The sequence below is a fragment of the Botryllus schlosseri genome, chromosome 14, assembly GCF_051294905.1.
Source record: "Botryllus schlosseri isolate E-star chromosome 14, Bs_hap1, whole genome shotgun sequence".
Taxonomy (NCBI): domain Eukaryota; kingdom Metazoa; phylum Chordata; class Ascidiacea; order Stolidobranchia; family Styelidae; genus Botryllus; species Botryllus schlosseri.
Window position 1 is genome coordinate 3998155 of NC_137249.1, and position 215444 is coordinate 4213598.

Sequence of the window (215444 nt, forward strand, 5' to 3'; positions counted from 1 at the left end):
AAACTTCTTGTACTTTAAGTCAAATCGAACATGTTTCTAGCCCTAATGTAACCTCACGAAGTTTTAAATCAGTTTAAAATTAGATGTTTTATTTATTTTATCAAAGGACAAGCCTTCAACATTGCATCTTGAAATTAAAGTATAAAATTGTAATATTCCTCGCGGACCGGCAGGAATGTCGTCGCGGACCGGCACCGGTCCGCGGACCGGCGGTTGAGAACCACTGATGTAAAGCACAATCAATCAATCATGCAGTTTATTAATATTTTCATCATTTCAAAACATCACAAGACTGCGATAGGCTACAATGAAAAATATGAACGTGTCGAAAAACAACTTGGAGTAGCCTTTAAGATCAGACACCCTCCTTGGCCTAGCCGAAGTAAAGGAAGAGGCATGCACACCGAATGAAAAGTAATGCAGATAATATAATAGACGCAAGCGACAAAATGAGGTGGCATGTGGCGGAGGGTGAATGTTAGGTCGTGATCCTTTAATCCCGAAGGCTGGCTAGTATATATCATATCAAAATAACATATTCACTTAAATGTCTTTTTTCACGAAAAACACTAGATTTGCAGGATGTTGATAAAGAGATACACTAGAACACTAGGCCAAGTCAAAATACACTCAATCTATTGTAAAAACACTAGGGGTGGCACCACTGTTCGAAACCGACTCCAAGTCCACTGCTGGTCACACGTTTAGAAAAAGCAAGGCGGCCAATCAACATCGAACACTGCTACATCTGACATACGTGGCGGGCGAGGTGGATGACGTAGCATGTGTCTTGAGCAGTGATTCCCAACCTGGACGTTACTCTTTATCAGGATTCCGTATGCGCCGCCTTGTAGCACGGTCAACTTCTAGGCTTTTTATGGCACCGCTTACGATGATCAGATTATACATAGATAACTAAGGTAAACCGGTTAGCCTATCTATGATCAGATGGTGCAGTGCCTTGATGAAGCTCCAGCATTTAGAAAGGAATTCAGGAGTCGCAAATCCCGCAATCCGTTGATGTTGCCGCTGTGAATCGTACTATTACGCTATCTCTCCACTGAGCAAGACTGAATAATTGTTGCACGGGCACACGCCGGGATGGGTGCTAGACTGGTCGTTTAGGCCTCCTCCTATCTGTTCATTACATCGCATTGTACATTATTGTAAACCAGTAGTTCTCAACCTTTTTGTCTCCGCGGACCCCCTTTGGGCTCTCAGCACGGACCCCCGCGGACCCCCAAATTATTTGTTCAAATTTAGTCCAATTATCGTTCAACCGTCGCCTGTAATGTGCAAATATTAATTGTAGGCTAGTTATAAACAGCAATAAAATTACTTATCTTGATAATAATATCATACTATTTATGAAGAAATGGCTATAGACTTATATTATTTCAAAGCACATTTCTGCATTTCTTTAATAAGTGATCGTGTCTCCAAGTTACTACAAGTTATAGGCTACTCCAAGTTGTTTCGACACCTTCCTATCTTTTCATTGTATCGCAGTTAATCAGGTTTATTAATATTTTCATCGTTTCAAAACATCACAAGACTGCGATAAAATGAAAAGTCTTGTGATGTTTTGAAACAATGAAAAAACGCGTGTGTACTAACCTTCTGATCTTACTCCATTGCTAATCTCATTAACGGGCGAATCTTTGGTTGCGTCACTGGTTTCGTGATGGTACGATACTGTATAGATAGATAGTGACGTAACAAAATGGACAATCGACAGAAGCGATGGTGTCTGATTACATAAGAATGGACGTGGTAATGATAAGATGTCGTCGAAGACAAATTTTAGACAAACAAAGTCGGACTTGAACAGTACAACACTGAATTTCAAGATAACCGGAAAATGTCTGCCTTTCGAATAGTGTAAATATTTCAATATACCTCAGTAGACAAGCGTGCCCGGGTTAAAAACCACGGCCAGTTATCGCAGGCTTCGGCTTTTAAACTCGAATTCGATCTCTCTGTTTGCTCATGCTCATTGCTCAAGCTAATATATGCCACCATGTGGTGAAAAATTAAACCTTCCTGTTGAAGTATCATCCACCTCCCACGCTCTTCTGATACAACTTTTATTATAGAACATGTATTAAAGTCCAAAATGAAGTTCTAGTCATCCCAATCTCGCATATTCGTGAACGCAAAATCTTGCATGGCGTTGTCACGTGACTAGACTTCCCGCCTCCGTCAATGGATTTCGTAGTTAAATTTCGTTTCGCGCGTGTCTGGAAATTCATAGTGAAGTAAGTAGTATTCATTTTTCCGTTGCTTGTACAGTGCCGTCGAAATCCGCTGCGTTATGAGATCCAACGGCAAGATCAGCTTTGTTAGGTAATCTATGGTATTTTACTCAGTGTGGAGGGTACCTGTGCGCCTTGTAGTAAGGTTGTTACCGTACTGTCTTTATAGTGTCAAAGCAGCCAAGAGCGATATCCCTTTCTTCGCCACGTCCGTGATGGACGTTCATTGGTGAAAATTCTAAATGTACGGACCATGGATTTCTGAAACTAGGGTACGGACGAACAACTTAACCGCAAACATTCTTACTAAAAGAAACTTCGACTTTACGACTACGATTTATACAAGAGCTTGCATATACCCTTCCGAATTAGTAAAGTTGCGGTACCCTTATTTTTGACAGTTCCAGTACGATCTCCGTATTATAGTTTCAATATTGTGTACCTGTAGCGTTAAACGGCCGATGCTTATTGTTGGTACTCTCATATCTGCATAATGGCTACTGGACAAGACAAGAGAAAAGACTATTTAGCAGAAAAAGGTGAATTATTGCTGCTGTTCGATTGTTCTGCACTGGTATCTAATCTGTATACTTTGACCTACCTGAGTTCTCATCACGGTTACCAATCCCTTTGAATCAGAAATTACAATTAGGCCTACATTATACTACTGACATGAATATATACGGTATAATATGTAGGCCTAATGTAATGATATAATGTAATTGGCATGTGTGGAATCGGTGTCCTGCGCTCACACTATGTTTTATTTTTTATTGAATTACTTTAACTTGGAAAATCAGCGTTGCTGACATGTTTTATTTGGCAAAACGTACCGAGATTCAAGTAGGGGTTGGTAAATCGAATAGTTGATACCAGTTTATCGCTCTTGTAGCTGACTTGATGATCTCCCAATCCTTCAGTACAGCCTGGTGCTGTATTAGTACACACTTTGCTCTCTTTTATATTTATATATTTTATTTGAAAATATGGTTGATGGTACTAAACTTGAGTATTGCTTTCACAACTACATTCATTGCAGTATAAAATTTATTAACTCAAAGACTTTTCGTGTGCCCCTTATTGAGAGTTGTGAAACAGAATAAACAATCTCTCTCACTTGATACCACACATGGCTTGTGGCTTCTCTGGATACAATAGCCCTTCAAAGTGCGCTTATTTTTTTTGTAGACTATTCCACATTTCGTGTAAGGCCCTTTTCTTGTTTTGCTTATCTGCCTATCACTATGACATTGTTGCGCTCAGCTACAAACATTGTATGTAATTTAATTTGTGTATGTGTGTGTCACCTCAGGTCGGGGTCTCTACTAGTTCCGCCCGTTAACCATTTGTTTTACCACTATACGATCCAACTGGTATTTTGCGTACACACACGTCCAAGCCCTGTAAGGAAGTGAAGGTGTGTTAGGGTCCTCCATTTAGCTCCACCCTAAATGCACAGCTGCTCCACAATTTTATAAAAAATCTCCCTTTCTCGTGAGAATGGAAAAGCACGCCCATTGCCCATAGCCTCGTGACTATGTGAAGCATGCCTTCAGTCATGGAGACACACTGGTGAAATTTGTCTAGACGCTTGATGACGAAATAATTGGAGCTGAACAAGAGAATGGCCTTGCGTTCAACTTGTATTATGCAGAGAGAACAACCAAAGATATATAAGCCTATCTTTTGATTGATCTACATGTACAGCTTACAGCCTTGGTTATGGATTTTTAGGCTGATTAGATTGTTAACCCCAACCTCTCCTTGTTTCTCATATTGACTGTACCTTCAATATGGAAGTGACTTGATCGGAAAATTTTCTATCTCTACCATGCGTTTTTGACAAATGTTATGGTAGGGCAATCAAGTTATCTGATGGCGATAAAACTTGGACTGCAGCAAACAAAATTCTTATAGTTTTGAATATCTGACCAGGTTAACTGGAGGACGTATCGTCTGGTTACGACACCAGTTATGAAAAAGAATCCTCACCACTTGTACAATGATGGAAATTCACATTGATAAAATCATTGTATTTACAGAAAAGCTTTATCTGTTAGTTGACTTGAAAGTGGCTTCATCTCATTGCTTCAACCTACATCCACTTCCACATATACACGAAATCGCAGTGAATTGTGTAGTAGGTTATGATAGACACCCGATATCAAAAGTTTGAAAGAGACAAATTCCTATAAAATATTCTATTTACATTATAGTCTTGTTATGTGTTTGATTATGTATTGTAATTTATGGTTAACAGTTTCTGTGTGGAAATCTTGAGCCCAGGGTCCTGCAGACAATCACTATACTACATCAGTGATTTTAGGCCGTGCTGTTCTGATCATAGATGGGCACTTGTTTGCCCCACTTCAGCCCGTTTTTCCGACCTGTGTTACTGTCTCTACCATGACATCAGTCACTCACGTGCCCGTAATGCCTCTGCGAATAGGTTAACCAATGGGACGCAGTCACATCATTGTGCAGCAAAGCGATTACTAGTTAACTGTGGAAAACTTAATTCCCAGAATCACTAGTCACCGCAATAACTATATTTCTATTATCTTAGCAAATGCATATAGGGTTCGTGAGATAGATATTAGCTATTATTAGGCTGACATGTTCTTTTTTCACAATTTGCAATCCGATTTCATGTGAAACATTTTCATTTCATACACTAAATCTTTTGTCAATCTCAGTCTGGGAACTCTTGTCATTTTAGGCTGGGAAAAAACATCTCATTCTAGTTATTTGATAATCCAATCATTTTCCTTGTACTGTAACTATATTGTGAATAGATACTTGCAAGGTTAATGAGGTGGGAAAGAATTCCGCACAAACACGAGGGCTACTTGTTTTTGTGGCATTCATCTCCTCAAAAATCATAGCACCGATCTTATATTGCTATCTATGAATACATTGTGGTATACTGGAATATCACGTGAAATTGGGAATCATCACGTCCTGCACAAATTATCTGGCTCCGAAAAGAAGCAAAAATAATACGGTAGTAGTTCCAAACTCAGCTCCAGGATCTGCCAGAATGAAAATACGACAGCTTACGAGTCAATTCCACATTGGCATTCTTCAGCAATAACTATTTACATTTGCATGAGGTCTTGTGTTTGCAGCAATGCCGGACATTTGTAGTGTGATTGTGATTATTGTTTGGGGATTTGATGAACTCGTTTTGACACTCTGATTGTGTTACTCCTTTGATCGTAGCTGCAATATATAACGTGGTCAGTGTTGTGGCATTTGTTGGCTCTCTACAACAAAGAAAATAATTGCACAGAAGAAGGAACTGGTTTCCATGGGTTGATAAAGAAATGTCACCCGATGGTGACGTCATGCACTGAAAGTTATTTCAGTTAAAAGCAATGTGAAGACTCCATATGGGATGATTTCAGAAATCACTTTTCACCAAAATGTAGTGGAAGGCAAAGTTGTGACGAATTTTATGTTTGACTGAGGAATTTGGTCAGGTATATAATTGACATTAGCAAGTTGTGTGGGGTCGCTTTCATGCTATGCCACGAAATATTGTCATTATAGCCATCCTTTTTGTTCGTCGCTCACTGTAACTGAGCACCATTTAATGATAAACCTGTATAATAAGTTTTATTTATTCAGTTCTGAAAGAGGTGACAAATGCTATTATATGTAAATATATTCACACAGTTATTGGTTGTGATTTGTGAAGATGGCAGACGCGTCACATCACATGTAAATCAGTTGCAGTTCTACCGCTGTTTCACTTGTTTGAAATATAATTCCGTGAGCCGTTTGTGCAAGTCCTATCAAAAGCTTTTACCCATTATGTGAGATTCGAAGAGCTTCTTGGAGGTACAGAACTTCAATATACAATTAAATAGTATATTCATATTGAAATGAACCCGAATATTTTCGGCTGACACTCGTCAGGGGTAATCGTCAGCAACTAGTAGAGAATTGGAAAGAACATTGTATATCAACAATCGTATCACAAAATATGACGTCACCAGCATGAAATTTCGAATGAGAGAGCATTCAATGTACTATTTTTAGGTGATACACGAACTCCTTTTGTTGACAGAGTTTTGGTTGGTGTATTTTGATAAAAGTTGATTCCAAGATTCGCATTTTGTTGCTGAAAATATGGTCAGTGGAAAAAGTCTTGATATGACTTTTCTTGAACAAGGATCCCGGCACTCACATTATCAGGGACTCACTGCCGTCATTGTAATACGCAAAAAACGAACACCCAACCGACACAACGCCGCGATTTCTGATTCAAAATTTCCCACGACAGGACAATGGTTGCGTGAGTAACAGCTGATTCGTCGACGATGCGTCGTGATTCATGCATAATGCGTTTGATATCAATTTTCTACGCTATGCTTGTATTAGATAGGCGCGCCTATGGAGTGTGGTCGAAAAATATATACGCTGCGGGTGCGATGTCCCATTTGTTGATGGTAAACTGATGTGCAGCACGACAGCATTGGAGAAAGAGCGGTTGTGAATCGCAGGCGTTGTTACGCGGAGAAAGTTCTAGTTTCGCGCATGGCATCGAGTGTTAAGTGGGTAGTTGTGCGATATCGTATCATGCGAATTAACCAGCTAAGGAGTCTTGTCCTGTCGAGGCGAATGCAAGGGGGCGAGAGAACTCATGCACAGCTGTCGGAAGATTCTTCACGCGGTTACGTTAGCAATAGGGCAAACGTCATTGGATATTCGTCAAGATAGCAGGCGCAGCAGTGAAGAGCAGTTACGCAAAATGCTTGAACGTGTGTGATGTGGCGACGAGTTGGATTAGCTGGAAATTCGGTTTGTTCTGCAGGATATCGGACTGCTGTCTCGGGAATTACTCTTAGGTGTTCATATTTCATCTACTTTCCGACTCCCTATGAATCTTCTTTGACTCTTGAAGGTTTAGAACTTATATATACAATTCACAAATATACATTTATATTGAAGTCAATCCTATTACTTTTTCGGCTTACACTGGTCAATTTAATCGTTAGTAACTAGTAGAGATTTGAAAAGAGCATTAAAACAATCGTATGTTCTTTCCAATTGTCAACTAGTTGCTGACGATTGCACTGACCAGTGTCGTTCGGAAATATTCTGGGTTCTTTCAATATGTATAATGGATATCCTGTTGAATTGTATATTGAAATTTTCTTTGTAAAATGAAAAACGTTCGAAGAACCACTTGCGAACACTTCCGGTTTCTACTCTATCCTACATATAGCTAGTAGAGAATGGGAAAAAACATTGTATCGGTCGTATGTGCATGGTTCTTTTCGATTACGATTTCGATCGACGTCTACCCCCTACGAGCGTCAGCCATTCGTATTTTCTTCAATGTGATAATTGAATTTCGATTGTGAAATGAAAAACCTTTCATGAACGACTTTCGGATACTTCGGGTCCGAACTCTGGCTTTTGTGGGTAGCTATGAAGTTTCTATTTGAGCGATATCCCGGTTTTCATACCGAAGACATCTTTGGAAAGAGCAAACACCCTCTCCTTCACACTCCATACGTTTCTGCTTTCTGGAATCGCGTCTTCGCATTTCCCTGGCCGCTCGTGTCAATACCTGTTCGCCGCGCGGCCGTCTTCGCGCGAACGAGCGCGCCGTCTCTTTATTCTCCGGCGCGCTCTCGTAACGGTCGCTTAGGTAAACGCGAGCTGTTTACATTCCTGGGATGAATCGGGACGGTGAGAGATAATGCGCGCCAAAAAAGTCTGTGGCGAGGCGCGCTTGAGAAGGGATGCGAGATTTTTGCGACTTGCGACCGTGCGATTTTTCTCGACGGTATCGGCGAGGCACGTTTTTAGTCGGGTCGATTGTTTCTTCATGCGCGATGAACCGCGATTTAGGGCAGGTCGGGAAATTCAACTGTGGCTAGAAATCGAAAAAAATCTTTCTGATTTCAGCCGTAGTGTATTATTTCCCTGCGACTAGTGATAATGTACGAAGATAATTAGCGGTCTTCAGAATTTTTTCTTGTTTTGACAGAGAAAATAAAACAGTTTTTGGCGGAGTTCTGTCACGACGAGGGTTCCGGAAAAAGCTTCAAATACGGAAAAGCTTTGGTACGTTCTTTACGCGTTTTCTACTGTGATGAACTGTGTGGTATCAGTATCATCTGCATCAGTTTATTTATTTCATCATTTCAAAACACCGCCGCAAGACTGCGATGCGATAGGAAGGTGTCGAAACTATTTGGAGTAGATTTTCAAATCAGACACTCTGGATGGGTAGAAATAAGGGAGAATATAAACCGACTATTGATGAAAATGAATGACGCACGTAGTGTAATTGATGGGGCTACTCTGCGTAGCGATGAGTCTGTGATAATACACTGGTTATCTGTAAAATTTTCGTCTGCCGTTGTCGAGTGATTCACTTCAATTTTCCAGCACAATGTGGAGAACGGTGCTGAATTTATGCTGACAATTCACTACCTCCGTGACTTTTGGTCTCGTGCCGCTATTTTTGCTTGTTCTAAAAATACTTGGTCGTTTCATGCCGGTGTTTTTGCTCCGGGCACATGGCGGTATGTGATCCAATTGCTGCTGACCGCTGTGTCTTGCTCGCATTGCGTAAAGGCGATAGTCACCGGCATTTAAACCATGCCAATTACGGCACGGTCTAAAAGTCGGCTTCAGCCGATATTTCGCCCACGGGCGTTGCGTAGATTAACATGGTATCGAGAGGTGTTGCGTGCGATTGCGAATTGTATTGAGAAATTCAGGCTTCTGGTGGTACAATGTGAGGCGCTACGCAGCAGTCTCGGAGATTAGCCACAAAGACTTGGAGCTTGATTTCGTAGGGTAGTTGTGATACAGTTGGAAGGTGGTATCTGCCGTTGCGTCTCGGTCGCGCATCTTTGTGTAAAGTGTATAACTGTATATAGTAGTATGATTTGTTTTGCGTGACCGTAAATTCAATAAACTTGATTTCAAAGAGAAAAATACCTGAGTGTTCGCGGTTGATAAAAATTGCCACAACGCCGGATGTAGAGTTGATTTCTGTTGCGTCAGTCTCGTTTGACTAGTAGTTTTGGCGATATTCGCGCAACAAAAATCGAGGAAATGTAGTGTTATGGATGGCATTCTCGAAAGGATTTCGCGGGAGCGTGACGATTTCGTTGAAATTTCATTAGTCCAATCCGTGGTATATCTCGGTGCACGTGCTGTATGAATTTATAAACCTTGGAGGTACAAAACTTCAATACACAAGAAATGTCTGCTAGTTGCTGACGGTTTCTCCTGACGAGTGTCAGCCGAAAATGTTCCGGCTTATTTCACTATAAATGTACGAGTCAATTGTATCTACCTGTGTGATTCACGGAAGGCAGTATAGTCCGATTACTTTGCGGTCGGTGGCGGGGTCCGCGCGCGCGACTCCATTCACGGCGTTCTGCTTCAGGGGCCTCGCGCCAGCCGAGAAGACTCATTCATTCGCATTCCAACGTGTTGACATAGTTACGCACCGTTTAGATTCGCCCCGTACGTCACTACCTGAACCGACCAACCAACCGTTGAAAGTAGTAACTGAGACGACGTCTGAAGGGCGCATACGTACCGAATATGGTCGCTCGGATGCGGCGGCTTTTGCTGCAACATACTGGAGGGCTTATGGGATGAACCTGTCCCTTTTATTAGAGCAGACTTGTAGCCTTATGAGATATGTATGCGTCTTTTATTAGACTGTCGTGTGACTGGTAAGACGTTTGTTTTATTACGCGTCGCGTTCAAAGACAGATCACTCTCGATGTTTCATATTTATGGGCGTAGGCTGCAAGCAAACTGAATCGCTTGGTAAATTCCGGTTCTCGTGAACAGGGTTTCAGCACCGCTTTTTGTGAATAGATTCGGAAATAGGGCTGTGTCAAAATATGACGCGACTTGAGTTTGTACGACGAAAAATGATGATATAATTGTTGAAATCGCTTGTTAAATTCGATTCTCGTGAACAGGGTTTCAGCACCGCTTTTTTGTGAGTAGATTTCGGAAATAGGACTGTATCAAACTGTGACGCGACTTGAGTTTGTACGAAAAAAAATGATGATATAATTGTTGATATACAATGTTCTCTCCAAGTCTCTGCTAGTTGCTTACTATCAGCCAGGACGAGTTTCAGCCGAAAATATTCGATTATATGAATACGAATATACAATTATACATACCGTCCAATTGTATATTCAAGAGTCTCTTCAAAGAGAAATGCTGAAAATCAGGGACGATACACCGCGATGCACGCGATATTTTTGTAGCATCGTACTGCGGAAGTTTGGTGTATCATTGTTAGCACCGCGTTCATTAAATCTAGTTTATTCTTCGCCGACAAATTGAATAAAGGAATTGATAACGGTCGTCCGCGTATTATTCCAACGTTATACACTCCCAGTCGAGTGTAACATTATCGAACGGTATTGTTTAGCTGAGTTTTCCTTCGTCTACATTACTTGGTCTTTTGGTCACGGCACGGCGTTGTGTTACACTGAACCGACACGATCGGCTATTGTGTTCCGCGCGGTATTCCGACTCTGAGTATCTTTTCAAAAGAACGGGAAACGGCGCCTTGTCTACCTCGCTGAGTACTCTCATAGTCGCAAACAATGAGTACTTCTCAAGGCGCACATACTGCCTAAGTGCCTTTCGGGATTGTGGGAGACCCGCCGTTGATAAAGTATATTAGGACGGCCGATTTTTGCTATCGAAGGTAAATTAGTTTTCGCGATGGGCACAGGCTGATTTCGCGCGTACCGAGACCGCGCGGATATGAATTATTTAACTCGTTTGAAGTTGGCGATCGTGCGCCAATCGTCTCGTGTAAAAGACAGTTACGAACATACTTTGGGATGTACGGAACTTCGATATACCATTAAATAATACTTATACGGCAGTTGCTGACGATTAACCCTGGCGAGTGTTAGCCGAAAATATTAGGGGTTGTTTCAGTATGAGATATATATTAAATTGAGTAGAGTAATATATTCATAGTTAAATAAACCCGAATATTTTCGGCTGTCATTGGTAATCGTTATTGACTAGTAGCGAATCGGAAAGTTATGAACGAAAATGGCTGAATCTCACAGTGCGAAACGCGTCCGATGTACAGAGAAAGGACACTTGTGATTTTATTGGTCTGTCGAGTCACTATATATCCATTCATTCATTCATTCATTGACTTGGACAGTCCGACTAATGCGCGCGACGCCCGATTGCTTAGCGATAGACTCGCTCCTCTCTACACTATGACAAAAGCACGTGGCGCGAAAATGTGATGATTCATTTACTACTATTGCGACGACGTCGGCGAGGGCTGGTTGATGACTGATCTAGAACCGCGCTAGCCTTTGCAACTACCTAGAAAATCATATATTCGATTGTTAGACGAGGCATTGATAATGTATTACAAGGTTTAATGTTGGCGTGATGTTGTTTGAAATTCGAAACTCCCGCCGATACGGCGCTGCGTTCGTATTGCGTAAATCATTGGCATTGTTGATAGCAAACATCGCTGGTGCTAGCAAGGTGTTGATTGGAGGCAAGGTTTTATTGAAAATGCGTGGGTTTGACTATCTCCAAGTGAATCACGTACCTGTTTTCGCGCACCTGTTTTCGCGCTTGAGCACTTGTGATGTGCTTACCCTTCCGCACAGATATTGATCTATTGATTATTTTGTTGACCATCCAGTAGTTTCACTTGACTATATCCTAATATATTATTATATACATACATCTGACATTGAATCTATTGGTCCACATATAGTGTTTGTTTACTGTTTAGATACCGCTCTTGAATGCAAAATAATTCATGGTAAATGAAAATATTCTTGTCAGTACAACTTGTGAAGTCCTGGTCCTGGATGCAATTTTCTAGTCTTAATCTTTCTGTAATATGACACCACCACATTTAGTAACACAGTTTCTGTTGATAGCCTTTCTTCATGACATTGTATGAGGTTTAAGTGTGATAGCTGATTGTAGCCAATGTCACAGATACAAGTTGTGTTAACCTGAGTGTAGTGCCGATCGTCATCCAGATGTGGTGGTGTCCACTGCAAGTGAGGGTCCTGTTATCTGTGAGAAATCCATTATGTTGCCAGTATGAATTATTTATAAACCATGTCCTGTTCACTACAGTTTTATGCGAGACTGTAACTCTCCTGCTCAAACGATTGTCTCAGTTTAAGTTGAATTAGTAGCTATGCAAGACATCAAGCTTGAAATTGTAATGAATTAAATGATGAAATTTGTTCTTTTTAAATATACGTATATAAATTATGCCAATATGAAGGATTTTGTATTGCCACCTGGAAAAAGTTGTTCAACCCAAAATAAATTGAAATTCTCATTGATTAAATCGAATACTATGAATATGTTTGATTTCACAGAGAGAGGTGTAGACAGGAAACTGATAGTTTCAATTGCTTCCTAGAGTTAGTAAACCTTGTATGTATTAGTGCGTTTTATTGATTTTGGTCTGCATGAGCTAGCTATGACTACATTTTATTAGACGATTAGCTCATGGCTGCTGATGCGTAAGCGTGAAAAATTATCGACCAGGAAGTCACAACCAATCAATGATGGTTGCTCTAAACTGCTGTCAATAGTAGCTCTTGAATTCAGCAATTCCAAGTTGTTTTATGAGTTGTATACGCGTTTCCTTTCTAGTATGATTCATTCTGACTCGATATATAAAAATTCATGTGGTTGTTAAAGTGCTCGGTATCACCTTCCAGCAATTTGTAGGCTTCTGGACTTGGTATTTGCCAAGGTGACTTATTATGGCAAAAAGATTAGCTCAGTGTCAGTGTTGTGTTTGCGATGGCATTTCAGCCGTAGGGTGTTTTGTGACATAATTTGCATCAACTCTAGACTAAACTTCCAAATAATCCAATTCATCAAGAATGTGTTTTGTCTGATGGAGTAGAGAGTACTGTAGTGAGTCTTATGTGGTGAGAGCTGTTTTAAACTAGGTTAAGCTGTGAGTAATGGTGATGGATAACAGTTGGTTGGTTGGTGACATGGTTATTCTCATATGGTGTTAACATGATTCTTTACCAGTGTTCGGGTGGAAAACTTTGCCAGATAGCTGTACTGTGTATCGTGTGCCTGTGGATTTGTGTGTATCTTGATGCGTGATGTACCATTTCTGCGTTTTCAGACCGAAGCAGCTCATAGAGAGCGTGTAGATGTTACTGTAGACTTGGACGATGTTGCCGAATACAGCCCGGAGTTGGCGGAGAGCATCATTGAGAACACCCTACGTTATCAAAGACTGTTCTCTGAAGCTATCGACGAGATCTTGCCCGATTACAAGGAAAGGGAGGTACGTGTGTTTCTTTGCATCTGAAAAAATATTCAGAGATCATACATAATTAGTGGATTTTCGAAATTTATAGTGTTGGTTTAAGCATCAATGGTCTGATAAGTCACATACTACATTATAAGTAGGCATATCAGTTACTCATACAACAGTATCTTCATGGAAATATTGCTGATAAGTTATTCATTAGATTTAAAAGTGCTCTAAGGTAGAGATCTTCAACATACAATGGAATAATGGATTTTTGTTAAAATAAACCCAAATATTTTCGGATGACACTCGTTGGGGTAATCGTCAGCAACTAGTATGTATAGAATTGGTAAGAAAATAATATATCAACAATCTTATCACAAAATATGACGTGTATTTCGAATAATCGAGCCGGACAGATGGATTAAGATTTAAAACAGAAATTTAATCGTTCTGTATTGTAATTTTTATATTCTGCGTTAAAGTGTTAACATGTTTCTCTATATTGGACTAGGTTACCTTCAAAGATGCGCTGGACGTGTACATCGAGCATCGCAGACTCATGGAAGAGCGGCTTCACAGCGATCCCGCGGAAATCCGGGATTGGAGAAACAAGTACCCGGCCGAACTCATGAGGAGGTTCGAGGTTGGTGTTTAATACTCGATAACAGTTGGAATGTCTTTATTCCGAAATTATCCTTGTTCAGATCTATTTCAAAGCCCCGAATGAGCAGAAAACCGTGCCCATACGAGATGTGAAAGCCGCCAGCATCGGAAAGCTCACCAACGTACGAGGCATCGTGATTAGAGCCACGGAAGTGAAGCCGATGATGTCTGTGGCTACCTACACGTGCGACAGATGCGGAGGGGAGACTTATCAGCCGGTAAGTGGTGATTTTGGTTGCGCTACGAGACTTTTCTGTTGACAAGGCTGCAATTTGTATATCTAGATTGCGTCGTCCACGTTTATGCCTCTGTCCTCGTGCCCGACGGAGGAATGCCAGACGAACCGTAGCGGCGGGAAACTGTACTTACAAAACAGAGGCTCCAAGTTTATAAAGTTTCAGGAATTGAAGATTCAAGAACACGTAAGATCTGTTCTACCTGTACTCAGATAGCCTCGTAAATTTTTTTAATTTTTTCCAAATTTGATTTGAATCGAATGATAGCTGGGGAGTTTTCTTATCGAATTAGATTAAAATTGCTGAATTCTCGAAAACTTGGGAATTGGATTGAATTCGATAAAAATTTAACAGTACCAAGTACCTGTTATGTTTCTCATAAGCGTGAGAATGACGAATATCTATGTACCGTACTTCTCCTGTAGTATTTTCAGGAAGATCATAAATTAGAGTATAGATACATTACATTTCACTAATTAAATTACTGGGATTTCGCTCGTCTAATGTAATAAGACAACTAGAATTATCTAGTCCCAGTCTGCACGTAAGGGAGTGTGTGACTTGAACGTTTGATCATTCCGTTCTGTACTGTAAGTTGAATGTGTGCTTGCTGCATTATGTCTCTCTTGGACAAGGAAACGCCTTTCCCTTCCTAGTATCTCTTGGATGACTTGTGTTGCATGGATGGTTGACCTTGATGATTTCATCTCGGAGCTTGCTGGCTTACACGGTTGACTGGATTTTGCCGACTTACTAGTAGATGAGAGTCCTTGCTATGATGCATTGTGGAATGATTTCGTTTTGCACACTCCTGATTCTGATTGATCGCCGAAGTTGATTCAAATTGAGAGAGCTATAACCGGCTTTCGTATGGAGTGATGCGGTCAGCATCCATCTTGACTGAGATAGAGATGAATTTGTTGACCGGAGATTGCAATATTTGTTTATTTTAATGCAGTGATTCCCAACCATTGACCGAGAAGCATTTTTAAATGTTGCAGTTTTCTATTCAATATGTCATAGTGGGCTGCATTTGGTTGTTATGGGATGCCAGCAGTTTTCGTATTGATATGATATCGGTTTTTTAAGTATAACTAAAAACTTGGCTGTACCTCAAATTTAGGTATAACTGTATCCGAATATTTTCATAGTAGGAAGATGAAGCCAATCTACCATAGATAATAACCAACTAAACTTTCTGATTTAGAGCGACCAAGTTCCCGTTGGTCATATTCCCAGGGCCATGACGATATACTGCCGCGGGGAGACCACCCGCGCCGCGATGCCCGGCGACCATGTCAGCATTACAGGAGTGTTCCTGCCTATGCTGCGAACTGGTTTTAGACAGATGCAGCAGGGACTGCTCACCGACACTTACATGGAGGCGCACGTAAGGGAGTGTGTGGCTTGGTGGTTTTGATTATGGAGTTGTGGCATTTTGGACTTGTCGTTTCAGAGGATCGTGAAGATGAATAAGACGCAAGATGACGAGCAAGATGCGGGGGAGATAACGGACTCGGAACTGGAACAGATTACTCGTAAGTTTCACAATGTTTTTTGCAGGTGTGGTCATGGTCAGGGATGAAGTACTTTTTATTGCTTGAGTAGGTTTTCCCTAATTGCACTATTTCGGCTACTTTTCCTTTGGGGTTTTCAGATTTTTTGGTAAAGCTAGGCTTAGAATATTTACTTTTTTTCTTATATAAAACTGAACTACTGGCGATATTTTTTCCGATATTCCTCGAACAATTTACGACGCGTCGTTAAGATTTCGTTGCAATTTGTTCAGAGGAAGATTTTTACGACAAACTGGCCATGTCGCTGGCACCAGAAATTTACGGTCACGAGGACATCAAAAAGGTGCTGCTCCTTCTGCTTGTCGGCGGCGTTGACAAGAACGCGAGAGGTTAGCCGTCGAATATATCTCGGCTGTCGAATACAGGTTTTACGTCGTCGCTCGACTTTTAGGTATGAAAATACGCGGCAATATCAACGTGTGTTTGATGGGAGATCCCGGTGTGGCAAAGTCGCAGCTGCTCTCGTACATTGACAGGCTGGCGCCTCGTAGCCAATACACCACCGGGCGGGGCTCGTCTGGCGTGGGTTTAACCGCAGCGGTGTTGAAGGTGGGTTCTTGTTTACCCCTTGCTGCAGTGCCGGAAAAATAATCTTTGCAATGTTTCTTTGGCTTTTTTAAATTTATAAATTGCCACTTGAGACCCGATATATACGGCTACCACATCCCAGATTTTACACAGACTTGTAGCTGGATTTTTCAGAGAAAACTTCATCTCGGAATACTTCGTTTTGACTGACTACATTTTGCTGCAGTTGTTCATAGGCCTATACAATGTTTCCTTCAATTCGCTACTAGTTGCAGACGATTACCCCTAGCGAGTGTCAGCCGAATTGTGAGTTCTGTATCAAAGATTCTGGTTGAATGTAAAGATTTTTTTCCGTCACTTCATTTTACATATTATTCGTGCCTCTTGGATAACTGAAACTGATTTCAGGATCCTCTCACGAACGAAATGATCTTGGAAGGTGGCGCTCTCGTGCTAGCTGACCAGGGTGTGTGTTGCATTGATGAGTTTGATAAGATGATGGACGGCGACAGAACGGCTATCCACGAAGTCATGGAACAGCAGACGATATCCATTGCCAAGGTATAGACCTCGTGTATAAATTTGACATTATAAATATAATAATTGATCAGTATTGTTAGTATAAAAGAGATCAATATCAATATTGTGTTTATAAATTGAAAATCACTATGAGTATGTGTTGTGATATACGGCATGATGACTTTGTCATTAGAAATTTGATAATGATTGCTATTATTATGAAAGCAATGCATCAATGTTGTATTAATAAAATCAAATTGGAATGTTTTCTTGAATAGAGCTATAATTTGTGATATATGGCACTCTGTGTGTTAATGTATTCGGGTTAGGCAAAGGTTATGGTTTATGGCATTACTTCTACTTTTTTGAGTACCAAAAAGCTCAGGTTAGGATTAGAAGCCTACCAAGTGTCAAATCAAGTGGTGAATATACTGGAAAGTTCGCGTATAGACATCCCTTATGTAAATTCAGCTCCGTTATGTTATTTCTTCTCGCTTCTACAGGCGGGCATTATGACGTCGTTGAACGCGAGAGTGTCAATTCTGGCTGCGGCCAACCCGGCGTACGGTCGTTACAACCCGAAAAAATCGATCGAGCAGAACATTCAGCTGCCGGCCGCGCTTCTCTCTCGGTTCGACGTCCTGTGGCTCATTCAGGATAAACCGGACCGGGAAAATGATCTCAGGTACGTAACTGCCATGGTTGGTTCTGGAGTGGGTTAAGGTGTTGATGTGCCACCGTTCTTGAATAACGAAAATGCAGACCTTATCAAGAGTGACATTTTAATTGAATAGCATACTGAAGTTGTCTACTTTCAAGTAATATTTTGTCAACGAAAAATATAATTTCAATACTTTACATCACCTTTGAAGGCCCTTGGAATCTGTCGGCATCGAGAAACAAGTTGCACATATGCTACGATATAAATAGTACCTATCGGGTAAATGTTAACAACCAGTCTACAATGGTCACAAAGCACTACGCAGTTGTGATCCAGAAATGTGATATTATTTCGGCGTTACTTTGTGGGTGCAAAAAAGATAACGTAGCTGTTTGAATTGCCTATATCAGTATTTCTGTCATGAGTTCATAATTTGCGGTACTCGAATACTCTTATAATTTTAACCCTGAATCGAATCACTCAGGTACCAGGCCCCAGTTATAGTATTGGTTAACTTGAACGATTATGTAGACGAGATATGTAATGTATGGCCCGTGCGCATGAATTATTGATAGTCGATTCCGGTGGCTTTCGTGATATCGACTGCTACTTTTCGACAGGCTCGCTCAACACATCGCTTACGTTCACCAGAACAGCACTCACCCTCCGATCAGTTTCACGCCGATCGACATGCGTCTCATGAGGTGACGACCGGCTTGTTATTTATTTGTTTGTGTACAATGACATTATTTTCTTCAATTGCTTTATATTTTTCGACGATGCTGTGTGGTCTTGTTTTCATTTTTTAAGATTTATTTTCTATTCATTTTGCAGGCGTTACATCGCTCTGTGCCAACGTAAGAACCCGGTGATACCCGAGGATTTGACAGACTACATCACGGCCGCTTACGTGGAGTTGAGGAAAGAAGCGCGTACCAGCAAAGACTCCACCTTTACCTCGGCTCGTACGCTGCTGTCTATCCTGCGGCTGTCGACGGCATTGGTGAGATTTCGGACCCGATTTTTTACAAGTTATGGTAATTTCAGAATCCGCGACGAAACCATCGGTTGAAGTCTGGCGGTCGGTATTTGTGCGTTGCATTGCGAATTTGTATTGCACTTGTCCCGGCCTTCCGAATTCAATCGCTATCGCCGTCAGTGAAGACTAGACTATTTTGATGTACTCGGCTAGGTCTTGCCTACTCGATATACGAGTGGTTACGATTTCATTATAAATTACTACATCTTTACAGTTTTTACTTGGGCGTAAATTTACAAAGCTACTTCTACTTCCAACGACCCTGCCTGTTGCGGTCAGGTCTCGGCTTGTGCACTGATCGTAGCGATATTCGCATTATTGCACTTCCCTAGACTGATCCGCGCCGTGCGATTGCGCGTGTCTCTTTAGTCTAGCCTCGATTACCACTGTATTCCAAGTTATTTTGAATTCTCAAACCGATAGCTGGCAATTACCCCTAAACGTCTGCCTGCGAGAGTCTCTCGTTATTGCTTTGCGCTAAACGGTCAATAACAGAAGCAATACATATTACGACGACGTGCATTGCACTGTTATTGATCTTCTAGCGCGGGTAGCCGTCTTCTGTCCTTGTATTTGGATAATATTTGTGATCTCTGTGATAAACTCGGGCCAGCGATTGACAATGCAAATATGGCAGGCCCGTCTGCGATTGGCTGACGTGGTGGAGAAAGACGACGTGAACGAAGCGATGAGATTGATGGAAATGTCCAAGGATTCTTTGAACCCGAGTGCGGAAGGACAGCAGAGGTATTTGTCGTTTCGAGTTATTGTAGCATTGCGATCGCTAGCCTTGAACCTCTGACTGTGTCACGGTAGTTCCAAGCCGGCTCGGAAATTTGGCAACTTTGTTGAAGCCATTAGTGCGGCACCAGTTCACAATTTGCTGCCCCAAGGGATTGTTTAATCCACCCGTGGTTCTGTTTCCTTTGCCAACGATCTCCTAAATATTGACCGATGACCAATAGGAAACTTATCTGGCCGTGAATGGTGAATACAACGTAATAACATGACACAATGAGTACTACAGAGGGCGAGTCAAATTTTGTGATAGAAAGAATATTTATAATACGTATATAATACCTAATTTTAGTAGGCAAAACGTAATCAAGTACTCCGGAAATGGAAAGCCTGCGCTCTGATCTAATCTGATTTAATCTTCCTCCAGACGCCAGCGACCGACCGACCTCATCTACCAGATCATTCGCGAGATGGCGCCCGACACCGGCGTGCCCATGGTGCGCATGAGCGACGCCCGTCAGAGGTGCGTGGCCAAGGGCTTCACCCCCGACCAGTTCGACGAGGCCATCGAGGAGTACGAGGCTCTGAACGTGTGGCAGCTCAACACCGCCAAGTCTAGGATCACTTTCGTTAATGTTTAGCCGTCCGATTTGGTTGGTTGGTTGGTTGATTGCTCAAGCTCAGTCACTGCCGTGGGAGTTGATCGCGGATTCGTTTGTGTAGTTATGTTATATGGAGCTGCTTGTATGCCAGGCTTATCATGCGTTCTATTTTGGTGTCTTACTATTTTTCTATGATATTGTACAATAAAGAATTCTTGTTGCTTACACCTGGTGTTATGGTGCCACTTCCGAACGTCATTCTGTGCGAAGTTTCGATCCGGGAGGCTATGACGTAGGCGAGAAGTATTAGCTACTGGCATGAACACTGAACAGTTTACTTTACGTCAGTGGCTTTCAACCTGTGGTACACTGTGACTACCTTTCGCAAGTTCTTTCTGATGTCGGAAACAACGAACCGCATCTGCAAGTTTATACGGCGAAATGCTCCTAATGCGCAGCTGTTTCTGTTTCCAGTACAGACAGAGATGAGCGAATTTGAAATTTCTATGTCCCATCCATATCCGGAGCCTCAAATCCAAAATTTTTTGTATGTTTCAATCCTTATCCGATTCAAACCTAGAATTTTACTTGAAAGGCTTACATCTTATGCCTTTAATTCTGTAAAATAAAACGCTTAATGAGTGCCAAACCAAATGAAAGAACTTTGGTAGCACGACAAAGTTTGGCAGTTTTGTGGCATATTTGTTGCGATCATACCCAAATGCGCCGTCGGAAATGTTACGCGTTATTATTACATTCGCCCCCACAACCTATATTTGTAGAAATGGTTTTTCGGCACTCGTTCATATCAAATCGAAGGCGCGGATTTTCAAGACACGACCACGTCTTTCAAGAAATGCAATTGCCGAATTAGCTTTGAAATAATAGAAGTCAACCCGAGTTCTACATGAACAGTATTCCAAATTGCTCTGTGGCCCACCTCAAATGCTCCTGTAGCCTACCAGTGGGCCATGGCCCACCCTTTGAGAACCCCTGTACTAGAAGGTTCCGAGGTAAAGAAGTCAGGGATATATAGAACTCCGGGATGGCTGACTTCATTTTGGCCGTTACCTAAGTAGGTCCAGAAAGTTACCTGCAATCTGCCTCGAAATATCCACTTTTCTGCAAGCTAGCGATACAGCTGTTTCTAGAATAATGATCCTCACCCTTTTGCAGAATAGTCAGTGAGTAAGCCAGACATTCTTCCCATATCACAACCTTACTGCTGTATAGCCAACCTAGTAAAGTATGACACTGCTGTATAGCCAACCAAGTAAACTATGACAACTCTGAATTTCAGTAAATCATGAATGTGTTTAATTTCTACACATCATATAATCTGCATCAGGCCATAAATAACAGAGTGAATAACGAATAATATCAGCGTCTTCTACCTATTTACAAGCCATTGTCTGAAACCTTGCAGCTGGGAAGGGGGGGGGGGGGCGGTAATAGGATTGATTAAATCAACCATTTCAATTAGCGTTAATCGACAATTACCATGAAGTATAGGGTTGCATTTAAAACAAACATGTTTAAAACCAGGCCCTTGTATAAAACATACTTTTTTTAAGCGATGACGTCAAGAATATTCAACAGTGACGTCATATTGGATTGACATTGACAATTGAAAATATAGTGTGAATATAGCTCCTTTGACGAAATATATGTGCTATTGCTGTTGAACCAACTATTTTGAGGGTTCCAGCCATTCCATATCGATATTAGTCGGCTATATCGGGTGGTAATTGTCCGTAGGCTCATACAACACATGTTTTGGAAAGTATTTACACAATTATGGCATAATTTTACAACTTAAAAAGAATTTTTTTCAAAAGGCCTTTGTTTGAAACACTGTTTAAAGCATGTTTTAAACATTGTGTTTCAAACACAGTTTATTTTAAATGCACCCCCACCATGGAGCATTTACAATAACGAAAAGATAGCACGGCCTGTAAGGACTCGAAATTGTGATAGCAGCATTGTCATCTTCTATGTCACTCAATGAGAGTTGATCAAGAAATCAACACACCATTGATACTTCTCTTCAGGTTCAAATGCAGCCTGGGGGGGTAGAAGTTTGGTACATATCATTATCAATTTGAGAAGCATTCGGTAGACCCAGTTGTTGAATTCGGCTGATATTTTGTTCACCGAGCAATAGATTCATGACCGCAGTGAAGAAATTACAACCATGGCTTAACGGTACATCACGAATGGGCCTCCTGAAGCATTTCATGCCATTTATCAGTTAAGAAATATTCAGTATCATTGTCTTGCAGATTTTCCGATAGAGCGATAGATGATTCCATGTCAAAAAAACATCTCGGTGAGGAGGCACGAGATCCAAATATTCAGATTGTGGCCATCTTTGCCAAGATTTCAATGGGATGTGCCCAGTATAATATATCAGGATATCCACTGTTGACGTGATGCAAATGCTGGAACATCGCGTTTGTTTTTCCGGAATCTGCAACAAAAATGAACAAATGATGTATTTAGAGACACAAATTAACCTTAAGAATATATATATTGACGTATGCAGAGTTGTTCTATAGTGAAGAACTTCTACTTCATTGTAGTACTCAAGTAGGTGTTGCCTACTTTCGAAGACAAATCTTGTAAATTTGAAGCAGCCATCTCCAAACTCAAGTACCTTGCAGGCATTTCACTTTCTACAGCTACTTGAGGAAGTTTAAATACCAGTACGCCCGGGAATACAACTATTACTTGAGTAGCAACGCAGACTACTTTAACCACATCAGGATTAATGTAAATCGCTCATTTAATAACGTATTACTAGAATCAGCCTAACTTACCTTTGGCCGACCGAGGAGAGCTCCAATGCATTATTGCGACGATTTGACGAAACCTTGCAAATTGAAAGCAATCCTCAGAGTTTTCTCTTCCTTCGTCGTACAGGCCTATAGCCTATAGGCCATAAGTGTTTATATGGTAAAGACAGGCCGTATCTCAGGATCGTATCGTGTCCTGACGATTGTGTTGGCTTATCCATTCAAGGGAGTGGGCATCTTCATGGCTTCAGTAAGAGCAAATGGTCAACAAATGTTGTGGCCATATACTGTACTGGAAGTCAGCCATTGGCAGTTCACAACAGTGCATTTCTGTTGAAGTATAATTCCAGTACTGTAGCATTAAGGTGCCATTCATTAACAAACATATGCCTGTCTTGATTTACTAGACATGTAACTGATGAATAGTATCTGTAACAAGAGATTGGATTCAAAAGTTGTTATGGACACTTACAACTGCAACGACCTTGACGTGTTGTGTTTGTATTAGATTCAAATGTTTGGTTATCCTTAATTGAAATGCCTCTTGAATCTTGCACATCGGTAGTGTACTCAGTGGCTCCAATTCTTACTAAGAATAATCAAGCAATGATCTGGAATACTGGTAAGCCTGCAATAGGCTACCAGCACTACCTGCATATTCACATATTAATCCATAGCACAAGATCTTAACTGACGAAGTCCCTCCTAACGGTCGCCTTCATAGCTCACACGGCACAGTGTAAATGTACACTTGTACTTGTACAATGTACAGCCTTGGATGGTATGGTGACATACATTCGCATAACATACCGGTAAATGAAAAACATACCGCAAGGCGTAATCTAAATCATACTGCGGATATCAATGTTAACGTTGATTATTCTACATTTTGTTATTTTCTCACGATTATCAGCGCAGCAAAACATGTTACATAAGATACTACAGAAGCAGAGATATTCCGAAGCCGAGTAAATGACCGTACCGGCATACCGCTAAATTGCTGCTGAAGGAATAGGGCTAATACCGCCTGAACATCTCATAACCTAGTTAACCTATAGCTTTATATAAGAACATAAACATGAATATTATATGCCCCTACCGCTCTCAAAAACTTGAAATTACACACAGATGAAGCGGCTGACTGGAACGTGCATCAAAACTGAATGCGTGAATCCGGACCTACTTAGGTAATGCCGCGATGACGCAATTGACGCAGTCAGCCATCCCGGAGTTCTATATATCCCTGAAAGAAGTCATTGAAATGTGAAATGTTCGGGGCAATGGCCGCAGTGGAACTGATACCTAAACTTGGCGATTACTAGTTTACGCGTTTAGGACACCGAATCTCTTCAGCAGCGACTTGTTGTATGAACAACCAGGCGCCTAGTTGCCTTGAAGCATTCGATTTCCCTTGCTTCTGTGTGTTATTATTTATTAATAATCAGATGCGGATTTTGTTTCGAAATTTCCGCGCTGACTTGTGCTCTAATCTTCCTTGTATAATTACAGTGAAGTTAAGTTATTCGTTAATTTGATGGTGCGCAACAGGATCTCGGGATGGTACGCGCTAGGATAAAGGATAAGAACCACTGTTGTAAGGGTTACTCCCACAGATTGGGCCATGCGTTTGCCACAAGATCGCAATGCCTGGTTAGAAGGTGGCGAGATAGCGCAGTGGTATAATACCCACAACTGCAACACCAATGGGTTGCGGGTTCGATTCCGAACGAGCTCGACTCAAGAATTCCTACCTTAAGTGTTGGAGGTTCTAGGCTCTTCGCCATCCCATCCGCGTAAGCGGTGTATTAAAAAGCCTAGAAGTGGACCGGACTACAAGTCGGCATCTACGGGAAAAAAATGAAGAAAACTGACCTGGTGTATATAACCATGACACCATAGTAGTCGACAAACACCATGAATACCACAAACAACAACAACCTGGTTAGAAAGACCCATTATTATGGTGTGAGAAATCTGTGTGACTACGACTGACTACCATATGTCCGCTCTGAGGAGGACTTATCCTCTTTTCTCAATAAAAGGAAATTATCGTCCGGGGAGGCCGAAATGTCATATTTTTCGCATGCCGCCCTCTTTTTTTGCTCACTAGTAGGTGATTAAACAGCAAAAATTGTCAACCCTCCGTACAATCTACTCGTGGGTACCCCTTTTTTCGGCCTTTTCACGATGTTGTTGACTAGAAAAAGGTCTACTCCTTCCTGCTTTTCTATTATTATAACTATTTTGCATGTATAACCACCAAACTGGATGCCAAAAATGAGTGTCCTCTTTTGGGGTTCGGAAAATATGGTAGACCTATACACATTTTGGATGAATTATGTACTGATCACTACACCGACACCGTGGAAAAATCACTTATCATAACAACATCTGTAGATTTGATCATTTTGGCCAAAATTTAATTTGGAATGACTTCTACATCATCGTTCCTGATTATTTCCTCCCATTTAAAAATAAAAACCGCTTTTTGTTAGCGGTTGTAATCACTGCTTCACAATAGGCCTACTACATAATACATTTTTCGGTATGCATTGTTCTTCATCATCATCATCATTGGTTTATTAGCAATTTTATCAGTTCAATACACCACAAAAAAATGCGATACAATGAAAAGACAGGAAGGTGTCGAAGCGACAAGGAGCAGTCTATGGAATCTGACACCCACCTTGGCCTAGGCGATGTAAAGAGGAGGCATGCACACTGAATGAAAGTAAAGAAGATAGTATAGAAAAAGAAAGCGACAATAAATAGGGCGGCATGTCATGGGAAGCGAGATCGATAGGTCAGTCGTGGTCCGGTAATCTTGAGGATGGACTGTATTTATTTAGTAGTAATTGCTTGTATTTCGACTTGAATGTGGACATGCTCGTGCTTCTTAGCTACGTGGGTTGGTCATTAGGGCTATTCAAAAATAACTTTTTTTCCCGATTCAAGCCGGTCACCTCTTAAATCGTCAGGTTGCAGTAGAAAACCTTGCTCACCAAATTTCACTCGATTCCAACCAGTAAAGGCCTCCGCAGATCCAATTAGAAAATTTAATTTATTATGGAAAATTGAAAAAAAAAATTCCAAATTTTTCGGCCAACCCCATGAAATTGTTGAGCTGTCTTCAAAGACGTTGCAAAACAAATTTGAGTCAATTCCTACCAGTAGAAGCGGAGTTATCCTCGGATTATCCATGATCGGTGGATAATCCGCGATTTATCAACGAAAAACTCACATAACTCCGCTTCTACTGGTCTACCCTAAAAACGCTGCACACCAAATTTGGTTCAATTCTAACAAGTATAAGCCGCCGCAGAGCCAATTGAAAATTTTAATTTGTTAGGGAAAATTCAAAATAAAAATTGCTCTATAGTTGTGATCCGTCCGGCCAAGCGCTAATGCATCCGTAGCACAGTGCAGTGCAGATTCTGCACGGTCAAATTGCGACGGACAGTAATGGCATATCGACAACGAAAATATGCATAGAGTCAAGGAAACTAGCAACACATGAATAGCCCATGCATTTTGATTGGGCAATGGGAAATGGGCATGGGCATATATATAGTCAACAAATAGTCGCACAGGCAAGTGCTAGAGTGGGGAGATGCTAGTCAGCTTATTTTGTAGATTTGTCAGCGGAACCCCCGCTAGGCTACGGACGTCGAAGGTATAATAACCGAAATAATAATCGTCAGATCGAATACTGCCTGCCATATAGCTTTAGGAACTTATCCTAAAATTCACAATGGGTGAACTGCGGACCGGCCGAGTGTTTGCAACTAAGTTGGCATACATTTGAGTTGGAAGGAGCAATAATGAAAAGCACAGATACAGCTTTATGCATAATAATGTTAGTATGAAATGGTCTCAACTCAACTATATAACAACGTTATCGAGAAAAGGATATCCGGTTTTGGAAACTGCCTTGTTGAAGGACTCTCTCGATGCGAACTACAGTCGCATGATCTAGGCTGGACTGTCGCGTATTGATGCTCTGCGTTATAGGCCTACGATTTTGCGTCAAGTTAGGTTAATCATGGTAAGTCGCACACATAATCCGGATGTAATAATATACTGCAGACAATATGCTTGCAACTAACAAAATTGAGCAATTACAACTAACCGATTGCGTTGAATATTGTGATAGAGGCGTATGCGTGTCATGTAACTAACCATGATGTCCTAATGATAGATAGGCCTACACAGCAAGATATCACAGCGTCGAGGCTAGATTGACTATAATAGCTTATTGCGAATGGCAATTTAGCCTTCTTGTCTTAACTTTTATTGTTATTCAGAAATGTAAGGACATTTTTAGCTAATATGAGCGTGATTGAAATTCGGTAGCTTTTCTTCAAGTGTGCTGGAATATCTTCACTGAACGCAAAAGAAGATCAAGGTAGGCCTCTTTAGTAGCAAAACATATCGAATTTTGGGTTATCAAATTTCAACAATGGCGTGATACCACGGATTTATACGACCTGAAAATTTCCTAATTTATAATGTGAGGGTGGTTGAGGGAACCTTTCGACCATGACAATGAACACGAGCATCGTCTTCAGGTCGCCCACCCATATATCTGGAAAATAGCGACATGGTTGTTGAGATTTCACTCGATCATCTGAAGGAAGAAGAGGTTGAAGCCATTCTGAAAGTATTAGAACGCGATGCTCAGATACAGAAACACGAAGACGCACGCAGGCAGTAAGTTTGACAATGAAGCAATATGTAAAATATACGACCGAAAATAATCTAATGCGACAATATATTGTACCAGTGGTCCGCGGGGAGTTCGTTACTGGTACGCGAAACTTTGACATACTTTTGCAAGTTCGGAATTATAGTTAGAGATGCATTTAAAACAAATGGTTGTTCAAAACACTATGTTTTAAACGAAGGCCTCAAAAACACAAAACTGTGTTTTTTAAGTAGTAAGATCATGCCATAATTGTGTAAATACATTCCAAAAAAACATGTTGTATGGGCCTACGGACAATTACCACCCGATATAGACGGCGTATACGATATGGCAGTGGTCGGAACCTTTTTCGTGTGAGAGCCATGTTAGCCCTATATTTCCCAAAGAGCCATACATGTCAATCAGTATTAATTCGAACTCACTACATAGGATTTGTCGTTGGCGCCATATTTTCTCTGTAAAAACTGGTAGACTACTAATCATACTGTGATAGAGCATTTCATCGTAAATAGCTCAGAACAGATAATAATTGATATTAAAAATCTAATATAACTAGAGCAATGATTCCAAAAATCTAAATATTGATCGACTTCTCAATTCGGCAGTAACACAAACGTTGCACAACACGCCTAGATTTTCGCGGCAGTCTAGAAAGCTACTTATCGACGAAGAACGAGGATAGCGTACTGTTGTTTGTAATTTGGATTTGTAATTGGAATGTCACTTCCAAGGCAGTTCATGCCGGGTACATCGAATTCGCGAGGGATATTGGTCGCTGTCGCTGCAGGAACTTGAATTTAAGGATTTTGTAAAGGGGTCCGAGCCCTTAACCGTAGATATGTCACTGTCCTGACCTCTCAAATACATGTTTATGCTGCCACGATATTAGTCATTCTGGCCGTTAAGAAAATTTACCAACAAGTTGCTTCAATATCGATAAAATTAAGTGTTAAATTGAAAATATGTCAAAGAGCCATATCTCATACCCAAAAGAGACATATATGGCTCGCGAGCCATAGGTTCCCGACCACTGCGATATGGGATGGTTGCAACCATCAAAATAGTCGGTTCAACAGCTATAGTAGGGCCTTGTTTTAAACATGTTTGCATTAAATTGATTTTATATTTGCAACCCTAATTATGATGGTCACAATCAATGATAAAACTTCAAAGAATAATATCTCTTTTATCGAAAAATGTGTGATACTGTTTTTGGTCACTTGCATTCCAGCGTCCCTCGGCCGGAAATAAAATTGGCCAAAGTTGGAGATCGCCCTTGTTGCGATTATTCTTAAGCGGGAGGTAACTGCCTTTTACGTTCCTGTAGATATGTGTAGATACGGATGTTCAACCCTGTGCTGCTTGCTATTCGCTCCAATCGTGCTGTGGTTTCACACCAGCATTTTACTGCAATAATGTCGCGACCACAAATCGTTAGTCATGACCGGATATTGATCCGCAACGCGCGCTCGATCCCCCGCTCACGTTTCCAAACCAAATAGACCTATACTTTGAGTCACGGTTCACACTGGGAACGCGGTCAATCATTACCGATTCGGACAAGATATTAGCTAACACGAACATATACTGTCCTTGAGATTGTATGCAGAACATGTGCTCAAACTTGCATATTTTATAAAATAATTATAACGCATTATGAGGATGCCAATTCCACTGGGAGAGGTGCTTTTAAATGCTTGCAATGCATCCGCGACCACCGGAAATCAGTCGCAAACCAAAGTCTGGCAGCCGCGACCCTGTGAGCCCAAGAGCCTTCATCACATGGTATTCTCGACAGAATCATTATATAATAACGATCATAGTCACAATCAATCCAGAATGCGGACATTTTTTGCTGGCAAGTAAAGCGGAAGTATAATTGTTACGTTTGAGTTTGATGATGATTTGCATCTCCTTGGTAGTTGCATGTAAAAGCTTATGGGTATTTTTGCATGTAGGACCACGAACTTATCGAGACGATTAGCGGTTTCATTGCGGCCTGTTAAGTAGGATCAGAGAATTTTTCGATCCGCTCCGCCCTAATTTCTTTCGTTCCACGCAGTGTGTATTCCTCTTTTTTACATCGCCTAGGCCCGGGGGTGTTTGATTTCAAAGACCACGCCAAGCCGTTTCTACACCTTCCCATCTTTTCATCGTATCGCAATCGCGTGGTGTTTTGAAATTATAAAAATATTAATAAACGATAATCGCAGTCTAATCCTTCTCTAATACCTGCGTGCAATGTCGCTTTGCAGGAAACTGCGCGAATCGGTGAGAAATGAAAGAATCCCAGAGAAGCGACTTTCCATCAAATTGAGAACCGGAGACTGGCTGAGTGACGTCGCAACTCCAGCGAGAAAGAAGGACAAAAGAGGGGCTGATATCGTCAGAGCTTCTATCAGAAAGAAAAGTGAGTACTTTGAAACCTATGTATACATTTTCACCGCGGTTGATTGATGTTGCGCATAGCAGTAATGCGAAGAAGCTTGAAATATCCGAAATCCATTTGATTCAATATTAAAATCTATTTTTTACGAATATCTTAATCATTGGTTCAATTGAACAATTGAACATTGTTGACGTCATGGCTTAAAAACAAACAACAAAAACAGTAAAACATGTTTTAAATAAGGGCCCTGTTTTAAACATGTTTGTTTTAAATTGATTTTTGTTTTCAATGCAACCCTGGCCTCTTTACATTTATTTATGGTGAATTAAAATGGCTATGCGAATTTTCGATCATGTATAGAATTCGATATAGATGAAGATCAGCAGGCATTTGTACAGTAGGCCTACCGGTGAAGCGTACACCAGAACCCTAACCAGTATAATTAAGCCGATTGATTAATGATTATACATATACATATAGGCCTACCCTACACCCCTTTTCGATACGCCGTGACTTACAATTTATCATATTAACAGGGTGGAACAAAGATGGCGAAACAGGTTCGTTAATAATATTAATATGCTGTTGAAAATACACTCGCCCAATCTGCGTGCTCCTCTTTTAATGTTCCATCAAAGAGAATACTGAATATTTCACCAATCTCGCTTGTGCATTCAACGTGCGTATAGTCAATCGTTGTAAATAAGCGAATGGTTGGCATTAGGCATTACGTAATGGGAATGATGTCTTGCAGGGTATAGTGCGATTGCAGTTCAATTATGCTTCGGCGTGCGTTTGTTGTATTCCGCGTGCCGTGACATATGGCGTGTAGGCGCAACCATATCATATTCAAAACTTCCTGTCATACATTAGCGGTGCTATCGTGGGCATGGTGACCATTATGTTGCGATACCTTACAATGCAATACACGCGTATCGACGCTGAACATCACGCAACTCATTCGGTTAAAGTGTTCACTGTTCGGTGTTCATTTGTCTAAATGCCCTGTACAACAGCATCATTTATCTTACATTGGATTTGTTTTATAAGTATACCTATATTTTATCATAAAGCTACCCACGCAAGTTCAAATTACAGCATCACTGTTTGCAGTTTTGTTCGTAATAGTCGGACGAAAATATCATTGTTTTCAAACAACGTATACTCACCCGATGACCCGAGAAAAAGTCCATATGGACCATAAGCTGTATAATTCTCAGCGTTCATTTCCTCACTCGGCAGTATAGGCTACTTTATCATTCTAGTGGAAATACCGAAGCCGTTTGCGTTGCTTCATTCTAGAGGGGAATTTTATAGCTTTGTTACATACATCAAACATATGCCACTCGTAAGACAGATTGCAATAACTTTCAAAACAGTAAATACAATTCATAATGGTCATTATACATACCGCGTTTCACGAAGAACAGTGAGATTGACATGCTATTCAGTCCTTGTCAATGCTGCAAGGGAACGCTTTGTTACATGCATCAAACACATGCCACTCGTAACAGAGGTATCGAATGTCGGCGTACAGATTACTATATATTAATACGTGTAACGTATTCATCAGGAATATAGTTATATATGACTTCTTGGAAGCAAGTTAACTTAGTCGGTCTTATGCAAATATTCTACAGCTGGATGAGTAGATGCATAAATCCTCGTGTCTAAAACCAAGTCCGTCAGGGAGTCATAGAAATTCGTTTCATATTCCGCGTCTAAATCGTAATGCCATATCCAATCCGAAGATCTGGCCCCGTGGATATACTCAGCTATCGCAGCTATCACTACTGTGGATTTACTCAGATTTCGCAGCTATCACTAGTGTGGATATACTCAGCTATCGCAGCTATCATTACTGTGGATGTACTCAGCTATCGCAGCACCCAGACACCCCCAGACACGAATGGGAACACAGTCCGAAACACCCAAGACATGATGTTCGAACACCACCCCCTTCCCAGACACGATGTCCAAGTGGCAACACGTTTCGAACACACCCCAGACATTATATCCGAATAGGCTACACCCCAGACATGATGTCCGAACACATCCTAGACCAGTGGTTCCCAACGTGGGCGATTTGGCGGTCTAGGGGGGCGAAAATGACGAAGTGGGCGATAGGGGGCGAAAATGGACAAAGGGAGCGACAGGGGGCGAAAATTGCGAAGGGGGCGATAGGGGGGCGATGAAGCGTCAAAACGGCTGACCTTTTTTTTAGTCAACCCACGGAAGGTTGGGAACCACTGTCCTAGACACTTTGTCCGAGCTGCAACACTGTCCGAACACACCGCCAGACACGATGTTCGAGTGGCAACACAGTCTACCAGCTCCGGAGCATGTCAAGATAAAATATAGTGCCAAGATATCAGGTCTGAGGCATGTCGGACATCGTGTCTGGGGTATGTTCCGGCATCATGTCTGGGGTGTGTTCGGACTGCGTTGACAGTCGGACATTGCGTTTGGGGCATGATATTCGGACATCCTGTCTGGGGTGATCAGACATCATTTCTTGGGTGTGTTCGAACTGTGTTGCCACTGGTTATCGTGTCTGGAGGGTGTTCGCACATCATGTCTGGGGTGTGTTTGGACTGTGTTGCCACTCGGACATCGTGTCTGGGGGTGTTCGGACAGCATGTCTGTGGTATGTTTGTACTGTGTTGCCACTCGGACATGGTGTCTGGGTGCTGCGATTGCTGGGTATATCCCAATAGTAGTGATAGCTGCAATAGCTGAGTATATCCACAGTGGCGATAGCTGAGTATATCCACGGGGCCGAAGATCTCATTCCCAGATGTGGTCAGTAACTACGTAATTCTACTTTTGCGGAGTTCTAAACTAGGTGTTGCCTATATTTGAACTACTTATACCCAAGTGGTTATGTTTTAGACTACTTCCACTCCTGTCGAACAAGTCTTAAGAATAACTATTTACTTTTAAGCCTTTAGATTTTGTCAAGTGAAAAGTAGTTTAGGGGTATTTCTGTATCGCCATTATCAGTGAAATTGTGATACCAACTGCGCAAAATATAACGCGTAACTAAATTTATTTTCGAAGACTGCACCTGTTTGTTGTGTCATTCATATTGCGTCAGTATCAGGCCCAATTTAAAAAACAGTCACATCTGATTAGCCGCTAAAAGTATGCGACCCTTCGACCAAACCTTCTTTGTTAAACTACTTTTTCGAGTACTTTTCGGACCTTCATTCTTTTCTTCTACTGAAATTAGTTTCGACGTATCATGGAAATTGCTCTTCTACTTGTAATCGTAGAAATTTACGACGTCCCTTCTTCTTGATTTCCAAACACTACTTAGACCATCTCCTCCAATTCCAATATAAATACGTGTTCTCTATTTTCTCAACCAGATGAGAAAAGTGGTCAGCTGCACCCGACCAAACCCGACGTGGTCCTCGAAGCCGACAAGCTCAACACCGATGCTACGAAATCACCAGTACGAAAACCGTCCATCCGCAAAAAGAACATATCGAAAACTTCCGGCAAACAAGTCACCTTTGCCGAGCCAGGCGGTTCCGGGCCAGACGCATCTAGCAAAGGCCCGAGTTCAGATGGCGACGGTGATAATCAGTACGACAGCAACGTATTTTCCTCTAGCGCAACGTTCGAGAGTTATCATAACCGTCTCGCAGCCGATCAACCTCAAAGTGACCGTGGCCTTATGTACACAACCAAGGGCTCCACGGCTACAAAGGGTCTTGTCATCAGAAGAAAGGGTAGTTCCAGGCGAAAGATAACAGCCAAAGAAGATGCAAATAAAGAAGTCACTGATCAAGACGAAGAACCTGTGAAATCAGATGATGAAGTATCCAAGGTTGACACAACTCAAGACAGTAAAGGACAAATAGAAACGAGTATAACACCAGTGTCAGTTGATGTTGAAGAGAATCAACATGAAGGTAACGCGCTTACATCAGGCGCCAGTCTTAAATTACCGCATACTGCGGAGAAACCTGACAAGGAAGAAGATGACGACGAGGAGAACGAAGACAAAACGAAGAGGAAGTTTTGGAAGTTAAAAAGAAAAGGCAGCTCCAGACGAAAGGATGCAGCTAAATCATCAGGTGATTCAAACAGAAGTATTGCTGCAGCCGCCACGCATCAAGAAACAGACAACGTTGATTCAGAAGTATCCGTCACTGATACAATCAAAGTAGAAATTGGATCGGCTGTCACCCTTGTTCATATCGAAGAGAAACAAAGTGAGAGTAGCTCGCTGTCAGTAACCGCTGGTACCGACCCGTCAGTAGCTGAGGATAAAACCGAAGTGGACCAAGATGAAGGTTCGCATACAGAGAAAACAAAGAAGAAGTTTTGGAAGATCAAAAGGAAAGGCGGATCCAAGAATAAGGCCTCCGAGAAAGGACAGGTTGATTCTGCCCAAGATACCAGATACAGTAAACTATCAACCACTGACTCGGGTCTGACCGTAAGCCTTAATGTCACAGAAGAAACTGAACAGACTGTACGCACTGAAACACAAATTGAAGTTGAAAAGAGCATAGATAATGTGGTTGTGTCAAGTGAAACCACCGAGACCCATGAATTGTTGGCGGGTCTAAACGTTCCACAAGATGATAAGTCATTTACGGAACCGGATGATAAGGCAGATCTCGATAAATCGGGGAAAAAGGTTCGCGTGATTAAGAGAAAAGGCAGTTCCAGGAGGAAAATGATGAGCAAGCTAACGGACGATTCTGATCGCGACAGTCTATTTCGTGCTCCTGAATTCGAAACCGCTCACCAAGTCCATGCAGAAAGCACTGAGTGTGCAACAGAAGAAGAACCTTGTAAAATTGAGTTTGAAGCTACTGAATCACATCCGGCGAATTCCGATAATACTTCGACGCATATTGATCACTCAGTAAATACTAAAGAGGCAAGCACTGACGTGATAACTCATGCGTTTGCAGAAGTTATAACAGAGGTTGGGGAATCTAACACTGAGGAAAAATCTTCCTCACTTCACGACAGTAACTCCCCCAGAAAGGTAGAGGAGCATGAACATCCAGACAAACCCGAAGATTCCAAGACATCGCCAACAAATACGCATGGGGAATCTTCTCTGGCAGTGTCAGTTAACTACGAGGAAGCAACATTGAAGCCAAACGCATTTTTGACATCAGCTCCTAGACACGACGGGCTTGAGTTGGATTGCGAAGACGGTGGGCGGACACCTACAGTTGATAAATCTGGAACTATGGACGGTATGGAACTGCTGAAAGAAATAGAAGCGGCTTTACCCGGAGTTACTAAAGAATCGGAAGATCAAGATCATGGCAGCTGTGACGAGGGAACAACCAAAAAGAAAACTGTCAAAAAAATCAAGGTACAAAAGCACAAGAAACGCAGCTCCGTGGAAGAGGAACAGGCGAGATCTCTGATAGACGAAGTCGCGAGATCGATGGCGGATTCGCCCGAGAAAACTGGAAAGAAAAAGGTGAAAAAGGTAATCAAGAAAAAATCGGAAGGTCCGGACGACAGTCCTGGATGTATGGATGAGGATCGGGAAGACGGGGAATGTGGAGAATCCCCGGAAAGGGGCCGCAGAAAAGTGGTGAAAAAGGTCGTCAAAAAGATAAAGGAAGATTTTGACGACGATGACATGGATCGCGAAGATGGAAAATGCGAAGACTCTCCGGAAAAGGGACGGAAGAAAGTGCTAAAAAAGGTCGTCAAAAAGATAAAGGTAGATTTTGAGGATGGTGAAGAGGATCGCGAAAGTGGAAACTGCGAAAAATCGCCCGAAAAGGGGCGGAAGAAAGTGGTGAAAAAGGTCGTTAAAAAGATTAAGGTTGATTTGGCAGATGGTAACGAGTCACCCGAGCATCACGAAGATTGCGACCCCGAAGACGAAAAATTCAGAAGGTCAAGAAGAGAGGGAAGGGATCGTAGTCCTGGATGTAGTGACGGGGAGGGGGAAGACGGAACGTCCCAGGAAAAAGGGCGCAGAAAAGTCGTTAAAAAGGTCGTTAAAAAGATAAAGGTAGATGTTGGGGATGGTCACGATTCACCCGGGCATCATGAAGATTGCGACCCCGAAGGCGATAAATTCAAAAGGTCAAGAAGAGAGGGAAGGGACCACAGTCCCGGATGTGAAGAAGAGGATGAAGAATGCGGAAAATCCCCGGAAAAAGGCCGCAGAAAAGTCGTGAAGAAGGTTGTGAAAAAGATAAAGGTAGATGGTGAGGATGGTCACGATTCACCCGGCCATCACGAAGATTGTGATCCAGAAGACGAGAAATTCAGAAGGCCAGGAAGAGAAGGAAGGGATCAAAGTCCAGGAGGATGCAGAGACGGAGAGGAAGAAGACGGAAAATCCCCAGAAAAATTCCGGAAGAAAGTGGTGAAAAAGGTAGTCAGAAAGAAAAAGACAGATGGCGAGGAGGATTGTCACGAGTCACCCGATCATGATGAAAACTGCGATCCCGAAGACGAAAAATGCGGAGAATCGCCCGAAAAGGGCCGGAAGAAAGTGGTGAAAAAGGCCGTTAAAAAGATAAAGGCAGACGATGAGGACGATTGTCACGACTCGCCCGAGCACGACGAAAATTGCGAACCTGAAAGTCGCGAAGGGTTTCGGGCGTCCAGAAGAAAAACGGTCCGCAAAAAAGGGGCGAGGCGGCCACCTCCCCCGCCGGAGCATTAGAGCTTAATATTCGACAAAGTGTGTAAATAATAGTGCGGGTTGTAAGATGGGAAATAGCGTAAATCCGATATTCTGCTCAATGAAAACATCGGCGTTGGATACAGATGTGGTTAAATTATTCAGCGTCGCTCCAACAGAAGTAGACGTAACGCTGTGACTTTCCACTCGATTAGAAGTAAATGTAGTGATTACCAAGACGCCTCGAAAGTATTCCAAGTGGAAGTAAAAAACGAAAGGTCAGTAAAGTATATTCAAATAAGCAGTTTCGGAAAGTAGATTTTGAGGTGGGGTCACCTACTTTTAGCCACTTTCGAAATTGCAAGATGTATCGCGGCGTTTTACGCAAAATGATTAATAACACCACAGATAAGTGAAGTGATCGAAAAGTGTATTTCGATACCGTCATACAGGGGTTATGACGAACTTATCCTCAAACCATTTTATTTTTTAAAAGCTTACACTTTCGGCGTTTAAATGCGGAGCTGCTTTCCCACGGTTCCCGGGCTAGGTTTGCGCAAAATATGTTTGATTGCGAACGATCGAAGGCCACGCAAAAATCCCGAAATACTTGGGTCATGAATATGATACATAATTTTCAATTTCAATTGCGAGGAACCGTGTACTGTCACGTTGCTCTTACACTGTTGTTCCATCACTTGAATTCTATATGATGTGTCCTGCTGTGAGTTGGTAAATAAATGCCTCTTTTTCCATCTTAACGTTACTAGATTATCCCAAGTATTCAATTGTGTGTGAAAAAGAAATGTGTGAATGCAATATGACCGGCCTGTGGCGCTACTGAAGTGATATTGTCGTGTCACTGTTTTTGCCTTTATGGCACCTGTATATTATGGCAATATGAACATGATTACATGAGATACATAATTATGATTTATCAGTGTCGACTCCCTATTACGCTGCCATGTATTATAGTTGGGAGAGCTTCTTCAAAAATATTGTATTTTCTGTATGTTGTATGTTTTAAAGATCCCTACTGTATATCTGAATGACTCAATTTTATGATATATTCAGATTATGAGCCTTTGCACCCAGCATGCTAGAATATGGACATAGTTTTTATTCGTACATTCTATAGAATTATTATTCGTTGTGATGAGCCCTTGTGAGAAATGTGAGGTTTTGCATTTTGAGATTAATCTTGTATGAGATCGCACTCATTACTTTATTTCTTTGTGTTATGGGTTAATGTGTCAGAGTCATTTATCAATTCGTTAGATTTACAGCTTGTGGAAGTACAAGTCTCTAACGTAGCTGATCAATTAATGTTTCAAATTTACAAAGCTAGTTAATAAAGACAAATTCGATCACAGAATCGTGTGCCAGTTGAAATGTGATTCTATTGCCGCATTGGATACGACCTGCTGGCCCTATTGGCTACCGAGATATATTGGTAGCGTTAGCTGTCTAGATCAGTGGTTCTCAACCGCCGGTCCGCGAGGTATATTACAATTTTATACCTTTATTTCAAGATGCAATATATGGAAGGCTTGGCAATTGATTAAATAAATTAAATATCAAATTTTAAACTCATTCAGAACTTCGTGAAGTAACATTAGGTCTGGAAACATGTTCGATTTGAGTTCAAGCCGTGTCATTTGACGACATGGGAGCGAAAACTACGATATGACTCGCTAATCCGCGCAGTTTGCGCAATCATTCGTTTTGGATTCATTCATTTTGTGAAGCCCGAGTTGCCTACGTCTGGTGGTAGTGGGCAATGTGTAAGGAAGCACGACAAGGTGATTGGTTCGACTCCGAAACGCTTGTTCTCCCGATATTACCGTCGATTTAGAATGGTGGTTAAATCCATGGCCTTCAGCGCGAAAGACTGTAAATAACTCTCGGCGCTAGCACGTTTATCTGAGCATGGCAATTTTACCTCGACTCAGCAGACTCGCTGCGGTAAATTCACATGAATGCCTTCATGAACATAATCAATTACGATAAAAATCCTAAACATGTCTCTCTCTCTCTAGCTAGCACCATATACTTGCAAAAATCGGTTGCATCCTTCACTTTTTCTATTGATTTCTATTTTTGAAAGTCCACCGGTCCGGCAACTATTTTTTGAAATTTTACCGGTCCGCAAGGTGAAAAAGGTTGAGAACCACTGGTCTAGATAGCACACGGGCAGTGAGCCGGGGCGAAAAATAACTTGCCCTTTAGGAATTAAGATGATATATCATATGAGTTCACACGCTTTTCTTGGCCGAAAAAGGATGGGGTTCTTGTAATGCGGTCGTGTGCGCTTGCAGGTGTAGACGCGTATGCTTGTCTAACGATAACTGGCCCCCATTTCATCCACGCCGTACCTGCAGTCATGCGTCGTTGTTAGAAAGTTCAGTGCCAGCAAAAAAAACTATACATCCAAAACCTGGATAAGTTCGTAACTTATTGTTTCTGACTGAAGCGTCGCGACACCACAACGTTTCCACTACACGTTATATAAGTGGGGCGATTTTATTTTGACCTAAAAACGGAAGATTTTGAACTAACAAAATGACGTTTTGGACCTTAATCTTGACCTAACGTATGCAAATTAAGTGTTTTCCTTGTTAGAATTGTACTACTTATCTTCATTTCTGGTTGGAACTGTCTGTCCTTACGAAGTAGTTGGGCCTGAACTTTTACATGAAAAACTTTCTCGGGTAGAAAGTGTCTGTCCTTACTTAGTAGCTTGCCAAGAATGGAGAAAGAACGTTCAACAGCAGCAGTTGTTGGCTGACTAGGGCGGTAAATTTCACCACCGACTCCAGACATTTTCAATATATCGACTCCGACTCCCGAGTCTTTAAACTTACCAACTCCGACTATTTTCGTAAGAGAACTCCGACTCCAACAGTGTTACCAATTTACCTCGATAATTATATGCCACGACGCTCAAATAACTATCATATAACTTTTGAACACATGCAAACATATATGATTAACGATGGCATGCAAAATTGTTTCATTGTGGCACAGCTCGAATTATTCACTATGTAATTAACATGAAAGAATGCCTTTCTTAATACCCTTCATTTTTCATATTTTATAAGTTTTTATAACGTGGACTCTCTAATATCCTAATATAGGGTTACCATACGTCCTCTTTTAAGAGGATTTGTCCTCTTTTTTGGCTTTTTTGAAAGTGTCCTCGGAGGACGCCCTTCTGTCCTCTTTTTTGAGATTTTGTCCTCTTTTTTGAAAATTTAGGTCAGATTTAGAGCAAATTGCGAGTGATATGCCGTAAATTAGCACATAACTGGCGCTGCGGCGGGTATTTCGGAGTGAAAAACGGTTATTTTAGATCTGGGCAGAAAGATGACCTTTTTTTTTAGTCATCCACCTAGCAATGCGGGAAGAAAAGCGGCATTTTGAGCTCTGAGCGGGAAAGATGACCTTTCACCGGTTTTTGAGAATTCTTCTCCGGTTTTGCAAGTCTCAAATTTCTGAAAAAGTGTCCTCTTTTTAGGTTTTCAAAATATGGTAAGCCTACGTAGGCTTACCATACGTCATCTTTTAAGAGGATTTTTCCTCTTTTTTGACTTTTTTGAAAGTGTCCTCGGAGGACGGCCTTTTGTCCTCTTTTTTGAGATTTTGTCCTCTTTTTTGAAAATTTAGGTCAGATTTAGAGCAAATTGCGAGTGATATGCCGTAAATTAGTCCAGAAGTGACGCTCCGGAGGGTATTTCGGAGCGAAAAACGCTATATTGAGCTCCGAGCGGAAAGATGACCTTTTTTTTTAGTCAACCGGTCACAAAGTGGGAAAAATTCACCGGTTTTTGAGAATTCTACTCCAGTTTTGCAAGTCTCAAATTTCTGAAAAAGTGTCCTCTTTTTAGATTTCCAAAATATGGTAAGCCTAAGTAAAGTAACCACACTATTGGGATTTGGTCTATTGGTACTGGCACTTAAAAATGCGACCAAAAACTGCTTAAAGTGAGGAAAATTATTATTTTATAAACGCGAACCGCTCAATAACACCAAGTAAAGTCAGTTTAGCAAGATTACAACTGGAAACCGAGCAGTCAACACAATGACTATAGGACTAGGACTCGGACTCGAGTCATAATACCATGACTCGGACTCGACCCTCTGCTCGCTGACTTGGACTAGGATTTGACTCGGTGTTGAGTTGAAAATGACTCGAGTCAAAATTATAAAAGTGAGGTTGAGTTGTGACTCGGAGCCTCGTGACTTGGTTACAACCCTGAGCCAGGCATAGTAGCTTATAACGTACTAGGAGCGCTCTCGTGACACGATGCTTCTTTAAAGAACTATAAGCTTTACGAACTTTTGCAGACTTTTGATATAAAGATTTTTTGGCCGGCACTATATAGGTATAGATGCCCACGCTCATTGTCCATGCGTCCCATAAATTATTGAATTTAGAGTTGGCTAACCTGAGTAGACGTTATATCGAAAGTAAGACATTTATTGCGTTACTGCTGTAGTGTATACAGATGTAGTCATAGTAGTCAGTATGTTGCTACTCTAGTAGATGTAATGCCGGGAATTTATACTCGAATAGAAGTGATAGTTTCCAGATCATGTATTTATCATATAAGAAACTTACGAACAGATGCCAAGATATTGGAAATCTTATTTTATCATTTACAAAACCACAAAGGTGTGAATAGCAAGCTGAGTGAAAGTTGTCTAAAACATAGCCAATTGATTTCATTTAATTCGGTCCGAATAATTTACCTTCCTCTTGTGCAGACTTGGACAACTAGAAAATTTTCAGCTTGTCCAAATTAGATTAGAATTAGAAGTAGATGCCCACAGTGTTTCCCAAATTAGATTAGAATTAGAATTACTGAATTCGCAAAAACTTGGAAATTTAATGGAATTGTCAATTAGAAATAAATACAGCAAAAATCAAGTTCAGTTCATATCAAATTGCAGTGCATTCTAATAAGCATGAGAATGGTTACCGTTTGTACACCAAGCTTGGCACGCCTTGCCTTATAGGCCAACCAGGGGTCTCCAGCAGATGGGGCCGGCGATCTGATCTGTGATTTTGGAAGAACGCGAACTAAGCATTTTTATATGATGAAATAGATTTCAGCTAAAAATTATAACTTGTTATTGTTTCAAAATAAGCTATTCGCCCGTGCCCAACATCACTATTCCTCACTAGCTGGAACGGCTGCGGCGATGGCTACAAGATACTATGCCTAGGGTTACCAGATTTTGGAATCGGGGAAGGAGTACACTTTGTCAAAATTTTCAAACTTAGAATACCGGTGGGAAATCCTGAAAAATCAGTCCCAATTTTTCCCACATTTTACCTTCACTTTATTAGGTGACTGACTAAAAAAAAACAGGTCAACTTTCTCGCTCGGCGCCGAAAATACTGTTCTTTCCTTCACTTTATCAGGTGGTTGACTAAAAAAAACGCAAACTTTCGCTCAGCTTCCGTAATACCCGCCAGTCCCGCCCGAGCGTCAGTTCAGTGCTATTTTACGGTATCTCGGTCGAATTTTGCCCTGTGTTTAACCCAAAATTCTAAGAAAAGAGGACAAAATCTCAAAAATAAGGACATTTAGGCGTCCTCGGAGGACATTTTTAAAAACCCGAAAAAGTAGGACAAATCCTCCTAAAGGAGGACGTATGGTAATTGGTAACCCTAACTATGCCACTTGCCAGCATAGTTGTTATTCGTCACAATGACTACTATGACTGTGCGGTATAAGTAATGCGATGGCGGCTTGGCACTGGATTTCCCTGAGCGAGAGGGATATCCTTGTTAACTCGGTTCAAAATGCCGCGGGCATTTTCAGGAAAACAATAAATTAGATTAGAACTAAAATTAGAGTTTAGAAGCATTTAACAAACTAAATTAGAACTAGTATTAGAGTACATGAACATTTCACAAATTAGATTAGAATAAGATTACTTGCATTTCGCTCTAATTTCGTGAAATTAGACAACTAGAATTACCTAGTTATTCAAGTCTGCTCTTCTGTGGTCAAACCATCTCCCTAACAACAACTGCGTCCAGCTATTACTAAATAACCAAGCGTCAATAACACGTCACAATGTTTATAGTCCCCCCTCGCAAGCGGCCCACTCTATATGCTTTGTTTTGCTTAACTGGATAAATCACGATGGCACGCAATGCTACAGATGTTTTCCGATCGATGTGCAAAATTTGTGCGCACTAATTCCGCCGGTGACGCCTACAACGTATAATCAGGACAGTAGGGGTGTTAAAAATGACTTTTTTTCTCAAATTGTACTGGCTACTTCATAAATTTGTTAGGTTACCTAATTTAAGCCTACACACAAAATTTGGTTCAATTCCAACCAGCAACCGCACTGCTACAGGAGAATAAAGTTTCTATTTATTATATAAAAATTATTGAAAAAAAAATTTCAAAATTTTCTGTTCACTCCTTGAAAGTGTTAGGTTGTCTATAGAAACGATGTTCAGCAAATTTGACCGATTTCCAACCAGTGGAAGCGGAGTCATTGCCGTCGAAAAATTTAGATTCGAATAAAATAGTATTACGGTGACTACTATAATAAATAATTAAAGAATTGGCCACCGTAAATACTATTTTATTCAAATCCAAAAATTTTCGACGGCGATAACTCCGCTTCCACTGGTTGGAATTGAGTCAAACTTGGTGAAATTCGTTTCTATGGACTTAACACCTTCATGGGGTGAAGAGAAAATTTTGAAATTTTTTTTCATCAATTTTTATATGCTGAATAGAAACTTTCTTCTTCTGTAGCAATGCGGTTACTGGTTGGAATTAACCAAATTTGGTGTGTAGGCTTAAATTAGATAACCTAACAATTTTATCAAGTAGCCAGTACAATTTGCATGTCTCTCATAGCAGACTTAGACAACTAGATAATGTCTAATTAGAATCTTCGATTAATTAGATCGAAATGCCTGTAATTTAATTCCAAGGTCATTTGCGATATGTTTCTATGCTCTTTTTTTTAATTCTAATCTAATTTCTGGTATTCCTGATCATACTACAGAATTGTATACTGCGAAACGAGCCAAGCTTGCCGTGCACACAGACATTTGCTATTCTCATGCTAATTAGAATGAACTCTGGTTGATATGAGCTGACCTTCATTCAATGCACAAGTTTTCGCAAATTCAGCGATTCTATTTCTAATCTAATTCGGAAGAAATGTGTAGCTATAATTCTAATTAAAATCTAATTAGAAACAAACTGCATAGTTACGATTCTAATTCTAGTCTAATTTCGAGAAAATTGGGTAGCTGTAATTCGAAGTGTAACCTAATTTGAAAAAATGAAAATTTCCTGGTTGTCCGAGTCTGCACACTAGCCTTTGCCCTTGACATTCGACACCAGTGCGTAATGTGTATGTGTGTGCATTGCTGTGATGAGCTTATATGATTTCACTCTTCTGCGATTGTCAGCTTCAGAAATAATATCTCGTCAAGTATGTATGTATGTCTGTACGGCTACGTCTGGTATTAATATAAAAATTGACAATGAACGATAATAACCATTGAAGACGTCAACAAACGAAACAGTAAACATTGATGAGCTCATCGAATATTTCACATTAGTTGCTAACTGGTTCGGGCCGCCGTTGTCCACAGTGAGTCATGACTTGGCTTGTCAAAAGGCAAATACGCAAAAGGAAGCTGTTTCTAGTCATACCTTCCTGGTTGGTCTTATATGAAGCTAACTGGCATTATAAGTTTCATGAGGCGCGATCCGGCATTGTGTTTCTATGATCTCTGCCGGTAGTAAAGTCGATGTTATGTATTAGGAGCTAGCCAGACAGCTCGTTTATAAGACAGAACGCTCGATAAGGAGACACCTTGCTTCTGCAAACGCGCAAACCCACATGCCATTTGTTTGTGCGAACTGAGAAGAGTATGGTTTTGTATAACCAAGTTTTTCGCGCCAAGAACTGATTTGATAAGCCTCGTACCAGACAAGAGCAAGCCGAACTAGAATATCAATTGTAAATCACGAATATGTCAAATGCACTCGCAATCCAAGTAATTGAGCTGTCGGATATAAAAAGAAAACGTGCTTATTACACGTTCGTACAGTTTTAGTGAGCGTAATCCAGAAATGTAGTGTGGTGAGGTGTATGTTTTGCAACCTGAATCTATAGATTCAAGTTTTCCAATTGAGTTTCCCGTTTACAAGCGACAGACAGCCGCGTTCATCAGATTTTACGACAATAACTGTTAAGAATTATGCAAGCACGAACGTTGGCAATGGGTGTTGCACCGCTCACAGCAAGCAATGAAAGAACGCAGCCTTATTACAGTTTCTCATCGCGATATAGAATTGAGATACAATGCAAAGACAGGAAGTATTCCGCAGAAAAACGGCTTTGCCAAGTCTACACTGTGTTGTCGAGGGGGTTGAGTGAATGGTCTTTGAAATGCACAGAGTTATTGGTGTTGCGATTATCTAAGTCCGGTCTTGAGTGGCACCAATAGAAACTAATTTGTAAAGGAGCAATACACCACGCGCCATGCATTACTACCGACTTTGATTTACACTTCGAATGTTGTTTGGCTGTATCATAATAATATTATACGCCAGTTCTTCTTAACCGGTATTTCACGCATCACTAAGGGCTCCATGAGCTAGTATCATGGGTTCCGTGGAAGTCAGGACACACACTCAATCCCTACATGTGGTTAGTGATGAAGATGATTTACCAGTAATCTATTAGATGTGTTGTGTAGTTGGATGGGTATTGTGTTTTTCATGACTCTGCGAAAATTTGAGGTTCCACCCAGGCATGTCCATTAGCCTATGTGTTCTGTGGATTAGTAAGGTTAAGAACCACCGATATACGTAGCAGAAGAAGCTGTAGTCTTGTTTCGAATATCGAGCACATGTCAGTGTCAGGTCACACCCTAAGCGAGTAGCGATCATGATGCGCATAATGCGATAAATATATCAAGTAGTTACGAGTACAATACTATATTCATGTTATCCCAGTCCCACAGCGACGAATCACGTTTGTATTCATATGAAAATGCCCATTGGAATTTGCAAGAACGCGCTTAGGCTTACGATGAATAGGCCTGCTTCATGCAGTATTGGAACCTATCCCGAAACCAGTTTCAAGGAGCTGCGAACAATGAACAATCCGTTTAGCAGTGTAATAATGCGGTACTAACATCTTACAGCCTGTGCAGTGTGCATCAGTATGTGACAATATGCCAATACGAGCGATATGCGAATTCTTTGTATAGCTACTTGTTGCTACATTGTTGCTAAGTTATCTGGGACATCATGTAGGGGCCTATGATTTCTCCGGATATGTATGAGACAAATCTTTATTGACGCCGCAAGAAGTTCGCATTGATCATCGTGTTTTAGTTTCGTGAGTGTGATCGTAGGCTGGTCTTTATATTTTGCTAAATGCTGGTCATAATCATAATATTTTGAAACATCACGCAGTTCAGAACACTGAGGTTGTAAGATTCACGATAGCTGCTCCGTGTACTTAGAGCCTCCGCATACCGGGGGCTCATTTGTGCTCGGTGTCAACCATGTTTCGCAATTGCATTGAGTCGTGATCAGTGACAAATGAAATATAGCTAAGCTTAGATATGATATCTAATTTCAGACCAATAGCCTACGATAGTATGCCTGCCGAGTAACTTTGATCTATCCACCACTACTGGACCCGGAAGCTGTGCAGCACGAAAGTTCCATGGTACGAATTACGATAAATCAACGTGCTTGCAAAGACCGACAGAAAACCATCGTTGAGAGACAGGCTTACACTTGGCTTGAAACAATAGTGCATACTGCACATATAGGCTTATACTAGACTTGAAACAATATATTGTACAGTACATAATAGCCTAAAATTCAAAACTCAAGTTATCGCAAGGTCAATATACAGTACAGCTTGGAAGGAATGTTACCCGTTCGAAAAGAATCGGTGTCGCATTTCACGATAGTCGGCGACGGCATTTTAAAACTTAACTACAATATGAAATTGCACTCACCAATCACAATATTATGATCATCAAGAAGCCCGCTAAATCTTGGATTGTGGTTCCACGCTATTTTCACATCACGTCGGACTCAATTATCAGCTCAATTACCTGCTTCGCTCAAACCTGGCTGTCTGTTGTTTACCGCTACAACCACGTGAATCACCTCTGCGTTCTACTCTAGCGCTCGCATTTCCAGTTCTGCTTCTCTTCAGCGCAAAGACACCATGAGTTTGAAGATCGATGTTTCGTTCCTTACTCCCGAGGAGGACGCTGTCATATTGGCCGTCTTGCGGAGAGATGAAGCAATAAGAAAAGTTGAAGAAACGAGAGTCAAGTAAGCCATTATTCCGTCATCATAGAGCATGATTTCAATTTCCGAAAGTGAGTAGGGACTGAACTGGCCACCTGGCCAGTGTCCACTGTCTATAGATAGCCACTAGTAATTGGACTTTTTCACAAATAGCCTGCTCGAGCTAAGTCTACTCCGAATTATCACAATTTGAAGGCAGCTAGGGAGGTAATGATGGACGTTTCATCACCCTACGTTAGGGTTGCCATACGTCCGGAATTTCCCGGACATATCCGGAATTTCACTGTTCAAACTAGCGTCCGGGAGAAATTTCTAAAATATGCCAAATATCCGGAATTTTGAAGACTTGACGTAGGCTCATAACTTTTTCGTAAAACAATATTTGTTATGGGATATTGATGCTGATGCATGATATTTTTCTTCGCGCTGCGCGTGATTTACTATCACATTTATTGATTTCAATATGGATACTACCACCCTCGCAAAAACTGCAATAAAATATAAATAAAAACAACATACATTTACTGGAATAAGCCCAATTGTAATCACAATTATAGGAGAACGGTATATTCATAGAGATCGTTAAGGCCGCTTAAATGCTTTATTCAAAGATAGTGGTTCCAAACGGGGGGGGGGGGGGGGTCGTTTGCCTTTATTCTGGGGTTTACGCATATGTTGAAAGTAATCAGCTTCCGAAATAGCCCGTGAGTAAGTCTGGGCAAAGATGCTGACTTCTATTAGTAATCGGCTCGTCAAATTTTGATGTGGGTCACGGAACATTTTCAAATTGGAGATTGAGTCGCGACCATAAAAGGTTGGAAACCACTGTATGTTTTATTTATTTATAAAGCTCCGTGGGGCGCACCGGCAAGTGACATAGATTGCCCTATAGTGTGGGCTCAAAATCGTTGTTTATTTGGGCGGGAGGGGACTGAAAACATGTGATTTCGGTCCCGGTTACATAACACACAGCCACATACTCCTGAACCGGATCGTGACCACCTCTGGTCTATAAGTAAAGCTTTGATAGTGTGACGTCATGACTTATTTTGAAATCCACTAGTGGGCGCTAAAGAGTGTCCGGAATTTGGGTTGCTGAAATTTGGTAACCCTACCCTACGTACCAGGATGTTATCATAATTAATTGTACGTACATGCTTAGTGATAAGGTCACATGAAGGCGATTATTTGGAACAATTTTTGGAATCACAATTTCTTTGTACGACTGTGGTCGGCATAAATTCCGCTCCACAACAACAACCGCAACAACCGAATCAATGTCACTGCTCAGTTGCACATCCTATACGGGTCTATTGATTGTAGAATTTGTTGTACTGAGTACTGATTACACATATCTGATTTAATTATAGCACCATACCAGCACCATAAAAAGGTAGATTGTTCACAAATATTTGTCATTGTGCCTTTAACTCTTGATACACGATCGATTAAACATAATGCATGGAAAGTCTTTTTTTAGATTCTAATTTATACTGCAGTGAATGTAGTCCTCAAAGAAATATTTTAGTATCGCCACGGGGCAACATTCAATGATATCTTAGTTGGTTTGATAAATAAATTAATGTAATAAGTTTCAGAGGTCGTCAGCAAAGAAGTAATACTTCTACTTGAGTACCAACGATGACTACTTTTACCCCCCTGAATTATGTAACCAAGTTCAATCATATTCATTGCTAACTTTCAATAGTAATTTGTCGTTATGAAATATTGACCCCAAATTATATTCGATTTATCAAAATAGCATTACTCTCACAGACGACTGCGAAGAAAGTCTGAGGGTGGCAATGAAAAACAAATGCTCCGAACAAGAATATTTACCGGGGAGTGGATCGAACAACTAACTGCTCCAGGCCGAAGAGTTGTAAAGAGTATAAGTGAAGCACTTCATAAGGTCATCACAGTAAAGACCACCACTGTGACAAGTAAGACAACCACTAGGTTATATTCGCTGTGACGTAGGCCTATGACCATGATCTTGCTGATTTCCAAATGTATAGGAAATTTTAGTATATCCACAGAACATGCCATAGCAGCTTATTGTTTCGAAATTCTAGAAATGGATTATTAGGTATACCATGATCTCAAACGCAACTTCTAAACATTGATGACATCACATTATTTAGAATTTATAAATGAGATTTGTTTCTGCGCCAGGGTCCTGTAGAACTGGTTACACAACATTATTATACTCTAAAGGAGGTTGAATGTGAAGAGTAGCCTACTCAGTATTCATCAATCGATATTTTTGGATTGTATGATTAAAGCTGTATTTCCTTATGATTATAACATGATAAGTTATCGATACAAAACTGGAGCATGACTGGTGTGAATGTTATTGGGATGAGTCGAAGCACGACTTGACTTTGCTTTAGTCAAGAAAATGATTTGTCTTGGATTCGGCTTCGAAGAATGAGAAAATTAAAATACCTCGTGACCCGGAGTTAAATTTTTGAGTCAATATTCAAGTCATGAAATGTTTTTCTTCGCAAAAGCATTCAGAACGTCTGAGCCGCACTGAGAAGTACCACGCCATTAATACTAAACTGTAATGTGCTCCATCCCAGTTCCATGTTTACGTTTTCGATCTTGTTAATCTAACAGCGGTATGACAGACAAAATAGCTTCGGGATGCCCTCAACTGCTGGCATATTGGCCCCAATTGGGATTATAATATCCTTACAGCTAAGTAGGCATATCGTCTGTGTGAATCTAGCTGAGAATGCTAGCAGTTTAATATCTGCGTATCGCGCACACGGCTGAATACATCTTGGGTTATGTTCGAAGTTGCAAATACGAGCACCGGCACTGTTAGATAGTTTTGGAAAAATGATCGATTCTGTGCTATTTCAGAAGTTGGTCAGTGAATTTGAGTCCCCACAGAAAGCCTGCATGGATTTCGAGGATAGGGATGCAGGCGCATAAACCCCAAAGGCATAAATATAGTTGAATCATTGGCGATTAAAAAGTACTAAGAATAAAATTTGTTCTATTCTTGACCATTTCGACTAAATTTGATGTGACACTGTGTAGCCTATATGCATATGCGCATCTGCATCCGCAAAATTAACTCATATAATCTAAACTGAAAATATTTGGTGACTTTAATGTGACGTGGAATCAGAAAATCTGAGATGACTTGACTCCGACCAGTTTGATGATTTGATTTGCTTAACTTTTAACTCGGGTCAAAATTTGTAATGACTCGGAATGACTTGTGATTCCAAAGCAGTGACTTGATCATAATAGGCCTAAACTAATGGATGTCTGCGGTATATCAGAGCCCTTGTCGACATATGTTCATTTTCAATTTCAATGGTTGCAACTATAGTTACAATGACGTAGCTGAGTAGAGCTAAGAATACTTCAATGAAATTATGAAGTTTGAAGTTGTGTCTTCTCAAATGGACCACTGGATTGCTGTTGTTTTTCTTCCAACGCCATGAAAATCGCTGACGATAACTGACTCATATACCAACTATACTTGTGAATATTTCAGCCACTGAATTAATCGTTAATGATGGCAGAGGAGCCAGGGGCTTCGAGCGAGGTGAGTGGGAAACTAACTACAGCAGACAAACTTCTCCTTAGTGTGATGCTAACATGTATATTATTTTTCAATACCTCCCGATATCTTTCACCATCCAAAGTGGTAATTTGATTGGTGCTAATGAATGCGTAACACAATCAGATCTTCTTTGTCATTGAGGATTGCCATAGTGGATTAGTAATCCGTATTATATGTTCACCACCTTCTACTTTTCAGCACAAAATATCCTGATGAATTCAATAATGGTGCAACAGTTATATTTTTATTACACGACATCCAAACTTACTCTTAAAACGCTTAAACAAAAGTGACATTCGTTTAATGTCTAAAGACAAACCGGTACTTTATTTCCATAAGTTCACGCCTTTGACTTTGAGAACTGTTGAAGTAAAGGAATAGTCGGACGTTATTTATTTTTGTCCATGGCGTTCTTGCGGCAAATACTCCGACTCATAATATACATACACACGATCTGTGTATATGCATCAGGGATTTGCATACCACGAGTGCATGATGTACATATGCAGCTGGAGATGGGTGTAGAGACAGCCTTGCAAAGCTCTCTAAGATCAACCCTCCATGGTGTCCCGGAAATGCAGAGAGCAAAGCGGGGAAGCCACGGATACCAGTTTTAATGACCAAGTCTTTAGTTTGACCCGACCGCGGAATGAACCCACAACTCACCGATCAATGGAAGTGATCCCCAAACATTAAGATTCGATTAAATGAGGATGATCTACTAAGTAGATTCTACTTGAATACTCGAAGTACTAGCACAAACCTCTTCTGAATGCTACAATAAAGATTAAACCCTCAATGGATAGTGGCAAATTTACCATCTCAAGGGTAAATGTTGATACTAATGGAAGCGTAACAGACAGTAGCCAAAATTGAAATCCCATGTGCTGATGCTGAATTTTTATGCACCAGAGCTCGAAACGGAATCTCGTGGTTTGGATTTTCGGCATCATTATCACACCGGTAAGTTGGTAGTAATGCGCTGTGATTTTACCGTAAATATTTCTGAAAAATATTGTCTCTATATAGAAACTACTTCGCACACAGTGACTGGGGAAGATGATCATATAACGCATAATGTTACCGATAGTAAGTAAGTAGGGACGTAATCAGATGTGGTTCGTAAGAAATATTCGAATATTTGAGTGGATCATCTACGTTTGTCCCACTTTTGCCTTCTTGGTATCGAACTATTAACATTATCCACCCTGTACCCGACAAAGTTCATGCAATTTTAAAAATTATCCGGCATGCATTGTATTAACTGGTATTTTCAAGCTTGGAATAATTTTAGAACCTTATATTCTGGATCTGCTCCTTATAGAGCACCAGTATTTTTACCTTCAGTTGAGTAACATTTGTAGTGATAATTGTACTTCTAATTGTTTAGTATTATCAACTAGTTTGACAATGAATCGGTAAATAATATTTGCTTAAATGACGTAGGCCTAATATGTGCAGGCTTGTGTGATATACAACGTACGAAGTGTGTCGGATGCACTCTCAAAAGTAACTGCATCAATACAATAATCGAATAAATCATAAGTGAAATAAATAAATATGTTTTTGCATGGTAATATGAGTAACTCAAATGGAAGCTGTGGTAGATTAGAGAGGACCTTTGCGAGATGTGACACAAATATACTCTCAAGATCTCCTAATCCTAGATAGCTCCATGGTAGTTTCTGATGAAGGAGGTGAATCACGGGCTCCTAGAAGCCACAGATCTACAGGCAATGGGGGTAAGTACATTATACATTTTGATGACGTGTTAGTATCATGTCAGCAACAAACTCTTATGCTTGAATTCATAACATATATACTAATTTCAAAATTGATGGACAACAACTAATGTAGTATTAGTGACAACACAATTCCTCTTGGTACAGAAGACATTGAAGCTCGAGGGGTTTTGATAGATGGTAAGTTTGCCAGTATTTTGTTTGCAAAACTGTGCTTGGGCGCCGATTGATATTTGTGGCATAATTTAAATATTAATGAATGGAGTTCAATTTTGCGATTGCATTAATTTGTAGTGCGGTGTCTATGACGAGTTAACGGTGTGTGTAATTAATTATGTTCAATTAAATTTCACGATTAAATGCATTTAAACTACCTTTTGTCTTAGCGGAAATGGCGATACACGACGATATAGTATTTGATGCAAACACTATAACAGGTAATGGCGAATTATTCATTGCCTAAGTAATATGGGTGAGCACAACGAATCCGAGTCTAAGATAAATTGGATGTATTAGATTCGTATCGCATTATCAAAATATTTATCGCAAGGCAACGCACATTTATGAAACGATATTTCAGCGGTTGACCCGCTGCATCGTCGCAAAGCGCGATGCAGTGATCACGGTCAAGAAGTACAAAATTATTTTTATGACGCGTATACGGCACCTTGTGGTCGCCAATACTTTCCAAATGATTCTTGCTGCTATAACGTCATAGTGATTGCTGCTCGGAATACTCGACTCTACTCAGAAACCAATCAATGAAGAACTCGATTTTCCCAATCCATACTTATTAAAGCATAACCCAGTTATCATAAATTGTAAGTTGAGTCAGTGCTGAAGTGTCTCACTAATGTTTGTAGGCCTCCACCGGTACTCCATTCCCAAATCCCGTAAGAGTCCAAATTGCGACTCTGACTTCAACACCATGTAATTTCATATAGCGACTCTCTAAACTATAAATTGAACGACTCAGCAGACTTCCGGCTCATCAGTTTTCAAGGTGGAGATGTGGTTCTTAACCTTTAATGACCTGGGGAACACTTACTCTAATCTACAAGCCTTTGGGAACTCCAAATTTTTGCTGAGTCATGAATACAAAAATTGACCACAATACACATCTGACACATTATGATGCACAAAATGAACTGTGCATTAACAGAGTGTGAAAGAACAAGACCATTAGAATATGATTTTCACATAAAACGAAAACATTATGAATATTTATTGCATATCAGTACTACTCATATTGTTCTCTTTCTGATAATAGTTCCTGATATCTAGAAAAATGCTGTGTTGCTCAACTTGACTCGAGTCATTTTCTCAAAATATGGACATGACTCGACTAGACTTGAGTCAATCTGTGTATTGACTCGACTTGTACTCCAGTCATTGCGCATATGACTCGAGACTAGGACGGCCAAGACCGACGTTTCATTGTAATTTCGAAGAATAGTAAATTGGTATTTCGTCTATTTTAGTACTGGTATTTGAAAATGCGACCAGAAACTGTTAAAAGTGAGAAAAATCTGTATACTATCAATGCGAAACATTCCATATCACCAAGCAGCGCTGTTAAAAATGGGTTTCATAAGACTTCAACTCGAAACTGAACAGTCAACACAATGACTTGGACTCGAGTCATAACGCTACGACTAGGACTCGACCCTCTGCTCGACGACTTGCACTTGACTTGACTCGGTGGTGAATTGAAAATATCTCGACTTGACTCGAGTCAAAACTATAAAATTGAGATTGACTTATGACTCGGAACCTTTGTGGACTTGGATACAACCCTGTTAAGAATAACGTCGTTAGGTTATCGAGTCAGCACCACCATTTTATCCTCTCCACGCAATCCCACTGCATGTGCTAACCTTCTAGCAGGGAATCCGTTAGTACCAGTATCACTAGCAAGTCTCTAATCTGGGCTGACCAGGGTTCAAACGTACGGCTGAGAAGCTGACATTCTAAGTCTATATGCCACTACGCTATATCTTCGGCTGTCACTTCCTTGAATAAACCCAATGTCAGTATCTAGTTTTAAACCTATGTTTATATGTGCAGAGGAGTTGGATATAGTTGAAACTGAAACCGTTAGTAGAATGCCAAAAGGTAAGAACACTCTTAAAGTAATAGAGATATATTCTATCGGTTTGAAATCGTCTAAGATCTTTCTCAATATACACGTGACCTTGTGGCCTTTTCTAGCTAAGTAACAGAGTTGAGTGCCGAGTAAACTTATGATGCGTCTGTAAAGGTAGGCATTATAACCTATTTCCAAAGTGTATCTTACATCCGATAATGAAATTAATAAATTCAAGCATGAGAGTTTGTTGCTATCAGTGATTGGCGTATATGCATAACATGAAATTTCCAATTTGCTTTATTGCGCATTAAAAATTGAATTTGATTACAGCTACATTTAGTGCTGGTATGCATAATCACAGGAGTGGTGATGGTAAGTCTAATTCAAGTTATCTTGATTATTTAAATCCGTCACCGGCACTCATCTAGAAAAAATGTTATACAAAGTATGATGTATATGACTTTGGTCATTGTGAATAGTGCAAATATTTTTTTGATTTTGGACTGCGCGTCAATAATTCTGGCCAATTCAAATAATATTACTGTATCGACCGTTCTTTTGAATGAATGCGCCGTTCGTTTCATGTCTAAAGACATACTTATTTGTATAGATCATATCCATGCCAATGTTGAATCTCATGGTCGAAAATCAGTGGGTAAGACAATCTGGATATGCTCTCGAGGCACTCAATGGGTGGAATAGGTTTTAGGGTAGTGCACATTATGGTGCCCACGCACGCAAGAGTGTGGATATGCATGCCATACGTTTTAAGAAGAATTTATATTATACAAGTATTTGAATGTGCAATTGTGCATTGATGATTTGATTTAGTAAATGCAACTTACAGTTATAACTAAATGGCTAAGCTCGACAAAACCATAGGTATATTTGTAATGTGTTAATGTGTATTGAGTAGGCCTATACTTATGCGTGTGGATCAGGTAAGCACGGTTAGATTGCGTTAATTTTTAGTAAGCATCGATCCAAAAACAGTGAAGGATGTGGCATTTTCAAACTTGTTATTAAAAGTTCGCATAATCCTGGGACCAACAACATGAAATATCGAGATTCATTCTAAATATGTATAACCCGATCACGATGGGCTCAACTGATTTCCGATTATACTTTTGGAATCATTTTTTTGACTGCATATTTTATACCATAGGCTTTGTAAGTAGCTACAGAACTTCAATATAGCAACAAACAAATTGTATTGCATACCAGTGTCTACCTTTTTATCTATTCCTAATCTAAATAAATGTTGCCTACGACTGCTTGTTTGCGTTTAGTAGCCTGCTGTTTTTTATTTCACGCATCGTCCTTTTCATTTCTCATTACCAAGACGTTAAACTTGTTCTGACACAGGATCAGAGCTAATACATCAGTCAACGGTGACATCGGATTCACCCGCAGAAGCGCTTCAGACTACATCATCGAACTCTTTGCAAAATGAACTTCACGACAGGGTCTTGCTAGAAAGCAGTCTCGAAGACGACCTTGCTGATGTTGGAAGTGATGAAGTTTCAGGTCCGGATCATAGCATGAAAAAGATGGATATAATAGATTGGATGAAAACAGATTTGGCGTTGGCAATGGAAAGTGCAGTGACTGCGAAAAAACGACGGAAAAGACAAGCTATCAAGGAAGAAGTTATCATCCCTGCAAAGGCGCATGATCAACACGAGCAACCTGCCGCACAGATAGCAGATGCGGAACAAGCAAAGAATACACTAGCAAGCCATATGGCAGATGATTTACAAGCTAATTCAGAGCAAGAATCGCCAAAATATACCGGTCATAACGCGGATATCGAATCAGACGTAGTGCCGGTTAAAGCACAAAAAATCCAAGTAGGCTTAAATGTAAATGAACTTTTCCTGGAGAAAGCAGCAGACAAGGCTTCTATATATGAAGATAAACCAAGTGAAAATGTCTCAATGGCAGAAGAGACTGGTCCGGACGCAAATTCTACTGAAAATCTGACAGTTAACACTGTAACCTGTAGCTCATCTTCAGACCAACTCATAGCAGAATGTTCAGAGTCGCAAGATCACGACGAAGATATCGCAAAGCAGTCTCCAGAAGCTGTGGCTGGAGAGGAACCTGATATAATCGATCATGTAACTGAAGCATCTGAAATTTCGCATCAGGGCACACATGATGAAAATTTGTGTGCCGACAATGCTGCATCCGCAGAACACCTCTCTTTGCCGGATAAGGAGAGCAGCAGACTATCCAGCGCATCCGACGATAGCTCGATTGGTGAGGATCAAATGTCTCTGATGCAATTTCTCGAGTCTTTGCCTTCCGCCAAGGCTTTGCGTTCACCTCGTGGGCATCCTAGTCCAAGATTGAGCAGGCAGATCTCCATCGATTCAATTACAAGCAACGACGCCGTCGTGAATTTACTCGAAGATATGGTCACGAAAGTTGAGGATAACGCTTCCATATCGGCTGCTGTCGATTCAGCTGTCAGAAAAATAGACGAAACAAATGAGGAGTTTGAGAATTATCCAGCATCGAACATGATATTACCTGAAACTGAAATTTCAGAAAGCAACGTTGAGCCATCAGCCGCACAGGATGCCTCCAACAGCGTACTTGAAAAAGACAATAAGTCATCAATTGAGGTAAAGGAAATGGAAGAAACAATGACATCAATACACGTAAGCGATGTGATGAACCAAATGGAAGGAAATTATGAAACTGAATCTGACAAACAGGATGTTAAAATCGTAGTTGACCATGATTTGCGTGAAGTATCCGAAAACAAAGATTTACATCAAAAGTGTGGGGACATTAGTAGCTCTGCTGCTGCCGATTCTGGCGTTACTGTTCTTCCATCACCAACAAACACAGATGTGGATAATACAACAACGTCCGACACTGCTAACAGAGATGCAGCTGGCGACAATGTTTCCTTACATTCATTCGAAACTGATGCATTCGCTACAACTCAAATTGAATTGGATTCATCGGGAGACGCGGCAACAGCGGAAGAGGGTGTTTTATTCGCAGAGACTGGACGTGTAGAAAATGTGATTGATTATGACGCAACTGTGGACTATTCTCCTAAACAAACTGTCGATGAAATCGCAGTCGCTTCGGAATTATATCCCGATTCGGATTCGAATGACGGCGCGCCTTTTGAACTCGAAGATATCGCTAGTTCTATTGATAGCTATGGAAGCTCAAATCCGTCTGCGTATGCCGACTCGTATTTGAGATATGACGAGCTTCTGAACGTGAGCAATGCCGGCATTTTGCAAGACCCAGAACACATACCCACGATATTGATCACCGATTATGACGAAGATCTCTCGGAAATGACATTGACGAGATATGTGCGACAAAGCGAAAGCTGGAGTTCTGATTTGTACATTAGCGACGAGGATGAGGTGGAATATAACAGAGAAAGCTCCTGGTCTCGAGATGATACTGAAGATACTGTTAAAGACGAGGAAACTGTCGATTCGCTACCAGATTCATTACGGCAGTCATCCAGGAATAGCGATTTCATCGATGCCTCAGATTTTCACAGCGTGCCCGACAGTGAGAATGATTCATCGCACATACCATACGATATTCAAGCAGAATCGTTCACAAAGAACGAGGAAAATATCGATTACACCGAAACACCGCAAAGTGCAGATCAATGTACGCGTTCACAGGATTCGCACGTTGAAGATACAACTCCTGTATCTGAAGAATATGATGCAGACGTTGAACAACTGGAGGCAGATATTGAACAAAGTGTTGATTCACCCGAAGAGCCAAGTGTGATTGATGATGCAGACGCAAGCGAACCAGTTTTTATGCTTGGAAACAATCATTACGTCTCCTACAATGTGGACGAGGATGATGAAATCGTGATGTATCCTCAGGACTCTTCAAACGTGCCTGATTCACCCATGAATTTTGTACGGAATCTGTATCCAATTGAGGAAGAACATGAACCAGACGAGAACCAAACGAGTTTTAAGGAAAACGAGAATCCAGTAGCAGACAACTCGCAAAGTGAGCCATATTATGAAGAGTCAGTCACCGCATATACTCCTGGCGATAGCCAACGTGGTAAGGAAGGTATGTCAGTAGATGACCAAACACTCAAAGAGAGGTCAATCGATGATATATCACAGAGTAACGTTACTGACAATAATGTGATTGAGTCAGTCGTAACATCAGATGCTGTGGGTGGTGGAGATAATAACATGGAAACAGTAAAGTCAGTTGATGGTGAAATGCATAAAATCTCTACAATTCACGATGTGGAAGTCAAAACTCCACAAGTGGATATTGAGCAAGCGGATGAACAGTCCCTTACCGAACAAACGTCTTTGACTTCACTAAGCGACGAAATACCGCCAGACGATGTGAAAACACAAGCTGATGAAGGAACCACGTTACCTGTTACTGAAGCAGTAGATCCCGTTTCTGTTTGTGACACGACGAAAACAAAATTCAGTGTAACCGATGAATTGGAGGATGAAGTCAATATAGGACATTCACAGGCTGATTCACCGTTAGAATCTGTTAAGGAAATCCACGCCGCTACTCATGGACAAGAGTTGGAACTTCTAACAGGAGATGAGCTATCACCGACTCAAGAAAACAATTTGAATGAACCAATTCAACAAGAGTCGATAGATCACGAAGAACATCATAGTGATCCAGACTTTAAAGAAAATGATTCGGACCGTAACACGAAATCTTTGGGTGAATTGATGTTAACGAATACAGAGATTTTCACCGGTGATGTAGCTATTCATGCTGAAAAGGGGGTGGTGATTCAAACCCCTGCAGACGAATCAGATGTTGAAACACAAGGAGCAGAACGAACTCATGATATTGAAATTGATGGATCGATTTCAAAACATACTTCTGACAATTCCGCAATTGTGACTGTATTACAAACGATAGAACACACTGAAAGCTCAAGTTCCAGAGTAACAGACACGTTGGATTCAGCTGTGCCTCATTCTCTAAATGAAGCAGATAAAGATCCAGAGAAGCTAGAAGAGCAGGTCAATTTCTCGGGATCAACCATTTGGTATGTGGACGCAATGCATGGTATGAATGAAAACGCAGAAGCACAAAGCTCAGACTTTGTTCTGCCAGATGTCTCAAAGGAGACAATACCTCCAGGCCATGACATCGAACAAACAGAGGAAATCAGCGCATCAGAAATGATTGAAAATCAACTGAGCACCGTTACTGATACAAATGAAACACTAAGTAGCAAATTAGCATCGCCTGATTCTGAATCAGTTGAGAAAGTGACTTTGTATGACATATATCCTGTGGATGCCGAATCAACAATAGATTCTCAAACTGCCAATATTCATGAAGTTGACTCTCAGAGCAAGAATGTTGATCCAGGGCAGAACGTCGAAGATTCTATTGCATATTCCAGTATGCCAGGTATTGTTCCTCTTGTCTTGTCAACAAACACCCAGTTTGAGAGTAATCAGCAAACACAAGATACCTTCGCGGACACTGTGCAAAATTCGGAATATCATGAGGATTGTTTTAGAGATGACGAAGTTCAGAAAACAGTAGCTCCTCAATTTGATCCAGATGGGATTGAGGAAGCAAGCATCGAAATTGGTGGAGCTTCATATAAACAGCCACTGTCATCAACTGACTTTGCCACCAAGTCACTGATTGAAGAGTTCTCTGAACAGGCGGTGGCGCACGTTGAGTCCAATGTATGTGAAATGTCTGACACATCCACACTTTCAACTGAAGAGACTATTACACGGGTTTTGGCTGAAGAGAAAATGCAAGTATCCGAAATGGCTGATACATCAGCACAGTTAGTTGATGAATCCACTGAAAAGTCCTTGACTCAACTTCAATCGGAAGTCTCTGCTAAGGCTATTACTAATAAGTCCGCCGAACCGGCACGGACTCAAATTGAATCAGAAGTCTCTGAAGTGGCTGATTCCTCCTCACCTCTACTTGAAGAATTCACTGAACATGCCTTGACTCAAGATGAATCACATAAATTTGAATTGACTGATGCACACGCGTCGCTAGCGGAAGAGTTCAGTAAAGAGTCAAAGACTCGAGATGAATCCGAAGTGACTGACATGGCTGATAGATCTATGTCACTGATTGAAGAGTCTGGTGAACAGTCTTCGATTCAAAATGAATCACCTAAATCTGAAATTGCGGATAGCTCCAGACCATTGACTGAAGAGTCCACTGAAAAGGTGCAGACTCAACTTGAATCAGAAGTCTCTGAAGTGACTGATTCGTCCACCCCACTAACGGAAGAGTCTACTGAAAAGAATTTAACGCAAGAAGAATCACATTTATCTGAAATGGTTGATGCACCCACGCCACCACGAACTGAGAAGTTTACTGAACATGATTTGAATCAAGATGAATCACATAGATTCACTCCATTGACTGAAGATTCCACTGAACATGCTTCGACGCAAGTTAAATCACATATACCTGAAATATCTGATAAATTTATTTCACGAACTGAAGCGTTCACTGAAGAGGCACGACATCCAGTTGAATCCAAAGTTTCTGAATTAACTGATCCATCCACACCACCTATTGAAGAGTTGATTGCACAGGTATTGACTCCAGAGGAATCACACGTAGCTGAAATGGATGACACATCCACGCCACAAACTGGGGAGTCCAGTGAAGAGGTACAGAATCATGATGAATCCAAAGTCTCCGATATGGCTGTTATATTCACGCCATTGATTGAAGATTCCACAGAGCAAGCTTTCGCTGAAGTTGAACCGGATATATCCGAAATGGGTGATACACTCATACCAAAATCAGAAGAGTGCACGGATGAGACACACACTCAAGTTGAATCCAAAGTCATTGAGATGACTTTTACGCCCATACCTTCAACTGAAGAATTTCCCGAAGGGGCACAGACTCCAGTCGAATCCAAAGTCCCAGATATGCCCGATACATTCACGCCACTAATCGAAGAGTCCGCTGAACACACGCTAAAGCAAGATGAACCAGGGGAATCCGCAATCGATGATGCACCGAGGCTATTAATTGGTCAGTCCGCTGACCAGCCTTTGAATCGTGATGAATCAAAGACATTGGATATATCTGATGATGAATCACCAAAGTCATCGATTTCCCCTAGAAGGAAAACAGTGAAAAAGAAAAAGGCAATGACTGACAAATCTCAGGATATAACAAAGAAGTCGTTGAGAAGGAAAGTTATTAGGAAATCTTTGAAGGATCAAGAAACTACGATCACGGATGATCCTGAAACATTAATCAGCACTCATCAAGCATCTCCTGGTACGAATGCTGAACTAAACGAGAACAAAACTCAGGAATATGACACGGAAAAAATGGTGCAAGTCGATCTCACGAATGCAACAAAGACTGACACTGCTGTCAAGCTGGCCAAAAGGAAAACCATTAAGAAAAAGAAGGGTAAAGACGAGTCACAAATCAGCCTATCTAAGAAGAAGATCATAAAGCGCAAGATTCAGAACGAAAGCTCACCTGGAGAACAGGCCTTATTTGCACCTGGATCGACAGAGCAAGCTTCATTTGATGGCGAACCAAATGTGCATGCAAGTGATATTTCTGCACCTGAAATCGTTGATACATCAATGCCAGCAAATCAAGAGTCCATTGTGCAAGCTTTGATTCAAGATGAATTGAAAGTGTCTGAAATGACTTATACATCTGAACCACCAATCGAAGAGCTCAGTGAACACGCACTGCCTCAAGTTGAATCCCAAGTCTCTGAAATGATGGCTGTTGTATCCACGTCACTGATTGAAGAGTCTACTGAACAGGTCTTATCATCTCAAGATGAATCGCATATATCTGAAAATGCAGATACATCCACGCTACCAATTGAAGAGGCACGGTTTCGAGTAGAATCCGAAGTGACTGATTCATCCACGCTACCAATTGAAGAGGCACGGTTTCGAGTAGAATCCGAAGTGACTGATTCATCCACGCCACTGATTGAAGAGTCTGTTAAACAGGCCACAACCCAAGACGAATTGCATATATCTGAAATTGCTGAGTCTGAGTCTACTGAACAGGCATTGACTCAAGATCAGTCGCATGTATCTGAAAGGGCTGATATATCCACGCCATCTACTGAAGTGTCTACTGAACAAGCTTCGACTCAAGATGAATCGCACATATCTGAAATAGCTGATACAATGATTAAAGAATCCATTGAACAAGCCTCGACTCAAGATGAATCGCATGTGTCTGAAAATGCTCGTTCATTCATGCCGCCACCTTTTGAGTCTAATGAACAGACATCGAATCGTGATGAACTGCATGTATATGATATAGCTGATACATCCGTACCAGTGATTGGAGAGTCCGCCAAACAGGCATTGACTCAAGATGAATCACATCTATCTGAAATGTTTGATATATCCACGCCACCAACGAAAGAGTCTACTGAACAGAACTTGGCTCAAGATGAATTCCATAAGTCCGAAAATGCTGATACAACCACGTCACTGATTAAAGAGTGTATTGAACAGGCCTTGACTCAAGATGAATCGCATATATCTGAAAACGCTGATAGGACATCCCCGCCCCCTACTAAAGGGTGTACTGAACAAGCTTCGACTGAAGCTGAATCGCGCATATCTGAAATAGCTGATTCATCCACACCACTGGGTGAAGAGTACGCCAAACGGGCTACGACTCAAGAAGATGAATCGCATATATCTGGAACTGCTGATACATCCACGCAACAAACTGAAGAGGCACAGACTCCAGTTAAGCCTGAAGTTGCTGATTCATCCACACCACCGATTGAAGCATCCATTGAACAAACCTCGACTCAAGATGAATCGCATGTGTCTGAAAATGCTCATTCATTCGTGCCACCAACTGTTGAGTCTACTAAACAGGCATCGAATCATGATGAACTGCATGTATATGATATAGATGATACATCCGTACCAGTGATTGGAGAGTCCGCCGAACAGGCATTGACTCAAGATGAATCACATCTATCTGAAATGTTCGATATATCCACGCCTCCAGCGGAAGAGTCTACTGAACAGAACTTGGCTCAAGATGAATTCTATACGTCCGAAAATGCTGATACAACCACGTCACTGATTGATGAGGCTACTGAACAGGCCTTGACTCAAGATGAATCGCATATATCTGAAAAGGCTGATATATCCACGCCACCACCTACTGAAGGGTCTAGTGAACAAGCTTCGACTGAAACTGAATCGCACATATCTGAAATAGCTGATTCACCCACACCACTGGTTGAAGAGTACGCCAAACGGGCCACGACTCAAGATGGATCGCATATATCTGGAACTGCTGATACATCCACGCAACAAACTGAAGAGGCACAGACTCCAGTTGAGTCTGAAGTTGCTGATTCTTCCACACCACTGAGTGAAGCATCCATTGAACAAACCTCGACTCAAGATGAATCGCATGTATCTGAAAATGCTCGTTCATTCATGCCGCCAACTGTTGAGTCTACCGAACAGGCATCGCATTATGATGAACTGCATGTATATGATATAGCTGATACATCCGCACCAGTGATTGGTGAGTCCACCGAACAGGCGTTGACTCAAGATGAATCACTTATATCTGAAATGTTTGATATATACACGCCCCCAACGGAAGAGTCTACTGAACAGAACTTGGCATACGCGCCACAAACTGAAGAGGCACAGACTCCAGTTGAATCTGAAGTTGCTGATTCATACACACCACTGATTGAAGAATCCATTGAACAAGCCTCGACTCTAGAGAATTTGCATATATCTGAAAATGCTGATACAATTACTGCACCGACGGAAGAGTCCACTGAGCAGGCCTTGACTCAAGATGAATTGCACATATCTGAAAAGACTGATATATCCACCCCACCAACTGAAGAGTCTACTGTACAAGCTTTGGTTCAAGATGAGTCGCAAACATCTGATATAGCTGACACACCCACACCACTGATTGAAGAATCCATCGGACAGGCCCCGACTCAACATGAATGGTATATATCCGAAAAGGCTGATATATCCACCCCACCAACTGAAGAGTCTACTGTACAAGTTTTGGTTCCAGATGAATTGCAAACATCTGAAATAACTGACACATCCACACCACTGATTGAAGAATCCATTGAACAGGCCTCGACTCACGATGAATCGTTTATATCTGAAAAGACTGATGTATCCACCCCTTCGACTGGCGTGTCTAATGTACAAGCTTTGCTTCAAGATGAATCGCAAACATCTGAAATAACTGATACATTCACACCACTGATTGATCAGTCCACTGAACAGGCCTTGAGCCAAGATGAATCGCATCTATCTGATAATGCTGAAGCATTCATCTCACCAACTGGTGAGTTTACTGAACAGGTCTTGTCTCAAGATGATACATTCACGTCACAAACTGAAGAGGCACAGACTCCAGTTGAATCTGAAGTTGCTGATTCATCCACACCGCTAATTGAAAAATCCTCCAAACATGCCTTGACTCCAGATGAATCTTATCTATCTGAGAATGTTGATACTTCGATGTCACCAACTGTTAAGTTTACGGAAGCGGCCTTGACTCAAGATGAATTGAATACATTTGATAATGCTGATGCAGCCAGCAAAATGGCTCAACATGAATCACTTACATCTGAACAGGCCGATACAGCCGCACAACAAACTGAAGAGTTCGCTGAAGAGGCGCAGACTCGACTGGAATCCAAAGTCTCTGATATGGATGATACACCTACGCCACATATTGAGGAGCCCACCAAACATGTGCTAATTCATGATGTACCACTCGAATCTGCAATGGATGATGCATCCAAGCTTATAATTGTCGAGTCCGGTGACAAATCGTTGAACAAAGATGAGTCAATGACATCAGAGATATCCAAGGCGAGAGAATCGGCTGATGAAGAATCGCCAAAGCCATCATCTCTCCCCAGAAGGATTACAATAAAAAAGAAAAAGACTACGACTGACAAACCACAGGATGTCACAAAGAAGTCGATCAGAAAGAAAATGATTAAGAAATCAGCAAACGATCAAGAAACTGCAATCACAGATGATTCTGAAAACGTAATCAGCATTCATCAAGCATGTCCCGGTATGAATGCTGAACTAAATGAGAACAAAAGTCAGGAATATGAGTCGGAAGGAACCTTGCAAGTTGATCTCACGAATGCAACGAACACTGACACAGTGGCCAAGTTGGCCAAGAGGAAAACAATTAAGAAAAAGAAAGGTAAAGACGAGTCACAATCCAGCACATCTAAGAAGAAGATCATCAAGCGCAAGAAAAATAACGAAAGTGCATCTTCACAGCAGGAATCATTTTCATCTGAATCCACAGAGCAAGCGTCATTGGATGGTGAGCCATATGTAAATGCAACTGATATATCTGTACCTGAAATGGCCGATGCATCAATGCCAGCAACTGAAGAGTCGATTGCACAACCTTTGACTGAAGATGAATTGCAAGTGTCTGGAATGACTGTTACATCAGCCCCAACAACTGAAGTGTCTACTGAACAGTCACAGCCTCAAGGTGAATCGAGGAGTTCTGAAATGCCTGATATATCCACGTCACTGATTGAAGATTCTACTGAACGGGACTTGACTCAAGATGAATCGCATATATCTGAATATGCTGATACATCCACGCCACTCATTGTGGAGTCCACCGACAAGACCTTGAGTCAAGATGAGTCAGATATATTAGAAAAGGCTGATACATCCATACCACCAACTGGTGAGGCTACTGAACAGACTTTGACTCAAGATGAATTGCAGATTTCTGAAATAGCTGATAGATCCACGCCACTGGTTGAAGAGTCCGCCGAGCAGGACTTGACTCGAGATGAATCGCATATATGTGAATATGCTGATACATCCACGCCACCAACTAAAGAATTCACGGAAGAGATTGTGAACCAAGTTGAATCGCATGTAACTGAAATTGAGGATACGAATACGGCAATGATTGGAGGGTCCATTGAACAAGTATTGACTATAGATGAACCACAAGCATCTGAAATGGCTGATACATCAACTCCAACAATAGAAGAGTACTCGGAACGGGCTTTTTCCCAAGAGGATTCACAATTATCCGAAATAGCTGGTACGTATATATCTGCAACTGAAGAGTCCACTGAACAGGCTATGACTCAAGGCGAACCTCAAGCACATGAAATAACTGACACATCAGCTGTAACAACTCAAGAGTACTCGGAACATGCTTTGCCTCAACAGGATTCACAATTAACTGAAATAAGCGATACATCCACACCTGCAACTGAAGACTCCGTGGACCAGGCTCTGATTCAAGATGAGATAAAGTCGTTGGAATCATCCAAAACAACAGAGTCCACTGATGATACACCACAAAAGCCATCGCCAAGAAGAGTGACAATTAAAAAGAAGAAAACTGCAAGCACTAAACAACAGGATATCGCAAAGAAGTCGATCAGGCGAAAAGTTATAAAAAAATCGGCAAAAGACCAAAAAATTACAATCACAGAAGATTCCGAAATAGTAAGCAATCAAGAATCTTCATCAAGCAACGCCGAGTTAAACGAAAACACAATTCAAGGATGTGACTCGGATGGTAGTCAGCAAAGGCCCGAAATAGATGATACAATCGGACCAAGTTCTGACTCTACGTATAAGATGATCACTGAATGTGAACTGTCTATTCCGCCTGTAGAGGACAATGCATCGAATTGCGAATCGGCTATCGCTGACCCTCATCGTGAATTAGTAGCTGACGAAGGCCCTGGCGTACTTGATTCTGCGTCTGAATACGCAGGAGACGGACTGTTTACGTCTGATATACCCCAATCTCTGCCATTGTATTCAACCGATCATGCCACAATGGCGAATGAAACACCGACATTAATTTTAACGTCTCCGTCAAACACAGAAACCGAAATAAAAGCCGAAGTTTCTATATTTGAAAAGAAAACCAAGAAGTCCAGAAGGAAGAGTCTGATTCGAAGGAGAATCTCCGGCGCAACAGACGAGACGTCAAGTAACGATGGTGTTCTCGAATCGTCGGAAGATAATCTATCAGATAAAGAGGGCTTTTCCTATTATTCAGCAGCAGAGGAACTCGAAAATCTATCAGAAAGCGGTGATGTCGCAGACCACAGCGTAGAATTCGATACAGAAACACTTGCCGGTGATGCCGTAAAGGATGAAAATGAGTCCAAACCTGATACAATTGGTGGAGCCGCTTTGGAAGAGAAAGACTTGAATATATCAACGCCTGTAGTGGATCAAGCATCGGATGATGACCGATCTCAAACACAGGTGAAAAAAATTACAAAAAAGTCAAAGAAAACTGTCAAATCAGTCAAAAGAAAGGTGATCAAAAAGGTACAGCCCAAAGGAGATGACACTATTCAAACTGGAGAGCTGGCGGATGATCCGACAGTTCTAGAATCAAGCGTGACAGATGACACTGTATCACATGATATGCCATCTTCACACGCGATCGAGAATACAGAGGTAGCAAGTCAAGAACAGTCCGAATCAGACCGTGCTGGTACGACACACGAAATCCACACGGATGACAAATGCGATGGAGAGAATAATGAATCAGGGGTTCGGACCGAACTGCCTCAGCGTAAAGTTAGGAGAAAGACCGTAAAGATGCGCAAACAAACTACGGACGGCTCCACAGACAAGAAGTCAGTCAAAAAGAGGGTGGTCAAAAAGATGCAACTAGTCAGCGATCAGACTACAGTAGAAGCGACCGACATTGAAGTCCAACCCGATGCTAACACTCTCTCGAGTGAGCAAGTGATTCAAACTCGAGTGAATATCCAGGTTGATGACAATGAAGTAGGGGATGAAGGTTTTTCCATTGAAGACAGGGACAAACTATCTACCGAAGTTCAATCACAAATATCTGATGCTGTCACCGATTCTGATGGGTCATCTTCTCAATTTCAGTCAGTTTCAGAGGACCTGACTGTTGAGCACCAAAGCACAATCAATAGAGAGACAGTCTGCGACGATGAAATGAAACTTGTTACATCAGGCGTTTCTGTTGCAGCAGATGCAGCTGACACAAGCAGTGTCGTCAGTCCTGTGCCTTTTGACAATGCGTCGAGAAAAATCAAGAAGATCAAAAAGTCTTCCAGGAAAAAGGATGCTGAGAAAACACCTTCTATAAAAAGAGTTCCCAAACCGACAAACGCAAATGATCCAATCTCTACAGACTCCCACTCTCCCGTAATGAGTCCACACGCTATCGACGTGATTGAAAAGCCAGATTCAGACATACACGATTCCGTGTCAGAGGCTTCGGCAACTCACTCTGCGAGTGGCATTGATGCGCAATATGTGGAATCCGGTGTCGTAGCGCAATCCACGCCAGTTCAGTTCAAAACGAATGCTGAAATATGCGATTCAAGTACAGACGAACAGTCGAATCGCAGTATGTCCGTGACGAAAATATCCTCCAATGAAGTTGATCAAGATTTGGCAGCTAATACTCACGAACTAGAACAGGCGTGCGAGCCCATAGAAAGCATCGATGCTGCTGTAGAAGAGTTAGGATCTGCAGATAACATCACTTCCGAAACTGGTAATCAACCAGTGGAAGTGGAAGGCACTGCTCCAACCGAAATCTTCCAAGAAACACAGGATCGCGATCAATCTTTGACAAACTTATCCTCGCCGACATATGATACTTCACTAGCTCGATCTTTAGAGAATGAAACAATTTATGAGGAATCAGCTGATGGTACACGGGCTAACAAGCATAACAGTGGCGAAGAATTTAATCCAATTGCAGAATCAAGCACAGGTCACGATTCTAACTCTCAAACTCCTTCAAAACCGGGCTACGCCGACAGCATCAGCGATCCTGTTACGGCAGATCACGAGATTTCGCCCGACCCGCCAAAAGTCAAGAAATCAATCAGAAAAATCAAGACGAAAAAGTCTAATCGAGAATCTGCTGCGGGAGGCGAAGTGGACGCTTCGACTCGTCCCAAATCAGCCAGAAGAAAGGTTATAAAAAAGGGCCCGAGAGACTCGCCTAAACTAGACACGGAGTCAGCAGAAGTATCAGAATCTTCAAACGTTGAACATATCCCAGACAGCACTCATGTTGTTTTAGAGGGCGAATCACACGTAGAACAATCCGCAATGTCACAAATCCCGGTTGACGAATCGGCACAGTTGAAACAAGAAGAGACGGCTACAACAGCGCCGGTGAAAGCGGTGAAAAAGGTCAAAAAATCGACAAATAAGGTACCGGCTGACGCCGACAGCAAAGGCGATTCAAGTAAAAAGACGACTGTAAGACGAAAAGTGGTTAAAAAAGCACACAAGCCAGCCGATCCTGAGGGAGATGATAGGACGTGAGAATATTTCCCCATATACTACGTTAAACTATGCAAGCCGTTCGTTCTTATGACGTTCAAATTTGCCGACGTATCTCCGTGTTGTGATTTTTCATGCGTAAGATAATGCCGAACGAAAATGACGCGTTCCGCAAGCTCGCCGTGCGTTGCGGAACGAACAATGAGCATACAGTGCCAGTTTCTCTTTTTACAGCGTACTATCTACTCCAAATTTCCAATGCTGTCTTACATCGGCTTATTCGCGCGGGCCGGATCGAAAAATTCATCACAAATAGTATGAATTCGACTCAACCAAAAATAACAAAAATCTGGCCAACATCCACTCCGGATCTGCCTTAATCGTGCACACCACTCGCTGGTGCAGGCCAATAGACACTTCAACTACACTACGACTTCTCCACATCGATGCAGCATTTCGCCGAGCCTGTCAGCGTTATAAATTACGTCGAAGATTGTTGCGGGTGTAAGTGCAAGGTTTGGAGGTAACTGCACGAATGCATGCGGGTGATAGGGCTTTGTAAGATATCAGTAAAAGCCAGACAGCATGAAATTAAACTCGAAGCGTATTTTTCAGGAGCTACAAAAGACATTGGCCAAAGCGTCGGCTTTCCCGATAGCTTTTTCTTCCCGATCAAAAGCATCCACGAGAATTTTTTCTTCCCGCTGAAATCCGAGCCGGTCGGGCAGGAGATACAAAACGAATTCCACTTCCCAATACTCATCCCTTCCAAAGATCCTGTGGATCCGAGTAGGAGATACATATCCAGGTCTGAAATCAGTGAATTCTTCGGTGGAAAATCCGGCTCAGTAGGGGTCAATATTGAAGAAAAACTCACAGTGTCAACCGCGTCTAAAGAACCGTCTTCTCCGTCTAAAAAGAAAACCTTGTTCGGGAAAATCATTAACATTTTCTCGAACGAATCGCAGTCACCGGAACACGAAACAGTAATAGTAGCAGAGGCGCAAAATCAAAGCGTACAATCGGGATTGAAAGCTATAGCGGAGATTGTACTGGAAGAGGAAGCCACGCAGCAGCAACCAGTCAAAACAAACGGCGAGAATCTCGTAGAGGAAATAATGAATATAGCCACTGGAAACCAGGATAGTCACCCGTCTATTGTCGTGAGCGCGCCGGACCAAGGCGTGAAATCTTCTGTGCAGGAAATTCAAATCGATTCGGTACGCGTGGATAAGGTCGGTCAGAGTAGCGATGCGGTTATGGTCAAAATTTGATTGTGCCGACTGCTGGAACATGATTATTATCGATTTCCAATGATATAATGATAGTTTGTATATGCAATATGCATATTATGTCTGAAGCTTTACTTTATGAATTTTACGCTTTGCTTCTTTTATATCTGTTTATGTAGATGTTTATAAGCACCTTGTGTATTCTGTACTGGTTTCGTAGTCACGTATTGAATCTTGCCGTAATATATTATTAAACATATACTTTTATGCAATGCTTTCGCGTGAATCGCGTGCTTTTAAATATCGCTGTGAATACGTATTCTTGCGGTCGCGTGACGCAATCAACCAGTTCGCCGTTCCTTGCTATTATTACGAAACAGAAGGTGTCTGTCGGGAGTTGTTATATTTTAGGGTCGTGATCTTGGTTAAACTTGTTGTGTGATCGTTAATCAGTCTTTTATTAGATTTATACCGATTGTTATATATGTAATCTTTCTTCTGTTTCATCGAATGCAGCGCATCTGCCTCTCACAATCATATTTTATATCGAACGTACTCGGTCGCCGACGAAGAATATAATAAAAGTATGTCCAAAACTGACGAAGTCTAGGTACGAAGACCAGTCGATAAGATTATGTTTATGTAGGTTATTATGGACTGTGAAGCTATTATGGAGATTCATGGTTGATCACTAGGCGATGCCGTGGAGAAGCATGAAGATTGGACTGTCTAGTCTGGCGGACTGTTCCAGAGATAGGTCGATCTAGGAGTCCTGCTATCCCTCCTTAGTCCTTACCCTAATTTCATTGCATTTGTGAAAGTCTTAATAGGATTTCATAACCGGATAAGGTCGGAGTGAGCACTGCTGACGAGGGATTATCATTATGGTGATGAAATTACAAGAAAAAACGATCTTGAACAATACTAGCAATACTGTAGTTTGCAACGACAGTGACGGGTCGTTTTCGAATAATTATTATCTGCAAGGTGTACGGTAGTTCACTATACAGGGCAAGATACTTTGTACTGCTGTGATAGAATCGGTACGTGAGTGCTCTTGTGTCAGAGCTATTGCACTGCTATACATTGTACAGCAGGGGTATGCATGTGCTGTGTAATTTGAGCATACTGGCCTTATTATACACGACGCAGTGAAACCGTGGGTCGAACACAGGCTTTCGAGTAATTGCAAGGCTCACTATATCATGAGGAAATGGTACCAGCGAAGGCAAGACTTCAATAAAATTTGATATCGGACTGCGTGTAAAAAATGATAAATATGTGAAGGAAATCGCGAGCAAAGTAAATATATTTTCACTCTTATGAAATAGATTTAGTCAAACTATCCAAGTGCAAAGTAAACATATTATTGTTTTAGTGATTTCACTCATATTTTGGTCCCTCTCTTGGCCCATTTGCGCTTAGCTCAAATGTACCAAACCAAGCTAAAATAGAAATCCATTTATCGTGCAGCACACCTTTCAAAATTGGCAATTCTTCGCGGGCACCACACATTTTCTCTGTGTGCCGCTGGTTGCACAGTGCACACTAGTGCGGAGCGGATCGACAAATTCTCTGGTCCTACTGCGATCCTGTTTTTAAAAGCTCTGGTCCCACTCCGGTCCGACTCCTAGGCCGGATTCTAGAAATGATCGTGATCCGGTCCGAAAAGCTCCGATAATAATTTCTACTCACAGGGTGGTATTGAATATTGACTGAAACAATGCAAACAGGAAATTAAAAACTCAAAGGTGAATCCCAACCCTTCTCTGTAGTAATTATGCCAACTTGGACTTGGTATGTGGTTTATTTCCATGAGCGATTCACTTTAACTATATTGATTCAAGAGTGGAAGCGAGTAACGGAGTAAGGCTGTCATATTCTTGGCAAAAAGTGCTGATCAGGCTCCAATCCGATTCCGGCCTAATGAGAAAAAGTACTGATCCGGCTCCAAACCGGATCCGGCTAAAACTAAGAAAATCCGACCGATATCCAATCCGACTCCGGTCCATGCTCCGCCCTAGTGCACAGTGCACACTGTATGACTAGAAAAAAAATTCAAAATTTTGTGTGTCCTGTAGTCACAAACGACGAACTTTTGTGTCCTGATTGCAAAATTACCAAAAGTTAAGACTGGGTAAACAAAAACCTCGCGCACAAAAATTTTCCAGTTTTCACGGTATGGGGGATAGGCATTTTTTGTAGATACAGACTATATAATATATATACCGACTGATTTGAATTTAACTGACACAATTCCAATTGCGAAGATTTAAAATATTATTTTGGTAAACTTTGATCGCTCATATTGAATTATTTCTATCGTTTTCTTGCTTACAGTCAAAATTAAATTATTATTATTAAATAATAATTATTAATTTCGATTTTAGATGTAGACTGTATAGATCGTTTAATTTCAATTTGTCTGACACAAATCGAACTGGTTGTTCGAAAAGGCGAAAGTAGAACAACTCAACATATTTTCAGCGGTCTAGAAAACCGATTAGAGGAATATGATGAAAATTTGAAAATGTCATATCATATGTGACTCAGCATCTGTTGATACTGGGCGGCGGAATGGCGTTGTTGTGAAACTGCAAATTGCAGTGATGAGCAAGGGTTTTCATAAACCACAATACATTGGTTGCCAACATAATATTATCGATTCTTAAAGCATATATCAGAGTTCTTCAATCCAACATCCTCAACAAATCCAACTCTCAGCTACAAATTTGGAGATGATATGGTAAAATACTACGAAAACTTGGTACAATCCATCAAGCCAGGATTTCAAATGAAAATATTAGAAAACCGAGGATGGAGGGATGATTTTAAGTTTATCTATGTGCTGTGCAGAGCATGCCGCTCTTTCAGAGAAAATAGTAGATTACCACTATTCAAACGGCATAAACTTCCATCTCTACGCAATGCGAGATGGAGCTCAAGGGCTATAATTCCGTACTTCCAAGTCCCCAGATGGAGAGTAACTATTGAGATATCATGCTTATTCCTCGCAAATGCGTGTCAGGAAGCCTGGTATTCTAACCAGATGTCTATTGATGGAATATACTGGAGCCCGACCGTTTATCGGTTCGCCGATATTATCGGGACGATATCACACTTCGACAGAATTATCGGTATCTGCCATTGAAGCTGAAAAATCATCGGCAATTCTCGTGACGTCACAACATGGCGGTAGGAAGTCAGAAAACCATAATCTTTGACCGCTAGATTGAGAATATTGATGTATGTCACAAGCTTACACTTAACAGGTGTCCAGATGTAGCCTTTCTATAGTTTATTTCATGTTCAAATATAACAATGGCTGTAAAGATGTTCAAATAAATGCTCTGAAGCTTTGAAAATGTGCGTATGTATATCCAACTTCTTTTGAATATCGGCTGAATGTATTGGGGTTCTCGGTCAAGGTGTGAGATATCGGTTTTATCGGTGTCGACCCAAAAATCCAATATCGATCGGTCTCTAGAGTATACCAAAGATTATTTGCTGCTATTTTTGCGCTCGAATCTCCTGCAGCGATAAAGTGCCTTAAAATCCCAATAGAAGTCGGATATTTCCGTTGTAGATGTCCCTGGCATTAACATAATAACAGAAAGAGAAGTCAAATTGATGGATGAACTTTACCTGAAGTACAAAAGGACATATGTATGAAGATTAAATTTGTAGCAAAGAATACCTTTGAATTGTAAATTTTTTCTATATTTGGACCAGTGTCGAAAATTGAAGTTGGTTCGTGCGGGACGTTTTTTTCGATTTGAACAAAATGATTATAATTTTTTTAATTTATACCAAAATGCTCATCAATTCATGCTACAGGCGAATTTTTTTTCTAGTCATATCCCTAGTGCACACCCATGCTGTTTGATAGTGTTGACATATTTCTCTGGGAACGAACAGAAAATATACACAATTGCACAATTTCTGTAATTAAATGCCTTCAGGATCGCACTATCTTCCTCTTGCCCTCTTACTGCTCGACCCCACTCGGTAATGAGAAGATTGCAATTGTACGGCCCGAAATAGCGTCATTGATTGACATTGACATGTGGCTCAACCTGTCACAAAACACTTCAAACGCCTAGATCCCTGACGACATCTTTAGCCAGGGCCTGTTCAAGATCATTGAAAGCATGACGGAATTTGCCATTTCGACACATTGCATGGGTCTTGTGTATAGAATTATATAGACTTTTGACAATCGTAACAATTAGAGCAGAAAGAAAAGTCCTTTGCTCCATTAAATTCGAGTCTTGTCTTGTCACCATCGAACAAAAGACACCATCGAACAAATAACAGCAACACCTCGTATGTGATACAATCGTTAAAATTCTTTGTTTTCACTTGTAAAGTCCAAACGCATCACAGGACTGCACTTTCTTCCCTGTAGTAATCAGATCAGGGATGAATTGGAAAATGTTCTCTTTCACACAAAGGGCGTTTTCCCACATCGCTTTACCAATGTACTCAAAGTAGAAGACCAAACACATTTCTCGCTACATTAGGATCAATTTACCGTAGCAATTTATTAGCGCGTCGGTATATAAATTGGATAATCGAATAATGAAGTATCGGAAATATTGGACTCGGTCCCGTGGGATTTACAGACCGTGTATATCCTAAGAGCGAAACGTGATATCGCTAAATGACTATTGATATTACGAGGACTAAACTTTTTTTTTCTCATGGTGTATTGAATAAGGGGATATATATTGTGTTCCTTAATAGATTCCTCAGCTTCAGCAGGTTGGTAATCATGAAATTGCGATTTCCTCAAGTATGACATTGGCATTACACGACACAATGCGACTTTATTATGCCTTGTTTCCTACAATTAACTCAGCCTACATGGATATGACTTTCTTATGTCGTACGCGGAGGGATGGTGTGAACCTCTGAAAGGTTCAGGTGCGTGTGAACGTGAAGCTTTTTGAAAGGTTCTGTGTGAACGCGAACGTGTGTATTTACAGTCACCAATTCTTTAATTATTTATTATAGGTGTGCCCACCGCAAATGCTATTTTATTCAAATCCAAATTTTTCGACGGCAATAACGTCGCTTCCACTGGTTGGAATTGAGCCAAATTTGGTGAACATCGTTTCTACAGACAACCTAACACTTTCATGAGGTGAACGAAAAATTTTGAAATTTTTGTTAATTAATTTTTATATAATAAATAGAAACTTTGTTCTCCTGTAGCAATGCCGCTACTGGCTGGAATTGAACCAAATTTGGTGTGTCGGCTTAAATTAGGTAACCTAACAATTTTATCAAGTAGCCAGCACAATTTGAGGAAAAAAGTCATTTTTGAAGACCCCTAATGTACAGTTGTACACGATACCTATAGCGACGACTCGGGCCACATAATGCCACAATGCTGAAGTACATATTGACGTTTTAAACGTCGCCAAATGTATCAACTGGCACAATCATATGATATAATAATCCCGTAAAATCAATATCTTCCGTCGCTTTCCAGCAATTTAGGCGAGAGCTTACAAGGGAATATAAGCTTACGCCTTATCGGTCTAGTCCAGACCGGACAATGCATTCGGCGTCCAAGTATTGCAACGGTTATATTGAGCAGAGTGTGAAACGGGTTTCTATACTTGCTACCGATATTACCCCATTAACAAGTTATACAGCAGTAGCCAACACCCCAATCGCACGGATTTTGTTTTTATGATGCAATAAACATATGAAGTCATGATTGACCCCGTACACCTGCTAGATTTTTTTACATCCGACAACGATATCAATTCCATTGATAGCATCATTCACTGACTACACGTAATGTATTTCGATCTTGATGTTGTGTCATTGAGGGTCAAGCTCACAGCAGAGAGACACTAAATATTCACAAACGGAAAGCTGGATATTTCGAGATTACTTTTGTAACAAAGCAATTGAAATTTTTGAGATTGTCAAGGTGTATGCTCGTTTAGTGCTGATTTTTTTATGCTGCCAGCGCCATGTATATAGAGTGGCCCGCAGTTGAAATGCAATAAATTTCAACCAAAGATGTTATAATGAAGTGAAAACTGTAATATATGGAAAAGGTTCATAGTGCAGACAAGGTTCGTTTGTGAACGTGAACCTCTAAATTTCGGAGGTTCACACACAGGATGCGAACGTGAACCTCACGTTCACACCATCCCTATGCGATTGTTTGCGAGTAACGTGCATTGTAAGCCTATAAATAAGAATCCATTGAAAGCAGGACAACATTGACACGAGACGAAATGACGTGAGCTTCAATGACCGCACCTAACTGTTATTCAACACTGGAAATTATGTAGAATTTATATGCTAGATTTGGATAAAGACTAATGATGCAACGTTACAACATGCATCACAAGTGTGTACTGTAAATTTATGTGATATACTAATCATAGGTTGAATTAAACATCAGACACAGCGCCTTTACTATTTAGTAATTAAAATTAGTTATCATAATAATCAATGGCCTACTCAACTATTGCGCTGACGACAAGGGCATACCCAGAAGCAAAATTTGCATTGGATGAGTTTGTTCAGGAATGAAGATACGTCATCGTTACAGATGTGAGACGCAGATATGACGTTACAACGGCACAGACCACACTGACCGTCCAAATATTAGCGCGTTGCCGGAGCCTAAATACACAGGCTGTAAACCCATCAATCGGATTAGTTGCTTGGTCATGGTCATGGAAAACATGTCGACGGTGTCATCTATATGTATAATGGTATCTCCCATCCCTTTTATGCAGCTATGATTATGTCATAGAAAGAATTTTTTCTGTGCCCTTCGCTTTTTAGCAGATTCCGGAGGATCGGCCAGTAACGAACTTGGGTTCGCTGGTGCCAGGCAGTACCGCAATGCAAGTGAAAAAAATTCACAAAACACTTACGCTTTTGAAAGAAAGGATAACTAAATAATGATGATTATTACGTCAAATGTCTTCTCCAGTACGAGTCCGTGTACCGGATATTTCATTTATGTATGAACTATCACAACCTTTGGCACGGCCGCTAAGCCTCATAGAACCTGACCGGCGAGTCATTGCTTGGGTCGTGTGAGCGATGCACATTAGTTGGAAAGCGGCCGCGCCACTATTTGAAACAATAGCTTTACCTCTGCTTATTGCGATTGAGCTCCACTCGATATGACACCTTTTGGTATCATCAAGTGGAAAAGCGAGACTTGGATACCTTTCTCTCATTATTACCGACGGTCGAGTCGCTCCAACTATTAGGTGCTCGTCGCGATTAACCTAGCATGTTTGCTCTGTGGACGGAAGAGTGCACCCTGTACCTTTGTACTGTGCTAGAATGTATGCTGTGAGAATAGGTACAGTGCTGTACAGGTACATCATGTCAGTTCGGGGAAGGCATGCACTTGAATCTTGGAGTCGATGGATAGACTGATGTAGTGTACGTGTACGATAATGTGCCTTGTGGTGGTGTCTATCTCGTCAGCTGTACCTAGGTACAATGTAATTTCAGTTATGTAATGCTGACGAAGATAAATTCAACTGTATTTCTATCGAATGACAGCAGCATTGATTGGGTGATAATTATAGAATCGTAGTGATTCAGCTAATAAATATCCGTCATATTCAGCGTAATGGCATCGGAAACTGGCGTTTATATCCGCCTGCCGACAGTGCCGATTTCGTGGCGAAATCGGTTTTCAATCTCGAAAGCGGTCTGTGCTTTTTATAGATTGTCCTAGAAAGGTTGCAACTCCACGTGCTACTAACCTATTATTAAATGATACAATACTAAGATTAGTCAGCAAAGTATTAGGTGCGCTCAACTCGAGTAGCTAACTAAATGCAATAATATTGAGCTAATTTAAATCAGTTTGTTTTGATATGCTATGAGTCTTCTTAGACTTTCAAGTATAACTATAAGTGGACAGGTAACTCGATTTGCTCGGGATAAGATCAGACAGAAATGAAATATTTTAGGAAATCAAGCAGTCTAAAGAGTGCGCAGACGATAGCGATGTCAATGTAGTAATGCAGCAATAAGCGTTCGTATTAGAATGCCAGGCACAGTATTGCAGGAGTGGCATTATCCGACCACAACAAACCATCGACTTTTACGATTACCTTCTGGCTTGTACTTATGCTGTAAGCTACATCCCTCCTGCCTGTAGCTATATTGTGATGTCTATTTCACCTGGGCCATTAGACTAGGCAACTAGTAACGCCTTTAATTACTCGCCAGAGAATTTAACGATCGTGAAGTCGTGCAACCACGCAGGATAGTAGCAATGTTCAATTTGCTCAAATCCCGTTAAAATCAAAATCTTATTACACCAATACTTGACTTGAAGCACAGCAAGCGCAGTAGTGCAAATTTACATAGGCAATGTTACAGACTATACATATTTTGCACACCCGACGTTTTAATGAAGACAGTAGTTATGGGACGAAAATAAATGCATCATATGAATAAGGGCAAGGGCGGGCAACTTTTCCAGTCGGCGGCTTCCGTGTGGATAAACGAAGTATTTTATGTGCCTGATTCCTAAATCAATACAGTGAGATCGTATTTATACACCTATACCCAGGATGAATCGATTGTCATGCACATTTGAGGTTAATAATGCATGGGCATCCAGTATTTAATGATTTTTTTAGATAAAGTTTGGTAACAAGCTGAAACAGTCTCAGGCCCGCATATTTATCGTTTTTGCATCATTTTCATTATGTTTCAGTTTCTACATTTGTGTCTATTCTTATGCGTTTCGTTCTGAAGAACAAATTTTCACTCTGTGTCGGGGACATATTTCTTACCTCTGTAGTAGGATGGGGTTGAAATGGAATCATATCGCGCAAGTTATCATTCTTATATTAGCCCTGAGAGCTTTGCACATGGTCTCCGCAGCGACGAGGTCGTGCGCTGAAGTGCGCCGGCATTTTACTGCCAAAACGATAGGGCCGGACGGGATCGTACCACGCTTACCAGTTATAGGTGAGTACTTATTGCTTAAATTACAGTTTAGCATTCTCATCCAGGTGTAGTCGCGTTATATTATATGTTGAAAGAGATTGATTACAAATTTGTATTGGATCAATCATCAATAGTATTTTGTAATTTTACGGATTATTTTTTAGTGTTGTATCATAAACACAGCGCATTTGAATAGGAGAAGAATAGGTCCTCCAAGTGTACAGTACAAATATACGTGCAGGCATATGGTGGACCATATTATATTAGTAAATTGGCGGTGTATGTATCGGGATTCTCAGTAGTAGCGAAGGTTAACGCCGGTTCTCACTGGTCAGCCGTGGTATGCGTGGCATATATTAAATACTGACACATTGCTCACTTGCTCAGCTCAACTCCCCACGGGAATGCACCGACAGTTTATATCGTAAATTGAAACACGACTGACTGTCAGTGATAGTTAATTGATATCATTTATTAACCTCGTAATAATGTATAGTTGTACTGTACGCGTACGCGGAATACAACGAAATGGTTGTAGGTCGTAGGCCGTTCTTGGCAGCATTCGCGCTTGGTGCTACATCAGATATACGCTGGCAAAGTATTGTCCAAATTCAACATGTTTATCATGTGTATACTGTTGTGAAACATGTATTAAATACTGATTTTTCATATGGCTGACGTAATACGCGCGGTGCCCCCTCGGGGGTCATTTACTCATCGCGTTGGAAACCCCGAAACTCCTGGGCGATGAGCGAGTACAAAATCATACGCCATGTATTTATTATTTACGTCACGCCCAATTAATTTCGAATTATTCCTAAATCGTTGCTGAGTATACCTGGCTATCGACTGCGAGCTTGCTTGTATGTGACACCTGTCAAATTATTTGGATAATAATGGGTACGATTACGTTTGTCTGATTAAAGATCGTTTCTCTTAAATTCATAGTATGCGCACCATGACACTACGAATGTATTTCGTGACAATGACATGGACGTTAGTCTACTAAAGCCCTACAAATTCAAATCTTACATACATTTTTGCCTGACAGAGTCCGAGTATATTCGCCATCAATACTGATGGAATTGAGTCTAAGCAAGTGCTTGATAGTGTTAAATAGTAGCCGCATAACTTTATTTTTGAAGCAGTTTTCGTTGGCTTCGTTTAAACTTCATTCATTGCTATTTGGTGGATATTGTAATATCCGTGCAGAATATCAATGAGTAATATGGGAGATGTTTCTGAGTGTAATTGCTTCATATCGTTTTTCGCGCTGTAGGAGTAAACCGATAGTTTATCTATCTATGTTACGGGTTACGTTGGGTTCCTTCGATCGATGTTTTGGCGATCTTATCAGATAACGGTCGTTTGACTACATGTTCGAGAATGTGACACTTCGACCATGCCCAACTTAAAGTACAGGTTGACACTAAAGTAGAAAATGCGATCAAGGGGATCGAAATGACAAAACTCCTTGCGTTTCGAATATATGCCATGGTCGGGGTGTAGAATACCAAATGCATTGTGTATTGAATAGATTGTAGTAGGCCACACAGTCTAATACCAAGTAGCTTCGCCCTTAACACTGATTTGGGAACTTTTTAATCGTGGGTTGGGTACACAAATTCGCCAATATAATTAAACGTAGAGGGAGAGAGATAAATAGTTCATATATAGGTTTCTACGTTTCTACAATAAAAGTATACAGAAATTTTCACACAGTGATTACACTTGCACAGCAAATCATGAGTGTAACTTCTATAAAAGAAGATTTCAAACCGCTATGATAATTAGCGCAACTTCATATATCCTGTAAACTAAACAATTGAGAGATTTTTTACTTAGACTGTACTGTAAAGATAATATATATCGGTGAGCGAATTTTGAATCGTCATTGCTTGCCTGTCACCCCTAAAAGACTGTGTAATTTCATGTATAGATGACTTATTTTTGGAAGCGCCTTATGATAAATATAGTTTGCATAATCATACACTTGTAATACCCAATAATCTGGATGCTATCTTCCCACGTGTAGCTTCCGTCCTATTCAATTATGTGGACTTTCTTCGTTGAGCAAATACCGGTTTCCGTAATTCTCCGTTGTCAATATATTAGCTGTATTAATTTTCCTGCGTAAGCCCTACGTAAAGTCTTGTGTGGCGCTTGTTGTTAACTGCATGTAATCTGAGATTTAGCACGAGTTATCCCGCAAATGGTAGAGTCGCTTCGAGTCCGATTTACGGCACTTTCGTTTTCTTTCGTCTCGGTGGCGAGGTGCCGAGCTGGCGCCATATTATAACCCAGATCGGGGTCAATTTCCAAACGATCCCTTTTCAAACATTGACAAAACCTTTCCAGCGGCGAGATTGCCGATAAAATCTACTGCGAGAGCTGTTGCTATTCTCAGATGCTAAGCATAATCCGAGCCGTATACGGCAGAGCGTCGACCCCCTTTTGATGTATATCGTCTGCCGATATAATCGCATCAAATGACCAGGTAAGGTGACTCCGCACGTTGTTAGTGATTTAGTTGTAAACAAACCGTTGGAAAACTATAAACCACATCATCGGTGTACCGAAATATCATCTTCAAACACTGTTGTTGTAGTCAGGATTGATATGCCTACCATTTTAGATGAGATCTTCCCCTCATCGTGTGTCAGAATTTCATTTATTGTATGATTTCGAAATGATTTACGTCAGATATTGTTAAAATGCAGGGCGAATAAGGGAGCACGATATTTCCGTATTTTCTCCCATGAAATGTAACATCGATTTTTGATAATTGATTACGACTAGTCGGCCGCTCTTGGCACTATGACTGCCATCACATATACAGTATTATGCTTATTTATGCGTCAAACACACTTTGGACGTTTTATATCAGCATATCCACTGCATCGAAAACACATGTCCAGTGTTATTATAAACTCGATAATTTCTGCTGTTTCATGCCGAGCTCCCATACCCTAAAAGTCCATTTCAATCAATCAATCACTTTTATTAAAATTTCCATCACATCAAAACAACAAGATAATGAAACAGATCGAAGGGTGTCGAAACGACTTGGGAGTAGTCTCCTAATCAGACGTTCACCTTGACCTCATTGGTTACATTCACCAGCAGTTTATACGGAATGAACGAAGCCTTTGTGATAGTATATGTTGTTATGTGTGAATCAGTCGTTAAAAGGGTACATAAATGTAAATTAGTTAGCTATGGCAACTTAGTGGCCCCTGTCAGACATGTATGTTTTCAATTCCCGTAGTAACAAGCCAGTAAACATCGACTAGTATACATTATGCCCTGCTATCTTTTTCCTGTTCAATTAGTCCGGTTTGCCAACTGGTAAACACGTTGGAAAGCAATCTACAGGCCTTGTTTGAGTTTCTTATCACTCTCAAACCGTTTATAACCGAGCTGTGGATGCGCGCAACAGTTCTGCAAACGTGGAATGTAGTTCGGTCTTACCTCGGACCCCCGTAATAGGTCAAGAAAATGGCGTCTTACGAGTTACCATTGCTGTCGTTATGAAATCTGAACGCAAATTGTAGCTAATGAGAATATGGTTGAATCTTTCACGGACTGACAGTATTCACTGTAAGCCGTAGTCATAAACGCACTACTGTTGGTAATGGATGCATCAGAACGGTCTGCGTGTAATGTGCTGGCATTATTCACATTAATTGCACTGTAACATTACCTTGTATGTAAGGTTCGTGTGTATACGTGTGCATCAGCGATAAGTATTTTTATCCTATCCATGCATCTGGTGATAATATTGAAATTATTCGAATTTCTCAGCGTCTAATTGTTTTTTCGCTCTAACATATAATCGAAATGATTGCATTAATCATGATTCTTTTCTGTGGGTAACCACTGCTATAGCATAAATTTGTTGGACATAAGTTTTGTTCAACTATGAATAGATATGCCACTCATTTTGTCAGCGGCAATGCGGCACATACCGGTCCAGACTCTGGCAAGGTCAATGGCAGCCTTATTAGTTATGGCGATATGCATTCCCACTCCACATCGATTTATATGTGCTTCAAAATGGACTAATCAGATCAATCGATACGACTTGAGTATATTAGCGTCGGTGTTGGATGAGTTTGGTTTAATGTCAACTCCGTTCACGATATGTTTAAACGCGCTACTACGCAATGAGACGATTAAGTTCACGACCCACACCTTTTTATGCGTATTTAATGGTCACTACATAAACTCATTCGTAGGCATGGCCTGATTCATATGCAAGTATATGGAAGTATTATAGTGATTTCTGTGTATTCTGTGCATATCTTCATTCATTTTCAAGTTGCGGTACGTCATGAAGCAGCGCATTGAGCGCCTTCTTCTCGTAAAAATCTACGAGCCTTCGTAGTGCGTTTGCACAGACCCGCCGACTGCGATTACAGCGGCGCCGGTGTCGTCTGTCCAACATGCAGCACTCTGTTTGCTGTTGCGTTGTAACTTGACTATATTGATAACGTAATAGTCAGTCGTATCGACGGATGTCGTATGTCACAGAGATTTTATAATATCTTCACTCCTTGACTGACGTTCTGAAATAATTCTCTTCTCTTGCTCAATGTCCAATTGTCCATACACCCTCGAAAGATATGTCTTGGGACGAACTAAACGTTTGCTGCGATACGCATATATTCCGAGTGGAATCGCTATGGACATAAACAGAGATACAATTTCATGTAGCTGACTAACATGTTGAGGTTCTATCGTTCGGGCAATACTAATCGTTTCTATACATAGAATAGGATGTTATACATTTTATTCTTGGTGTTTTTGCGGCATGTGCACAATACACCGACTCGTGATATGCTTGCTGCAATCTGTGCACTGCATATGCCGCTGGACAATGAAAGTGCAGAAAATAGCTTTGTAAGGCTTTCGAAGTCTTGCACCACCCCCACGCTATCCCGGAAATGGTGAGCGCCAAGCGGGGAAGCCAAATATACCAGTTTTACTAATCTTTGATCTGACCCGGTCGGGGATTGAATCCACGATCTACCGATCAAGAAGCCTATCCTATCTTGTCAGTTTAGAGCTCGGTGACCTCGGAATTACCAGTATTACGGCATCACCTGTTTTGAACTTATACGACACCATTATGAGTTGAATATTGTTATTCAATTGTAAATTTCGAACAATGAACATAAGCCTTAAACCCGAATTACATCGGTCCAACAGCATACGGATTGTGCGACATTGATCATTAATGTTACGGTTTCCTTCATAAAAATGTTTCGTCGCTATTAAATATAAGATTGTCTATTCCGTAGATGCCGTGCCGGGCTGACTGTTTGCTCTGGCGGAGCAATATGTTATAATATTGAGAAATGGGATGCAGTAAATGTGATAATATCGAGCCTATATGTGCAATACACGTAGAATGTAGATCGATATCTAAATTCTATGGAAAATGTATGTACTGTACAGTGCAGGTACACTGGACAGTGGACATGGACATAGGGCAATGTTTTTAATCAATGCTTACTCAATGACTACTGATATATTCAATCATTGCCATGTTACATGTACTTTATCCCAAGTTTATCTCAACATGCAGTAGCTATACTGGTATCGCCCAGTCTTTATTGGTATTTTCCCTAATTTTACAAGGTCTCAATTATTGTAATACATGAATTCGTACTCGACTTAACTCCGCGCGAACATCAACGACTAAGTTGTGTTTCTGTTGAGCACTTACCACCCGGTACGGTACATGTTGTGCGATATTTGCGCCTCAAGACAGTAAAGGATACGCAAACAACTAGATATGATAAAACCATAACGCCAGGCTAGTAATGTGAAAAGCAAATACTCTTCGGAAATTACTATTGCATAGAGTAGGCATCGAATTACGCCAGCATTGGGAGGTAATACATGAGATACGGAGTACAACATCACACAGTTACGGAGCCCTACTAGAGAGTTCAAACAGGATTTACTAATTCCGACCCTGTTGCGTCATCAATAAAGATTTCTTCGATTATTTTGGCTGCATAGCGATGCGTTACTATCGAAGATATTGATTTTCGTTCATCCAAGACGCGTTAATTAAAATTATTGTCAAAAGTTATGTATGTCAAGTGCTCAGTGTTCATATTCAATAATGCAGGTTTATAAAATTATCGTATTCGCCCTACATGAGATCACACTCCAAGTTGAACACGTGAACAGCTGTGGCCTGTGATCACTTTTGTACGTACAATGTACAGTAAATGTCTTTTCGGTACGCCACATATTTTAATGGCAGAGGATTAGCAGACGCGGATAAAATCTCGACGTGACCACAAACAAATGATTCTGTTCTTCGTGCTGTCCATCTATGTGAACAATGGATAGCCTGATAAATTGTCGATTTTTGACAGTAATCATCATATAGTGGGCTTGAAAACAGTTCCGCGGTCATATTTTTGTCACTCGCCAATTTGGAGAGGTTCAAATGAAGAGTTAACAATTGCTGTGATGTCATATAGGTACAACGTATCTGTCAACCGGTACAACATACCTGTATGTAAACAAGAATGTTATCTTTTTCATTCGATCGCAGATATCAATGTTTAATTTCAATTTTCGTCGGAGCCCAGGGAACTTCAGTCACACCGCGGAAGCACGTTTAGCTGCAACCGCTAATGTAATTTTGATGGCCTTCTGATTTTATGATCCGGCGTTATCTTTGACTAGACAGCTACCGGTTTGGTCGCGATGTGTAAGGGCGTTTGTACTTAGTACTTACCTACGTGACCTCGCTTTACTGCAGTGTTTGAGCGAGATTATACGACCTTTTCCAACCTACGCTGAGTACTACCTGTTATAAATTATGTTTGCGTGCAATCCGTATATGCATCTACTTATCTCGTGCGGGTCTGATCCACTCGCGGACTGTTATGTGGGGATGGTAGGGTAATGCAATATTGGCATTTGTCAATATAGTGTTCCTTATTCCAATCGAATAATATATTCAATAACATCTTCGACTTACAGTTGTTAGGTGTAATCGTCAGCAACTAGCATGGCATGTGCATTGTTCATCACCGCACTCATACGCCGAACGCTATAGACTTTTTTTTCTTTTTTCAGCGGAAAACCTACGAGTCTGCCCGAACGGAGTGCACTCGTGCTGTAACAGTGAAATGGAAACGCACTACGCCAAATCTGCAAAGCAGGTGGTCGAGGTGGCGCTGCACATGGGAACTTCTAGTTTGAGATTCAATTTTGATTCGTTTGCGAATCATTTCCAACGTAAGTTCAGGTTATGGCGTTGGTGACCGAATCCTTGCCCGACTGCGCGTGCGCGTGTTGCTTTCGATACCGTGTATGGGTGATACCGCAAAGTCAACATGCGGTAACGCCACAGCGACAAACTTTTTGTGAAGAACCTATGGCCATATAGTATCGGTAACTTTTCCTTGTATTTCTTTCTAATCGGGAATATAGTTCAATTTCCACGTTTTTGGGGATTCGGTCATTCTAATTCTGAACTCATTTGCAAAAAAACTGTGTCCCTACATTTCTAATTCTAATCTAATATGGAAAAGCTGTAATATTTCTGGTTGCCCAACTCTATGTCCTGTTGTAAAAGTGTTATATCTTGATGTTTCGGTGGTCTTCCATTTATATACGCTTTTCCTGGCTCTTTTCATTACCCTATCTTTCTCTGGGATTCTCGAACAGCGACACATATCGTGACTTCTAGCGATATCAGTATTCAAATTCCGACTTGCCTGTGATTTTTGCCGGCGCGCTTTACACTTTAACATTGAAGACGTTAACATTGAAGATAGGCGATTCGAGTTCAGAAACGTCAAGTGTACACACCGGCAGATTTCTAAAATTCCGTGCCAGATTAGATTCGGCGACCTTTCAAGGCGAAGCGAACTGACGTTTTGTTGATTTTTGTGATTGGATAAATGCTTATTTGCGGGCCTACTGTTCCTCTGCGCTCCCGCGAGATTAACGTAACGCGGGCTGGTGTCTCCGACATTGCCGGTAATGTAATACGCTCGTGTTTAGAGAAATATCTCGCTCTGTTTTGTCTTGCGCGGGTACTCTCTGTTTCGGTTTGTGATAAGAGCATCCGGTGTTGAAGATAACGGGTCTGTAACATTTCAGCTTAGTATTTTGTCACGCTGGTGAAATCGTAAGGAATGTAGCTATAATAGCTATAATTCTAATTCTAATCCAATTCGAAAAAAAGTATGCTACCAGGTTTAGGTCAGACGACGCCCTCATCAATTGACAATGCGCTAGAGCTGGGGTCAGAGTCCTACAGAGTATTGTCAGGCACGTCGCACCACGGGGCTCTAGTTTCTGTCGTTGCGAGATGTGCCTCTGAGCCGGTGTAATCCTCACCATAATACCCCGTCTGGCTCGCGCTATTCTGTAGTTTACCGAAGTTTGCGGTGCAATTTTCCGCGTTATGACACCGATTTCCTGCGGCTCGATGCGATTAGGCTATATTTACGTGACGAGCCTGCCCTGTAATTGCCGGTGAAATGTAGCGTAATGGCGGATTACCTACACGACACTTCCGAATCAATTCGCTATACGATGAACTGTCGGGAGTGATTAAGGCGATAATACTAATGTAATAGTGTATTTATCTAAAGATTGTTGTAAGAAATAGTGGTATTACAAACCTCCATGCGAGGATATAAGCCAGGGATATCTAGATATGCCTGACATAAGCAGACGAATTTTGAAAATGTTTGCAGCAGGTACGCTGATACGCATGGCCGTGATTGGCAGTTAGCGCATGGTCTCCACGACCTTGTATTTTTTACGAATGTAACCCGTAATCGTGACCAAATCATTACTAAATCCTTAAATTACACAATTTGACTTACTCCAATCTTTTAAATTCTTCATATCGCGGCACGGGGCGTCAAATTTTCTGGTCATGGAATACGTTAGCCTAGCTCTTGAGTAAATAGTGTATCTTGATATTGTAGTATAAGCAAAATAAGTCAACAGCTAGCGACTGACCCCTGGCCATGATTACGCCAATGGAACTACACTTTTTGGTATGTCTTCCTGAATTTGATGAGTCAGCGTTTTGTGCTGGGTATCACATTCACTGCTCCAGAACTAATACGAAAATACCGGTGTTTTCGTACAGTATTAGTGCTCCCGCTTTCGAGGGTATCAATTGTACGGTGGGGTAACGTGAAAATGCATCCTTACACCATTACCTTGTATGTCTTTATGACGTCACTGATAACGTCAATCTCGAATGGTCACGGATATATTGCACTGCTGGGATTGTGTTTTGATTACTATGTATCCTCTTTTCTGTGGAACATATTTTTCGGAAATTGTCTGATAAGCCCAGACTTGGTTCTATTGCCTTGGTCGTATGCAATATCCTGTAATACTATACGTTGTAATCGGGCACTCCATGCTGATAATCGCCAAAAACCAATGTTCCAACACCGTACCCACTGCTGTTTCTTGCAGAAATTCGGTTTACTCAGGGCGTTTACTTTACGGAACAGTTGTTTGCAACGACACTTGAAATTTCACGCCGGACCCGGGATCAGCCGGGAGATAAACGCGAACCGGTCAATTGCTTTCTGTCGATAAGACGATAGCCGTGCCCGTTTCCAAACCAAACGTAAACAGTGATAAGCCTCGCCAGGCGGCAACCTTTTTGCGAGATGGTTTCGTGGTTTTGAAGTTTTGAAGTTTGGTAAATGGATACTTTGCCGCGGAGTTCGTGAGAACTGTTGTCGTAAGTAGCTAGAATCCAGGACTGCCCTCATTAATGTTGCCAAACCCCTGTCATACGCGCGAGTCACGCGCAGCAGGTAGGCGCTGTAGTTTGTTTTACGGTACTGCGTACACCACCGGTATGTGTACACAGTGACCGGCTGTGAAGACGCAAGTATCCGGTGATAGTAGGGTTACCATATTTTGGAAATCTGAAAAGAGGATACTTTTTCAAAATTTTCATCATACTTGCAAATCCGGACGAAAATCCTGAAAAAATGGTAAATTTTTCCCACTTCGTGGTGGGTTGACTAAAAAAAAAGTCAATTTTCCGGCTCAGCTCCAAAAATACAGTCAAAAGAAGAGATCAGCTTTCCGGCCCAGCTCCCAAAACACCCGTTTACTTCAGTGCTGATTTACTGTTAAAAAAGAGGACACTTGGCCATCCTCCGAGGACACTAGTAATGACTCTGAGCTGGCATTGGCTGCAATAACATCACACAACAGAACATTGTTATCGCGATTCATGCCAAGCGACGACACGTGTTTTCTAGTTGTTTAGCACTCAAATTATTTTTAATGCTCAACTAGTGCTCGTACTTTAAAACTACTAGCATTTCAAAATCCGCAACTACAGCTAGAACAAGAACTACTAGCAGTTAGTTGATCGCCAACTAACTATAGATTAATAGTCTGTACTAACCTTACTAGAATGAACTTCTTCCAAAACCGGGATGGGCGAAGAATCTATTTTCTAATCGCCCGGTTCAGGAATTCAAATCTCGCGACTTTGACCGATGCTAAAATCCAATGCTGTGGTTCGACATTGTGATGCCGTCATTGCTTTGTATTAAACTCTGTTTATTTGGGGATTGGGGATACTTTCTAAACACTAGCGCACCTTTTGTGCGGCGAGAACGCAAGAAATCATCGCGCGGAAGAACCGTAACGACACGACGCGTATGTTTGGCTTCCGCGCAGTAACACGGGATTAGTAAATGCCCAAGAATGCAAAATAGTTATTGCATCATCGTCCCTGGGTGCCTGTGGCTATCGGTATTGGTTGAGGGTATGGTTAAATTTCTATCAACGCTATTGGCTATTTCATTACCATTGCGAGTCTTGGTAGGAAGTTTACACGGCATGTTGGGAGACAGTATTTTGATATCTCTTTTTGGGAGTATATTATCCTCCGTGGCGAATGTGTGATTACGATAGTGGATATCAAACTGACAGCCTCATAATCTGTTTACAACAAGTCATTAGGAATATCTTGCGCAAATATCATCATTCGTCCAATCGTTGAATCATGGTTGAGATATTCGGATAATCTAGCGTTCCGCAACTTTGAATTCCCAAATTTATCTTCCTCGACTCTACGTTTACCGAGATTAGTCACCATTCCCGCTACAGACGCCTCCGAAATTGGCTTCGCGCTGACTTAACTCGGGGCGGGTTTTTGGTGTGCCTGTATCGGGCCGGCACACTGATCATCCGAAATTAGACTGTTGTACTTGCGCATTATATTGGCGGTTGATACGTGTGATTATCTTTTATTGAACCATGTATTGTAGAATGAACTATCTCCATTATAAGTAGCTCAGTACGGCATGAAAGTGCCCGGATTGCGGTCGTACCCATACCCATATATACCCATTGTAAAATCAAATAGTATTTTCATATTGAAATAAATCTGAACATATTCGGGTGACATCGTCAGGGGTAATCGTCAGCAACTAGTTAAGAATTGGAAAGAAAATTGTATATTAACAATCAACAATGTCGACAATACAATGTCCTTTCCAATTCTCTACTTGTTGCTGGCGATTACCCGCGACGAGAGTCGGTCGAAATTATTCGGGTTTATATCAATTTGAATATACTACTCAATTGTAAACTGAAGTTCTGTACCTCCAAGAAGCTCTTCTAAAACACACGGATTTCTAGCAGCACGTAAATAGCCGATGTCGAGTACATTTGCTATCGTTTTGATGATAGCTGCGAATGTATCGCAACGTTAATTAGGAACCCTGCCTCCGACATAATCAAAATATAGGAATGCCGGTTGATCTGTTACACCTGCGAAGGTGAACTCTACAATAGACAGAAAATTATAGTGTCTCAAGCGGACACCCGTTATCAGTTGACCGTACCTTGACGGAGTTATAATTTGTGGGAGACATAGCGTAAACCATCAACCGTCCACGGGATTTCGTATTTCGGATACTCCGCGGCACTGTCTCGAGTTGTTTTGTTTATTTTGACGTATTAAATTTCCCTTATTAATCATACATTATCCGCGACTTTGTTGAATAACGAGGTACGACGGTTTCGTGAATGGCCGTTACCCGTGTTTGAACTGAAACAAGCTACCCTACGCAGACTAGGACGGCTGGGTAATGCTAGTTGCCTATTTACGCAAATTAGAGCGAAATTTCGGTGTCTAATTTGTGTAATGTCTCTACGCTCTGATTTTACCTCTAATCCAATTTCTGCTTTTCCTGAAAATGCCCCAGGAGAACTATATAGTCAAGCTTGGTGTACAGTGTACACTGTACAGACATTTTTGCAATTTGCTATGAACTGAACGTGATTTTTGTTGTATTTCTTAGTAATTCGGATTTTAACTCCATTTTCAAGTTTTTGCGACTCCTGCAATTCTAATTTTAATGTAATATGGAAATGCTAAAAATTTTCCAGTTCGCGAACTCTGACCCAACACAAGCAAATTGATTGTCCCAACGCTGAAACTACCCACCGATAAAGCGATGACCCACTTCGACATCCAATAAAGAGATTTTTGTTTTGCAACTCATTTCTCGGAAGCATTGCTTGTATAAATACACCCGACATTGTTTCCAAGCCCAATTTCCTTGTGGTGAAGTGAGCCGTGAATTGATTCGAAATGTGGCAGCCCGGTTGTGTGTCCAACTGCGTCACGCACCGAGTCTGGAGACATCCTTGATTAAGTCGAGCAACGTGTCTCACCCGCGAGCAATTCATCAGAGGCGATTCCCCGTGGTGACAACTTTGTTGGGGAAGTGTTGGCATTATCAGATTTTCCATTTACTCGCCCGGACTTTATTGCACTGGTGAAAATAAGTAACGTTCTCTTCGCGTATCGCTTGTGTATGGGTGGGTATATACTCCGTAGTTGTTACAGATCAACTGAATCACGTGCCTACTGCCGTTCTATAAAATCACGTATTAACCAGATACAAAAAACATCAAATTCAATGTGATATATTTGAATATTTCGGGGGGGGGGGGGCGTAACCAGATGTGGTTGAAGTAGGCAGTGCTGTTACCCAAGCATTACAGGTAGAAGTAGCACCAGTTGTCATGACAAACTTCTTTATACTTTAGAACAGGGTTGTAATGACCCGAGTCCGACGCGAGTCGCGATTTTTGGTGACTCGAACTGACTCGAGTCATTTTTTCAAACGCGTTAAATGACTCGACTCGAACCAAGTCATTGACTCGAGACTAGGACGGCCAGGACAGACATTTCACTGTAACTTTGAACAATAGTGAAGTTACCACATTATTGGTATTTCGTCTACAGTCCTGATACTTGGAATATTGGAATATTGGAAAATAACTATATTATGAATTCGAGTCATTCCATACCACTCGAGCAAACTTGAAAAAGTGGATTGAACCCGATTGAACTGAAAACTGAACAATGAACATAATGACTTGGACTCGAGTCACAACACTATGACTCGGACTCGGACTTGACTCTGTGGTGAATTGAAAATGACTCGAGTCAAAACTATAAAAATGAGATTGACTTGTGACTCGGAACCTTGTGACTTGGTTACAACCCTGCTCTATAGTATAACGTGGAAGAAGTATGTATAGTTTTATCTAGAAACTGTTACATATCAGAGTAAAAGTAATAATCTAAAAAACATAACCACTTGAGTTGATTAATTAGCGAGAGAATTCAAAACGTACTCGAGTAGTCCGTCAAAGTAGAAGTACTTCCTTACTGACAACCTCTGGGCGTGTCTAATACTCGGACTCTATGAATCTGATTTAGATTAGAGTATAGGCCTACGGGAGGCATGATATGCTGTTGTTGTTCACACCTTTCGGACATCTCAATCTGTCGATTGATCTTCATCACAAAATATACCATGTGTACGTATGAATACATCCTGTATAGCTTTAGATGATAGTGTGTGACAATGTATGCGTGAATTGGGTGGAACTAGGCACTATAGTTGATCGTGCACTTAATGATACTGGGAAGTTGTGTAATACTTATTCATGCACTTGTAAAAAATGGTGTGTCATCGTGCGATTGAACAGTTGGATCCTGGAAATTTCATGATGCCATAATATGCGTCTCTAATGATCTACCGGTTACTTAAGACCAATCTTGACTTTAGCCCAGGAAATGCGCTCACCCGAAGAACAGTTAAAGCATACATAAATCGTCTGCTTACAAACGACTATGACATTTCGGCACCGGTGTCTATGCGTGTGGCCCGACCGTGAAACATTGATCAATGACGTGGTATAAGCCCGGTATATCCCGTGTTTTTACAGCGGATCGAACTTGGCATGTACTCTTTGCCATTAGCGTATATTTTATTTCAGTCAACCTCAAAATCCGTTTTGGAAAGAGTACGTAAACATGGCAATGGATGACTAAATATGTGCATGTCCCGTAAGGTACATGGTACACCGGCATTCTTATCAATATAAGGACTATAAGTCACCACCCAATCCCGTGTTTCGTATCACGAGCTGGGCAAAATCGAGTACCTGATTTATTCGATTCTGATTCACCTATCATGCTTCGAGTCCAGTCGTATATTCGAGTATCACTCATTATGACGTCATAACGGAATGTAATAGATACTTTGGTAATTTTCCTGCCATACTGATTTCATTGCGCTTTGTGGCAATGGCGGGGAATGATCTGATCATTGATCATGACTTCGGAAATGTGTTATTTCCAGTAACATTCGTAGCTTTGTACTACTACTTTAAACCCTGTTGTTACGCATGCAGCGATACGGTCATTCGAGGTTTCAAGGCTTCCGCAATGAAAAATTGTATCGAAACTATAATTCTCGTCGATAAATTAACCTTCAGTGGCGAGGAGCGTATAATTTCAGTACTCGAAAAAATCGTCTTTTACTACTCGACTCGAACCATTAAATTTTAAACTCGATTCAGATTCGAGTACTCGAATCCATGTGCCCAGCCCTAATCACAAGGGGCTTGCTCCTCGCCTTTACGGTATGCAGGTATACCCACGGAGGCGGTTAATTCGACATCATCGTTATCGTCGCCTCAAATTCGCTTCATCATCTTCTTGAGAGAAAATGCTCTGTTCTAGCCGATTGTAACAAATTACCAGCATCGGATTTCAGACGACGACCTCCGGTGCGAATGTTATCAGTCATGAGGGCAACCGAGGCAGTGATTACCTCATCGATTTATCATTGCGGCGCGATAACTTGACAGAACGCGGACATGATTGCGTCCGCGGTCGATTTCTGGCCGTTAATTTCGCCGTGGTCTGCTTAGGCTGCAGATATCGAGCTGCAAATATATCTGAGTTCCATTTACTTTTTCACGAGTCTGCGCGCACTCACCGACTCACTGCGCATTCCATTGGATAACAGTGCGTAACGACTAAAAAGTTCACCACTTCGGCTTTTTTGCGCGCAGATTGAAATTTCTGAGAGAGACCGTGTCAGCACCGCGCAATTGCGCCGCGCGTTAGCGCAGCTTAGAGGGAATAGTGTCTGTGATTCTGGTTTATCGGACTCCTGATTAGTTTCTATTTATTATATAAAAATAAATACCAAAAAATTTGGAAATTTTCTGTTCACCCCATGAAAGTGTTATGTCTACATCGTTTCTATAGACAACCTAACACTTTCATGGGGTGAACAGAAAATTTCCAAATTTTTTGTTATTTATTATTATACGATAAATAGAAACTTTCTTCTCCTGTAGCAATGCGGCTACTGGTTGGAATTGAACCAAATTTGGTGCGTAGGCTTAAATTCGGTAACCTAACAATTTTATCAAGTAGCCAGTACGATTTGAGAAAAAAAGTCATTTATGAAGACCCCCTATTGTGCATTTGTACAGCAAGCCTGGCTCGTTTCGCGTTTTTCACAATTTTCGAAAAACACCCGAGTAAATATTTCCGAAAAGTAAATTTGTTCGTGACGTCATATACTTTCAGCAGTTGAACAGAGGTTGCCGATATAGACGTTACACGATGCATCTTCTTGGCGACTAACTAACAAATTACTTTTCATCGCCCCACAAAAATGACGCAATTGTCGAAAATATATTCAGTTGTTGTGATACCGCATCTATTTTACCCGGTTTTATGGTAATTTCACACTCATTTCTAGTTCACAAAATCAAATGCGTGTGAGTTCAGTAGTTTTCCTTAAAAAACCTCTTGAGTAGACGTGGAAGTGGTGTAAGTATATAACTACTTGAGTAAGTGCGAGTAGGGAAAACTTCCTTGGCTACTACACAAAAGATAATATATTTCGCATTGATAACCCATTGACGAGGTATAGGCTCAATCAAAACCCTATTTCTTCAAGTCCTATCGCGACCCGATGTCAGTCCCTGCCGTGAAAGCATTCGAACCAATATCCCGCTGGGCCGTAAAAGCTCGAAAATGTACACTAGGGTTGTGCAAAAATAACATTTTTTCCGGATTCCGGGATTCGCTGGATAAATTTATAGGTTGTCCACAAAAATGCTGCACACCAAATTTGGCTCGATTACAACCAGAAGAAGCCGGCGCAGTGACAGTTGAAATTTTTGAATTTATTATCAAAAATAAAAATCTTTCAAATTTTATTGTCAATCCCATAAAATTGTTGGGTTACCTAAAAGAACGGTGCATAACAATTTTGGCTCGATTCCAGCGGGTAGAAGCGAAGTTATTGCAGTAGGAAGTTTTTAATTTGCAATTATAGCATTGGCGGTGGGAAAAAAAAATTGGAGTTGCGTCAAATTTGTTTCGAGTCGTTTTCGTATGCAACTCAGCAAGTTGATGAGATTTAAGGTAAAATTTGAAAAAATAATTTTTATCATTTTTTATTAAAAATTAAATATTTCTATTGGCTCTGCGTCGGCTTTGGAATCGAGCCTAATTTGGTGAGCTGCCTTTTTTTACGCAGCCTAACAATTTTATCAGTGAGTCCCTGGTATATACGGAATAAAAAGTTATTTTTGAACAACCCTAGTGTACACTGTACGTACAGCATGCAGTAGTTGTAAGGATCGAAATAGGTCGCTGCTGATGAGTCACACGCCGTACATTGCATTCAATGAAAGCGATCGTCAGATTTTCCTATCAAGTCTCGTGCTCAAAAACCTTTGATGATTCTTGTATGTCATCGAATCGATTTAATCAAGGGAAATCCAACACCATAACTTCTCCCGACTGAAAGACTTTTTCGTGTCTTACCTATCACTTAACTGTGTTTCGGAAGGCGCTTATCTACGAAAAATAAGACAATAAACTTCCAAACGAGAGGCGCCGACTTGTCCGCTAACGATAATTTTGTCAATGTAAGAAAAGAAATTGGTGTCATCTAACACGTATCGCGTTTATACGAGACGCAAGACACATCGCCTATCCATTCAAGGCTTCGTAAAAACTATCAACCCCACTAATTACGATGTGTAATAACATAATAATTGCGGTAGTTATTCGCGACATATTTAGCATGTGCGAAACTGCAATTAGTGAACAGACCACGACAATGTGATTAGGCGTCGCTGGTAAATTGGATTATTATTATGCACGCAAGCCGCGGGCTTATTACTCCACGCTCTCTGGACTATCACAATAATGCATTGGTTGATGACTTGGACAGTTAGATAATTCTGTAGTTGTATAATTAAACTAATTCGAATTAGATCTAAATTCCGGATTTTAATTCTGATCAAATTTATGGTATTCGAGAATCAACACTGATTCGACGAGAGCTGAACTTGATTTAATTTCTTAGTTTTCGCGAATTCGGTAATTATAATTATAATCTAATTTGGGAAAAAATCCGTAGCTATAATTCTGATTCTAATCCAATTTGAAAATACTGTGTAGCAATGATTCTAATATTTTAATCTCATTTTAAAAATGAACTGTAGCTATAATTCTAATTCTAATCTAATTTAGAAAAACCAAAAATTTTCTGGTTGGCGAACTCTTATTGGTTGACCTTTGCCCTACTGTCTCGGACAACGGTCAACCTATATACACCATCTCTGTTTTTACAGACCTCTTGAATTGTTAAAGGTAGGGTTTTGTTGGATACTTTGAATTTACATCTTTCCCAGATTGAGGATATCACCAGTCCACTAACTTTCTACAAGCAATTTCTTACGTCACAGCGTCGATAGCCGGTACATTAAATATCGCTAACGATTCGTTTTCGCGATACGACCGAAACGTACCATCTGGCTGGTGTTTGTGGCCTCGCAAAATTGATGTGAAATCGGTTTGATTAAGGACCGTTTTCACTTGGTCGTGAGAAGATTCACCTGCGAGCGACGGGCGCATAGATAACCTCTATTCTTTGCTCTTATGTCTCGTCGTGTTGCGGTCGCTGATAAAATACTCGCTGGCAGGTTGATGTATTTTCGCACGTCTGCGAACCCGGTAGTCTTTGTTCCGTCGTGCAGTCGGTGATAATGATGATATGATTGCGTAATGGCGATACGAAACTTTTTGTCGGGGGATATTATCTGGGTATAGGATGAATCGAAACGCGAGGTGCTTCCACTTTTTGTGAATAGCCCGGAAGTATATTATGCCTGTATTTCCGTCGGCCGAGTATGTTTTGGATATACATAGTAACATAGTTTTATAATATCATGGAAGATCAGATCGAATGTGGCACCTGGCATTGAATGATTTTAAATTATAGGCCTGAGCCGATTCGTCCTCGTACCATAGGCTTACTATACAATTGATTATACGTTGTGCTTAACCGGATTGTATCCTGGTCGCTGAAGTTGTCGTTTGTCGTTAAAGTAACTTCGTAGATGATATTTTACGTTACGTATTTTCTCGGGATATGCCCCCGACTGCTTCAGCTGTGTTATCTCAGCGCCAACGTAAAAATCTTCATACGCTATTTAAAATCACGCGTATATTCTATCAAGGTTGCCGCCTGATCGTGTATTTTACAACCAACTATATCAATCGGGAAAATATATGTTGAATGTTACGTTTCTAACCCACCAGTTACCGACTTCAAACAAATCGAACTCTCGACTCCATGATCATGATCACTGATTAGGCTACGTGATCGGTTGTCATGATCAGTACATACAGAATTCACATACATACCTTGTATAAATTTTCATTCATAGCATTACTCATAGCAAGTCGATAATATAGCAATTAGCAAACACCGTCTTCCCTTTTGAAAAAAATTAGGGTTTCCTTATTTAGAGTAGGATGGAGCCTCAACATACTATATTTTACCCTTCTCGTTCAGTGGACATCGTGCAAACGCTCGAGCTGGCCGGAAATTCGACGAGGGACAGCCTGCGCAAGTTTCTGCGCAAACGAAACATCGTTTCCCACCGCAAGGAAATCTCGCTGATGGAAACCGAGACACTGTTCTACTCCCTGAATTTGAACGCGTCGCGCAAAGAAATAAGGAAGGCCTTCGACAGGTTTGTGTCGATATGCTTCCTATTTTGCACCGTGCCAAATATTTTGGCAAATAGCACCGTAAATATGGCGGTAATATCATTACAATATGATACTATGAGACTATTTTTCATTCGTCAGCTTTCAATCGTTGTTATGCTGAGTCCGTCCGGGGTCGATAGCCGAATTCGCTATCAAACTGTCGAGGGTTTATCCAAGCTTCTCATCGCCATTCGACATGTTGTCTTGCAAAAAGCCTTGAACGAAAGTGTCCCGTTCTGTAATCTAAATATAATCCAACTTGTGTAATGTTTCTTCTCTGATTCTAATCTAATTTGTGAAATGTTGTTATGCTCCACCTTAATTCTAATATTATTTCTAGTTTTCCTGAAAATGCTACGGGAGAATTAGTGCGAAACGAAACGAGCCAAGCTTGGTGTACAGTAGGGGTGTTCAAAAATGACTTTTTTTCTCAAATTGTACTGTCTTCTTGATAAAATTGTTGGGTCACCTAATTCAAGCCTGCACATAGTGCACATGCACACCAAATTAGGTTCAATTCCAACCAGTAACCGCATTGCTACAGGAGATGAAAGACTTTATTTATTACATAAAAATTTTCCGTTTACCCCATGAAATTGTTAGGATGTCTATAGGAACGATGCTCGCCAAATTTGGCTCCATTCCAACCAGGGGATGCGAAGTTATTGCCGTCAAAAATTTCGGATTTGAATAAACCAGTATATACGGTGGCCAATTCATTAATTATTTATTATCAGTGGTAACCTAACAATTTCATCAAGTAGCCAGTACGATTTGAGTAGTAGTCATTTTTGAAGACCCCTAGGTACAGACAGTTTCTATTCTCATGCTTACGATAAAGAACTCTGATTTAATACGAACTGATGAACTTTATTTAATTTCCAAGTTTTCAGTAATTCTAATTCTACTCTAATTTGAAAAAATGTGTAACTAAAATTCTTAATCTAGTCTTTTTGAAAATACATTGTCGCTATAATTCTAATTGTAATCCGTTTGACGCTGCGCTTCAGGAATATAGCATACATGCCACGGTTCAACTTACAGTCGATGTTGAAACACTATTGGTACTAAAACAATGAATTTGGTCTTGTACAGCAGAATTCCTACAAGACAGGCGAGTACGTACGATCACTGTCCAGAGTGCAGGTAAACGAAGCTCAGTAAATGACAGAACAGAGAGTATAAATATAAAGCAAGGCTAACGAGGAAATAATGAAATAAGGAAATAATAATGATTCGCACTCGTTACTAGTCCTATAGGCCTACAAATAATAGTCAAACCATACCGTCTGAATATATATGATTTACTTTCGTGCGCTATTGTTTATGTGAAGACTCGACTTCGATAGCGATTGGAAGATCAGAACATGTTCCGTCTAGAACCGCGACCGCGACACAAATATTTTGACAGTTGATTCATGGAAATCATAAAATGCGTTTCGAGGAAGATTTGAAATATTCCTCGCTTCGACGACGCACCGTTTCGGTAAACAGAACGTGCGATATCTTGCGCGATTCATCACCATTAAAATCGCCCCTGCCTGGCAGAGGTCGGCGGTATGTGTATAGCGGCTCCGTGGTTGCTAATCTTAAAAAAACTGGTATCTTCTGACTATCCAACCAAAGTAAGCCTGCTGTGACAGCGTGAAATGCTATAGGCACGCTTGACAGTTGTTAAATGTATTGTCCGCGTTGAAAGTTGAGATGCACGGGCGCATGGCACATGTTGGCACTTCGGGGGGTCAATAATGCATAGTAGTAGGATTGTTCAAAACTTTTATTTTTAAATTTTATTTTCAATTCCGTAAATTTGTTAGGTTGGCCAAGTGTTCAAATTTTTGGATTTGAAAAAAATAGTCTGCACGGGTGGAAATTCTTCAATTCTTAATTATTGAATTGCCCACCCTAAATACTATTATTTCAAATCCAAAATTTTGAACATTATCAATTTCGCTTCTATGCCGGCCGGAATTGAGCCCAATTTGCTATAAATTGTTTCTTTTAGATAACTTGGCAATTATATTAGATTGCCAGTAAAATTTGAAAAGATTCCTATTAAAAATATTCGGACTCCAATAGCGGTGCTTTTTCAGGTTGGAATTGAGCCAAATTTGGTGAGCAGCGTTTTCTTAGCCAACCTAACAATTTTATCGAATAGCCATTCATATATGAAGAAAAATACATTTTTGAACGATCAAATTTAGGCTGGAATATTCTATTCTATTATTAAGTTATATGAGCATTTGAGCAAGATATATCCCTGTTTGGGTACATAATACTCTCAATCTATTTCTAGCTAACCACGGTTCATGCTGCGGGCTTAAAACGACTCCATATCAATTTTAAAACAGTGGGTGTGATGCGATGCGTCTGGTTGCCACCACAGTTTGGAGTATTGTACGCTCATGGTGTCGGACTGTCAGAATTTAGATGTCCACTGTCTAGTCACCTCTCTAGATTTGACTATTAACAGTCAAAGCACCCACTGTTCGCGAATCGATCTTCTAATCATTTTGACCCATATCCGGATCCGCGTAAATCTCTGTTGGTGGGCTTCTGTAACAAAACCATTGTGTACGCCTTCAAGTATTCAATTATGATCTACATTCTACAATGACTACTGTTGGGATCGCGCACATATCCCGTTTAGAAAATCCGTTTTGTCATTGTAAGCGTACCGCAGTGTTCTAATAATAATTTGTCCGTGCCTTGCTTGGACGATAATCCCATTTGATTCCAGTCTACCATATGATCCAACCATGCTTTAGTCAGGTCTTAGCAAGATTGACGGACGCCAGGTATGTGTTTATTAATATCCTCAACGCTTATAAAGGCTTTAGCTCGTGTGGGTATGTCTAATGTCGTGTTAAAGTGATGTGTGCGATAATCTCAAAGCCAACGTCAATGTCATGACTACATGCGATGAAAGACGAACTGATAACGTAACATGTAAGATCAACAAAACGATCCAATCTGCTGTGGGTGGGTGGTTGGTTACGGACAATCGGTAACCTTGTAAATTTTATCCATCTGGTTTGCTTGGAGCTGTCGCGATGCGGATTCAGTTCGATTGGTATGATTAGAAATATTGCGAACACTGCCAATAGATACTAGAGGCAGACTTGGACAACTAGATAGTTCTCGTTGTGTATTTAGAGCGAAATGCCGGTGATCTTATTATAATATAATTTGTGAAATGCTACTTTGAACTAATTCTAAAGTAGTTTTCGAATGCTCCAATTACTTAACTAGTCTAATTTCTAGTTTTCCTGGAAAAGCTACTGGAGAACAGTATAGTGCGAAATGAGGGGTCAGTGACGGAGTACCTCTATTTATTTGAAGTACCCGGTAGGTTTTAGCTACTTGCACTATGACTACGCAGTTGTGATTTTTAAACTACTTCCACTTTCTACTTGGAATTTATTCAGGCGAAACTGCTCACTCTTCTTTACTTGGATTTAGAAGAATATAGTTTCGGGATAAGTTTGCATTATACCAACCGCCTGAAAGCGATATTGTACCACGGTAACGTAGTTAATTTTCTAAGGTTATACCAATTCGATGTGTCATTTGTCGTTCTGCGTCAGTCCCGAATGTACTTCATAGTTTTACGTTTTTTAGACAAAACTATGCCAAGAATACTTACTTACTTGAAAATACTTCATTGAAATATACTTGAATATGCTTACTTGAAATACTCACTTGAAAATCTCCAATTGTACTTGACTAAAGAATTACGTCGTCACGTATACTTGAGCACCAACGATGGCTACCTACCTTGACTGTTCAGGTACTTACAGGTGCTAGGGTTCCCGAGCAATGTTCCCTCTAATTTTTCACGAGTCTGCGCGCACTCACCAACTCACCGCGCGGTCCCTTGGACAACAGTGCTTAATGTCTAAAAAAAAGGTCGTCACTTCGGTTTTTTTGTGCGCAGCCTAGATTTAATGCGCGTAGAGATCGTGTCAGCACTGCGCAATTGCGCACGCGCGCAGCTTAGAGGGAACATTGTTCAACCCAATATGCAGCGATATGCAGCTCTAGGTATTTTTAATGAGAAGATTTCTTAACGCTGATTACTTTTTGTTGTTATCGCCTTTTTGTAGACAGACCGTTGATAACTTGAATAATCACGCTTTCCAAATCTATTTTGGGTTCGCCACAGTCTAATCAGTGATCGGCCGTAAATTGATTTTAGTACGCGGTCGACGCACGAATTCCCCGTCATCGCGATAAATGCCCATCCAGTCAAGACTATCATGATCTATTAGCCGCGCTTCTGAAAGAACGGTAGTCCGCTGATGACACAGTGGAGAGAGAATACACACGACACAGCGCTTCCTTGTTTGACCAATCGTGAAGATATTGTCACGCGGAGCGCTCTGTGAAGATTGATGGGTGCGTCGCGTCAAAATTCGTACAGAGATGACTGATCAAGATGTGCGATAATATTCGGGTCGCGTGCGCGGGTAATCTTGTGGAAATTTCCTCCGAGTGATTTGTTTCGTTATCCTGCTGTAAGCAAAAGGCAATTAGGTCGTCACTGTTAACAACACTAACAAGGTAACAATGTTGTTTATACTTTGCCTTGTTTGTTTTGCAGTGATATAGCCTAGAAATGTATTTTACGGTGAGAGTTTCAAGTATATGCGCAACCCATTAGCAACATACTAATTTCGTGAAACACAGGTACTTGACAGCGGTAAAGGAAAGCATATAGAGGTATCGTGAATGTATGTACGCTTTTGATGCTTCCGCAGCGCAATATATCAAGTACATCCGCCTTTCTATGCGCAGTATAAAGTGGGTCACTCTCCCTCACAAATAGTAACGGCAGGGAAGCCTGTAAAATGTGATCTAGAACTGGGATTATATTCTTTGCGGTCGCCTTTGAACTCGTAATTTTATGGCGTGATAATGAGAGATATTCGAATCGACTCGAAAATCGAAACCTTATGCTCAGTGTGCACTGTGCATGCCTCCTTTTTACATCGCCTGGGCCAGGTGGGTGTCTTATTTCGAAGACTACTCCAAGTCGTTTCGACACCTTCCTATCTTTCATTGTATCGCAGTCTTGTGGTGTATTGAAATGATGAGATTCGTAGCAATGAGTTGCCTGGTGCGGGTCAGATATTCTCCCGGCACGTCACCATCTCCGTAGTAATCACTCGCCTTATTGTTTTCGCTTGTATTGCAAATTAAAGATATATACAAATACATCTTCTCGTGCCATGATAAGTGTGATCGCCAATTCCACGCCATGAGAAATTTCGATGTAAAGACCACAGTAAACGCATTTTCGTGGCATCGTTACATATATACCGCACCCGCACTACATCACAGCCGTGTAATTCAAACGAACCACCTGGGTAACAAACGTCCCTTTGACCTCATCCGTCTCACGGGCATACCGCGGTCTTTAAACGAGATAATGGTTCGTCACTACTGCGGGCGATTCGTCTTGATTTTCTCTCTCCTAAGGCGTGATGCAAACAGCCCGCCGGAATAGGCAAATAATAACCTGCGATGCTGTCATAATGCGGCGTGTAATCGAATTACAATGCGTTGTCTGAGTCTTGAATGTGAGATTGATTCGCTTTTAATCGATCATCTGGGAAAATCGTTGCCTCGCTGCCGTGTTATTGCTGCGTCGGTTTCATAGGCCTATATATACTTGAGATTCACGTCGTCGCTACCAGGTGTGTTTTGAAACCTTGCCCTTGCCGTGAACCATTCATGGGATGAACGCAGATTTGTGGGATTCCTGGCTTGCATGTGATTAGAACAAAACTACCGGGCATCGTGCGCAGACTCGAAGAACTAGAAAATTTTCATATTTTCTTTATGAGATTTAGATTTATAATTATAGCTCTACATGTTCTACAAATTAGATTAGAATTAGAATGACTGAATTCGCGAAAACTCGAAAATTGAATAAGTTTACATCATACCAATTAAGAGTTCATTATCATAAGAATGTGTATGGCCGGGGCCTACGAATATCGTAGGCCCCGGTATGGCAAATGTGTCTACACCAAGATTGGCTAGTTTCGCATCCAAAACTAGGAGTGGTTCTTTACTGAAGATAGCTGCAGCTGATTCAGGTTAAATGCAACGGTTAATTTTATTGTTTCTATCGCTCTGGCGCCACTTTTAAATTCCCAAATCAGCTATCACACGTTGCATACAACAGCCTGCCTTGCCTAGTAGGACATTGGCCGTGCCGATGACCATCACGAATGATCGAACATAGGTATTGGCGGTATTTACCAAGATGGCGCTTATCTTCTCAGCGCCAAGTGGCTCGCTTGACGGTTTGGTATGAACTCAAGTGCCGCCGTGATAAAGCGATTAGTGTTATTGCTCAATGTTTGTGGAACAAGCAATTTTCCGTTCCGATACCGATAGCGTTTCTGGCGTCCGAGTATTGCGTATACTTCATGTGATAATTCACTCACCTGAATGGAATTATTTTGTAATTATCGAAGCGCGCATTGCAGAGAAGGGATTTGAGCGGGAGACTTAAACAATTTTATCGTCTTACCTTTCCTGGAAGGTGATAGGGTGATGTTGTTGATATGGTAGGGCTCAGTATGACATCATGGATGATGTGGAAAGTTTAAATATGTACCTGTGATTGTGAGCGCAACTAAAAACACTGCCAGTTTTACAACATAATAATGCACATGATAATAATTGAATACCGGTAGTATATTCATATTGAAATAAACCCGAATGTTTTCGGCTGACAATCGTCAGGGGCAATCGTCAGCAACTAGTACAGAATTGAAAAGTACATTGTATATCTACAATTGTATCGCCAAAGTGAAATCTTTCGACCATAGCTATTTCGTTGCACCTTGTGACCGTGCTATTCTTACTGCCCGACTAGAATCAGTAATATCTATACTCGATTTATTCAAGTGCTCTAATCATTGTGTCCGGGTCTTAGTTGTAATCTGAATCCAAATTGCTAATTCTAGCTCAATTTTTTAAAGATGTGTAGCTCTAATTCTAATCCTAATCTAATTGGAGAAGCTAAAAAAATTCTAGTTGTACAAGTTTGTGATAGACCATTCGTATGTCAACAGCGCTAGTGCGCTACATAATTGCTAATTACTTCTAACCTATGGCAGGAGTAAACTCTCAAATCTGCTTCAGAAACGACAATCTCGTTGTGATCACGATTGCACGTTTTTACCCCACATATTTTGGTCAACACGCGATTTGAAATGGTAATTACCGGCGGTCGGTAGAATTTGTTATTAAACTCGATAATGTAAGTATTGAGACACCGATCGTATCGCCAATTGGCTGAAGATTACAGCCTAACCGGGGCGTGTTATTGTACCGCACGGGTTAATTGGTGTACTAATTTACGTGGTGAACGGAGCGTATAAATCATTATTGACTTGATTACAACGAAAATATGTTATTACCTTAATTGGTGTACTTCGGGGCGATTTGTCTACGAGTCGCGCGAGTTTCTTCGAGATAACAATCATATTTTCGCAACAGTACAATTTTCGCTGATGTTGCGCCGGAGCACTCGTGTACTTCGCACATATTTTCGATTAGGTCAAATGCCACCGACGACTTTCGCCTGACCGTGGGTGGTTTCGAAGGCTCGTTCCTTGCGATGTCTTCGATAAATAATATTTAACGATTTCCCGGTAGGCTTTGCAGTACAAACAACGCGAAAATTATCGCGCGGAGCGCAGGTGCTAGCCTTGAAATTAAATTTCCGCAACAGCTCCGCACTGTGTATGCGTGTACGCTTCACACCACTCTTGTTATAGCCCCGGGATAAACGGATAGTATAGGTGTTTTGAATGTCCTTGAAAAGCGGAATGTCAATGGCGTCGTTTTTAATTTGGTGTTTTATAGTATTTCAATAGGCTATGCCATACTGAGGGATACTTACCCGATATGCGAGGATATTTTCCAATTTCATTGACATTGTTGATTGGGCAGAGGTTGGTGCATAACCTGCATTGAGTTTCTGGGCATTGCACTATATTTCATTGTAAAGTGACTGATGTCAAATTAGTATGGCCCTTCGCATCAAATATATCACGGGGTAGAATTTCTTGTTTTGCCAGTGAAAACTTTAATGGATGTACTGCGTCGACGGCTGTTAGCAGGTACCTAACTGTCGCACCCTAATTGGGGACGAGCTCGAAGGGGGCCCAAAATTAGTTCGAAAATCAACATAGATTATAGAACCTACAAGTCTAATATTGTCTTCGCGCGATTTAATGCTACTTCGCGAAGTGTATAATCAAATAAAACCTTGGGCGAAAGCGCTCCCCCCCCCCCCCCAGAAGTTAGGTTTATGATCACATGGTGGCCCCAAGACTAACAAATTTTGTTGGGGGGGCTGACGAAGTACTATTTCGGGCTGTTAGCAGTATCGAACAACTACGAAGATTTCAGGTTTTCCAAATTAGATTAGAATTAGAATTATATCTACAGTTTTTTACATATTACATTAGACTTATAGCTACTGAATTCGCAAAAACTTGGAAAATTGAATCCAAGTTCCGAACCAGAAAGAAATATACTTCATACCAAATCGGATTACATTTTCAAAAGCATGAAAATGACAAATGTCTGTACACGAAGATTGGTTCGTTTCACATTATCCAATTCTCTTGTAGCATTTTCACGAAAATCCGAAATCAAATTAAAATTAGAATTGGAGCATAGAAACATTTCACAAATTAGATTACCAGCATTTCACTCTAATTAGTCTATCTCGTGTATTTCGTCTAAATATTTAGTTGTTCAAGTCTGCGTGTCAGCACAACCACGCGTACGCACACAGCTGACAACTTTATTTCGTAGTTTGGCGTTGTTTACGCGCAAGTATTCCGCGCATTGCATTGTCACGTCACTGTCAAATTGTAAATCATCATCCATACTGTTCTGTTCGAGGGCGTCGGCTGTATATCATCCGTGTGAACTAGCAACTTGATGAGGGATCATGGTTGGGATAAACACGATTTGCTATTTTACCAGTAATTCCACCAATGCCAATACATCTCCACTCGAATTCACATAAACAAATGTCCTTTCCATAGATATAATGATAGGTTTAGTCGTGCAAGAGCGATCCATAATGCTCATTGCACGTATCGCAGACCAAGCAACGCAAATCAATCAACACCACCAGCTCCGTAATTGCCCGAGTTAATCTGCCGTAACCTCTCAAGTTCTCACCGGAGTCGAATTAGATAAAACTGCTTAATCTGTTGGTGTACTTGAGAGGGCGATGAAATCCGGGCACGTCGTGTGAGCGTTCTTCCCGGAACGGAACAAGCGGGCTCAGCGGCGGTGCGTTAATGTGAGTTTGCGGGTCAGCTGTGAGGTCAAGGTATGCTCATGTCGTCATATTGACGAGAATGCTTTTCTGTATCATCTCGCCGATATTAGCTTTGAAAATATCGGGAGTGAGGCGGCCCACTTTTGACTTCGGTAGACGATTGAGAGAAAAAGCGTCCTAAATGCAGTGGAACTGCTCCTAACTCAAGGAGAGTTAGTCATGCCAATTTTTGAATTGAACTCGACCCACGACCGCTAACGATGATCTGTTGAAGAAAGTTGGGATATGCATTCAAATAAATCTATGATCATTAGGGGTGTTCAAAAATGACTTTTTTTCTCAAATCGTACTGGCTACCAAATTTGGTGTGTAGGCTTGAATTAGGTAACCAAACAATTTTATCAAGTAGCCAGTACGATTGGAGAAAAAAAAAAGTCATTTTTGAAAACCCCTAATGATCATTGATCACTCGCAAAAGCGATGTCAGCAAATCCACTTTTGCAAACTCGCGCCTGTTCCACGTTTTAGGTTCGCCGACCAATTGTTTCTGTACATCGTGGACGACAAATTCAACGCGACCCAACGCGACATCCCCCTCGAGCAGTGCATCTCGAGACAGAGGAAGGAGATGGACCTCTTTGTGGCCACGCCAGCGGTATCCGCAGAAAACGTGTCGAGCGCGATAGAGTACGCCAGAGCCCTGCACGAGGTAAGTACGATTAGGCTGTATGACTTCGTATGATATGTACTGTTTTGATGTGTCATGGAATCAAAATCGGGGCCTTGTAATCGCGATTCCGTTGCTAATGAAACTGCGCGTAATATACTGTACAGTAGTACACTTTTTTAGTTACTTGGAAATAGTGATACCTGTAGCTGTTAGGGCTGCATTTAAAACAAAAATCAATTTAAAACAAATATGTTTGAAACAAGGCCGTAATTTAAAACCTGTTTTCTTTTCAACTCACGACGTCACGAATATTCAATTGTGACGTCATAGGGGATTGACATTAAGAATTGAAAATATAAGGTAAATATAGCTTCTTCGACGAAATATCTGGACTATTAATGTTGAATCGACTATTTTGAGGGTTCCAACCGTCCCATATCGATATACGTCGGCTACATCGGGTGGTAATTGTCCGTATAAGGTCATACAACATGTTTTTGGACAGTATTTACACAATTATGGCATAATTTTACAACTTAAAAAAACACAATTTAAAAAAAAAAGCCTACCCTAGTACCTGTACTTGCGTAGAAATTTTCGACTATACTACACTTCTACTATTTTAGCACAGACGTTGACAACTTTGACCACCTATCCCTGTATAGGGGGATTCAAAACGACTGATGTACCATATGTGTGAGAGTGTGACATATACCTGCGGATGCCCATTGGGCTAACAAATCAGTGACAACCTGCTAGTCAGACGAATGTATACATGGATATTGGATAAGCTTTAGCTAAAACGGGATATGTGCTAGCTTCCGACTGTGAGTTGCTGATATTCCTAAGAGGAGCATGGGGATTATTTAAATCCAAGTTCAGCCAGTTCTGATGACGTTGCTTCAGATATGTCTGCGGAACCACAGTTTGAAAGTCTGGTTCAAGTTCAAACTAGATAAATGCACCCGTAATAACGTTGCGGCCATCGTGGTTCTCAATTTTTTATCTATCTTATACTTGGTCGCGGTATCGGCATTCTCCATACTGTAAGTGGTTTGTATGGACTGCAGATATACGAATTTCTCGCGATTAGGTGCAAATGCTCAGTGAAACTGGCCATTTCTCCATATATCAGTTCGTAACAAAGGTACAGATTGTCGATATTCATGCTTCACAATGTGGATAAGTCACGTAGTGAGCGCTGTTGGAAGATCAATTTCGCTGTGAAAACACATTTTCTTGATATACACAATATCAATGTCCGCGCGTTACAGGAATACGTGATGCCAGCGTGCTTATCGGGGATTATAATCCAATACTTTAAAAGCTTCACTCAGTATATCACCACTTATACCCTCTGTGCCAGGTAGCCTACTTGCCCTTATGCTGCGGTACTCTTCTCGTTTCGTGATAATCTTTAAAATCAATAAGAAGGTAATTTGGTATCGATATTCGACATTTTTAGATTTGGAAGACGCATCAAACTTGCTAAATTTTGTGCCCGCCTATGACAATTGATTATGCTTATTAGTGGTAAGCATGACCCGTAACACGACTGTAAATCGCTCTTTGTCCAATTTAACCTCTTAATTTGAATCGTGTGTGCCTTTCTGTGGAACCAATCACTACTTAATTATACACGTTTGGAAATCAACTCCAGATTTTGTTAATCACATTTGGAAAAGCTGCATGTCTCAAAGCTATATTACTTCAGCTCAACCCTCTAATCGACGATGACAAACTGAATCGTGGTTTTCAAACTTCAGATCGGTTTCCTGGACGCGCTGTGTGTTTGAAATTCATATCTGCCACGTTGAATTGACTTTTCGTGAAACATAGATTACAGATACCATGCAAAATGCCGGTAATTTGATAAAATCTAATTTTTGAATATCTCTTAGCTCTAATTCTAATTCTAATATAATTCGTCAAATATTTCTTTGCTCTAATTCTAATCTAATTTGTGAAATGTTTTAATGTTCTCCATCTAATTTCGGCTAGACCAGGGGTGTCAAACCTACGGTCCGCGGGCCGCATCCGGCCCGCGAAGCAATCCTGAGTAGATTGAGAAATGCTTGTATTATCCAGCACATTTACAACAAATGTTGAGATTTTTCGTTGGAAAACTTTTAATAAATAATCCCAAGACTACCATAATCCCAAGACTACCAATGTCGAGCATGATAATAGGTCACATTATAACCACCCGACTGCGGTGTTGCGGTTTCACTATAGTCACCATTAGCAACAAGTCGATGAGATTGACACCCAATTTCGAGAAAGTCAAAAAATGCACACTGCGTTCAGAGTTTTATGGAAAAATGTACGAAAAACAGTTATTCACAGAAGCGAAAACGCCGATACGGACCGGTTTATGCAGGGTACATGGAAATATGTTACTGAGGAATCAAATTCAAATATCTATGATCGCACTGCTGCTGTATAACACCTGACTCAAAAGGTGCCCGGCCTCCAGAGAAACCCGAATCGCGATTCAGTATTAATAAACGATTTCCAACGAATTCCTCTTGTACTCCGCACAGCAAGATTACGACTAAAAAGGAAGCATGGAAATATGCCAACCTATATAGTCGTTGGCGCCACTGTTTTAGCGGCCATGACTGTACTAGACCGAAGAATCATCGCATTTTGTCAATTCCATTGTTCGCGAATAAATGTATTGCTAGAATATAACCAATGTGATCCGTGATATGATATAATGTTATAGATACTAGTATGTATCTATGCTTGATACCAAAGTAGTCCGTCGAATATCAAGGGCCTCAGGTAGCAGTTTTAGGAATCAGTTGGGAATCCGGCCCGAGAGCGATTTGAAGGTTTGAATCCGGCCCGTGACGCAATTTGAGTTTGACACCCCAGGGCTAGACTAATTACAGCGAAATGCCGGCAACCCCACTCTAAATTATGAAATGTTTCTTTGCCCTAATATAAATTCCAATCTAAAATCTGGTTTTCATGAAAATGCTACAGGAAAACTGTATCGTGCGAAACGAGCCAAGCTTTGGTATGCAGACTTTTTCATTCTCGTGCTTATGAGAATGATTTGATATGAAGTGAACTTGATTTTGTTGTATTTCTATCCAGTTTATGGCTTAATTCCACTTCCAAGTGTTTGCGCATTCGCTAATTTTAATCTAATAGGGGAAAAAACTGTGTAGCTATAATGGTAAATCTAATCTCGTTTGAAAAAGCTGACAATTTTCTAGTCTTCCAAGTCTGATAGATAGGTCTGCGGTAAAAGCTTGACATCCAACTGACATTGTTTCGTCATGTCTGTCGATTTACGCATCGTACATCATTTTCAGGCTTTACCGGCCGGTGCGTTTGCGGTCAATATCACGGCCGACCCTCGACTCAGCAGACATTGTCAAGACGCGCTGGTGAAGATGCAGTACTGCTCGCACTGTTGGGGGATCACCTTGATAAAACCTTGCCAGGGCCTTTGCCAGAACGTTATGAGAGGGTGAGTTAGTTACTACTTCACAAGCAGCAGAAACGGGACGCACCGTATATCCTTTCAACTGCAACCTTACTCAAGAGCGAGCGTGTTCTTCGATATTACAGGGTGCAGTACAGCACACAGTGGCGCTGTTAAAACACTTTTTTTTTTCAAATCTCACTGACACCGTGATTAAATTGTTAGGCTGTTATAAAAAGAGCTAGTTCTCAACCATTATCGAGCGTGGAAGGTTAGTTTGACCACTTATTGCAACCAGTATCGGGGGATCAAGTCCAATTTGAAATTTCGACCATTTCTATTGCCCGTTTACGGTGCCAAATTTCGTCACTTCGCCTTGACTAAACACCGTGTTGCAGGCATGGCTGAAGGAAGACAACTGCTTTTTTCACGTGTTTTCGTCTTCAGAGTTTGGAAGATTACATTGTTAACGAAAATATTTATGACGCTGATTGGATGGGAATTTCAGCCAAGTTTATTGAGATAGCTATAATAAAATGACGATGATATAATTAGCATATATAAAATACTTTCGTCAATGAATTGTTGGCGATCTCGAAGAGGAAATAACCTGCCAAGCAGGAATAATGCTACATGTATATTTCCCAAGTGATATCCAATATCTGGAACACTGGAAGTATATCTTTTGTCGCACCAGTGTACAGTTCGATTTATGATAGTGTACTTCTTGCTTTAATATAGTCTTTGGATTGTTGGATTGTTAGCGAAATTCGAAATTACAGGAGACTACGCAATGGTTGAGAGGAGATTGTCATGAGTGTATAATGCTGTAACCGAGAACCTTAAATATGTAGTATCCCATAGAACTCGGTACACTCGGTACGCAGTGGAGGTACAGTAGTTTAATATGCAATTGAATAGTATATTCATATTGAAATATACCCGAATATATTCGGTGGAGACTCGTCAGGGGTGATCGTCAGCAACCAGTAGAGAATTGGAAAGAACATTGTATATTAACTGTAAAAATATCATGGTATAGTCTGGTGTTTTGTGCTGCCGGGTCGTAAAATAAAATCGTCGCTTCGCAGATGCTTGGCCGGCATCACGGAACTGAACCAATACTGGAACTATTACGTGGACACCCTCGCGTCCGTGACAGGGCGCATGCGCAGTTCGCAGCCGCAATATAATCTGGAAATGGCCCTGAAAAATTTCGAGGACGATTTAAAATCGAGCATATCGACTTTGCTGGTCAACATCGCCGCCGTAAGGCAAGAGGTGAGGTCTTGATTTCCTGTTTCATAAAATGACATTAAATCAAACAAACAGTCAACGGCGTTGAATGTGTCAACATGTATAGCGCGTGATGCATCATAAGATGAATACATCAATCAGTGCCGTCTCGTAAAATAATATTCCTTGTTTATAATTACACGCGGCCTTCCGCTTCGGAGCAGATTTGGACAATTTGATAATTCTAGTTGCATAACGAACTTTGATTTGATATGAATTGGACGTGATTCGATTTCCCAGTTTTCTCGAATTCAGTAATTGGAATCTAGTTTGAAAAAAATTGTGTCTAATTGTCTAATTCTAATCTAATTTGAAAAAACAGTGAAGCTATAATTGTAATCCGAGTGCAATTTTGAATAACCTGCGTAGATGTAATTCTAATCTAATATGGAAAAGCCGAAAATGTTCTAGTTTCCCATCTTTTAGGGTTACCGCACGTCCTCTTTTAATAGGATTTGTCCACTTTTTCGACTTTTTTTAGAGTGTTCTCGGAGGACGCCTAAACGTCCTCTTTTTTGAGGATTTGTCCTCGTTTCTGAGAATTTGGGTTAAATGTACGTGGAAATTGGACTGAGATATAGGAAATCAGCGGCCAAGTAACGGTTCGTTGTGCTTTTTCGGGACTTGAGCCATAAAAATGACTTTTTTTTAGTCAACTAACGGAAAATCTGATCGAAATGGGTATTTCAGGAGTTGAGCCGGAAATTTTTTCATTTTATATTTTATTTTGGTCAACCGACTAATTATAGTCGGGAAAAATCTACCAGTTTTTCAGGATTTTACTCCAGTGTTGGAAGTATGAAAATTTTGAAAAAGTGTCATCTTTTCAGATTCCCAAAATATGGTAACCCTACCATCTTTGCAACAGAGTACTTAGATCCGTATAATCGATGCGATAATCTTCATTTCAATGATTTATCAATAATATATCTTACTGATATTTACATTAGCGGCGTTGCGAATTGACCGGGTATCCTTTCGTTATCGTACTATCGCGAGGTTGATAATAACGTATGGAATTTTTGTGAGAGTTTGGTTCGATTCTAATTCGAGTTGTTTTATCTTGACAATCGTACTTTGTGACGTCAATCTAATGCGAGATATTTGATTGTTATCTATGCCGTAACGCGATCGTATTAAACCGCATTTGTCAAATAAACACGAGCCTGATTCTTTCTGACAACGTTCTACTGGACCACACTCGCTACCATACTAAACTCTATCTTTCAATCTCACCGCAAGGTATATACGAAAGTGATGTAGGTATATAGATGCTAGCAAGGTTCACGTCAATATTTTGATATTACCGAGCCACTTTTTGTCCCAGTGTTGTAACACGCTGAGCATTCTGATTATATCCAACGTCAACGGCTCGTGGAAATAAATGGTAGTTGATAACGTCTTGAAAATGTGGTATTTGTTTATCTTGTGAAAGCACTTTATGCAGCATAGTAAAAAAAACACAAATCACACAATTGATGATCGACACGGTTATACGCGACCTAACTATACAAACTCACCTCGCACACATCCCTAATTGCGTTCTCACGCTGACACGCGTTATTGGAAATCTCCGGCTACTTTGTTACGTCACGTGTCAAGTAACGCACCGCCCTAGTCGGGAACTCTGATACCGTTAATAGGACGCGAGGAAATATCAGTAATACGCGAAGTAAATGGTGCGAATCTTCCCCGTCCGTTACGGTACGGACCCTCAAGGCTATATGCGTCTTGTGACCGATTTGAAAATGTGTTTGTCGATTGTATATAGTTTGTCGGATTACGCGTGTGTTAGGGTTGCGGGCAAATCAATATTGCATGCATTTTATTCACGAGTTGGAAATGTAACAAAAACACTGAACCGGTCGCATTGTATGGAAAATCGCAAATTCGATTAGAATTAAGATTAGAATTAGAATTATTTCTCAAATCAGATTAGAATTATATTGCCGACATTTCACTACAATTTCTCTAATTAGGGAACTATAGGATTATCTATTTTCCCCAGCATAGTTGTATGTGCGACCAAAACTACTCGTACTTTGAACCCCAGCTCAAGCAGACCATGGAAATACATCCACGATACACATGATTGTCACCAAGCATGGCGGCTTTCCTCATGAATCAAATCATTACGACGACCCAATATACCGCACGAATAAACTTCGTTACATTTGAAGTGGCGCGCGAGATATATATACTATTTGCACTGCGGCCGGTATCGAGTGCCGGCAGTGTTTATATTGGTTGCCGGAAATTCGGGAATTTATGTCGGCGTGTTTCGCTATAATGTGTCGGTTTGTTTTCTGATCAGGTGGCGGGCCGTTGCGAAAAATCACGCACGCTGGAAAGATCAAAGAGAGCGACGGGTGAGCTTTTTTACGCTGATTTATAGATTCTGGTTGACCCAGAAAAGCGGATGATTGGTAATAAAATGGAAATTATAACCGGTCCCATATACTTTGCAATCCTTCGTAACAGCGACACCTTGCCTACATGGTTATTTATTTACCCGGAGAAATATAGGGGAGCTAAAAAGAGGACGCTTTTTCAAAATTTTCAGACCTACAATACGAAATACCCGCCGGAACGTTACTTGACCACTGATTTCCTATCTCTCAGTCGAATTTTAACCTATTTAACCAAAATTTTCAAAAAAAGAGGACAAATTCTCAAAAAAGAGGACATTTGGGCGTCCTCCGAGGACACTTTCAAAAAAGTTTGAAAAAAAGGACAAATCCTTATAAAAGAGGACGTATGGTAACCCCAGCTAAAAGGCCTCATGATGAAATACCCTGAAGGTACAGCGTGTTGTACTCTATAGTCACCATTTAGATACAGAATTGAAGTCATTTAGATACGGACTTTAGACTTAAAGATGGAAGCCAATGAATTGGACTTATAAATCATATAGGTTGGCTTCTTGGTGGGCGTATGGCTCGACATTAATGTTGAATTCGATCTAAACCAGTATAGTGCTCAGCGCTTTCAGATTGTGGACTGTTGAACTTTCCAAAACAATATCAACCCAGCACAGTTGGACAATTGGAGAATTTCAGTTTCTCCAAATTAGATTATAAGTAGAGTTATTGCCACATATTTTTTCAATTGGATTAGAATTAGAATGGGAATATGTACTGTGACCGTGCTCGCCGTTGCGCTACGTCAACGCCGATTCAGATTATCATTTTTCGCGTGAGAATCATTAGCTAACAATATCGTCAACACCTCCGACAAGTCCCACGGCGGCATTAATCCCACGGCAACGTCTGTGGCTCGCGGATGAAAAATGGATCTGATTTGTCTCCTTTGTCATTGGTTATTAAGACAAAAAGCGTATACCCGCAATGATTTATAGCCGCGCGTTAACTCTCGTGGGCTCTAACGCTATTACGAACGTGTTCCGATCAGTTTCCGGACATAAGCAGACGCGCAAAGGGTTAATCTCGAGAGTGTGTTGGTTTTTGATGAGCTGCGCTTTTAAATGTCCGAAAAATACCAATCGGGCACGTTCCCGAGTGATAAATCTCGGCGAGTGTTAAAGCAAACTTGCGCAGTCGCTTCCCCGTGCAGACTGTGCGAATGCGAGTCGCGCGCGCGCGTTCTGTGCGACATTAGCGGCTGATTGGATTGTTTGCGACACGTTTTCGCTATCGAGTCCGATGCCATCTCTCTAATAGGCGATATATCGTGAGTCTTATAGGTACGTTCGTGGGACATTAGCTCGTACTTGGGATAATACGATACGATGGGTATTCTGTTGCGGTATTTACATCTAAAATCTATGGATTCTTTGCATGAGGTTCATGAACCCCTTCGGCAGACTTGGAAAACTATAAAATTTTCAGCTATTCCAGATTAGATTGGAAGTAGAATTACAGCTAAACAGTTTATTTCCGAATTAGGCTTGAATTATATTTCTAGCTACACTGAATTATCTAGTTTTCCAAGTCTGCCCTTCCTAGTTATAAACGGTCTGCCCCTAGTTATAAACGGTCTGCCCCGGTCTGCGAAATGTCAATGTTGAAACCACAACTATAAAACTACCGTACATTTTCGTTTTTGATAAGATCTGTCCCTTTATTTGTCTGAAATTCAGTGCTCACCACAAGTCACATTAGCCATACGGGCAATGCAAATATGAATAGTAATTGCACTCCGTGAAACGGGCAGTACGAAAGGGATGACGATCTTTCTCAGTAATCAGCTTCCCAAAATTTTCGGTTATAGGAGGTTCATGCTAGCAGATAGGTTGAGATACAGTGATCTATATCAGTGCTCTTCAACCTTTTTCGACATCGTACACCCTTTTAACGTTTGCTCAAAACTCGTACACCCCTGTTCATTAGGGGTCTTCAAAAATGACCTTTTTTCTCAAATCGTACTGGCTACCTGATAAAATTGTTAGGTTACCTAACTTAAGCCTACACACCAAATTTAGTTCAATTCCAACCAGTAGCCGCATTGCTACGGGAGAAGAAAGTTTCTATTTATTATATAAAAATAAATAACGAAAAATTTGAAATTTTTCTGTTCATCCCATGAAAGTATTAGGTTGTCTATAAAAACGATGTTCTTCAAATTTGGTTCAATTCCAACCAGTAGAAGCGGAGTTATTGCCGTCAAAAAATTTGGATTTGAATAAAATAGTATTTGGTCACAGAGTCTATTCGCAGCCAGTTAGGCCACCCGCCACGCAAATTGGAATTTATTTCGTGTCAGCCTAAAAACAGCATGACATTACGAACGATAATCAACCTAGATGTAACAGTATTGGGGAGAGAGTAGGTAAAGCTACTGCTGCAGAAGCGGTAATTCAGATCAGCGATGATAGCACTAGCAGGCGCACCAGCCTACTGCGTATCAGGCGTGCCCCACACCACACACAGTGGATAGTAGCACATGGGCTGCAAGAGATGTCAGTAACCCCAGATCGTATGCCGCTATACAGTCTATTGTCGCCAATTTGAATCGCTAATAACAAAATACTAAATTGCAAATGTATGGCGAAATATTGGACATAAAATCGGCATTTTAAAACAAAAGGGTTTCGATTTCAACTTGGAAGCTGTTTAGACCCTGGCTGGCTACGTCACTTCATTTATGTGCATTGCGGTATTTATGAACGCCGGGTAGGAAGTACCGATTCAAGAAGTCTGAGCTATCGCGGCAGTTTCCTCAAAAATCACTCTAAAAGACAAATGACTAGCTGAACACCTGTTTGTTAACTGCATACTTTCCAACGCCAAACGGAACCATTGGTCTATTGCCGACGGCTAAATGAATAGGAGAAATATTTGCTTATGACATCACAATCGAGCGGTGTACAGTATTACAGTTGAGATAACATTGTACCATATTGCTCATTAACCTGTGCATCAACCGGTACAGACCCATAAACCTGTCTTTGTGATAGCTAGCCGTCGGCTCATTGTAATTCGGATCTGGTACACCCCTGTACACCCCATCTGAGTGGTACACCCTTTGCAAATTCTGGTACACCCTAGGGCAGGGGCGGGCAACTTCTCCAAGTCGGCGGGCCGGATATAGGAAAATTAAGTACTTGGCGGGCCGGATTGCTGAATCGATACATTATTCGCCCATTTATCCACGTATACCTGGAATAAATCGTATTTATTGAATGTATTTTAACGACAGCAATGCAACTTCAAAGCCATTTCCCGCCAATAATGACGAAGACAATGTGGATTTGAGAACAGCACTGTCATACAGCAGGGGTGACCAATCTTTTTGCCAGTCACGGCCGCATTTCGACTACTCATGTAGCCTACGGCCGCATTCCAGGGAATAGTCGTAATGAACTAGCAGGACGCCAAATACTCATGTTAAAGTGTCTATGTCCAATTGTCCATTTCCGGCGAACTCCGTACTAATCTATTAAATAATGCAGGCTGTTCATTGTCGCGCCAAGCGCGAAAATTTTTTCAGATTCATTCATGAATTTCGTCATTAAAATTAGTAGTTCTACATATTATTTCTCATCCCATGTGATTAGATTCACCGGTAGAGTTGGTGGAGGGTCGGTCAGGGCATTCCAATTATTATTAGTCACTTTCTTGCATGCTGTTCTTTGCATGTCTTGACCTCCCGTCAGGATTGTCGATATAGTGAGGAGAGCACGATTCCGAGTTGGTATTTCTATATGTGGCGCATCTGTTCGCAACTGTACTGTGGGGCTCTGATTGTAAAGTGCGCAACTATATTAAAATCGAAAAATAAAGTCGCATTGAATCGCGCTCTGCGCGAAGAATCTTTCAAGAATAATAAAAATCTTTCAAGAAATCGGGAGTCAATTCGTAAATTCAAATTATACGTCGACGGCCACCAACACCTACTAATTGAATTACGTGTCCACGGCCGCACAAATTTGCTTCTACGGCCGCAGGTTGGCCACCCCTGTCATACAGGTACCACCATGTCTGCTTCTCTCTGATCAATCAACACACGGTGCAATCCATCATTAAGATTTCAAGGCGTTCAATAAGCCCGGTACCCCAAATTTACCCCAAGATATCAATGCATAAGGGTTAAGTAGGTGACGAGATGGCGTGGTCGTTAAACTGTGCGGCCTGTCTATCTCGATATTGAATTCATGCGGGCCGCGGCCTTGAAATTTGATATTGGCCCGCGACCCGTTTTCAGTTGGCGACACCTGGCATAATCGGTGTCTTACAAAAGCCTAGAAGTGTGCGCCGTGCTACAAGTCGGCGGTTACGGAATCAAAAATAAGAAATATCGGCCTGGTGTAAATGACCAATTGACCATTGTCGTCGACAAACACCATTATTATCACAAATGACATTAGGGTTCAGTACATCGTAAATACCGATAATGCAAGTCTTCTCGCTTCGACGAACTTACGCGTAAGCTCCACCCTCGCTCGCTGTACATACATATGCGTAAAAACATACAATCACTAAAATGTATGTGAGCAAGTAGTGGGGAATCTCGGAAGACTGGGGCCGGCGGGCCACATTATCATGTAAGACGTAAAACTGTCCGCGGGCCGGACAAAATCCCTTCGCGGGCCGGATCCGGCCCGCGGGCCGTATGTTGCCCACCCCTGCCCTAGGGTGTACGACAACCCCGGTTGAAGAGCACTGATCTATATTACCTGAAACCAGTGATGGCCAAGACGGGCGTGTCATCAAAAATCATATGTATGGATTGAGTGTGTTTCTTGACCTCAAGGGAACCCCTGAGACTGGCTCAGGGAACGCTAGTGCTACATATCCTCTTATCCGAATACAGTGTGTACTGATCAATTGGTCATGAAGGCTGATTGTTAGTGTTTACCCATTCGTTGACCTGTTATCATCAGTGCAACCTACCAGTGTACTGGCGACACCGTACGGTCGCTCGGGTTCACGATATATTCCTTTCTTTATGCTACTAAAACTTCGGCAAGTCCGAAAGCTTTAGCCTATGATTTACCCCCACTTCTTACACGATTGGTGATGTTTTTGACTATACTTATATTTCTAGGTGTACAGTTTCTATAGACAATGCTATTTTTTACACTCCGGATTCTGAGTAATAGAAAGTAGTTTGGGGATATGCTTGCATCTGCATCACATTGAATTAATACTAGTCCGCCCTCAATATTACCGGACCTCGATCTGATATATCAACCTCGCCTATCGATACATGCGTCATTCATTTTCATCACTAGCCGTTTCATGTTATCCCTTATTTATTCCATCCAGTGCGCATGCCTCTTATTTACATCGCCTAAGCCCAGGTGGCTGTCTGATTTTAAAGACTGCTCCATGTCGTTTCGATACCTTCCTATTTTTTCATGGTATCGCAGTCTTGTCGTGTTTTGAAATGACAAAAATATTACCAAACTGATGCTGATCAGATTGACTTCATTTGCAATAGGCAACGACGCCGAACCGGGCAGGAGAAGCATCGAGGGGGACAGCAGGTTACCTTTCCGGGCCACGCAGAAACGGGGCGGACGACGCAAACACAAAAACAAGCCGAGGCAAGCGAGTGTCTATGACGTCACGCAGGTATGTTTTCAGTCTGCGAATCGCCGCACAGCGTGCAGTCCACTTTGAAACTGCACTGTATACGAGAGTCGCGCCTTCGCCGAATCCTGTCGCTGCGTACGGTGGAAATCTGGTCATACACAGCGGAGTTATGTGAGTTTTTCGTTGATAAATCGCGGATTATCCATCAATCAAGGATAATCCGAGGATTATCATCGAAAAACTCACGTAACTCCGCTTCTACTGGTCGAAATTGACTCAAATTTGTTTTGCAACGTCTTTGAAGACAGCTCAACAATTTCATGGGGTTGGCAGAAAAATTTGAAATTTTTTTTTTTCAATTTTTCATAATAAATTAAAAATTTTAATTGGATCTGCGGAGTCCTATACTTGCTAGAATTGAACCAAATTTGGTGTGCAGCGTTTTTTAGGGTAACCTGACAATTTAATCAGTGAATGGCTGGAATCCGGGAAAAAAAAGTTATTTTTGAACAGCCCTATTGGACAGCCAGAAAATGTTCTGCTTTTTTAAATAGATTATTAGAATTATAACCATACAGTTTTTTCCAAATTCAGATTAGAATTAGAATTATAGCTCCACATTCTTTTTCCAAATTAGATTAGAATTACTGAATTCGCGAAAACTGCATCGGGCTCAGTTCATATCATATCTAATTATAGTTCATTCTTAGAAGCATGAGATTGTAAAATCTCTGTACAGCAAGCTTGACTCGTTTCGCACTATACAGTTCTGCTGTAGCGTTTTCAGGAAAACCAGAAAGTAGATTTGAATTAAAATGAAAGCAAAAAAATATTTCACATTAGATTAGAATTATAGATAATCAACATTTTCGCTCTAATTAGTCCAAGTCTATGGCTGGAATGTATATATCTGCCTTTCGCTACAGAAGGCCTTCATGGGTTTGGACAGCGCGCCTGTCGACCCGATCTCGGAGCACCAGCGTTCGGTGCGGCCGCCCCACGAAGTGCTGCGAAGCATCGCCAGGATACCTTCTTCCATCCCCGAGAAGAGACAGGGGAATCAACTGCACAAGCGAGTCATCAGGTGAATATGTTGTATTTGAAGAGCTTCTTGCAGGTACAGAACTTCAACACAAAATTGATTAGTATCTCCATATTCCATATTGAAATAATCCCGGATATTTTCGGCTGACACTCGTCAGGGGTAATCGTGGGCAATAGTAGAGAATGGGAAAAAACAATAAATTTCAACAATCGTATCACCTAATATGACGTCAGCGGCATGAAATTTCGTATAACCGGGGAGAAGAGGTCGCTTAAGCTCATTGTAGGCTACTATTTTTAGATGATATACTATTCAATTGTAACGGTGTATTGCATATCGTTATTTGTCAATAAGAATGAAAACAACAAAGACCAGTAATTCATGAAATTCTACAAATATATTTATATAGCTACAAGCAATATGAATAATGGCTATATTTTGTTGCCATATTGAAGTTCTGTACTTCCAAAAGCCTATCCAAATAATGAATAGCTCGATTTCAGTACTGATTTTTCACGTTGACATTACAAATTTATCTTACGACACAGTAAAGTGTGCAGAGTGGTATATTGCTATCGGACACTAGCCAAAGTTTGAAAAACATGTTAAATTGATTATTCTGGTCAACAGCAAGTTTTAAACGCAGATGCGGTATGTGATTGTTGAAGACTTTTTGAACCCGGTTCCGAATATGGCGTTGTTTTTTTCTGGCACATCGGGTTTTCGAGATATTTCGATTTTAAATTTTCAATGTTGTGATATCATGTTCATAGGAGGAGATTGCACAGTGTGATGTAATCCAATGGTAACGTAATTCATGAAGCCTTCCAACTGTGTCCGACTGATATCGTTGATAAGGATAGAGGGAGTAGGTCTTGCCGACCTTTTTTCAAAATGAACGTGTATATTGAAATGTTAATTCCAGATGTAGATGGTACTTCGGTGCTGCGTTGGCCAGATTCGTTATCATCAATGGTTTGGAGATAATTCATTATTGGAAGAATATCTAGGCTCTACCCATCCGATCCGCATTAGCGATGCGTTACTACAGCATAAAACAAAAATGGGGTCTGCTTCAAGTCGGTTTCTTGGCCTGGGGTAAAATGGCCGTCGATGTCGACACACTATATATACTAAACAACAACAACAACAACGGTAGTTTGAATGTAATCTATGCATGTTATGCATTAGTGTGAGACTTGAACATCGATGATTCTAATATGGCTCCCGGTAAATGACCTTAACTGTATTCTCTGATACATGATACACAATTACTGGATTGTATGCACCAATTCCTCGCATATGACTTCACCTGGTCATGCTCGCAAAAATGCATGACCTCCAAAACATATCGGCCTCCTCATTTACGACATCACGGTGTGATTCCAGTTGAAAATGCGATAACGCAGCAAGTGCTATTTTGTGTCTCGAATTTGATACGTTTGGGTGCCGAATGAGGATGTGTTTTTCTTTGCGGCAAAATAATATTGGGATTTAGACTCCTGTTTGAAATTAGCCCAGCTGCGCTTTTGTGTATACATCGCATTCCGCTGCAATGCAACACTGCGTAAAGAAAGGAAAACGTTACGCCCTCGCGGGGATTACGAAGTTATGGCTACGATGTAAATACCGCAGTGTTGGGTCGCGGACGTACGTATGGATCGCCTGAGAGTCAGGCACGGACAACTAAACACGTACACGAACAAACGCGGACAACTACAAAATACCATGTCCATAATTGACACGAAATCTGGATTTCGACGGCATAGTGACGGCAAAGTCGACTAAAGGATAAAAAAGGCAACGCCAACCAATTTTGCTTAGGAGAGGAAGAGGGTCTTTCGGCTGTCTATTTTGATGAATGACCTTTTTTAGTCAACCCAATAGTATTTCCCGTATAAGTCAATACCCGTTTCTGGTCTTTTGTAACTTGCACATATTATCTCAAAATATGGTGACTCTAACTTACCAGAGTATAGTTCTCATTCCCTTCATTATCTGGACGTAGTTTTAGCAGGTCCCAGAAATCGCTATTTCTAGTTATACTTGACTAGCAACGCTGACTTCTTTACCACCTCTGATTATAAATGAGATGGAGCAAATCAATATTAGCAAATATAAACTTGATTATTGCTGGTCACTAATCTGCCAACGAATTACCATACATCGCGATGATTCGGAAGCGATGGTTTTGTTTTGCAACCACTATCAAGGAATTGTGAGCAAGATATCACCGTGTAATTGCGCTAAAATGACAAGGCACTGCCTACCTGGAACTTGTTCGGCCGACCCATTGCCGTGATTCGAGCATCAACTCCGAACACTCTGTGACAAGGGTGAAAGGTGGTGAAAAATCTGTTGTCCCACGCTCGCGGCTTTCCCTGCGTGCGGATATGACCGCCGCCGTTGGGTCTGAATGTTCTGGCCGCCGGATCGGGTTCAGTGATAAAACGGTTGTAAACGCGCGGTGGCCTGACCTCTTTCCTCTGATCTCACTTGAGTGGAGGAACATGCTACTGTCAGGTCCTTCGCTTTTCAAGCACCCAACATTTCAGACAGTCGCGCTGGTTCATATAGCACGGTGACTCAATGTGCAATCGAAAGTGCTGGTTGAACTACGGCTAATATTCGCGAAACATCTAATTGGATAATATATTCATATTGAAATAAACCCGAATAATTTCTGCTGGCACTCGTCAAGGGTAATCGTCAGCAACTAGTGCGGGTTTCAAAAGAACTTCGCATGTCGGTAGTGTAGTGTAACAGTGTAATTCGTGGTACTGATCCCGGATCGAATATGATCCCAGATCAAACCTTTTCCTGGTTAAAAAATCCGCTAATCTAGATCAACGCCTCTATAGCCCGCAATGGATTTGTCCAACTGCGTCCCCCGCAATGGCGTGATACATGAAAGAAAACGCAGACCCTGCGTATCCTAACAAACTTTTACTAGGTCTTCTGAAATCTCGTAGGTTCCTGTTCCAGTTGCACTGCCTCCTCAATGTACCATATTCTGAGTTCGACATTTTCGGATATATTTAGATCGATTTTATCGGATAGTCGCATCACTGCGCGGTTTAGTCGCAAGACTCTGAAGATAGCTTCGAAACATCTCATTTAGTTGTTTTTTAATGCCCGAAGTATTCATGTTAACCTGCTTATGTTGTGAATAACTATATTACTTGTGCAGATAATCACGTTATGACTTCTCTTGATTGACGGGCTGGTCTGCCCAATTGACATCTCGAGTATATACACGTCCCGTTACGACAGCGGCCCTAATTCACAGTTCGCTTCTTTCAAGACTCCATTTCCCGTTTCGTTCCATTTTTGCGACGTGCCGATTATTTTGAACTTACATTCGTCATGCGGCCGCCTGCGTTTTGAAAACAAGTTTTTGTCTGTTTCGTGTAATCCTAAACCGCTCGGTGACGCGTGAAAGCGTAACTTGGAAATTGCTGCTAATCGCCGTCACACCAAACACCTGGAACTGCACCGCAGTGCAAACACGCCCTTGTACATAAATATTTTGGGTTATACTTAACGCACATAGAGGGGATACGTAGTCATAGTCAAGTTCACTCTTGGAATTCAGTCAAACCCGCCTTCGACTGCATGAAATTTGCAGGTGCGTATTTTCCAGAGGTGGTGTGTAACGGAGTACTTCCAATTTTGACTTGACTGAATTTATTTTCTTCAAAATTGAAAATGACTCGATTCGACTCTAGTCAATTTGTGTATTGACTCCTCGACTTGTACTCAAGTCATTGCGCATGACCCGACCAAGTCATACGACTCGATGCATTCTATATGACTTATTCAAGGCTCGAATAACAGGACCAATGATTGAAAAAAAGCCCAGAAACTGTTTTTTTAAACTATTTCAATAAACATGTTAAAGTGAGAAAAATGAGTATATTATGAACCCGACGCCTTCGATATCACCCAAGAGTTTCACAGAAGTGAGTTGGTCCTGACTTGAAATCGATACCGACCAGTAAACACTGGGACTCGGACTTGACTCGGGGGTGAAGGGAAAATGACTCGATTTTCGATTCTTCCGCGTACAAAAATGATTCCCGCCGCGTACCGACTACAACCCTTCGTGACTGCATTAGGGGCGATATAATTCTGAATCTTCATTACGTAAAAGCGAGACACTGAACAAGATGTAGTACGAATATATTGGCTTACTTCACTACACGGTACTGGAAACTTTGGAAAAATATGTAATTGCGACATTCGTTTGTATTAATTACCTCAGCTGGTTTCAATCATTTCAACTGCACCGAAATCACGACCTATTTTTAGTAGACGGAGGGTTGGATTTGCAGCTGCGAAATCCCCCCGACCTTGTTAGAACGTGCATAAAATCTATTCTATGAAATCTATTCGTTATTTATTTATTATTTAGCAATTTTTGAGTGATCATGCCTCAATGCCGTGCGCCTGCCAGTGCACGGCTCATAGAAATCCGTCATTAGGACGCGGTCTTCCAAATCCAACGCGCAAAACAAATGTCGTGCTCCTTGCTCGCGAAAAGATTGCACTAAAACTCTGTCGGAGTCCTTGAATATATAGAACCGACGGAATCTTTCGCCAGTTCGCCGAAAACCAAGTGATGAAATGAAATAATTAGGCTGATAGCGGCTCCTGCTGCCTTTGGGTCACGTACATTTCTCAGCAACGAGACGCTTGAATTGTAATTGGGCTTTGGGAATTTGCTTTCACCGCGCTTGTTAGGCTCAAGGGTATGATGTTGAGTGAGTGATTCTTATATATGACGAGCATACATCATTAGGCTATATTAATATCAAATCTCGTTCTAATGAAAATGTAGATTAACCACAGGTGGTCAAAGTATTCATCGTTCGTACTCCCGTAGAAGTAGAAGTAAGTCAAAAAGTAAGTGTTCCAGGCCTCGTTTTGTCTAAAATAACGACAATTTGTAAGCAAAAATAGTAATTAGAAGCAATTTCCAAGTTCGCAAAAAATAAAATATTCGAGACCTAGTTTTCCTTAAAAACTGAAATCTGTTAAAGTAGAAGTGGAAGTATTCTAAAATCACAACCACTTGGGTAAGCTAAAACTACTCGAGTACTCTGAAAAAGTAGAAGTACTTAGTTACTGACCTGAGGTGAAATTTTCATGCAGTTATAGATACCGTAATAGCATTTCATTACAGTCTCAAATCGAAAATGTCAGGCAGATTGAGTAAATATTATCACTTCATTGAACATTATACATACAATTGTATTTTGGTTAATCTTAGAGAAGGTACAGGCAATGTAACGCGACACCCTCGTTCATGAATGACGTAAATCCTTTTGACTCCCGCCATTTACGTTTCCAATTATCCACCAGGTGCTGACGATGACCTCTGACGAGTGTCAGCCGAAAATATTCGGGGTCATTTCAATATGAATATATTATATAATTGCATATTGAAGTATACTTTACCTCCAAGAAGCTTTTCATTTAACATTTGCTATGAGATAGTTTGACTCGCTCCGGCTTTTCGGCTTGTTGAGATCAAGCAAAACACGACACCGGTCGCGCTATATTCGTGAAAGTGATCTGGCCTTGTTTCACGTGTCGTCGCGTTTCCCGTGACCTTCGCGTATATACATAGAATAGACACACAATGGAAAGCACTTTAGCGCATTGATTTTAATGCGTATCTTTGAAATGGGATCAGGTGAAAAAGGCGACGTGGAACTGCCGACTTGAACCCTTTCTATGTTAATGTGACTCGTGTCACGGTATTGATTCAAGACGCGCACGTTGAAACTTTTCTCTTTTAGAATAGGTTCGGCTGAAAAATCTTTGAGTCATAAACATGTTGATATCACAGTAGTAATATAATGTAGTGACAGTCGCGCTGTGTGGCTATGACAATACACGCTGATTTCAAAAGGAGCGTATGTTGTATGTACCTCATTTTTTCAATCTATATGTGCAATGCATGTACATTGTACAATGCATTGTACATATGTGTATCCATTTTCACTGTCGATGATCTTGTGTGGAGCCCGACATATACCGATTTTCGAGCCGATGTCGATAAAACCGATAGCTTGCACCGATAACCCCGATATATTCAGCCGATATTCAAAAGATATGGCATCTAGCTTAAGGCCCGTTTCCAAAACTTCAAAGCATTTAGTTGAACAGCTTGCCACGTTGCCAGCCATTGCTGTATACTTGGTCATTAAATATACTAGACAGGCTACATCTGGACACTTGGTAGCTGTGAGAAATATATCAATATTCCCAGTCGCAGATTGTATAACTCTCACTCCCTACTACCATGTTGTGACGTCACAAAACTGGCGATATTATATTACCTCTAAAGACCGATACCAATTTCTTTCAGAGTCTGATATTGATCTCTTGTGTGCACACCTTTATTAATCGTAATAACGATTTTTTCCTTATTGTAACTGTAGTCCCGCTTGCTATTCCTTTAGGTTCATATCTTCGCTGAGCGATACCATGAATTTCTTCCGGTATTTACCGGATAGCATGTGCACCCACGACTCCGGATTCGGTATCCAGGTGTCGGACGACGGAAGCTGCTGGGACGGTTACGACATTGCCAAACCGTAAGTGAACTGTTGGTTCCTATCGTAGCAGACTAGGGCCGCTGTATCATTCATGTTGTCTACTTAGCATATTTAGAGTGAAAAACCGGTAATCTATAATTCTAATCGAATATTGTAAATGTTTCTATGCTCTAATTTTAATTATAATCTAAATTCTGGTTTTCCATAAAAAGCTACAGGAGAACTGTATGGTACAAAACGATCCAAGCTTGCTGTGCAGACATTTTCCATTTGCGTGCTTATGAGAATGACCTCTGAATTGATATGAACCGAAATCTAATTGAAGACACTCTTGGGGGTACAAAAGTTCAGTACAGAATTGAATAATGTAATCATACTGAAGTAAACCCGAATAATTTTCACTTAACCCTCTTCAGGGTTACACGTCAGCATCTAGTAGAGAATTGGAAAGAACGTTGTACGGAAATTGGAAAGAACATTTACAATTCTCTACTAGCTGTTGATGATTGACCCAGACGAGTGTCAACCGAAAATATTCGGGTTTATTTCAATATGAATTTACTATTCAACAGTAACTACAATTCTTATTCGAATCTACTTTGTAATATCTGAAGATTTGCTACTTGTCCAACTCTGCTTCCTTCCATTCCAGGAAGTATACGAAAGAGGTCGCGGCGGTCGGATACGAAAAGCAAGTCGATAACCCGGAGGTGCGCGTTTTGAAAGTGGAAAGTCGCGTGATCCAAGCCATCGAAGGACTGCGACGCACGACCGCGGTAAGATTCGCTTTTCGGACGCGTTTCAAGACTATCCAGTCTCCTGTTCCGAGGTTCAAGTGACGATATGTTTGCCTGTCAGAGGGGCTTAAAGTGGTAAGGGTTGGACTCGGGTAGAAGTAGAAGTAAAACCGTAAATTTATGCTCAATTGCAAGTACGAGTAGCGATTTCCGTGACGTGTTAAAACTACTGCAAGTGGAAGTACAAATTATAGGAAAAGTGCTCATCCTGCTCAAGTAAGTGAGGGTAAATTTGATCGGAGATTGCATACTTTTGTCAGTCATCCTGAGGTGCCTGCTTTCGAATAACACGGATCATCTTCAACACCAACGCAAAATGACTAATCAAACTCTACATAGGTTTAATTTCTAAAAGTATGTTCAATTGTGTTGATGCAGGGGGTATTTCAGTCATAAAATGATATGAAGTGATGCAAACATCGTAAACCTACATTCTACTTACTAATTCCAAAGAGTAAAGTAATGTTGTCTGATAAACTGTCAAGTAAGGAAGGCATCACCACTTGAGTACGCAGTACAAAGCACGCAAAATCTACTTGAATACTCCGAAAAAGTAGGAGTACTTCGTTACTGCCCCCTCTGATTTTAACTAACGCTGCCCCATGCTTAGGAACTGAAGCGTTTGCAAGGAAAAGATCCGATAGCGGAAATCCTGCTCCGGACTCCTGTTTACAAGGAGAGAAAGGATTCCCCATTCGTGAGCCATGAAGCTTTTCCGTGCGACGACGAAGACGATTGTGCGGAACTGGGAAGCGGCGGCATTGAGAATCCCGTGACAGGTGTGTTAGCGCGTATTGCGAATCAGAAGCTGGACTCGTTTCGCGCTATATAGTTCTTCGGTAGCATTTCCAGGATACCGGAAATTAGATTTCATTACAATTAGTCTATTTACAACACTGGAATTATGATCTAGTTTTCCAAGTCTGTTCCTACATGCATGTCGTAACGAGCGCCTCATTCTCTCCTTAGACGAACCCACCAACGCAAGCGATGAGGAACTAAACCGAGAAATCGAAAAGATCAAAATCATCCTGATCGAAGACATGCACAAGAACCGCACCTCGACCAACCCCGAAACCAGCCGGCCGGGCCGCGAGAAATGCAAAGGGAGGCGGTGTCACCGAAAGTCTCGCAAGAGCGAGAGAGAGCAAAAGACAAACGATGAAAACGAGAGATCGCTCGCGAACGCTAGCGTAAACGCGCGCGTCACGACAACTACGACGCCAGAGAACGCGTCCAACATGCTCTCGCCTTTCTCTCTTTTGTATATCTTGACGCTGGCCGCCTCGAAATTAATATCTTCTCTAACTACGTGATGCGCAGATCCGTGCTGAGTCGCAATACGCAACGCTCGCCCAGCGGGGCGTGCGTACGATATTTGGTGGGTTGAAATTCCACTCTGCTGAACTGCTGCGTGTTTCCGTCCCATTCGTTCTATACGTAATCCATAGCGTTATGTGTCGTGTGTATGGATTTTTTCGCGAGCTTACAGGATCTTTGCCAACAAGACCGCGTGTTTAAGCTCGGTTTTGAGGTTATGATTGCCAACTCTCCTTATGACTGAATGTCAGCGTGTAGCATGGCATTTATTCCTGATTTGCATAGTTGGATAAGTAGAAAAGTTTAGGATTTTCGAAATTGGACTAAATTTACGAATTAAAAAGAAATACAACAAAATCAGGTTCATTTCCTATCAAATCAGAGTTCATTATCATAGGTATGAGAAAGGAAAATGTAGATACACCATGCGTGGTCCGTTTCGGACTATAAAACAATCCTGTAGCATTTTCAACAAAACTGCAAGCTAGATTAGAATTAGATTACCGGCATTTCCCTCGCATTTGTCGAATTAAACAAGTAATCTAGTTGTCCAAGTTTGCTAATTTGTTGACAGAATAGAGTTGGTCGCGCGGCTGTTCCGGTTTGGTTCGCTGCTTCAAATTCGTGTTTTGAATATCCCTATTCTATCCGTTGTCAGTTCTTTCACGTATCGCAATGGGAGCTGACTTTTTGATAAAGGCTGTATCGAGACTGTCGGAACGATAAAGACGGAATTAGACCAAGACAACAGTTTTTATGCACTCGCAAGCAGCAGTCTATTCACGAATATACTCAACGTATATACTTTTGCCTTTGCGTAATCTAAAAGGCCCCCGTGTTGGAATGGCGGCAGTTGCGATTTATCCTGTTATTTTGTAACATATTATGCACGAAAATCTTTCTATTTTTATGTACGTCATTATTTGTAATCGGTATAGTTTCCGGTTCTGAATCGGCGTGTCAAGCACGGGACAATACGTATATTTTTTGCAATTTAAGCGTGGGTCTATCTCATGCAGATAATACCGATCCTTTACCGCGAGATAGTACGGTGACATAGTTATTCCTTGGCTGTGCTCGGTTGCTGTGCTTATGATTGGAACTTCTCTGCAACGCGGTGATAACAATCCTTCTCGCTTACCGTTCGGCATCGTATTTCCGTAAGTTATCTCGTCATCAATAATTTTTTGTTTCTGATATTTCGTGCATGTGTTGCTACTTAGGCGTATAGTAGCCCTGTTATCTTGCCGGTTTTCAATATATACAGTTCTTTTTGTTGACGTGCCAACGATTCAAAACATTCATACCATCAAAGCGAATCTGTCTTACGGCCGTAAAGGTGCAGGGATGAGAACCTGCTGTCAGTGTTCACCGTTCGTTATCAAGACTCATGTCATTTATTACTTCAAATCAACTTGATCGATGATATACCGTATCATTGCGCCTGAAAATGTCCTATTCACATCACTGATATCGTCGGGTTGTACGAAAAGTTGGATATGTGCCATCAGTCATATCAGTTTCGCGTCTCAAATGTTATTTTACAGAGGCAAACATAACATATAACATGACTTATCCGTTGGTTTAATAAACTATAATATTAACCGCATAATGTTACATAACTCTGTCTACTATAATCCAAACATTAGCCACGCGATATATCAGATTGTTTCGCAAACGAACCATGTTGCCAACATTTAGCACTATTTTGTAGGACCATTCGCCATAAGATTATCACGAGTCGCGTGAGCATCCTCGTTTAGTTTACTATACATAAGTTTGTTTCTTCGATTAAAATGTAAATATATTATGTTCTAGCATTTACTATTTCTTGTTATTGTTTTTTGTTTGCTTGTGTTGTGGAGTTAATAAACTACCATGTTTTGAAGGGTCTGGATTGTATTATCATAAGAAATTCCCTCTTGGTTATGCACTAGTAACCAGTAGCGTACCTACGAGGAAAGATAGGACATTTGCGTCCCGAATTTTGCGAACAAGTCTCTGTTGTCCGGTATAGTCAAGCGATGTCAGTCGGGAGACAACCTGGCCTCGAAATCTATAGAAATAATACGATGGTTGCTTTTCATTCGGTTTATTAGTTGCGTTGTCCGATTTAGCAAACTCTCTCATAGATCTGGTGATAATGTTATGGTCACGAATATATACAGCATGTGATGAGTCCGTCCATACTCTGATAGTTTAAACCTGATAGTGCAAGCACCACGCACTTGTTCTACTTCCTGAAATGGTTTTGACCTTAGACTGTTTCTACTTGACAGTTTTAAATTTTTTAGGCAAAACTATAGGCCTAGAATACTTACTTTTTATTTTTTACTTGTAAAGCGCTACTTCTTGAGTACCGACGATGACTATTTTGATCACCTCTGGTTTTATCAGGACTTAAGCCTTGCAGAAACCTCAATGGAACCACACGTGTTGCATACAATCAAAAATTCCGCCGCGAATTTCTTATTCAATTGCAATTTCCATTACTTGCCACTGCATGATTGCATAATTTTGACTCTGTCGCTGTTCAAAAGATGTAGATTTTGTAGGGCGCACCGCCACTCATACTATGCTTCGAGATTTCATCGGTCCGCAAGCTAAATACTTTTGAGAACCACTATTTTAGACCCATACCTACATTGTAGCAAAACAATCCTTGTGCGCATCACGAGTCTGCAGTTGTTTTACTACTACTTAACCACGCGCTTATGCAAAACAGTAGTTTATAACAAATCGAAGCCAGTCCAAGCTGAGTAATCACATGATACGATCTCCGCTCGAGTATTGAGAACCACGCAGCCGAACAGCATTGCAACATCAGGCCGAGAATCTGCGACACACATTCGACAATTATAAATATTTCAACTCGATTTCTATGGCAATCCGAGTGCGGGCCTGCGGGGGTTCATAAAATTTTCTGAGTTCCCAGTAGCTTCGAGACATGTCAAATGGGAGACTACAGGAGTCATGCGGGAGCGGGTTTCACTTACAGTGATTTGAAGTCGACTTTTCTTAACAGCCTATACGTATTACGTACCACGCAAAGTCATAGTATAGAAATGAAACATGGAACGGCAACGACCGATTTTGCAGCTTCGTTCCGCTTCGCTGAGGCTGGAGTGGAGGATTGTTTTGCGAAAGCGACGGTAGGATTTCTGGCAATCCAAAAGCTATTTTCCCGAGCGCAGAAATTAATGAATCTGGTCTTGATCGAAAGCTACTGCTGCACCGATTCCGAAAATATAAATTAAAATATTGATCAGGCACTGATCCACCTAGAATCTGTCCTCCAAGACTGAAATATCGGCATTGTTCAGAACAATCGGGTAACCGCAACACAATGGCCATAACAATGACCCGTTGCGATTCTCCGATTGTTCGAACAATGCCGAAATTTCAGACTTGGAGGACAGATTCTAGGTGGATCAGTGCCTGATCATTATTTAAATTTATATTTTCGGAATCGGTGCAACAGTAGCTTTCGATCAAGACTGGATTCAATAATTTCTGCGCTCGGGAAGATAGCTTTTGGATGCCAGAAATCCTACAGTCGCTAACGCAAAGCAATTTTCCACTCCAGCCTCGGCGAAGCGGAACGAAGCTGCAAAATCGGTCGTTGCCGTTCCATGTTCAATTTCTATAGTCATAGCACTGTCCAAGACGTCAATGCGCTAAAGGACGGAAGATATATTAAGTGTAATTTTATCAACAGTATCTCGAAAAAGCAAGCATAACGTAAGCAGAGTTGCATGAGCAACTAAAGAACTCTCAGCTTTTCTAAATTCGACTAGAATTAGAATTATAGATACACAGGTATTCTCAAATTAGATTATAATTACAATTGCTGAATTCGCGAATACTTCAAAATTGAATCAAGTTCAGTTCGTATCAAATCAGAGATCATTCCAATGAGCATGAGAATGACAAATGTTTGTACATCAAGGTTGGCTCGTTTCGCACTGTTATACAGTTCTGTAGCATTTTCAGGGAAGTCAGAAAGCAGAATACCATAGAAATATTACGCAGATCAGATAAGAATTAGATTTACAGGCATTTAGCTTTAATTAATCTAATCAGAGAACTAGAATTATCTAGTTGTCCAAGTCTGATCTTACTCAGTCTCTTTCTGCATGAGCCCTAGTATAAGTGTGGACCAAGTATACGAACATATTCGCATTACGAGTGGAGTCAGACTTAGTAGGTCAGACTTACCGTAGCACATAACAATTCATCTTACCAATATATCCAGAAGAATATTGAAAGCGATTTCGCAATTTCGTCGGAAGGATAGTTCGCAACAGTACAAGGAACTCGTCCCCGAAGTCAGCGTGTTGTTATCATCCATGGATAACGTCACCCGTAATGTACTGCGTTTCGAAAATTACTGACAGGAACTAGACTGTTACTCATCACGAAAGTATTTATCTATTTGGGATTTACGTACGTTTTGTGACGTAATAAAACGCATAGATTCAGCTAGGTTTATGTGAAACAACGTAGCGATTCGTTCGGCCATGGCGGTAATTTCCAATACTACTGCCTTCGCACCCCCACATAAGCCATCGTATTTCCCTGCGAAACCAGCCATAGAGCTACCGCGCTTTTCAGCATTGATCCTTGGAAATTGCAACATGTTCGTGGTAAGGTATAGAGCCAACGTGGAAATACCATTCATGTGGTGTGGAATGCAGTGATATAATTCCAAAAACTAGCCGGACTCATCTACGCAGTACACTGTCCTATGTTTACTTCCCGTATGAAATATTAATCGATGGAGTATTTATAATTGTGCGTCGCAAATACAGATTGTTATTGATTGTGAGGTAGGAGGGCTTATAATTATATTTCTACGATTGCGGCCCTGAAATATTTAAAAGTTCCCCAGTCTGTTGTACACAAGATTGTCGTCGGTGCAATTAATTTGGACAAGTCTAGATATTTTAGTATGAACAAAGGGAGCAATATTTCAGAATTCTGAGTGCATGAGTGAATCTGATTAGGAAGAATGTGTAGACGTTGATGATTTAGCGTACTGTTAAGCAGGTGAAATATGCAGCATTTTATATAATGTATTAAATATTAATTAGCTATTTACGATTTTGTCGAATTAGCGGTTTTGTCGGTATCGCAAAAGCACGCTTCAAGCTTTTTATTTGGTAGTCCTTATTTCGCCTTTCGTTTTCTGCGGTGAGATCCGACATGTTGAAAACAAGAAGTCATCGTGACGCAGGATCACGGAAACGCTTCGGCATCGCGTGTAAGAAGGATGATATAAATATATATTTATATTGCTAATATCCGGTTTGGCAGGCATAAGTCGTTTTGCAGCTGCGTAGTTTTTTCTAGAACAAATGCATGATATTGGCCAATATCCAGGGAGGTAAGACACAATTGTGAAACTTTCACTCTATGTTTATCGCATAGTCCACAATCCACATTCATGTGGTGGAATGTACGCTGACTGCAAGCACACGCTGTCTGATTGTTTAAAGCTTCTTATAGATAAATAGCTTTAAATGATATTGTGGTTGCTAAGATACTAGCAAAACTTTATTAGTATACGAGGTTACAACAACTGTTGTTTTCTAGACATACCAGTTTTGGGAATATAAAACGGACGTACAACCTTCAATAAAGCTATGACAGCATTTGTTCGGCACATCAAACAGCTAATCAGACAAGGACGTGAATGACGATTGATCCGTGTTAGCATATATCAACGGTGTACAAGGAGCTCTTAAACTACACATATGAGGCAGTACAGAATTTATCAAGTGAGTCTGAGCATGAGTATGAGCACTGAGCAGTGTACAATGAGCATACGCACTACCATGCAGTATATTGCGTTGGTAAGAAATATTGTCGACCACGCGTGCCCTTCCGGATGAAATGGCAATCAAAAGAGCTTCATTCTGGTTTTAGTACCAAAGGGATAATTGTCGTCATCATTTTACGATCCTTCACTAGCATTTTGCAGTCAAGCCTCAAGCAACCGCAGAAAAATACAACCTCATGTGGTAATCTTAACGATTAGATGTGATCGCTGTACTGTAATTGTTGTATGCCATTCGGTAGTCTAGTTAGCGGCCCTGAGCAGTGCGCACGGCGCATATAGTGAGGCAGCTGGGAATCACGTCTGCACGGTTATCAAGTGAATTTCGAAGCTATGGTGGAAGCAAATAGTGGTGGTGAGGTTCACACTTCATGCGTTATGGCCATGGGCAATTGAACATCTTTCCGTCGTTAGCCACCCCAAAGTAACGAGAAAACAAATTTGTGTCATTATTGGTCTCGAAATCTAAACATATATACCATGTTAGTCAGCGGCCTGTATATTTCTGATTATCGTGATATGTTATGAAAGTCTTCGCGCCATAGCCTCGGCTCCAATCAAGCTGCACGAATTCTTACAGCCTTAAAATCGATCGATGTAGATAGTTGTCGTTGAGATAAATGCTAGGATCAAGTAATATTCCACATTGCGGGATGCGAGAATCCACGATGGCGCGCTGTTCAAGCCGATATAGCTCTATCCCAACTTCCATTTATAGTCTTATACAGGGTGTTAACGTGTTGACTGATATTACCTAGCGAAACAGTCATTTGCTGTCAATGGATCAGGGAGTTTCCATCGTGGCGGAAACTCTGACTGTTTAACATGATCTCATTCGACTTCGCAAGGTTCGACTTATCTCCTGATGCGATCACTGATCATGATCATGTAATGCATCATAGTGCGCATGGAGTACAGATTTCACTCGTATGCGAAAGGGTAATTAAAATAGGCCACGGTATTTCGTATCATGCTGGCGAATGCAATTGCCATTTCAATCGCTCGATACCGTTGTGATATCAATCACTGTTGAGGAAACGATCAATTGTCCAAAACGAACACGTTTGAATGTACGCAATTTGCATATTTGAGAAATTGATTTTACTGCCAGTTAGCCGCACTCCGCACACACTTCGTTCACAAACCGATGCTTGTCTGGACTCCTTTGAAACTTGTGAGATGTGGCGACTTCAACATGTGAGAGATGAGAACTAACCCGTATGAAAATAAGCAGAGCATTTTGCTATATGAGAGAGAGAGAGAGATATGATATTCTTTCTCGCCTGCACCATTGAGATGCTTTGGCGACGGAGTTGCGATACGGCCCCATGAGGTCATCTAGTCTGCGCCCCCGTTTTTTTTTTCTCCTCCATGCTATCCGTGATTGCTGAGCGCCTAGCAGGATAGCTGCGGATACCATTTTTCGAGTCTTTGGTATGACCCGGCCGGGGATCGAACCCACGACCTACCGCTCGAGAAGCCGGACGCATAACCATTACACTATCTCGCATGAGCATGAGTATGAGCATGTTGGCTTTGCTCGAATTCAGATAGTTTTGAAACCGGGTTCGTATTTAACCTAATCATGGAATTGAGGGTGATCTTAGATTTTGATTTCGCTTTTGATTGACCTTGAGCCGGTATCGTGTATGAATTCAGATTTGAACATGACCTGAAATGAATTCAATAGTTGGTTTGAGTTTGTCTACAAATGCAAAACTAGAAATTGTTACATACGTCCACTTCTGCTATACCAGACTGACCTGAAGGCAGTCGGAGATACTGAAGGGCAAGTATTGTCGCTGCCGTATAGATCCTAATACGGATGAAAATTCGTAAATATCAGTACGCATTTTATTATCAACACAGTGCAGCAGTTAACGATCAGAGGCAACTCAATTCAGCTTGTGGATATGACTAGGACACGATCACGACATATATATGCGCATGAATTTTACTGGTCTATATATAGTAACAAACGTATTGACGTCACAATCCAACGCGCTGGGACGTAACAACACACAACGTTCATGAGCGCATGTGGTAAGAATCATCTCGAAAATAGCACGAAAACTCGTTGCATGAATTCGCGCGTCAGCTAATCAGTGTTCCGTCCGCGCTGATCGCATCTGACGCGTATAACCAGCTTTGGCTAAGAGTTGATCGGCAGTTGTGGGAGCTCTGGAGCATAAGTAAGAATTATAGATGAGCAAAGGCGCCTGTTTCGCAAAACAAGCTTTTATAATAGGCTGTCTCTGTATATTAATACAAGTATAAGGATAAAGGTTTTGGACGTATAAAGTATTTACATTTATTGCTGATAGTGGAACTAATTATGATGTAACAATTTTACAATTTTATGACAGACGCATTGTGTAGCAAAAGCCTTAAATATCCAATGAAATTCGATATCATCTATGTACTACTATTGTGTACTGCATCATTATCCACATCAACCTCAAGCGATCCTTGCGAGTGCGAGAAATCAGGTGAGAAATACATGGATTGATAAGGTCTACAAATTTAATTACTATTATCATTTCCTATTAATATTATTATTATATGATTATTATTGGTTATTGCATATTTATTTAGTCACAATACCCTTGCATCGGGCACTATGATTTCATAGGGTTGGGCTTTACGATTTGATTACTCGAATACGAGTATCGATTGTTATAATGCGAGTCGATTAGGGAGATTCGATTTTTTTTTCGAGTAACGACAATGTACGCTCTTGGTACTAACACTTTCTTGTGAAAGAAAAGGCCTGCTTTCGATACTTTATTCCTACCGCGTGGAAGCCTTGAAATCTCGATTGGTCGCATCACAGATTTCACAGCATCGAAAAGATTTAGCAGAAGGCTACGAATATTTATGGAAGCGACATTTGTTGCATGGTCCCAATCGCATAACATAATCGTGGTTATGAAGTACTAAGTTATGACGTGTGACTGGTATTATTTTCCTTGTGATCGTACAAGGGTGCAATTTTGAAATTTCTTTAAAGACTTCGCTCAACTCGAACCTTAATGCTCGACTTGAATTCGCATTATTCAAGCCCTGGATTTTGATCAGCCCTAGATTTCACCAACGGGATATATAACCTATTAGTCTTCTCGAAGGTGTGATGTTTGGTACATTTTCAAAGACTGAATTGTGATACCCTTGTCCGACTACTAATCCCAAATTTTACAGAGCGTAACACTCATTGATAACCTCAAGGAAAGACGTCCTTTTCACTTTGCTCAATGAGCTTGCCATATACGTCTGTGACTCGAAGCGGGGTGCCACCAAAGGCCAATACCCCTAAGATATGTAGTTATTTATACCTGTGGTACCCGTTTCACTACCCAGTGGTACCCGAGCATCGTTCTGCTGTGCCCAACAAATCAGTGTTGCTGTAAGGGTTTGTAATTGATGGTGTTTACTGTTATAGAAAAGGGTGTTGGTCACTCAGCACACGGATTTTAAAGGAAATGTGTCGTAAATATTACCGTGAATTTCAGTGGATGGGACATACGTCGTGTGCAATGTAACAGTTAACGCAACGGATGCGCAGAACTATTGTTCGCAACGATGCAACGCTAACCTTGCGTCCATCAAGTCAGAAACTGAATTCCTAGAAATTAACGACACCATTGGCGAGATCCCTGCTTGCAAAAAGTAAGAACAGTTTTAGTAACATTCATTGCAGGTCGATTCCTGCAAATTCAGAGGACTCCCTGGTTTATATGCTTCTATATATACGATTATACATTAACATATTGTAATAGGCACCGGATTTCGGCGCAGTACAATTTCGTGTTGCTTTTTATCGACTTTCGTATGAAATATTTATTCCTGTGCTGAAATTTATTTGTCAAGCGACGCATACAGTTCTGCACTTACTTTCCAACGCGGACACGCGCGATGGAGTCCTGTGGTTCTTAACCTGTAGGACACGGGATACTTTTGAGATAGACTCAGAGTTATATTTGTATACTCCTACACTACTGTCTGCTGCCAGATATCGATAAATTATCAGAATGCATTCGAAGACAGTCCTATTAGTAGTTCACACGGCAGAAATGATGGTTCGACTGATATAATTTGCTACGTAAATTGCAGATGCTATCATGCTAATCTATCGCGTCCAAACTACCAACTAGAATAATTGATTGTCATGCAAACCATGCATTTAATAATAATGCAAACCAAAAGGACTGGTCGCGTCGGGATAAAACTCTTCTGTTCCAGTTTACCAGTACTCTTCAAAAGTATGTTTCCTTATTGCTATATGCAGGGTTTTGTAAAGCCTCGAGTCACGATTTTTGGTGACTCGACTTGACTCGAGTCATATGTTTAAATACGGAGATTGAACTAGACTTGTGCCATTTTCTTGTATTGAATCGAGTCGTACTCGAGTCATTTCGAATGACCCGACCAAGTCGTTGCGACTTCGAAGAATAGTAAAGTTGTGACATTATTGGTGTTTCGTCTATCAGTACTGCTGGTACTTGAAAAATAGGGCCAGAAACTGTTAAGAGCTATAGGAAAATGAGTACATTGCGAATGTGAGGTATTCGATATGAATTGAAAATGACTCGACTTGACTCGAGTCGAAACAATACAAGTACGATCGAGTTGTGACTCGGAACCTTATGACTTGATTACAATCCGGGCTACAATACCATTCATTTGAACAGTTGGCTCGAACAGTGATGGGCTACGGAATATTTTAAAACAACAAACAAGTGTAACAGACAAAAACAGAAAGTAAACCGTTCAGTGTAAATTTGATCCCTGGGAACATTTTTCACCCTGATAGCCAAGGTCAAAAATGTTCGTGGACACACAAGGGCTATGTATCATATACAAATATACATTTTATTAAGTAGCTTATTAGCAAATAACCGTGTGACGCTGTATTATTTACCGTTCAAAATTGGAGTACGTCACTACGTGTTGTTTTTGGGTATTGTCATTGCGCAGGGCTACTAAAATGGCGGAATGCGGTCCTAATTTCCAGTGTTAAATATGAACCTTGTCTGCCTCAGTATTTTAAAAAAATGACGAAACTAAATGCATTATTGTTGATTTGAAGAAACAAAGTGCGGGGAGTTAGCGATAACAAACATTGATAGATTTCGCATCTGTGTGAGTACTGAGTAGTGATAACCTTCACTCCTGCCTTCGACCAAATCTCACCACGTTGGAACTAAAATTTACGGAACCAGCAAGAAATAAAGAATGCCAATTATCTTACACTAGATCTGACTAACAGAACAATAAATGCATTTCACATATTCCATTTGCTAATGTTGCTTTACCGGATTTGTATATAGTTACACTGTATTACATTTGCATGACTGTAAAATATTTGATGATAGTTTTAAAAATTGTTGAATATATAGCGCCATAGTGGTGGTTATGGTGCAGTGACTCAGCGCTCATGTTTCGTATCGCCGCCGAAATGACCACCTTGATGACTTTTCGATTTCTCCTAAGAAAGCTAGTTCATTACTCTTGTCTTTTCAGGGCCGGAGGTAAATCAGATCGAGCTTTCTACATTGGAGCTCGAGACGCCGAGGAAGAAGGCGCGTGGAGATGGATTGACGACAACTCCCTCCTGAACGAAACGTATTCAAGGTGGAAAATCGTGAAAGGCAACAACTGCCTCAGCCAACCTGACGAGCAAAACATATGCGGTGACGAGCAGCCCGTGAACCAAGACTACGCGGTACTTCAGATGTGCAGTGGCCCTAACTTCGGCACTTGGTTCGATGTGATTGGAAATATAAGCCGACCCTTCATATGCAAGCTGAAAGCGAATTTGACCGAGAAAAGTGAGACGAACCTCATGATTTTGGCTTCTGTTTATGAAGAGAAAAAATTGCTCGCATTCGAAATTTGGCATCAGATCCCGTTGTTTTGGATATATAATAATCGAAATACGGAGATCATTCACGAGCTACAGGGAGATCAAAGTTTAGCTGCTGTTTCCTCACGGAGACTTGTCGATGTCTTGTACTTTATACATTCTGTTGATTTGATCTATTTGAGCGGTCCCTGAATACGTATTGCAGGTTCAGTGTCAGTATCAATTTATGAAATATTTGGATCATTTCAAAACACCACAAGACAGCAATACAATGAAAAGATAGGAAGAAGTAGAAATGACTTGGAGTAGTGTTCGAATTCAGACACTCACCTGGGCCTAAGCAATGTAAATATGAAGCATGCACACTGCACAGTGCACAGTTTCACACCGGGTACAAGAGGAAACGATACTGATTGTTTCTTTCAAATTCATATATTGTGATCCGTGTTGATATTATATAAAATACATATTAAATATTTAAATAAGTTCCTCGTGGTACAGAATTTCAATATTGCAACTAATAACACACTCATATTCGCAATTTAGTAACTCTAAGCTTTTCAACTGAAACTCATCGGGAGCATCCGTCAGTAAATACGGAGATTGCAATTCCAAAATTCAAGATGAAATGAAAATGTGACGTAAGATTGGTATAAAACAAAAATGAGAGAATTCACAAAACGAGAGCGTTAAGCAAAAATGCGATAAAATATTTAATATTATACATACTATGACATGGTTGCATTTCAGGCGAACCCATGACAACATCATTCGAAACGACCTCTGTACGCACTACTGCGGCTTCTCCAAGCGAGGCAACATCCGCGATTTCATCAAGAGAGAAAGTTATTACAACACACCGACCGCTCGTTATCACGGAAGCGGAAACATCTAATACAGACGCACCGGTCGAAATACCATCACAAGACTATACGTCGAAACCTAGCCAAGTCATCGAACATCAGAGGAGCACTGGTGGAGAAGACTTCTTGAGACTGCTACGTTGTATGATACTGCGCCTGCAAAAAAAGTCCTCCACTCGTGACCAGATGTTAACCGACAATAGTTGCGGCATACCTGAGGCGGCTGAAGATTTCAAAAGTCCGATTACCCGCTTCGAGGAAGGTGTATCTCAATCAGCAGCCGAATTAATATTCAGCAAAAATATCTCAAAGCACGTTAACGTGTCAGTAGTCGGTATACGATTAGACCTGATTCCAATCAGGCCGGGTAGATTGGTAAAAAACGGCTCGGCGTTGGTGGTACACATGCGTGATCAGTGTCCCAAATGCGAAGCGTTCGAAATCGACTACAGATATTTTGACGCGCGAAATGCTGTTGTAGTTGGCGCGAGGTTTGAACGCAGCGTGCTGGAAGGGTTACGCGTTTACGACGCACCCAAAGTGAAATCAATGTCTGCAAATTACATAGACTACGTTTCGAAGACCACGTCTGTTCTCAGCGTTACTGTTTTCAAAAAAGATAATTCGAACGGAACGTACTCTGAAAGTACGCCTTCGAGGACTCATTTCGACATACGAGAAGACGTTTCGTTACGGGGAGTTCGTCTGAATGGGAAAAGATCACGGCTTTCGGATTTGGAACGGAAATGTGTATTCATGACCGGCGACGGTCACTGGTCAGACCACGGATGCGTAACATACGTCAACGGTCGATCGTCCTTGTACTGTCACTGTAACCACACTACCGCGTTTGCAGTGATGGTGTCTCTGGATGCTGTTGAAATACCCACATGGTTAGATACCGTTCTGCTTGTTGTGGAATTTTTAGGCCTAATATTTCTGGGACTAACGCTCACCATGCTTGTATATTTGAAACAGAATTTGAAGAAAGGTCGAATTCTGACCCAAATTCACTTGTGCACCGCGCTGCTACTGATGCACCTCGCGCTGATATGCGCTAATTACGCGGTCGGTATCGATGAGTTGTGCGTCATATTAACCGCGGTATCGCACTACTTCATGATTGCATCATCCATGTGGATGTTAAATGAAGGGTATGTGTTGTACCAAAAAACCAGTAGCGGTGCGCTCAACTTTGACATCCACAAAATCAAGAAGACATTGATATTGAGCGGTTGGGTGGCTCCGTTACTCTACGTAAGCCTGTGTCTTGGAATCGGACTGGGCCTGGATGTGTACATAGACACATCGGTGCAGTATGATGATTTGAACAACGCTGAAGTGACGGATAACAGCACTGACAATGTTCCCAAGTATAAAATGTGCTGGTTAGGCACGAAACATAACATGGTGTTAGCCGCGATCATTCCGATAGCGATTTCGTTGCTTTTGGCGACTATGTTGCTTATCTGGGTGACTAAAATTATATGGAATATGAACGAGCAAGCTCTTGAAATGATGCCAGCCCACGTGCAAAGAAACCACCAATCTCTAAAAATCACGGCAAGAGCCGTTGGTCTTCTTCTACCGATATTGGGACTTCCGTGGGCGTTGGCTTTTATGGTTAACATTGACGGGGCGGAAGTCGCCTTCACGGCGATTCACGGAATAGCGAATGGTCTGCAGGGCGTCGTTATATTCGTGATTTACATCGTTATAAATCGCGAGACGCGCAATTCCATGAAGAGAAAGTTGACGAGGAAGTCTTTTGCTACCGGGAGTACCAGCTTTGCAAGTTTTTCGTTGGGACCAAGTCTCAAACCGAAGACGAAAAAACGAGACAATTTTGAGAAGATGACAGCTTCAAGCGGAACTAATTCTGTAAAGCAAGATTCAGATTTGGCACAGGACCATCCAAATCCGTGACGTGACAATGCGGGAGTTGACCATTCAAGTCGCTTCTTAATTGTTATCGAATGATCGGAGGCGTAACGCAAATTTTGGTGCTCCAGCGGAACGCCCACACTGCACAGATTCGATTGGTCAATCGCAGATCGTGATGGTTCAGCACCGTCCCTTGTGATAATGGAGACTGCGAAGCTACAAGGATGCTCGATTTCTGTGGTCAGAGACAACCCTCATAATTGCATGGTGATGTCATACCTCAACAAAACGCGTCGAATTACTGGAAGGAATCGTGTTTTCGGAATAGAAAACTTACATGGATTGTTGAATTCTGAACAAGTGTGAAACTGTCAGTCCACCGCCACTGTTCGCATTTTAAAAATATATTCCACGAACTTTATTGCTCGAATATAGTACGAACTGTTTTAAATGATTGCTTGCAAGACTGGTTACTGCTACACAGGCCTTTCATGGTTCTGATATCTGTCGTGAAGACTTCTATGCATATAATATAGGGTTACCACACGCCCTCCTTTAGCAGGGTATGTCCTGATTTTCCAGGAAATCGAAAATGTCGCCCGAGGACGGCCATATGTCCTCCTTTTGGGCAATTCGTCCTTCTCTTTATAGCTTTGACAGTCAGGCGATTGTACGCTGTACATGTACAGGCACGACTAAAAACGGCATAAATGACGCGAAATCGGGAATGTGGACGTTAGAGCGGGTCAGGGAGTGGAGTTGGAAAAATGACCTATTATTTTAGTGAACACAACAAATTCCCGTAAAGATATACGAATTACCAATGCTCTCGTCCGATATTATAAATTTTGTGATTTGTGAAAAGTGTCCTCTTTCCGGGTCTCAAAATATGGTAACCCTATATAATACGTCAACTCTACAGTGGCCTACTAAAAGCCAGCTTTAGTATTAGCCCACCTTAGCATGAAAATGGAGTTTGCTATATGATCCGTTCATGTTGTTTATTATTTATATGACACTTTTTACACAAATTTTGGCACTGAAATAAATGCTAGTGGCCCAATTCGGACAGCAAGTGTAGATGAAGAGTAATTGAGATAATTTATACATTTTCAACTATATATTAGTATGTATTAATTGCTGACAAAAAGACATTTTACTCGTGGAAGGTTCTATTTTTGTGTGGATTTATCAGGAGCTCATTTCTAGAATTAACGGGAATAGAAATGGATTAGGCCTACATTTACTAATACAATCGGCTACAAAATTCAGTCGCACCGAAAACAGGAATTGCACGCAGTGATTATTGCGCCCGAGTATAAAAATTTGTGATGGCGGTGACGGTCGTTACGGTATTATTCACTCTTTGCTTGCAGCACTTTATTAACGTTTTTGCGAAGCATGAACAGTGAACACCATAATTATTGCGTACCGGTGACTGAATAACTTTGTGCTGGATAGAAATCAAGTCTATTCGACACCTTGGGTGACTTGCGAGCGCTAATCACGCGGAGATAAAATGCCAACGACTTCAAATGGGCAAGCTCAAAACTAAACACGATTTGAAAACCGAAATCAGACTTCCATGATTTCGTGACCTGGCTAAATTTCGAGAAGGCTACTACCGACACCGGCGACACGACCAACAAGAATGGTCAATGCTAGGGTTACCATATTTTGGAAATCTGAAAAGAGGACACTTTTTCAGAATTCAGAATTTTCTGACTTGCAAAACCGGAGAATTCTCAAAACATGGTAAATTTTTCCCACTGTGTGGTCCTGGTCGGTTGACTAGAAAAAGAGGTCAACTTTCTCGCTCAGCGCCCAAAGTACAGTTTTTCCTTCACATTGACAGGTGGTTGACTAAAAAGGAGGACGTATGGTAGGCCTAACCCTATCAATGCTCACTTCCGAGAAATACAATAAGGCCGAGTATGTATATTACCGAGAAAAACACGACTGAGAATGGACATTTAACGTGAAAATAAAATATTCAGCAATATTTTGAAGCAACGAAATTTAGATCACTCGCGAGACGCGACGCAGGGTCAGTGCTGTCACTTTTGTCAGCGTATAACCCCACACCATTGTTGCGCTAATATGATAGGAACATAATTCTTTTGCCCGATAAAATGTCCTCCGAGGACGCCCAAATGTCGGTTCTTTTTCGCAATTCGTCAGCCTTTATAGCTTTGAGAGTCAGGCGATCGTATACAGACAACAAAAATGCCATAATAGGTGTGAAATCTGGATTTCGACGGCAAGACTGACTAGGGCGTTTCGAGAGTCGGGCCAAAGAATGACCTTTTTTAGACAACCCTTCAATATTAGCAGTAAAATTTCCAAATTTCCCGTAGCCTATTAATGAATGCTACTTCGTCTTGTAGAAAATGTCCTCTTTTTCGGAGTACGGTAGCTCTAATCAGTAATATAAGAAGATGAAAACATCGGTGGACGTTAGTTTTCCAAGCGCATTGAATTATCTGAAAATTCATCACGATATAACAGATTCTGCCTTGGATGATCAGATCAGCCGTGAAATCGAGCAATGACTAATATGATAAGGAGTCGGGGTCGATTCGCTTTCAGTAATTACAGGTGCAGAACCAGATACTCGGCAATAACTATTCTCGGTCTCGCCTTCTCGGTAATGTCCATTCTCGGTCGTGTCTACCTCGTTATTGTACTAGTTTAGTATATAAACCCACGCGTCAACCACTACTTTTATCTTTCGCACATACCCGAATAACGACAGAATTTCAAAAACGGTACATTCTGGTGGAAACAACTTTTATTCGCATAGAAAAGAATTTCGCACGATAATGAAGTTGAAAAGTATATTCACATTAAAACGAGGCCGAATATTTTCGGCTGACACATTTCACGTCGGTGACGTCATAACTGGCGATACGATTGTTGATAAGCAATGTTCCCTCTTATTCTCTACTAATTGCTGACGATAATCCCTGACGAGTGTCGGCCGAAAATATTCGGTGATAATTTCAATATGAATCTACTTTTAAATTGTATATTGAAGTTCTGTACCTCCAAGAAGCTTTACAGATACAGATAATGAAGTTGCTTGAACTGTACAATTTTCAACTCATAATTGCTCCATGAAAGTCAATATGGTGCAAAACTAACTACTATTGTGAAAGTTCCAGAAATGCCTTTGGTCAATGTGCAAGTGCATACAGGCCCATAGGAGAGTTGAGTTAACGAAATCGTCCGCACCCATAACATGGAGCCTCATATAATAATTCCATCTCAAGACTGTGGGTGGCGCTAATCTTCCAACCCTTATAACAACCAGGCAACCGGCATTGAAACTGGTGTAGTATACCGGGGTGATTCTATTCCAAATGGAGTAGCCTACGAGTTGAGCATCTCTCATAATGACGTGATTACAGCATGGATGAATTGAAAAGTTAAAATTTGAAAGTTTTATTGGACCACACACAGCGTCCTTTTCTCAACAGAATATTGGCATTTACAATGCATTGAAGATAATTTGGGTATTTTTCGACCCTACATCTATTTCATGGAGCTTTCATGAAAAATGCCACGGTATGGTAAGGGTTACCATATTTTAGAATCCAGAAATGCGGACACTTTTTTCAAATCACAAAAGTCTGAATACAGGACTAGACAACTGCTGATTCCAGAATTTGCACTAGAATTCTTGTCGGGTTGACCAAAAAAAAGACATTTTTCCGGTCCTGCCCCCGGGAATGGCCCACTCGAACGTCCGCATTGCAGATTTCACTTTATTTATGTCACTTACTCTGGCTGGCAAAGCTATAAAGGAGGGATTTCCGAGGACATTTAGGCGTCCTCGGAGGACATTCTCGATTTCCTGAAAAAGGAGGACAAATCATCCTGAAGGAGGACATATAGTAACCCTATGCTAAGGGCCAGTCACTATTCCAAAAAATGTCGCTTCTCACAATGTGAGCAGCCTTGTGTTACACGTTTTGAATGCTGCGACGGTTTCAAGACTCCCACAACGAGATATAAGTATCGAAACTATATTGTAGTTGATGAGAAGATAACTCGCAAGAGCAAGAGGACTAGATAAATTAGTCTGACTATACAACTAATACCAGATTCATTCTGCCCACTGTCTAGACCAAATTGGAGCCGCTAGGATTAAATGGTGTGCCACATTAGTATCAAGATATTGATTCTGAAATATTGAGAACATTGTCACCCCATGAGCAGATGTGATCACATTAGTCACCGCTGGTACGCAAGTCGAAGTAACGCTGTAAATGTCTACTTGAGCAAAAGTAGCAATAAAGAAGTAGAAAAGTAAGTATTCTCGGCCTAGTTTCGCCTAAAAAACTAGTAAGTAGTAGTAGTCTAAAATCATAACCACTTGCGGAAGTAGTGCAAGTAGGCAAAAAGCTACTCGAAGTAGTTCAAACAGTAGAAGTAATTGGTTACTGACCACATCTGTCCATGAGATACTTTCCCCGTGTATGGTGACACATCAGTAATCTGTCTATGAGATTTACATAAACCAGTAACGCAATCAAAACGTCACTTGGACTCCTATTACATACATATTGATAATTTCATGTATCTTAGGCATACAAGATTATTACTGTCCCATCATATCCAGCCTTGATTATCTTTGTAACTTCGTTGACTATTAACGAAGGACATCTTTCCCATACTCCAAGACTGATGTTGCATATGCAAATGGAGATGAAGGAGGATTTTGTTGCAGATACACAGAACGGAACGGTAACGAAGAAACTTGAAAGTGGCATCCCGCAATCATTTTGTGGCCGAACCACAATGCACATCTTGGTTACCCGTCAAGTAATATTTACCGGGCTGCTAGCTCGCCTGTGGCTGTGGGCTGGCTGACTCTTTGGTCCCGTCCTTTGTTAGCTCTTCGTCGAGTTTTTTGTATTTCACGATATCAGAGAACACATTCGACATCTTTGCAACCTTTTTTTGCTGGACACGGTTGGGTGTCCTGCGAGGTGTAAATCTGCGAAATCAAACCAGATAGCATTATCACTAGCTGAAACTTGAATTTACTAAAGTAGATCAATTTGGGTAAATTGAGCAAAAAGATAACATTCTCATGTCAAAATAAATCATATTCTGTATGAAGCAGTGTTGCGATCCGAGTCACTAGCTTTGAGTCACAAGTCATATCGAGTCATTGCACATTTTGACTCAAGTTAAGTCGTTCAATGTTTATGGTGGCTCGAGTCGAGCCAATTCACGTCTAGTCAAGTCGAATTACGAGACATGAATCAAATCAAGTCATTGCATTTTGCAAGATGATTGATGTACACTTGTACAGGTTGAGTCGTGATTTAGCCGACACCGATGACCATTTACTTGATGACTTGAAATTAACTCGTAAATTTTGCTTCGAGTCACGAGTCAATGCACACTTCTCAAACACTGAGTCAAGCCAAGACTCGAGTCGTACCAACATTGGTATGAAGTAGCATCACAAAGGCAACGCAACATTGGCAATTACTGACAGACACTGCATTAAAATAATTTAACTACAAGTCAACAATCATTCAATGTAAGGTAGATTACAAGAAGTCTACTCTCTAAGATGATATCAAATTGTGCAAGCAATCCATGTCATTTTTAAGCACAAGCAGTAATGTAGTACAGAAAGGCGGTTAAAACATTAGTATAAATACATGTATAATATTCGGTACTTTTTTACGGTGTCCTCCGCTTGCGTATCGAAATCAAACTCCGTTTTTTCTGGACTTTTCGTTTCAGTAGAATTTTCCGATTTGTTAGGTGTCTCTGCAGCAGCCGGCACATTTTGGACTACAATCAGTTCCTTTCTCGGATAGATCGTCCCTTCAAACGCAGGTACCTTGAAACAGCCAGGATAGGGTACATGTAAAAAGTTTGGCACTTCTTCGTTATTCCCCACACATCCAGAAGTGATCACCATGAAACCAATAAATGATTCCCATGAACATGTGAAAATATATAAACGTCAAAATGAATTGTTTTTAGCATTGGGATTAGGGTCAGGGGAATATTAGGGTCGGGGAAGGGTATATTAGGGTCATGGGAAGGGGATATTAGGGTGGGTTTGGGTCAAGGTTGGGATATCCTAAGATTAGGGTCGGGGAAGGCAATATTAGGGTCGGAGTGGGAGATATTAGGGTTGGGTTGGAGATATTAGGGTTGGGGAAGGGGGTATTACGATGAGTTAGGGTCAAGGTTGGGGTATCCTAAGATTAGGGCTGTGGAAGGGGTTATTAGGGTGGGTTAGGATATCCTAAAATTAGGGTTGCGGGTAAGGGTGCTGCTAGGGTAGGTTAGGGTCCAGGTTGAGGTAGGATATCCCGAGATTAGGGTTAAATTTGGGGTCAGGGTATCCCAAGATTAGGGTTTGAAATATTGTTATCTTCACCCCCAACCCTAATCTTATGATATCCAACCCCATCCTTGACCCTAACCCACTCTAATATCCCCCTACCCCATCCCTAATATTCCCAACCCTAATCTTAGGATATCCTAACCCTAACCCACCCTAATATCTCCCGACTGTAATCTCCCCAAACCTAATCTTAGGATATCCTAAGCCACCCCAATATCCTCCTCCCCATCCCTAATATCTCCCGACCCGAATATTCCCAAACCTAATCTTAGGATATCCTAACCCTAACCCATCCTAATATCCGTCTATTCCACCCCAACGCGAAAAACAATTCATTTTGACGTTTATAAATTTTTCTGTTTATGTTCATGGGGAAATATTTATTGGTGTCATGGGGATCATTTTTTCGATGTGTGGGGAATAACCAGGGTTGCCAGATTGGCCCATTTGGGGCCAAATTTGTTAAATCTGGCCCTTTTTAGAGGCAGTTGGCCCCTAAAAAATTTCTTTGGCCCCTTGGCCCTTTGTTTTCAATATTTGGCCCTTTTTGAAAGCAGCTAGCATATAGTATCAAACTGGCACAAACAGCTAGCATGTAAGTTGGATAAGAAAATTTAGTTATTTAGGTTTCCATAACTCTCATAATAAAAGACAAAGTTTTATTTTACGATTTTAAATTCAGTTGGAGAAGGCTTGAAATAATAGCAGTTACAATACTATCCACAGTTCTAGTCGATTTGGTGTCCAACAGTATCAACAATATAAATCTGAAATTCCCGGCGATTGACAAAAGGTCTATGGCAGGGGTCACCGACCCGTGGCCCGCGACCTGCTGGTTTCAGATTTCGGAAGAACGCCAAGTAACGCATCTTGAAATGGTGGAATTGCTTTGACTTTCGGAATATTGTTGCTGTTGTTGTTCAAAATAAGCTATTCGGCTGTACCCAAAACCACTAGCTGATACGGCTTCGCCGATGGTAGGCTATTAGCATTCCATGGAGAAAGAATTAGCCGATATGAATGAGCATGAGCATGTTGCCTTGACGTGCATTTGCCAAGACTGAAACGCTTAGAAAACGACTTGGGCCTTCCCCACAAGTTCAAGCTCTACGGGGAGATAGTTTTCCAGATACCATGTCTAGCTGACCCCAAAATCGATTCTTTAGCCGGTAAAAAGTGTTTTCAGGTATCGTGCGCCGCAGCTCATGGTTCAAAATCGAATGAAAGTGATGAACATGATAGATTTTGTTGTGTTTGCATTTCTTATAATAAAATATCATTTGGTTTGTGGTAATTATGCCCGTTGCCCATGTCAGAAAGCACAGCGTTGTCCTGACGTAAAGTTTTAGATACGTGGTGTAAAACTGTGAAGTCTATTTTTATCTCGATATTGAATTCAGGCGCGGCCTATGCAATATCTGAAAAGTGGCCCGCGAGCCGTTTCGAGTTGGCGACCCCAGGTCTATGGGTAATATTGCAACGTTATCGACGTTGTTAATATTATTATGTACTATTAACAACGTTATTAAACAATTTGGCCCTTTTTCGACACGGTTTGGCCCTTTTTCTTAAAATCTGTCTGGCAACCCTGGGAATAACGAAGAAGTGCCAAAAGTTTTGCATTGCATGGCAGACTTTCGAGAATAAACGTATCACTATTCTTTCTGCTCGAAGCTAACATCAGCCAGGCTTTCATGAATATTAGTTGGATGTCACATAAGATAGTAATACAATGAAAAGATGTGAAAGTAGATGAGGAAAGTCAGACCTATCAAATTCTGGCAATAAAAAAGTTCGCTCCCCGGGCTATCGTGGTACATTATACTTACTTCTTCTTTGGCAATTTTTTCATACAAATCGATGATGGTCTTCGGATCACTTGGTTCATAAAACCCTTCACCCGCTTGCTCATCATCGCTAGCACTCACCGACCAATCTGTCATGTCTTTTCGCATCTGTTCACCTGCTACTCGCTGCAGCAAACGTTGTTATTGCTTTTGTAACTGTTGCTGATGTTGATCCGGACAGTGATCGTCTTTGGTCCGGAGCTCCGGACATGGTTAAATGGGTAAATATAAATTGCCAATGTCAGTGGTGTCGCTGATGTCAGCAATGGTATTACTTTGGCTATGTCACAAAAATAAGTCAGCATCTATTTTGGCGCTGTCACGCTAGGTTCGGGTAGGGTAGATAAGGGTTAAGGATTTGGTTAGGTTAGGTTGCTAGTTAGGATAGGAAAGGATTTGCATAATGGTTTGGCTAGGTTGGATTGTATTACGGAATGAGTTTCATCGATTCAACTGTTACGTGCGGGCTGATGAGTTGGGTCATAGCAGGTTGGAATCCTAACCTAGGCTAACCCTGACAGAACATAACTCCCGCATAACCCAACCAGAACGCAAGCCTAACCATAGACTACTCCAAGTCGCTTCGACACCTCCGTATCTTTTCATTGTATCGCATTTTTGTGGTGTATTGAACTGAAAAAAAATAGCTAATTAACTAATGATGATGTTGATGATCCAAATTCGAACCCAGCAAACCGTCCCTCATTCAACGATACCTAATCCACGACAAAAGCATCCATGTCATCGCCAATGTATATTGGGAGTTGGGAGTTGTTTATATAGCTCAGTGGTTGGGACACTTTCAAAATATAAGACACCATCGTGTGCCATGTTGTGCATAAGATGCCATATTGTCAAAATATATCAACATCATGGCCAAAGTATATGGTGCGATCGCGGACATCATCAATTCATTTCCACCCGTTGTTAAAAAGAGACTCAATAATGGTATTTATGTATTGCACATTTGTATTTGCAGTTAGCACACGCCGGTATTTGTTAGAATGCCGCTCAGATTGCCGTTACACTGAAATTATAGAGATTGTACAGTGCAATCTCTATACTGAAACGCGGAACCAGCTGAAGTCAAAAGGCAACCGTTGGGAAATCCCCGAAGTTCATGACAAAACATGTGCTGGAGTTATGCATCGTACACGAAGGCCTTTATTTTAACGCCGTTTTTATAGAATTCAGTGGGCCTTATTGGGCGTGCGTTGTCCCTAAGGTGCAGGAAATAGTTATAGATATTTGGTATCAAAATGTTACACCAACCCATCCCTTCGTGTATTTATAGTCGTAGCTACAATTTTATTCCAAATACCTAATTCATGAATGCAAAATAAATACAGCACAATAGCTGGATGTTATATATTTCTATCGGCAGTAAATGCTTTGATAGATCCTGGGAATGTAAAGGAAAAAACTGATTGCACATCGATTGTTTTCTGTACGGCTGTCCCCCGGAAAATTGAGAAGCAATGCTCAGCCAAGGAAGGGCATATCTCCGTCACAGCGTTGTTCAAGGTCAACAACTCATACGTTATGTGACCAACGAATCGGGCACATGGAAACGCAGGTATAAACGTCAAACAAGAGTGGAAATTGAGGAGTATTGGAAAGAAAAGTTGACAGAAAAATGGGAAAGTCGGGAAAAATTTCCCACCAACGAAGTCAAGCCCAAATTCTATTGTTTATCAATGTTCCCTTACCCATCTGGCAGACTTCATATGGGTCACGTACGCGTTTACACCATTAGCGACACATTTGCACAGTTTTATAGAATGAATGGATATAATGTTATACACCCAATGGGTTGGGACGCCTTTGGTCTACCTGCTGAGAATGCGGCACGCGATAGAAACCTCGACCCAAAAGAATGGACCCTTAGTAATATCAAGTATATGAAAGACCAACTGAAAAACTTGAATTTGATGTTTGACTGGGAAAGGGAAGTTTCAACCTGTGACCCAGAATATTACAAATGGACACAATTCATATTTGTCAAGTTATTTCAAGCCGGACTTGCGTATCAAAAAGATGCACTTGTGAATTGGGATCCGGTAGATCAAACAGTACTAGCTGATGAACAAGTTGACGAAGACGGAAGATCGTGGCGTTCTGGCGCTGTTGTTGAACAGAAATATATGAAGCAATGGTTCTTAAAATCGACTGAGTATTCAGAACAACTTCTGGATTCACTATCCAGTATCGAAGAGGACTACGGTGTAAAAGCTATGCAGAAAAACTGGATCGGTGAGATTGACGGATGTAACTTTGATTTCGAAGTATCAGTTGACAATGAAATTTTATGTACACTTCCTGTGTTTTGTCCTCATCCGGAATCAGTGATGAATTCCTCCCATATCGTTATCCAGTCGAAGTTCAAAGGTGAAATCGCAAACGTCCTGGATAATCATGGCAAGAAAAGTGTTGCAGATATGATATCAAATTCTCCGTGTGATAAAGAAATATTGCTGCATGAGTGTACGTTTAAGAACCCGTTATCTGGTGATATGTTACCTATAATTATCAGTGATCAGTATGAAACAAAATTTGAAAAAACTCCTCTCATATTAGCCATACCAGAAGTTGATGATATTGCAACAGCAATGGCCAATCATTACAGTTTTCAACATCCGAACTACCCTTCTACCGGCTCGGATATCCTTGCAAAAGCCAAGCTTCTCGGTATATGGAATGGAAAGCGGTGCAGCAGCAAACTTAGAGACTGGCTCATTTCACGTCAAAGATACTGGGGAACCCCTATACCAATAATCCACTGTCAACGTCACGGCGCAGTTGCGGTACCCGCAGAAAAATTACCTGTTCAATTACCAGAAATTAAAGATGTTTCTATCAAACCTGGCCAATCTCCTCTAGATTCAGTGCATGAGTGGGTCGATACATCGTGCCCCAAATGTGGATTGCCTGCAAAGCGAGAGACCGACACTATGGACACTTTTGTGGATTCTTCATGGTACTTCTTGCGCTACACAGACCCGTTAAATACAGATGTTCCGTTTAGCCGTAAAATTGCTGATCAACTCATGCCTGTTGATTTGTATATTGGTGGAAAAGAACATGCAGTGCTGCACCTGTACTTTGCACGTTTCATTAATCATTTCCTTGCCGATCAAGAATATCTGCGTCATAAAGAACCTTTCAAAAAGCTGTTGTCGCAGGGGCTAATAAAAGGTTTGACCCATCAAGTGAAATCTACAGGAAAATATATATCGCTAGATGATGTTGACAAAACAGCGGAAGTCCCTGTCACAAAAGACGGTGGAGAGTTGGTAGAAGAATCATTCCAAAAAATGAGCAAATCCAAATTCAACGGGATAGATCCAGAAGATTTCGTTAAAGAATGGGGCATAAGTATCACACGGTTGTATGTGTTATACGCTGCAGCACCTTTCGAAGATATACATTGGAACGTCAAAACAGACGTGATACCAGGAGTGATGAGACTGCAGTTGAAACTGTGGACATGCGTCACTAAGATTATTGACGCGCGAAAAGGATTACACAGAGACTCGATTGACAATTTTAAAGCAGATATCGCGTTTTTGCGGAAGGTGAATAATCTCAACGGCGCAATCAACAAGGCGATACAGGATATCACAGGGCATTATCGAAATGACTGTGTACTAAGCGCCGCAATCACATGCCTTATGGTACTTGGCAAGATTTTGTCCAATATACCTGGTAACATAATTACGTACAGTGCCGAGTTTGAAAGAGGATTGTCTGCGATTATAATCATGGCTGCACCGATGGTACCTCACTTTTCCTCGGAACTTTGGTGCGGCATGCAACTAATGCAATACAAGCTGACTGAACAGGTGTGGGAATCAGACGTTTTGGCACAACCGTGGCCCAAACCCAAGCCCCCTCTGGTGCGGTTCGAAGATTATAAAATTTATGTCGACGGCGGTTTCTGCGTTGATTTGAACTTGCCAGCAGTCGTGAACGACTGGTGCGGGATGAAGAGGATCGTCTTGGGAAACAGATCTGTGCAGAAATCGCTGCGGAATAACGAGCCTGCCAAGTTCAAGGTTGATGAAGATGGTTATGAAATTCATATATGCACCTCATAACATGTGCGATTTTCACTCTACCACTGTGTGAAGCTATTGATTTGATAGAATCAGTTGTCACTATTATAATTTGGCTTTTATGGCCCTGTACAACAGGTTCAAGTAGTCTTGAAATTTGTTGCGGTTGACTCTCACTAAGCATCATTGGTCATTGACAGGTCAGGGGCAACAGAGGTAGCAACACCCAGCTGAAAGTACTCGAATCTGAATCAAGTATTAATTTTAATGATTCGAGTTGAGTAGTAAAAGACAAATTTTTCGAATACTGAAATTATATGCTCCTCGCAACTGAAAGGTAATTTCTTAACGAGAATTATAGTTTTAGTACTGTTTTCCACTGAGGAAGCCTTGAAACCTTGATTGGCCGTGTCGCAGCATACAATACATAGCACAAAGCTACACTAACGTTACACATTTCCGAAGTCATTATCATTTAACAACATTGTCAAAAAGTGGAATGTAATCGGTAGTCGAAAAAATACCAATGTTTCTTTAATGTTACAGATAGCAGGCATTATGTTCTTTGTGGTATCATAAGAGGTACATAATTGAACTTTGACATTCTGTTGTGACATCATAATGAGTTATACTTGACTCGAAGCGTGATACTTGATTCAGAATCGAATCACTCAGGTACTCGATTTTGCGCAGCCCTAGCGATGAGTGATCTATTTTCAGCAAATACTGTTAATTTGAGATGCATTGCTTGTCGTAAAACATTTAGGGTTACCTGAAAGCAATCGAATAATCAAATTTATTTCAACATCATGAGATTACAATACTGGGCATGCGAGGACACTTAACACAGGTTTTACTACCAATAGGACCAATCATTGTCACAAGTTCTTTTTGTTCCGCATGAATGACCGCAACCGGCGCTACGATAAGAAATGCTGCAGGTCCATCTCGATTGCAGACGCCGGATAAGCAAGTTCAAAATTTGTAATCACTTCCGGGTGCAGAACCCCCATTTTTCCAATGCATTTTCCATTGACCATGACATCCGCACAGCGACCAGGAAAATAAGAGTTGTTACTTCCAGGTTTAATTCTGTATGTCGATTCGCTGTCTTCGACAGACGGTTGAATTTCAAGCAGTTGCATTATGCGATCGAGCAAGCCGTGGATTACTTCAAATCCTGGCGATTTATTGTAATACACAGCTGCTAAGTGACGTCGGTTTCGCGAGCCTGTATCTGATGCGGCATCTTTGTAAATAATGTCTTGGATCTCGAACAGTTTCATCGGCAGCGGCATGTTTCTGTTGGAAGACACCGTCTTCAATAATCCCGGCAAAAGCGACGTTCTAGTGACTTGAAATTCTAACGTTTTCGGATTTCCGATATGAACAGGTGACAAATCGACCCCGTCGCGCATTTTCGCCCCCACGTCATCGCGCGAACATAATGCAAAAGACAGGGCTTCTGTGAATCCGGCAGCCGCCATGTCGAGCCGCATTAGATCGGTCAACTTATTGAGCTTGAACTGAGCTCCTATAGTAACCGACTTCGGGAATGTGAACTTGACGTTGTTAAAGCCGTATGCGACAGCGCAGTCTTCCATAATGTCGCAAGGATGCATTATGTCAGACCTTGTCGGGGGTATTTCAACTTCAATACTTGCGCCTGTATTTTCTGGTAAAACCGTAGACTGCAGACACATTCTTGTCAAAAGAGTGGCGATTTTTTCTGGACTTTCCTCGATACCTATTTTGCTGTTGATATAGCCGGCAGAAACGATTTCTTTTCGGTACGGAAGTTCGGGTGTTACCATAATATCACCCGTCGGTCGTTCGATTTGGACTGGTTCAATTGCAAAAGGCTTCTCACAATACTCAGAAAACATCGTAACAATAGTATCCAAAGTTATTTTGGCCTTTGTTAAATCTGTTGCAGTGATTTCGATAAGCACGTTTTTAGTATCCAACGTAATTTTACTATGATCTCCATTGATGATTGGTGGCATTGACAAAACCACACCATTACTGTCGTAAATTACCGGATACACAGGCTTGTCACGAATAATTGGTAGGTATGATTTCAAATGGCTTTCCTTCGAGTATAAATCCATCAATTCTGCTGCTGTGTACTCCTTTGTTTGATTCAACGGCTTGAACTTCATATCCTGTGGTTTCTTAGCATCGTACAGGAATGGACCTTGAATTGTGTCCAAATCATGAGTGCCAATGGACACGAGACTTCGTTTGCGGCCGATATTTTGGTGTAGTTTGTCCTGCAAGTCAATGAAACTTTCATATCGCGTTTTATCGAAGGATATGTTTCTCAAGATTGCAGCAACGACTTCGCCACGCACCATTAAAGTCGAGTTGGTTTGTTTCATCTTCTGAATCACACACGGCTGCTCACAAACGTACCTAGGTGGTGACATTTGGCAGAGAAACACTTTCAAGCCACGGACCAATCCCTCAAGGCATAGCAAGTCGTATCTGTTTGCTGGCACATCGATTTTGTAGATAACCTCCTCTGATGCGTCAGCAGCTTTGGAATCCCCCTGTTCTTTAGCTATTTGCTCTTTTTCAGAAGTGATTTCATCGAGCTCAAGGCCATATTCGAAGCACAGTTCGTCAAATTCTTCGTCAGAATAGTTTTTGCCGAGTGCCTTGTTCAGCAGGTCACGTTTTACGCTAACAGTCGGCATACTGTGGCTGAATCTGAATAGAACGAGAGCAGACTCATTAGCAGTGTTGGGATGACTCGAGTCATGACTTGACTCGAGTCAGACTCGAGTCACCTTTTTGGTATGACTTGACTTGACTCGAGTCACTTTGCTAAAATGACTTGACTTGACTTGACTCGGCGTATCAGAAATGTGGATTGACTCGTGACTCGGAGCAAAATTCACCAGTCAATTTCGAGTCATCAAGCAATCGATGTCGATAAAAATCATTTTTTCTTGTATATGTTCGGATTGTACGCGAAACGCCCGTGAGAGCGACCAATCATTCAATGATCGTGATCGTGCGTTTTACTGAGCCTCCATTGTTCTCTCACAATATAAATTGATCGCAAACGAAACGGAGTGATCGAAGCTTACAGCTTACGCTGTCGTAAACTGGTACAGTAAAGTAATTTAATCGCATAATCTCTATTCTGTTCTCTGTTCTTTACTTAACCAAAACTTGTTTTATTGAAATTGAATTCCAATATAGTTTATATAGTCCTCAACCATTGGTGCAGGCTGGAATTGTATCATATCAATTAGTAAATGGGTAATGTACATCTTATCAATTCGTTTCTCTATTTTTGCTGGTAACTATAATCCGAGGCTTTGCAATTACTTACCCATATTTTAGCATTTCTACGTATATATGAGCGATAAAGCGCCTTCTTGCGTTTATAATTAACTTTATATTCGTTCATAGGTCCAGAATCAGTGACGAATCAATCTGTATTTCAGACAACTAGCAAAATGCAATGACGTAAGCATGCCTGATACTTCAAAAAGACAACATGACTTGAATTGTGACTTGACTCGTGACTTGACTTGACTTGACTCGAGTCACCTCCAAAAATCGAGTGACTTGACTTGACTCGAGTCACCTTCGAAAATCGATTGACTTGACTTGACTCGAGTCAGAATGTGTAATGACTCGAAGGTAGTGACTTGATCCCAACACTGCTCATTAGTAGAGGCAGTCAAGTCAAAGCAAAATAGAACAGCAAGCTAATATTTGGATGTTCTGCCTTTTATGGTGATAAATAGGGAGTGAAACCTTCGCAGCAGTAGCAGGATGTTACATACAGAACACAAACTACCAGAGGTTGTCAATAACAAAGTATACTACGGTACTTTCAAAGTAGTTTACTTCATGTAAATTTTGCCTACTCACAGTACTTCCTGAAGCAGTTGGACTACTTCTACTTGACTGTTTAGTCTTTTAGGCAGAACTGGACCGCAACCGGGAATGAGACAGTAATTTTTGTCCGAACGATGGAGGACTACATAGAAGCAAAGGAATCGTTAGGTTATCTACTCGTATTTCAGCTCCACACGCCGAAAGACTAGCTGGAATCATACTTGAACGTGGAAAACTACATGATTCTAGCTGTCTACTAGACTAATTAGAATGAAATGATGGTACTCCAATTCAAATTAAATTTGTGAAATGTTCCTATGATCCAAGTTAAATTCTAATTTCTGGTTTTCCAGAGCCAAGCTCGGTGTACCGACATTTGCCATTATTTCGCTCATGAGAATGAGCTCTGATTCGATATGAACTGAGTAATATTTCCTTCTTAATTACAAGTTTTTGCTGATTACTGAATCAGTGCGGCAATATAATCTGTAATCTAACTTGAAAAAACACGCTGTGTAGCTGTAATTCTAATTATGATCAAATTTGGAAATGCTGAAAATTTTCTGTAGTTGTTCAATAAATGTTCATGTCCAACTCTACTACGATCTACCAATACCACAATACGCTGTAGCTAGCATAAATATAGGCTACACGCTACTACTACAGTATATGCAATGCATGCGAGCGAATGACCGACGGTCCACAATTCTGCGTGTCATCCTCACGTAAAGTATGTAGCTAAGTGAGTACATCAAGACGTGGTGTTAAAGTAATATTGAGATAGACGCGACTGGTCTTAGTTATAAGTACGATTGAAAAACATATATGACGAAAACCGTAAAAGAGTGACGAAACTTGCCAACATGTGAAATGATACGCTTGACTGCAATTATAATCAGCATCTTGAACTTCTCACCGCCAGATGGCCGTATATAGCAAACTATGCCGCTAAACACAAGTACTACTGACATAGCAATTTACGGCTACCCTAATCAGTGGTAATCTTGAAACTTGCTACAGTGTTAGATGACATCATCAAGATATACAATTCGAAGGTTAGTGGCTCATCTAGGTATGCAACACAATCAAAATCAACATAGACCGATACCGGGCTTTTCGAAAAATCCGTTACGCGCTAGGCTGCGCGCATACATACTTGACTTCGATAACGAGATTTCCACCCTAATCAGTTAGTGGTAATCTTGAAACTTGCTGCAGTGTTAGATGACGTCATCAAGTTATACAATTCGAAAGCTAGTCGCTCATCTCGGTATTCAACACAATCAAAATCAACATAGACCGATACCGGCTTTTGCGAAAAATACGCTAGTGGCTAGGCTGTGCGCAGTGCGCACCTATACAGTGCGCACCTAGCCTACATAGGTTAGTACTCGACTTCGAAACGAAATTACTAACCTAACTGTGTAGTAACAGCTTCGCACAGAGTACGAACGCATAATCCGAATAATGGATACGAAATCTTGTCATCTCTCCCGCTATGGAACGCCTTCAAAATCTATAGAGCAATACCGGCTTTTGCATAAAATCTGTCCGCAGGTATAGGCTGGATGCCATATCAGCGCACGCGCACTCGCGCACACCTTCATAATCCATATACGCTCAACTTCAATAACAAAATTACTGCCCAAATTCTGGAGTAACAAATTTGACACCACATATCGAACAAAATTAGAATACCTATAATCTGAATATTCCATAAGAAATCTCGTCATCTCTCTCGGCAAGCAACACTGTCAGATTTCAAGGTTGTCACTCAAATGGTTAGTGTAGTAATTTCGTTTTCGAAGTTGCGTGTATATTGTACAGGTGTGCGTAAAGTGCGCTATCGCATAATATATTTTACGCAAATGTAGGTATTGCCCTGTCCAGAGTTTGGCGGTGTTCCATACGTTCAATTTATGTGTGGCCTATTTTCATTATATGTGATCTAACTGTGTGCGAAGTCTCAAGGTTAAAGCACTCCATGACAGGGTAGTAATTTCGTTCTCGAAGTAGTCGAATATGCATTGCATAGAGCGGCTGTTCAATAACTTTTTTTCTGGATTCCAGCCATTCAGTGATTAAATTGTCAGGTTACCCTAAAAAACGATGCACACCCAATTTAGTTCAATTCTAACAAGTATAAGGCTCCGCAATTTTTAATTTATACAGGAAAATTAAAAAAAAAATTCAAATTTGTCTGTCAACCCCATGAAATTGTTGAGCTGTCTTCAGATACGATGCAAAACAAATTTGACTCAATTCCAACTAGTAGAAGCGGAGTTATTTGAATTTGTCGTTGATAATTCTCGGATTATCCTTGATTGATGGATAATCCGAGTATAATCAACGAAAAACTCCAATAACTCCACTTCTACTAGTCCGAATTGAGTCGTTATACATGTATTCCACTCGCGGACATATAACGTGATGTGGTAACATTATTACTGTGTAACACTCGGGCGTCAATACTTTCGCGCGAAGCGAGAACATTTTTCATGGTTAGTGAGTGGAATTGGTTCATTATATTGTTATTTGCATAATGAAATACGTTTTCCTTCCGGCAACCTTGATATTCATGCACGGTCGCATTTCGATTACTTATGTAGCCTACGGCCGCATTCCAGGACATAATGTTCGCAATGAACTAACAGGACACCACATAGCCTACCCATGTTAAATGGTCCATGTCCATTTCCGGTGAACTCCAGACTAACGTACTTTTTCATATCGCCTTGCTACAGTGGTCAATGAGCAAGTGGTGTATTAATTATTTCGTTGAAGCACGGTTATTTAGTAACCTCTGGTAAAGATTGACCCTACTTCCAAGATTGGAATCGCTGATACATACCAGACCAAATTAAAATACTTCTTTGATCAGACTCGTGCGAATTCAAATCATCACTTTTCAACGGCGATATTTTCCAGTGCCAGTCGCATTTATGTCGGAGGCGTCTGATTGCAGGGAAAGGATCATTAGGCGCCAGGCATTTAAGCACCCGAAAATCTATATCGAAGGCTTCGGAATACATGCGTCGGTTTTATGGCCGTCAATCATTTTGGAAGCGCACTTTGCGGAGTCGCATGTAGCCTGCTTTATATGTCTTCGTCTGTCCCGGAACGGAAATTGGCGGAACTAACAGTCCCCAATCCCCATACTGAACTGACACCCCTAGACTCAACCAACCCAACGACCTCGGGCTACTCTATTGTATCTACTGCTGGTACTATTGTATTCTCATAATTGAGAATGCAGCTACATTCAATTATGGGTTTTTGCGGAAGGAATTTGTTTGGGGTACCCGAAAATAAAGTCAAGACAAGTATGGACATTAAATCGCGCGTAGCGCGAGGAAAATTTTTAAGTTGCATTCATCTGTCCCAAAATACTGTAATATTTATTAATTTTACGAAAATTTTACGAACATTTGGGGGGAGCGATCGTCCCGTTCGCTTTTTCCTGGCTACGCCACTGGTTTGTACAGGAAACTATATTGGCTACCAGATTTGAAATAATATTTCGGCATATAATTACGCTAATGTTAGAGCGAATTAATAAGTCACTATATCAAATGATGCGATACACTTGGATTTAAAGGCTAGATACAATGCAGGCTTAATTTAATTGTTGCATTCATTTATAGTTACCAACCGTTATCGGAGTGGCGGGTTACATGCAGGAGTCACCAACACGCGGCCCGTGACCTGATTTGATATTTCGGAAGAACGCTTAGTGAAGCATTTTGAAATGCTAATCGATTTCAATTTCAGTGTAATAATATTGATGTTGTCGTTCAGCTATCATTCAGCTACCATTCCTCACTATATAGCTGATACGACTTATGCGATGGTAGGCTAATAGCATTCCATGGAAGAAGAAATAGCTGATATTAATGGGCTGCCGGGCATATTGACTTGACGTGCAATGGCCCAATTACTACCAAGACTGAGATGCTAAAAACAACATTGGGCTTCCCCACAAGATCAAGTTTCACGAGGAGATAGTTTTCCAGCAAATACCGTCTCTAGCTAACCTCAATATCGATTCTTTAGTCGCTGAAAAATTGTTTTCAGATATCGTGCGCAGCTCATAGTTCAAAATAGAACGAAAGTGATGATCATGATATTTTTGTTGTATTCGTATTTATTTCATAAAATATTTTTTTGTGGTAGCTATGCCTCTCATCAATGTTAGAGAGCACAACGTTGTACGGACATAAAGTTTTAAAGACATGGTTGCTAAACTGTGTGGCCTATTTTATCTCGATATTGAATTCATGCGGCCCGCGGCCTCTACGAAATTCGGAAAGTGGCCCGCGACCCTTTTTGAGTTGGCGACCCCTGCTATAAAGATTATACTATACAAGTATATACAATTATACATATATTGCAAGTAGGTATGATTCTCAATTTCATGATGTTCGCTCTTGTTTTGTCGCCTATTTTCGCCTCCGTCTCTCTATCTTTTCATTATATCGCAATCTTGCGGCACGATAACTCTTGCAATCTCGCAATCTTGATCTGATCAAAAGTTCAATAAATGAGCTGAACTGATGAATCCACTGGGGTTGGTGTATGACGGGAGGAAAGTCTTTTGAGAGCTCGTAGATCTTATGCAACCGATGTCGCCATGACCGTATAGTAAAATTCAATGTCCAGTTAACTTGTTTCAGGAGTCTTACCGTTAGTTATAGCAGTCAAAGAATTCGACCCTTATACATTGACCCATATTGGGATGGCTCATGTCAAACGACCAGAAATTTCGAATTTCGTAAACATCGAGGTCCGTCTATTTTTTCAAACGTTGCGATGCGTGTGATGTGTTAGCTGAATTCAATGATGTATGTAGCAGTGTTTCCCAAAGTGGGCGCCAGGGTAAATTGAGCGATTGGGGGCGCTGAAAGTAAACGTGGGCGGTGTGGGTTATGGACTATGGGAAACTATTTGGGAATACCCGTAAATTAATAGCTTTGTCTGTGCACCAAGGACAGATTTATGAATACATGGTCACGTCGTTCGCGGTCGTACAAGGTGCATTCATTCGAAAATCGTCACCAATGCTCTTCGCAGAGGTTCAAGATGGCTTTGCAGCAATGAGTTTTCTAACGAACCAGATCATCAATCAAATAATATACTGATTAATCAGTGATAATAAACTAGCGCAAATTAAGAGCACACATTAAAACGCATGTACAACGAGGACTATGAAGTTTTAGCGCACCACAATGAAGTACGATGATTTGGAGGAGAAATTGCCTTGTATGATTGATTTAACTGATTGTGTGACCTTGGAATTCATTCAAAAATGTGAATCTAAGATAGCGTACTTAACGTATATCGGGATCCCGATCGATACACTCGATAGTGTAGTTACTGTGCATTTAGCAAGTGTGCAGTGTATAATGAACAAACAAAAAATTGTCGGGGGTAGGATGGGGTTTGGAGGTCGTTGATACCTGATTTGTTCCCCAGGGGGGCGTTGTGTAAAAATAAGTTTGGAAAACACTGGTGTATAAAAACCGGGATCAAAAGTATCCTCGCTCAAGATATCTGGACTTTCATGAAGTCACCTTTTCAGTCAAAGCCTCGTGAAATCATGGCGGCTCCTGCATTTTGAAAGTATAATATGGAGTAGCCCAAATCTCAGCCTTCTAACCAATACAGGCTCGCGATTCTTCGCAAAGCATTATAGCATGTCTGTTGATTCCCATCACAAGACGCTATATATAGAGCTATATATAATAAAATATATAGGGTCGACTACGAAAAGTAGAGGGGATTAAAGAAGCAATCATAGTTCGAAACGTTCAAGTTCGAGAAAGAATATGGCAAGGACAAATGTCACTCCGTAAAATTTGAGATGAATTACGAGATTTCACCCTTATAGACTCAATTCAAACTACTGAGAAATGAAATCTGTTCTATCGTATTTTTGAGTTTATATTTAGTTATGCATGACCATGGTCATCATGACGCATCGTTCGAAGCACGATGATAGCCTACAATACTTTTGGAAGCAGCAGCAAAGATGGAATCTTCCACATCGTAAGGTTTCTTCCATGTGGCTGAAAGGCCCTTTTCCATGTTGAAGCGCATTTCTCATTGAGTCCCACGAAACTTAATGCATCATGATAATAATAACCGTAGTTTTCCCTGAATGGTATTGCAACGTAATGTGGTAAATTTCGTCATTGCATTCGAAATTTAGTGTTTGTAAATTTGTGGTCATTTAGTTATTAGTCGTTATCGAAGCGGGCTGCATGCCAGCTTCTAAAGATCATAGAATTATAAATATATATTGCAAGAAGATATGCTTCTCAATTTGATGGTGTTCGGTCTTGTTTGGTCCCTTGTTTTTGCTCCCGTCTCATACGGTAAGACTAAAACAAGCAGTTAAGCCAGATAGTATAAGTATCCTATATGCAGTAGAGTTTTCCATCTTAACTCCGCAGATATATTTACCATAAGAATTTATTATCACTAGAAGCAATTATAGCGAATATTAATATGATTTCAGGACAGGAATGTAAAAGACAACCGTCTCGTATCGAGAAGGGACGCAGGTGTCGGAAAAACTGCAGAGCAGATTCCGATTGCAGAGGAAAGAAGAAAATTTGTGTATGCGACGATGTTTGCGGCCTTTCCTGTTACAACCCCAGTTAGTAACAAACTAGCTTTGGACCTTTTAGCTAGGGATGGTGTGAACCTCTGAAAGGTTCAGGTTCGCGTGAACGCGAACCTTTTTGAAAGGTTCTCTGTGAACACGAACGTGAACCTCATGACGTCACGTGACGTCATATTGCTAATCCCAACCCTATCTTTCAATGAAGTGATAGCGCATATTAATATACACGATACCTAGCGAAGACTCGCAACAGGGGTTAACCCCGCTCAGAGGCCAAACGCCAGACGCCAGACGCCCCGCGGCGGCCGAATGTCTATACGGCGTTTGGCGTCTGGTTTTCTGAGACGCCGAGTAGCTATACGGCGTTTGGCGTCTGTTGTGTTCAGACGCCGAATAGCTATACGCACGAGCACGCACGAGCACTGTTGCCCGGGACAGCAGATACCTGATCCTGATTTTTATTGCATGCTATATACCCAGATGTAAATTCTGATGTTTATATATTTATTGGCGACATTTTACTGTGGTTTTGTTGCGTATTTACTAATGACTTTTACTGTGGTTTCGTTGCTTGTTTCATAGTGATTTTTACTGTGGTTCCACTGCTGATTTCTCAATGACGTTTACTGTGGTTCCATTGCTTATTTCTCTGTGACTTCTACTGTGGTTCCACTGCTTATTTCTTTGTGACTTTTTCTGTGGTTTCGTTGCTTGTTTCTTAATGACCTTTACTGTGGTATTCGTTGCATATTTCTTATTGTGGTTTCATTACATACTGTATCTACAGACTTGGGTCTGAAATTCATTGTGAGTGTACAATTATAGTGTTGTGTTCAAGTCACTACCTTCGAGTCACGAGTCATTGCACATTTTGACTCACTCGAGTCAAGTCATTTTAGCAAAGTGACTTGAGTCAAGTCATGACTCGAGTCATCCCAACACTGATATGGGGTGGTGACAGGGTTGTAACCAAGTCAATTTGACTCGAGTCATTTTCAATTCACACCGTGTCAAGTCCGAGAGCAATGGGCTGAGTCCAAGTCATGGTGTTTAATGTTCCCCCATCCAGTTCAGCTTTAGGTCACTTCTGTGGAACTCTCGGGGGTGATATCGAAGGCCTCGGATATTTCATATGTTCATTTTTCCCACTCTGAACATGTTTATTGTAACAGATAAAAGGCAGGTTTAGGGCCTATTTTTCATTTATTAGTCGTGATATACCATTCTTGAATAAGCCATAGAATGAGTAAATCCATTTGTAAGAAAATAACTCGGGTCAGCAAAAAAATTGTGAGTCGAGTTAGTAGTATAACGACAGGAGGTGATCAAATAGGTCTTTTTTTAATCTGAACAGTGAACATACAATCATTTGGGATTCTGCCAACGCTTATTATGAAAAAATGTAACAATATGCAATCTTCGGTATCATATAGTTGCGGGAGCTTAATAGTCGCGCCATGAAAGGATTTAGCCTCTGCTCAGTTTACCGAGACACCAGACGCCAAACGCCGTATAGCTACTCGGCGTCTCAACATACCAGACGCCGAACGCCGTATAGCTACTCGGCGTCTGAACATAGCAGACGCCAAACGCCGTATAGCTACTCGGCGTCTCACCATATCAGACGCCAAACGCCGTATAGCTACTTGGCGTCTCAGAAAACCAGACGCCAAACGCCGTATAGACATTCGGCCGCCGCTCGGCGTTTGGCGTCTGGCATTTGGCCTCTGAGCGGGTTTAACCCCTACTCAAGACTCGGGCCACATAATGCCACAATGCTGAAGTGCATATTGGCGTTTTAAACGTCGCTTAATGTATCAACTGAGGCAATCAAATGATATAATACTTCCATAAAATCAATATTATCCGTCGCTTTGCCAACAATTTCGATGAGGACTTGCCATGGAATATATGCTTACGCCTTACCAGTCTTGGCCAGACCGGATAATGTATTCAGCGTCTGAGTATTGCTACATTGAATTTGAGCAGAGTGTAAAACAGGGTTTCTATACTTGCTACCGATATTATCCCAATAATAAGTTGTACAGCAGTAGCCAACACCCCAATCGCACGTTTTTTTTTGTGATACATTAAACATATGAAGTCAAGATTGATTGGTTGAATAAGCATCATTCGCTGACTACATGTAGTGTATTTCGCTCGTGACGTTGTGTGATTGCGAGTCGAGCTCTCAGCAGAGAGTCGCTAAATATTCACAAACGGGAAGCTGGATATTTGGAGCAAACTTTTGTAACAAAGCAAGTGAAATTTTTGAGATTGTCAAGGTGCATATTCGTTTTGTGTTGATTTTTTCTGCTGCCATCGGCATGCACAGAGTGGCCCGCAGTCGAAATGCAATAGATTTGTACTAAAGATGTCATAATGAAGTGAAAATGGTAATATAGGCAGTGCAGAACCTATCAAGGTTCTGTTGTGAACGCGAACCTCTAAATTTCCGAGGTTCACACACAGAACGCGAACGTGAACCTCACGTTCACACCATCCCTGGCTTTTACTCACTGAAATTATATCAGGGAATTTGAAAGCAAGACGGGATAGCCTGCCTATAATTCACCGCGATTCAATGTGTAGGCCTATCTCTCTTCGAAGGCGAAATCTGGAAACCCCCTCGTGAAATAATACGGTATCAGCATCGCAGTGAATAGATATCATCGCTAATTGCATCACAGAAACTTGACAAGCATGTCTAAATCATGTAAAAATATACCTTTTACGGCTATTATATGTGTCTTCATGCCACGATCTTAGAAACTAGTTGCAATCACTCGGTCTTAACGTTGCTATGCTTATTACTCCGCAAATTACGTACTGTAAACTTAAACGCATATGACTGGCTAATCGCTCTTTCATTGTAGCGGCCGATCGATGAGACGATGACCAATAATGACCAGGTAGTAGTTCGACATCGAATGTGTAATTTCAGATTTACAATGTCCTCGAATGCCAATACCCGCACACGGCCGTGTGGTATATCGTTCCAGACGTAAGATAGGTACAATTGCCACATATGTTTGCGACGATGGATATAGTTTGGTCGGTAATGCGACAAGGCGTTGCCGATCGGATCGGAAATGGTCTGGAGAAGAGTCGAAATGCGAAGGTCAGTGTCAGTGTCAATGTTATTGTTGTTGCGTGACTATCCAATTAATCATATGGTATCTATCGGGATTGCCTGTATTGTGCAACATGTTCCGACATCCCCAATATAATTGAACGTGTGGATAAAACTAGCTTCCATATAATATGTGATACTGTTGTTATTTATAGCATATGCATTTTCTGTTGATCTCAGCATGATATACAAGGGCATATGTCCCAAATGGGCGATTATTGCTCGCCGTACATCGAGGCGACACATAACTTCATACTATACTTGTGCGAAGTTGGCGATTCGGCCGAAGACGCTATACACCATAAACCGACTTGTAGATTCAGGTTTCGAGATTTTTAGATTTCCGGAGGTGTGGGGTTAGCGGAAATCTGACGATCGAAAGAGTGGTCGGTGGCTCTGATGCAAAGCAAGGCGCGTGGCCATGGCAAGTTATATTTTTCAGGAATGATTTAGTAAGTGCATTTAGATTTAATGATAGACTGTCTGGATTTTAACACGTTTCGAGAGTTAGTAATTATATTGCACAAATTTCCCCTCGCTAAACTGATCGAATACATTTGAAAGTAGGCTATTAAGAAGTCAACCAAACGGCGAAATGTGAATTGTTCAACGAAACCCGTGGCCGAAACGCGTCAATGCTCGTTTGTTAACTTTTAGCCTTATGACCCTGACCAGAAAAGATCTATTATACTTCTAACATCCTTGAAAATGTTACGTTGACGTTGAATTGTCCACAGCTTCGTGGTGGGAAGCGCCGTTGTATTCAATAAATACGCTGCGTTGCAATAAGACCGCATCAAGGTGTAGCATATATATACGTCGATATATAGTGATAAATCGATATAAATGTTGATTATCACAGAGTGTTTTCTGGTTTGAGATAATCCATATAGTTACACATGTAACTGCTCTATAATGAGTGTACTGAAGGCATTTTACTGAGGAGGCTTACCTGCAATAAAATACCCGATCCCTTGAGGTTTCCCAAGGGCACGGTATAGATTTTTGACATTTAGTACTGAATGAAATCATTGCAAATATACCCCAAAATACCGTAAAATTTGTCTCAGGTGAAGAGTGACATTTTTGCTGGCGGCTCAATCATAAATGAGAGATGGATTTTAACGGCGGCACATGTATTTTTGCAATTTCCTGGATGGCTGCGCGGCGATAATGTCAAAAAAATGTTTTCGATGGTTGCAGGTACGATAACACAGCGATGATGCAGTGAAAATGTAGGATAGGAGTAAAAGTTTCGCTTTCTTGTGTGCTGTTGATAGACGTGTATTCAAATTGATTGATTGATCAGTATTGAAATTATAAGTGATCTGGTTTGAACCAGTCAGTAATCGCAAACAGTGAATCAGTTGTTATATACAATATACATGCTAAGATATTACTATAGCGCAGGCCCGAGGTGGGCAAACTACGGCCCGCGAGCCGCATGCTGCTCGTCACACCGTTTTGTGCTGCCCGCGAAAGCCTCAAGAAAATATAAAGCGTACTAAAAATGTAATTTTTGCAGCGACTTGGCAATACTTTTTCTTAATATATTTCCCCATGACAATGACAAATTATAGTTTTTTTTATTGCTGACCTAGATAGTTGCCTGAACTCAGGGCCCATGCATTTTCAAAGGTTTCAGTTGGTAAACATCACAGAAATTCAAAACGGAAATATCATAATTCGGATCATGAGTGCAACTCCTACAATTTTATGACTTTTATTTTTGTATTTGGGACACCGATTCGCGCGTGTGTTAGGTATAAATTTGTCATCGACAGAAGTGTTTGATATTTATATTAACTATAAATTGTAGAAGCGTATATTTGAGGTAGCGTGGTTATGACGCTGACTGTATTGTCTGTCCTGGAGGTAAATCAAAAGTAGAATCGGCATATCTATGAACAGATCGTTCCTCAGTGACTTAAATTTATATCCGGTTTTAAGAATCGGCACAGCCGCCTTTCATCCAAATTGGTTATTGAGGATGTCAATGTTTCTGACGCGTGTACGTTATCATTAAATTATTGTTTGATTTGTTTTAAATATATACATAGATATCATCTCGATAATTCCGCAGTCACTATTGAATTAAATAAAAACATTGCACTTTGGCTAATGATCCCAATTTAACATGGTGCGACCCGCGAATGAATTCAGATGTTGAATGCGGCCCGCGAGCTAAAAAGTTTGCTCACCTCTGCTATAGCGTATAGGCTGCGCCTACGCTGCTAGTAATCGGACATTCGCAATACGTTGCATCGTAGTCGTAGTGAGATTCCTTCATGCATTCCTTCCCAGGAATGACAGAGTTTCCTGCTGACGGACAAGCATTCCCCAAAGAATCAGTCAAGATCTTTCCAAAACACGTGATCCCCCACAACAAATTCGACCCTCGAAAAGACACGTTTGACATCGCTCTTGTAAGTTTCATCAATAATTATATGACTACAATGAGAGGTACCGCCCGAATGAATAAATTCGTCATTCAGCTAATCGCTCTATAGTAAGTTCACGATCAATATACCGATCCGGGTAAGCGGTGTCTTGAAAAGTCTAGAAGTGCTACAAGTCGGCGGCTACGGAATCATAACACAGAATATCGGCCTGATGTAAAGGATCAATTTAGTCGAATATCACCATGAATACCACAAACGACAACAACATGTTAGGAGAGGTATGGTACAATCCCGGTATATTCATGTACTATGACTGAATCAACCAGTCAAGGAAGGATATATGAATGACGGATTGACCGTGGATGTATATACCACATCCCTTGCAGCATGCATGACTTTACAGTGTACAACAAACTATAATCCGCAATTTAAAGCTTTTTAGTAGCCCCCGTTTGTCATATGAAGTCCTATTTTTAAAAAACTGTATAATGTGTCGCAGGTCGAGGTTGGAATTGTACTACGCATGTCACGCAACGGCGTATTTGAAGTTGGCGGTTACGGGACGATACCATTCTCTTTCCACATACGGCCCGTTTGCTTTCCCTGCACCACGCTACCAGGTGCCGATCATACAGAAGAAGGGGATTGCATCGAAGTATACCCCATTAAAACGGAATGTCATTCGGTAAACATGAACACTGATTGCATAAAATTGTCGCATCACAGTTACCAAAGCGCCCAAGTCGGAACGTTGTCGTGACTGGATTCGGAACGACAAACACCGAAAGTTTAGTGTATCCCAATGTCCTGCAGGAAGGAATGCTATCACTGCTGCCCCAATCAAGGTATAGAACAACTTTGTGCTGGAATCGTCATTGTTGTTTGCCATTAGATACTAGCCTACTTAGATAGATTTACATTCTTAATAATCAGTATTCGAGAATTCAATGCATAATTGTTCAACTGTTGCTTCCTTTGAGATGTCTTGGCATTCTAAAATCGGCGAATTCCCCGAAATTACTGTCCATGCCACCGGGAATCATTTGCGCAAAAGGACAACAGCGCGGTACCGACGCATGTTATGGGGACAGCGGAGGACCGCTTGTGGAGTCGGTACTGTGAATATTTATATGTAATGATTGGATAAATGGACATACATAATAATGTTATCACCATGCTGCAAAGTACAGAGAAATATTTGAATGTTTGAATGTTTCTCCGATGTCGTTCTGCCGATTCGATTCACACTACCGGTACAGTAAAGGCAGCGATAAAGAGGCCCAGTTGATGCGACAACGCATGGAGACTAGAGGTCGACCGATATTGATTTTTACAGGCCGATACCGATACCGATATATCGGCTCACTCACAAGGCCGATACCAATATCATAGGCCGATATTAATATGGCAAGAGCAGAGAACAATTTCACCAAAAATATTATATATTAGGCAAGATGGCACTTGTACATGCCACAGAAAGCTGAACAACAAACGAGAAAACTGAAATTGAAAAGAATTATTGCTTAATTGTGCACAGTCGATGAAATTTGGGATAACCTAAAAAGCAAAATATGATACAGAATTGCAGATCAGTCCAAAAAAGGTAGATTGTAATGCAGGAAGCATAGTTTCTCTGCATGCTCACCCAGCTAAACTCGTCCTGCAAAGGTAAATCTGTCATATATCGCCCTTTGCGTCATCGATTTCTTGAGATTGAGAACACGGAGCATTGCATTTCCGAAATTTTTGAATTTTTTTAAAATATAAAATATCGGCCGCGATATCGGCCTTCATAGGCCGATATCGATAATCGGGAAAGCTCTAAATATCGGCCTCGATAATCGGCCATGTCGATAATCGGTCGACCTCTAATGGAGACCCCGTCGATATCGCTTCGTTCTCTATTTCATATAACAAAACTGACAAAATCATTGGTTGAATTCAAATGAAGTATAAAATCTGATTTGATCTTACTGATTTGAACTGCAGCCATATATAGGCCTACCTTCAAAGGTTCCGCACCACGAGGCATTTACAACAACAAACCATTGAAATATTCTATACGGAATTTAATTATCACAAATGTTTTCTTAATTCATCATATGCATGTTTCAATGATAGTTTCGTTCTTATTCGTCCAAAATCAGGTAAAGATAAACACGAAAGAATCGCGTTGGACCCAAGTTGGAATAGTGAGTTTTGGTTTCGGATGTGGCGGGAAATCTCCCGGATTTTACACGGCACCGGGCCAGTATCAAGATTGGATTCAAAAGCATACAACAGCCGAGAGAAAGATAGTCAAACCAACTAGTATTAGCACTACAACTCCTGTTGTATCAGGTATATGACACGCCGTTTACAGTATATGTATGACAAACCGAGTCAAATTATCGCAACAGTGATGCCTGATGCAAAATCCAAATGCCAACGACGGATAATTTTAAGTGGCGAAAAACTGTTTCCTTGGAGGGTTTCAATTCTAAAAAAAGATGCGACGGATACAGTGAGTATATACGCCACCTATATTGCACTATGAATGGTCTTGCAGTTGCAGTGAAACGCCACGCTGCCGAAACTGTTTAGTGCTTAGCCTAATACTTTTCCCGCATGTATTCTGGATCTGGAGAATCGTCTCTCCATTCACTGGTAAGAATTCGGTGATGCCTTGTATCATTTCAGAGCGTTCGTGAAAAAGCATTCCGCCCAGTGGCGGCAGGGATTATATTGAATGACAAGTGGATTCTTACAGTGGCTCATTTATTCGTTCCCTATCCGTGTTCCAGCTGTATATTGCTCAAATTTGGTATTGGTGAGTGAACATACAGATTTAGCTATGATCGATATGATGCGTATAGTATATGAGTAATCAACGGATGACCATTGGCATACGCAGCGCACGTGTGCGTAAACGGCCCATCTCACGTACCATTTGTTTATGTTGTAATTAAGTGTAATCAGCGTATCCAAATCCCATTATTGGAAATACCTCCGAAATATCATTGTTTATTTATTAGTTGCAGTAGCCCCCAAGTGGATTACATGTACTTCTGAGGCTCATCGCGGGTAATTAGCAAAATCGCCCGAATTAACTTATGTATCCCTGTGTATGACTATATTCGCTTTTGTTACAGCATGTACGTAATCAGATTTCACTGCTTTATTCCCATTCACGGGAGAGGTGATTCAACCTTTACTATAGCCGGCGGAACACTTATAGTAATACGCAAGCGTTCGCGGAACCCCAATTTTTCATATAAACAAAAATCTACCACATACCAATACATTGCTATATAGCAGTGCGGTTCTTTAACTTTTTGGGCCACGACCAAAATATGAGTTTATTAGCATCCCGCGACCCAACCCTCACACAAAAAGAATGCATTTTGAATATTAGTATGCTACGTTTTTACGGGCACTATCAAGCATGTGTGCGCATGCGCACACGATTTCAAATTGGGGTGTATTATTTTCCTGTGCGGGTCGCATTTGTACTGAATTTTTCGTACTTGGGTTGATCTCGAAATACCTGTGTCTCACCGTCCCGTATCCGCTCGTTGCACATCCCTACACTAAAGAATCCCTACGGTCTCCGGCGGTGTTTTCCGGAGAAACGAATGTCGGAGAAATCGTATCAATAATCAGACCAATTTGTGTGTAGTCCATACATAGGTCGACACTTTTTAATAATCCAGCCATATTGTAGTAACGATTTTTTTTTTGTCTCGCTTATTGGCTATAGTACCCGCTATAGTACACAATGACCTCAGTCCTCAGATATGGACAAACTAGGCAAGTAAATCTCACGAAGAGCGAATAAATTTTTTGTTGCAAGAAATTCAACAAATACAATATACACGTTAAAAGATCGGCGAGGTACCGTCGCGACCCAAAATTATACCCTTCGCGATAGGGTTACCATATTTTGGAAATCTGGAAATAGGACGCTTTTTTCAAAATTTTCAGACTTACAATACTGGAGTAAAATCCGGAAAAAATGGTAAATTTTTACCCGAGTTTGTCGTTGGTTGACTATAAAAAAAGATGTAATTTTTCTGGTTCAAGTCCCGATAGAGCCGCCGGACCGTTATTCGAGCGCTGATTTCCTATATATCACAGTCCAATTTTCACGTATATTTAACCTAACTTTTCAAAAAAGAGGTCAAATTCTCAAAAAAGAAAACATTTAGGCGCCCTTCGAGGACATTTTCAAAAAAGTCAAAAAAGAGGACAAATCCTCTTAGAAAGAGGACGTATGGTAGCCCTACTTCGCGACCCATACTTTAAGAACCCCTGCTGTGTTATAGGCCTACTTGTAGAGATTATACTATAGCGTGCAAAAGGAACTGTTAAATAGTATATTCATATTGAAATGAACCCGAATATTTTCGGCTGACACTCACATGAGTAATCGTCAGCAACCAGGAGAGAAGATATATGACTTCACCAGCATGAAATTTCGAACACTGGTGACGTCATACTTTCTGCTACGATTGTTGATATACGATCTTCTTTTGAATTCCCTACTAGTTGCTGACGATTACCCCTGACGAGTGTCAGCCGAAGATATTCGGGTTCATTTCAATATGATTATATACTATTCAATTGTATATTGAAGTTCTGTATCCCCAAGAAGCTATTCAAAAGGAACTGGGCATAAACAAGGTGTTAAATTTAAAACCATTAAAATATCATTTTCCCGCGGAACGAAAGCATTATAATGAATATTTATCGCCAATCAGTGTAACTTCTGCTGTTAGCTTTCAGATACCAGGCCAGAAATGCGAGTCTTCACTTTGGAAAGTTTTATCGTATTATCAGGTCTAAACGAAACAGCGTGATACCAATTGCTTATATATACTGGACATAGATTAGGCATTTCTAAAGGACGGGATTTCGATATTGAACCCCAAAAACCCTGCGTAAACCACTCGCCACCACAATAGTCGCAAATCAACTACTATATACTACTAATCAGGTCTAAAATTGCCTGCAACAAATGATGGCCAAGACAGCGGTGTTATCAGAAATCATATGTATGAATTGACCTCCAAGGAGCCCATGAGACTGACTGCAGTCACCCTCAGTGAACAGCTGGTGTTCCATGGAAATCCGGTTAAGAACCACTGAACTAGAGTATGTTGCATTATAAATGATTGTCTTTCCCAATTTGTAATCAGAACCAGTGAACGGATATAGTAAATAACATTGGGAGCAGTACCCAGCCTTTTACCAGGGCTGTAACCAAGTCACAAGGCTCCGAGTCACAAGACAATCTCACTTTTACAGTTTTGACTATAGAGTCAAGTCGAGTCATTTTCAATTCACCATCGAGCAATGTTCCCTTTAATTTTTGACGAGTATGCGCACACTCACCAACACTCACCAACTCATCCTTGGACAACTGTGCGTAACGAATAAAAAAGGTAATCATTTCGGAGCTTAGAGGGAACATTGCCACCGAGTCAAGTCCGAGTCCAAGTCATTGTGTTGACTCCTCCAGTTAAAGTCTTGTTAACCCCGCTTTTTATAACTATGTTTGGTGATGTCGAATGGTTCGCATTTATAATATAGTAATTTCCCTCTCATTTAGCAGTATCTGGTTGCATTTTCAAGTAGGCCTACCGGAAATCCCAATGGTGTGGTTACTTTATTATTCTTCGAAATTACAATGATATGTCGGTCATGGCCGTCTGAGTCTCGAGTCATATGACTTTTTTCGAGACATGCGCAACGACACAGATTGACACAGATACAGATTGACTCGAATCGAGTCAAGTCATTTCCGTATTTTGAGAAAATGACTCGAGTCAAGTAGAGTCATCAGAAAATCGTCACTCGAGTCGATTCGTGACTCGAGTCATTACAGCCCGGCCTTCTACGTAAGACTACAAGTACTTTGCTCCGTTTCTGAAAGATCGCGATTGCTTTTAGGTGAACAACATACTCGGGCACCGCTTTATTGGATCTCGGCCATTGTTGTTCACCCGAAATTCAAACGTGCCCCATTGGACTACAACGCAGCTCTGGTAAGACTGATCAGTGATCAGATCACTCTTCGAATCGTTCGTATTTTTGAAACCCTATTGCATACCGTCATCTGTATTAATCATTGCCACAGATGAAAGCTGGATCACCGATGCGGTTCAATGCTCGCGGGTGGTTTCCAGACGGCTCGCTGCCAAGCGGTAGAATCCCGTTCAACAGCAACACGCAACCCATATGTGATAACTGCATGACTGGTGGTATAAAAACACTGATGGATGAGCCATTTTGCGACGTCGCCGGTGAATATATTGGTCACTATTCAAACTCATCCCTAGGCACACTACCAAAATATACTTTTCTCTCTGTAACAGCACCGAAAGACAGCTCAAACTACAGACTGGCGCTATCTCGGTAAGATAGTTACATATTCTAAAACAGCTATTTTCCAATACTACACAGTAAATATATGGGGGAGACTATATGTATTTACCATGGCGTATAAGCAGTGGTGGCCCTACGAACGGGGGGCCCTGGGCGAGACTTACCGGGGGGCCCCCTATAAGTATATATCCGTAACTTATGGGGGGCTCCGCCCCCCAGACCCCCTTTCCGCATCGGTTATTGTTATCTATCTTCCACCACCGCAAAGGTTTGCCCAGGTGCTGGATTCGGCCATGTCTATTTTGCATGTGTGCAAGGATAGACTACATCAAAACTAAGTAATTCTACCGCATGCAGAGACGTGATGATTATCGGGATACGGGACTTTTCTAACAAATGCAGTGATTTGATGATGATTGACACATCTGTACCGAATCATATTCTTGTTTGGTGCACGGATTTCCATGTTTATTCGTCATTCTCCTTGAAAAAAGCGCAAAATCCAAATAGGGGGGCCCCTTCGACCAGGGGGGGGCCCGGGCGACCGCCCACCTCGCCCACCCCAAAAGCCACCACTGCGTATAAGGTCATCGGCGCACTCAGAACCCTCTACACCCGTAAAACCATTCCCAATGAGGATTTGTGTATTTGACTCTCGTCTATCTGATTCGCACGCTATGGTGGGTAAATCGAAGAAATACATGATACTAGTTTATAGTGTATAGGGCTCGTTCTTTTTCAGTGTGAACTGCAGTCGGGAGTTGGAGGACGTATTTTGCGCACAGGGGCCAGCCTGTGACATCCTACCTGGAGAACCGGCTTATTTAGAGGTAACTCGTGACCTAGTGAATGTGTTGCACTATAGAAAACTAACCTACGTAGGTTAGTTATCTATAGTTCTACAGTTAAACCTTTTCTTCGTCTTACAGAATGACGCAAACAAAAGGCGCGATGTTTCTGTTGTCGGCCTGTTTTCATACACAATACGATGCGAAAAAGGACGGAGCGGCACCCACGCTTTTACGGATATTGTCAGAATCAATGATTTCTTGACAAAATTTCATTAATACATTTTCCTTTTTTTTCTGAAATACTTGCACAACTGTCAGCGTATATTGTTAGTATATTTGTCGCAGCACATAATAAATGAAATGCATATCAAATACCACATTGCTAGTTGAAAATAAACGTTGTTGACGTATGTGGGGACAAGTTTTAAAAACATCGCATGTGCACTGTACAGTAATGGAAAAATCAAATATAAACTTTCAACCGCAGTATACTCATCATTACCGTAAGAGAGAACAAAACATAATTGCAATCTATTCGATGGGGAATAAGTATGTAAGTTGCATGATGCCATATTATGCGTGCATGAAATTACTGACCTATACCCGCAGCGTGACATTACTGTGGTCCGTAATGAAGTACTTTTACTTTTGAAAATGCTTCAGTAGATTTTTGCCTACTTTACTTACTGAAGTGGTTGTGAATTTAGACTGCTTCCGCGTCACGGTTTTCCGTTTGTCAGGCAAAACTACACTTATAGAATGCTCACTGTTTGACTTACTCGTAAATCACTACTACTTGATGAGAATTTCACCACCATCTCAACTGCAGTAACAGCCATGACTACTTTGACCACCTCTAAGTATAACCGCCAAAACCGCACTAATAAATATCATTGTAATAACGAGCTACGTCACAGTATAATGTCACAAGCATTCTGCTGACTTTTTGGCGTCACAAAGCGTACTTTTTGGGTAGGACGAAATGGGATCCTGATGAGTTGACCATAACAGTATTTCACTAATCATGAGCTCGAATCCAAGTCGCTGGTGGAATCAAGAGATGGCAAATCTGTAGCAACATCGCTATCATAATGGAATCCATTATCCCAAGGCTTTTCGCATAAAATCCCTTGGGTTTTCTCCCGGGTTCTCGGGTTGAGGTTCATGAACCCTGTCTCCGTCGAATTAGGATTTTCGTCACTGCGCAGGCAAAGGTTCACAGCGTCGGGATCCTTGCCGGGATATCCTGGGAGCCAATGCAAGGTGTTGTCCGACTTGTCGTGATTGTGAAAGAAAATTTCTTCCGTCTGCAAAATCGTACACACAAAATTGGTACCGTTGCTCGCGCAAAATGAGTCCATCGAATCGTCGATTACATGTTTTACTCGCCACATCGACACAACCGCAACGTCCAATTTAGGATAGGATATTGAGGTATCTGTTCACAATCGCCGTGTATTGTATAGGATTTGGTTTCTGTATTGAATATTCGCGAATGAATTAGTCACTTGCTGACATTATATCATATCACTCGATTGAATATTGCCAATATTTACTTCTATATTCACGTGTAGTGTACAGCACCGCACACAGTGTACTGTACTACACATGTACGTAACTATAATTTGTTTGGACGACCAATTGCATGAATTGAAATTGAAATGGCACATGATATGTATGATGATATTTAAAATAATCAATATTAGCGAGTGTGCGCTAATGAATAATTCACTATATGTGTTTATAAATTTTAACACTACAAAATCAGCATGAGATATACATACATCAACTTGAATTAATTTATAAGAGTGCTAATCGAGATCATCAAGATGAGATAATGGCCGTTCTTCAACTGACGAAACCACAGAACGATATTTAACCAATAGCTGTTGCCCGTGTGTCTTGGAGACGTGCGGTTGCCAAATGTACTAGTAGACGCGAAAATAGATCTCTAAAAGCACAGAAGTATACCCGGCGGCCGTGGACCCAACAATTAGAAATAACCGAGATTTTGACGACATTTACTTATGCGGCAATAAAATGCTTCGGGTACCAAACTATTTACGCGCCCTTATTTGTTTATTGAGTTTTGCGCGAAAACGAACAACATTATTTTGGTGACGTGGCTGCGGTTTTCTCAGTATAATAAATTCCAGATGGAAGGTACATTAGTGTCACGTGAAAACGTGTAGGCCTACTGTACATATACAACAGCGATATCTAGAACTCTAGATGTCCCTGATATACAACGATACCATCACGAATCATGTAATGCAGGGTTGGCCAGATGTTTCGGCCAAAGGGCCACATGATCTTTACGAACCATTGCGCGGGCCACTTGGATGTTGATGACCTTTTTTAATAGTCCGACAGAAGCGAACCGGATTAAGTAACGGTGAAAATAAGCGTTAATATTGCTACGTATCAAAATCGATAACAATTATGTCATGAAAATTCAGTGTGCAGTTATATCCTAGCCTCTATGACGCGAAAATTTTTCTAGGTTAATAAAACATTTCGGTGGGTCGCCTCTGTATACCGCTGGGCTCATTTGGCAAGGTAAGGCAAGGCAAGGCAATATCGAAGGTTTCCGCGAACATCTATCGTTTTATGCCAAGGTTTCATCGCCGAGGATCTTTCTGCGAGTGCTGACGAGAAGTCGCATGTTGGTCAACACGTTCTCTCATATTTGCGAGTATAGTTGGACTCAATTATGTAAATTGGCATTTTCAGGAAGGGACATACCAATACTAAAAGTAAGAAATCGAGTGATGATAAATCCCGCGAAGTCCTAAAAAATATTTCAAGTCAAATAAATCTGCCACGAAATATTCTACGAAGATCTACGAAAACTGTGGTTGGCCCGTGGCTATACACCAATGCGTCGAAACTAATTAACATCGTAAATTTCGCTGTCGGGCTTATCAAATTTTCGGTTCAAGTTCACAATAGATTACCTGGGTAATTTAGTTTTTGATAATATAACCAAATTCGAAAATTATATCACGGTCCACTCAAATCTTTCTCGCGTGTCACGGGTTGGCCATGGTGGCCATGGTGCACCTATGATGTAATGTATGCGGTTATTAGTCTCCTCAGAAGATATTGCGTTTGAAATAATATATTCTTATTGAAATAAACTCGAATATTTTCGGCTGACACTCTACATGGGTAATCGTCAGCAACTAAGTAGGGAATTGGAAAGAATATTAGCCAAGTGAGATTTATTGGAATAACACGCGCATCACGCTCAGAGGAAATCTCGCCCTTGACTCATGCCCTGAAGCTTGATGAAGCTCATGAATTCCGCTATTGGCAAACACTTATTGGAGAATTCTGTTTGTGCGAAAAATTATCGAGACGATAGATTTTGCGTCGATTAGCCGTGATGAGTGTCAGACGAAAATACTCGCGTGTTTATAATATAAATATATTATTCAATTGTATATTGAATTTCTGTACCTCCAAGAATATTTTCATATTGCATTTTGTACTATATATGATGTTGTAAGTTTTATAATATAAAATTGAAACAGTGACGTCAATTCATAGATGTAACTATTTAGAAAAGGAATGTCATCTACAACCACGCGATGTAAATGTTTGTTATATGTACAAGTAGTAGTGAAACAATACAAAACTTCTAACCTCCGGGTCTCGTGTCATCCCGAGCCAAACCGAAGTTACGTTGATCGACGAATACCGCCGAATTAACTTCAAGATACTGTCATAGTTATCTCCGTATACATTTCCGGGCTCTCCCTCTTTGTCAAGGCAACTCGCAACGGACTCTATGTAATTAGACCCCGCAAATGCAGATATCCAGTAGCAGGACAATCCAACGTATACCTCACAGGGATCTGTGAGAATTTTATCACAAAATCCACAATATATATCAAGTAATTATAGATTACATGTCTGATACATATCTACATTATTCACACTTAGGTCACAATATACCTTAAATACTTGAAAATATATTAAGTATCACATCCAGAAGAATAATTCGAATTATATCCTTATAAGAACGTTCTCAAGATCATGGTTGGAAAAGTCAATAACTAGCTGAAATAAAATAACTTACGAGTATCATTCGCCGTTGGTTCGTCAAAATATTTATCGAGCGAATTTTTTTCGATATCGTCTGTTGTAAAGAATATATTAGTCACAAATCAATATCTGTTTATACAAGATTGCAGTTTATAATTTCGAAAAATATCATTCAGTTTTGAATAATCTTTCTTGGCTACGAATTATAGGATCTCCGATCGATAGGAAAAATGTGCATGCAATCGAATCGTTATTCACTTGTCATTACAGATATAAAGCCCTTTTATGAGTAGGGGTCCACGTGTCGCATGCGACAACTTACCTCTTAGTTCCAAGTGGAATTGAGAAGACTGATCTAAACACGAGAGAAATAGTATTGGAAGGCTGTCACACTGTCACTGTCTAGTGTCTATAGACATATTCACTACATCTCGAAACTGCATTTCACAATACACGCTCCACGAAATTGTTTGAATATCACTAATCCCCCAAAGGCAGGGGCGGGCAACTTCTCCAGTCCGCGGGTCGGATTGCTGAATCGATATATTATTCGCCCATTTATCCACGTATACAAGGAACAAATCGTATTTAATGAATGTATTTTAACGACAGCAATGTCAATTCAAAACCATTTCTCGCCGATAATGACGAAGACAATGTGGATTTGTGAATAGCATTGTTATACAGGCGCCGTCATGTCTGCTTCCAACTGCTCAATGAACAGACGGTGCCATCCTAAATTAAGATTTCAAGGCGTTCGATTAGCCCGGTTCCCAAAATTTACCAAGATATCAATTAATTAGGGTTGAGTAGGTGACGAGATAGCGTCGTTGTTCATGTTCAACTGTGTTGCCTAATTAATCTCGATATTGAATTCATAAGGCCCGCGACCAGTTTTGAGTTAACGACCCTTGGCATGGGTGGTGCCTTAGGAAAGCCTAGAAGTGTGCCGTGCTACAAGTCGGCGGTTACGGATTCAAAAATAAGATATATCAGCCTGGTGTAAATGATTATGATCATTGTAGTCGACAAACACCATGATTACCACAAACGATATTAGGGTTGAGTACATCGTAAATGCCGATAATGCAAGTCTTCTCGCTTCGACGAACTTACGCATAAGCTCCACTCTCGCACGCTGCGGATACACGTATATAATGACATACAGCCACTAAAATTTGACGTAGTAAGCAAGTAGTGGGGAATCTCAGCAGACTGGGGCGGCGGGCCACATTATCATGTAAGATGGAAAACTGTACGCGGGCCGGATCCGGCCCGCGGGCCGTATGTTGCCCGCCCCTGCCCAAAGGGATAGTGACTCCGCAGTCGAAATTGTAGTATAGTAAACGAAATACCAATTCAGCAAAGTTCAATCGTGGTTTACGTGCCGTTATCGATGGTACGTTGTAAGGGCCCATAACAACAACAAACCTGATGACGAAGATGTCTGGGCAGCTGCCATATTGTCGCGAGTCTGAAAAGAACGAAATACCTAATGTTCATATTGAAACAGATTACAGCGGATGCATTTCCATAACACCGTGCTCAATGATTTTGTCCCAACTGTCTTGTTCTGGAATTACACAATGACAATTTTGATGGCTTTCGTTTCGAAATAGTTATCAAGTAATAGCGTATACGATTACTGTTATTGTTTCAAAATGAAGGAGTAAGAATAGTCCTCGCCAGATACAGGTAAAACAAGGATAGGTAACTTCTTACTGACTGAAATCTAGAGACAACGCCACAATCGCATGATTGACTCACTCAATAAAAGTGCATTAGTGTGAGCACGTAAATGTAAATGTGATAGTGATTATTAGATCCATTCAATACCGGTATGGCTTACGTGATTGTGATTTTATACTTCCAAAATGAGCAAAAACGCGTCGTAGCTTTGTGAAGGACAATGAAACGTTTCTAACCTGCATGATTAACACAAAGTTTGTTGCTGTGAAGATGAATAGTATGATGACAACGATGAAGATAACCAGCAAGCAAACGTAGATTTTTCGAACTGCCTCAGCTAACGTTCGGTTCGCAATTTCTTGCTTCTCGATGTCTCGCTGATCGGTACAAGGGCGATCTACAGGAATACGTGGCGAATCTTGAAAGCCTTGCCCGCTAACCAATATTCACCGCGGCGACGGCGTATTTGGGTAAGATTTCGGGCTTATCGGAAAAGAAAATTGAAAACTGATACAGGAATTCGCAGTAGTAGGCCTACAGTGAAAATGGAGTGAACCTTTCCCAGTGAGGCCAGGCGCGTCTCAAACTTGAAGATGCGGGCGTTATACGAAATTTGGAACAATTATTTTGACAATTTAGATTCATGAAATAGAATTTCGCTGATAATATCTGATAGTATCGCTGATATTACCTGTGTGTGATTATAATCTGTAAATTTTCGATGGGAGTATATAGGAGTAAGAAATCTTCACGTTGAATTATTTTGGTGAATATAATACATAGAGCGACCAAGTATGTTACCAACAATCCATATCGGACTGGCGATTGCTTTACGTCAAAGTAAATTCTCGAACTCAACAAAGCACAAAACCTTGTCGATCCGAAAAATGTCGCTTACTCCGTGCCCGACTTGAATAGTAAATTAACGTTGGCGTCCAGAATTTAGCAGCAGGTGTGAATGTAGTGACGGTATCATACGTCAAGTTTCGGTAGCTTTGGCGACATCGAATCGATAATATTTTGTTACAATAGAACCAAACTATTGTAGTAAGTCACTTGAAGGTCGCAGATGAAACTGGTCGATTTTGATGAACGGCAAAAGCAAAGATGGTGTGTTAGATAACACGAAAATCCTCTTCACACCGTCATATTGCGTTAATCTCGCAGATTAATCCGTACATTTCATGACGATTGCAACAGTTCTTGTCGCTTTTTAATCTCTTTTCGAAAATATTTGCGGATTTCAGAGACACCGCTGGCAATTAAGGTCATCATCAGAGACTAATACCCACGCTTCCCGAGAGACTTCATGCGCAGTCTACCTACAGGCGTGATATCGTGTCTTTAATCCGAAATGTCTCGTAGCCCCGGAGAAATTACTTAGCATGAAAAGTGGGAAAATAATGAATAATATGAATCTTATATACTCTCTACTTATGATTCATACGATGTTACATTAAAATTGCAGAAACAACAACGCAATTTTTCACTCCCAGTATTGTTATGAGTGTGGTAACAAATTTACATTATCTAGTTGTCTAACTAGACTAATTAGAGCGAAATATCTAATTAATAATATAATATAATATGAATAATATAATATAATTATGAATTAATGGTCTAATTTCAATCTAATTTCTGAAATGTTTCTATGCTCTACTTTAATACCTGAACATGCTACAGCAGTTGAACTGTTGAGTGCGAAACGAGCCAAGCTTGGTGTACAGTATTACAGACATGTGCCATTCTCATACTTGAGAATAAACTCTGGTTTGATACGAACTGAACTTGGTTCAATTTCAAAGTATTCGCGAGTTCAGTTATTTTTATTAGAATTTGATTCGAAGAAAAACTGTGTAGTTATAATTCTAATTTGGGAAAAACTGAGTAGATATAATTAGAATTTTAGTCTAATATAAAATAAATGTTTAGCTATATAATTATAAATCTAATCGAATTTGGAGAAGCTGAAAATTTTCCGGTTGACAAACTCTGGATGGAACATGATAAGATATAATCAGACACACGTATTGGCGAATTTCACACCTACCTGCGTTCTTATTGCAGTGACCATCAGGGTTTCCTTCCCCTAACTCCACCATTCCTTCACCGCTCCTCTCTACCTTTTCCTTTTCTACCGAATCTTTGAATCTCGCATAGAGACCATTGTCGGCACGCAGCATGTTACAAACAACAGAGGCAACAGCACACACGGTGTGCAGCGTGCACCTACTTTACTACAACGGTAATAAGGCAAATAAGATCAGTCAGAGATACGCATCTTTTACGGGTCGCGCGTGTCTCGAGTTAATTACTACGTTAAGAGCTACTTTGTCATTTCAAGCACGGGCCTGTTACATGACGCAATTTTTCTAAAAGTGTGACTGCAAAGTGTGGAAGTGAAACCAATATTCCAGACTAGTTTGAACTTGATCATCCCATGTCCTATTTTACCGCGACCCTTCGAACTTGAAAACGCATGATCGACAAAGAATATGCGACAAAATACCGATACACATACAACACATCATCGCGACACCCCAATGTCTTATTTGCTAAAATAATGCGAACACAAAAATGGAGTTTGCTAATCCCACTGATAATGCCGCAAGAGATGGGAAAAGAACAGACGCGTTTACCTAATAGCCTACATCGCTGTGAGTAGCGTATGATAAGTTCCATTGCTGTAACACCAATGGGATGTAGTTTCATGTCCAACATCAGAGTCCCCACCCAAGTGTTAAAGCATTACTATCTGGCTCCTAATCGACATCCAAACTACAACGTACGATGTCTTGCAAAAGTCTATATAGAACGAAATTGGATCGCGGGCTGGTGGTCAGGAATCATACTAATGAATATCGGTATGGTGTCAAATCTGCGTAAAAGTCAAAACACCATGAACACTAACCAACGACAACAGCACAGCACATCTTCAATGCACGATGTGACAACTGGCAAGTAGCTATATACTACTAATGGGAGAGTTAGTGCTAGTCTAATTCGTCACGCATCATAATATGATAGCACTGGCAACTGATCCTCTGAATTGCAACATTTGTATGGCTAAGCTGACGAACCAAATACTAGCGTATAAAATCGGAGACACATCATCTAATATTGACTATAAGTCTGTTTTTATAAATCCCAGCGATCTGCGATGATGGGATGACCACAGTGCAGTCATTCTCACTATTATGTTGCGTAAAGCAAGTGCCTTTTTTAATTCTCTGAACTTGTTTTGTTTCAATCAGTTGAATCAGAAGAAATAGCCTAAACGCCCATGACAGGGCGACTTCTGTCACAAAAATGTTTTGCTCCTGACCCTCGTTGAATCGTCTCCGTTGTTTTCGACAATATAGGATACTGCAGAACCGAGGGCGAAACAAATCACATAGACTAGGCTACTTTTGTATTTTGATATTAAGCTCATATATCGTGCTGTAAGCAATTCGATGGGCCTACGAAAGTTATATCGGGGCCTACGATAACTTAAGTTATCGTAGGCCCCGGTTATATACACCATACAAACGACGCATAAGCCACTATATGCAACGCATAAACACTGTCCGAATTCATTTTTCACAAACACATCACTCAGCACCACTAGCAGTTCATGGACGCGTCCTGTAACTCAGATTCGGTATATATACACCAATGTTTATAATTCAAAATATCATGAAGATTATTCGGAGAATATGTGTCCCTCACGGCTAAATGTTCATAAAGCCGGAGCCGAGTACGGTTATTTTGGATACAGAACGAATGGTTTCTATAGTTCATTCGAACCAGCGACCGAACCGCACTCACAACAACTGCTTCTGTCTACATGCGATTATGACGAAGTTGCGTATGACACAATCTCGCCAATATTTGGTAAATCCTTTCGAAAGCGATATTTACGCGACAAATACCCTATAACAGAATTTTAACGCATTTTTAATCAGACAACGTCCATGAAATCAGAGCCTTCTCGTCTTACATTACAACGAGCACACAGTGTGTTAGAATGGCTTCTTATTAATCAGAATAATACGCCATCCAATCAGGAACATGACACACGAGGGAATATTTCGGAAGGACAGATTCTTGAAGCAATCGATACATGCGTAGAACAGGGATATCTAGATATCTCTGGTGTAGAATGTGTGTAGTAGGCTACCTACATATGTTTCCATGATCGCACAAAAACTAGTACTTAGCTGGTGAGCAGAAATGTGTATCCGCACTTTGCATACACTACAGCGCAGATCTGGACAAAGAAGCCTGTTTATTCATGTACCGTGATCACTCTACAAACGTCGTATGCGTAGTTCATACTCAAAATAAAGCCAATATAGAAAAGTTTGTTGCAACAAATGAAGTCACAAGCCACTATTTCCATCTAGCAGGAGTCGCGAACTCAAGACGGGTCGCGGGCCGCATGAATTCAATATCGAGATAAAATTGGCCACAAACTCACACAGTTTAGCAACCAAGTTGTATAGACTTTACGTCAGTACAACGCTGCGTTCCTTAACATGGGCGACGAACATAGTTACCCCAAAAGAAATAATAATTTATTAAAGAAATAAAAATATAACAAAAATATCATTGTCTTCATTTTTATTGTATTTTGAACTATGAACTGTGTATCACTGTGTATACCTGACAACACTTTTGGGCGACTAATCGAGTGAGCTAGAGACACGGTATTTACTGGAAGACTATCTCCTCGGAAAGTTTGATCTTGTGGGGGAGCACCAAATCGTTTTCTAAGTGTCCCGGTCTTGGCAGTGTCTGAGCCATTGCACATCAAGGCAGTTTGTCCAATTGTCCATTCATAACAGGTAATTCTTCTTCCATAAAATGCTATTCCCACCGACGAAGCCTGGGATATATAGAGCTATATATCCCTGGCCGAAGCCTTACCAGCTAGTGAGGAGTAGTGTAGTTGGGCACAGAACAATAGCTTATTTTGAACGACAACAACAATATTTTTAAACTGAAGTCAATTTCATCACTTCAAATACTTTACCAAGTGTTCTTCTTAAATGTTCCATGTGTTTCATTGTTTTGGATAATGACACTGAATATATATTCTCTATTATCAATTAGCTCTCACCTTTCTATCAAAAAGTATTAACACATCCAACGAGCAGCCTGTTTTAAAAATGTAATTCACTGCTTTCAATTTAGAAATGAACTTAATTAGTCTGAGTGCCGTCTTTGCCCGATAACACATTATCTGCTTTTCAATTGGCCTGCCGGGAAAAGTAATTACCCACCCCTGCTGGCCCGGCAGCGTATAAGTAAAGTATACAGTATGAGTAATAGTAGGGTTACCATACGTCCTCCTTTTTGAGAATTTTGGTCAAATTCACGGCCAAATTCGACTGAGATACCGTAAATCAGCACCGAAGTAACGCTCCGGTGGGTATTTCGGGAGCTGAGCGGGTAAGTTGAACTTTTGTTTTAGTCAACCAACCACGAAGGGAGAAAAATTTACCATTTTTCAGTATTTACCACCGGTATTCTAAGTTTGAAAATTTTGAAAAAGTGTCCTCATTTCCCGATTCCAAAATATGGTAACCTTAAGTACAAGCCAACCTTGCGGCGGGTAGCGGCTATTTACCTCATCCTCATTAACATCATTTCAGGCTCAATAGACTTGTCGCGAAAGCAGCTCTGTGACAACGAAGTCTTATATTAGAAACTGTGCGTTACAAGAATTCACATTCGCAGATGCGTTGCTCTGCAAGCATTTTTCAGAATTTCGTGAAATCGAAGGTAGACTTGTCGCGTCGCCGTTCTCGACACTTCCAATCATCAGTCTCGATCCCCGATTTCGCACAGCACACCACCAAAAAGCTTTTCTGGGCCGCTATTAATGAAACCGTCATATTTCGTATCGAAGTGATGACGCAAACTGAGCTGGTCCTTGGACGGATTATCGATTGGATACCCGTGCCGATACCAGACGAAATCGAAATGAACTTCAGTCCGGTTCGCGTAGAAGGCTCTTCCACTCTGAAAATCATTATACACGAGTCTTTTTTCATCGCGGTTCTAGTTTGCCCGCAAAATATTCAAATAGAAAACTAAATGCACTACAAAACATTTATTTGAGTTGAAATTCAATTTCACGAACTCGTTAAAATTATCATTCCATATCGGCAAAAGTCAAGCGAACCACACACTATTTATGGGATGAATCTGAAAAATATGTTTTATTTGTTGTTTTGGGTCTGTATTTATAACTTCTGCTTTGATTCGTTTTGTAACTTTTTCCTGCAACTACTCTATGACATCATTAAACTCAAACGTAACAATTATCATTTGATTTTACTGGCCCACAAAAAAATGTCTACTTTTTGATTGCTGAAAATACGGCAGGCCTATCTGAATGGAATTTGCTGATATTGTAGGTGAAGATATTGACGTCTAGTGCACTCACCGTTGCATTAAACGTCATCCCCGTCCATACCGAATTTCCTTGGCCAACATGAGTGCGTTTCAGCAGTGCTTTAATACTGATAAAGTGAAGTTTACTGTATATATTAGCGGGAAGCCCGCCGTTGCTCTTGCAAATCTTCGCCCCTTCGTTGAATACAGTGTTGTCTCTCCAATGTACAAAATAGCAGCTGCCTTGGTAGAAAACTGGGCATCTTCCTAGAAAAGACATTGCGTTACAGCAGGGGTAGTATGACGCGAGTGTATATGTTTATGCTATTACCTATTAACTTTGCTTTTGATGTCTTGCTTATTCTAGATAATGAGTTCTCGAGGTCTAATAAAAAGGACATGGATTATGTTTCTGTATACTCGCCCACAGCATCATCCACATGGCTATGCATATCCATGGCAATGTTAAATCTATGAAATTATAATGAACTATATACCAACATTATCACAAGCTGTATGTCAAATAGTCATGGTAAACAAGTGCAAAATAATTTTTTTGGAAACGAAAAGGAGTCTAGTTTAGCATTCCAAGTACTTCTAACCGTGTTCGACGTCATAATAGTGTGTCGTACTCGAATAATCGACTCTCAATCGGATCCAATATAGGTCTACTCGATTTGCTCTATCGATAACTAACCCACCCCAACATATGTAGAACGCTCAGCGTGGTTTTTGAGGACAGATATAGAGAAATACCAGTTTCGCTGTCGAGTAACGACGAGGACTTTACGGCCAACTAGGCACGATACCATTGGGCAAAACGTCGTTCTTTTCTATATTCAATTCTTGGCAGGATATTTTCAAAAGTCACTCGACACGATTAGCATCATCTGTCCGGATTTATCTGCCCCATATGTTTAGAATATACCGACTTTGAAAATTATCTAAATGGACAGTTGGACACTAATACGAAGTAATCTGATATATATGTATATTTAATAGCCCAACTATAAAGAATGTAGAAATACTACTCACATGACACCGATCTTGCCTGGAATTGAGTCGAAATATTTAGATTTAATGTAGCAGTACAAGCAGCCAATGGACTTACATTCAACACAAGGTAAAGGTTAGCAATTGTAAAAGCTAACAGGACAACGAGGCATATGAGAAACGCAGTTGTTGTTATTCTGAAGACGCTGCCACATATCGGAGGTTTTGCTTGTTCTTTCGCGGTAGTTGATGCTTGAGTAGGAGGATCTGAAATCATGAATTTAATCATTTTTTCTGTAAATTTGACAAAAATGCATGGTGTATCATGAAGTTGTACTTTCACACTCATCGGAGACAGTCTATGTACCTCTGAATTGGCTGATTGCCGCTAGATGACAGCACAGAAGACGCAGATCACCACTTCGTGAATTTCCCATTTTCAGAAGTTCAGAATTTTCATCACATAACTGCTAATGACCATTGATCATATATACTTAATCGAGACACACGGTTACTGCCGTTCTAATAGATCTTCAAATCTCACGATTTTTGTGATGCTGACCGGGATACTTAAAAAATTGTAACAGTCACGTCGTTTATTTACTCAAAATGTCGACACTGATACACATCTTCCACTCGAATTATTGATATTGATATGATTCATACTAAGGATGGGGCGAGCCTCTGAAAGGTTCTGGTTCGTGTGAACGCGAACCTTTTTGAAATGTTCTATGTGAACGCGAACGTGAACGCTGAACAGTGAACACAAACCTACGACGCCACGTGACGTCATCTTGCTAATTCTAATCCTACATTTACGTAAAGTAATATATTAATGTAGGCTACTAGCGACTACTCGGACCACATTATGTCGCAATCCTTAAGTAAAAGCATCACCAAATGTATCAGCTGGACAATCAAATGCTATAATAATTCCATATATTCTATGTGGAATGCTGGTCTAGGAAGGCTAGACCGGACAATCGTTAAGGCGTTCGACTATTGCTATATTGAAATTGATCAGAGTGAAATATCGGAATTCATACTTGGTACGGATATTACCTCAAAATTATGATATAGGCCTACAGTAGCCAACACCCCAACCGGACAGGTTTAATTTTTATAATGCAATAAACATATCAAATTAAGATATATCCCGTACGCCTGCTATACTTTTTACATTAGACAACTATCCATTCTTTATCTCACTTTCGTTGATGTCAATTGCTGATAATAATTGTTAACAAAACAAATACGGAAGGTAATGTCCACACTCGTTTCGTGTTGAATTCTGGCAGAAACATGCAGAGAGTGGGCCGAAGTTTAAATCTAAGGAATTTCAACCAAATATGATCACTCATTGATCACCAATAACAAGCTAAATGTTATACACACATAATTCGAAAACCTAATGACACTGTCGTGAAATCAATAACCTTTGAAGATGAAAGAGATCCAAACAAGGAAGACCCTCTGCAACGCTGATGAACGACACCGACATCAGGACATTCTCGAAAGCAGCACTTCATTCATTGGTTTATTAGCAATTTTATCAGTTCAATACACCACAAAAATGCGATACAATGAAAAGACAGGAAGATGTCGAAGCGACAAGGAGTAGTCTATGGAATCTGACACCCACCTTGGCCTAGGCCAGTGGTTCCCAACGTGGGCGATATCGCCCCCCAGGGGGCGATTTGGCGATCTAGGGGGGCGAAAATGACGAAGGGGGCGATAGGGGGGCGAAAATGGACAAAGGGGGCGACGGGGGGCGAAAATAGCGGAGGGGGCGATAGGGGGGCGATGACGCGTCAAAACGGCTGACCTTTTTTTTTTTTTTTAGTCATCCACCTAGCAATTCGGAGAGAAAAAACGTTATTTGCAACTCTGAGCGGAGAAAGATGACCTTTTTTTTTTTTTTTTTTTTAGTCAACCCGCCGGTGATTACAGTCTGTTTGCCCAATTATCGGTGCACAAAATTTTGGGGGGCGATGATTGGTGTTGACCTTGAAAAGGGGGCGATGGGTCGAAAAAGGTTGGGAACCACTGGCCTAGGCGATGTAAAGAGGAGGCATGCACACTGAATGAAAGTAAAGAAGATAGTATAGAAAAAGAATGCGACAAGAAATCGGGCGGCATGTCATGGGAAGCGAGATCGATAGGTCAGTCGCGGTCCGGTAATCTTTCACGCTTCCAAATGGCTGAGGTTCACACACCGAACGCCAACGTGAATCTCACGTTCACAAAAATCACCGCATTCCTAATTCGTTGACGTAGGGCATGGTATATATGAACTTGTTATTTAGCCTACATATTTTATTTTCGAATTGTTCAATATTGATTTTACACTTAATAGGTATCATATGGTATATAAATTATCGTGATCCTCTGAATTAGATTATTGAAAGACTGCATTACTAGAAATATATAGGCCTACTCGTCTATCAGATTACATCGTAATCACTCACCTGGATTCCTGTTTTCTAGCTCTACGGATCCTTGCGTAACCGTCTCACTGTCAGGGCTAGGAGAATCTGTAAATTTAGCATACATCGTCTTGCATAGAAAACTGTTCAGTCCGAGCTACATCCATCCATGATAACACTACTGCAAACTCAAGAGTACTGCTCGAGGGCCTAAATTTTCAACAAATATTTGACTCTTTAATTCATTGCCGCAGGATAATCATCGAAAACCAGAAACCAAGAGATTTCGATCTGCACTGTTGCACATAAAACTTATTGATCCATCTGATTTGGTTTGTATATGCTGCATGCGACGTCACAACTTGTGCAGGACAGAAGCCAAGTCCGGGTATATAGGCAATTATGTGATACACGAACGCACCAAATAGCTAACGGCGTATGCAAAGCTTTATCAATTCACTCTATCGGCTTATTTACTATACGAGCCAAAATCGCGCCTATTAATTATAATCTTACGAAAAATTGGTGTGTATATGCATATGTAGGTATATCTTATCTCAGTCGCATGAAATCCTTTTCAAGGTAGGTCTATGAATTTTGTCGCTAAAAATAGTAAAAATAGGCTACTTCTTTGCTGACCACCGTTGCGTATAATTACTAACTATTAATACAGACCTCCAAGGCCTATATAATAGTCAAGCCATACGGTTAAGACTATTCAATATACACTATAGGTTTTCGCGGTTTAGCTTCGCCAAGGCCCATTGTTAGTGAATATTCTGTTATAGTATGTTGTATTTCATGACCTCCTGTAAAGGTTGTCGCTACTCCAAACGATATTAGTATTGTCAGATCAGACCTAAAAGAAAAGCTCATTTTGCGAGACTTGCCATTTGTTCAGGGGAGCATTAGTTTCCCCTTCGCGTAGCATTTCTACCGCGAAGCTCAGATTGCAAGGACTGGACTATTCAGCGCCAGCCATATTCAATGGCCGCGGACTGAGGATACACCATAATGTGAAAGGTTTCGGTCAACAATTGAAGGTCATTCTGAGCCAAGGTTTCATCGCCGTCTATCTTTCTTGCAGCGCACTTCACGAAGTCGCTTGTTTACAGAAACTTCTCATGTCGTGATGTTTCTTGGCGCCGAAATGACGGTGCTGCATGATAGTCCCGCACCCGAAGGTTGCACAATTGCACATGCACACCCCTCATAATTGCACCCTGCCGGCCTCGAGGGATAATCACTGTTCTTGTATAATTGCAAATATTACGGTCGGACTTCTATCTGTAAATGATGCCCTCCACGGTTACAACTGATTAACGTAATGTAAATGAAAATTAGGTGCGATATGACGTGAAACAAGTTTTTATATTTATATTCGATAAACTGCGTACAGCGCGTAGTCTACGTCTTTTTCGGTCCAATAATTTGACCCCTTCCCCCATATGACAAAGAACGATGCAGCCTACTCGAGTTTCATAAGAACATTGATGAAATATAGGCAACATATCCAAACGAAATTCAGGATCAACGGATTTCACGTGTATACTATTCATGTTAAATTTCTAAATTTCATACAATGGAACTTACATTACTTTCAAAAACGTTGAATTATGTATGTAAACTTTACAACCGAAAGTATTATATTTTAATGTTAAAATAGATGTTTTGATTATAATTGCATTGGCATGGGAGAAAAACGGGAGAAACAATGCAGAAAATTGTAGACACTCCCCAAACTCGGAATATTCAGCCTTTATGTGGATCTTTCCGACTTAGCATTAGGCGAAATATGTGTGCGAACTTTAGAGCTGATTACCATAGGAGTATCATCGATAAATAATATAAAATAATAATATACTCATCGCTTCTAGAACATTCCCGCGTTGCTAATGAAGACACGGCTCATTGAAGCTAGTGTCAATGTTTATGGTTGGTTGAATTTTACTAACGGTGCAAGCATGAATCTTCTCCATATGTTGTTGTTCGGTTTTCGTAGTCGTCGTCTTGCGGTCTTGGTGTGTGAGCTTATTTAATTCCATAATTAGGAAAGTTTCGTGTATATTGGGTTTATAGGTGACCTATTTATTATCAAGTTGGAAATCAGTACAATACGTATATAAGTAACCTGAGTTTCAGCTTCAGTTATACTCCCTTTTCTAGATCGCCTTGTCATATATTCTCGTAAATCATAACCAACTATCACATCATACATAAAAAATGAAAATTGAAGAGGTGAAGAGTACTACCAAGACGCAGCGGATTGCTGCCCATACTCATATTAAGGGCCTTGGCTTATCCGAGGACGGAAAAGCACTTCAATCGGGTTCAGGGCTTGTTGGCCAAGAAGATGCACGCGAGGTAAGTCTGAGCACTGGTATGGTACTGGTAGCATCCTCTGTTCCTATCTTACTTTCCTGGATTGATGAATACGCAGGGATTATTTGTATTTTTAAATATGTTATGTTAATGTTATATATTAAATACCGGTATATCAATTTTCAGGCATGTGGGATTATCGTAGAACTCATCAGAAGCAAAAAAATGGCAGGAAGAGGAATACTGCTAGCAGGACCGCCCGGAACAGGAAAAACTGCCCTAGCTCTAGCAATTGCACAAGAACTTGGAAACAAGGTAATTGTACCATGAATTGACACGGTGGAATTCGTTTTATACTGTTTGTTGAATCCTTATAGTTGGCCTATAGCAGTCATAAGAAAATTTATCATTACTTTTTATCGCAATGTTAGTAAATTAGTGTACTGATCAACAATCGTATTCCTGCCTGAATAAGAGCATTTAAAACTATGTCGGATAATTTCATTCTCATTTGCCAATGATCTTCAATCACTCTTACATAGAGATGTAACCTACGGTTACTCGTGTACAGTTTATTTGTCAAGAGCCTTCATATAATACTCATTATGTAGCTTCATTGCTTCAACCATCATATATTTGCCTTATAGTTTATTTATTTTGGTACTAATTCATATTAGGTGTATTAGACTCGTTGATCACCTGATTTTTACACTTTTAAACAGCTACACCTCACACTTTTAAACAGCTACACCTCACAAGTACTGTAACTAAATACTAATCATATATCCCTACTAATAAGGTTATATCACAATCTTCCATGTGCTGAATTTCGCATACTGCATCCAATCAATCTTTTTGTGTTATGTAATGTTCGAATTCTGTATTTGAATTTTTTGCTATGACAAATAAATCCTCAAGTTTTACTAATAGTAATCGCTAGTAAGCCTATATTATGAGTGATGTAGATGTTTTAATCACATTTCCCTCATCTGCCAATCAGACTGGAAATGGCTGCAATTTGATGCCTTTGTTATAATAAAAAATCTGTGCATTTCAGTGGTCGTCAATAGGCAGAGTTTTATCTTTGCAGGTTCCGTTTTGCCCGATGGTAGGAAGCGAAGTCTACTCTACCGAGATCAAAAAGACCGAGGTATTAATGGAAAACTTCCGACGAGCAATCGGTCTTCGAATCAAGGAAACGAAAGAAGTTTACGAAGGCGAAGTCACTGAAATCACTCCTCATGAGACTGAGAATCCTATGGGAGGTCCGCAAAGAATTTCCTAATTTCTGTTATGTATATCTCGGCCGACACGAGATAAATTTGGTTTTAAATTACGGTAGTAAAATTCTAAATATCGAATAAATCAAAGAACAAGTTAGTTCTGATATGGTTTTACCATGTTCTTGACTATATTAGTTGATGACATGCACTACGGTAGTTTTATTTATGAAAATGCATGTAACTAGGCCAAGTTGAATTGTAATAGTGGATTTTCTATTTCATCGTTATCATTTTGCCCCCTCCGTCACAGGAGCAACATCTTTATAAAGTCTATCTGGTATTTCAATACATTACTTTGTGGTCACTCTCACACATTGTGACCGAGACAACATATTTGAACTTGCTGCATTGTATATTGTCATAATCGTTTTTCCTGCCTTGAAAAATATTGATGCACAATGCTGCATCGTATGTATATATATATGCCCACTGCGCAGAATAGGCTGTGGCGCAATGCTGATACTGTTTGTTTACGATACTGTGAATTGTGACAACGTTCTGGATCCTCAAATTGTGAATTTGGTCATTTCAGGATATGGGAAAACGATAAGCCACGTTGTTATTGGTTTGAAAACTGCGAAAGGAACGAAACAGCTCAAACTTGATCCTTCAATTTACGAAAATATTCAAAAAGAAAAAGTGGAGACGGGTGACGTCATATACATAGAAGCCAACAATGGTGCCGTGAAGGTAACTATGGATACACACTATTATTGCTTCATCTATATTGCACACTGGATTCTGTGGAGATGCAAGTTATGGGCAACGGTATTTCATTATCTGAATGCTAGTCACTAGTCAGCCAATATATTCTACACTATCTCTCAGTGATCCGCATTGCTTGGACAGCGTACTTTCTAAATACTAAAAGAATAATGGAACATGCTACACTAGGTAGACCACAAATGTTCATTGAAATTGCGTTACGCCAACCTAATTTGTGCCAACGGAAAACTGAGCCGCCCATCGTGACAAGATGGACTTCATGCTGGAAATTTTTTTCGATGTGGCTCAACATTATTGTATTGCGACTATAATATATTGATATCCCTTGATTCTCGTCATTTATATACAGAGGCAAGGCCGTTCAGACACTTATGCAACCGAGTATGATTTGGAAGCGGAAGAGTATGTGCCTTTACCTAAAGGCGATGTACACAAGAAAAGAGAGGTAAGATTGAATTTAACATTCAAGCGCTCGCCTTGCTGGCTTCTATTTTTCACATTTGACACGGTGCCTCTTGCCAAGGTTATTCAAGATGTGACATTGCACGATCTTGACGTTGCAAATGCCAGACCTCAGGGCGGCCAAGATGTTATGTCCATGATGGGGCAGTTGATGAAGCCAAAGAAAACAGAAATTACAGGTAGCTTACGATAATCTCGAATTCCAATCATGATATGTGAGAGGAAATTTTCAATAGGCACTCTAGTGCACATACTTAATGCAGTATGTTTTCTAGCATTCTAGGGAATGTCTTTCTGTTTCAAAGTATCGAATTTATATGGATTATTGAAACTGTTGAATGGTCGTGGATTTGATCATCGCTATCTGTTAAATTGATTATTTCGGTTAGCCTACGTTATGTATGAGCTGGATTGTCGATTTAGTCAAAGGTTCGCTACACAGCAATATCTGAATAAAACACCAAAGCCAGCTTTCAAATTACGTATTTCTGATCAAAGCACATGCTGTCTATGAATTTTCTCCGTTCTGTTTGTAGTTGGCAATAACTTACTGCAGGAATATTTATTGCACATATTAAGGCCATTTTTTGATGATATCAGGTTTTTATCCACTGCTAATTAATATGAGCTAGTAATAAAGGTCGTGAGTCGGTGGCCAATCCCGATTTAAAACTAGTTAACGGTTCAAATTTCAAAATGAATTTGCAATCAGAGAGTTACAAGGTAAGATGTCGGTGAATTGTGGATTGCAACTTAGATTCTGCAATGTATCGTACTGTGAATCGGACAATTGGAATGATGCAAATATTATGCTTGGTATACTGATGTCTACCATTTCATTCTCTCAGACAAGTTGCGGACTGAGATCAACAAAGTCGTCAACAAGTACATCGATCAAGGGATCGCTGAATTAGTTCCCGGCGTCTTGTTCATCGACGAAATACACATGCTCGACATCGAGTGCTTTACCTACCTCCACCGAGCGTTGGAGTCGCCTATCAGCCCTATCGTAATCTTTGCGACGAACAGGGGACATTGCACGATCAAGTGAGTTTGAGGTGTTGGTCTCTGATGTGGTCTATGTGAATGTTAACGAGGGCACCGCGCCTTGATATGAAGTGGTCTCAAATTTAAGATATAAAGTGTCAGCCATTTTCTTGAGAAAGCCACAGTAGTTGAACTGCAGCTAAAGGATTTGCAATCTTGCTACTGTTATATATCCCTGAAGAGATTCTTGGAGGTACAGAACTTCAATATACAAGTGAATAGTACATTCATTTTGAAATGAACCCGAATATTTTGATATATGATGTTCTTTTTCATTCTCTACCAGTTGCTGACGATTACCCCTGACGAGTGTCAGCCGAGAATATTCGGGTTCATTTCAACATGAATATACTATTCAACTATATATTTCTGAGGACTGTGGTAGTGAGGTCACTTGTCGTCGCTTCTTAACCTTTCGTGAAATTTCTGGCACAGATTTCTTTGATATTGCACTTTCTCAACCTGTCCTACATCTCAGTGCCACTTCCTCAGCAATAACGTGGAAAATATGTGATGCATTACCCAATTTGCTTGCAATTGATGCAGTAGCACAGGCTCTCGTAACTTAGCGTTACCTTAATTTGGAAATCTAAAAAGAGGACAATTTTTTAAAATTTCCAGACTTACAATATTTGAGTAAAATCCCGAATAAACGGTAAATTTTTCACAACTTTGTGGTTGCTCAACTTTCCGGCTCAACTCCAGAAATAGCAGCCGGAGCATTACTTGAGTACTGATTTAGGCTACTGTATCACTCGAATTTTACCCTATATTTAAGCAAGATTCTCAAAAAAGAGGACATTTGGGCGTCCTCCGGGGAAACTTTCTGAAAAGTAAAAAAAGAGGACAAATCCTCGTACAAGAGGACGTATGGTAACCCTATCGTAACTTTAATTTGATTTTAGATTGATTTTATTGGAGGAATAGTGAAATTATATTCTTGAGTTTATTTGTGACAAAACGTGTACCGGTACCACGGGCATTTGTAAAAAGGGTGTCATTTGGTATGTAAATGGTGATATGCTAGTAATCTGAGTAACAGTGCCACATAACAACGATTTTCGCCCAAATGCCAGATCTCATAAAATATTTATTAATAATGAACTGAACTGAGCCCATTCAAGCATAATTGGCTAATCAAAAAACAACCAAGGTCACCTGTTATTAACCTCGTCAACCATCCACACGGGTTGATCATTGATTTTTTTTCAGGGGTACCGAAGATGTGATCGCACCACACGGCATACCGCTTGACCTGCTCGACAGAATCATGATCATCAAGACAATGATGTACACGACCGAAGAGATGGTCAGCATCATAAGGATTCGCGGGAAGGTAGAAGGCATACAGATTAGCGAAGACGGCCTTCAGAAGCTAGGAGAAGTTGGCTCCAAGACATCACTAAGGTGAGGACGTTGGTTTCATGTTTTTATGGCAGTTTAAACCTCGCTATTTCTCAGTGGGTCTTGAGTCTAGATACAGCAGCAATAGATGTTGCGCACCGGACCGGTTACAACGTTACAAAGTGTTTTTGTGAGCGTTCGTTTGTCTTGTGTACATATTTTACACGCCGTAGCAGCATTCCATTTGTGTCCAGTTAGGGCTCGGTAAAAGGGACAAGCAAACTGCTAAATATTGGTCTGCTGGACATGCTCTTGCTACACGGCAGAATCGGAACAAGTTGATGTTCAGCTAATGAGAGGCATGGCTAAGCCATAATCATGAATAGTCTATTTAACCAGATACTCCTTGTGTTGAGGTTCGCATCCGAGTGACATTTGCGATACGAAGCACTTAATAATCTACTCTAGTAGCTGATACATTTTTAGCCTGTTATATCGGTTGGAAAATGTGTTGAACAACAAGTTGCACATATTCCAAATCACTTGCAAATCATATGTCTACAAGCTAATGTCTTCCGTTTTCCCAGTATAGTCAGGAATGAGCCGTGTTTCAAATATCGCTTGTAGGCTTGGTATTATTCTAGTATTTCTGTCATAGGTATGTGACCCAATTACTCACGCCGGCAAACATCCTCTCCCGAATCAACGGCAAGGATGCAATCACAAAGGAGGATGTGGACGAGATTAACGAACTCTTTTTTGACGCGAAATCTTCCGCTAAGATCTTGGCTGAACACGGAGACAAATACATGCAGTAGAACAAAGCTTGGACACAGTCCCTCATCAGTGCACAGCTACATCGAATGCCGGTATGGTGGATCTCGCTCTGTGTGCCTGGTTGCTGTTAACCTCCAGTTTGTTAATAAATCTCAGTGTTTTGTAAAGGCTCAGGTATTTATTTCCATCCGAATGCACAAGTTCACCAGCATGAGTGCAAGATAACAAAACAGTTGAACACAAATCTTGAGTATGAATTTTCCGGCTGGCAGTCTACAGGGCATTGATTCAGGGTGGACTACACGGGCTTGCGCAGTACACATGCACGCTACATGATGAATTCAGATAAAATAGAATTAGTGGTAATAGTAGTAAACACAGGGATTTATCCTTTTGACTCATCCTCCGTAAACGCTCTCGTCACTGTAAGCAACGTAAAGAAAGAAATCTTCTTCATGATGTTCCTATTGAAATGAAATGCGTCTTGTGATTACCATGTACTGTACAACTTGAACTCTATACCCAACACCAAATATCCCCATCATAACTAGTAATAGCATATGATATTAGTTAAGGCTGTCTTTGTAGAAATATCAGTATCGGGTATGGTTAGCAGCGTGTCCTGTCCGTCCAACGACTACTACTACTGGATGTGGATATATTCATGACGGCCAGAGGAGCTCCCTTCTTGATGAGAGAAGTTTTGGGAACTTCAGTATACACCTGTAGGGGACTGAATACAGATACATCAATCAAAATATTTTTCAAATCTCTCTCACTAATTAGGGCAATGGTTCTCAAACTTTTTCAGATTGGATTTTTTTTCAGATGATGGCAGCTTCGCGCCCCCTAGTTTGAGTACCACTGAATTAGAGGATCTAAAGACTTTGACATTTCAATATTTACAGAATTGGTTCTATTAGCGAGATATGTAAAAAATATCAGCCGGTCTCTAATCTCACTCGATTAGTACTGCGCGGGCTACCAAACCACCTTACCTGATAAAGTTGCCCCATGGTCGTACTGGTCGGTGGGATGACGTTGTTAACAAAGAAAAATAGAGCGTCTTCTGGTCTCAAATGAATTCGTTTCCGGATCAGAAAGTAGAATTGACCAACTGAAAGTGGTATCGCAAGCATCAGTAGTTGAACAGAAACAAAAGCACAGGAATAAACCATTCACCATGGTCTATGACTAGACAAATTCTAGGAAATTACTACTGTTTTATAGGCATTTTGAGTCCGATTTAGAGTGGGCTAATGTGATTTGTGCTTCGGTATTCTAGCTGAACACTGTTATTCGATCATATCATACAAAGAATAGAACTGAATCATAAACATATTATACAAGAGAAACTGAATCACAGCATGGGAGATTCCAGTGCCAGGTTTCCGTAGGCTCAATTAATTTTCAGTTCAATTACATTAGTGTATTCAAATTGCTTGAAATATCGTTCAATAGTTCATGTACCGTAGTCTAGACTTGGATCCTTATGATGTTTCGATTTTATAGGCTATAGGCCCATCTTCAAGTTGTGACCATGGTTTGGTTTTGCTTAACCAGGCACATGTAATTGACTGACCTGTCAAATCTGCCGGGACCAAGTACTTCTTTTTGTCAAGATCTCCAATCGTGGATTTTTCAGATCGCTCAACGATTACCTGGAAACAGACAATATACGTACATTAGTTGTCACAAGATCGCATCGAGCACATTGGGTGGGAAATGTTCCCTACCGAACAGTGCTTGGTTAGGAAATGGAATATGCAGTGAATCTATATTGAACAATAGCTATGAGGATCTTGTGCTTGCAATATGACGGCTACTTGTTATATTAGTAACAATGACTTAATGCAAGCAGGTCATTCTTTTGAATCCTATTGCAAAGTTGACTGCACAAAGTAAGCACTTTCTCAAAGCAGAGTTTGACATATTTTGTTGCAACTAAAAATTCGAATGGACCAATACATTTTCCATATTCATTTATCAGACAAACGAAAGGCAACAATTTTATGCAGGACAGATGTTCTTAGTACTATGCCATTACACATGTTACTTGAAAGGCATAGGCAGTGTCACAACATTTACAGACTTACCGGTACACGGTCCGGGTACTTCTTGCGAATCTTTTCTCCCTCGGTCTTTCTTTTTTCAAAATTATGTTCCGTTTTGTAAGCCCACTTCATCTTTGAGTTTCTTCACTTTATATCTCCCTCGAACTACACTATAACATATATGAAAACAAATAATAAGAAAATTTCGTGCAAGTTCGTTTTGGCCTAATGGATTGTATTTACATTTCATTTATATAGGCCTATACATCCTCAGCAACCCTACCGGAATCTCGGTATGTTTTGCCTACTAAAAAGGTGAGCAACAATGATTCTCCAAGATAAAGGAATTTAATAAAAAATGAAGAATTGTGTTTCTGAGCACAGGACCAAGATTCCATACACGCTCAGTAAAATAACATCCACATGACAATTTACCAAAATTTATACGAGAGTGTCATGTTGTGCGAGTGATCCATCTCATAATATTCGCAAAGTATCAAAAAGTACATTTCAATTATCGACTAGGTAGAAAAAAGTTGACCAAGTACTTCAACAATGGACAGTTTAAAATTATTTCAAGTTCTGCGTTTGTTTTCATCCACTGGATTTATATAAGCGTGTTGCCCATTCGTCGTAGGTTCGATTTTGAAGAGAGCTACAACATGAAAATATTAAGCAGTAACATAGCTATCGATTGCATGATCGCCAGATCCCCTCACTACAGCCTGGACTTAACCGTTCTCCATTGATGTCGTTGCCTCGACTGGATTTACTTCTAGACCCAACAACAAACTTGAGAGTCAGAGAACCGCCCCCCATCATACTCCCCAAAGCAAGGTCGGATCAGAGCTTTTATGGCTTTGTTGTTATCCAGACGGATGAATACACGATCATATGACTTTTTCTGTTTACGATATCACGCTTCACTGGGATTACGCATAAGTAGCGTGGACTAATATCAATAGCGCAGTCCATAAATAAATGACTATTGTGCGAAAAAGCGCCAATAGAATGATAGTGACAGAGAATATAATCCACTGATCTGTGTATCAGTGATATCAAGATAGCCTAGTAACTATAACCTAGCCTAGCAACTTTTTCAGGTCACGGTCAGTTGCACTTGTAAACATTCACGAGAGGAGGTTTGGTCAATCATGGAAAACTGAATGGGATAGAACGGTAACTGCGTGGCCTGTCAATCAGATACGGTTGAATGACAAGTCATCGCAGCCAGAATGTTTCGGTTGTCTGCCGTGATGCTCCAGCTAACGTAAACACACATAGCGTGTTAATTAAATGTTAATATTATCGTAGCTTGTCTAGATTAGGCCTACTTTTCATGTAGTAGACAGTTGTGAATAAGTTGAACATCGGCTGCAGTGTCTGTAGAGCTGTATTATCATTGTTTTAATTATGGCCTCGCAAGTTAGTGACGTTGTCAAGGAATGGTACGATATTCCCCGGAAATTGTCCATGAACTTCTCTTCAACGACTTTGATGAAAGCATGGACACCATATCTGTTCCAAATATTATTCAGCAACCAGTGGATCTTGAGCCATTGTTGCGCTCATCATCATCATCATTGGTTTATTAGCAATTTTATCAGTTCAATACACCACAAAAATGCGATACAATGAAAAGACAGGAAGATGTCGAAGCGACAAGGAGTAGTCTATGGAATCTGACACCCACCTTGGCCTAGTCGATGTAAAGAGGAGGCATGCACACTGAATGAAAGTAAAGAAGATGGTATAGAAAAAGAAAGCGACAAGAAATAGGGCGGCAAGTCATGGGAAGCGAGATCTATAGGTCAGTCGTGATCCGGTAATCTTGAGGATGGACTGTATTTATTTAGTAGTAATTGCTTGTATTTCGACTTGAATCAGGACGAGACACTGGCCTTGTAGTACATTGTGATTTAGTTGAACACACCGCCAGTGTCCTTTATAGTTTATAAATCTGCTATATTTTTCAGATTGACATGTTTTACCCGCGCTGCTAAGGATTGACATCTCATTGCAACAAGTATGTGATCGCAGGGTCAACAAGAAACGTTATTACAAGAATGACGGTTCAATGACGATGCGAATATTAACAAACCTTTACCACATGAAGGTGTAGGGTACAATACTATTTATATCACATCAGGAGCATTGTTGACTTCTAGGCATGCAATCCTTTCATTTCTCATCTGAGCAATAAATGAGCAATTTGCAACAGTCATCATGTGTGGTATTGTATATTGACAAATTATCAAGTATATTGACGATTTATCATACATTCGCTAGATGTTGGCCAGTTATGCAGAGCTGTCCGGGGCACAACTGGTACGAGCAGATTGGTGCACGAAGGCACCACGGTGACCAAAGTATAAATCCTGTTGAAATGAAAGGTCTCCGGGTTGCCATGACCCTTTCATATCCAGCAAATGGGTTGGGTGTCAGTGACAGTTTTCGGTTTTTCTTCAGATTTTGTGATTTCCTGGCATGGTTCATATTTTGTAATCTCCTTGCATGGTCCGCGGCGTCATGTTGCCGGTCATCTTCATCTGAAAAATAAAGATCATGCGGTAGGATACAATGGACAAGTCATCGTCAAACACTATCCAATAATGATAGGACATAAGTGATCATGGTTGGCATAAGCTGGTCGCTTTTTCGATAGATATATACAAATTGGTATTGAATCTATGATACATTTCAACCATATGTGCAGCATTGCAAAAAGTGTGGGCTGTTTTCAATCTATAAACCTGTATTTGAGAATGGCTCAGGAATTTCGTAAATTTATTTATTTGTAGACGCCTGCAGGCCTTAGGAGGAGCAAATCCAAAACTGACCTGACTCAAGGTTGAATATGATCATTTCCCTCCACATCAAGATAGAGCATCCCCTTCCTCTCATATGCTACCCAGCCACATATTGAACAGTAAGTAAGTCACAAATTAGCATCCAACTTGATTCTAAATTTCACCTACCTTGGATTAAGAGATGCGTCCAGTTTCAATCGGGCAACATTTTGTTAATAGAATTTTTTTGCACAAACTTTTCTGGGAGCTGGCTCTTTCCTTGGTGGGAAAGAGAATGATGCGGACTTTTTAGGCAAATTGAGGCAAGGTATGGCTCCCAACTTCAGCCGACGTCTCCCAGAAGCACCTGCCGCAATGATATATTGATAGGCCTATCTTCTGGCCGGAAATGTAGATCACATATTGTGGCTCTTGAAAACGCAATAAATGGTCCATGAAAGAATAATTGCATGATGCCAGTAACAACGTATCGGTCACTGGTTGGCGCTTAATACATATAAATATCCAGCTTTGATATCATACCGACATGCACTAGCCTGGCGGAACACCTCCCATACCATTTACAGATCATAATCTGTCACAACAGAAAAGGAATTCCGTAACTCACGATTCTCTATCAAGCTGACTGATTATATCATCTCTTTTGTCCGTAGAATCACGCATGGACATTATAAAACAACGTAGTTGCGATCGGTGATGCCGTTCCTGTTCGTCCTTTGCGAGATCCAGCCTGACAAAGAGTGCTGAATTGCTATTTTTTCGACTGGTATTACAACCAGGGACGGCACAATTCTTCGCAGGCATTTCCAATATCCGATAGCTGTAAATAAGTACCAATATAGTTCTGCAAAACATCTATATTTATACATATAGTAGTGAAATGGTACATCCGATCACAGCTAACAAACGAAACTTTGTGGATGCCGAGGTCTCAGCGGTCTCACGGCTCTCGCCATAGTGAGCAAAACACGGCTTCGCGCCTGCGCTAATTTGCTCGATGACTTGTCATTCAACCGTATCTGATTGACAGGCCACGCAGTCACCATTCTATCCCATTCAGTTTTCCATGGGTCAATGCATGTCTGCATAAGGAAGGTCGCGTGTACAAAATCCAGGTTTCTGTTGCAAATCCAAGTTTACATCATCAGCGTTTGTCGTTTTCAAATTCATATATTATATAGCTTGGGTCAAGTGTAGAATCCGGCCAGTGTTCCCCATGACCACCACCGATCAGTGTTGCACCTGAAACTTCAGTGTTGCACCTGAAACTGTCGGAATTCATAGTGCTTCACGTAGTTACCGACTATGCTCCCCACTAAACCCTATAAATACTGTCAAGGTTCCATATATCTTATCATATTATTATATCTTGAATTCACAGATACACATGCCGGTGACGAGCAAGATTACATTTTACATCGCTCGCTCGCATGCCAGATGAACGGCTTATACAAGAAATCGAAGGAAAGGGGAAAGGAAGCGACTTACTCCAATCTCTTCACCACATTATGTATTGTGTATCGCATTTTTATCGAAAATTTAAAAAATAAAACGCATGACGCCTATACTATCAAGTGTATCTAGTGTACTTTGCGGCCACTAAACTCATGTACGGACACTTACAAGATGTGGGGAGATGGTGAAGGTTTATCTGGGCTCCTCTTCACCCGCGCCGTTGCCCAGAAAAGACCCGACGTAAGAAAGCACTCATGTATAAGAAACCCCCATAGTCGTGTATGGTATCTAGTGTACTTTTCAGCCACAATACTTATGTGAAGACACTCGCATAATCGCGTATTATACCAAGTGTACTTTCCAGCCACAATAGTTATGTACAGACACTCGCATCGTAGGGTATGATACCAAGTGTACTTTTCAGCCACAAGACTTATGTGAAGACACTCGCATAGTCGCGTATCATACCAAGTGTACTTTTCAGCCACAATAGTTATGTACAGACACTCGCATCGTAAGGTATGATACCAAGTGTACTTTTCAGCCACAAGACTTATGTGAAGACACTCGCATAGTCGCGTATCATACCAAGTGTACTTTCCAGCCACAATAGTTATGTACAGACACTCGCATAGTAGGGTATGATACCAAGTGTACTTTTCAGCCACAAGACTTATGTGAAGACACTCGCATAGTCGCGTATCATACCAAGTGTACTTTTCAGCCACAATAGTTATGTACAGACACTCGCATCGTAAGGTATGATACCAAGTGTACTTTTCAGCCACAAGACTTATGTGAAGACACTCGCATAGTCGCGTATCATACCAAGTGTACTTTTCAGCCACAATAGTTATGTACAGACACTCGCATCGTAAGGTATGATACCAAGTGTACTTTTCAGCCACAAGACTTATGTGAAGACACTCGCATAGTCGCGTATCATACCAAGTGTACTTTCCAGCCACAATAGTTATGTACAGACACTCGCATAGTAGGGTATGATACCAAGTGTACTTTTCAGCCACAAGACTTATGTGAAGACACTCGCATAGTCGCGTATCATACCAAGTGTACTTTTCAGCCACAATAGTTATGTACAGACACTCGCATCGTAGGGTATGATACCAAGTGTACTTTTCAGCCACAAGACTTATGTGAAGACACTCGCATAGTCGCGTATCATACCAAGTTGAGAACCAGTGTTCAATGGCCTAAAACTTTATATGTCGATGCTGCATCATGACGACGTATTGGCCAACGCCGATATGCCTAATTCTATGAATCTTTCGTATTTTTTCTTGGTACATGGTCATCAACCGATAAAACATTGTGATTAACAATGGACTTGATAATTGATCACGATAGATGAATCGGTAATTGCCAAGAGGGGCCGTGGTGCCAACGCTCAGGCAAGACCGATTCCACAGCAATGGATATTCGGAGGCGTGGACCTCACCACAAAGTTTGTGCATAGAAAATAAAAATCCAACGTCAGCAAAACTTTAAAAGTATATAATGTTTTATGCAGCCAATGCTTTATGCGATTCGTCGATCGACGGGACGCAAGCACCTTGCTGCCAATCATTCGGCAATACATTGCTCCGGGCACCGAAATTTGGTCGGATGAATGGGCAGCGTATCGGGGCATAACCGGTAAATGAAGTCTTATACAGCGATAATGGTGAATGTTAGTAAAACATTTCCGTTTCCTTATCAGGAATGGGCAACGGCTACACCCATAAAACAGTCTGCCACAAACACCTGTTTAAGACTCCCCAAGGTGTTCACACCAATAATATTGAGAGTCTTTGGAGCGACTGCAAACGGAAGTTCAAGAGAATGAACGGCACGGTACGGGGGTTCGTACCCTCATACATCGATGAATGGATGTGGCGTCGGACCAGAGAAAGAGATCATTACTTTTCGGACATTGTTCAGGAAATCGCCAGGCAATACCCAGTGTAAAATGAGCCCTTTAATTTATTGAGATTTGACTTCTCAGAATCATCTAGTTATCGAAGTGTGCCTGCAATTTCGTAATTTCGTTTTGTTTTCTACATTTCGTTTCGTTTCTGTTTTGTTGATAAACGTGCTGCCATTGGCTATAGTTCGAGTCTACCTATATTTGACCGGACGTTGGAGTAGGAGTCAGGGTCAGGGCCATTTCTATAATATGCGAGTGTCTGTACACAGAGGTGGTCAAAGTAGTCAAGAAAGCTACTCAAGTAGATGTAGAAGTAGCGAAGCAAAAATCTACTCAAGTAGAAGTACTGATTTCATGAGCAGCATAAAACTAATTGAAGTAGAAGTAGAATTGACTGACTTTAAAAGTACTCAAGTAAGTAAATAGTTGTGAAAACGATCCTGATTGGATGGATTATCAAAAGTTGCAAATTGAGCTATGTGATATACGTGACGAGCTTGATTCATATTGATGCATACCAGCAGGTATCCAATTTTCGATAGCATAAGCATTCGTCCACATCATGGGGTGAAAATGATAGTATTGATAAGGAAATGCGATACTAATCCTCTGTGTTCTCGAACAACGAGTTTTGGAAAATAGCATGGTATGGCGCCTTCCCCTTATAAGGCTCGTAGTTTAGTCGAAGTGCAATATGGATAAGTTGTATAGGATACGGTGTAAACAGTTTGCGCGATTTGTAAACGTTAACAAAAAATATCGTGAACCGTAAAAATGCCATATTGTGTAGCTATATTTCCATAATTTAAAGGCATTACTGCACTTGCTTTTATACTTCAACCTGTATGTTATTCGGACTAAAGAACTGATATTAATTATAACTCAAAGTAGGCTATATGATACTGAGAATTGAAAGTGAAATATAAATACTGTTTCTAAAAGCAGAATATATATTTCATGTTTTTAGTCCAGTAAGTTTCAAGGGGGTATGCTAAAACACTTTTCCAGGACATGCCATGGACATATATATGCTAGATTACGATATGACAAGAAAATGCTAGATTGCGAAACATCAGTTTCAAACGTTATGATGAGCCATATACTGTGATGAATTATTTCATGGGTGATGGGCAACAATGTGGTGTGAACTTGGTATCATACCCTACTATGCGAGTGTCTGTACATAACTATTGTGGCTGAAAAGTACACTTGGTATGATACGCGACTATGCGAGTGTCTTCACATAAGTCTTGTGGCTGAAAAGTACACTTGGTATCATACCCTACGATGCGAGTGTCTGTACATAACTATTGTGGCTGAAAAGTACACTTGGTATCATACCCTACGATGCGAGTGTCTGTACATAACTATTGTGGCTGGAAAGTACACTTGGTATGATACGCGACTATGCGAGTGTCTTCACATAAGTCTTGTGGCTGAAAAGTACACTTGGTATCATACCCTACGATGCGAGTGTCTGTACATAACTATTGTGGCTGGAAAGTACACTTGGTATGATACGCGACTATGCGAGTGTCTTCACATAAGTCTTGTGGCTGAAAAGTACACTTGGTATCATACCCTACGATGCGAGTGTCTGTACATAACTATTGTGGCTGAAAAGTACACTTGGTATCATACCCTACGATGCGAGTGTCTGTACATAACTATTGTGGCTGAAAAGTACACTTGGTATCATACCCTACGATGCGAGTGTCTGTACATAACTATTGTGGCTGGAAAGTACACTTGGTATGATACGCGATTATGCGAGTGTCTTCACATAAGTATTGTGGCTGAAAAGTACACTAGATACCATACACGACTATGGGGGTTTCTTATACATGAGTGCTTTCTTACGTCGGGTCTTTTCTGGGCAACGGCGCGGGTGAAGAGGAGCCCAGATAAACCTTCACCATCTCCCCACATCTTGCAAGTGTCCGTACATGAGTTTAGTGGCCGCAAAGTA

General features: G+C 40.8%; 13 protein-coding genes and 3 long non-coding RNA genes across 23 annotated transcripts; 8 read left to right on the top strand and 8 right to left on the bottom strand.

The window, feature by feature from the left end:
• Nucleotides 1–2133: 2133 nt before the first annotated feature.
• On the top strand, nucleotides 2134–20345 carry LOC145455172 (DNA replication licensing factor mcm7-like). The gene is made up of 17 exons (XM_080333133.1): nucleotides 2134–2258; nucleotides 2657–2794; nucleotides 8260–8336; nucleotides 13423–13587; nucleotides 14069–14200; nucleotides 14262–14438; nucleotides 14505–14642; nucleotides 15664–15846; nucleotides 15913–15994; nucleotides 16246–16362; nucleotides 16425–16582; nucleotides 16970–17122; nucleotides 17584–17765; nucleotides 18362–18445; nucleotides 18576–18744; nucleotides 19418–19527; nucleotides 19946–20345. The coding sequence occupies exons 2-17, from the start codon at nucleotides 2749–2751 to the stop codon at nucleotides 20157–20159; spliced, it is 2187 nt and encodes a 728-aa protein (XP_080189259.1). The 5' UTR covers nucleotides 2134–2258; nucleotides 2657–2748; the 3' UTR covers nucleotides 20160–20345.
• Nucleotides 20346–21414: 1069 nt separating this feature from the next.
• Nucleotides 21415–23931, bottom strand: LOC145456103 (uncharacterized). Its single transcript, XR_013920498.1, has 2 exons — nucleotides 22940–23931; nucleotides 21415–22590 (listed from the first exon to the last, which is right to left on the bottom strand). It is a non-coding gene; the product is annotated as an uncharacterized LOC145456103 (long non-coding RNA).
• Nucleotides 23932–27213: 3282 nt separating this feature from the next.
• On the top strand, nucleotides 27214–38012 carry LOC145455203 (uncharacterized). 3 transcript variants are annotated; one of them, XM_080333156.1, is made up of 6 exons: nucleotides 27214–27320; nucleotides 27484–27625; nucleotides 29876–30030; nucleotides 30546–30569; nucleotides 33381–35806; nucleotides 35999–38012. In XM_080333156.1, the coding sequence occupies exons 2-6, from the start codon at nucleotides 27516–27518 to the stop codon at nucleotides 36677–36679; spliced, it is 3396 nt and encodes a 1131-aa protein (XP_080189282.1). In that variant the 5' UTR covers nucleotides 27214–27320; nucleotides 27484–27515; the 3' UTR covers nucleotides 36680–38012. The 3 variants fall into 3 exon arrangements, with proteins under 3 accessions (XP_080189282.1, XP_080189281.1, XP_080189280.1); XM_080333155.1 differs by having other exon boundaries at nucleotides 33381–35596; nucleotides 35702–38012; XM_080333154.1 differs by having other exon boundaries at nucleotides 33381–38012.
• Nucleotides 38013–44332: 6320 nt separating this feature from the next.
• Nucleotides 44333–69815, top strand: LOC145456306 (uncharacterized). 2 transcript variants are annotated; one of them, XM_080334383.1, is made up of 9 exons: nucleotides 44333–46375; nucleotides 46877–46998; nucleotides 48751–48917; nucleotides 50492–50542; nucleotides 51473–51523; nucleotides 51590–51649; nucleotides 52228–52302; nucleotides 54722–54763; nucleotides 55757–69815. In XM_080334383.1, exons 1-9 carry the CDS (start codon nucleotides 46373–46375, stop codon nucleotides 69763–69765), a joined length of 14580 nt encoding a protein of 4859 aa, XP_080190509.1. In that variant the 5' UTR covers nucleotides 44333–46372; the 3' UTR covers nucleotides 69766–69815. The 2 variants fall into 2 exon arrangements, with proteins under 2 accessions (XP_080190509.1, XP_080190510.1); XM_080334384.1 differs by having other exon boundaries at nucleotides 44333–46998.
• A 9868-nt stretch (nucleotides 69816–79683) lies between these two features.
• Nucleotides 79684–133706, top strand: LOC145456067 (glypican-5-like). Of its 2 annotated transcripts, none has more exons than XM_080334098.1 (13): nucleotides 79684–79940; nucleotides 87027–87188; nucleotides 99164–99344; nucleotides 109217–109397; nucleotides 112685–112842; nucleotides 113889–114078; nucleotides 116408–116462; nucleotides 121996–122129; nucleotides 123017–123174; nucleotides 129606–129740; nucleotides 130354–130477; nucleotides 131109–131277; nucleotides 131468–133706. In XM_080334098.1, the coding sequence occupies exons 1-13, from the start codon at nucleotides 79775–79777 to the stop codon at nucleotides 131812–131814; spliced, it is 2160 nt and encodes a 719-aa protein (XP_080190224.1). In that variant the 5' UTR covers nucleotides 79684–79774; the 3' UTR covers nucleotides 131815–133706. The 2 variants fall into 2 exon arrangements, with proteins under 2 accessions (XP_080190224.1, XP_080190225.1); XM_080334099.1 differs by having other exon boundaries at nucleotides 123020–123174.
• LOC145456068 (uncharacterized) lies at nucleotides 133442–136458 on the bottom strand. Of its 2 annotated transcripts, XR_013920489.1 has the most exons (3): nucleotides 136062–136318; nucleotides 134459–134654; nucleotides 133442–134347 (listed from the first exon to the last, which is right to left on the bottom strand). It is a non-coding gene; the product is annotated as an uncharacterized LOC145456068 (long non-coding RNA). The 2 variants fall into 2 exon arrangements; XR_013920488.1 differs by lacking the exon at nucleotides 133442–134347 and having other exon boundaries at nucleotides 134478–134654; nucleotides 136062–136458.
• A 3566-nt stretch (nucleotides 136459–140024) lies between these two features.
• Nucleotides 140025–147435, top strand: LOC145456066 (uncharacterized). The gene is made up of 4 exons (XM_080334097.1): nucleotides 140025–140146; nucleotides 141167–141323; nucleotides 143178–143485; nucleotides 144271–147435. Exons 1-4 carry the CDS (start codon nucleotides 140056–140058, stop codon nucleotides 146307–146309), a joined length of 2595 nt encoding a protein of 864 aa, XP_080190223.1. The 5' UTR covers nucleotides 140025–140055; the 3' UTR covers nucleotides 146310–147435.
• Nucleotides 147436–150765: 3330 nt separating this feature from the next.
• Nucleotides 150766–154684, bottom strand: LOC145455283 (uncharacterized). Its single transcript, XM_080333232.1, has 3 exons — nucleotides 154479–154684; nucleotides 151967–152133; nucleotides 150766–151269 (listed from the first exon to the last, which is right to left on the bottom strand). The coding sequence occupies exons 1-3, from the start codon at nucleotides 154602–154604 to the stop codon at nucleotides 151113–151115; spliced, it is 450 nt and encodes a 149-aa protein (XP_080189358.1). The 5' UTR covers nucleotides 154605–154684; the 3' UTR covers nucleotides 150766–151112.
• Nucleotides 154685–155476: 792 nt separating this feature from the next.
• Nucleotides 155477–158707, top strand: LOC145455282 (putative leucine--tRNA ligase, mitochondrial). Its single transcript, XM_080333231.1, has one exon. It carries the CDS (start codon nucleotides 155975–155977, stop codon nucleotides 158591–158593), a length of 2619 nt encoding a protein of 872 aa, XP_080189357.1. The 5' UTR covers nucleotides 155477–155974; the 3' UTR covers nucleotides 158594–158707.
• A 626-nt stretch (nucleotides 158708–159333) lies between these two features.
• Nucleotides 159334–161288, bottom strand: LOC145455284 (phenylalanine--tRNA ligase beta subunit-like). Its single transcript, XM_080333233.1, has one exon. The coding sequence runs from the start codon at nucleotides 161248–161250 to the stop codon at nucleotides 159472–159474; it is 1779 nt and encodes a 592-aa protein (XP_080189359.1). The 5' UTR covers nucleotides 161251–161288; the 3' UTR covers nucleotides 159334–159471.
• A 6935-nt stretch (nucleotides 161289–168223) lies between these two features.
• Nucleotides 168224–182098, top strand: LOC145455514 (transmembrane protease serine 9-like). Of its 2 annotated transcripts, none has more exons than XM_080333492.1 (17): nucleotides 168224–168783; nucleotides 168927–169067; nucleotides 171979–172155; nucleotides 172507–172619; nucleotides 173238–173370; nucleotides 174472–174593; nucleotides 175069–175224; nucleotides 175296–175414; nucleotides 175550–175682; nucleotides 176717–176909; nucleotides 176969–177072; nucleotides 177249–177378; nucleotides 180501–180595; nucleotides 180688–180865; nucleotides 180926–180965; nucleotides 181678–181765; nucleotides 181865–182098. In XM_080333492.1, the coding sequence occupies exons 1-17, from the start codon at nucleotides 168720–168722 to the stop codon at nucleotides 182000–182002; spliced, it is 2124 nt and encodes a 707-aa protein (XP_080189618.1). In that variant the 5' UTR covers nucleotides 168224–168719; the 3' UTR covers nucleotides 182003–182098. The 2 variants fall into 2 exon arrangements, with proteins under 2 accessions (XP_080189618.1, XP_080189619.1); XM_080333493.1 differs by having other exon boundaries at nucleotides 168247–168783; nucleotides 180688–180853.
• LOC145455515 (uncharacterized) lies at nucleotides 182041–190869 on the bottom strand. 2 transcript variants are annotated; one of them, XM_080333494.1, is made up of 7 exons: nucleotides 189516–190869; nucleotides 187702–187862; nucleotides 187208–187250; nucleotides 186099–186131; nucleotides 185811–185870; nucleotides 185375–185586; nucleotides 182041–183033 (listed from the first exon to the last, which is right to left on the bottom strand). In XM_080333494.1, exons 1-7 carry the CDS (start codon nucleotides 189646–189648, stop codon nucleotides 182749–182751), a joined length of 927 nt encoding a protein of 308 aa, XP_080189620.1. In that variant the 5' UTR covers nucleotides 189649–190869; the 3' UTR covers nucleotides 182041–182748. The 2 variants fall into 2 exon arrangements, with proteins under 2 accessions (XP_080189620.1, XP_080189621.1); XM_080333495.1 differs by lacking the exon at nucleotides 185811–185870.
• A 2244-nt stretch (nucleotides 190870–193113) lies between these two features.
• Nucleotides 193114–197513, bottom strand: LOC145456266 (uncharacterized). The gene is made up of 6 exons (XM_080334346.1): nucleotides 197311–197513; nucleotides 194961–195109; nucleotides 194885–194900; nucleotides 194181–194234; nucleotides 193902–194116; nucleotides 193114–193474 (listed from the first exon to the last, which is right to left on the bottom strand). The coding sequence occupies exons 1-6, from the start codon at nucleotides 197393–197395 to the stop codon at nucleotides 193274–193276; spliced, it is 720 nt and encodes a 239-aa protein (XP_080190472.1). The 5' UTR covers nucleotides 197396–197513; the 3' UTR covers nucleotides 193114–193273.
• Nucleotides 197514–199434: 1921 nt separating this feature from the next.
• LOC145455579 (ruvB-like 1) lies at nucleotides 199435–205396 on the top strand. Its single transcript, XM_080333561.1, has 9 exons — nucleotides 199435–199632; nucleotides 199777–199905; nucleotides 200681–200855; nucleotides 201406–201563; nucleotides 201949–202044; nucleotides 202123–202240; nucleotides 202910–203108; nucleotides 204321–204515; nucleotides 205111–205396. Exons 1-9 carry the CDS (start codon nucleotides 199492–199494, stop codon nucleotides 205268–205270), a joined length of 1371 nt encoding a protein of 456 aa, XP_080189687.1. The 5' UTR covers nucleotides 199435–199491; the 3' UTR covers nucleotides 205271–205396.
• LOC145455580 (gamma-aminobutyric acid receptor-associated protein) lies at nucleotides 205388–207483 on the bottom strand. Its single transcript, XM_080333562.1, has 4 exons — nucleotides 207326–207483; nucleotides 206812–206890; nucleotides 206228–206346; nucleotides 205388–205693 (listed from the first exon to the last, which is right to left on the bottom strand). The coding sequence occupies exons 1-4, from the start codon at nucleotides 207413–207415 to the stop codon at nucleotides 205628–205630; spliced, it is 354 nt and encodes a 117-aa protein (XP_080189688.1). The 5' UTR covers nucleotides 207416–207483; the 3' UTR covers nucleotides 205388–205627.
• A 2027-nt stretch (nucleotides 207484–209510) lies between these two features.
• Nucleotides 209511–211031, bottom strand: LOC145455049 (uncharacterized). Its single transcript, XR_013920267.1, has 2 exons — nucleotides 210262–211031; nucleotides 209511–209832 (listed from the first exon to the last, which is right to left on the bottom strand). It is a non-coding gene; the product is annotated as an uncharacterized LOC145455049 (long non-coding RNA).
• Nucleotides 211032–215444: the final 4413 nt, after the last annotated feature.

What these genes read in the sequence shown, in the direction of transcription:
- LOC145455172 (XM_080333133.1), top strand. Translation starts at nt 2,749, where the DNA reads ATGGCTACTGGACAAGACAAGAGAAAAGACTATTTAGCAGAAAAAG. An exon ending in AACTCATGAGGAGGTTCGAG is followed by an intron (nt 14,201 to 14,261) that starts GTTGGTGTTTAA and finishes ATCCTTGTTCAG; the next exon opens with ATCTATTTCAAAGCCCCGAA. An exon ending in ACACTTACATGGAGGCGCAC is followed by an intron (nt 15,847 to 15,912) that starts GTAAGGGAGTGT and finishes TTGTCGTTTCAG; the next exon opens with AGGATCGTGAAGATGAATAA.
- LOC145455203 (XM_080333154.1), top strand. Translation starts at nt 27,516, where the DNA reads ATGGTTGTTGAGATTTCACTCGATCATCTGAAGGAAGAAGAGGTTGAA. An exon ending in AGCTTCTATCAGAAAGAAAA is followed by an intron (nt 30,031 to 30,545) that starts GTGAGTACTTTG and finishes TCATATTAACAG; the next exon opens with GGTGGAACAAAGATGGCGAA. An exon ending in GAACAAAGATGGCGAAACAG is followed by an intron (nt 30,570 to 33,380) that starts GTTCGTTAATAA and finishes TTTCTCAACCAG; the next exon opens with ATGAGAAAAGTGGTCAGCTG.
- LOC145456306 (XM_080334383.1), top strand. An exon ending in AGCCAGGGGCTTCGAGCGAG is followed by an intron (nt 50,543 to 51,472) that starts GTGAGTGGGAAA and finishes TTTATGCACCAG; the next exon opens with AGCTCGAAACGGAATCTCGT. An exon ending in AACGCATAATGTTACCGATA is followed by an intron (nt 51,650 to 52,227) that starts GTAAGTAAGTAG and finishes TCCTAATCCTAG; the next exon opens with ATAGCTCCATGGTAGTTTCT.
- LOC145456067 (XM_080334098.1), top strand. Translation starts at nt 79,775, where the DNA reads ATGGGGTTGAAATGGAATCATATCGCGCAAGTTATCATTCTTATATTA. An exon ending in GTTTGCGAATCATTTCCAAC is followed by an intron (nt 87,189 to 99,163) that starts GTAAGTTCAGGT and finishes CTTCTCGTTCAG; the next exon opens with TGGACATCGTGCAAACGCTC. An exon ending in TGCCAGAACGTTATGAGAGG is followed by an intron (nt 112,843 to 113,888) that starts GTGAGTTAGTTA and finishes GTCGCTTCGCAG; the next exon opens with ATGCTTGGCCGGCATCACGG.
- LOC145456066 (XM_080334097.1), top strand. Translation starts at nt 140,056, where the DNA reads ATGAAATTCGATATCATCTATGTACTACTATTGTGTACTGCATCATTA. An exon ending in TTGCGAGTGCGAGAAATCAG is followed by an intron (nt 140,147 to 141,166) that starts GTGAGAAATACA and finishes CGTGAATTTCAG; the next exon opens with TGGATGGGACATACGTCGTG. An exon ending in GAGATCCCTGCTTGCAAAAA is followed by an intron (nt 141,324 to 143,177) that starts GTAAGAACAGTT and finishes TTGTCTTTTCAG; the next exon opens with GGCCGGAGGTAAATCAGATC.
- LOC145455283 (XM_080333232.1), bottom strand. Translation starts at nt 154,604, where the DNA reads ATGCGAAAAGACATGACAGATTGGTCGGTGAGTGCTAGCGATGATGAG. An exon ending in AAAAAATTGCCAAAGAAGAA is followed by an intron (nt 152,134 to 154,478) that starts GTAAGTATAATG and finishes GGCTGTTTCAAG; the next exon opens with GTACCTGCGTTTGAAGGGAC. An exon ending in GCGGAGGACACCGTAAAAAA is followed by an intron (nt 151,270 to 151,966) that starts GTACCGAATATT and finishes TTGATTTCGCAG; the next exon opens with ATTTACACCTCGCAGGACAC.
- LOC145455282 (XM_080333231.1), top strand. Translation starts at nt 155,975, where the DNA reads ATGCTCAGCCAAGGAAGGGCATATCTCCGTCACAGCGTTGTTCAAGGT.
- LOC145455284 (XM_080333233.1), bottom strand. Translation starts at nt 161,250, where the DNA reads ATGCCGACTGTTAGCGTAAAACGTGACCTGCTGAACAAGGCACTCGGC.
- LOC145455514 (XM_080333492.1), top strand. Translation starts at nt 168,720, where the DNA reads ATGCTTCTCAATTTGATGGTGTTCGGTCTTGTTTGGTCCCTTGTTTTT. An exon ending in TATTTTTCAGGAATGATTTA is followed by an intron (nt 172,620 to 173,237) that starts GTAAGTGCATTT and finishes AATTTGTCTCAG; the next exon opens with GTGAAGAGTGACATTTTTGC. An exon ending in TCACTGCTGCCCCAATCAAG is followed by an intron (nt 175,415 to 175,549) that starts GTATAGAACAAC and finishes GCTTCCTTTGAG; the next exon opens with ATGTCTTGGCATTCTAAAAT.
- LOC145455515 (XM_080333494.1), bottom strand. Translation starts at nt 189,648, where the DNA reads ATGCTGCGTGCCGACAATGGTCTCTATGCGAGATTCAAAGATTCGGTA. An exon ending in ACTTTGTGTTAATCATGCAG is followed by an intron (nt 187,251 to 187,701) that starts GTTAGAAACGTT and finishes CGTTCTTTTCAG; the next exon opens with ACTCGCGACAATATGGCAGC. An exon ending in CCAGACATCTTCGTCATCAG is followed by an intron (nt 186,132 to 187,207) that starts GTTTGTTGTTGT and finishes TCTCGTGTTTAG; the next exon opens with ATCAGTCTTCTCAATTCCAC.
- LOC145456266 (XM_080334346.1), bottom strand. Translation starts at nt 197,395, where the DNA reads ATGTATGCTAAATTTACAGATTCTCCTAGCCCTGACAGTGAGACGGTT. An exon ending in GCTAGAAAACAGGAATCCAG is followed by an intron (nt 195,110 to 197,310) that starts GTGAGTGATTAC and finishes TCATGATTTCAG; the next exon opens with ATCCTCCTACTCAAGCATCA. An exon ending in GGATGACGTTTAATGCAACG is followed by an intron (nt 193,475 to 193,901) that starts GTGAGTGCACTA and finishes AATGATTTTCAG; the next exon opens with AGTGGAAGAGCCTTCTACGC.
- LOC145455579 (XM_080333561.1), top strand. Translation starts at nt 199,492, where the DNA reads ATGAAAATTGAAGAGGTGAAGAGTACTACCAAGACGCAGCGGATTGCT. An exon ending in CACAAGAACTTGGAAACAAG is followed by an intron (nt 199,906 to 200,680) that starts GTAATTGTACCA and finishes TTATCTTTGCAG; the next exon opens with GTTCCGTTTTGCCCGATGGT. An exon ending in CCAACAATGGTGCCGTGAAG is followed by an intron (nt 201,564 to 201,948) that starts GTAACTATGGAT and finishes ATTTATATACAG; the next exon opens with AGGCAAGGCCGTTCAGACAC.
- LOC145455580 (XM_080333562.1), bottom strand. Translation starts at nt 207,415, where the DNA reads ATGAAGTGGGCTTACAAAACGGAACATAATTTTGAAAAAAGAAAGACC. An exon ending in AGTACCCGGACCGTGTACCG is followed by an intron (nt 206,891 to 207,325) that starts GTAAGTCTGTAA and finishes GTCTGTTTCCAG; the next exon opens with GTAATCGTTGAGCGATCTGA. An exon ending in CCATGGGGCAACTTTATCAG is followed by an intron (nt 205,694 to 206,227) that starts GTAAGGTGGTTT and finishes TCATTTCAATAG; the next exon opens with GAACATCATGAAGAAGATTT.